The sequence below is a fragment of the Symphalangus syndactylus genome, chromosome 7 (genome assembly GCF_028878055.3).
Source record: "Symphalangus syndactylus isolate Jambi chromosome 7, NHGRI_mSymSyn1-v2.1_pri, whole genome shotgun sequence".
NCBI lineage: Eukaryota > Metazoa > Chordata > Mammalia > Primates > Hylobatidae > Symphalangus > Symphalangus syndactylus.
In genome coordinates, this window is record NC_072429.2 from 100958647 (window position 1) to 101247004 (window position 288358).

At 40.1% G+C, this 288358-nt stretch overlaps 2 protein-coding genes, 1 non-coding gene and 2 pseudogenes across 16 annotated transcripts; 2 read left to right on the forward strand and 3 right to left on the reverse strand.

The window, feature by feature from the left end:
- Window positions 1–254: 254 nt before the first annotated feature.
- RRM2B (ribonucleotide reductase regulatory TP53 inducible subunit M2B) lies at window positions 255–40902 on the reverse strand. 8 transcript variants are annotated; one of them, XM_063642895.1, is made up of 11 exons: window positions 40643–40851; window positions 39848–39956; window positions 31213–31368; window positions 24987–25103; window positions 23974–24107; window positions 20230–20324; window positions 14931–15064; window positions 10166–10270; window positions 8861–8974; window positions 3852–4042; window positions 255–1714 (listed from the first exon to the last, which is right to left on the reverse strand). In XM_063642895.1, the coding sequence occupies exons 2-10, from the start codon at window positions 39893–39895 to the stop codon at window positions 3890–3892; spliced, it is 1056 nt and encodes a 351-aa protein (XP_063498965.1). In that variant the 5' UTR covers window positions 39896–39956; window positions 40643–40851; the 3' UTR covers window positions 255–1714; window positions 3852–3889. The 8 variants fall into 8 exon arrangements, with proteins under 8 accessions (XP_063498965.1, XP_063498964.1, XP_063498963.1 ...); XM_063642894.1 differs by having other exon boundaries at window positions 255–4042; window positions 40643–40902; XM_063642893.1 differs by lacking the exon at window positions 40643–40851 and having other exon boundaries at window positions 39848–40036.
- A 13963-nt stretch (window positions 40903–54865) lies between these two features.
- UBR5 (ubiquitin protein ligase E3 component n-recognin 5) lies at window positions 54866–204564 on the reverse strand. 7 transcript variants are annotated; one of them, XM_055286944.2, is made up of 59 exons: window positions 203905–204564; window positions 152595–152639; window positions 152134–152215; window positions 151606–151682; window positions 151090–151209; window positions 142065–142254; window positions 141399–141558; window positions 140557–140706; window positions 137659–137870; window positions 123899–124015; window positions 123706–123816; window positions 122364–122518; window positions 121159–121276; window positions 117933–118117; window positions 115533–115642; window positions 114592–114704; window positions 113123–113266; window positions 112915–113026; window positions 112516–112670; window positions 112079–112276; window positions 106111–106321; window positions 105072–105198; window positions 101030–101181; window positions 100475–100570; window positions 99873–99996; window positions 99420–99517; window positions 98488–98636; window positions 97922–98013; window positions 96643–96789; window positions 96426–96544; window positions 96216–96342; window positions 95994–96123; window positions 94952–95112; window positions 94601–94840; window positions 90448–90571; window positions 89135–89246; window positions 88410–88541; window positions 87337–87594; window positions 86495–86763; window positions 86112–86323; window positions 82313–82543; window positions 81428–81501; window positions 80071–80243; window positions 79861–79974; window positions 78013–78233; window positions 76750–76870; window positions 76561–76659; window positions 73566–73809; window positions 72171–72282; window positions 71059–71203; window positions 70006–70136; window positions 67945–68005; window positions 66098–66273; window positions 65456–65540; window positions 62881–63036; window positions 62112–62225; window positions 59917–60061; window positions 58571–58656; window positions 54866–55495 (listed from the first exon to the last, which is right to left on the reverse strand). In XM_055286944.2, the coding sequence occupies exons 1-59, from the start codon at window positions 203964–203966 to the stop codon at window positions 55283–55285; spliced, it is 8397 nt and encodes a 2798-aa protein (XP_055142919.1). In that variant the 5' UTR covers window positions 203967–204564; the 3' UTR covers window positions 54866–55282. The 7 variants fall into 7 exon arrangements, with proteins under 7 accessions (XP_055142919.1, XP_055142918.1, XP_055142917.1 ...); XM_055286943.2 differs by having other exon boundaries at window positions 66098–66276; XM_055286942.2 differs by having other exon boundaries at window positions 76555–76659.
- Window positions 180032–180141, reverse strand: LOC129487110 (uncharacterized; annotated as a pseudogene).
- Window positions 204565–207448: 2884 nt separating the features above from the next.
- Window positions 207449–238045, forward strand: LOC129485763 (epididymal secretory protein E3-beta-like; annotated as a pseudogene).
- Window positions 212909–213035, forward strand: LOC129487096 (U6atac minor spliceosomal RNA). Its single transcript, XR_008659220.1, has one exon. It is a non-coding gene; the product is annotated as a U6atac minor spliceosomal RNA (small nuclear RNA).
- Window positions 238046–288358: the final 50313 nt, after the last annotated feature.

The window sequence follows — 288358 nt, forward strand, 5'->3', positions numbered from 1 at the left end:
AACTTGGGGATTTTTCTAAATTTTTCTATGTATGGTAAAAAGCAGACAAGGGACAGAGTTGAGGGTACTGGTATGAGTGCTACTGCTAGTAATATGATGTTTGTGGAATCTCAGCTGGAAACAAAAGACATGAAGAGAGGCTTATGGATTGGGAGAAAGACAGGTGAGAGAACTGGGGGTCTCATTTAATGTAAAAATTATGGTTGGGGCGATAGTTGAACAAACAAGTATGTATTTATCTGCAGACACAAATAGTAAGTATATACATTCCTTTATTAGGGTAGCCCTTGCACTTATAAAGAAACCTTCCTCAAAAAGGAAATGTACAAAATGATGAAGCTACAATAGTTTATTTCAACATACTAAACCAAAAAAATAAGAAAACAACTAATTTATTTGAAAAAAAAAAAAAACAAATTCTGTACATGCAGGGTTGGCTTGATTGACCATAATGTATTTCAGCAAAAAAAATTTAGTTACACCACACATAATAAAGCTTTCTATGTACACAGTAAATAGTAAATAACTTTGCTAAATGACCAGACATTTGAAAAAATGAAAACACAGTTGTAAAACAAAGTACGTAAGAATATTGTGAACTTATTTAACTGTACAAAAAGCAATCATTCTCTAAAGCCTTCCATTTTCACTTACATTTTCTTTAACAAGATTAAGCCCCAAATTGAAGGGATTAAATCCTTTCTTCCTAATGCCTCGGGAATATCAGATTCTCTTTCAAATCTTTAACTTTTTACAAAGGAGTAGAGCACTTAAAGGGAAATGGTGGGAAACAAAGAGATTTCAATTCTGTGCCACTCATCCAGATTCTGCTGCGGAAGATTTCCCAAGTCCGCTATCAATTCACTCAACTTGGCTTAAAAACATAATACCTGATTGTAGGACTAATTTGGCTTTTATTTAGCCCATCTGCAGCTTTATCATTAAAAATCAGCTCCTGACATTAGCCCTTAGCTCAATATCTACATATGAAATTTGGGAATTCTATGACAGTGATGTTAGCATATTTAAATATAAAATGCAAAATGATTAATTTTTAAATATGCAAACTGCTACATTTTCTCAATAATCAATTCATGCACAAATAAAAAATGGCAATAGAAAAAGCAGAAAAATATGGATGTTTCTAAATGAGACAATGATAAAAATTTCATATATTAATATCAAGACACGGCTGGGGCCAGCTTACGTTGTAAGAAAAACTATTATTGTATGTAATTGGACAGCAAAACCCAGTCCTGTCTAAAAGCAATGGATCAAACTGTCTTCTCAAGTCCTTCCTGGCCATATTTCTATGTGCTACAATGAAACATTTTTAATAAATGCAATCTATCATAGAACTACAAGTTTTTATATTCCTAAATAATGAACTTAACTTTATTATAGCAATGATTTAAATACATGGGCTGTAAAAAAGAGAAAACAGTTGTAAACATACACTTAATTTTTTTCTTTACCTGCAAGATAATATTTTTAAAAGATTACACAACTTCTTGATTCTTTAAGAACTAAGAACCAAAGTACTGAACATAATAAATAAATGTGCAACCTGGAGGCCTGGAAAAAGAGATAGAATACCAAATAACAAACCAGTGCATTAAAAATCCAGTAGGTCAGTATTAAGATTTCTTCATCCAAATCCAGTTAGGTTTATTGCTATTATAAATAAGCTTCACATTAAGGCATCTGTCATTACCTATGAAAAAGATTTGGATTCAAAACAAAGGAATATACACTGTACAACCTTTTTTCTTTCATTCTGATGTCATTACAGATACTATCAGTTTTAAATGTTAAGTTTTTGTATGGCAATACATAAATATCTTTAAACATATTATCTGAATATAGTTCAAATGTTTCTCTATATTTTGATACTTTAATATAGATATTGAAAGTATATTCAATTAATGAGGAAATAGACAAAAGCAAATCAACATAGATAGTAAAGGACTAAATCTGAGACATTACAACCTCTAAAAAAAATATATACTGTACAGACAGTGACGATGAGCAGATTTTGGCCAAGTCATTTAACTTCCCTGAGCCTCATTCTTTCCATCTGTAATATTTCAATAACAGTTGCTCTGTCAAGCTGTTTTGAGATCAAATGAGATGATGTAAAAACACTTGGCAAACTGTGAAGCAATGCAAAAATTAATGGTATTATCATAGGCCAAAAGATCTCAAGTTTCTGACAATCTCTCTAACAAATAAAGTTATGGCCTGCTCCTTTTGCATTCACTTGAGAACTCCCAGTTTTGATTAGATTGTTACGGAAAGAATGGAGCCAAAATTTATGCAAAGAGGAAATCTCTAAGTTTTAGCATCCAGAATTGTATAAAGTACAGTTTGTTGGGAATGGGAAACAACTGCTTGAAGGGGTATACAGAATACCAAACAAAAATGTATTAAAAATTCAGTATTTCAGTATTAAGACTTCTTCATCCAAAGACAGGTCTAACTCTAACTAGGCTCAGGCTACCTCTTGATACTTACTAAAAATAAATAGGGGCAGACTTCTCAAGAACCTTGGTTCCCGGCCTTTCATCAGACTCTTCTAGAGAAACCTCCTTTTCCCTCACCGTTGGCTATCATGTAGCATAGTCACATTAAAAGAACTATCTCTTATAGCAGCTCAAGAGTTTTAAAATCATAAAGAAACACAGCCTAAGTCAATTGCTGGTACACTATTCAGGCTGGCATAAATTTGAAATGATTCAATAATCCCTACCATGTTCTCCCTTTCTCAGTCCATAAGCCCTTCCTCTATGTATAAATGGTTCTTGGCCAGCTTTTTCCAATCTTTGTTCTGAGGAACACTAGCTGGGTGAGATGTTAACAGGTAAAAAACATTTGTGTTAAGTATGTTGGGAATACGCAGGACGAGATAAATTTATGTACCACTGAACTGCTCAGTCTTTGATGTACTAACTACTTGCTAAAGAAGAATGAAGTGTTCAGCATTTCCCAAACTCATCTGACCACAGAATCCCATTTTTCCCCCCACAAAATATCTAGAGGAGCTAACAGCTCTTAGAATATTCTTTGGAAAATGCTATTCTAGCCTGATTCTAAACATTCCAGGGCTAAATCTGGCAATAGTTATGTTTTTAATTTCTGAAGAAGAATCATTTTTCTTACAAGGTCAACTACCATGATAACCGCCTGGTTTCCACTCCATAAGTAGGCTTCCCAAAGCAACTAACAACTAAATTTTCTTCACCACATACTAAGGAATTCAAAGAACTTATTCTTGCGTGAATGAGAATTATGTTCTTTTTAAGGAGATACTTATATTCTTCCCCTAAGCATTAAAAATACAAAGATGTAATTCTAGATCCTAGGACCTAGAATCACAATTACTTTAAGGAAATAAGAGTATTTTATTACAACATCATTGCAATTAATATTATCAATGAATGATAATTAGTAGCGGTGCTAACAGTAGTAGTGTTGGTTAAGCATTTATTTTTGCATCCTAATCCTGATATCCACTCTATGAATTTAGGACCTACTATTACTCCCATTTTAAAGATAAGTACACTGAGGTTTACCAAGATTAACTGACTTGCCAAGGGTCACACACTGGAGTAAGGGCAGAACCTTAAACTCATGTCTGACCCCTCACCCCATGCTCTTAACTACATAATGCCATCTTTTATTTCAGTGACAAGACAAAAGCGTTTAGGTCACACTCTTGTTAAACAGGAAAATGATACAAATGCAAATTGTTTGGAATAGGTTTTGGATTTCCTTTTGAGCAAACCCCCAGTCCTTTAAAGGATATATTTAAAAATTTCTTTTTAAGCAGAGGAAAATAGACTACTATTTACCAATGACAAGTTTATAGAGTTTTAAAACGAGAGGTTTTTTAAAAATCTGCATCCAAAGTGAAGACGTTATCTGTTGTTTCTGCCATAACTGCAAAACGCTGATACTCCGAAACTCGTTTCTCAAAGAAATTTGTTTTTCCTTCTAAAGAAATGTTTTCCATAAAATCAAAAGGATTTTCTGCCTGAAAAACCTAAAAACGAAAGAAATATTATTAGACATTAGCTGAAGAGATCAAATTACATCCCACAATAAGAGCAAAGATGACCAAAACAGAGGTCAGGTTTCTCAAAACCTGTCTAGTCAGCTACAAGATCACATCATTCCCCTAAGACCCTGGAGGCACTCAAGGCTGACAAATTTTAAGATGACCCAAGATCAACCACTAATCTCCTCAAGAAACTGTACTAGCATCTCTGGTATTCTAATAAATAGAAAAAAACACACACAACTATTTCAGGAATTGAAATATTTAATACTAACCAATTGAAAATGTTCTCACAGCTTGAGATATCCAATACACCATGAGCATTTTTCATAGGTATTACTATTAGTCACACATACGTGATACTATAAAAAATGTTAAATTAGCAACAATCTACTGTGGTTCTAAATATGTTTCTTAATTTATACGACAACAGATAATCAACAAATTGTCATTAAGGGAATATGATCAGGGAAGACAGAATAAATGTTATCCATAGTGACTAGATGTCTCCAAACAAAAAGGGGGACTATGCTAACAAGAAGCTTTTTTACTGCTTCAGAATTCAAGAAGCAAGGCCGAGCATGGTGGCTCATGCCTGTAATCTCAGCACTTTGGGAGGCCGAGGTAGGTGGGATCACCTGCAGTCAGGAGTTTGAGACCAGCCTGACTGACATGGTGAAACCCCGTCTCTACTAAAAATACAAAAAGTAGCTGGGCGTGGTAGCAGGTGCCTGTAATCCAAGCTACTCAGGAGGCTGAGGCAGGAGAATTGCTTGAACCTGAGAGGCAAGAGGTTGCAGTGAGCCAAGATCACGCCATTGCACTGTAGCCTGGGCAACAGAGTAAGACTCCATCTCAAAAAAAAAAAAAAAAAAAAAAAAGAGAATTCAAGAAGCAGACTTGGAGATACAGCTTGATGGAAACTGTGGGATATTTCAGTGATTCACAAGGAATAACAAAAGAGGATTTCTCAATTTAGAAGTATCCTAGCAAAAAATATGAACACCACAGATAAACATATATTCAAGTAACCCAATTTTAAATATGAGCAGAGTGTCTAAACAGACAAACTGATACTTCTTTAAAGATATACAAAATGAAAAGATGCTCAGCATCATTATCCATTAGAGACACGCAAATCAAGATCACAATGAGATACCACTTCACACCTACTCGGATGGCTATAATTTTTTAAAAAACAGGTAATAAGTGTTGGTGAGGATGTAGAGAAATTGGAACCCTCATACAGGGTGGGAATATAAAATTGTGCAGCTGCTTTAGAAAACAGTCTAGTAAGGCCGGGCGTGGTGGCTCACGCTTGTAATCCCAGCACTTTGGGAGGCCGAGGCGGACGGATCACGAGGTCAGGAGATCGAGACCACGGTGGAACCCCACCTCTACTAAAAATACAAAAAAATTAGCCGGGCGTGGTGGCGGGCGCCTGTAGTCCCAGCTACTCGGAGAGGCTGAGGCAGGAGAACGGCGTGAACCTGGGAGGAGGAGCTTGCACTGAGCCGAGATCGCGCCACTGCACTCCAGCCTGGGCGACAGAGCGAGACTCCGTCTCAAAAAAAAAAAAAAAAAAAAAAAAAAAACAGTCTAGTAGTTCTTCTAATGATTAAACATGAAGTTACCATATGATCCAGCAATTTCACTCCTAGGTATATATGTAAGAGATATGAAAACATGTCCACACAAAAATCTGTACATGAACGTTTATAGTAGCATTATTCACAATAGCTCAAAAGAGGAAACAACTTAAATGCCCATCGAATGGATAAATAAAATTTGGTATATCCATACAGTGGAATATTATTTGGTCATATAAAGGAATAAAGCATTGATACATGCTACAACATGAATGCACCATGAAAACATTATACTAAGGAAAGAAGAGAACCACAAAAGGCCACATATTATATGATTCCATTTGCATGAAATAGAATATGCTGAATAGGCAAATCTACAGACACAAAAATTAGATTAGTGGTTGCCTAAGGCAAGGTGGGTAAGGGGAGGAAAGAGGAGAGACTGACTGCTAATAGGGACGGAGTTTCTTTTTGGGGTGATAAAAATGTTCTAAAATAGGTTGCTATGATGGTTGTACAACTCTGTGACTACACTGAAAACTACTGAACTGTACATTTTAAATGGGTGAATTGCATGCTATGTGATTTATATCTTTAAATAAAGCTTTAAATATTTATGTATCTTTTTTCCAAAAACTCATATGCTGTGTGTGGCTGAGTGAAATTCTATGAAATTCTCCATCAGAAATTGTGTGTAAAAAGTGAGGGAATATTGGAGCTGTAATACACAGCAAGATACAGTGAAAGGGCACTGAACCAATAGCCATAGACTCACTAGATTTTAGAACTGAAGACTTTTCAAAAAATTAGATCTAAGTCATTCATGGCATGGACAAAGTAACCAAGACCAAACTAAATTAAGTGACTTGTTTTTGGTGGTTTTTTTTTTTTTTTTTTTTTTTTTTGAGATAGAGTTTCAGTCTTTTTGCCCAGGCTGGAGTGCAATGGCACAATCTCGGCTCACTGCAACCTCTGCCTTCTGGGTTCAAGCGATTCTCTTGCCTCAGCCTCCCGAGTAGCTAGGATTACAGGCACCCACCACCATGCCCAGCTAATTGTTGTATTTTTAGTAGAGATGGGGTTTCACCATGTTGGCCAGGCTGGTCTTGAACTCCTGACCTCAGGTGATCCACCTGCCTCAGCTTCCCAAAATGTTGAGATTACAGGCATGAGCCACTGCACCCAGCCTTATTATTATTTTTATTTGTAGAGATAGGGTCTTGCTATATTGCTGAAACTAGTGTGGAACTCCTGGGGTCAAGCAATCCTCCTGCCTTGGCCTCCGAAGTGCTGGGATTATAGGAGTCAGCCACAATGCCCAGCTCCTACAAGTTTTGATACATAGTAATCATATTGTCATTTACTTTATATTTTCAATTAATTTTTATTTTCATTTTAAATCTCATTTTAAAGGAGATATATGTATATGCAGAGAGAGAGAGAAAGAGAGAGTGAGAGAGAGAGAGAAAGGGTCTCACTCTGTTGCTCAGGCTGGAGTGCCATGGCACAATCTCAGCTCACTGCAACCTCTGCCTCCCGGGCTCAAGTGATCCTCCCAGCTCAGCCTCCTGAGTAACTGGGACTACAGGCATGCCACCAGGCCTGGCTAATTTTTTGTAGAAATAGGATTTCGCCATGTTGCCTAGGCTGGTCTCAAACTCCTAGACTCAAGTGATTCTTCCACCTCAGCCTCCCAAAGTTCTGGGATTACAGGTGTGAGCCACTGCACCTGGCCTAAAGGATATATTTTTTAATCTCTAAGTAAATTAAGCTTTTTGGCAATTTTTAAATCAATTTCTACTTTTATTGCATTAAAAATCTAAGGCCTCTATAATTTCTGCTTTTTAGAATTTACTCAGATATTTTGAAGCCTGTGGAAAAACAAAGTTTTATATTGTGTTTAGATCTTCTTCTGCAGGAGGTGGCATGTTTTACATACCTACAGTTAGCAATTTCCCAAAAGGAAAATTAGACCCAAGGGTCAGCAGTTTTCTAATAAGCAGCAGAACACGAACGTGTGGATGTGAGGATATGGTAATGGGTTAAAGAATAGCGAATTCGCTGTAAGGCTTAAATAAGCAAATTCATTTTCTAATAACAAAAATATTGGTAAAAGTTATGAACAAACAATTTCTTTTAATATACATAGTTTATAAGTTTAAGAGATTATATTAATATAGTTATAATCTTGATTTCTCATTAATTAGTAAACACAGAGAGGATCTTGCAACTAAAACGTTAAAATGTAGTTTATCTTACCAAAAAAACCTACACTTCACTTGACTCTTCCATTAAGTACCCGGGTGGTTATCAGAATATAATTCTGCTATATCTGCTAATACAACATTAGCAAGATAGGTAATGATTACCACAGCATCATAGATTTCATAAGGATTCTCATTAAAGACAATTTAAACTTAAATTTTCATGACAAGAAATCAAAATCTGTAATTTCTAATTACCATGGTATAGAACATAGCGAATTTCTGTGTTTCACTTAAGTACAAAGTGACCATCTAGTGTGTTTATTATGTGTCTAATATTATTTTAAGTGCTTTAAGTGTATCAACTCATCAACAATCCTTTGTAGTAAATATTATTACCATCTCTATTTTATAGATGAGGAAATTGAGAGAGTTAAGCAACTTGCCAAAGGTCACACAGCTAGAAAGTGGTGGAACAAGGATTCAAACCCAGATAGTGTGGCTACAGGCTCCATGTCTTAAGTAATGGGAAAACCGCACGTGATGAAATTCAGGTACATTATCTCTGATAAATGACAAAAATAACTTGAATAACTCTGTTCAAAGAGTTATATTATGACAGTTAATGTCTTCCTAACAACTATTCCCTATTTAAAAGTACTAACTCCCAAACCACAATATAGACACATGGCGATTTATATGAGGGTGAATATAAATATGCATATTAAACCTAACTCCTTGAAAATAATCCTATTAAATATACAGCTGCAATTATTGCAAAATAATTTATTGAGCTTGTTAGTTCTAATATTTTACCAGCCTCCTACTTCAGTTATTAATTTTAAATTTCAAAGGATTTTGCAAAACCTTGTTCATACGAAACAAGTCTCTGTCATGGACATTTAAAAAATAGAATAGTATGTTACAAACGCTTTCAGTAAAATATATTTTAGGGTCCTTGCTTTCCTATAACATTTTAACTAGTAGTAACACATTTTTAAACACATTACCTTTGAGAATCCAAGTTCCACAAGTAATCTGTCAGCTACAAACTCAATGTACTGTTTCATCAAAATGCAATTCATTCCAATGAGGCCAACTGGCAAGGCTTCTGTTAAAAACTCCTGGGATGAAAACAAAAACAGAATAAAGTACAAACAAAACTATAAATATGTATTTTCCAAATAGAAACAGGACTTTCGTTTTATTTCTAAGACTGATTTTGTCCAAGGAAAGTATATTAGGATAAATTCTTTCAATGTGGCAAATGATGTCCATATGTTTAAAAACAGTTGGGGTATTACTATTCACATTTTTTCATGTTTTCGAGGAGCCAAAATAAATGGAAACGAACTACCAAATTACTGGATTTCTTGAAGTAGCAGATATAAGACTCGGATTCATATGCTTTCTCAATAGAAAAAAAAGATACTTTGTTCTAAAATATCTGGAAAAAGATTCAAAGATGATCATCATGAAGAACATGACTATGGAAGGGAGCTGGGAAAGAAAGAAAAACTCAATTAACAATGAAAATGAGAAAAAAGAAAGAAACAGATTTGGGGGTTGGGAGATAAAATGAGCTCCAACCATACTGAAAGACTATACAGTGGTAAAGTGTTAATAGAGGAAAAATAAAAATATATCAACCACTTGGATTTAGTTCTCAAAATGATTAAAGATACCAAAGTGCCTGTTATGCCTTTTTCCTCTTTCAATATACAAACTATGCCTGTTAAACTACGCAGTGTTACCAAAACAAAAGTAATTTTAGAATGATAAAAACACATCCTAAGTACAGAATCTAGCTCTTTCTAGTAAGAAATCCGTACATACCCTAACTTGTTACTTTTCATTAACTTACTTATTCTAACTTGTTACTTTTCATTAACTTACTTATTCATTCTATAAAAATTTGTGTATGCTTCAAGCTAGGTACCTTGCTACGTTATTAAAAGTACAAAACAAATAAAAAATCATCACTGTTCTCCAGTCACTAAAAATGTAAAAATACAAAGTTACTATAATTAGCTGATCGTGGCATAAAATTTGACAGAGATCAATAAGACAGAAAAATAGCCCTGAAACAGGTTTTAGTATACATAAAACCTTAATATATAATAAAGACTGACTTACTAAAGCAAATTGTAAACTGACATAATAATTGTAATATATCATGTATTGGTATTGTCAGGCTGACCAGAATAAAATTGCTGGTATTTTTATTGACCTACAAAATGTCATGAGTCAATATAATAGTGGTACAAACATCAGAGAAAGAGAGATGTGCTAATTACACAAACTTCCTGGTTTACCTGCTCAATTTTGACAGCATCAACAATGATCTCCCTGACCCTTTCTTCTGAAGGCTTATTTACTAAGTATTGGAACATCAGGCAAGCAAAGTCACAGTGAAGTCCCTAAAAGGGAAGAAAAATGTCATTGTCAAATAACTTTTAATCAGCTATTTGCACACGGTGATGGGTCAAGCATTGTATAAAGTGGTTCTAGGAATATAACACAGAACTTCTGGAAAATGGAAGAGGGGTTAACAGGACTAGGAACTTCCTTCAAATCTCATTAAATGCCAATACAATAACCTATAATAAAAATTTTCAATGCCAGCAAATCTTAGTTCATCAACATTATAGAAAAATTAATTTATGAACAAACAAAATCTGCAAATAAAAGCATTTTGGAAAGGAAAATAAAGAAAGAAAGCCTGAAATGAAAATTCATTAATTTTTAAATTTCAAAAATAATTAAGGAATGATTGAAAAATAATGAGTAGTATTTAAATAACAGATGAAACTCAGATTTCAAAAATACAACATTTATAATTAAAGAAGAAAGGCTCAAGATAAAAATGAATTCAGTTCTAATGAAAATGGAAACTGAGGTGGGGCTCGGTGGCTCATGCCTGTAATCTCAGCATTTTGGGAGGTCAAGGTGGGCAGACTGCTTGAGTCCAGGAGTTCAAGACCAGCCTGGGCAACATGGCAAAACCCAATCTCTACAAAAAAAAAAAAAAAAAAACCAATAAATAAATAAAGTAAATAAAAAATACCAATAAATAAGAAAATGGAAACTGAACAATGATGAATATCACCTGAAGCCATACAAAGCAGATATGATCTTACAGATAACCAAAAATGAAAATAAACTTGTGAAATACCCCTGAGTATGGTTATACAAATGCAATAAATAGTATAGAATCTTAAGTAATTGAAGAATAGGCGAAGGAGAGTCAACCTACAATAATCAGGACTCCAAAACACAGCATAGATAGTATAGAGCTAAATATTTTTTAAAAAATAGAAAATTTCAAAAATTCAACATGAAAAAAGAGAGAGGTCGGATATAGAAAGATGGAATTCCCAGGCCGGCATGGTGGCTCATGTCTGTAATACAGCACTTTGGGAGGCCGAGGTGGGCAGATTCCTTGAGTTCAGGAATTCGAGACCAGCCTGGGCAACCTGGCAAAACCCCATCTCTACAAAAAATACAAAAATTAGTCAGGCATGGTGGTGCATGCCTGTAGTCCCAGCTACTCAGGAGGCTGAAGCAGGAAGATTGCTTGAACCTGGGAGGTCAAGGCTGCAATGAGCTGAGTTCACGCCACTTCACTCCAGCCTGGGTGACAGTGAGACTGTTTCCAAAAAAAAAAGGAAGAAAGAAGAAATTACCATCAAGGCTGAAAGATGTTAAAGTGTTGATGAAAACTGACAGGTAACTTATTACAGAAAGTAATACCAATCAAAATCCCAATGGAATTGGTGTGTGTGTGTGTGTGTGTGTGTGTGTGTGTGTGTGTGTGTGTAATTTATTTTAAAAGGCTTTAGAGCAGAAAAGAAAGGAAAGTACACTTGGAAGAGTCCCAAGCGGGCATAGAGGTCAAGTACCTAAATTGGATTGTTTTTAATTCAAAAGTTAACCTGGAAGGCTGGGCATGGGGGCTCGCTCATGTCTGTAATCCCAGCACTTTGGGAGGCCAAGGTGGGAAATCACTTGAGCCCAGGAGTTCCCGACCAGCCTGGGCAACACAGTGAGACCCTGTGTCTACAAAAATTTTTTAATTAACTGGATGTGGTGGTATATGCATGTAGTTCCAGCTACTTAAGGAGGCTGAGGTGGGAGGACTGCTTGAGCCCAGGAGGTCAAAGCTACAGTGAGCCAGGATCATACCACTTGCACTCAGCCTGGGTGACAGAGAGAGACCCTGTCTCAAAAAAAAAAAAAAAAAAAAAAAAAAGAATAGAATAAACGGACAGAATCTTGTAAGAACACTCTCAAAAGAAAAGTTTTGATATTTATCCTACAAATTATTGAAATATATGAAACTATAATAATTAAAATGGTTTGTTATAGAATAAAATCTGATAGGTCAATAAGGAAGAAAAAATAGCCATGAAACTGATTTTAGTCTAATAAAACCTTAATAGATAATAAAGAAGACAGCACAAGTCAATGAAGAAAGGATGGATTACTTAACAAGGCAAATTGGAAAAACTTCCCAAGAGTGTTTAAAATAAAATTCTAACATATTCTTTACTATATTTATGCTAAATCCTACTTTACAAATTCCAATTGCATTACAGAGTTAAAGGTTAAAAAACCAAGAAAAAAATATGTGTAATTAATTTATCTCTGGAAGTGGATTACATAAAATTTAAGGTTTTGTATGTTAAAAGAACAAAAATTAAAAAGCAAAGGATAAATTGGGAAAATATGTGAAATAAATATAAGCAAATTCATATTTTATATTTGTGCTATAAATATAACAAATGCTATAAACGTGTACTTGTTGAAAGGACCCAGTCACTGTACATTGGGAATAAACCAATGAACAAGCAAGCATGACCAAGGATAATACACTACTGAAGAAATAACCTTAAAATAGTGAGAGCACTCAGAGTTAAATAAGAAAAATGTTGATACTGCACCAGTAATAAAAGCAAAAGATAAAAGTAGGTAAATACAGAAAAAATACAAATGACTAATATCATTATGAAAAAAATGTTCAATCTAAGTAATAATTAAACAATGCAAATAAAACCAATAATGAGATACCAATTACCCCTATCAAATTTGCCAAACATTTAGCAAATTAATCTAAATTCTAGTGAGAGTATGGTAGAAAATGTTCATACATTGCTAGGTGGGGCTGAAAATTGTTATAAAATTACTGGAAAAAAAATCTGCAAGTAAGTATGTACGAATGGCTTTATAACTTAGTAATCCTACTTTTTGTGATCAAGCTTAGGAAAATAATATAAAGGGAGGACAAAGCTTACATATATGTAAAGGTATTCATTTTATGCTATAGTAAAACAAAAAAATCTGGAAATAATTTAAATTTCTAATTATAAAAGTCAAATAAATGATTCATTCATTAGATTATATACCTAACAAAACTACTATTTTCAAAAGGTGCTTAATGCCACAGAAAAATGATTGCAGTATTTTGCCAAGTGGAAAAAGAACATCTCAACTCCTAAATATATGAATGATTAAAATATGTTTATATATCTAAATAGAATTAAATGTAGAAAAAAGTCTATAAAGAAATATTTCAACAAGACAAATAAATGTGGTTCTCTCTGTGTTGAGATTTTTTATTCTCTCAGTTCTCTATAACAATCCTATATGACATTTCTAATAAAAGTTATTAAAAATTTAAAGACATGAAAAAGCAAAAAGTAATTATATGAAGCATTTTATGGCATTTAAAAAAATACTTTCACATACACTATTTCATTGCATTCTAACAAAACGGTTAAGTTTTATAGTTGAAGAAATCAAGGTTCAGAGAAGTTAAGCATTAGTATAGGCAATAAATGTTAACTGAATGGCTATAATAGCCAAAACATTGAGAACAGAAAGATAAATAAAACAAAGTCCCTGCACTAAGGAGCTTAAAGTCTAGCAGAAGAGAGAAAGAAGAAATACAATACATGCTATGGACTCCAAGACATGGACAGGTTCAGGTTTCAAATGGATACACAAAGGAAAGAGTGGCCAATTTCACCTAATTGATCAGCAAAGTTTTGAGATGTCTCTTCTGAGAAGGTAATCCAAAAAGGTTAAAAAAAAAAGTGGGGGGTGGGGGGTGGGGAGTGGTAAGAAAGATGGAAAGGGTATAGCAGGCAGAGGGAGACCGGGTTTAGTTACTGATTGGATGTGGCCGACAAAGAAGCAATCTAAAATGACTCCTAGATTTGAAATTAGATGATTGGAAAAGAAGGATAGAGACACTCGATGCAATAGGAAAAACAGAAGGAACAACAAATTTTCGGAGAAAGATGACGAGTTTGATTTCTGAAATAACAGGTTTGAAATACTTGGGGGAACTTCAAGGAGAAAATATCTAACATGCACTAGCATACGTGGGTTTGGCACTTAGGAAAGAATATCTAGGACAAAGGGTAAGTTTTGGGAGTTATGAGCATTTAGATGGTAGCTGATTCCATTACAGTAAATAAGATCAGCCAGGAGGGCATATACAGTGAAGGAGCAAGGCCAGCGCGAGAACCTAGGAGGACACTGATATTAAGAATGACCAGGAGACTGAGGAGAAACAGTAAGAGACACAGGAGGAAAATGCAGTGTCTTAAAAGCAAGACGATGTGACTTTCTATTTTAATTACCAGGATACTTGTGTCACCACAGCATTTTTCAGGAGAAAGAAAAATAAATGGGCTGGGCACAGTGATTCATGCCTGTAATCCCAGCACTTTGGGAGGCTGAGGCAGGCAGATCGCTTGAGCCCAGGAGTTCAAGACCAGCCTGGGCAACATGGTGAAGCCCTGTCTCTAAAAAAAATAAAAAATACCAAAATTAGGCCAGGTGTAGCGGTATATGCCTGTAGTCCCAGCAACAACGGAGGCTGAGATGGGAGGACTGCTTGAGCCCAGGTAAGTCGAGGCTGCAGTGAGCCATGATCATGCCACTGTACTCCAGCCTGGGTGACAGAGTGAGATCCTGTCTCAAAAAAAAAAAAAAAAAAAAAGATAGAAAAGAAAAATAGATGAACATCAAATATGAATACAAATACAACTAGAAAAACATTCCGTTCCTTACTTCATCTCTGCTGATGAGTTCATTGGAAAAAGTGAGTCCTGGCATAAGACCTCTCTTCTTTAGCCAGAATATAGCAGCAAAAGATCCTGAGAAGAAAATTCCTTCTACAGCAGCAAAGGCCACCACTCTTTCCCCTGGGAGACATAAAATCGTTTCAATTTTTGAAATATACTGCAAACATTTGCATATATATATATATATATATTTAACAATAAATACTACAACTGTTTGCAAATAAACAAAATACACAAGTTAGTGCCATGGCCAAAGATCTCCATAGGAGAAAATGCACCACCTCTACCTACTGGAGCAGAAAGGTATGCCTCCTTCAAATCCTCTGTCAGATGATGGACTTCTATAGGTCTTGGTGTCTGGACAAAGAAGGACCTTCCATACTCAGAACAAGAGGTGATTTACGTGTGTACCACACATGACTGTGAGTGCAGGTACATAAACATGTGTGCAGTATGTATACATGTGTGTGTACTGGACTGGAGAGTAGAAGGTAGACTTTATGACAAGTGTCTTCCTCTGAAAGGAGGAGAGGTTGCTTAAGTTTATATTTTTAGAAACCTATGGTATCTTACAGACCATCTGCAAACATTTCAAAAACCATTGGCGTGTATCTGCAATTAAAAAAAAAATAGATAAACCCAACTGAGGATAATAAATATATCTATTAGATAAAATGTCCCCATAACATAAGCAAAAATACTGTTTTCTGCTAAATACAAAAGGACCAATTTTAAAGGTCACTCATTGTTAGGCAAGAACTTCGTAGAAATCCATCTCCTATTAATTAATTGTCTACAGTGGCATCTTATCTGTAACATTACGCAGGATGATCAGAGCTCTAACCCAAAAGGTCATTCACAAGGTGCTTATGTCACCACACTGCATATGCTTGAGAAAAGTATTTATATATGTCTAAGGAGAAAGGTTTGGTCTATAATACCGTGAGATACAGGCAGCTGAGTGCTTGAGTGCATTACAAACCTTTTTCATAGGTGACATCACGTTTTATACCTCAGTACATGTCACAGGACCACACACAAAGAAGTCACTTAATAAACAAGTCCTGGACTGACTCAATGGAACCTATATAAGCACTAGATGAGAGAAGACATTAAAATCCATTCTAGGCCAAGTGCTACAGTGGCTCACATCTGTAATACCAGCACTTTGGTAGACCGAGGAAGGAGGATCACTTGAATGCAGGAGTTAGAGACCAGTCTGGGCAACATAGCAAAACCCCATCTCTACAAAAAATTTAAAAATTAGCTGGGTGTGGTGGTGCACACCTGTAGTCACAGCTACCCGGGAGGTTGATGTGGGAGGAATGCTTGAGCCCAGGAGGTCAAGGCTGCAGTGTGCTATGATCACACCACTGCACTCCAGCTGGGTGACAGAGTGAGCCCATCTCAAAAATCATCATCATCATATTCTTAAGATAGAGACTTGTCATTAGTTTAACATATAACTTACTATATCTTTTATCTTACTATTAAGATAACTTATTGATACATTTTTAATTGACACTAAGGTAACATCATAAGGATAATTATCTGCCAGGGAAGTATACGATAATTAAATACAAACGTGAATAAAAGAAAAATTGATATTTTAATTTTTATTAGAGACAGTGTGGGGTCTTGCTCTTGTCACCCAGGCTGTAGTGCAACGGTGCATTAATAATTCAAACAGTCTCAAACTCCTGGGCTCAAACAATGCTCCCACCTCAGCCTCTGACGTAGCTGGGACTACCAGCATGTGTCACCATGCCTGGCTAATTTTTTTATTTCTTTAGAGCTAAGGTCTCTCTACGTTGCCCTGGCTGGTTTGAACTTCTGGCTCAAGCCATCCTCTCATCCCAGCCTCACAAGTAGCTGGAATTATAGGCACAAGCCACTGTGCCTAGTGGAAAATTGGTATCGTAACCATGCTATACATTAATGTGAATACTAAAGAATGAAAATCATAACATAGTTATAGAAGGCTGTTCTTTTTTGGAGAAGATTAAAGGATTATAAGTGGTACATTTTACAATTTTTTGAGAACATATGTGAAATAAAAAGAGGGTTCCGGAACACTTATCCTAAAAACTATAGTGAATGTAAAGGCGTCATGATTCATTTTAGAGAGGGGAAAGTCGGATATATTTTTAAGATACAGCTGACCTCTATGATGGCAATGTACTAAGATTGTGTAGCTAATACTTTTTGAGGCTTGAAATGAAATTTCATTACATATATTGTTTTAATGTATATATTTGTTTTAAAGTTCTTTAAAGATATTTTAAAAATTAAACAGGATGTCTCAATTTTTAAAAATCTATGCAGATACATATAATTAGGAAAATTTTTGCTCTATAGGAATTGAATCTCCTTATAACATAAACTTCCAAACTAATAATTTTTAAAGAAATATTCTTAGTTTCTCTTTAGATAAAAATAAAGGCTTATAAGAGTCTGGATATAAGGAAAGAATAGTTGCTACACTGGATCTTAGTGCAAAAGGCACTAAGAAGGTCACCAAAAATGTTAGGCAAAACCGTAAGCCAGATGAAAGAGCTGCCCTTTTCAACTTATAGCTACTAACGGTGCAGGTAGCCCAATCAGTTCATGAAACAGCACTTCCTCAGCTGGTTAAAGGAAAGCAGCAGTGTGCAGCAAAGCAAGGCGATATTTCCATGTTACTGTCTTTTAGCTCCACTCCCAAAAAGGAGAGCCACCAATGCACTCTTCACACTTTCCTCTTTCCCTGTTCCACTCTACGCCCATTCAACTCCCCTCCACAATTTTAGAACATGTTCTTTCCTCTGAGACCCTAAATTAGAACCTGAAATGGAGTTTCCCTTGAGATTAAGCAATACGGACAATCTAGCTGGAGTCCTCATGTAGTTACATGGTGACTGCCAGCCTTCTCTGTTTTCTCTATTTCTACGTTGTCCTTCTTGGGTAGTTCATGAAATACATGCTTTCCGTGGGCCTGCTCATCATTTTTCATCACTACCTATCCATACTAATATTTTCAGTGTATATGGAACACTCTGCCTTTTCCCTTCTTTTTTCTCTAAAGCCAGCATTTCCCAAAGTGTTTCTGAAGCTCCTTGTGAGGGAATCAGCTAAATACAAAATGCAGATTCCTCAGTCCCACCTGGGCCTCCTACATCAGTTTTGGCAGGATTCTTAAGAGTTTTTCCACAAATTCTCCAGATGTCTTTTACATATATTGAGAACCAGTGCTTTTCTCATTCCTATTTAAATTTTTATTTTAGAGTCTGGGTCTTGCTCTGTCACCCAGGCTGGAGCACAGTGGATCATGGCTCACTGTAGCCTCAAACACCTGGGGTTAAGTGGTCCTCCTCTCTCAGCCTCCCAAGTAGCAGGGTATACAGGTGCATGCCACCACACATGGCTAGTTTTTAAATTTGTTGTCGAGATGGGGGTCTTGCTTTGTTGCCCAGACTGGTCTTCAACTGCTGGCCTCAAGTGATCATCCTGTCTCAGTCTCCCAAAGCATTGGGATTATAGGCGTGAGCCACCATGCCCAGCTGCTTTTCTCATTCTTGAAATGAACTGAAGGCAAGGAAGCAAACATATCTGCTTCATCCCTGGTATACTACATGCTGGCCCATATACGCACTACATCACTGGTTCTTCAGTGTGGTCCAAGAGTCCCTGAGAGATCCACAGACCCAGGAGACCTGTGAGGTCAAAACTATTTTCATAATAACATTAAGGCATTATTTATTTTTTTAACTACCAGTCTCTCATACTTTACAATGGTATTTTCTAGAGGCTACATGACATATCCATAATAATCTGAAAAGCTAAATAAAATATTCCTCCCTTTTCTAACTATAATACATATTTAAATGAGGCATATACTACATACATATACACTGCAACAAATCGAATACAAAGGCAGATATGGTACTCCAACTGTTTTCTATTCAGTCAGACATTTAAAAGACTTACAGAAATTTAAAAGCACGCTATTCTTTTTTTTGGAAAATACAGAAACTTATATAAAAGTGTTATCTGTATTAAAATATAATGGGTTGATTATTGCTATCTTAGAATGCACTAATATATAATGGGTTGATTATTGCCATCTTAGAATGCACTAATATATAATGGGTTGATTATTGCTATCTTAGAATGCACTAATAAATGTTTTTAAATTATCTCAATGTTAATTTCTAATGCAAAAATATCAATACCTATAACCTACCCAAATAAAGGCATTTTGGAGTGCTCAATAATTTTTAAGAGTAAAAAGGGGCCTGAGACCAAAAATTTTGAGACTTGCTTCCTCACATAATGAATAAAACCAGAAAGTAAAGAACACCAACTGAAAATAGATAAGAATGAGATGGGTACTTAGAGCTATCCGAATGAAATATATAAATATTTTAATTAAATTTAGTAAATATTTATTGAGCAACTACTATGTATAAGACATAATATGATACACTTCCTTAAAAAAATGCTATGGGATCTCAACTTAGCCAGAAGGGTGTTTGCATTTAGCTTACCTATGAAAAATAAGCCTGTTATTACAAATTGTTTTTGTCCTAGTTGATTACACTAATCTTTAGTTTTTGAGAAACTAGGTATTTGTTTCCTGAAAAATGTTAAGATTTCACTTGCTTTAAATTTCTAAAATAGGCCAGGCGCAGTGGCTCATGCCTGCAATCCCAGCACTTTGGGAGGCCAAGGTGGGCGGATCACCTAAGATCAACAGTTCAAGACTAGCCTGGCCAACATGGCGAAACCCCCATCTCTATTAAAAAATACAAAAACAAGCTGAGCGTGGTGGCAGGTGCCTGTAATCCCAGCTACTCGGGAGGCTGAGGCAGGGAGAATTGCTTGAACTTGGGAGGCAGCAGTTGCAGTGAGCCAGGATCACGCCACCACACTCCAGCCTGGGTGACAGAGTGAGACTCTGTCTCAAAAAAAAAAAAAAATTCCTAAGATAAACTTAAAAGCCAGGTACAAACTGTGAATTGCTGTAATACTCCTGTTATTGCTATGTGACTGACTCCTGTTTAACTGTAATTATTCACTAACAACTTTTCAACTTCCAACTTATTAAGTACAATAGGTAACAGCTTTATTTTACCACCACTTTCTAATTAATTATTAGGAATAATGATTTTGGTAAAGGTGCATTTGAGACATTTGTACTCCTTTTCCATGCTGTAACTTTTATTCATACTGGATAGTCACACCACATAAAATACTGTCATATCACCTGAGGCAAATCTGATCATACATAAATTAGAACCACATACCAAAAGTAGATTTTCTATCTGCTATCCATCGCAAGGCCCAATCTGCTTTTTTCTTAACATAGGGCATGGTTTCAATTGCATTAAATAAAAATTCCCTGTAAAAACAAAAGAATGAACACTAAAGTTATTCACTTGTTTTTCTTCTTTTTTTTTTGAGACAGAGTCTCGCTCTGTCGCCCAGGCTGGAGTGCAGTGGCACAATCTCGGCTCACTGCAAGCTTCACCTCCCAGGTTCACGCCATTCTCCTGCCTCAGCCTCCCGAGTAGCTGGGACTACAATGTGCCCGCCACCACACCTGGCTAGTATTTTTAGTAGAGACGGGGTTTCACCATGTTAGCCAGGATGGTCTCAATCTCCTGACCTCATGATCCGCCTGCCTCGGGCACCCAAGGTGCTGGGATTACAGCCATGAGCCACCACACCTGGCCTCACTTGTTTTTCTTAACTGGACTAAACTTAATCAGAGATAATAACTGTAACTCTATGGTATGCTACCAGATCTGTAGTTTTTATACATTTTTACATGTCCATTTGAGAAATAAAACTCAAATTATTGGTTTGAATCTGGTCTCATACAAAACCAGCTAAATTTGAGTATTCAATTTCTAAACAGAAGATGCTACTGAACAGTTCTTAAAGATAAAATATCTAAGGGTTAACTGGTTCTATAACAAGTTTTTTTTTTTTTTTTCCTAATACTTTTTTTTTTTTTTTTTATTATACTTTAGGGTTTTAGGGTACATGTGCACAATGTGCAGGTTTGTTACATATGTATCCATGTGCCATGTTGATTTCCTGTACCCATTAACTCGTCATTTAGCATTAGGTGTATCTCCTAATGCTGTCCCTCCCCCCTCCCCCCACCCCACAACAGTCCCCAGAGTGTGATGTTCCCCTTCCTGTGTCCATGAGTTCTCATTGTTCAATTCCCACCTATGAGTGAGAACATGTGGTGTTTTGTTTTTTGTCCTTGCGATAGTTTACTGAGAATGATGTTTTCCAGTTTCATCCATGTCCCTACAAAGGACACGAACTCATCATTTTTTATGGCTGCATAGTATTCCATGGTGTATATGTGCCACATTTTCTTAATCCAGTCTATCGTTGTTGGACATTTGGGTTGATTCCAACTCTTTGCTATTGTGAATAGTGCCACAATAAACATACATGTGCATGTGTCTTTATAGCAGCATGATTTATAGTCCTTTGGGTATATACCCAGTAATGGGATGGCTGGGTCAAATGGTATTTCTAGTTCGAGATCCCTGAGGAATCGCCACACTGACTTCCACAATGGTTGAACTAGTTTACAGTCCCACCAACAGTGTAAAAGTGTTCCTATTTCTCCACATCCTCTCCAGCACCTGTTGTTTCCTGATTTTTTAATGATGGCCATTCTAACTGGTGTGAGATGGTATCTCACTGTGGTTTTGATTTGCATTTCTCTGATGGCCAGTGATGAGGAGCATTTCTTCACGTGTTTTTTGGCTGCATAAATGTCTTCTTTTGAGAAGTGTCTGTTCATGTCCTCTGCCCACTTTTTGATGGGGTTGTTTGTTTTTTTCTTGTAAATTTGTTTGAGTTCATTGTAGATTCTGGATATTAGCCCTTTGTCAGATGAGTAGGTTGCAAAAATTTTCTCCCATTCTGTAGGTTGCCTGTTCACTCTGATGATAGTTTCTTTTGCTGTGCAGAAGCTCTTTAGTTTAATGAGATCCCATTTGTCGATTTTGGCTTTTGTTGCCATTGCTTTTGGTGTTTTAGACATGAAGTCCTTGCCCACACCTATGTCCTGAATGGTATTGCCTAGGTTTTCTTGTAGGATTTTAATGGTTTTAGGTCTAACATATAAGTCTTTAATCCATCTTGAATTAATTTTTGTATAAGGTGTAAGGAAGGGATCCAGTTTCAGCTTTCTACATATGGCTAGCCAGTTTTCCCAGCACCATTTATTAAATAGGGAATCCTTTCCCCATTTCTTGTTTTTGTCAGGTTTGTCAAAGATCAGATAGTTGTAGCTATGCAGCATCATTTCTGAGGGCTCTGTTCTGTTCCATTGATCTATGTCTCTGTTGTGGTACCAGTACCATGCTGTTTTGGTTACTGTAGCCTTGTAGTAGAGTTCAAAGTCAGGTAGCGTGATGCCTCCAGCTTTGTTCTTTTGGCTTAGGATTGACTTGGCGATGCAGGCTCTTTTTTGGTTCCATATGAACTTTAAAGTAGTTTTTTCCAATTCTGTGAAGTCATTGGTAGCTTGATGGGGATGGCATTGAATCTATAAATTACCTTGGGCAGTATGGCCATTTTCACGATATTGATTCTTCCAACCCATGAGCATGGAATGTTCTTCCATTTGTTTGTATCCTCTTTTATTTCATTGAGCAGTGGTTTGTAGTTCTCCTTGAAGACGTCCTTCACATCCCTTGTAAGTTGGATTCCTAGGTATTTTATTCTCTTTGAAGCAATTGTGAATGGGAGTTCACTCATGATTTGGCTCTCTGTTTGTCTGTGATTGGTGTACAAGAATACTTGTAATTTTTGTACATTAATTTTGTATCCTGAGACTTTGCTGAAGTTGCTAATCAGCTTAAGGAGATTTTGGGCTGAGACAATGGGGTTTTCTAGATATACAATCATGTCATCTGCAAACAGGGACAATTTGACTTCCTCTTTTCCTAATTGAATACCCTTTATTTCCTTCTCCTGCCTGATTGCTCTGGCCAGAACTTCCAGCACTATGTTGAATAGGAGAGGTGAGAGAGGGCATCCCTGTCTTGTGCCAGTTTTCAGAGGGAATGCTTCCAGTTTTTGCCCATTCAGTATGATATTGGCTGTGGGTTTGTCATAGATAGCTGTTATTATTTTGAGATATGTCCCATCAATACCTAATTTATTGAGAGTTTTTAGCATGAAGGGTTGTTGAATTTTGTCAAAGGCCTTTTCTGCATCTATTGAGATAATCATGTGGTTTTTGTCTTTGGTTCTGTTTATATGCTGGATTACATTTATTGATTTGCGTATGTTGAACCAGCCTTGCATCCCAGGGATGAAGCCCACTTGATCATGGTGGATAAGCTTTTTGATGTGCTGCTGGATTCGGTTTGCCAGTATTTTATTGAGGATTTTTGCATCAATGTTCATCAAGGATATTGGTCTGAAATTCTCTTTTTTGGTTAAGTCTCTGCCAGGTTTTGGTATCAGGACGATGCTGGCTTCGTAAAATGTGTTAGGGAGGATTCCCTCTTTTTCTGTCGATTGGAATAGTTTCAGAAGGAATGGTACCAGTTCCTCCTTGTACCTCTGGTAGAATTCAGCTGTGAATCCATCAGGTCCTGGACTCTTTTTGGTTGGTAAGCTATTGATTATTGCCACAATTTCAGAACCTGTTATTGGTCTATTCAGAGATTCAACTTCTTCCTGGTTTAGTCTTGGGAGGGTGTATTTGTCGAGGAATTTATCCATTTCTTCTAGATTTTCTAGTTTATTTGCATAGAGGTGTTTGTAGTATTCTCTGATGGTAGATTGTATTTCTGTGGGATCGGTGGTGATATCCCCTTTTTCGTTTTTTATTGCATCACAAGTTTTTTTTTTAAACCCAATACATTATTAAGCAATAGAAAATATTATGCTCAGAAACTTCCATACTTGAATAATATTTCCTTAACATTGAGTTTTGGAATAAGTTCTGATCTGAACATAACCAAGCCGTAAGCAATATCTTGTAAATAAAATCCCAACAATACCTTTTCTTGGGATCTCTGATGTAAGTGTCTATCAGCAAACTGTACATCTCTGAGTGAACATTCTCAATAAGAATTTGAAAGCCATAGAAACAGCGAGCCTCTGGAACCTGCACCTCCTGACTAAAGCGCTCCACCTGAGAAGATAAGGGAAACAGATATATCCAGTTCTATAGGCTCTCATTAAACACTGCAAATCAGAATCTGGACATCAGCATTATCACTTAAAAACTGCCTGTCATGTAACAAACAGGTCAGAAAGACCTTCTGGATTATTTTAAGCAGTATCCTAGGCAGTACTGTTTATCCATCAATTCTCCATGGTAAATTATTTGCATAGTATATTCTTTTTTTTTTTGAGATGGAGTCTCGCTCTGCCACTAGGCTGGAGTACAGTGGCGCCATCTTGGCTCACTGCAACCTCTGCCTCCCAGGTTCAAGAAATTCTGCTTCAGCCTCTCAAATAGCTGGGGCTACAGGCATGCGCCAACACGCCCAGCTAATTTTTGTATTTGTAGTAGAAATGGGTTTTCACCATGTTGGCCAGGATGGTCTCAATCTCTTGACCTCGTGATCCGCCCACCTCGGCCTCCCAATGTGCTGGGATTACAGGTATGAGCCACCGTACCCAGCCTATCTTTCTAATTCTTTTTAAAAAGAAATTATGCCTCCTGATCAACCATAATCAAGTTTTTAAATGGGGAGCCAGAACCCAGTGTTCTATTACAGAGCTCCAAAGGTTATTAAGGTGCAAGTTCTCTATTAAGCTTACTATCTGAGGGTAAAAATCAAACTCATGTTAATGCACTGTAAATAGTTTTGACTGGTATCATTTATGCTTGATTTAATAATAGTTTGCTGGTCAAAGGATAAGCAATTCATCAGAAAAACATTTTAAGCTTCATCTAGTTCATTTTTGAGACATCTTGTCTTTGGCTCAATTTAATAATCTTACTGACATTATCATCATTTAACTGCTAAAGGAGAACAAAAGTTAAATCAAGCAAAAATCTTACCAAATTTTCATTTACAATTCCATCACTGGCTGCAAAAAAGGCTAAGATGTGAGAGATGAAGTACTTCTCATCTGCTTTAAGCTTGTTCCAGTGAGGGAGATCCTTTGATAAGTCGACCTGGAATAAAAAGATTTTCAAAAATTTTAATTTGGAGTTAAGTTCTTCTCAATGTGTTTGGGAAACTAACTTCTATTGTTAGGTAGGAATATCCCACTACCAGTAATCTACGGAAAAAGAAAGATGTTAGCATTGCAGAGAAATAAAAAAAAATTATGTTAATAAGTGTATTATATTCAGGATTTTTGTTAAATGGGTAGATTATAGCTACTCTTGGTGGGGGAGGGGGAACAGCTAAACTATGTGAGGCAAAGGAAATGTTAATTTGTTACATAATGGTAACCATTTTATTATATATATGTATCTTATAACATCATGTCGTACACCTTAAACATAAACAATAGAATTTATCTTTAAAAAATTACAACGGAATTGAATTTTCTGGCTAATTAAGAAGCTGGCCAGGATGTACTTTAAAAATATTCAAATTAACATAATCTAGTGGCACTGTAGCAAATGAAAGAAGGGCTAAAAGGGGAGGGGGAAGAGTAAAAACTAGTCAAGAAGGCACTGAAGTGAATAAACTAATGAATCTCAACAGTCACTGCTTTAACATTTTATATAATATTTGCTATAGTGTTGGATAATTAGGCACTTATTAACCAACTGTAGCTGCTACTTTACTGCCAGGTAATCAGTCTACTTTTATATCCAGAAGTAATGCCAGGCAGGTAACAACCTGAGTTTTGTTTTGTTTTGAGACAAAGTCTCGCTCTGTCGCCAGCCTGGAGTGCAGTGGCATGATCTTGGCTCACTGCAATCTTCACCTCCCAGGTTCAAGCGATCCTCCTGCCTCAGCCTCCCGAGTAGCTGGGACTACAGGCAGGCGCCACCATGCCCACCTAATTATTTGTATTTTTTAGTAGAGACAGAGTTTCACCATGTTGGCCAGGATGGTCTCGATCTCTTGACCTCATGATCTGTTCGCCTCGGCCTCCCAAAGTGCTGGGATTACAGGCATGAGCCACCACGCCTGGCCTTGTTTTCTTTTTTTAAAGAGATGGGGTCTCACTCTGTTGCCCAGGCTGGTCTCAATCTCCTGGCCTCAAGCAATCCTCCTACCTCAGCCTCTCAAACTGTTGGGATTACAGGTGTGAGCCACCACAGGTGGCCAACAACCTGGTTTTTAAAGCAGTTTATACGTAGGTATGGCTTCCATTGGGAATGGAAATATTTTTGAAAATGTTTATTAGAATTAGTCTTTGGAATTAAGGGAGATGTACTTTAGAATTTGGTGAAAACTGCAATTTAAAAATTGTCTATTTTTTTAATTTTTGAGACAGGGTTTCACTCTGTCACCCAGTCTGGAGTGCGGTGGCACAATCTCAGCTCACTGCAATCTCTACCTCCTAGGCTCAAGCAATCCTCCCACCTCAGCCTCCAGAGGCACAGGTGGGACCACAGGCACACAAAACCATGTCTGGCTAATTTTTTGTATTTTTGGCAGTGACAGGGTTTTGCCATATTGCCCAGGCTGGTCTTGAACTCCTGAGCTCAAGTGATCTGCCCACCTCAGCCTCCCAAAGTGCTGGGAGTACAGGCCTGAGCCACTGTACCCAGCCAAAAATTATCTTTAAATGTACCTTCCCTTAGTCAGTTCTGGGGGCTATAACAAATTACCATTGACTGGGTTGCTTAAACAGCATACTTTTATTTTCTTTTTTAACATTTCTGGAAGCTGAAAGCCCAAGATCAGGATGCCAGCATGGTTGGGTTATTGGTGAAGGCCCTCTTCCTGATTTACAGATGGCCACCTTCTTGCTGTATCCTGACATAGCAGAGAGAGAGAGAGATCATATCTCTCATGTCTCTTCTTATAAGGGCACTAATCCTATTCATGAGGACTCCATCCACATGACCTAATTACCTCCCAAGGCTCCACCTCCAAATACCATCACACAGCATATGTAGACATCATTTTGATAGGGACAGGAGGCAGGGAAATTCTGGGCAGAAGAAGGTAGTCCCTGGCGAGGACTCCACCCTCAATCCCGGAACTGCAGCCCAAAGTGACAACATGTATTCCTGTTTTCCCACTCGAATGTTGCCTTTTCCAAAACCACCCATGGCCCCACTCCCCCACCCTGTGCCCGTAAAAACCCCAGGCTCTACCAGCAGAGAAGAGGAGAGGAGAGGAGAAGAGGAGAAGCAGCTGGATGTCAGAGACTATGGTTGGACGTCAGAGAGAAGCAGCTTAACTTCAGAGGAACAGTTTGACAGTATTCCTTTGGAGAGGAGTCAGCCGGGGACGGCCAGACAGACTCCAAGAGAAGATTATTTTTCCACTCCATCCCCTTTCCAGCTCCTCTTCCCACTGAGAGCCACTTTCATTGGCAATAAAATCCTCTGTATTCACCACCCTTCGATTTGTTCATGTGACCTGATTTTTCCTGGATGCTGAACAAGAGCATGGTTGCCACAGGTGTGGATGCTAAAGCCTGTCACACTGACCCTCTGCCCTCACTGGTAGAGACCAACTGCCCCATGTGAAAAGGCAGAGCGCCCACTGAACTGTTAAAACTTAAGCCTTCCACGAACAGCAAAAGCTAAAAGAGAGTTAACTATAACACATTCCTTCTGGGGCTTCAAGGGTTGTGGGTACTCCCCACAGATGCTGCCATGAGGCCTGCATGGAGTTTTGCTCCTGCCGGTGCCCAAAAGAACTCACCAAAGCTCCTGCACCTGCTCACCTGCATGCTCCCTCCCTCGAGGGACTGAGGGCAATGGGTTCAAGTGAGTGGAGTTTGCCCCTGCCAGTGCCAAAGCAGCCAGCTAGCTCCAGAGTGCGCATTCCAGTTCCCACCCGCGAAGGGATCAGAGAAACTATCCTGCTTCAATTTTGTCAGAAAAATCTTTTAAATATTTTTCATAATTAAATTCATAAACAGTTGAAATATGTAATTGTCCTTGTCTTTTGCCTTTGTTTTATTTACTCTAACAAACCCTCGGCTGGGCACGGTAACTCACGCCTGTAATCCCAACACTTTGGGAGGGTGAGGTGAGTGGATCACGAGGTCAAGAAATTGAGACCATCCTGGTCAACATAGTGAAATCCTGTCTCTACTAAAAATACAAAATTAGCTAGGCATGGTGGCGCATGCCTGTAGTCCCAGCTACTTGGGAGGCTGAGGCAGGAGAATCGCTTGAACCCAGGAGGCAGAGGTTGCAGTGAGCCAAGATCGTGCCACTGCACTCCAGCCTGGCAACAGAGCACAACTCTGTCTCAAAAACAAAACAACAACAACAACAACAACAACAAAAACCCACAAAGCCTCAAGCCTCAATCTCTTTGACCTTTCCAAAAAGGACTAATGTCCCAACCTTTTAATCACATGCTATTTTCCAAATCCTTTTCCCCACTAATTTATTCTTTAAGTGTTTGCTGAGCACTTACTGCACACCTGACACTGTGCTAAGCACTGGGGATACAACGGAGCAGGGTGGAGGAAATATTTGTCTTCATCTTTTAAAATATGCAACCTAAAAATCAAGTTCTGTTCTATTAAAAGCTCAACTCAGGTTTAACTGAAGGACATCTTCTTCATTCATATATATTATAACCCCTCAGGTTTGTTTTTTTTTTTTTTTTTTTTTTGAGACAGTCTCACTCTGTTGCCCAGGCTGGAATACAGTGGCATGATCTTAGCTCACTGCAGCCTCTGCTACCTGGGCTCAAGCGATTCTCCTGCCTTAACCTCCCGAGTAGCTGGGATTACAGGCACCTGCTGCCACGCCTGGCTAATTTTTGTATTTTTAGTAGAGACAGGGTTTTACCATGTTGTCCACGTTGGTCTCAAACTCCTGACCTCAAGTGATCTGCCCACCTTAGCCTCCCAAAGTGCTTGGATTACAGGTATGAGCCACCATGCCCAACCTCTTATATATTATATATTTGATATTAAATGTTAATATTGTAAGATGCTTCCTTTTAAATATTAAAATTATCTCTTTGAACACTCAGTTTCAAAGGTCTTGTAAATTTTATTTACACTACATTGGAAATATTCCCTTCCTGCCTAGCTTTTTCTTATTTGAGCAAATTCTCAATTTCATCATTTAAATACTGATTCCAAAGTAGACAATTATCATAATTGCCTGAGTGGCTTTAAAGAAAAAAGTCCCAAACCCCAGACTTTTGTCTTTTGATCAGGGTTTCTGTTGATCAGCCATATTTAAGAATTAAGCTCAACCATTTAAGCTGACTAAATGGTAACTTACATAATTTGTAAATGAAAAATATGTGGAACTAAAAATGTGTTTATCTTCAAAATACGTATTTGAATCGTCCTATAATTAGCTACAAAACACATACCAACCTGTAGATTTCAGTTTTTAAAAATTAGTGTTGCTTTGTTACAGGTCATATATTACCTCTGCTAAAAGATGCAAGTTAATTTCCAAATGAATTTCAAGAATCCTAAGAATCCTAAGTACCCCTTTTAACATAATGAACGAAAAAGCCACCTGTGTATTCCACTTGTTCTCTGAACCGTATCTAACAAAAAAACTTTCTAAAAACCACAGACAGTTAGGGACAGTCAGGTGTGTCGAGCATTATGACCACGTATGAAAATATTGGGTGTCTGTTTTTGTGTGGTTTGGTTTTTTGCTCTATATGTCAACTATAATATAACAAAGATGTTGACAATATAACACTACAATATAACAAAGATGGGTAAGTGGGTAAAATTAGTGTAATAGAAGCTTCAAACACTGGTGCCTTCTGATTTCTAGGTTAAATTTTCCCCCTTCTGTGCATAAAACAATAGTTTACATTTATTTGGTGCTTACTAAGTGTCAACTACCATTTTAAACATCTCATAAATCCTCATAACAACCTGAATAGCCAAGTACAATTAGCCTAATTTACTGATGAGGATACACAGAGAGGTTATGTAACTTTCCCAGTTCCATAGCTAGTAAGTAGTGGCACAGGATTTGTACCTAGGCAGTCTGACCCCATAGCCTGCATCCTTAACAGCATGTGTTTAACATTTATAGAATTAACTTCTTGAAAAGAGATTCAAATCTATCTATCCAAATAGATACATCTATCTATAGAGATACATATACAAACATATACAGAACAAGAGTGCTGTACAGGTATCACCATCATATTTAAAGATCAAGACAATAACTATTTGTTCAGTTAGACTACAGGGCAGTCATTTTCATGACCATTGTCCTTACCAACCAGCAAATATTTTCTAGTTTGCTGTGTTCAACTGACCTCCCAGGTGGAATTAACAAAAAGCATTCTACAGCTGATCTATTAGTGGCAACTCTGTCACATTTGATGTAGCTGAGGGCAGAGCCAAATTGGGAACAGCACTGTGAGTTCCACCTGGCTGACTCGGGAGTGACTCCCCAGCCTAGAGGATCAAACTCTTCATGTAGCAGCTCCTTTTGTACAATCAGATAAATCTCTCAATTGAAAGCAGAGTTGCTACAGCTTTCACTCATTTTTTGACTACAGCTGCAATTTTACTTATTCTGCTGATCTTATAAGACTAGTCAGACAAGTCTTACTTGGCCATATCAAACTAAGTCTGTTTAAAAATAGAAAATGTTGGCCGGGCGTGGTGGCCCATGCCTGTAATCCCAGCACTTTGGGAGGCTGAGGCAGGTGGATCACAAGGTCAGGAGTTTGAGACCAGCCTGGTCAACATGGTGAAACCCCATCTCTACTAAAAATACAAAAATTAGCCGGGCGTGGTGGCTGGCGCCTGTAATCCCAGCTACTCGGGAAGCTGAGGCAGGAGAATCACTTGAACCCGGGAGGTGGAGTTTGCAGTGAGCTGAGATCGTGCCACTGCACTCTAGCTTGGGTGACAGAGTGAGACTCTGTTTCAAAAAAAAAAAAAAAAAAAGTCTAATACATTGGAAATAAAAATCTGGCAGAATTAGATGCCATTGTTGCAGCAGAAAACTTGTTTATAGATAGTAATCTAAACTAAAACATTGAGATCATCGTATTTAGTCTCAGTAATTCCAAAACTTATCTTCTACAACTGATCTTCTTCAATGTATAAGTTTTTCAATATCCTGTAAAACAAGAAGGAACACTGCACTATAGGACATGAACGCTCATGGAGGCAATGCCACGTACCTCTTCTGCTGTCCAGAAGGAAGCCTGTGCCTGTTTATACATTTTCCAAATATCAGGGTACTGGATTGGAAAGATGACAAACCGGCGAGAACTCTTTCTTAGGAGTGGCTCTTCATTTGACTTTATTTCATTTTCGTTGGTATCTGAAGATGATCTCTTTGAAAAATAAGTACAAACATGCCTTTTATATAGACATTTCTTCTTTATTCATACCTACACATACATCTAGGGAAGTCAGGGAGACGGCATTGGTTTGAGAGCCCGTCTGCCTGGGTTGAATCCTTACTGTTACCTGGTAGCTGACTAATACTGTTAGGAAGTGCGTGTGTGACCATAGGAAGCTGCTTTACTTCTCTAACCCTCAGTCTCCTCAGCTGTAAAATAATTCCTGCCTCATAGGTTTATTCTGATGATTAAAAGTGCTTTAAACAAAGCCTGGTATATAGCAAGCACTCAAAAATTAATGTAATTATTGCTAGTTTGAGGATAAGTACAAAGCTAGACCCATAAATGTCATCATGATGGGCAAATTTCTAAGTTTGTGAACCAAATGTCCCTTTAGAGCCCCTCTGATATAGATTGCTGGAATGAATAAGCTACTGGTATAAGCTACTTTAATGTTTTTTCTTTCTACTCTTCACTGAAATACTATAATACTTATCTGAAAACTCATTACCTACAACTTAACCTTTGTTCATCTTAACCTTCTGATACTCCAATTTGTTACTGCTATTTACATTTTAACATCACTGCATATGATCTCACTGTGGGCCGTCTCAAAGCTTTGTGAATAAAGTGCGAAACACATACCTGTATTCACACTGCTTCAAAACATGACTGCACTCTAAGAGCAAATGGTGCCATGCATATATTTTTAAAATAGTGAGAACATCAGAAGAGAATCAAAAGAGTCGCACATGTGTGAGAATGAGTATAAACAAAGGACATACAAATAAGCTAAACATATAAACCAGGATTAGAACACCTACAAATTCTAGACTCCTAATCAAAACGGTCTCTCTCTACTGTGACAGGCCCGTTATGTTCCTTACTCCAGCGTCCACCCATTGTCACCTCGCCAAAGCAAGTGTTATAGCAGAGGAGGCTAAGGCTTACCAAGAAGAAAGGCCAAAATACAAGCATAAGGCTATGCAAATACAGGGGGGTTTGCGTGCTTTATACCTACTGCCATCACAGTACAGATGGTCTTGATTTTAACTACTTGTTTAAAGGTGTGGGCCTCCTCAGATACAGCACTTGAGCCCTGGAGAAGAGGAACCAATTTTTATTTATTGTGATGTTCCCAGAGCTTAGTATCGTGTCAAGCATGTTTTCTAAGTAAATGGGCTGCTAATTTCTCTTCCTCCTGTACTCAGATTTCTAGGTACCTTTAGAAAATTTTAATTTAACATAGGACCACAATACATCAGTGAGACAACCCAATAACCACTAAAATCAATCACATTTTCCCCTCTTCACATCACCCCAAAGGCCTGGGTTAGGTTCCAGATATAAGTACATAGCTCACTGCAATTTAATTCCCTGTTAATTGTCTATATTTTCCTGTGCTTCTTGAAAGTAAAAACCAGGCTGGGCGCGGTGGCTCACGCTTGTAATCCCAGCACTTTGGGAGGCCGAGGCGGGTGGATCACGAGGTCAGGAGATCGAGACCACAGTGAAACCCCGTCTCTACTAAAAATACAAAAAATTAGCCGGGCGTGGTGGCGGGCGCCTGTAGTCCCAGCTACTCCGAGAGGCTGAGGCAGGAGAATGGCGTGAACCCGGGAGGTGGAGTTTGCAGTGAGCCGAGACTGCGCCACTGCACTCCAGCCTGGGTGACAGAGCAAGACTCCGACTCAAAAAAAAAAAAAAAAAAAAAAGAAAGTAAAAACCATTTTCACCCTTGTAGAATCCCTTGTGCTTAGCACAGTACCTGGCACTTAGTTGGTACTCATTCCACAAATATTTGAGCAATTTTTTTTAAGACTGGGTCTTGCTCTGTCACCCAGGCTAGAGTGCATAGATCACAGTAGTGTGATCATAGATCACTGCAGTCTCAAACTCCTGTGCTCAAGTGATCCTCCTGTCTCAGCCTCCCAAGTAGCTAGGACTTTGTGCACACATCGCGACACCTGGATAATTTTTAAATTTTTTGTAGAGATGGGGGTCATGCTATGTTGCCCAGGCTGGTCTCAAACTCCTGGCCTTTGCTATTTTTGTTACTGAAATTTGGGATATACTCAAAGTATGAAAGTTGGGAACTTCCATACTTTTGTTACTGAAAGTTGGGAAGGACAACACAAGTAGTCACTCTTCAGCACCAAACGCCCTGACGATGAATGAAGTTTTTAAATGATGATAAATAATTGATCTGCTGAAGACTAGTACCTTTAAGTTAGAATGAAAGTCACATTTGTATATACATTCTCCTGTTGTATCCTGATAACCTGTAGACTGTTAAGAGGAGAAGCTGGATTAGGAGTGTGTATGAAGGATTTTTGCAATGTGAAGAGAAGGAGGTTAACCAACATCAACCTTTGAGCTGGGCTAGAGATGACATATTATTTCATAATGCTTAGATACGTGCACAAACATACATTTAAATACAATTTCAGAAAGTATATGCATCTTGAAACTCTAGGCTCTCCAGAGTACCCTCTGTGAACCTAATCTAAGAACCCATATTTTAGAAGAAAAAAACAATGTGAAAAAAGATATGATGGGCCGGGCATGGTGGCTCACGCCTGTAATCCCAGCACTTTGGGAGGCCGAGGTGGGTGGATCATGAGGTGAAGAGATCGAGACCATCCTGGCCAACATGGTGAAACCTTGTCACTACTAAAAATACAAAAATTAGCTGGGTGTGGTGGCACGTGCCTGTAGTCCCAGCTACTCAGGAGGCTGAGGGAGGAGAATCACTTGAACCCGGAAGGCAGAGGTTGCAGTGAGCTGAGATCACGTCACTGCACTCAAGCCTGGTGACAGAGCAAGACTCCATCTCAAAAAAAAAAAAAAAAAAGATATGATGGTATGCGACATTTTTGAAGAACTAGAAGTAATTTTCTAAGTCTGGACTTGATGGTAGTGGGGGACAATGGGAGGAGATGAAACCTAAAAGGCAGCAGAAAACACTTCCCAGAGAACTCTGTGATCCCCGTAATGTCACAAACACCAGGAGAAAATTTCACTTTTAAATGTTTTTATCCTTTTAAAATAGTAATAAAAATAACCAAAACAAATGTTTTATACTGTACAGCAATGAAATCAGCAAATCATCAATGCATAAACTTGTGTTTCCAGGTTATCTTTCTTTTTTTTGGATGACCTCAGATGAAAGTTTCTCTTGGTATCTCTGCTCAACTGAAGAATACCATGAGAGTGAAAAATAGGCAGTTAAAAAAACAAATAAAAAAGCCTGCAACCATTTGTATGGATTTTTCAGAGGTGAACCAAGCTTTTTATTTTTTTTTCCAAAACCAAACCAAATTGAAAAAACAATATTTATAGTGACAATAATACAGTAGAGGCCTTATTATGCAAAGTGATCCAAACAGGTAGTTGAAAATTGGCTAAAGGTAGGAATCATAAGAAAATGGTGTATTCCTTAAACTATGTGACTTAAACACATAATTTTTTTTTTTGAGACAGTCTCACTCTGTTACCCAGGCTAGAGTGCAATGGCATGATCTCGGCTCACTGCAACCTCCGCCTCCCAGTTCAAGCAATTCCCCGGCCTCCTGAGTAGCTGGGATTACAGGCGCCTGCCACCACTCCCAGCTAACTATGGAATTTTTAGTAGAGATGGGGTTTCACCATGTTGGCCAGGCTGGTCTCGAACTCCTGACCTCAGGTGGTTTGCCCGCCTCAGGCTCCCAAAGTGCTGGGATTACAGGCGTGAGCCACTGCGCCCAGCCTAAACACATACATTTTTATTTATTTTTACTAATCTTCTGCCATAAGGTCAAAGTTTTTTGTTTTTTTAAACTTGGCTCACTGACTGAAGCCCCAAATGTTTTGAATATTCCACACCATAATGTATGACCTACACTTTCTAGCTTTAAAATTTTTTTTTCAGAGACAGGGTTTTGCTCTTTCACCCAGACGGGAGTGTAGTGGTATGATCATAGCTCACTGCAGCCTCAAATTCCTGGGCTCTAGGGATCTTCCTGCCTCAGCCTTCAGAGTAGCTGGGACTACAGACACATGACACCATGCCTAGTTAATTTTTGTAGAGATGGGGTCTCGCTATGTTGCCTAGGCTGGTCTCGAACTCCTGGCCTCAAGTGATCCTCCTGCTGCAGCCTCCCAAAGTGCTGGGAGTATAGGCATGAGCCACCTCGCCCAGCCTCTAGTAGGAACAGAAATATATCGCCGGTTGGATGCAGTGGCTGGCCAGGTGTGGTGGCTCATGCCTATAATCCCAGCATTTCGGAAGGCTGAGGTAGGCGGGCGGATCACTTGAGATCAGGAGTCCAAGACCAGCCTGGCCAACATGGTGAAACCCCATCTTTACTAAAATTTAGCCGAGCATGCTGGCACATGCTTGTAATTCCAGCTACTTGGGAGGCTGAGGTGGGAGGACTGCTTGAACCCAGGAGGCAGAGGTTGCAATGAACCAAGATCACTGCACTCCAGCCTGGGCAATAGAGCAAGACTCCATCTCAAAAAACAAAACAAAAAGAAATATATGGGTTCATGAGAGAGCAGCCTACTAGCCATACATAGAAATTTCAAAGCTCATGGGTATCTACATTTTTACAGGGTTAATAAAAGAGCAAAATTGGTTAGTAGTAATCTGACTTTTAAAAAATTTTTGAGCAGGTCAAAGTGGTCTGCTTTGATATAAAACACTTTGGCATCTAATAACTCTAACATGTATGCTATTGGGAGCCACTGAAGGTTTTTAATCAGGCAAATAACAATCAGATATGTTTTAAGATCGCTTTTGTAGAAACATTCCTAGATTAGAAGAGAAATTAGAGACAGAAAGAACAATGAAAAGATTATTGTACTACCCATCTCTTGCCTGAACTAGAAACACACAAAAAAATTGATTTAAGTGATATTCAGAAGTAGAATGAATTATTCTTCCTAAAAATTTGAATTTGGGACAAGGGGACAAGGAACAGTTAAAGATGCCCTTGATGTTTCCAGCTCCAGTAACTGGGTGATAACAAGATCTAAAAGGCACACAGAAGGTGCTCAGTACCTGGAGAATAAATGAATAAATCAGACAAAAATTGTGCTTCTCACATTAGATGTTTAACAGAACTTTAATTTAACTCCTCCCACCAAGCCAGGCGACAACAACAAAGTTACAAACACAATATCCTTACAAAGTCAACTAGGTCATTAGAAAAGATAATGAATTCAGGCTGGGCGCAGTGACTCACGCCTGTAATCCCAGCACTTTCGGAGGCCGAGGTGGGCAGATCACGAGGTCAAGAGATTGAGACCATCCTGGCCAACATGGTGAAACCCCATCTCTACTAAAAATACAAAAATTAGCCGGGCATGGTGGCGTGCGCCTGTAATCCCAGCTACTCGGGAGGCTGAGGCAGGAGAACCACTTGAACCCAAGAGGCAGAAGTTGCAGTGAGCCGAGATTGTGCCACTGCACTCCAGCCTGGTGACAGAGTGAGACTCCGTCTCAAAAAAAAAAAGAAAAGATAATGAATTCAGTTTCAAGATGTCCAGTAAGCAGTTAAAAATATAACACTGCAGAAAAGGATTGATGGAGATCCCATTAGTGGTTGCCAAGGGAATGATGTGATTATCCAAAGAGAACATATAGAGCAGCAAGACAACTGAGGATACAGGCTTAGAGAATGCTGATATTTAAAGGGCAGATGAAAGAAGGGGAGCCAGCTGAGATTAAAACTGACTGAAATGGATGCAGGACAAGGAAAAGCAAAATTAGGAATGATGTGATTTGGCTAAAGCAAAAGATCTAGACTTTTAAGATAAATCAGACTAAGAGGTTAGGAATCAATTTTGTGGCCAAAGATCTTCAAACATCGGAGGTTTGGAAGGCTCATACTCCAATTCTCCCCATTTGCCCCCAACCCCAGGTGCTGGTGTTCATTGCAGGGTACAGTTTGAAAATCTGTACCCTACAGATCTAGGGGTACAAATAGTCATGGAGAGTTTCTGAACAGGAATTAACATGAATAGAGGTGGCATTAGGAAGACTAATCAGAAACCCACGTATAGGATTAATTGATAAAAAACTAGATTTTGCAAGCAACTAAGGAACTAATTTCAAAGATGGAAATGAGGACTTAAGATGTGGCAGTTAGCATGAAAAAAGCAGCCTCAACAAGACTTCGCCAGCCTGAGGTGTTGGCCAGGCTTTTTGGTAGGAATTGAGACCCTTTGGGGAGTTTTTTGGGGGGCACAGGGTCAGTGACACGGAGGCACTGGTCTAATGAAGGATTAACTTGGCAATGGTAATTAGGACTGAATGGCAGGTAAGATAGGAGACACAGAAACAACAAAATTATTATAGCTGCACAGGTGTAAAGTGACGAGAATTTGAAATAAAGTTTAGCTAGCAGTAGGCATTCCTTAGTGACATTCTACTGTCTTTTCCAGAATGGTACTTCCAGTTTCTGACTGACTCAATTTCTGGTCACCCAGTTGGAAGACTTGCCTGGGCATGTCAGGACAACAATTTAGGTCAAGATTCCCCAGCAAGCACTTACGATGCCCCAATCTAGGCTGGCATCATACCAGACTCTTACATCCTATCCAGCCCCAATTCTACCACTTCTGTTTCTTTGCCTTTATGTCTCTTCTACTTCTGTAGAATAGCTGCATGTTGTCACAGTCGTATACTACTTGTAAGTATCATTTTCATTTCCATTCCCACAAAATCTGACAGAACCAATGGGATATCGGCCCAGGTGCAAGAACTTGGTTTTAAATTTAGCTCCACTACTGAGTCCTGGGCAAGCCATTTAATGTTTTCTGGCCTAAACTTTACCTTGACAACAGACTATGAATTAGATTAGCAATAGTTAACTCTGAGAAACTGACAAAAACTATGGACCCCTTTCTCAGAAGATTCACATCTGCATATACAAAATCTACATATCACTTCAGGAGATTTATAAAGCCCCTTCTAGTCTTATCTATGGATCCTTTAAGACAGTGGGGGGCTTTTTGTTTTTGTTTTAATATGTGTACCAGGATCACCTGAAGTACTTGTTAAAAATGCAGATCTCAAGAGATTCTGATTCACTATGTTTGGGGTGCCGGTCCAGCAATTTACATTTTTTACAAAATACTCCAAGTGACTCTGATGCAGGTCTCCTATTATGCACTCTGGCATCTAGAGAAACAAAGTGCTTCAGGCATCCCAGCATCTCAAGTTAAAAACTTTTGGACCGCTAAAATTCATTCTGAATCTAAAATACTGTCTGTCCTTGCGGGTCTGTATCACTGAGATAGGAGTAATAAATAAAATTTAATATCCAGGTGTTAAGCCTGAATCACTGCTGGTGCCATTAGCACAAACGGCAAAGTCTGAATTTTCCCCTTTGAGTAGGGAAGTTGGTACCAAACGTATTTGTTTCAAAACAGGAAGAAAAAGCTTGAGGGATATTTACAGTTAGTTACTAAATGCTTATAAAAATCAAGTCAAATAAAATCCCAAACCTGGCATCTACAACTTTCTAAAGAAATGTAGGGCCAAGCATGAATCTCTTGGGGTGGAAACGTTTGTTTCCTCCAAATCTTCACAGTATTAAATCAAAGATACCAAAGCAACAGGTTCCAGCAGTACAAAAAGCATTTCTCTTGTTTACAAACGGCTTAGAAGTATTTGCAAAATGACAGTATTTGAAAATTATACAGCAACAGTTTAAACTACCATACAATCCTACAGTCTAACAAATTCTGGTTTATTTATTTTAGGTTCTTTTATCAGCACAGGATCTGTGGAGAGCATGAACAACTTGGGCTTATTAAGCACTTACAACTTTCGTGGCACTTTGCATAAAGCATTTTACTTAATTCTCTGTGAAGTGTCACTTCCATTGTATAAAGGAAGAAAGTGACACCCCAAAGAGTCAGTTAGTTAAGGAGCCGGGCCTGAGCAAAAGTGGCCTCCTACCCTGATTTTTTCACTGGGAGGAGGTCATGAGGATTTCGTGTCCCCTTCTACCTGTCATCTTCACCCCATCCACCTGTGTCAATTTCCACAAGCGTTCTCCAACTCCGTGTCACCATCCCAAATGGTATGCACCTCTCCAGCAGAGCCGCCACAGTCCTCTTTCTTTGCCTCAGTTTCCTTGGCCAGGGCTCCAAAACAGGGAAGGAGGGTGGGAGAGCGTGAGGCAGATAAACGCAGGTGTAAGTCTCACCCCGGCCTGAGGCCTCCAAGCGTCGTCCTTGGCTGGCCCCGGGGCAGAGCAGCGGAGCGGGACGCAAACCCAAAGTCAGCTCCTTCCTCCGCCCTCCCCGGGGACGGCCTCCCCGGCGCTCGCAACGACGAAGCCAGGCTGCGGCGAGGGCGGGCGGACAGGCCTGTCCTGACCGCGGCGAATAACATTTCCAACAGCGGTCCTGCAACTTGCAATCTAACGGGCTGGCGTGACTGCTGGGAGGGGGAAGACGCGACGGCAACATTTACCTCATCCTGATCCAGCCCGGCCGCTTCCGGCCTTTCCGGGTCGCCCATCGCGCAGACTCCGCCGAAGCTAAAGGTGCTGAAGGAACTGAGCTTCTCAGGCCACTTCGAACTACGACAGCACCCAGGTGTTCCTGTGGTCCGCTGGGTCCGCCCCGCCCCCAGCTCTAGGGACTCGGCCGGCCCCGCCCCGCCGCGCCGGACCTGCTTTCTCGCCTGTCCATTGAGTGACTCTCCCTGCGCCGGCCCGACCCCGCCTCCCCCGCCTCGGGGCTCCGCCTAACCTCGGCCAGCCCCGCCTCCCCGCCTGCGGCCTAAGGGTTTCTGCCCGCCTCGGCCGACTCGCCTCCCCAACCTGCGGCCTAAGGGATCCTCCCCGTCTCGGCCGGCCCTGCCTCCCAGCCTGTGGCTTAAGGGATTCTCCATGTCTCGGCAGGCCCCGCCTGCCTTGGGGCTCCGCCTACCTCTGCCAGCCGCGCCTCCCCTGCCTCGGGGTTCCGCCTACTCCGGCCCCACTTCCGCGCCTGCGGCCTAAGGAAATCTCCCTGCCTCCGCTGGCCCCGCCTTACTCTGTTGCACCGCCCAGTCGTCCGGCTTTCCACTGAGGGACGTCCCCTGCTCTGGACGGCCTAGCCTACTCCAGCTGGCCCCACTTCACCGCATCGGCCCCGCCTCCTCCGCTCGCCCCCTCCGGGCGCCCACTCCTGAAGAGCTCGCCCGGAGCCCGCGCGGCCTCGCCTTCTCGGTGGCGCCCTGAGGGAGTCAGCCCGCTGCCCACCCTGCCCCGTCCCACCTCACCTCGCCCTCCCCGGGCTCTAGCCACTTGGTGCCGCAGGTGTCCTGCAGGCCGGCGCGAGATTCCCGAGCTCGCCCTCGTGGTGCTCCAGGAACACGGCACTTTGCGCTAGCCCGGCCTGTCCTGAGAGACTGCGGGAGGCGAAGAGAACGCGCTGTTGCTGTGGGAAGCGCCGGGGACGGGACAGCTACCCCGCCAAACACTTCGCTAGGGAAAGCGCTGGCTGGTTTCGTGCGTAAACAACCGAAAAGGGGAAGTGTCTGGGGGAAAGTGTGTGTGTGTGTGTGAATGCGGGTGAGTGAGGGGGAGAGGGACACGTTACTAAAGTCAGGAAAATATTTTGAAAAAAATATATTTTGAAAAAAAATAGTTTGGTCTAACAAAATTAAAATGGAAGAGAGATGTGTTTAAGTAGTTTGAAGCTGAAAGATTGACGGGATCTTGCCATGACCTGAACAGCATGCACCTGTTTTGTGGCTGGCTGAAGGATGGTAAATAGGATCAAGATCTCACTTTAAGCGTTGAAAATGCTGAAAGCTCTTTCTCAAACCTGCCATAGCGTGGGGTAGACAGTCTTTCTTAAAGCAACTACTAGGGGTCAAATGCTGAATGAAATTTTTTTCATCTGTGAACTTTAAATAATAGCCACATACACTCTGCTAGGCAACTGAGTCTCAATTTACTATAGGCCACGTGGCAAATAATCAGATTCAATTAAAATCATCAAACAATAATTGTGTGTCGGGCATCATGTTTAGGTATTCAAGATACAAACATGAATGAGTTTGGTGAAAAAGAATCATATCATCGTGGGCATGCATTTCTAGTTCCCTCACTTGTTAGCTATGCTACCTTGGGTCAATTAACCTCTCTGAGACTCAGCTTTCTCATCTACGGGATAAGAATAATAATCCCTTCCTTATAAGGTGGTTGTGTGAATATAATAATATATTACTTGTAAAACACTTATTGGGGTGGGAAATTACCTTGATGCGATGGTAGCTTCCACGTACGAGTCAGGCCATCCCAGAGGGTCATGGAACTCAGATGGCTGAGTTCAAAAGGCTCAGATCAAATTGAGATGCGTGAGTCACACAGTTTATAAGTTTATTTAAACAAGACATTTGACTTGAAAGGAAAACTAGGATTTTTTTAAGAGTAATGTATCACTACTGAAAGATTGCCTTAAATGTAATAGCTACGTACAAAGAGTTATAAAATTGTCCTTGGCTAGGCCGGTGCCGTGGCTCACGCCTGTAATCCCAGCACTTTGGGAGGCCAAGGCGGGTGGATCACCTGAGGCCAGGAGTTCGAGACCAGCCTGACCAACATGGAGAAACCCCGTCTCTACTAAAAATACAAAAATTAGCCTGGCGTGGTGGCACACGCCTATAATTCTAGCTACTTGAGAGGCTGAGGCAGGAGAATCGCTTGAATCCTGGAGGCAGAGGTTACAGTGAGCTGAGATCGCGCCATCGCACTCCTGCCTTGATGACAAGAGAGAAACTCCGTCTCAAAAAAAAAAAAAAAAAAGAATTGTCCTTGGCTTTACAATCATAAACGAAATACATTACAATTCTTCAACTGAAGAAGATATGCAAAAACTTAATGGTGTTTTGTTTTGTATGTGGGGTTTTTTTGGTTAAAACAGAGCAAAGTAACTAACTGGAATATAAAGATAAGACCTGAATGAGCATGGTATTAATGGAGAAGGGAGTCTTTTCACAAAACCATATTTCTCCACCATCCTATCTTCATTTGATGTGGACCAAAAGATTACATTGGGGCCGGGCGCAGTGGCTCACGCCTGTAATCCCAGCACTTTGGGAGGTTGAGGTGGGTGGGTCACCTGAGGTCGGGAGTTCGAGACCAGCCTGACCAACATGGAGAAACCCCATCTCTACTAAAAAAATACAAAATTAGCCGGGCATGGTGGCACATGCCTGTAATCCCAGCTACTCGGAAGGCTGAGACAGGAGAATCACTTGAACCCAGGAGGCGGAGGTTGCGGTGAGCCAAGATCGCGCCACTGCACTCCAGCCTGGGCAACAAGAACAAAACTCTGTCTCAAAAAAAAAAAAAGGGCCATTTGGTTAAAAAATGCAATACGCTTTTATGCATTATAACTATGGCATATACAATATGCCATAAAGACTATATGAAGATGTAGAATTCTGTTACTCCTGGAGATCTTGCAGTTACACATTTAATTGTTTACATAGTTACATTGTAACTAATATATACATACAATAAAGTAATGGGGAAGAGGAAAATGAAAGGATAGAGAAAACTATACTATAGTGGTCAGGGTGTGATGGAACCAAACTGCAGTTTTCTAATTGAAAATGCATTCTTGGTTCCTAAGAACAGAGTTCTGTAATAAAGTAGCAGGCTCCATTTTTAGTCCAAACCTCCTGTCCTTGGAACACATTAATTGTATCTTTAGCCTCCATCTCCAACTTTACAGGTGTGTCTATTTCATTGATTGGTTGTACACGAAGTCTAGAATCTGATCAGCCTCATTGCCTAACTCTGTTCACAATAGGCTTTCAATAATTTACTAAGTGGTATACACCTTTTTTTTTTTAAGATGGAGTCTCATTCTGTCACCCAGGCTGGAGTGCAGTGGCGGGATCTCGGCTCACTGCAGCCTCTGCCTCCCAGGTTCAAGTGATTCTCCCGCCTCAGCTTCCCGAGTAGCTGGGATTACAGATGCCTGCCACCACACCTGGCTAATTTTTGTATTTTTTTAGTAGAGACGGGGTTTCACCATGTTGGCCAGGCTGGTCTCGAGCTCCTGACCTCAGGCGATCCGCCTGCCTTGGCCTCCCAAAGTGCTGGGATCACAAGTGTGAGCCACTGAGCCTGGCTGGAATATGCCTTTTAATCTTAAACTGCACCACAGACCCATTCTGCCCTGCCACATTCAAATTAATGGGATTGTTGTTCTCAATCTTGCCTCCTTCTTTGGGCTTTCTGTCAGCCAGTCTTCTTAGCTGCCACTTCACAAAACAGGTGCCAGTTCTGTGCCAAACAAGCACACAAGCTGTACCCTATTAAATCATTTTAAAACATAACAGCAAGGGGAAAGAGATTGAGTGGACTGACATATTTTGGTTAGGATGTGGGGAGGGGAGTGGAATGATTATACCATCTGAATCTTAATGTTACTGTTCGTGTACTGTTTGATGCATCAGCCTTCCTTGCTAGTGGTGTAGTTAGGACCATAGTGAGGATGAGCAAGAGTGCTCAGCAGGTAGAAGGTGGAGCCAGCACACACTTTTCTTTTGGAGAACTGCTGGAACCTGACTCCAGCTATAACTGGATTTATAACCAGTTATAATTAACCTACTGAGCAGCTATGGATGGTATCTGTGTTTCTTGGACAGAGCATGTGTGGAGCCAGAGTGGATCTCACCAGTGAGTGGCTGATTGGGGGATTAACATAGTTGTCAGTCTGGCAGTAACATGATGATTACCTTATGAATATTTAAGATTTATTTGGGACTGGGCACGGTGTCCCATGCCTGTAATTCCAGCACTTTGGGAGGCCGAGGTGGGCAGATTACCTGAGGTTGGGAGTGCAAGACCAGCCTGACCAACGTGGAGAAACCCTGTCTCTACTAAAAATACAAAATTAGCCGGGCATTGTGGTGCAAGCCTGTAATTCCAGCTACTTGGGAGGCTGAGGCAGAACAATCGCTTGAATCTGGGAGGCGGAAGTTGTGGTGAGCCAAGATTGCGCCACTGCACTCCAGCCTGGGCAACAAGAGCGAAACTCCGTCTCAAAAAAAAAAAAAAAAAAAAAGATTTACTTGGTCCTTCCAGCCCTTTTAATCTAAAAGTGGAACTCTCATGTATTCCATTATTTTTGTGTATGTTCAATACATATATGTTCCGTTCATCCGATTTTTAACATGCCTCACACTGTAATTATTTATTATACTTAATACATCTTACAAATTTCATTATGTCTAACAAGTCATTTGCTCCCATTGTTAGTTTCTCACAATTTCTGTGGCAGAATTGAATATTCTTAAATGACATAGCAAAAACATCACAGTACTCAGAATAGTGTAGGCAGTATGAGTTTCCCCCAGGATATTCAAAGTTATTGGGAGAGCAAATGGAAAAAAATAACGTGTAACTGAAAGATCTCAAGGAGTAAGAGGATTCCGCATCTTCATATGGACTTTATGGCATATTGTATTTTCCAAAAATGGCCACAACAATATTTCTGGTATCATATGCTGTTCCAGAACTTGGATACACCTCCCATTAAAAGGTGGTGTCTAATGCGCTTCCCTTTGCATATAGGCCATCAATACTAACTTTTGTTTGTTTGAGATGGAGTCTCACTCGGGCACCAGGCTGGAGTGCAGTGGCATGGTCTCGGCTTACTACAACCTCCGCCTTCCGGATTCAAGCGATTCTGCTGCCTCAGCCTCCCGAGTAGCTGGGATTACAGGCGCGTACCACCACGTCCGGCTAATTTTTTGTATTTTTAGTAGAGATGGGGTTTCACCGTGTTAGCAAGGATAGTCTTGATCTCTTGACCTCGTGATCCACCCGCCTCAGCCTCCCAAAGTGCTGACATTACAGGTGTGAACCACGGCACCTGGCTATTAATACTAACTTCTAACAAATAGGATACAGTCAAGTGCCATGTAACATTTTGGTCAATGATAGACCCCATATATGGTGGTGGTCCCATAAGATTATAATGGAGCTGAAAAGTTCCTATCATAGTGACGTTATAGTCATAGCACAACACATTACTCGCGTTTGTGTTGATGCTACTGTAAACAAATCTGCCAGTGTATAAAGTATAGCTCATATAATTATGTACACTACATAATACTTGATAGTGATAATCTATATTACTCATTTATGTATTTACTATAGTTATCATTATTTTAGTGTATACTCCTTCTAATTATATGTATAAAAAAATCAGTAACTGTAAAATAGCTTCAGGCAGGTCCTTTTGGAGGTATTCCAGAAGAAGGCATGGCTATCATAGGAAATGACAGCTTCATGTATTTATTGCCCCTGGAGACCTTCCAGTGGGACAAGATGTGGAGGTGGAAAACAGTAATACTGATGATCCTGACCCTGTGTAGGCACAGACTAATGCATGTGTGTGTCTTAGTTTTTAACAAAAAAAGTTTAAAAAGTAAATTATTTTAAAAAATAGAAAAGTTTATAGAATAAGAATATAAAGAAAGAAAATTTTGTGCAGCTATGCACTGTTTTAAGCTAAGTGTTATTACAGAAGAGTCAAAAAGCTTTAAAAAATTAAAACGTTTTTGAAATAAAGTTACAGTAAGGTAAGGTTAATTTACTGAAGAAAAATATTTTTCATTAGTTTCTTGTAGCCTAAGTATGCAATATTTATGGCATCTACAGTAGTGTGTAGTAATACTCTAAACCTTCACATTCACTCACTGACTGACTCACTTAAAGCAACTTCCAGTCCTGCAATCTCCATTCATGGTAACTGCCCTGCACAAGTGTGCCTTTTTAAAAAAGCCTTTTCTATCATATTTTTACTGTACCTTTTCTATGTTTAGATACACAAATACAGTTGTGTTACAGTTGCATACAATATTCAGTACAGTAACATGCTGTAGAAATTTGTAGCTTGGGAGCAATACCATATACAGCCTAGGTGTATAGTAGGCATTACCATCTAGGTTTATGCAAATACACTCTATGATGTTTGCACAACAATGAAATCGTCTAATGACATTTCTCAGAACATATCCCTGTTGTTAAGTGATGCATGACTTTTAAGCCTCGTTCATTAAGGACACTACAGATAGCTTTGGTCTTGTTGTCTCTCTTTTGGGCACTTTCCCTGGGAGCTTGGGTACCACGGTAAAGGAAGCCAAAAACTAGCTGATACAGAGAGACTACCTGGGGAGTCCACATGGAAAGCAACTGAAGCACCAGCCAACAGCTAGCATCAACCTCCAGATGTGTGAATGAATGAGCCTTCAGAGGAATCTAGCTCCTAGCTGTCATGCCTTCCAGTTGAAAACCCCAGACATTATGGAGCAGGAAAAACACCATCTTGGGTTCTGTCCAAATTCCTAACCCACAAGCATAACAAATGGTTGTTTTAAGCCACCAATTTTGGGATAATTTGTTATACAGCCATAGTAACTAGTCCAGCATCCATTCCACTTAGAGATTTGTGTGGTGATCATCTAAAAGACAAGCTAGCCTTTTGTATAGAAAATATGTAATTTCAAGCTATTGCTGTCTTGTTGTATGTCATTCACTGGGTAAATCCTCATTTCTCAAACTTGATGTCTCAACACTCCAGCCCTTTTTTTTTTTTTTTTCTGAGACAGAATCTTGACTCTGTTGCCCAGGCTGGAGTGCAGTGACGTGATCTTGGCTCACTGCCATCTCCGCGTCCTAGGTTCAAGGGGTTCTCCTGCCTCAGCCTCCTGAGTAGCTGAGACTACAGGCACGCACCACCATGTCCAGCTAATTCTTGTATGTTTGTAGAGATGGGGTTTCACCATGTTGGCCATGCTGGTCTCAAATTCCTGAGCTCAAGTGATGCACCTGCCCTGGCCTCCCAAAGTGCTGGGATTACAGGTGTGAGCCACCGTGCCTGACCTCAACCCCTTTTAAATAAAAAAATTTTCACAGCCACTTTGATATTGACTTAAACTACATGTGTATTGTTACTTATGTACAAACCTAAGACCAGTAATAAACTCCTTATTCTTGGAGCTTTACACAACTAAAAGTAGATCTATAAATTAAATACAAACAAGACTATAGAAATGGTAAAATTCCAGTTTACAACCAAAAGCAATGGATGATGATGTTGCTTTGCTGAAACTATATTGCATCAGTGTGAATTTTATAGTGACCATTAATGAAGCATGTTTTTTTGCATCGTGGCCATGGGATAACTTTTTCTACAACTCCTTTTATCAGTTGCCTTTCATAAGGAATAAATGTGTCATTTACATATTTAATTCCATTCTTTAAGTTTTTGTCTATTGTTTGACATCAGTGCCATCATAAATGGTCAACCAGGTAATTCAAGATACTGCATATAAAGAATCAAAATAAGATGCTTGTGGAAAATTGGCAGATCCTGAACCCTAGTTTGAAAACCACTAAACAGGTCTATACTTAATGAGCCATTCATTTATAATTCAGGAAGGCCTCCAGTGTGAAGGAAGGTGAAAATTTTGGAGTTAGATTGGTTTAGAGCTAATTGGAATAGGCCAAGTGCAGGATAAAGCAAGCTTGAAATAAGACAGTGGTGGTGGGGAATGCAAGAAGAATCCGTGCATGTGAGTTAAGTAAATGTACTCAAGATGACTTGATCAGTGGTTGGATATGGAGTGTAGGGTAGAGGGAGGATTCTAGGATGACTACAAGTTTCTTTTTTTTTTTTTTTTTTTTTGAGATGGAGTTTCGTTCTTATTGCCCAGGCTGGAATATAATGGCACGATCTCGGCTAACTGCAACCTCCGCCTCCTGAGTTCAAGTGATTGTCCTGCCTCAGCCTCTCAAGTAGCTGGGATTACAGGCATGCGCCACCATGCCTGGCTAATTTCTGTATTTTTAGTAGAGACTAGGTTTCTCCATGTTGGTCATGCTGGTCTCGAACTGTCAACCTCAGGTGATCTGCCTGCCTCGGCCTCCCAAAGTGCTGAGATTACAGGCATGAGCCACTGCGCCCAGCAATGACTACAAGTTTCTAATCCAGAGACTAGGCAGTTAGCAGTGCCTTTTGCCCATGACGTCTTAGTAGGAAAACAGTGAGTTGTTTTGTACATGTCAAGATCATGATTCTTATGAGATCCAACTGGGGGTTTCTAGTAATGTGGTTCGGAACTGATTGGCTCAGCCATTGATCTGATCCAGCTGTGACAATCTGAAAGCCATACTTAGCAACCCTTCACATTAATAGTAACTAAGTAAAGCAGTTTTTGCAAAAGAATCAGCAAGCAATATAGATTTTTTCTAAAAAATTTCGAGTTCAGCACAGAGAACATTTTCCCTCTTAACTATTTCAGAATAAGTTGCTATGTCTAGGCTAAATGCAGAAGAAAAGAAGTGAGAAAACTTTCTTTTACTCGTAAGTGTGAGAGCATTGGAAGGACAGGAGTTTTGGGTCATAGAGTTGGATAATAAGACAGCATTTCAAAGGTGCAGAGTTCCAGGTGAGATAAAATCAATAGGTTACAACAGTATGTTCCTAAATTGGATTGAAGTTGGTCATTTGAATCCATTCAATAAATTTAATATTATACCAGGCACTGGAGAGAAAAAGGTAATCGAGACAGAGTTCCTACACTAAAGGAACTTACAGAGTAGAAGGGGAAATCAAGCAGATACATTGTTCAGACGGAGTACAAAGAAAGTAAAACCGCTTTGTCAAGGTGGAGGGTGGAGGGCAGGTCAAGGAGAGCACCTCAAAGAGGTGGGTAAACCGGATTCTGAATTATGAATAGGAACTAACCATTCCAAGATGAGGGGCCATAGAGAGTGGGCAGTAAGGTCAGAGGCAGCAGTATTTATACAGGCTCCAAGGTGACAGAGGTCATAACCAACCAGGGGACTGCAAGTCTTTCAGTATAACAAGATAGCAAGTAAATATAAGGCTGTAAAGCAAGATCCAATCATGAAGGGCCTTGTTGAGTTTGAACTTCATCTTACATAGCCCTCTGTGGAAAGTCAGTGTATCTTAAACAGGTGAGTAAAATGGTTAATATGCATTTTAGAACTTGTTCTGCCTCTACATATTAAAGGGAGCAAAACAAACAGAAACCGGTTAGTAAGCTCTTGACATAATCTAGGTAGAAGGTGGTGACAAAGTTAGGTAATGATAGTGGATGTGGAGAAAAGCAGATTAACTCAAGAGTTCAATATTTAGTAACTGTAGGGCTTGATGGTTAATATGAATGTTAGGGTAAAGAGGGAATTGAATGATTCCGTTTCTGACATGGGAACTATATAATTTACTGATTCATAAATGATTTTTGACGAGGCATTGTGGTACACACTGGGCTTAAGTGAAAAAGGACAGAGTTTCTGATAGCCTCTGCTATTATTGTGTAGGGTCACTAGGAGAAGTCAGACAATGAGCACATAAACTAGTTTCAGATAGTACATGGATGGACCAAGAGTGGTGAGAGTTGGCATATCTGTGAAGCTTTTAGGGTAAAGTCATAGCTATGGGAGGGCAGGGGCCCTCTTGTTACTGTACTCAACTTGCATTGGTTTAGGGCGTTAGCAGTAGGGGAAAGTACAGAATGACAAAAAATTGCACAGAAACCTTAATTCTTTTTCACTTTCTCAGATCGCTTAAACACTTCAGCTGCTGTACCTTAAGCCTGGCAAGTTTTTGCCTCCCTTAAACAGGTGTCCCAAGATGAGGTAAAGTTTTATTTTAAAAATAAGAGAATCAGTGTTTTACAATCCTTCTAAGAATTTCATATGATCAAGAAAATGTACATTACTTCTCATCCAGGTCAAGGACCATAGCTTTTCTATATAGTGCTCTACTGCTGCACTTATTATAGGTAATATAGTGGTTCCAGATAATTTGGTACCTTTTAGAAATAAATTCTTTCATTCAAAAAATATGAGTGAGAGCCAGGTGCAGTGGCTCATACTCCCCTAGCACTTTGGGAGGCCGAGATGGGTGGATCCCCTGATGTCAGGAGTTCAAGACCAGCCTGACCAACATGATGAAACCCCGTCTTTACAAAAATACAAAAATTGGCCGGGCACGATTGTGAGTGCCTGTAATCCCAGCTATTCAGGAGACTCAAGCGTGAGAATCGCTTGAGCCTGGGAGGCAGAGGATGCAGTGAGCCGAGATCGCACCTCTGCGCTCCAGCCTGGGCAAAAGAGTGAGACTCTATCTCAAAATTAAATAAATAAATAAATAAATAAAGTGCTTGCTTTGATCAAGGCCCTGTATTTCGGGTTACAGAATTTCTTTTAAAACTTCTTAGTCAACATTGGACGTATCTTTTTAAATGCATGCTTCTCCACTTCCAGAGTATATATAAAAGTTTTTAGTGGATAACTATCCTGACCTAAAGTAAATGTTAACCTTGAGTGCTGTTTTTTAATTGGGTAAAGCTGCTGGCATGTCATCCTTATGTAGCAGGCACAGTATTTGCAGTATTCAGACTTCTAGACCTGGTGCTAACCAAATGATTCTACATTAAGTGGCTTCAGTCTGTTGTGCTTTTTGAATGTTTTCTAGCTTCCTTCATCTTTCTAGCTTCCTTGATCTTAATTTTGCTGTTTCTGGTCTGTGTTAAAGCAGGAACCTGATGATCAGAAACTCTAGGAATCAAACCCTCTCCTTTTAATCACTGTACTTGGACTTCAGTGCCTGTATTTTGAGGCCACTATGACTTTTTTTTTTTTTTTTTCAGATGGAGTCTGGCTGTATCTCCAGGCTGGAGTGCAGTGGTGCGATCTCGGCTCACTGCAACCTCCGAACGCCTGGTTCAAGCGATACTCCTGCCTCAGCCTCCCGAGTAGCTGGGATTACAGGCATGCACCACCACACCCAGCTAATTTTTGTATTTTTAGTAGAGACGGGGTTTCACCATGTTGGCCAGGATGTTCTCGATCTCCTGACCTCAAGTGATCCGCCTGCCTCGGCCTCCCAAAGTGCTAGGATTACAGGCGTGAGCCACGGCACCCGGTTGACTGTTTTGTTTTCATTGACACCTCCATACCCCAACGTGTTCCTTGGTAGTTGAGGATCACTATGACTGTTTTTATGTAGGCAGAGTTTTTAAGAAAACAACATAAATTTAGATATTCCATAAAGTTACTAAAAAGTTAATATATTAAAGGTGATTGTCACATATGCCTTCTATTTCTACAGGTAGTAACAGTGCCTGTGATTTCATTAGACAAAACTGAACATATAAAAATGTAGTTGGCTACCTGGGAGCCTGAAGCACTTTGTTTACAGATACTTTCTCAGGGCTAACTCAAAACACATCTAACCAGAACCATGCCATAAGCTTGCCAGAGAATGACGATGCATTTAAACACCGTAAATAGTCACATTTCATCTTCCCCATTGAAGACAGCATTTCAGATACAAGTACATGGCCTGGTAATGTTTTTCCTGAAGAGATCCTACTTGTATCAAAGTCAGCCTGTAGCAGTGCAAACTACTGACTTAAAGTTTAGCAGCTAGAAATAGAGTCTGAAAAAGATTCAGAAAATTGAGTTATTTTACCCATGAAACAAACATCTGCCCTTTTAGAGCAAGCAGCTCTTTATACCTTATGAGAAAACTTAAGAACAAAAAGTTAGCTTTTCATTTTAAGGTACCATGGTTGATTTTAGACAGTTCTCATATCTTCAGAGTGCAAATTATTATCCTTGGGGAAAATTATGCAGGACAAAAGTGTTTTTTAGAAATATTTAGCAAAAATGTATGAACTACTGCCTTTTCATAATGCAGCCAGGACTTTCATTGGAATATTTGATTATCCTATGACCAACTCACTTATACCTTCCACAGAATAGTATAGCACAACGTGTAGTATATACAAGCTCCAGAATGCTTGGAGATGTACCTCACTTTAGCACTAATTAGCTGTGTAACTTTGAGCAAGTTGTTTAACCTGTGTCTCCATTCCTCTCGAGGATCATAATAGTCTTTCTCATGGGGTAAAATAATACATGTGGAACACTCAACAAGATGCATGGCACACAGTAAGTACTGTAATAAAAGTAATTTACAGAAACAGAAGATAATTTGCTTAACCCAAGATACCTTCAGGTAAATTTAAAAGTCACATTTTAAATACATTCCTATTGTTTTTCATACAACTATCACTTCTGTGGTAATCAAATGGTGTTTAAATAATCTATGTTTGTGCCTACTTACGTAGGTTAATATAAACAGTAAAAATATTTTCATTCACTACCCAAGCACAGTCTATTGAAGGCACTTCCAACCAGCCCCTTATCGGAGGAAGAATCCAACCTAGGACTAGTTTATCAATAGATGTACTTTTCCATAGGTTGTAAGTAGTTGTAAGTAGAAAAGGTTTGGCTCTCAGGAGCTTTCAGTGGGACATTTATATTTGTAAATAAAAAGGAAATATTCTTTGGGCAGTGTTTCAGAATCACCTGGGATGATCTGCATGAAGATTGCTGGCCTCCACCAAAGACTTACTGAATCAGAAAGGCGGCAAGAGGATGAGGAATGCTTAAGAATCTGCATTAACAGACTTTACAACTGAATCTTACAACATACAGAAGCATGGAAACTACTGCCTCAAGGGATTATCTCAACTTGAGTTTAAACATAGGAATTGCTGACTATCTTTAAAATGTAAAAATAGTCTTTATGGGAGGGATGTTGTTTGGGGGCAGCTACTAAATAGTGAAATCATTCCTTTAAAATACCCTCTCAAGTCTGCCCCAGTTATCCATTTTACTGGATAGTCTTGGTATCCAGATGATTTAGGGAAAAGAATAGTAGTAGCAAACCCTGAAAACACTCAGTAAAGTTCATTCTTGGTCTTCTCTTCCTAAATTTGTTTTCAATTGTTACATTTAAACACTAAACAAGACCAAAAGAGAACTTTATTTTACATGTCTTTATTTTACATTTAGAACCGTTTTATGATTTACTTAAAAAAAAAATCTTTTAATATTACTAAAGTATTTTTTAACCAAAATCTTGATTTCGGAAGACTTAAGACATTGTGCATTATTTTAAATATTTTCATTTCAAGAACTATTAAAAATAAATTCACAATTAGGGTTTCAAATGTCCTAATCATATCTAGTTTGTTCTCATTTAATATTTTATCAATCCCATCATGTGCATACAGAAGGTTAAGGTGATATATAAGTTTTATATCTTTCAAACACATTGATGCTAATCAGCTCTTGATCTAATTACTATTTCATTTATTCAGAAATAGCATTTAGACATAAAAACCAATGTCTCACTTTGTAAAATAACCTTTGGCTAATTTACATACATCTAATACAGCGTGTTATATAAGTTTTAAGTAATACAATGAGTCACTACTATCATTCAGTTTTAAATATTTTTAGTGTTAACAGGGCTGAGAATATCATGTGGTTCAGTCTTCTGAAGGAAGTTATAGAATAAAAGCATAGTGCCTTTGAACATGAAGACTATCCTCAAGGCAGGAAGTCCTACAAAGGAACTGAAAGGAGAGATTCCAGAGAATTGCTCTCCTCATTTTTACTATGTAAAGTGACTGTTTTAAGTCACTTCATTGAAGACTTAGTGAAGAAAACAGTGTTATTATGCCACTGAATAAAGCTACTTAAACCAGAGTAATTTTGGGATATTAATCCTAGGCTACATAATTAATAGGTCATAAAAAAAAAACCTGTCAGTTATTAGGTGTAAGTTAACTTCCTATGCCAAGTAAGGGGTCACACTTCACTTCCCCCATTTGTAAAAAGAAAAGGTGGCCAGGCCAGTGCCATTTAGGATTCTCTGCTAACTGTAAAATGTGGACTGATTTTCTTCTGTTTCTTATAGTCCAGGTGTATATAAACTTCCAGTTCTTTAAATCAAAATTTTTATGCACATAACCATGTCAGTGTATTGCCCTTAGTTTAAAAATGTACAACTACATAAATAAAAACTATTGTTTCTTCAATATTACTTGACATTTCTTCTGTAATTTATTTAAAAAAGTAAATGTAACAAGATACTTAAAAAAGGCTAGATACAAAAGTAGTTAAGCTGCTCACGAACATTTAAAATTTTCCAAAATGTATCTTCAATAATCATGATCTTATAAAACATTTTACAGTTATCAGAAAGTGCCCAGGCTGAGTTTACATAACTGAAATACCTTAGTACAAATGTCTAGTTAGAACTGAAGTGCAGTAACCTCTTGAGACTGACTGCTCATTGAAATAGGGATACAAAGAAAAAGTTGATTGTGATAAAAGTATTGTGCATTGGCCCCATCATATGTACAAAAAAAGTGCCCTCACTCAAATGAGCAAATTACATGCAAAATATTAGTGATATCATTTAATATCCTAGAGCTCAATGCAGTCAAACCGCAATAAAAGTGGTTTTTATAGGTAAAAGTGATTTCATCTCTTAAGATCTGAACGTCGAGAACTTTTTTTACAAGTTCCATATACATGATACACAGTTGCAGCCAACCACAAATTAAACACCATAAAAAAAGTTAAAATGAAAACACAGAACATACTTAATTTTTTATTTTGAAATTCCCTATTCCCTCTATACAAGAACCTTTGCTGAAACAGTTTCCACAAAGGCAGCAGTGAATTTTCAGAACATTTACATTTTTTCCCCCTCAGCAAAAAGATAAATCACAGTGTAAATTATGTTGTTCTGCTGTCATCTTTGGCTGGGGTTAGACCCAGAAGTTGGTGACTAGCAAACCAATATAGCCAAATGTTGCTAGTGCTCCTTAGGCCTTTAAGCTATAAACTCAGCAAGGAATGTCTGCATTTTATCTCTTTAAGGTACCACTAGGGGGGTATGACAGCATTAACTTCCATAAACTTTTATAGACAAATGGAAAAAAATCTACAAAATTCGCTAGTAATATTACACAGCAATACACACTTTTTATACTCTACACAAAACCAAAATTCTTGGTCTTAATGGCGAGTAACAATTTCTGTTTGAGAATCTGTTTAGAGGAATAGAGTGGGACGTAAAGTCGAGAAATGCAAGTATTTGCAGTAGGAAGATGTTGGTCATCTGGTGGTCTTATTGTGATTGAGGGCATAGGCTGGAATCCTTCTTCACTGGCTGGCAGTGATGGGCTTGATGTCCAAAAGTAAACCTAAAAAGGAATTCAACAGGTTAATATTTAACTCTTAACTCTGGCAATATATACACAAAGCCCTATTGTTATGTTAATAAGCTAAAAGGAGATATTATTTTGAACTGGGTTTTAAATATATTTTCTTGTACTAAAAAGGAAAGGGATCATTCATACCTCAAGACAGGTTTTTGTTGTTTTTTTTTTTCCCCAAAGGAGTAAGTCTAGAGTTAGTAGAGGAAAAAAAGGTGACTTTCTGTCACTGAGCCTCAGTATTTTCATCTGCAACATGAGGCCGTTGGACTAAATGGTTTCTAACAGCCTTTCTTGCAGCTAAATTCCATAAAGTGTCTATTAGTGGAAAAAAGGCTGCCAAACAAAAGATACAGTCTTAGGTTCAAAACTCACACAGGTTATCTTAAAAAGTTATTTTGCATTAAGGAGCAAAATAATGCAAATAATAAATAAAATAACAAAGCAAAAAAGTATTTACTACTACATTGTGATACAGAATCATTTTATAATAGTAATTATTGGGGAACATCTATGCATCAAAATTCATGCAATAAGCCATATTAACACTAAGTTTTATCATACCTCTATAATAAAACTTTGTGCAACACAGTGTAAATGATGCTCAGTAAATGTTAACTTACACTTTTTAACTTAACCCAGGATATGCCTCCCTGAAATATTTTGCTGAACATGTAACTTTCCTCATCAAGCCATCCCTTCATACATACCATACATACATATGCATCATTCTTCAGTGTCTGTCTCTCTTAAGGAAAAGCTTTTTTTAATCTAATCATTTTATAATGCACAACTTAACAATGAAGTATATCCAATTTCCTAGAATGACTAGGAAACCTAAACAAATATATGATTTCCTGAAGCACAGTTGTATGGGAAAGCTCATCTAGAATTCTATATAAAGGAATAGAAAAAGAAAAAAAAAAAAAAAAAAAAAAAACATAAGTATCAGGATCTATAAAATCTGAAAAGAAATAGAAAACAGGTACTCTAGAGATGAAGCTGATCCAAACCACTCATTTCATAGATAAGAAACAAGCTTAATGTAAAGTGTTTCTCCAAGGATGAATGTGGTTAACCAGGGTAGATGACCTCACTGCTGGATCTCTAAGAAGTTGGAAAAGAAATACTTTTACTAGTGAATTATAACACTCCAAGAGGGAAATAAACTGTAGTGTTACCCAATAACTCTGGAAACCCTATAATTTGCAGGACTAATTAATTCATGGGAGAACTGTTTCAGAAACCCCATTCTTATGTCCTCTAGATGCATCAGGATGAAACCAACAATATGTGAAGGATGACTTCCCAAAAAGAGGAGAAGGGTAAGGGGAAGGAAGATACCATGATATACTGCTTACACCCTAAACACAGGTTTTCAATAAGAGTTTAAGGTTCACAAATTAAAGCTGTTGACAGGAAATTTTGAGGTCTTTATAGAAGGAGATTTTCTTTTTTATAAGATTGAGTCACTAGCAAATTTTTCTTTCAGTAGAAGGCAGAAACTGTCATGAGATTTAAGTTGGCTTCCTGGACTGAGGAAATACTGGTTTAAAAATGGCAGAACTGGGAGGCCGAGACGGGCGGATCACAAGGTCAGGAGATCGAGACCATCCAGGCTAGCATGGTGAAACCCTGTCTCTACTAAAAATACAAAAAATTAGCCGGGCGTGGTGGCAGGTGCCTGTAGTCCCAGCTACTGGGGAGGCTGAGGCAGGAGAATGGCGTGAACCCGGGAGGCGGAGCTTGCAGTGAGCCGAGATTGTGCCGCTGCACTCCAGCCTGGGCAACAGAGTGAGACTGTCTCAAAAAAAAAAAAAAAAAAAAAAAAGGCAGAAAATTGAAACTAGGGAATAGATTAAAATAGATGACTTAGAACTTATACCAGATAGCCAATCATTTCTATTTCTGTTTTTGGTGGTTCTTACAGACTTGATATGGGGCTTGTCTTAAGGAAACAAGGTGCCCTGAATCTAAAGACTGACTAAAGGTGGTAGAACTTAAGCTATTTAGGTGATCCTGAAACCAACAGGGACAGTTATGGTATTGGCACTAGTGGGAACTTTTAAGAGCCACAAGACTGGAGAAGTCAAATGCTGACCAATTATATCAAACCTACCTGGGGAATAAACTAAGTCGAAATTACCAGGGTGGCTAAAAGCTGAGAAATGAACTAGGTGGCAGTTAGGACTGCTGAACAAACCTATCTCGCCACAGCAGAGAAATATTAGAATACACTTAGAGCCATGTAAAGATTCAGGAGTGCTAAAAGCATGAATTCCCCTCCTTCCCTCCACCACCCCCAAAATAAGCTTCTGCCTGAATGAAGGTAACTGGGAAATCTGCAAGTTTTTTCTTTCCTGCACAAGTAACCACTTCCCCTTATTCAAATAAAGGATATATCTAGAAATCCGATAATTTTTAACTATTTCCAGAAGTGGTCTAGTTTAGAACTAAGGCTGGTTAGACAGGGGAAATGTTCCAAGAACCATGAAGAGTATGAGTATAGAAAGGATCTTCCAGGGTCTTCTAGATAAGGAATGTCCTTCAAATTTCTACAGGAAAGTCTGCCGCATACTGCCTTTCAAGATTAATGGACAGGATGATTTGGTTATGGTTTTACTTGATGGGTGGACATAAGTTCCCACTGAGAGGTAGACTTCCCACTAAGATCAAAGCTTCTGTTATCTAATTTATAATTCTAAGTTAGCTGGGGCTCTGTACTAATAAGATTTTGAAAGATTTAGTACCCACATATCACAATTAAGCTACTCTCTTCCTAGTATGCAGATATCAAGATAATACTCAGAAATTCTCTCAAGGCTTGGCACTAGTCAAAAGGATTAAGGATGTATACAGGGAGAAGCATATGTAGGCAGTACAATAAAGAAAGATAAAAAGCCATGTTGCAACAGTAAACTGGTATCTTCTGGGACTAAGGACAGCATATTAACAGCTAAATGTACTTCACTCTGCTTAGAACTTTAGTAATACAGGCCATCATACATGGTATTTTTAAATTTTATATTTCCTCCTACAAATCTTGTGAAATTTTTAACTTACAAGATCTTGTCGTTCTGTCATGCTCATCTTCTCTACTATTGACCAGAACCAACGCTTGAACTGCAGAAGCTTCTCAGCATTTTCTCCTAAGAATGAAGAATGTAAATAAAATATACTATACCAGTTGTTGTTATTATCTGTAGAATATTACTAATCTTCTTAGAATAAAAGGATACAAGATTAAAACATTATTTAAGACTTGGGGGGAGCATCTAATTCCTAATACAGGAAATTAATAGCATTTGCATAATGTAAAACCTCTACAGTTCATTAGTCAATCCTGACTCAATATGACCAAAACAAATGAACCACCAGCCTTAAAATTGATATTCACATGAGTTTAATCTCATCTGTATGTCATTATTCTTATGATCTCAAGAAATGCAGATTCTCATTCATTCACGGGGCGGGGAATGCACAGAGGGGAGACCAGAGATTCTGCCTGTCTAAAATGCTTTCAGCTGATGCCAATGCTACTGATCTGAGAATCATACTTGGAGTGGCAAGATCTTAGGCAGTTTCTTTGGATACTCTGTTTTCCTTCCTAAATTTTTGGTTTGTAAATGAGACAAATTCTTATTAGTATTAAAAACTGTATTACAAGGTAGCACAAAAACTATTACAATATATAATTTAGCTGAAGCTGCTTGCAAAATAGGAAAAATGGGGAAAAAGTCAGTACCTTTGTGCATATAATAATCTTGGAATATAGGTATAATCCTTTCACAGAGAACTTCTTGGAGCTTCTAATGTACAGTCACAGCTAAAAAGCCTATTCCTAGACCATAGGACTTTCAAAAGAAAGAACTGCAGCAAATCAAACACTGGAGATAAAAGTTTTTCTTTCAAGAGGACTTTCACTACCACTCCTTATTCTTCTAGATTCTAGGAATCTAGGAAATGTTTGTGTGCTACTGTGTTTTTAGAAGTGTGATTTGGGTCCAGCTCTATAGAGCAATCATCATACAAATTCTTTCATTAGGGAGTTTAAGCAACATGAATCAGAAAAGCCCAGAGAGTTGTCACATGGATTACTTTTTCTTAACCAGTATATACAAATCCTTTTTTACACAGTTGCTCATCATGAAAAATTTTTGTTTGTATTCATATTTTTTGAAACCTAGAAAAATTTAGCAGTAAAAGAGTTAAGAATAACCTAATGCTAAGCCATCGAAATACTATTTACTTCAAACGTACCTTTAAAAACAATGTAAAAAATTGTTTTAATGCTTGAGTAATACAGTAATTTCCCAAACCCTATAAATAGGTCTCAAGAACTAGAAACTCAGAAAGTGCTGACTGACCTATCTATATAGTTCTTTAAACATTTTTTTAAAATGTCCTACCTGATTCATCATTGAAAGAGGTGAAACTGATCAGCATTTGCACATTGACTTCACCGCAGCCATTTACCAAAAGCCTAAAATCTTCTGCCGTTAAATCTTCTAATGAATTTTTTGGAAGCACATCTAGTAGACCTTTCCTCATTGCCTAGAGAATTTCAGAAACAATAATACTTCATTTTCCATGTAACATTTATTTATATTATTAAAGCACAAGATATAATTTTAGCAGCCTTCTCTAATAATGTTAGTTCCCATTTTACGCCAGATAGCAAAAAAAAATTCAGTCCTGTATTTTTTTTATTTCTTAAGATTCAAAAAAGAGAAAGGCAGGAAGTGGGGAGGGAAGGCATAGTGAATAAGCTATGGGTTCAAAAGTGAAGTAGTATTATATACCAGTGGCTTAACAATTTTAAAAGTTATGTTAATAACAAACAGGCTAGTCATTAAGAATAGCTTCAATCTTTCAAAAGTGCTATCCTGTCAGCATCTCAGGAAAGATACATTGACAACAGCAAACCTCCCAGATACAAACTCAAAAGCTAGATGCTTACTGAGAAATTACCATGTGCCAGGAATTGTCTTAGTATCTTACCTAATTCAATTTAATCTTATCCTCATTTTGCAGAGGAGGGAACCAAGGCACAAAAAACTTAATTTGGTAACATCATACAGCTAGAGGGTGGTAGAGCCATGACTTGAACTCTAAAAGTATGACTCCAAAGCCTGCACAATTACTGTAGCACAGGGATCAGAAACACTCAACACCATCAGTCATAAAGCTATATAAACATTTTATAGGCTGGGTGTGGTAGCTCACGCCTGTAATCCCAGCACTTTGGGAGGCCGAGGTGAGCAGATCACAAGATCAAGAGATCAAGAGCATCTTGGCCAACATGGTGAAACCCCGTCTCTACTAAAAATACAAAAATTAGCTGGGCGTGCTGGCACGCACCTATAGTCCCAGCTACTCAGGAGGCCGAGACAGGAGAATCACTTGAACCCAGGAGGCGGAGGTTGCACTGAGCCAAGGTTGTGCCACTGCACTCCAGCCTGGTGACAGAGTGAGACACTGTCTTTTAAAAAAAAAAAAAAAAAATTTTTTTTTACCCTGGATGGGGAAAGAATTAACATAGTAGGATTGATGTTACTTTTTACAAGGGCCTGACTAGTAGGGCTGGCATTGGCTGGTGTCTGAGAACTTGGTTTTTGCAATATTCCAACATTACTAACTGGTAAGGCTGTTTTGAATGTCTGGAGCAATGAACCATGCTGTATCAGACTGCCTGGACTATTTGTGCAAACAATGCAGTTCAAGATGAACATGTGCTTTCTTCAGGGATTCTGGAATTTCAGTAATCATGGCTGGTTGTGCAGATAGAAAATGCCCATGGAACTAGCCTCCAATAAAAACACTGAGCTCTGACTCTAAAGTGGGCTTCCCTAAGCACAAACAACGTATACATGTTGATACATTTCACTGGTGGAAGAAGTGTGTTCTTGGCAATAACTCATCCCCCTGCTTGAGACAGAACTTTGAAAGCCTGCACCTGGATTCCTCAAGACTCCGCCTAATGTTTCTTTTTTCCCCTGCTGATCTTGCTGTGGGTCCTTTTGCTACAATAAACAGTAACTGTTAAGTACAACTGCTTCTGAGTCCTGTTGAGTTAATTTTAGCAGGTTACCCAAAGTAGCTTTGACAAATAAAACTAAAGCTGTTTGCAGTACCAAAATGATTGTTTTAGGGTCCTACCGCTAGGACAAAGGACTAAGATATATTATTTTACGCATACATTTTAAAATATAAAGACAATTCTTTATCTGACCAGAATCGAAGCGATGGAAACATTTTGGTATAAAAAGCCTTTGTACCTCTCAGTCTGTCTCAAAAACTCTACCGCTAAAACAGTAGGACCCTAAAACAGTCATTTTGGTACCATAAGCACCTTTTCCACACTTTTGTTTGCCGAAGCTACTTTCTCACGATGACGTGGTTTTTCCCAGTAGTTTTATCAAAAAGAAAATAGGTACTTGGTCTGGATTCTTAAATTTAGGTGTAATTTACATTGTAAATAAATTCCTTTTGGTTTAAAAAATCTGTCCTTTTATAAACAAGCTGAATATACTTAGCTAGTTTACCACACATTAAGACACAAATAGCCTCATTGGATCACGCAACACTTTCTAGAAACACTTACATGTAAGGGCTGTTCTGCAACTACCAACATTCTGTGTTCTGCATATTTCCGCACATACTCATATACATTCTGTGGAGTGACTGGTATATTTACACCATTAGGAATGAGTTCGACCTGTGAAAAATTTACCAGTGCTATTTAAAGGCAATTCTGTCAAAGCAGTAAAACATTAACTGTTTATAAAACTAGTTCCTAAAATTTTTTAATATAAACACACTTATTTATTTGACCAAAATCTAAGAGATGGAAACATTTTAGGCCAAAAAAAGTACAAGCCGCCAGGCGCAGTGGCTCACGCCTGTAATCCCAACACTTTGGGAGGCCGAGGCGGGTGGATCACGAGGTCAGGAGATCGAGACCATCCTGGCCAACATGGTGAGACCCCATCTCTACTAAAAATACAAAAATTAGGTGGGCGTGGTGGTGCGTACCTGTAATCTCAGCTACTGGGGAGGCGGAGGCAGGAGAATTGCTTGAACCAGGGAGTCAGAGGTTGCAGTGAGCTGAGATCATGCCACTACACTCCAGCCTGGCAACAGAGCAAGACTCCATTTCACCAAAAAAAAAAAAAAAAAAAAAAAGTACAAGCACTTCTACCTCAGTCTGTCTCACTAACTCCTGATCCATCTTTAACACCTACGATATCCATCTCTCCTATGTGTACACACATGTTCATTTCTTTCAGTCCCTAACTAAACTGTCTATACATAAGACAAGCAGTTTAACCAAATTCTGTTGCCAGAATCAGAGAAGTGTATATTTGCTTTACCTGTCCTCCACCTTCTTCTTTACATAGGTCAATCGCAAATGCCAAATCCATTGCTGAGAAAACAGCATCAGCATCTGAACTCTGAGACGCGAGGATTAGTTGCCGCAAACTCTCATACATTACAGGATCAAAAAAAGCAAAATCATGCCAATTGACCTAAAAAAGTAATCATATGAAACTCAGTTATGAAAGAAACAGCATCTTCATTCACTTAATTTGTAAATTAAAATCTGATAATTTTATCTAATTTCAAGATATACTGATACAGAATAATTTCCCACTGTGTATATACAACTGTTTAAAGAGGTTAAGTTTAATAAATCTTTGGCTCTGACAATATTTGCTTTTCAAAGTATAAGAAGGGTTATATTTTGAAAAAATATAAAGCCAAAAACATAATAGTTTTGAAGTTCCAAAACTGCAAAACTTTGCACTACTTATTAAACACCAATTATGGGGAGCAGCTGGCTCTGAACTTAATATACATCGTATTTATTCTTGATAGTAACATAAAATATAGATTATTAAATCCAGATGATAAATCTGGCACTCAAGGAAATTTAGTAACTTGCCCCAAGGTCACTTTATTGGGTTAAACTTGGGTCTATTCGATTAGCTGTTTCCTAAACCCTGCTGAAGGCTCAATATATCAGCAATTTCATGTTGCCAAGCTTTGAGTCTAGTTCTTTAAATAAGAACATTTTAGCTGGAACACTTTAAGAATTTAATAGGGTCAGAGTTAAAAAGAAAAAATCATAATATGATATTCTTGTACTAACAGAAAATTATTCATCAGTAGGTCTGATTAAAGAGAATTATTAGGAGACTACAGCTTTAACATGCTTATTTATCAGATGTGTGACATGTACCTCTGGAAAAAACTCTAACATAAATCCTCAAAGCCATTGGCTGGACGTGGTGACTCACATCTGTAATCCCAGCACTTTGGGAGGCCGAGGTGGGGGAATCACTTGAGGTCAGGAGTTTGAGAAAAGCCTGGCCAACATGGTGAAACTCCATCTCTACTAAAAATACAGAAATTAGCTGGGCATGGTTGTATGCGCCTGCAGTTGGGAGCTACTTGGGAGGCTCACACAGGAGAATCGCTTGAACCTGGGAGATGGAGGTTTACAGTGAGCCGAGATCACACCACTGCATTCCAGCATGGGCAACGGAGCAGGACTCCATCTCAAAAAAAAAAAAATTAATTAATTAAAGCCGTTGATAGGTTCTTAGCTGTAACTCTGAAATGACAAACAGCAGGTTCTCAAATAACATCATTTCATTATAATGTTGATAAGAAAAAACTGGTTTCATTTCAATTAGAGTTGCAGTTTCCAAGATCCTATTGACGACAATAAGAACTTACTCAATCCCAGCTACTCGGGAGGCTAACTCATGAGAATCACTTAAACCTGGGAGGTGGAGGTTGCAGTAAGCCGAGATCATGCCACTGCACTCCAGCCTGGGTGACAGAGTGAGACTGTCTCCAAAAAAAAAAAAAAAAAAAAAGTCACTTAGTCTATTCCATTTATTTTGTGTCAAGTAATTTCTCTAAAATATTTTTAGGAACGTGGATAGTTTTGTTTTAAATCAAAAGCTGCATAATTAGCATTGTATATTAATTTTAAAGCAAACGGTTTTTCTTTTCCCCCTGCCATCATAAAGGGAGGTGCAGGCTATCAAACTATCAAAACACATAAAGAAGATAAGCTAATTCCATCATCCAGAGATCAACATTGAGCATGCTGTGTTGTACTTCTTACATTCTTTGGCCACCCCCATGTACCTCTTATATGTATTTTTCAAGTTGGAATGCTCTATTTTTTGTTTTGTTTTGTTTTTTGAGATAGGGTCTCACTCTGTCACCCAGGCTGGAGTGCAGTGGTGCAATCATGCCTCACTGAAGCCTCAAATTCCTGGGCTCAAGCAGATCCTCCTATCTCAGTCTCCCAAATACAGCTGGGACCACAGGTGCATGCCACCACACACAGTTAACTTTTTAAATTTTCGGTAGAGTCAGAGTCTCTTATGTTGTCCAGGCTGGTCTCAAACTCCTGGGATCAAGAGATGCTTCTGCCTTGGCCTCCCAAAGTGTTGGGATTACAGGTGTCAGGCATGAGCCACTGTGCCTGGCCTGGAAGGCTCTTTTCAATACCACTACCTTCTCTACCACCTGGTACAACTAATAATAGTGGATACAATTTACTGATCACTTACTATTTGCCAGGTACTTACGATGCTGTGTTTCTTACCAATTTATAAATGGGGAAACATGGCAGAAATATCAGCATATTTGTTTGCAACAGGACGTAGGTCTGTCAGACCCCCAGCCCCACTTGTGTTATCTACTCTGCTATGCCATCTCCCCATAGTCTTTTTCTGTCATTAATTTATTAATTTTATTTTTGTTGACCATAATTGTATAATTAAATGTTTTAAAGTTATTTATAATGGCTGTAATGCTTTAAGATTTAATAAATGAATGCTATAAACAGTACGCTAGCATTTGGTTATTTTATAAAAGAAAATTTTTGCAATTGTGAATACAATTAGGTTCATCAAAATCACTTACTTTTCTACCAAGCAATACTTTAATTACATGTCTATTCAATGTGATAGGACATAGTTCGTTCTGTAACAGACATAGTCCAAGAATCCTAAAAACAAAGACAGAGAAATAAGATTTAAATAATTCTAGAATACATATATCCCCCCACACATAATACATATTAATATTTTGAGAAATTCTCTACAGCCTCCTCTCTATTCAGCATGAAGTACAGCACATACACTTTTTCAGAAAACAAAAAAGAAAAAACAAAACAAAACAAAACAAAACAAAAAAACAGCAACACCAGCCTGAGAATGTTTTGTTTTGAGACAGGGTCTCACTCTGTCACCCAGGCTGAAGTGCAGTGGTACAGTCAGGTCATCCTCCTACCCCAGCCTCCCAAGTAGCTGGGACTACAGGCATGCAGCACCATGCCTGCTAATATTTTATTTTTAGTGAAGACAGGGTTTCGCCATGTTGCCCAGGCAGGTCTCCAACTCCTGGGCTCAAGTGATCCTCCCAGCTCAGTCTCCCAAAGTGCTGAGATTACAGGTGTGAGCCACTGCACCCAGCCTACATACATTTTAAAACAAATATATTTTAGAGAATCTCATAAATTGAAATGCTTTAAAAAATTCAAACCCAAGATTAAAGTTCTTTTACCTGCCAATGTTTCTGAAACAATTCAACCTTGCTTCTGTGTTCTTGCCAGGCCTTGGAGTATAAAATCCTCTTTTCCCAGGTTGGTAAAACAAAGGGGCATTGTCATCACCATCATCTGTATCATCTAAATCCATATCTACTACACTTCGACTAGAGCCATGGCGCTTTCGGTTTTCCTGCTAACAGAGAATATCAGAGAGTAAGCCCCAAGATTCACTGAAAAAACAAAACATATGAAATGGTTCTCTCAAATCATTCAAATGAAGTCAGGTAGGAAGAGCAACATAAATATTTAAATATATGTGTATAACAATATTAAAGGTAAATGAACTTTTAATTTGCCCTTTCAGAATATGACACACAAAGCTTGTGTATTATTAGGTTTTTAACGTCTCTGTTGTTAAAATAAAGTCATTTAATGAAACTCAGGTAAGCTTCTTTCACTTTATTGCCTGAAAATTCTTTTCACTGGATACAGAATTCTGTCATCACTTTGATGAGTTTCTTGACTTTTGGCTTCCATACTTTATAGTGAGAAATCCACTCTTTCAAATCACTGTTTCCCTATAGGTAAAGAACCATTCTTTGGCTGCTTTCAATAACATTTCTTTATTTTACAGAAGTTTGATTATAACGTATCTGGACATAGTTTTCCTTCAGTTTATTCTGTTGAGTTCACTGACTCTTGAATCTGGAAATCTATGTCTTTTACCAAATTTAGGAAGTGCCCAGCCATGATTTATTTCTTCAAATATTTTTTCTATAGCAATTTCTTCTCTTCCCCTGAGTAGTTCAGTGACATATATGTTAGATCTTTTGAAGTTAGGTCTCACAGGTCTCCCTGAAACTGTCCTTTTGTTTTAAAATATTTTCTCTATCCGTTCTTCAGAAAGGGTAATTCCCATCTATCTTCAAGCTGACTGACACTTTCCTCCAACACCTTCATTCAGCTATTGACCCATCCTGTGAATTTTATTCTTTCGGATATTGCACTTTTAATTCTAAAAATTTCCCTTTGTTCTCTTTTGAAGATACTGTGTGTCTGCTGAGAACCTTTATCTTTCCATTCACCAGTGTTCACCATTATCTTGCAGAACATGGGACAGTCTTTGATAATTCCAACAAGTGGGTCATCTCGTTGCTGCCATCTATTGGTTCTTTTCCTGAGAGAGGTGGATCCAGACTTTCCTGGTTCTTTGTAGGCTGAGTAATTTTACAGTGTATCCTGGACATTGTGAATTAGTTGTGAAAACTCTGAGTCTTAGTACATTAATATGAATTTAGTAGGCAATCAACCTACTTAGGTTCAAATTGGAAGTCTCACCTTCTATGTGCAATTGTTTCAATGCCAACTAAAAAGACTCCCTTATGCTATAGCATGATACGTCACTTGTTTTTGCAATGTTGGCACCAGCTACTTCTTTGAAAAATGAGTCCTAGGAGTCCTAGAACTCCTGACCTCGTGATCCGCCCGCCTAGGCCTCCCAAACGGCTGGGATTACAGGCGTGAGCCACCGCGCCTGGCGAATTAGTCCTAGGATTCTATACATCTTTCCCTCTCTGCTCTTCAATTTGTTACTTATTCAAAGTAAAGCTTAATTCAAGCTGTACTCAAATGGACACCAACCAATAGGTGGGATTACACTGAGCCCTAATTAAGCCAACCTTATTATTTGATTCTATGCATAATACTGATATATTTATCTTTGCTTCTGTCTCTCTACTGTAAACATTCATTTTATTTATAAAGACAGTTTCTTCAGAAATCCTGCTTTTATCCCCTTCATTTAAATTTCCCTGTAATTTAAATTCTGTGATTATCAGCACATGAATAAAATGTTCCTTACCTGTACCTTTTCTGAGGAGTCTACCATTCCAAGATCCAGGATACTATCAGCTCCATTTTCCCTAAAAACAAAAAGCCTTTCACATTCCAGATAACGGAGACTTCTAGAATTTAGCGTGTAATTTAAATTTAAAAGCACTTACTTAAAAATACATTCAAGTTTTGGAGTCAATAAATATCCAATGCACCCGCTAGTACTAATGCAGTATGAGCAGAGAAGTTGGTAATATGAATCTTTAAAAAAGTATATCACTAGATCCTTCCTGTATGATTCAAGATAACAGACTAAAGGCTCCCTGACAAAATGAATGTGGTCTTCATAGGGGTGCTGGAACACTTCTACAATGCTCAGAGGGAGCACTGCAGAAGAACAGAAAAATGTTCAGAAAGCAATCCAAAATCACTAGCAAATTCTCTAGTGAATTTAATGATTCTAGAACACTAATAAATTCACTGTTTACTCCAGAAAGCCAGGTGAAAGCCGTCAATATTGTATACTGGTTGCATTCAACAGAAAACGTGACTAAATACGCAACTCTTAATGTATATTCACAAAAATCTTTTCACCAAAAATGTACATTGTTCTTGATTTTTCTATAATGGACTAAGCTATACCAGTGTGCTGTAGCTCCAGAGACAGGGCAGAGGAATCAACGAACAGTACATAAAATCCAGAGAAGAAAAGTAAGAGCACCAGCCAAGAAAATACAGTTCTCTCAATAGTCTTTGGCTTGGACCATTAAAAGGCTCTGGAAGTGGCTGTTTAGCTCTAGTGCCCAGCCTACCAGCTTATACATCTCTAGGAGTGTATCTAATCTAAATTCCTAACTCAAAATCATGATTAGGAAGAAAAAAAATACAAATTTTCATCTAAAATAATAAACACTTCAAAGCTTCAAACTGGGTATCTATCAGATTAGCCCCAGGATAGAAACTACAGCATAAATGTGACCTATCTTCCCTTTTTTTTTCTTTTTTTTGAGACAGTCTCATTCTATCACATAGGCTGGAGTGCAGTGGCGCAATCTCAGCTCACTGCAACCTCTGTCTCCCAGGTTTAAGCAATTCTCCCTGCCTCAGCCTCCCAAGTAGCTGGGATTACAAGTGCTCACCACCACACCCAGCTTATTTATTTATTTATTTATTTACTTATTTATTTTTTGAGATGGAGTCTCGCTCTGTCGCCCAGGCTGGAGTGCAATGGCATGGTCTTGGCTCACTGCAAGCTCCACCCTCCTGGGTTCAAGCTATTCTCTTGCCTCAGCCTCCCGAGTAGCTGGGATTACAGGTGCCCACCATCACGCCTGGCTAATTTTTCTATTTTTCGTAGAGACGGGGTTTCATCATGTTGGTCAGGCTGGTCTTGAATTCCTGACCTCGTGATCCACCCGCTTTGGCCTCCCAAAGTGATGGGATCACAGGCATGAGCCATCGTGCCCAGCCATTTTTAAGTTTTTTTTTAGTAGAGATAGGGTTTCACCATGTTGGCCAGGCTGGTCTTGAACTCCTGACCTCAGGTAATCTGCCCGTCTCAGCCTCCCAAAGTGCTGGGATTACAGGCGAGAGCCACCACACCCGGCCTTATCTTCCTAAGTCACTTTTACTTGTCACCTTGGAAAACGGGGTATGTAATCTGTTAGATATTTTTTAGATTTTATATTAAATTCATACTTTACAGAATAGAAAGAAAAACTTGCATGAATTTTTAAGACAAATCAGGAAGCCTAAAAGAAATTTCATGGTTATGGCAAGAACACATTGTATAATATGGCCTTTGCCAGGAGGGTATTCTGATAAGTGAATTTGAGATGTACTTTCTTTCAACTAATTTCTAAATAACCTAGGTAACTATTAAAACCCTACCTTTCTAATACATGAGAAGAAACCAAGCTGTCTCATTCATGGAATTTAAGCTATCATTTAAAAATACATTTAAAAAATAAATAAAAATGCATTTAAAGTCATACTTTATGACATAAATTTTAAGATATGATGGCACCCACATACTGAAAATAAGTAGCTGATGTTTAAACTGAAATGCCTTCCCAATTGTACACATTACCGTCCATGTGCAATAATGAGTTCCATGGCCTCATCCACTCTTGCTCTCAGAGAATCTTCACTTGCTAGAAGGAGAAGCAGCTGAGCTGGGGATAATTCCAACAACATGCCAGTGATTTTACTTGCAAATGCCTGTAAATGATGAACAAATGTTACTTGACTACTCTCTAAAACCTCCTTTCTAATTACATCTACAATCTTTTATTTAAACAATAATAAGAAGAAACTTGGGTAACAAATACAAAATTTCAGAACCAGTAAGGTCTTATATGAAACTGGAAGATCAATTATAGAGAAACTTGGCAGGGAATAAACAGTCCATGCACTACCACATCTTGTTAAGGCTACTTATAATATTTGTATGACAAGTTTTCTTTTTAGGTTTTTTTATATCTCTGAGTTAAACATACATACTCAATTTCCATATTTTTTTCTTCATCAGAGAGCTAGAAATATCTTTTATTTAGGGTAGAAAAAAAGAAGGGGGTAGGGTAGAGAAAAAGATACCTATGTTTAAGGCTGAGGACTTGCTGGAAGAAATAAGTTTTCTGTTATTCTTTCACTATAAAATGTGTACATACAGTTATGCATAAAGACAAAAAACATAACGAATTTGTGTGTTTCATATCGTATAAAGAAAAACTCTTGAAAGAACATTCAAAATAAAATTCTTCCTGCAATACTAATCAGCATTAATGTGTTCCAACTACAGCTTGCTAACAAAGTCTGCTCCAAAAGTAGTAATAATTTGTTCAAATGAAGATACAATAAATAAAATGCACAGCAAATTCTTTAGCATGCAAGGAAGGTAGAATGGAGACAGTGTCCCAACATAACATGGGTGGAGGAAAAAATAAATTCAAGCTATACAGTTACCCTTCAGTAAACACTGCCTTATTCCCTCCTGAGCTTCCTTCTTACTGCAGAGCTAAAAAGAGTCCTCAATCATGTGGTTTTGCCAGTAGCTGACAATTTTTTTTAAAACACCATCTTTAATTCAAAAGCAAAAAAATAACACAGCCAGTTAAGAGGTAACTAAGTACACAGTACACACTGGTTGCATTGCTTGTACACGAGGATAAAGCCTCTCTCCAAGTGCCTGCCGATGTGCTGGCAAAGGATCAGGATCATCGCTGGGATTCCCTTCAGAGGCTGGTCTAAAGGGCCTAGTGTCGATGGAAAGCTGTCTTCTAAAGTCTCTGTAAGAGAAGGAAAACTATTATGACTTCATTTCCTTTGACTAACAAGTAAAAATATTAGCACAACTAGTAAAAAAGTTAGAAAACCAGAGCATATAGGTTGTTCAGTTATGGTACCAAGGTGGTAGAGTGCCAAAACAGATGATGGTTAGGAAATAAAGATTATCTAGATTTTGTTACTTAATTTAAAAATTTTATTGTAAGGGAGTAGGACCTTAACATACCAGATATCAAGAGTCCACACACAATTCTGGAAATTTTAGTCAAAAGTAAAATGCAATCCATCCTAACAAGAGAAAACTTCAAAGATTCTAAATATCACAATCTGCCAAAAATTTTTTTTTTTTTTTTTTTTTTTTTTTTTTGCCAGACAGAGTTTTGCTCTTGTTTCCCAGGCTGGAATGCAATGCAATGGCACGATCTCGGCTCACTGCAACCTCTGCCTTACAGGCTCAAAGGATTCTTCTGCCTCAGCCTCCCAAGTAGCTGGGATTACAGGCATGCGCCACCACACCTGGCTAATTTTGTGTTTTTAGGAGAAACAGAGTTTCACCATGTTGGTCAGGCTGGTCTTGAACTCCTGACCTCAGATGATCCACCCACCTCAGCCTCCCAAAGTGCTGGGATTACAGACGTGAGCCACGCACGTGGCCTGAAAAATTAAGACTTTTTAAGATAAACTTAGGAGAGAATGATATGGGTAAAAAAATTCAAACAGGAACTTGAGTCAGATAAAAAATATAATTTCAACTGCCTCTGGGTTTTTAAAGCAGAACTTTTTATTAGTTAATAGACTATTCTTAGTTATTGTATTTTTTTGACAGACTATTCTTAGTTACTATACATAATGTTCAAAATTAAAACTTTACTTTTCTAAAAAATAATCCATAATTAAGATTCTTTCATTTACAGGCCTATCTCTAATTCATCCAAAAAGGTGGTATCGAATCAAAGATACAAAATTTACCTATCCCGGTCCCTCCGAGAACCTGCTCGCAAACCACTACTCCTTCTCATTTCCCTTTCTCTCTCCCTTTCCCGATCTCTCTCTCCTCGGTTCCTTAATCTCTGCATTAAACCTAGAAGAAAATAAGAAATATACTGTATTTAGATGAATGCAAATTCAACTACCTTAAATTTCAAAGTCAATGCAAAGAAATGAGACAAACGTAAGAAAACATGACAGCTAAAGATTATCCTTCCCTAGCACCTGTGTTGTTAACGCCTTTCTCTCCCTGTGGGTTTTCAGGGTTGGAGGTGATTGTGTAGAATATACCTGGCACGAAATAGATGTTCACTCAATATTTGTTAATCAATTTTCTCCCTTGTCATGTCAAAGCTGTGAAATAATATACAGCAAGTAAGGTTATGATAGTGTCACTATAAATAATGCTGAAATTTCTTACAGGACTAGACCCATTTAAATATCCTCTGTTCTTAGTTTTTGGCATGAAAGCATTAAAGGCCACCAGAATATTACCTATTACTATTTTTAAATTCCTAAGCCCAAGCCAGAGTATGGTTTCCTATAAGTGTACAAAAAAGATAAGTTCTGAAATGTTAAGATTTCCCTCGAGTTTCCTCATTCACATCTCCTAATTTCTTTTCAACATTATAGAAAGTGAAATGGTGAAACTGATGAAAAGCTGAGGAACTCTCACCCATTTTTTCACCCTCAGTCCTTTCTACAGCTCAGTCAGTCTCCATCCACCTACAAGTCTGATAATCTTCTGCTCCTACTTGATGTGAATCTCCTAAGGCTTTTGTAATTTTCACAAATTTTAAAATTTGATCCTTGTAATCTTAAAACTTAGCTAAGAGTCCTAACCCCAAAGTGCTGATCCTCAGTGAGGTAATAAGCTTGCACCAGGATTTTTTCTTTTTAAGTCTTGCTAAACAGTGAGCTTAGTGACATAGTTGATTTGCATTTGATTGTGAAGTCCTTATCTCACTGGCGACCAGCAGCAAGTTTGGAAATCGTAATGTGAACAGCACTGCTCTTAAAATAGCATTTTCTTCTCAAATATCCCTGTGGGTTAAATATTGAAGTAGAGGAAATGCTGCAATTTGCTCGGTGAATTTTTATATCACTATGTATTTTACAACCTCTTACCCACCCGCAACATGGAACAATCGAGATGAAAAACTAGTACAATCACAAACATTTATCAAAATAAATGTGTCCGTAAAATAGCAAACTGTTGTCAATTAGAATAGTTTAAACAAGATTAAATCAATCTAGAATAACATTATGTAAAAATGCAAATTTATGCACTCACACATATATAAACCATGTTACCAGTGTTGGTTTGAGGAACAAGGAAAGAATTTTTATGATGCTTGTTATTTGTAGAGTACTTACTTGTGTGGGTGCCTTTGTTGGCATTTTGGATACACTCTAGATTTGGCAATTTTTCATTTGACAAAAATGCTTGTGCAATGGCTGTATAAAAACTTCGTGCTACACCACTGCCCTCTCCTGGCTCATCCTTAAATGTGACTTTTACTCTGTGTACAGCCATTGGTGTGGTAGCACATCTTCGACCAAAGTGATTGTTAAGCTGCCTCATAGTCTGCTGAATGAGAAGATCTCGATCCCGATCAACCTATTAAAACACATCAAGAAGTCAAAAAGTAATAAATTAAATGTTGGAAAGTATCTTGAATTTTTCTATGTACAATCTGAAAATCTAGTTTTAGCCTTTCCTTGAGAGTTTAAAAAACTACAAAGTAATTGGAGTTCTCAGAAGCTTATCCATTACGAAATACAATACTTTAAAGCACACAAGAATGTCTTGCAAATTAAATCAGGACAACAGAATTTAATTCAATTCTAACACTTTCTTTCAAAGGTCTATTGGAAAACAATAATCTTGTTCAATTTTGGGATACACCAGAATACCAAATGATCAGAGACGTTAAAAAAAAAAAAAAAAAACTAGAAAAAAAAATAGATGAATTCCTTGATGACAAGCTAAGTGAGCGGGAGGCTGGAGGGGAATTAACCGAACTGGAAAAATTGTTTGCACCTTTTCTCACAAAGATACATATTCATTAATGAGTGTGTCTATCACCTACAGCTCCATAAAAAGCCTCTGAAATCTGAGAGAAAGCCAACTTAGAAAAAAATGGGCATATCAACTGAGTTAAATATAACCTAAATATATGAAATAATGTTTAACTTTTCTCAAAATAAGATAAATTCAAATTAAAACTATAATGAGGTGCTATTTCTTACCTATTAGGTTAGCAAAAATCTAGAAATTTAACAACTGCTGGCAAGACAGGAATCAGGCATTCTCACATTGATGGTGAAAATGCAACTGCTATGCAGAAGTATTTGTCAATGTCTAGCAAAATTATATGCACATGGTCTTTGGCCCAGCAATTCCATGTCTAAGAATCTATCTCAGGGACACACTAGCAAAAAAAAAAAACATGAGGTCATTCATCACACTATCTGTAATAGCAAAAGACTGGAAACAAGCCCAAATACCTAGTCTGTAAGGGATTAGCTGCAAAAACTGATAACAACCATTAAAGTGCAGTACATTAAGCAGCTATAAAAGGGAGGTAGAACATCTCATATTTTCTCTGGGATATACTATTAAGTGAGAAAAGCAAGATGGAATAAAATGTATAGTATGTTTGGGGAGGTGGGAGGAGGTATGTAATTAATACATACATACATATGCTTATATGTTTTAAAAGAGAGGGAAGGAAATAAACTTGAAAAAAATGGTAAAAGAGACAAGAATGGACTTATATGCATTCTTTTGTAGAGTTCACTCTGCCACACTGTAGATATTTTACATTGATTACAAAATAAAACCAAAAGAAGAAAAAGGAATCTCTAAAATCTGAAAGCAAAATGAAACAAAAGGCCCTAATTATATAGAGCTGGTAGCAAAACCTACAAAGAAGAATTACTTCAAGTGACTTTAAAACAAACCTAATTTAACTGTGTATCTCTAACTGCATATGACCTAAGGACAAACATCCGCAAATAAATCTTCAATTATTTTGAATAATCATTTTGTTGGTGGTAGTGTTGATGTTATAATTCTTTGTAAGAGACAGACTCTCTCACACTATGTTGCCCAGGCTGTCCTCGAATTCCTGGACTCAAGCCATCCTTCCACCTCAGATTCCAGTGATGTAATTCTAAGACTGCTACTGTGTATGTTGTGGCATTAAAACAAATGAGTAATTTGATTAATGTTGTTGGGAAGTTGGCTATTCAGTTGGAAAGAAAGGAGATAAAGACTTAAGATCTAAGAAGCAAGGCCAGGTGTGGTGGCTCACACCTGTAATCCCAGCACTTTGGGAGGCCAAGGCAGGTGAATCACTTGAGGTCAGGAGTTTGAGACCAGCCTGGCCAACACGGTGAAACCCTGTCTCTATTAAAAATACAAAAATTAGCCAGGCATGGTGGCAGACACCTGTAATCCCAGCTACTCGGGAGGCTGAAGCAGGAGAGTCGCCTGAACCTGGGAGGCGGAGGTTGCAGTGAGCCAAGATCATGCCACTATGCTCTGGCCAGGGTGACAAAGCAAGACTCCGTCACAAAAAAAAAAAAAAAAAAGAGAAATCTAAGAAGCAAACATAACAAAAACAACCTTGTGGTCCTAAATCTTGAATCTGAATTGGGAATATCAATATTAATTCATTATTTGATTTTTTTAAAAAGAAGAACAAAATAAAATGCATTGCCAAACTGTTATCAATTAAAAAGGCCTAGAAACCATGAGCAACCCAGTAGCAATATGCAACCTTAGAGCACAGACTGTAATCTCATAACACAATTTCCTACTAAAAGGAATCAAGGCTACTTTAAGAAATGGCTGATTTAAGGTCTGTGACAGGAAATGCCCAAGAAGAAACATACCAGAAAGTAAGAAAGTTTATCAAAAATTACTGGGGCCATGTCAAAAGGATTCAGGAATCAAAATTGACTCAAGACTCCCACTAGCCAAAGAAGACACAATCTGAGCATCAATATGAATAATAATCTCAATGGAATTAAATACATCAAAAAATGTTTAAATCAATGCATGCATAATGATACTTAAAAACTAAAACAAAAAAATTCATAGAGGATGCTAGGGAACCAAACTGCCAGAGAAAACCACTATTCTAAATTTGGTGGTTACAATAAGAAAAAAATAAAAAGAAACCACACACACACACACACATACAAAAAGAAAAAGAAAAAATAAATTTGGTAGTTAACATTTTATTTTCTTTAAATTTTTAAGTACATACCCCTAAGCAAAGCTATTGTTATTTTGCATGTTTTAAAATTTATATAAATAGCATACTACAAGTATAGTATAAGAAAATCTAAATACCTTTACCTCTAGTGATAAATCTCTTGACTGCTGGTTTCTCAGTTTTTCCATTTCTCTACGGAATTTTGATTCTTTTACCTCAAAACCACCCAATTCAGTTAGGATCTTAAAAAAAAAAAAAAATGCATGACAGATTATTCCCTGAAATACGGGCTTATCAGGCAGAATGGAATTTAAAGTGCACAAAATACATACTGATCCAGGTTCTGCTCCAACATCTTCCATGAATACCCTGCCGAACAGTTCTAAAGAAAGGCGCCAACGTCCTAGCAGCATATCATGGGAAATAACCATTCCCATAAAGCTACACTGTGGCCTGTAAGAAGTTTAAGGGAAGGGGCGGGGGGAGAAAATAATTTAGCCAATTTCAAAGACTGACTGGTTTTTGTTCAATGGTAGTAACTTACTTTTTTTAAAAAATATTCTGAGGTCTTAACTTCTTCAAACTGTGTCCTAACAGAGTACTTTACCATAGCTACTTGTTCCCGACAGAACTTATTATTTTTCCTCCCTTATTCCTTCTGTATTCTACATATGGATAAATCCCTGGGCTATGTCTTATCTTCATCTTTCATTTTACCTCCTCTCCTTAAAGTCCAATGTCCATCTCCATTTAGGTGACTCCCAGATCCACCTCTAGTTCAAACTTTCAACATGAATCAGAATTTCCATTTGTTAAATAAATATGTCCACGTCAACGATGCTCAATTCAAACTCAGCATGGTTAAAACTTAATATGGCTTCTTCACCACAATGACAGCTCTCCTGATTTTTTTCCAGTAGTACCATCTCTTTCCCTAATGCCCTGACTTACAGCAGATTTTAATTTTTCTTCCTCCTCTTCCTTCAAAGTGATCAAGTCCATCTTAAGTTTCTTTTCCTTTCCATGATGTCCTTTCTAAAGCCAACATTCTGCCTCACCATCTTTCCCCCAACTAACTGAAACTATTAATAACGAACAGCTTTTTAACTGGCCTCCCTACCTCTAATTCTCTCCAGTCTGTTTCTGCACATTCTAACCATCTCAATTCAATCCATATTGCTTCTAGGAAGCTTGGGCCACCCAAGTCCACAATTCTCCCCTGTCTTACATGGTTATTAGACAATGTATATACAGTGTATCTTATTTTCAAACTAGCTTTTTAACTCCAATCTAAGCAAAAAAATTATTATGCCATGTAACCAAAAAACAGGGTCAACAAATCATACCGAGCCACAGTATATACTAACAAATTTTTATTAGATAAACAAAGAACCTACCTCTTGCAAGAGAATTACAAACTTGGAAAAGGAGCACAGATAAGTGTGAATCACAAATCTAGAAAGTTCTACTCTTTCTAGTTATTCAGTTTCCCCTTAGCTGAGCTGCTAATAGCAAGTCTATAAATGGTAACTAGACATGGATATATATTTTTAACACTGTACTGAACAATAAAAACAAAGGGTCTTAGCAAATACCTGAAAGATGTGAGAGGTGGCCCTTCACTTTCAGTAAGTCCTATTTCTGCTAGTAAGCTACTTTTTAATTGTGCAGCAAGATCATGAGCAGATGGCCCTGGTTTTGAACTCTCAGCTTCTTCTGGCAGCACGGGCTGTTCTTCCCCTTCTTTTTTTTGCCGGTTTTGCATGTTCATTACATTTTTCAGATTGGCAGCATAAGACATTTTTGTTGGAAGAACCTATGAATATTTACATTTAAAAGTTACAAATGAAAGGAAAAAAACTAATTAGATTTTGTCCTCAACTTAGTAATACAGGAATCATATGCAAGTTTTTTTCCCTTTCTGGAGCTTCAGTGGTCCTTTTGTCTGATAGCCCTGGCTGACCACCAATTCCAATGCATTTACCAAACCAACCTCAGGTAACTATTTTTTTTTTTTTAGACTGAGTCTTGCTCTGTTGCCCAGGCTGGAGTGTAGTGGTGTGGTCTTGGCTCACTGCAACCTCCATCTCCTGGGTTCAAGTGATTCTCCTGCCTCAGCCTCCTGAGTAGCTGGGATTACAGGCGCCCGCCACCACACCCAGCTATTTTTTGTAATTTTGGTAGAGATGGGGTTTGGCTATGTTGGCCAGTATGGTCTTAAACTCCTGACCTTAAGTGATCCACCCACCTCAGCCTCCCAAAGCACTGGGATTACAGGCATAAGCCACCACAACCAGCCTTCCCCCACCTCCCCCTTAAATTCACTTCTTGGCCTGAGCGCGGTGGCTCATGCCTGTAATCCTAGCACTCTGGGAGGCTGAAGTGGCTGGATCACTTGAGGTCAGGACTTGGAAGCCAGCCTGGCCAACATAGTGAAACCCTGTCTCTACTAAAAATACAAAATAATTACCCATGCGTGGTGGCAGGCACTTGTAATCCCAGCTACTTGGGAGACTGAGGCAGGAGAATCACTTGAACCCAGGAGGAAGAGGTTGCAGTGAGCTGAGATTGTGCCACTGCACCCCAGCCTGGGTGACAGAGCGAGACTCTGTCTCAAAAAATAAAATTAAATAAATAAATAAATTCACTTCTTGCCTTGGAACTTCAGAGAACTTTTAAAGAAATCTTTATAATATTGGTGGTACTTAAGTCTTATATATTTTTAATATTTTCAGTACTGCATTCTTTTTATCACTGAGATAATAAAAAATATTCTATTCAACTACATGTCTTCTAAACCTCCTTTTTAATGTTTTACTACTTTTTCAGTGGACAAACAGAAGACTATAATTTTTAGGCTCCCAAATCGGATCTACATCTGAAAACTAGATCTACCACTTAACTAGTTGTGTGACACAGACATTCCCACATGAAATTTACTTACTCTCTTCAAGACTCAATGTCTTACCCAAAAAATCAGGGTGATAATGCATTCTACCAAACACAGTTATAAAGACGGAGACCAATGCCCAGGAAACAGAATTAGTCAACAAATATTAGGTATCATTATTAATGCTATCTTATTTATCTACACTCTTGATTAAAATTAGTTCAGCAAGTAAAAGTTGCAACCAAAATTACAGATGCTCATCTATATATTTTTATTATACATGAAAAATTCAAATTTTCAGCCACATATAGCAGTCAGCTCTGTGAAACAGACAAAGCACATAAGGAGGCTGGTATTTTATGGATGAAGTGATCTGACAGCAAGTTAATGACAGTGTTGGAATTCTTCCTACATTATACTACAAGGCAGGAATTTCTGACACTTCATTTCAGAAAATATAATATTCTGAATTAATGCATTTCTTAAAAATCTATATGCTGGGACAAGTTGTCCTTAATAAATGTTATATTGCAAAAAACTTTTACTGTCTTACCTCTAGGCAGTTTCTATCCACTGTAACCTCCATTAAACATTTCCCACTACTGGCAGATGAAGAATAAAGACCCTGACTTGGACGGCCAAAAAGATCCTCCTTTCTAGCATTAGGCTGGAATTTTAACAGAAATAATCTAGTTACATTGAATACTTTACAGAAAATAAACTCAATTAGAAAGAAACCTTAAGACTAACTTGTTTAATTCACCTGCAACAGATGTGGCTGATCAGCCAAGGGGATGGCTTCAGCCAGAGGCACTTCAAATGGATTCGGGGGTATACACCCAAGGAATGTCATGGAGTCTGAACGTCGGAAAAATGGATGGTTTTGGCCAGTTTCTGCAGGAAGAGAGTCATCATCCTTATCATTCAAAGTAGCACCTAAACATAAAAAGATAAAATGTTTTGTTTTTTAGGAAAATTATTTAATTACTGGATTAGGGTAACAGAGCTTTAATCTGCTCAATCCAAAATTCCTACTACCTCTTTTATAAAATTTTAATGCCACACAAAAACAAGTTAATAGTCCAAAATTTCGGTATTTTTTAAAGTAAATATAACAGTTTAATATTGCTACAATGTAAGTTTTATGTTATGTGCAAATTTTACGTTATGTGTATGTTACAATAAAAAATGCAAAATAAAAATCAGCATTTAACAATATTGTGCCATTTTGTATTGGACAGAGGTTTCCCATATCCTCCTCTTTATCTTTTGAGATACCCACCACCCAAATACAGTTAGATTCATGAGTATACTCAGGACCCAACTCACTGACAAATCCAAACAGAAGGGATGATCAGGAACTGAAATCTGAGCATTTGCTAAGCAGAGTAATGTCTGAGCAATTTACATATCTCAATAGTAAGTCAGCACACTAGCACCAAATCTCCTTAATGGAATAAAACTTTGGCAGTGCCTTGTTTGCATATAAATGGCAGTGAGCTATGGCTGGGTTCTCAAAAAATAGCAATTAGGCCAATTGTCTTTCCATGGGCTAAATAAAAGTACTGGTTGATAATAAGAAACTGGAGAATGCATTATTTAGCCCCATTTGAAATAACTGAAACCCACAAATAAACTCCACTAGACCCCAAAGTGTGATATTAAAACTTTTGGAGAAAAGTCTGGAGTTGGGATATTTTCTCTTTCAATTGTATTAATTGCTAGTGTTCTGATATGTGGGAGCTGTAACTGGTAATTCTCATTTTCTTGACTAAATCTATGTTGCATCAATATTAACAAAGGTTTTGCTAAGATTTTATTAAATGTAGTTAAGTATATTAAGAGTAAAGGTAAACATAATACTAAGACAAATACAAGAAAAGATAGAAGAAAAAATATTGTTGGAAAGTTTATAACATTTCTTTAATACATCCTTAGTTTTGAAATGTATAACGCAAGAATGTGTAAGCAAAAATGGACAGAAAATGTAAGAAATGAGACATAGAGAAGAAAAGAGAAATTCCCACCCAGACAGAAAATAATGAAGTTAAAAAGCTTGAAGGGGAACTACTGAGGCAGCCATTTCTTGAAGTAGATTAGCAGATTTTCTGTGCACTAACTTTGATTGGTGTCATCATCATTTTCATGTTCTGAATCTTCATTATCAATACCCAGTTCCAAGAGTTCTCGCGTCCTTTAAAAAGACAAGTGAGTCATTTTACGTGAAGTATTTGTATAATATGAACAGGAGCAAAAGTCAGGGGAAATACAAGCAAAAACACACTAAAAAGGTCGCTAATGTATCTAACCAATTTCAAACATTTTCAGAATCTGGGAAATGGTAGAGTGAACAGGTTTATGTACTATTATTACAAAATGGACTCAATAGAAGAAAAAGCAAATCACCTAAGAAATAACGAGTACCTACACAAACTCTAACAGAAAACATGGGCTGGGCATGGTAACTCATGCCTGTAATCCCAACACTTTGGGAGGCTAAGGCAGGGGGATCACTTAGGCCAGGAGTTGAAGACCAGCCTGGGGAACATCATGAGACACTGTCTCTCCAAAACATTAAGAAATTAGCCAGGCATGGTAGCACATGCCTGTAAGTCCTATCTACTTAGAAGGCTAAGGCAGGAGGATCACTTGAGCCCATGAATTCAAGGTTGCAGTGAGCTTTGATCGCACCATCACATTCCAGCCTGGGCAAGACAGTCAGACCCTGTCTCTTTAAAAAAAAAGGAAAAAATGAAGATGATAATCAGGCCAGGCCAAACTATCTCAAACATGAAGTTTAACCAGATTCTTAGGTTTCCTATTTTAAGTGAAGAGTGGCAATGGGGAAAGGTTGGATAATTCAAGCCCACTTTCCTATATGAAATGGTCCTGTGCTAGTTCTCTTTTGCAATGCTATTCTCCTTACTCCAAATGTTGACAATGTACTAAAGGAGACCATACCAAGCAAGTATTTCTTAAATCAACCTCATGGCAAGAATGGATACCTTTTGCGTTCTAGTTGCGGTGTATCCAATGTTGTCTGCTGATTCATTGCCTTAATCCAGTATATAAGTGCTTGAAAAACATATGCCACATGCTTCAATGAGCAAACATCCAAAACTGGAAGAACATCAGAATGCTCATCATTATGAGACCGCATTAGAGACAGAGCATAATTTAGGAAGTCTCCTCGTGCAGACATCATTCCTTGACGGGCGCTAAGCAAGGTGGCACGTCTATAAGAACAAAAAGAAATGAAAGTGTTTATTAGAAGAACACAAATGTGAAATTTACTATAATAGGCAAAATTAGGAGCTGAGAATATTCATAAATACAAAGTAGTTAAGCCTGCTGCTCAGCTTTAGAAATATAACCACTGTGCATGATTTACAGTCTTATATTTTGTATAGAAAAGGAATTCCAGTATCCTTTGGAATGGCAAAATGAACTCTTTCCCTGAAGAGAGTAGTTCTCAAATTTCAGGGTCCATCAAAGTCACCTGGAGGGCTTATTAAAACAGACCTCTGGTCTAATCCCCAGAGTTTTAGTAGGTCTGGGGTAAAGCCCCAGAATTTGCATTTCTAAATAGCTCTTAGGTGAGGTTGATGGTGCTGTTCTAGGGACTATACTTTGAGAATCGCTTCATTAAAATGACACCAAAAGCACAAGCAACTAAACAAAACACAGATTATCTTGGGCAACATGGTGAAACCCTGTCTCTACTAAAAACACAAACATTAGCTGGGCATGGTGGCAGGCGCCTATAATCTCAGCTAGCTGGGAGGCTGAGGCAGGAGAACTGCTTGAAACTGGGAGGTGGAGGCTGCAGTGAGCCGAGATCACGCCACTGCACTCCGGCCTGGGCAACAGAGCGAGACCCTGTCTCAAAAAACAAACACCCACATATACATTGGAATTTATGAAAATTAAAATTGTACTTTCAAGGATACCACCAAGAAAGTGAAAAGATATCCCAGAGAATGGGACAAAATCTTCCCAAATTATATACTTAATAATGGGCTTATATGCAGAATAAAGAACTCATACACCTCAATTTTAAAAGACAAGCCAATTTAAAAAATGGGCAAGGTCGGGCGCAGTGGCTCACACCTGTAATCCCAGCACTTTGGGAGGCCAAGGTGGGTGGATCACCTGAGGCAGGGTTCAAGACCAGCCTGGCCAACATGGCGAAACCCCGTCTCTACTAAAAATACAAAAAAATTAGCATTGTGGCGGGTACCTGTAATCCCAGCTACTCAGGAGGCTGAGGCAGGAGAATCACTTGAGCCCAGGAGGCAGAGGTTGCAGTGACCCGAGATCACACCACTGCACTCCATCCTGGACAACAAGAGTGAAACTCCGTTTAAAAAAAAAATTGGGGAGCGGGGGGAGGTGGCAGTGGGAGGATCCAAATAAGACATTTCTCCAAAGAAGATATACAAGTGGCCAGTTAGCCCATGAAAAGATAATCAACATCACTGACCATTAGGGAAATGCAAATCAAAGATACTAGGTCACACTCACTGGGATGGTTATAACAAAAGAGAGATAATAAGTGCTGGTGAAGATGTTGAAAAACTAAAACTCTCATACATACACTGCTACTGAGACTGTCTTCCTTTCTGGAAAACAGTATTGCCAGTTCTTCAAAGAGTTACAAACAGAGTTACCATATGACCCAGCAATTCCATAACTAGGTATATATTCAAGAGAACTGAAAACACACATCTACACAAAAATCTATATACAACAGTTCATATGAGCATTATGCATAATAGTGGAAAGGTGAAAACAACCCAAATGTCCAACTGATAAATGGATAAACAAAATACAGTATGCTCATACAATGAAATATTACTAGGAAATGAAAAAGAATGAAGTACTGATGTATGCTAAATATAGATGAACCTGAAAATCATTATGCTAAATTAAAGAACCCAGTCACAAAAGACCACATACTGTATGATTCCATTTACAGGAAATATCCAGAATCTATTGAGAGGGAAAACAGATTAACGGTTGCTTAGGAAGGGGAAGGGGGGGAAGTAGGGGAAAATGAAGAATGACTGCTAATAGGTTTTCTGTAGAAAGGATTAAAATATTCCAAAATTCATTATGATGAAGGGCTGAAAAACTATGGAATTGGACACTTTAAATGGGTGAATTATATGTGATATGTGAATCATTATATTAAAGCTGACAGCGAGTAGGGAGAGAGAACACTGCCACCAATCAAGATCCGCTATCAGAATTCTGTGTTCTCTGGGGTAACGACTACAGCCTAACAAAGATAAAGCTTTCGTCTTTGTGAAGCAGCCTTCCTAGGACAGGAAAGCTGCTACCTCTCAAATCTCTATCTTTAGTATAGCTATCTTTGCCAAGCATTCAATTCTGCACACTTGACATTTCTACCATTTTTTTTCCCCTAGTTCTCACATGTTCAAAAGCAAGTTTGTCCACTATACCACTCTAGAATTTTCTCTTTAATTTTCCTATTAGTATTCAGGATCAAGGTTTAAATATAAATGATGCCCCTGCTACTTAATCCCTCAACAAGGCCCTAAATGCTGTTTTTTATTTCAATGCTTCTCTCCTCTCCTTTTGGTCTTCACTGCCCTACTTTAGTAACTATTACCTCTACTGTAGATGCCTATCACTGTCTTTCTAAGTAATCTCTTAGACCTTTGTCTTTCCTCACTTTATGATCTGCCCAGAGTAATAAAGTTGTTTATCCTGAGGTAGAGATAGAACCAAATCCTTGGATTTTGACTTTAGGTATGAGGTACTTTTACTATATTACTGCTATTGCTCTGATGTTCAATATTTGAGCTGATAACTACTCCTGAAAAAGGTCACTTTATAACTGAATAGAAAGAACATAATAAATACATAGATATATATTTTAATTATAATTCAACAGGCTAGGGGAGGCATAAAAAAAGAAATGTGATTTGAGAAAAAAAGAGCAGCATTGGTAATCACACATACTTTCCCCCTCCTGAGTACAAAGCACATTCATAACCAATCACAGTCAAAATAACTTTCTAAGAGGAGAAGGGGAGGTCTTGGGGATAATGAGACAAAGATACAGACCAATAACTTCAAAAATAAAAAGGCTTTAGTATCAGATTCCTATGATATGAATGGACTTTTAAAAACAGCTTGGATGATAACTAGTCTATTCTGCCTCAACAATTTAAGTAATGCAGGCAAGTCATTTCTTTCTCCCTTCACAGTAAGACAAGGTTTTACATAATAGCAACTAAAAAGCTTTAACCTTCTAGGATACAAAGATTCTATCTAAACATGCAAGTATAGATACTCCTCGACTGAAGATGTGGTTATGTCCTGATAAACTCATCATAAATGCATAAAGTCTAAATGCATTTAATACCCCCAATAAACCCATCATAAAATCAAAAAAAATTGTAAGTTGGGGGTCGGGCGCGGTGGCTCACGCCTGTAATCCCAGCACTTTGGGAGGCTGAGGCGGGCGGATCACAAGGTCAGGAGATCGAGACCACCCTGGCTAACACAGTTAAACCCCATCTCTACTAAGAAAACAAAAAATCAGCCGGGTGTGGGTGGCAGGTGCCTGTGGTCCCAGCTACTCGGAAGGCTGAGGCAGGAGAATGGCGTGAACCCAGGAGGCGGAGCTTGCAGTGAGCCGAGATGGCGCCACTGCACTCCAGCCTGGGCGAGAATGTGAGACTCCGTTTCAAAAAAACAAAAACAAAAAAAAAATTGTAAGTTGAGGATCCATTTTAAATTGGGGACGTTCTGTATACATGAAGAATTTCATACCGTCTGCCTTCAAGTGTTCGTAAGCTAGCTTCTTCTCGCGCAGTCATCCTCTCTCTTCTCGCTGAATTCTGAGAAGCGTGAAGAGGATGATTTGGATGTCCAGGATCACCAGCAGATGCTAATGCAGAACCATAACGTAATTGAGCTTCAGTAGAATCCATAATACTGACCATCCAGTTCCAAGTGGGAATAAGCTTTTCTTCTACATAGTTCTATGAAGACCAAACTAAAATAGTTAAAACTATCCAAACAGAGCTAAATTCGATACAGCAGCATGTCAACATTTAAACATTTGTAACATTTAATTCCCCTAATACTGGAATTCTCATAATTGACAGCCAAAAAAATACACTGGAATGGGAAACTTTTCAGTGGTTTCATACCTGTAAGTTTACTGCATCTTGGTAAGTCAATTTCACAGCTGCTGGAATCTGAGAGTATACTAGGTGATTATACTTAGGAATAAGGCCCATCAAGTCCGAGATTTGTCTAATGACAATGCTGTAAGCCCTGGCTAAACTGCTTGCAGATGTTAGGTAACTGCTGGCGTTGCTAGCTTCCAAAGCAGCTGCTGCAGCTGCAGCACTTGTACTGATGGTACCACTCCGGCGTAAGTTTGAAGGATCAATATAAATCAAACCCGCTGAACTTGCTATAAGGAAAAAGGACAACCACAATGAGCTAATGTCAGTTGCTAATTGTGTTTCTCTGGGATTATAGATACTTACGTAAATCTAAATGGTCAATTGTGGTAGCCAAGCAAAAAACTTTGCCTAAACCACACTATTTTGGGGACAGGAATATGGAGGGGACAAGAATTAATATAAAGTTCTCAACCAGGGGAAATCTGATCCCCACACCACCTCCCCCCCACCAAAGGGGCTACACATTTGGCAGTATCTGCAGACATTCTTGGTTATCACAACTGTGGGAGCCAAGGGGAGGGAAAGAAGGGTGAGAGGGGTTTCATTGGCATCTAGTAGGCTAGGGATGCTGCGTAACATCCCACAATGCACAAGACAGCCTCCCACAATTATCCAGCCTAAAGAAGCAATAATGCAAAGACTGGGAAACTCTGCTATAATCATATGTGCATATTTTTTATATTTGAAACTCAACAAAACAATGAGGAACTATCATAAAACTAATTTTATCCCCAGATGAACATGCATACTTGTAAAAATCTATCTAAGTATTCTTAGCAATACCAAGTTTTCAGACTTGCCTGCTGGTGTAGATGTACTGGAAGGGGCTGTATTGGCTGCTCGCTGATGCTGGGTGTTGCGGACAGCCCACTGCATTGAACGGGGAGCTTGGGCAGCACCATTGGCATGGGAGCTATTTGTGGTTCTTTCTAATGGCTCATCGAGCATAAAGGTCTCCTGTTCTATGTCGTCACTCTGACTACTACTGCTATCAGAATCACTTGAGTCATTCGATTGAGAATCATCTTCAGAAAAGAAGGCAGGAACACTGCTTGCTCCTAAAATTTTTATTTTTAAAACCAAAAACATTGTGAGTTTAATAATTAAAATTACAATGTACCCCCTCATTCAGGAAAACATACATATTAAACAGAATGCCAGATTGTATTCAATAATCCACAAAACCCACCATAAAATAGTTTTTATTAGAAAATAACTTTTAAGCCCAGCTCTGTGGCTTAGGCAAGAGTGCAGTGGCACCATCTCGGCTCACTGCAGCCTCTGCCTCCTGGATTCAAGCTATTCGTATGCCTCAGCCTCCTGAATAAATAACTTTTAGCTGGGTGTGATGGCACATGCCTATAATCCCAACAACTGAGGAGGCTGAGGTGGAATGACTGCTTGAGCTCAGGAGCTCAAGACCAGCCTGGGCAACACAGCAAGATCCCATCTCTTTAAAAAAAAAAAAAAATTAGCCCGATGTGGTGGCTTGCACCTAGTAGACCCAGCTACTCAGGGGGCTGAGGTAGGAGCTCAGGAGGTCAAGGCTGCAAAGAGCTCTGACTGCACCACTGGAATATCCAGCCTGGTGACAGAATGAGACCCAATTAAAAAAAAAAAAAAAAAAAAAAAGACAAGAAAATTAAAAATCTTCTAAATAAACTTTTAAAATTCATTCATTATTTAATGACCAGAAAAGCTGGAGAGTTATTAAAATAATACTTTCTTTTCTAATATCCAGAGAACAAGGATGAAGTTATAAAAATGCTTAGCTACCCTTGCGTATATCACACAAAGTATGACCCAATCCACACTGAATACACACACACAGCCTTAGCATAAGCAAGAAGGTAGTTGGGATAAGGCAACATACCTGCTTCTGAACCAGCAGTTGCTGCAGTGACAACGCTTCTGCGCCCACTAGCATTATCCTGGTTGCTGTGGTTACTTTCACTATCACTTTCTGTTTCAGCTGCTGCTAACAAATCCAGCTCCATATCACTCCCTAAAAAATACATTTAATTAAGAAAAAAGCACAAACTCACTATGGTTTAAAACAGGGTCTGATAAGCCAGAATAACATAAGGGTGGGAACTAAGAAGGCATGGGGGGTAGGAGTTGGGGAGAAGGGGAATGGTGTGAAAGAGAAGGGATAACTACTAAAATAAGACTAAGTAACTACTCAACCTTAGAAGAATGGCTAGGGAAATTATGGTAGTCAACAGACTAGTACATCAGGGCAGTGCAGGAGAGGACTGAAAGTAAATATATAAGTTACTAGCATCTGGGTGTAATTATAGGTGATTTATTTTCCTTTTCTCTAATTTACAAATGTTTCATAATGCGACTATGATTATTTTAGTTTTTAACAGTCTTTTAAGAAACTGACTTAAACAAAGACAAAAAAGGGAAACTATTTTATATATGTATTATATATAGTGCCTAAATTTTCTAAATAGATGCTACAGAAACCCTTGGCAGAAAATAAGTTGACCATTTCACTATACATTCAAATGAGGTTTCTCTCTGCATTTAATATCTCCCTTTAAAAGTACCTGATTTACTCATACTCAGTAATTTCTCAAATAACCTGCATACCGTCTTCATCATGCTCATCATGTTGTCCCTCTGCCTCAGCATTTTCTTCCCCATGTTCTTCCTGTTCATCATGATGATCCTCTTCTCCAGCCACACCCTCCACCACCTCAACCTAAATCCAGAATCTTATTTGTAGACAATCAAAGCTAGTTAACTAAAATGCAAAGATCCCTAACTATAGAGAATTTGAAATCATATATCAAGCAGTTTTGAAAATCTGCATTTGTTAGTGACAATTTGCTATCAAAAATTATATCCTGGCTGGGCACGGTGGCTCACGCCTGTAATTCCAACACTCTGGGAGGCCAAGACGGAGATGGGCGGATCACAAGGTCAAGAGATCAAGACCATCCTGGTCAACATGGTGAGACCCCAACTCTACTAAAAATACAAAAATTAGCTGGGCGTGGTGCGTGCCTGTAGTCTCAGCTACTCAGGAGGCTGAGGCAGGAGAATCGCTTGAACCCGGGAGGTGGAGGCTGCAGTGAGGCAAGATTGCACCACTGCATTCCAGCCTGGCGACAGAGCAAGACTCCATCTCAAAAAAATAAAAAAACTATATCCACAGATCCCAAAGTTTATTACTGAGCATATACAGAACCCTCAAATTAGATGTATAAAAATCATATTGGGGGTAGGGAGGAGAGAATTTACCTCATAAATATGTAGTATCCTCTTTCAAATACATTGTACAAAACTACTAAATTTTTCTAACATTAAGAATATCTTGGCCGGGCGCGGTGGCTCACACCTGTAATCCCAGCACTTTGGGAGGTTGAGGCAGGCGGATCACGAGGTCAGTTCGGGACCAGCCTGACCAACATGGTGAAACCCCGTCTCTACTAAAAATACAAAAAGTAGATGGGTGTGGTGGTGCGCACCTGTAATCTCAGCTACTCAGGAGGCTGTGGCAGGAGAATCACTTGAACCCGGGAGGCGGAGGTTGCAGTGAGCCGAGATCACGCCACTGCACTCCAGCCTGGGTGACAGAGCGAGACTCCATCTCGGAAAAAACAAAAACAAAAAAAAAAAAATACAAAAAAAAAAAAAACCAGAATATCTTTGCTGTTAACACTGAGAATATCTCCACTCTTAAAGACTAGTTTGTGTCCAATTTCCTAATATCCAGTAAGTCACAAATTATTAAAATAATTTTACTATGTATAACCACAAATGAGAATATATAACAAACATCTACAAACTGGATGCAAATGCATATAGTAGTCTCAAGCTACTATTAATGTAATTTCTAGTGACTAGTCTTCTTTTCTCACAAAATAAAAGCTTTTTAAATCTACCACAATTAAAATCACCTCTTCCACATCTGCTGAAACAATGTCATCCTGTTCTTCATCTCTGCCCCGAACAGGCTGTGACTGGCTGATGCGCCTCTGCTGTGGATTCCTGATGATGTAAGATGACTGAGACTGACTGGAGCTGTAAAGAATCAGAAGCTTATGAGTATGCTCCTGCCACAGCTCAGATATGCAACACATATTTTTATTTAACTCATTTATTACATGTGAGACACTTGCTAGGATGTGACTTTAAATCTGAGCTGAGAATTCTTGGAAACCAACAATACTTAATCTATAATACATCAGAAAATATAAATCTCAGAATACGTTTTTTCTTTTTAAGTCATTTCAAATCTGTGTTGATGCACATATTTGTATGAGTCTACCCCATCGAAAAATTCTACAGGAAGATTTTTCCTCCTCCACCAGCAGTTCTATTTCCAAAGGCTCTGGTAGCACCATTTGTCCATTAACAGAAAGTGTTTAATAGAAGTGATCTAACTTTTAAGAGATCTGACATGATTTCTACTTTGAATGAGCTTATTAACTTAATGACTTGCTGATGTGTGTGGGGAAAACATCGGTTCAAAAGCATGATTTTAAAATAGTCATAACCAAAGGCAAAGTGGCAAAAGTTTCACTTCCGTAAACACCTGACTTGGAGACAACCAAGAAAAGACAGTTGACTGGATTATAAAAGGAAAAGGGGGAACCAGAAAATACAGCTTAAAATACAGGCCAGAAATCTGAAACTGGTGGCTAAATAACCCTGTCACCTATGATTTATAGATTAAGAAACAGGGGTTAAAAGATGTTGAAGTCAAAAGACCTTTAAGTGATTGCATTGACAGGTTCTTTCCTATCTCAGTTGCTATGAGAAATGAGAATCAAACCCATTAGACCTGAGAGTTGATTGAAACACCATGCCTTCAAACAAACAGATAAGTAGTCTCAATATGATGTTTAACACTAGAACTATAAGTAACTGGTAAAACAGAGATTGTGGATTACAAAAGTGGGAAAGGCTAAGAGAAAATCTGTAGAGATGAAAAAGGGTATTTCCAACCACTAAAGAGATTTCAATATTAAAACATAAAAGTCAGCACTGTGTGAAGCCACAACTAATGAGTATTTCTTTTTTAAAACAAACATCCTAGAACAAACATCCACAAGAAATATAGTCCCCTCAAAGTGGTTACTTTAGGAAGTTATGCACTTAGTATCTATAATACTACCAAAACAGGCTGTATATAGTGGCTAATGCCTGTAATCCCAATGTTTTGGGAGGCTGAGGTGGGAGGATTGCTTGAGGACAGGAATTTACGACCAACCTGGGCAACACAGCGAGACCCAATCTCTACAAAAAATTTAAAAAGAGTAATTTAAAAATACCAATACATAAAACATATTACAGTTGAACATCCCTTACCTGAAATGCTTGGGACCAGAAGTGTTTTGATCTTGGGCTTTTTTTTTTTTTTTTTTTAAATTCTGGAGTATCTGCATTATATATATTTACCAGATGAGCATCCTCAATCCCAAAATCCAAAATGCTCCAATGAGCATTTCCTCTAAGCATCATGTTGGTGCTCAGAAAGTTTCAGGTTTTGCAGCATTTCAGATTTCGCATTTTCAGATTAGGAATACTCAACCTGTGTAACTCCCCAGTTAGTGTGACTTCAACTTTTTTCCCAACAGACTTGCTGGCACAATGAAGCACAACAGTCCTGAAACCCAGTCTAAAAAGCCCTGTTAATACACTTCTAAGTTTTGGGGACTTCTAGTTCCAGCAATTTGGCAGACTGTGCAGTGAAACTACTCTTGTTAAGGAACACATATATATGCTAGATATTAAAAAAAAAAAAGGACAGCTATGCAGGTGATAAAGAGAAACGATTGTACTGTATAAAGCTTCGAGACAAGTGCCACCATTTATCCCAAAGGGACCTATTGATGTCTCTTGGGCTAGAAGTGCTTCAAGGAACCACAGATTTCACATGAGAGTCTGGAGGCTAAGCAAAGGATAGAAAGTCATCACAGGAATCTCCTCTTCTGTCCCCCTCACATATATAAAGCTAAACATAAATCTTAAAAGGGCAACACCATGAAGGAGTGAAACAAAAAAATCATACCTCAAGAGACTTACCTACCTCAGCCATGAATAGATGCAGAATGGAAAAAGGTCTCTTTTGAGAACTTCTAACTACGAGTCTGCATTTTGGAGTTTTGGACTGCACTCTACACTATAAAGTCTGGTTCAGTGTTGGTTAACTGTGTGGTGGCTCAACATTATCAGCAAGCACCAAGTAGTCTTCCTCTCTACTCTGCCATCTACTATTCAGGAGAATACAAAAAAAAAAAAAAAGGAAGTATCTGTCAAGACAAGTCCAGCGTCTAATCTTTAATTAGCTGTGTTACACTGGAGAAGTTGCCTAACTTTTCTGAGCTGTAGTTTCCCCATTTGACAAACTAGAATGATAGTGGTTATCTATGACACATTGGGAAAATTAAAACAGGTAATGTGTCTACAATACTTAGGAAAGTTCCTAGTACATACTAAAATTTCAGTAACTGTCAGCTACTGTTATATGACAGACATGGAAATAAAGTAGAAACAGATTATTTATTAAGAACGTAACAAGAACATTTTCAAGAGGTGGAAAGAAGCAACAGAAAAGCTACTCTTAAGACTTCACACTCAATGGGGTGATATACACCTTCTACAATCCAACACAAGTGAAATCCCAGAGAATGGTCAAGTCTGTATTTTTCAACTTAAGACATCCTTGGAACACTGGTCAAAATACACCCTTTATGGGTAAGAATGTACTGTACTATAATAAAAAACTTTTAACAGTTGAAAACATTAGCACTATTTCTTGATTATCACGTGAGATCTCCTTCTGGTAAGATGTAGGAAGTTGCCTCAAGAAACAAGCAAAGGGAATGGAGTAAAGAGAGTTTAAGAGTATGTAATACTTTAATAATGAGACTAAGAACAAGATGACACAAAATCTTGAAACTTAGCAGGAACAGTTTCATGGGCAGTGTTTAGAGATGAGATGATCCCAAAATCTGTTCAACAGCCATCAATTTTTTATTTTCCAGAACAAGATCAAGGGAAGGATACTAAGAATTCACAAAGTAATGCCACTTAAGTAACTAATGAGTTCCTCACAGGGTATCAAGATCAGGAAAATCATACAGAGTCCAAGCAGATCTCACTGGCAGAATCATTTAATAATGGGATCGATTTGACAAGTCTGAAGATACACAGCTTGATTTCTAACAGTTTTCAACAAGTCTTGGAGGTATATCAGTATCAAGGATACTACAGGAGAGCTCTGTCAGACAAGACTGGATTTAGATTAAAGGGACACCTGACATTAAAGGAAAAACTGGGACACATATACTGGCATATAGGAGAATAGTGAGAGCAGATACTCAACACCAACCCAGATCAAATCCAAGCATAACAACTTGGAAACTATCCCAAACACTAAAGCAGGCCATCCTTATTAACAGAGATGTTTTCCAGAAAAGGAGGAAAAGGGTCTTTAGATCCTAAAGGTCCTTATTAAAACATCATCACGCATGCACATGGTTATAAAATCAGACTTGAAAAAACAAAATACACTAAATATTTGCCAAACATCTACAGCATTACTACTGAAAAGTCTGGCCCCTAAACCAGCAGAATTGGCATCACCTGAGAACCTGAAAGACATATGAAGTTGGAGGCCCCACCTCAAGACCTCTAGAGTGGACATCTATATTTTAATAAGAGCCCCAAGTCATTTTCATACATATTAAAGTTTGAGAAGCAGTGTGCTAAAGGACATCGGAAAGTTTTAAGTTGCTCAACATCCTGATTCAACAAGTTTACAGTGTAATTAGGGAAACTATCAAACAAATAGAAAAGATAAATGAAACTTAAGAACAAATAATCTTATAATTAGAAACATTTATAATGGAGTTACTTTAGCCCTGTCCTTGATAATACAGTTGTTGTAGAAAAATATTTAAAATTCCGGCTTTCTGGTTGTTATTTATATTACACAAATGATCATGTACACCACCTGAGTGCTTATGCAAAGGCTTTAGGAAGTCAAACACGACATTTCCAGAGAAAGGATTAATCGGAATCTGTTACCTGGTAGCAATTTACCTGCTAGACTGATCAGATGATGGTCGTGGTGGTAGTGGTTCCACTGAAAATAATTCTTCACTGCCCTGCATGGCATCTATGCTAGTACTAGCCAGGGTAAATGGTGCAGTTGGACGAGCAATCCCCATTCTGACAGGAACAATCAGTGACTCTGCTACGTTGCACAATTCTTCCACAGCATAAGGTAGCAATGCTTGGAATACACGCTTGCATTTTCCAATTGGCTGTGGAATAAAGTTGCTAGAACAAAAAGAGAAATATAAGCAATCTATCTTTTCATATACATAAATCACTTATCACAAAAACAGTGTGAAAATGGTATCCAAACCCAAATCAAAAAGGATGCCTTACTTTTTCTTTTTGGACGAAGCCATTTCCACACTCAGGATAACAAAAACTCTTGCCACTGAACGTAGAAACCTCATTGTCACAGCAATAGCTTCTTCTCTACGTCCAGGTGTATATTTGTTTTGGAGTTCTTTCACTAGTGTACCTAGTAGAGTATCTAAAAGCTTTAAAAAATTATATTCACTCTATTAATGTTAAGATACTTCATAAGATGTTTAGACATTCATAAAGTTATAAGTTCATAAAGTTGTAAGTTCTAACATTTTTTAAGTATTAACATTTCATAATAAAATCTCAAAACAAATTTAACCAAAACATTTACAAGGTCAGTTTATGAAATATACTGCCAATGTGCTTGACGTACAGTGAGTCCTAAATGTATGATTTCTCATTTTTTGTCCCACAGTCCTCGGTACATCAACTAATATTTAGAAGAACAATACCAAATATATGAAATCAGAAGAAGAATATGTTTAACTCAGTCTGGGGCACTTTCCACAACAGCAAAGCAGACTCAAATATTTATATGAATAAATTCATAACCCATCTCCCTCATGGAACCATTATTATTACTTTCTAGTCTCTTTTCTGTGCACAGCTTCTTGTATAAATATTAGCTACGGAGAACACCCAATTTTCACAGTTTGGTTTTTTTTTTTTTTTTTTACGTTATTTACAATACGATTTATTTTTAAATTGCTGCATCATATTACAGTAAGTGATCAGGTTATAATTTGATTCAGGATTTATTACTGGGCTGATATTTTTCTGTTTTTAAATTTTGCATTATTCTGTGACATGCCTTTATTTTTCTCACATCATAAATTATTTATTTATGACAGGTTCTGAGGGCACTGATAGTTTTATGGTTTTCCAGAGAGAGGAACAGATACAATGCCACCCCATCCCTATCTGAGTGTGTTATTACCATAACCTCATTAGCACTAGATCTTAAGGTTTAAATTCTTTTTTAGTTTCACAGCAAAGAAGAGTACTTGAAAAACATACTTTTCATGTACTTGTAATACATACTCAAAGAACTTACCAAAATATCTGCTGTACACTTAACTATAAGGCAATGAGTGAAACAGTCCAGCCGAATTGTGCCACTTTGCTGATTGAGGTATACTTGCTCTTCTGGCAAAAGATGGCCTATTCTACTGCTGGCACTAAGACTTGAGGAGAAAGGAAAGACAGAATGAACTGTAAAAGGTCTACACTAACGTAGGAAATACATAAATCCAAAAAGGTTTTAATGAATACGTACGGGTCTTTATTCTCCTGCGACCCAAACATAATCATAGATTTCAAGGCATTCCAGTCCTGTAGAACACGCTCCAATGCAAGCTGGGCAAATCTTGGAGGCTCTAAATCATGATCAGGCATATCTGAATCTAAAATGAAAAAGAAATAGTGACCAAAACAAAAATAAAACATATGGCTTCCCACAAGTGTCATAAATGTCTAATTAACTCACCTTCAGGACTGGCTGTTTTTCGGTTACGATCTTCCCTGATTCGAGGTGGCCTGTACTGACAATGCTCCACCGTCTGCCTTGCGACTGTCTGTACTAAGAATAGTAAGAGGTGCTCTCCCCTGCAAAACAGAATGTTGTCGTGAGGAGGGAGGCCGAAAAGCTACTCAGGTGTGCTGCGCTCTTTTAACTTATTGTATGTCCTAAAAATCCCACTTGCCTGCTGTTTGGCAGAGTAACCAGATTAGTAGCAGTGAGCAGGCGATAAAGTAGATCAAGACGAGCAGATTTCTGTCCAGCAATAAGAGTTTTACATTTACATTTCTCCCAACAATCACAGTAGGCTGTTGGTGATGTCCGTTTGAGTCTATAGAGAATTTATACACAAGTACAAAAACTGAAATTTTTTAAACATACAAAGGTTTATGTTGACATTATGAAGGTATAACTCACTGAAACCAGAGCCCTTATTAATTTCTAGATGCAAAGTGTAACTGTCAAAGCTTATATAACAAGAAGGATTACTTAGTAGTAATGACATCTGTAAAGCAACACAGCATTCCTATGAGAAGAGGTACTCTAAGGTATAGTCACTTTTGGAATCTCTTCCCTAATTCCCAGTCCAGTTCAAGTGCTCCTCCTTATTACCTAATGAACCCTGTAACACTATGGGCAGACATTTCTTGCTTGTGGCCTCTGATAGGGTTATGAACACTGTCAGGACTATTCACCACCACCCTGGCATCTAGTACACTTGGCAAACAATCAATAACAACAGATTATCACACTTTTAGGGGCTTAAAATAAGGAAAACAAAAATACCAACCAGAATTCTTCTAACAAAAATTATAAATAAGCAATGCAATATCTATTAAAATTTTTCACTTGTCCTATACAATTACTTAATGGTATGGTAGATGGTTTTTACAGTCCAATTCTCTATTATAACATTTGTAGCCATTTATACTGAAGTCCCTAACCATAATCCTAAAACACCACAGATGTTAGTGCTAGGTATTTCACTGCTTCTCAGGTCTGTGAAAACCAACAGAAATAGCTGTGGTAACTGTTGCTGAATGAAAGACTGTTGCATTTAGTTTAAGACACAGTCCAAACATTCACCATGATTCCCTCTAGGCCTATGGCAATTTTCTCCTAGTATACCCCACTACAGGGGGCCTGAGACCTCTGCTGCCTAATACACTCAGGAACATTCTGTAGATATATTTCTCAAAAGACTAATCTGATCCTTGTTACAATGTATAATCACCTACTTTTATTTAAGGAGGGCAATGTTAGAACTAGCAAAGAAACCAAACATTTCACAGTATACTTTAAATCAAGAATCACATTGTTATACATAAACTGACTTAAACAAGGGAAACGTAACCTCATGCTTTCTGAATTAAAACATGACTTAGTACAGATTATTTCCATACAGCAATATAAATCTAAACAGTTTATACTATTAAACTAAAGAAAACTAGAATTGTACTCACTTGCAATCATGACCTTTATGACAAACCCTTGCACATTCCGTACAACAGCAAAGTGACTCCAGCAAGCCGCAAGTCCGACACTCAAAAATATCCTAAAATTAAGAGTGTACTTTTAAAGGAATAATTATAAGTATGCATATATCTCATCATAATAATTATTCCTGGTATTTTCTAAAAATTCAATCTCAACAAACAAAATTAATGTGCTTTGGAAAACCAGGACCTATAAAGGGCTACAGCAAATATACAGTTTATAATATACAAATAGAAATATTACCAGTAGAAAAAAATAATTTGTATCACCCCCAAAAAAGCACTGTAGTTATAAAATCTGTATCAAGATTTGTGGATCAGATTATACTACCCAGTGAAAATTTCCAATTTTCATGGTATGCCATATTTAACTGAGCAATCAGCTCTTTTGCCTCATTTACTTAGGAATTAAATCAACTTCCTTTGTATCAGACTTAACAATTCCAAAGCTGAAAACTGTAAGTCTAGTGACAGTCATAGGGAAAAAAGACACAAAGATATGATTAATACAGGAAAATGTAAAAATAACTTACCTGGTTAATGTGCTCTGCTCCAGTCCATGTAAAACTGCAAGTGTCATTACAACATAAGACATATAAAGGAGAGTCATCAGGGTTGGTACCTGATGGGCAAACCATTCCCATGAATACATCTTCTTCTTTTTCACTTGAGGATACTTCAGCTAAAAAAGTAAGAACATAGCAGTTCATCTTTCAGGAAAGGACTTAATTAGCCATCGATTTTCTTCAACTGGAAAGCCTTAGCATATACACAATATAAACCAGAAATTATATATCAATTTTTAAAAGTGATATACAAAGACAACATGCAAAGAAATCTAACCAACTCTGGAACAATATAAAGTAAAGCATAATTACATCATACCCACATATGATGCCAATACAAACACACTATACATCAGCCATCTGAATCCTTGGCTCTGTTTCAGGCAGTTAAGACTCAAGTCCTGACTCTATTTAGCAAATTATAGACCATCTCATAAACTATTTATCAGTGTTTTAAAAAGATAACTAATCTTTCAAAGGCTGGAAGGTAAGGATAGATATTCCTTAATGCTTTCTATTTAGCAGGAATTCTAAGTCAGAAATAACCAGACATCTGTCCATTATTCTGTAAAGTTATATCACTTAACACCAATTAACTACCAAGAGGTTCTATCAGTAATCCATCTTATTTTCCAAAAGATTTTACATTGTTCATTACGGAGTATTTATTTTTAAATCAATAAATTTATATCAGCTGTTTTTTGATGGAAAGTTGGAAGATACAGTACACTTGAAGGAAGAATAAACACATGAATTTCATACACACACAAATCTTGATCGTTTCCAACCAATTGTATCATTTACATATATAGAAATTCAGTCTGAATAATTATATGTACAGAAGAGAATCTATCCAAACTGAAAAATATGTAACTCATTTAGGATCTGAAATAAATTACCTTTTGCAATTTTCTGAGCAGTTTCTAAGATGGTAATTGCAGCAGGATAAGCTCGGCCACTTACAGCCGACATAAATGGGGTCATCCCTCTTGCATCCCTAAAATAAGAAAAATTATATGTAAAAATATTAATTACTATTTTCCTTCCTGATTATAAAATAAATGTTCATGATAAAACAAAAAACTAAATTTTGTTTTAGTCTTTCACATATAAATATACACCTCAAACTAACATAAAAGCCAGTTTGTATTCATTTAGTGTACACTGCATGACATTCAGATGGCTTCTTTCGCTCAACAGAACTTAGTAGTAGAGGGAATATCATGCTGGATTCTGATATATTGTTTTAAATTTACATAACTATTGTCCATATAGTGTAAGAAGATAAACTTTAACAGTAAAAGCTAAGCTAAGCTAAATCTTCATATGAAAAATATATCAAATCCTCTTACTTGGCAGAAAGAAGTTCTCGTAGATAGGGCTGGAGAACCACACTGTCACATAACAATTTTAATATAAAATGAGCATTCGCCTTTCGATCCTTGGATTCTACTACAGATGGCTCTGTGGAAGGACCTGTAATTAAGCAGATTCATTTGGTACAAAACAAGAATGAAGAAGACACAGTAAAAGAATATTCTGGGCTACCCTGCCTGTGGGGCACATAAGCAGACAATAGGGCACACTGCCTATGGGGTAGCTAGCCCTGCTCTGCAAGGAGCAGTTACAATTTTTTTTTTTAAAAGAATATTCTGGAATAATATATCAGGCATAAGCTACCAGAACAATATTCTAGTATCAGTAATAAATTAATTTCATCACAAATAATTTAAACCTATGAACACCATTTTATAAATCTCATCTGATTTCTAAATGTATGTACACAGACACCACATATTTGCACTGACAGATGGAAGGTAATTCAGAGAATTAGATGTTTTTCAAGCAAAGAAAAGTCTCCTTGAGATAAAGTGTAGATCTGTAGAACCCTATATCCAAAGTGTGTCCTTTTTTCTTCCAGATGACTAGGCAGACAAAGAGTACAGATTCTTACCTGGAATAGTGGAGGTGCTTGGTCCTTGACCAGTACCGGTTGCTGCTGTGGTAAGAGATCCCACAGCGGGGGCCAGGATAAAATCAATGTCACCATCTTTCAGTAAACAGAACAGTAGGATGTATATCATTATAGGCAACATATTCCTAACATGTTCTCTTAACTGGCCTTAAGGCTTTTCTCTGCAAGCCAAAGGTCAAATTGGATAGAGTTTAAGTGGAAACTTCCTTTCCAAACTACAAGAGAAGGAATCCACTAGGCAAATATATTGACTTATATTGATATATTACTAATAAAGGGATTATTGAGCTTCTTACCAGTATACAAATAAATATTTCAGTAAAAGTGGAATACCTGACAAGAGTTCTGGAATTTTAATTTTTAAAATATAAATATCTTAAATCTAATTTTTATAGCTAAACTAGTTATAATATTCATCATACTACTTTCAAATATTTCAAATTTCTAAATATCCCTTTAAAATGTTCGAATTATTTCCTTTCATGACCTGCTCTTTTTGTTAAACACTAAATGAAATTAAATAACAGCTCTTACCAGGATCCATCGCAGGAGGGTCAGGAACCCAACTAGGGGGAGCTATGGGGGGTGAAACTGGATCCTGGTGGTCACTGGATGAAGCTCCAGCTTCATGTCTACCCAAACCAGCTGCTCTCAACGAACGTCTCATCATTTCCCGTAATCTCAAACTAAAAGAACATGAACAAAATCAGAGCTCACTACCATATCTACACATAATGAAACGGCGTACAGAACTTCTCATCTGAGAAGACGAAAGTATGTCCTATAAGCAAGCACTCCAGGCAAGGGAAGTGAAGTACAAATGCCAATTCTGGAATCACAGAATAAGTCAGTGAGGGATAGAAATAAAACTGGGGGCTCCTAGTACACCGTTCAGCACTAAAATCACTATATTAAGCTCCCACATAAACTTAAGCACAGGGAACGAAAGCTGCGGTGAAGTAAGATTAGAAATAATCTTTCATACAGTTCAGATAAAAGAACAGCTAAACATTAAAACAAAAAGTTTCTATCCCCCGTTTATAATCAGTAATAATTAAGTTTAATAGTAGACATCAGCAATCATACTGATTAGCACAAAACCAGTATTGTTCCAACACTAAATCCCTTTTATAATCTCAAAAGCAACTGAACTAATATCCACACAATGAGTAGTTTTAAAACAAAGACCAATTTAGATTTTTACACACAAAAAAAGAATTTTTAACAGTACAACTTGCATCCCAAAGAAATTAATGAATGAAACTAGAGTTTATAAAATGTGTTGTTAATGTATGGGCATGGTTTTTTTTCCTCCTGCTATAAAAAAAAAAATACTATACAGGTGTACACATCACTAAAAAGAAAAAGAAATAATCACAAACACAGAACTCGTTAGGGGAAATGGGAACTACCTGTATGAAAATCTATACTTTACCTTTGAATAAAACCTTACAACGGCTACAAAATACATTTAGAACTAACAATGATTTAAGAGAGCACAAAAGGCAAATCCCTTCACTCAGCCACAATTTTAGAGCTTGTAAATGGATAAAGAGTAAAAATTTCATTTTAAGGGCCAGACAACGCATAAGGGACTTCATTCTCCCATGCAGAATTAATCTCAGACATGACATTCTCATGTGAAAGACCTAACTCCTTACTAGATACGCATAATACATCTAGAAATAATTTCAAGTTTTATTAATGTTTAAATCTCTAATTGCAATTATTATTTGAGGATAAATGTTTTTTTCCATGTCAATACATTTTTAATTTTATAAGGAACTTTCTTTAAAAAGTCATTCACAAAAATTACTTTTAGAGGCTATGTTCAAGAACATATCTATTTTATAAGACTTATTTATGATGTATTTTTTGGAATAAAAACACTATAGAAGATTCTGCAATGTAAATGTTACTGTCTCAAATAATATATCTGCCACTATAGTATTCACTATTAAAAAATAGCTATAGTTAATTCTTTTATAGTATCAATGTCTTCTTTTTCCAATTTAGACATTTGAGTTTAAGAGTTTTTATAATGTGGATGGGAGCATGGCACAGTGCCTGTTTCAGTCCAGGTCACTTCCCTGTCCAAAGATATCACCCAGAGGAAAAGGAAGACTCCTTACCAGTAACAGCACACACCATGGTGACTGTTCACACTGTGATGCTCCTATACAATTTTAATTAAGCTCAACAGACACCTGGTATCCAACTAATGTGTCTTACTCAAAGCACAAAGGAAAAAAAAATCAGCAATAATTGGGAGACACTGCAAATGACCTGAAAATAAATGCATGTTTTGGCCTTTTCAAGAATGCTTACACCAGAGTCACAAACTCAATGGCTAATGGGTCAGAAAGGGAAAATAAGGGAAGTCAGGTGTAAGAAATGGGGGTAGTGACAAGCTAGAGGCACACATGCTTATCTAAAGGCATTCAAATTAAAGGAAAAAAAATTTTAACATTGCACAGGCCAAACAAAAAACATTATGTGGGCTATTCTCCAACTTCTAGCTTAAAGCAGATTAAGAATAAATGAAGATAAATTGAGACCATAGTCTCATCTTGAACTTGCAAACTCCCAACTTTGTTGCTGTGATGTAGTCAATTCAATATTAAATGAGGGGGCCATTCCTTGTCATTTTTAAAATAGTCCTTAACCTCTTTTCTTCATTAGGTCTTGGGAACATTTTTAAGTACAATGCCCAGCTCCTCATACAGATTCTTAAAAAACAAAAAACAAAAAACAAAAAAAGAAAATTATTCTTCAAGATGTTGTACACAATTCATGAAGATTCACCTGTATCCTCAGTGGCTGAGGACAATACTGAGGAGATACCACCTTGGCTGCTAAGATTCAGAGTTTTGACATTTCTTCGTATAGGCTTGCCTGGAGTCATCGTATTTTCTGACAATATGGAAGAATTCAAGGATGATGTAATTTCCTCTTTGTAAGCACGTTATATCCATGCTACAGAAGCCTTAGAATCCAGTCATGTTCAAACATAACACTGTGACAAAAAAGCGAAGGTCATGTGTCTTCCAGATTAACAATCTCTAGAGTACATACACCTGCAATCAGATGCATCAATCAAGCTTTCCACTAAATCTGCCCTTTGTACTCAGGAACTATTGAGTCACATAATAAAACTTCTGAGTCAAATCATCATCTGAAGGCATTTAACAGTATTCCATTCAATATTGAAATTGCATCAGTTTTGAGCTTACAGCTCATGAATCCCAGCCTGCATACTCATCAAGGGGCATCGCCTAGAAAATCCATTGGAGGCTAGAGGAGGGTTTCACTTCAATGAAGCAGTCTGTGGACTTCCTACTGCCCGGCGTGGATAATAAGACTCCTGTGCTTTCATCTGTTCAACCGGCAGCCCTGAGTTTGAACTGGTTAAGAGCACTGCAGTGAAATCTTCGGCAAATTCCTCAAAGGAGCTTACTCTGCAAATTATTTCTGTGAGCAACACATCACCCACTCTTGAAGCTCCTTTTAGTCTTTGCCTTCAAAATAATCCTGACATGAAAAAAAGATGGCAGCACTGGCATTGGACCAACCATATCAGAGTCCAACTTGATTTGCACCTGTAATTTCCCTGAGGAAATGAAATACCTGAAATAATTCAGACACTAATTTCTTCATGAAGAATTTAAGTTGCTTCCCACTTTAGACCAAACACTTTGTCTGCCTAGTATAGTCCTGAATAAATAAACTGGTGATAATTTCCATTTTGTTTAGTCTACATAACGTTTTTGCACTGTTTTAAATTATAATTTGGTCACCCACGAATACTTTTTGATAAATCTCACTTCAGGATGTTTTTGAACCTGGTAAAGTATCAACTTGGATCAACTTGGTAGCCTTCCTGTTGCCAATTTAAGAATACACATTTTTAAAGGAATAGTTAACTATGGAACAGAAAATAGGCAAGGAGAATCTTCATTTTAAGCAGACTTTGCAACCTACCACATTAGCACATAGTGAGCAGTGCTTCCATTAATGATCTTGTCAAGCAGACAAAAAATTTTTTTCCTACAGAAAGAAAACTATATCCTGAATTCTTTATATTCATTATCTAGTCAAATACCTAGCAATTTTTAATGTGTTATAAAAGTTTGTCCATCCCAAAACTCAGCCTGAAAATTTAAACATCAGACATCCATAATACACATCAGCCTTTCATTTTTTTCCCAGATCAAGATAGCTGAGAAACTGACCTAAATAAGCAATCTGAAAATATTAAGGTTCCTTCAATTATTATACTACTGGTTCTCCAAATAAGACAGTAACTTCCTAGGAAGCAAGAATGATGAATTTAGAACAAATTGAAAGAAACAAATTTAAACTACTTGTCTAAATTATCTTAAATTTATTAAGTGTCCCAGCTCTACCTTAAACTCTAATTTGTTATCAGATTATTTTTCCCAGGGTGTTACTGGGAGGAACAAAAATGAAACAAAAAAGGACCCACCAATTCATGTACACGACAGGTAAGAGATATACTGCTTTCTGTACTTGGTTTTTTCCTCCAATTAAAGTTTCCTGGTAAAAATCACATTACCTTCGGCTACTTGATGATCCAGCCCGATTACCTGGGCCATTACTTGAAACAACTGATATTGCATTTGCAATGGCCTCAACAGCAGAAAGCCTTTCTGCAAATGTATTTCTTTCAGAACGCTCCGCTTCTGAAAAATGAGAAAAAATTAAGATCAATTTAAGTTTTAAAACTAATACACTGAGTATGTACAGTCCACTAAACACTAATCTCTATATATTTAGTACTCTAATTCACATACTAGATAACCAATTGTTCAATTTTTCCTCCTTAGAGCAACTAACACTTCAGACAGACTGAACTATATGATCTTTCATATGTGATTTATTTCCTTATTCCGCCTTACTTCTCAATCCACAAAGGGCAAAAATAAGGTCATTAATAAGAAGACTGAAATTTAGCTTTCACTTATTAAAACAGAAAAAGACCTACTTACCAGTATTTCAGTCTCAGTTTATGTACTATGTATAATCCTTACTGATTCAATGATAATGACAAAAAGGTCAGAAACCTGCAAACCACTATTCAAAAGTGTAGCTACCAGAGTATCACCAGCAAATTCAAAATAAAAAAAAACACATTATGAATTACATATTTACACTTTGTTCTCAATTTCTCCCTTCATTTAGCCAATTAAAAACTTTATGGCAAAAAAAGCTTATTTACCTTCCAAAAACATATAACACCTCACTAAATGATTTTTCTCCTCTACATTCTAAAAATTTAGATAAAAGTTGCCTCAATGTAACTTGGCTTAACCTGCTAAATAATTCTCATGTAATAAAAGTCATCTGCAATTATAAAATCAGTAAAGTTCATTTAGTATTACATATCCAGTTTGTATATATCATATAGTATCAAATACAATAAAAACACGCTGGTGGAAAATTTTATGTTACATACCCATCTTTACCTTCTGAGAAAGTAAAAAAAAAAAGACACACAAATTCTTTATAGTGATTATTTTTCTTTAACAACTGTTACATTTTCAAAATTGCCTAAAAACTCCCTTTAAAGACCTTGCTATAGTTCTTAATCTCACCCTCTTCTTCTTTAGTTTCTTTATTGCTGGTTGGAAAGCAAACTGATACACAAGCATGCAAAATATTTCGATTTCCATCACATCTGTGGCTGATGAATGTCTGTAGCATCTGTAGATTCTGCTCTAAAACAACCGCTTGCTCAAGATTCATTAGATATTGTCGACAGGCCTCATAGTCACAGCGCAGAATGTGTTGCATTAAGGTTTGTTTCTGTGCTCAGACAAATCAGGGGAAAAAAACCTCAATGAATTTGAGTAGCACATTACATATATTAAAAATTTCTCACGGCCAACACAGTAATATATAATCAGATTTGCAAATAAGTAGAGACAATTTCAGGTGGCCTACCAAAAGAAACAGAACCTAAGGGTACATTTTAAGCAGAACATACAATCGACAGGAATAGAGAAGGGAGGGTAAACTTTCTGTTAAGGACAAGTAAATATTTTTAGCTTTCTCAACTAAGCTCTGCAACTGAAACGGGAAAGCAGCCACATACAATGCATAAATGAATAGGAGTGGCTGGATTTGGCCTTTGGGCCATAGTCTGCCAATCCTTGGTTTTTACTTCATGTTATCTATCTAATTAGAACCCTATTAATAACGATAGCCAATTAAGCAAAGGATATAAATTTTATTCCAGGCTTTTGTGTGTGTGTCAGACAGCGTCTCATTCTGTCATCTAGGCTGCAGTGCAGTGATGTGAACACAGCTCACTACAGCATCAACCTCCTGGGCTCAAGTAATCCTCCCGCCTCAGCCTCCCATGTAGCTGGCATGCACCACCACAGCAGGCTGATTTTTTGTAGAGGCAGAGTCTTGCCATGTTGCCCAGGCTGGTCTCAAACTCCTGGGCTCAAGTGATGCCCCCACCTCAGCCTCCCAAAGTGCTGGGCATGAGCAACCCACACCCAGCCCTCTTATGCTATTAAAGGTTATATGAAAACCAATACCTTCAATTCTGCAGGAATCATGACAGGTGTAATTTAATTAACAAAGACATGGTGGTACTGATAAGTATTTATAGAACGTATCATTAGCTTTCTGAGAAATAGCATGAACATACCAAGAAGTTCATTCTTTCAGAATGGAAAACTGTAGTTGTAGAATATTTAATGAACCGAATATAAAACTTTAGTTTTATAAAACAAAGTTGTTCATTTTAACTATAACTAGAAAAAAGCAGGTGGGAAAAGAGCATGTGGGAGTATAAAGGAAAAAAGAAAACTGCATTTGAACAACTTGCCACCTTCTGGAAAACTGTCAAAATAAGCTCTCCCCTATCCCCAACTTGAGAGCGGGTGGAGAATAGATGTCCACACAAGAAAACACACCTACACAACTATTTTCACTATCAATTACACGTGAGACAGGCCACTTTGATTGTGGAACTAACTACGGCTCTGAAGTCACCTCATCAACAGCAAGCTCCAGTTCATGAGGAGCTTAATACTAAACTTTCCAAAACATAGGGAAATTTATACAAAATATGTTGAGAGAAAATGTCAAAGTCTCCCTGAAGAACAAAGAACAGCGTACTTTCAAAGGGCAACAAAAATCAAGATATTTTGTTGTACACTGCTGTCATATACACTAGTTTCAAGTAATAGCCAATTATTTAGTGAGAAGCAGCTACTACTCTACAGGAAACTCTTACCTCCAACCTGCCAGACTATAGTAGATGGGCTGTCACACTGAGAGTATCAATACTACTTAGTTGTGTTACAAGCAGAAAAGTTTACTCTGCATCATTGTATGTTACATCTGTCAATTACTCTTATAACAAAAGGCAGAGTGAGTTCGATAAAAAATTTCTTGTGGGTCTACTGTGTGGTAGGCCCTAGTCACTAAGATATAAAGACTAATCACAACACACTTTATCCCTACCTGCGGGATGATGACTCTACCTGTCAGATGCTGACAAAGTGAAGAGGTCACAGAGTCAAATGCCTACACTTGAAGTAATATAAATGAATGAAGGAGGCTGTGTGTAAGAGATAACAGAAGCTGTATACTAAATGGCATCACTATCACTTGGAGCAACAAACTCTAAGTAGTGAGAACTGCAATGAATTGTAAAGACCAGTCTAATGTTTTTGGGATGTAGATTACGAGGCCCAATTTCACCAGATCTTCTAAAATTAAAATCTGGATTTTAAATATAACTCCTGTGGTTTTTCAATATTGGTAACCCATCAAGAATTCTAAAATGATAAGAAGGCTATTTCTAGACATCAAGTTCAGACCACAGCTACCTCTGTATCATAACCTCCTTTAGTTTGAAACCACTAGTACAGTAGGTTACAAGCAAAGCTAAGCTAAGAATGAGTCTGGGTGTCTAAATAAAAGCTTACAGATAGTGCTCATAAGCACGTGGATTCAGTCTATTTTAGATGCAGTTCTAAAAAGTACTTCTCACCTCCAACCTAATGGAGGGTGAATATGCTCCCATATTAAACTCCATTTCCATCCTTTATAGAAAAACTGCTCAAAAAAGTTGTATTTATCTTCAGTTCCTCACCTCTCATTTTCTCCTAAGTTCACTCTAAAGCTTTCATCCCCACTATCAATAACGACCTAGATGGAGCTAAATCCAACAGTCAACATTCAGTATTCACTTCACTGACCTACTGCATCACTTGACACAGTTGGTCCCAGCATCCTGCTTGACACGTGTTCTTCATTTGACTTCCAGGACACAACTCATTCTAGCTTTCCTCCAACGCTGTGGATGTTCCTTCTCGATCTCCTATGCTGGTTCCTCTTTATCACCCTGACATTTAAATGTTGAGACTATTCTCAGGACTCAGTCCTTGGACCTTTTCTCCTCACAACCTCCATGATCTTGTTCAATATAATTCCTCTAAATAAACAACTCCCAAGTAAATTTCTCCAGCTTGAGCCTTTCTCTCTTAGTCAGACTTACACATCTAACTTTCTACTTACCATCTCCTCTTGGTTCAGGAATCTGTCAGATAATCTTCTAATAGACAAGTTAAATTTCACCTGTCTAAAACCAAATTCCTGAACCTTCACCTTCACTTCTTCTATCGGAAGAGACATCTATTAAAATGTCTTCACATTCACTTCCTCTATTGGAAGAGACATCTTAAACTTCACATGTCTAAAACCAAACTCTTGAATCTTCTTCACTTCTACAGTCTTCAACTCAGTAAATGACAACCTCATTCTTCCAAAACCATTAACCCTCTTGCTTCGTCTATTTGATACCCTACATTTAGCCACTAGCAAATCCATTAGTTCTACCTTAAAAAGATACCCAGTACAGTCATGTGCTTCATAAAAACATTACGGTCAATGATGGACCACATATATGACTGTGGTACTACAAGATTATAATGGAGCTGAAAAGTTCCGATTGCCTAGTGACATCACAGCTGTTGTTAAATCATACCGTTTGTGGCAATGCTGGCATAAACAAACCTACTGTACTGCCAATCATATAAAAGTACAGTACATACTTATGTACAGTATATTTGATAATGATAAACTAGGTCACTGATTTCTAAAGTATTTACTATACTTTCTTTGGTTACTTTAGAATGTACTTCTTCTATCTATTTTTTTTTAAAGTTAACTAAAACAGCCTAAGGCAGGTCCTTCAGGAGGTATTACAGAAGGCACTGTAAATTGTACATTTTTTAGAAAGGCAATATAAAATTTTAAAAATAGAAAAAGTGCTTAATACCTCGGTGATGAAACAATCTGTACAAAAAACCCTGTACATGAGTTTACCTTGCAGTAAAACCTCACATGTACTCCCAAGCCTAAAATAAAAGTTTAAAAAAAAAAAAAAAAAGAAAGAAAAAGAAGGTTCAAGCGATTCTCGTGCCTGAGCCTCTTAAGTAGCTGGGATTACAGGCACAACCACACCTGGCTAATTTTTGTATTTTTTATAGAGACGGGGTTTCACTATGTTGCCCAGGTTGGCCTCAAACTCCTGGCCTCAAGTGATCCACCCACTTTGGCCTCCCAAAATGCTGGGACTACAGGTATGATCCACCGTGCCCGACTGTGTACAATGTGTTTTAAGCGTATTATTATTACAAACAAATCAAAAGGTTAAAAAAAATTTAGTGTAGCCTAAGTGTACAGTGTTTATAAAGTCTACAGCAGTGTACAGTAATAACGTAAGCCCTCACATTCACTTACCACTCACTCACTGACTTACCCAGAGCAACTTTCAATCTTCTAAGCTTCATTTGTGCTAAATGCCCTATCAGATGCACCTTTTTTTATCCTTTAGACCGTATTTTTACTGTACCTTTCCTATGTTTATGTAAACAAATACTTATCACTGTGTTATAAATGCCCACAGTATCCAGTACAGAAATACACTATATAGGTTTATACCCTAGAAGCAATAGGCTATACCATCTAAGTTCATGTAAGTGCACTATGTGATGTTTGTACAACAATGAATCTCCTAACAATGTATTTCTCAGAATGTATCCCTGTCATTAAGCAACACATGACTACGTATCTAGAATCTAGTCACGTTTCACTCCTAACTCCACCCCCTGGGCTAAGTCACTATCATCTCCCACCTGGATTATTATTATATCCTAATTGGCACTCCTACTTACTCACTTTCACCCTAGTACTCTTAGCACGTCATAAGGGATCCTTTTAAAATGTTCAGCGATATCAGGTCAACCTCGGCTGAAATTGCTCCAATAGCTTCTAACGCACTGTCTCCACATCTAACAAATACTCAATTACGACAAACCACAACACGTTTAAAACTAAATTCATCCTTTTCCCTTATCCCATTTGTTCCCCCCTCCTATATTTCCTCTCTACCATCAACCATGCCCAAATCAGAAGCTTTATTAATTCTTTCATTCACTGCTAACATCCAGTTACCAAGCTTTATAGGTTCTAGTTTCTTAAGATCTCTTAAATCCAGCCCCTCCTTCCTCATTTCCAAAGTTGACATTTACTTTGTTTCTAACCTGGATTATTGCCTAACTTTTTTTTTCTTTTTTTTAATGTTTTTGTTTGTTTGTTTGTTTTGAGATGGAGTCATGCTCTGTTGCCCGGGCTGGAGTTCAGTGGCGCGATCTTGGCTCACTGCAACCTCCGCCTCTGGGGTTCAAGTGATTCTTGTGCCTCAGCCTCCTGAGTAGCTGGGATTACAGGTGTGCGCCACCATGCTGGGCTAATTTTTGTATTTTCAGTAGAGACAGGGTTTCACCATGTTGGCCAGGCTGGCTTCAAACTCCTGACCTCAAGTGATCCACCCCTCTCTGCCTCCCAAAGTACTGGGATTACAGGCGTGAGCCACCACGCCCAGCCTACATTAACCTTTTTATCTGATCGCTAAACTTCTGATATCAACTGCTCTCTAAACACCCACTAGCCACTGCTGATCTTTTTTAAAAAATCAAAAGCATGTCATTCACTGGCTTATAATCCTCCTCCTCCTCCTCGCTTTCAGGCTAAAGTTTAGGTAACGTTAGGTGAGCACACTAACACCCTAGTGCCTCTCTCCAGCCTTTTCAGTTGCTACTCACTGACCCACAGGATCCCTACCAGAATTCTGGTCATATCAAAAAAAAGTACTTTCTCCCAACTTATTAATAAGATTCACAAAGGTTGCTCTTGGTGCCTGGAATAATACCTCCCAACTCCATCCCTGTGTCTAAGGGATGCCTATCTGATCTGTCCAGGTATCGCTTCTTAAAGAAGTCTTTGGTACAGTCACAGTATGATTTATATCTCTCCCCTTTGTGCTCCTACAACATTGTGCACGCCTTGCTCAAACACTTAAATTACACGATAATCACTGATGTACTTGTCTATGTTGTTTTAATAGACTATTAGCTCTTTTAGGGAAGAAAGGGGCAATGAATGATCTATTTAAGATTGTTGCAAGACCTATTCAAGACTATTTAGTGGTGTTTTGTGAATTAAAATGCCCAGTAGTTTCAATACTCAAATTACCTCTACAGCCATGATGATAACAGCAGCTTTCTTTTTGATTGTTGAATTGGCAGGAAGATTTATTAAAGAATGCACACCCATTCCAAGACTACTAATAGGTGGAAGATCCAGCCAATCAGGATCCCTTATTCCTCCCATGCAATCTTTGGCCATTGGGTAGATAGTACCATTTCCATCTCGAAGAATAATGGGAGATTCCTATAATAATGGGAAAACGGTAAAGTTTGACTCCTAATCAAAAAATGTATCTGATTTTTATGACAGGCATATTTGTTTCCAAATTAGATTTTAGTAATAAGAAACCTAGTATTCAAATGTGCTAAATATTCTAAGTTTTTGAATAATTTATTAACAAGCTAACCAGAGCCAGACCCCCTAAATTCACAAAAATGCCATTGTTGTCCTATCACTTTTCAAAAGCAAAAATGAGCCTCTACCTGTCCAGCAGTGAAAATGGCTACATTCCTCTCATTCTGACCAAGGAAAGCAATGCTGCTTGTAGGAAAATTATTTTCCTGTTCTGCTTTTCCTGTAGCAAGATCAAAGATACAGTATCGTACCCAATTTCCAGTCTTCAGAACAGCATGAACACCTTCAGAAGTACATAAATGAGAAGAAAAATTGTTTTACATCTTATCTCTAATAAACATCTACAATATTTTAACTTCTCTGGCCACACTTGTAAGTCAATTCAAACAGATATATGCCATTCCATAATGTTACAGATAGGGAACAAAAAAATGCCAATGTCCTGAATTATTTTATCATATTCCCATTTCCTGAACAAGTATTAATGGAATATAGGATATGCCAGCTGAAGAAGTTTCAAAATTTACCTTTGGAATCTACATTCACTGCTAATATTTCTGTTTTTTCAGGTATACAAAGCTTTTTAGGAGTCCTTTGGAAACAGTCGGGAACCTTCGGTGTTCCACCAGTTTTGACAACCTGCATGACACAAAAGGAATTTTGCTTTGAAACTCCATAATAAACTCAAGGAGTCAGTTCCAATATTCACTTGCTGAATGACTTCTTTACACTTACCTGCAATTCATCAATTCTAAGTAACCTACAATCCTGCAGGAGAGAAGAAGGGTCAGCATCTGGACCAGAGCTGTTCTGACAGTTTGTATTACTGGAGGTTCCTGGAAATTTTACAGCAACATAGGCACCATCCACTTTTAGCACCTGGAAGTATGGGCAAATTCAATAAACATTAACAATAGCTTATATAAAATCAACATACAAATTCTATTCACTGAACTAATTTAATATTAAAGGAATCCAATTCTTTGTATGTTTCTTCAATGATCACCAAGTTATAAAATTAACCTAGATAGACTCTGAGGTTTGCTATTGACATCTATATTCAAGGCTCATTTGCTAAAGAAAACTGACCCACACAGCCAGTGATTACAGTCAGTGAATGTTTTCAGCAATCAACTGAAAAACTTAAGTATACAGCCCATGAAATCCTCCCAACTCCTCTCTTAATTACATTAAAGCAGCTTTCGGTCTCAGAACTTTCTTGAAAATGGCAACGTTCTATATTGGCAGTGTCCAATATGGCAGCCATTAGCCGTAAGTGGCTACTGACCACTTGAAATGAAGCTAATGTGACTAAGGCACTGACTTTTTAAAGTTATTTGATTTCAACAAATTTAAATAGCCACATATACAGCTAGTGGTACAATACAGTCAACACAGGGATAGGGTCAGCAATGCACAGAAAGACAAGCACAGAATTTGAAACCAGGACAAATTTGGGTCCCACTTCTGCTACTTGATGCTTTTTATTTTAAGCCAGTATCTTATTCTTAGAAGAAAACACCTACGCATGAAACTACAGGTCTATTTTGGAATCAAATGAAACGGTATATGAGAAAGACCTTTGTGAGCTGCAGAAACTGGTATATCTGCTCTTTCCTTTAAGTATAAATGAAAGACTATCATGTTTCAGAAACTACTGAGTAATCATGAAAACCTTTACTTTACAGACATTCTACAACTGCAAGTGCATTTTAAATATGCATCAGTAGAAGAGTGAAATTAATGGCATTCAAACTGACAGTTTCTTAGAAGGCAAAACAGAAGAGAGGAGAAAAAGTGGAAGGTGACTTGTAGTAAGATTTTTCAGTACTCTGAAAGAATTTTAAATGTCATGGAAGATGATCTCAATTAGAACTGTCTACGAGATCCAACAAATGGGCTGTACCAAAAAGTAATATATCTCTATACAACTTTTCTACAAAACTAAAACTATTCCCAAATAATAGTTTTTTTTAAAAAGCAACATATCATCACAAATGCTCAAGGAGAGGCATAATCTCTTCATCTGCCAGGGACTGAGAAGACAGATCTGCATCAGACACAGGGGTGCAACTAAAGATACCACTGAAGATGATAAATAAAACAGCCCTGAAGAAAGGAGTCAGATATCAACCACAAATCCCTGGATAACCAATATCATTATAATTCTGTTAGTAATTAAGTTTTAGATATTTTGAACAAACCTTGCCAACAGGAACATTCTTGACATCTTCCACAAAAACCACTTCCCGAAGAGACCACTGCTCTTCATTCACCTTTTCCTCTTCTTTTGGTGCAGGGGTTGACCGTCGTCGTTCTTAGACAACAACAAAATGGTAAGTACCAAAAAGAAAATGTAAAAGAGACTTTATAGATTTCATCTAAATTTATAAGAAAGACTATCTTTAAAGGGATACATAAGTGAAGTTTCTCAACAATTTCCTAAGCTACTGCTGCTTTATGAATTGGGAGTTTTCTGATCAATCTGTACTTTAAATAAATTCACAGTGAAGAACAACTGTAACCATTAATGTTTAATTGTATTAACACCAGCATAAACAAGTACAAAGAAATAGACTAAAATGTATTTTGTACTCCCAAAACTAGGGTTATCTAACCAAAGTTTAAAAAGGAAGATCTGCCGGATAGTTTTAAGAAAACTATCACATAACTATTAAAGTCTAACTTTTAATTTCCTAAAATTGCAAAGCAATTAACACCATAAAATTTATTTTAAGTAATTTTTGAAAAAATTCTATCCATGGTGTGGTAGTAAGTCTAGGTTTATAAATTTACAAATTTGGAGCAAAAGTTGTGACCAAGACATAACCAATTTACAATAATAAGAGTCTCGACAAAAGTGAGTAGATAGACTAGCTAGTGGCAATTATTTCCTTCTATTACTATAATGAATTTCACATATCTTTTTAAAACTCTAATTCTGAAAAACAACAGAAATAGTCAACACTGTAAATATCATCTTTCTATTCAAAGAAAGCTATGCAAAAAAAAAAAAGTAATAGAGATATAAATTATATAAAAAGATGTAAAAAATGATATGAGTTGCCTTAAATCAGAAACAAACTAAACACAGCTGTCTGCATGAGACCTATTTTGACAAATGCATACAACAAATAAAACTTACTGTATGGCATTGATGCACTGCTGGCAATTGAGGAAGCATCACTACACGTGGATGCTGGAGATGGTGGAGGACCCATTTCTGTTTTCACTGGCTCCTGCTTACTTTCAGGCCTAAGATAAGAAATAAGATTCTCCTTATAATTAGATAAATGAAATAATGGAAACTAGTATTTTTTTAAAGACAAGTATTTTCTTATAAGAGAATGAATATTAAAAACATTTTTATTAAACTGTGTATATTAATTTTTTTATTGTATATTTTTAAGACTCAAGAATAAAAGGTATACAATGCGTGCTTTCAAATAGTGGTTTAATATGGGAAGGAAAAATATAAAAGCTATCAACAACTTGAGACAATGATTCAGATAAACTTTATCTAGAAATAACAACGAAATTTACACTTAATTTATCAACACAGCTTTATCAAAGCCTCTTGAGCAAACAAGTTTCACACTGCAACAGTGCTAAGATTTGGATATGGCAATTTAACTGAAAAAAAAAAAGGTAAAGGCAAGTAAGTAATAAGCCCATTAGACCATTAATTTCTTAGAGTTCCAAGAAGAAACTCTACTCACAATGGTTTATAAAAATTTATTCTTAAACCATCTGGTGACAGGATTTAAAAACTAGCCCTCTTTAATGAGTTACTTAATACTCTGTTTAAGAAAATAACTACAGCAACTAAACAGCATTCTACAGATGGTGCAAACATAAATATTTTTATACATTAAAGGGCAGAAATCAGTCTTTAATCAGAAAAGTCACTGATTATTCACAAATTTGTTATTTATATACCTATTATAAACTGGACCATCATCTTAATCCTCTTGTCTCCTATTACTCTCATCAGAAATTTCACCTGAGTTTAGAAATAATCTAAAAGAAAACCGGTATTATTTTCACCGGGATCTTAACATGAGTGACCTCAATAAGCACACAGCGAATACTCCTGGCTGCTCCACAAATGCTGTGATGGTGGGGGGAAGCCAATACTGACTAATCACTAGCATACCTTTAAAGTGAATGCATTTCGATGACTGGCAAACGAGGGTACTACTGACATGAAAAAGACTATGTTCTTAACATTTAATTTCACTTAGCTCTTTTGCTAATATTTGAAATGGCTGATTTCAAGGAAGATCTTGAAAAAATTCATTAAGTTACAGGCTTTAAATAGCATATTCTATTCTAATCTTGTTTGTATTTGTACACATCAAAATTATTTCAAATGTTCTTTACAAAGTTCATAAGACAATGAAAATGTTTTATTACTTTTATTTTTAGTGCAAAATCCAATGTAATTGGAAGAAAAGTCTATAAATCTTTTTTAAAAAACCAAGACAGAGAAAGAACACGAAAACTAAAAGCAAAACCTTAATTAGGTATAAAGTGCAATAGCTTTGGTTTGTTAAAAATTACATTTAACTTAACAGTAATCACTGTTTCTACATTTAAGTTTGCACTTTTAACATTGAGAGGAATGACAGCAGTAAAGTTAGTAAATTTATAATCATAACATCTGAGTATAAATGGGAAGTAAACTAAAAAATTTTGGAACCTTAAAAATCTGTATGTACAGTAAAATCCCTATTATTTTTCAATGCCTGAAAACATTTAGAAAAAAAGAAAATACATTGATGTGTTAAATGTTATTTCTAGAATGTGATATTACTACTCTCCCACATATCTATACTGGTCACCTATTTTTATAAGATTAAGAAAAAATGTTATTTAACAATTTTACTAAAGTTTTAAAGTTCATGTACCAAACAACCAAATTACAGTAGAAATGATTATTTTTAAAGATAAGTAGATGTTTCTAAAAGCATAGGTGTTAAGATCTCTGTACCACGCTCCAAACAGTAAGTCAGCCCCAGAAGGTGGGGCTATACAAAATTCAGTGGTGTTTCTATTCACAAATACCTTCAACCCAAAAAACGTTCACAAATTCTTTACAGATATTTCCCTCTTGAGTACATTAACCTGTAAAAACCTTTCAATAATCAAGATGTAGGGCAGGAAGTTAGGTAGAAATTAAGATGATTACACAAGGAGAGAGCATGTCGGCTTAATAGTAAGGCTTAAACATATTATTACTGCCACAAAAGACCTGCAAAGGACACAATCTAATAACAAAACAAGGGCATCAAAAGAGAACACTACACTGTCATCTGGCCATCAAAATCAACTGTTAATATATAAATATTAGCCAAGTTACAAACAGTAAAATTTAGCAATTCCTTTCAAATTTCCTGGGAACCTTAACAAGACCCTATCATGTTAGGAGTTTACAACTTCACTACACACCTGTAAGTCTTCCTTGATTATTCCCATTCATATGCAGAGCAGAGCAAACAAGGAACTGGTATAAAAGCATGATTCGTTAAGGTATAGTACTTACTTAGCTTCAGTAGTTTTGCTAGCTTTTTCCATGTTTTTCAAGCTTTCAGGAGATCTAAGTTGAAATCTACAGCTGTCATTCATATTCCAAACTGACTCCATTAAGACACCAACTTTAGGAATCCCAGCACTAATTGAAAATGCAACTGCTCCAGCATGATAAAGAGGATTATTTCTCAAGCATACCTAGCAAACAAAAGAAAACCACCATCAAGATGACATAACTTTACAAATATATGTAATATTTATTTCAAATGGATGAAATACAATATATGAAAGTGCTGGGCTTCCTAGGTTTCCCAGTATAATCTTACCCAATCAATAAGGCTGAAAAAGCATCACCTTAAAGGTCTTCATTAAGAAAATTTGTTTCTAGGCTGGGCGTGGTGGCTCACGCCTGTAATCCCAGCACTTTGGGAGGCCGAGGCAGGTGGATCATGAGTCAGGAGTTCAAGACCAGCCTGGCCAACATGGTGAAACCCCCGTCTCTATTAAAAATACAAAAATTAGCTGGGCGTGGTGGCATGCACCTGTTATCCCAGCTACTTGGGAGGCTGAGGCAGAGAATTGCTTAAATCCGGGAGGCAGAGGTTGCAGTGAGCCGAGATCATGCCACTGCACTCCAGCCTGGGCAAAAGGGTGAGACTCCATCTCAAAAAAAAGAAAAAGAAAACAAAGGAAAAGAAAATTTGTTTCTAGTATTAAGGAAAAGGAATAATTTCAACATGTTTGCTAAAAATTTAGCATTAACTTTAAATTTTCATGCAGCAAATATCCCAACCATTCTGCTACAAACAAAACGAAAGGAGCAGAAACAGCAGAGAAGAAACTAAAAGGCATTATAATTTAAAAAGTAAAATGTGAAAAAAACAATTACACTTCTTGTCTGTTTCCTACAATCTGAAATAACTTTTTCCCTTAACTCATGATAGGCTCTGTAACTTTATCTCTATAGATGTTTCTTTCTCCTAGAAGACTACTGTTTCCTGCTAGCCAGAAAGTTCCATGAATAATTTTTCTTTTAAATTAAAAAAGAATATGTAGACATTAGTGTCAGAAGTTTGAGTGCAGGAGTAAATAACTTACAGAGAGAAAAAAAAACAAACTCTGTCAGGGACTAAGCTCAGGTCATGCTCCGAAAACCAATGGCTTTCAAGACAGCACTGTTAAACAAACCAACAATATCTCCATCTTAGATAGGAACATTTTTTCTGGAGATACCTTTTATTTCTCCAATATCCCAATCTTACTATGTGATAGATGATCAGAGGTACATACGAAGATCATAATTTTTTGTGGCTTATAATTAAATGTAATAAACAAAGGAAGATGGTGGTACATTTGAAAAGTGTAGGAACTGGAAACATTGGCTTAGAGGTACAGTTCTACCAAAGGACAGTTGTGTATCATTAACTATAACTCCATGGCATAAAATGAATAGTTCTTAAGATGACCTATAAATACAGATGCAGCTGAATAAGTGACCAACAGTTCTTTTTGATGTTAAGACATGAATATTTTCCTTGTTCTGCAGCTGTAATTGCCCTCAGCCTCCAGTATTCGACAGGTTTAAAACACAACCTTGGTTATATACCAAGGTATTTTCATATGCTATCTTTCAGCAATTTAGTGTCAAGCTTTTTTATTTAAAGCTTTTCTCCAGTATTTTTTCTGCTCTCCCTGTCTACAGTAATGCCATCCCACCTGCTGATATGGCAGCTGCTGCAACATCCTGCTAGTACATGACTGCAATTGAAAAAGAATGTCCAGGACATCAGAAATCAGTATTTAAATAGGCAAAGAAGAGATCCTACAAAGGAGGGAAGGAGGGGCAAAGAGAGGAGCAGGGGGAAAAAGAGCATACCCAGTCCAAAGAAACTAATATAAATAATGAAGGCCGATCAATAATGTTCAAAATAGTGGGTAAACGCTGAAAATTTTCTGGTTCGAAGGCCAATAGGCAGAAGAACATGAGTAAGACCAAGAAAAAAGATGTCATGAAGAAAAAGAATAGGTACATTTTACTACCTTGTAATGAGAAAAAAAAATCTGCATTTAAAGTGCTAGATGAAGAAATTAACACCACATTCTATAATAAAAAACTACCATTTTGTCTAAGTTTTAAGGATTAAGTTTTTAAACATTCATAACAGCATTTGCTGTAATGAATATAAGCATTAAGTTTTACCCAGAAGATAAACCTCAACCAGAATATAATAAATTAGAAGTTCTCAGACTCATTTGATCTCAAGACCTTTTTCCTTTTTTCACTATTAAGTATTACTGCATATCCCAAAAACCTTATGTTTGTATGGGTCATATCTAGTTTTAATAATTAGTAAATTAAAACTGAGTAAATCCAGTGTATCAGTAATTGAAATTGAGAAAGTTTTAAATATTTAACAGTAATAAAACCCCACATTCACATAAACAATTTTTATGGAAAACAGATTTTCAAAAAAAATAGCAGTGAGAAAAGTAACATTGTTTACATTTTGGCAAATCTCTTAATGTCAGACTTAATAAAAGACAGCTGTATTCTCACGTCTGCTTCTGCATTCAATCTGTTGATACCTTCTTCTGACAAAGCTAATTCAGCTAACAGGAAGCTAATAGGAAGCTAATTCAGCCTGACACAAATATGTAATAGAAAAATGAAGGAAATTTTTGACTCCCTGAAAGGGTTGAGGAGAAGGCAGCGGTCTCTGGACCACACTTAGAGAACCACTGAGATATTAAGAATATCAGCTTTCAGAAAATAGTACCTGTAGAAGCCTAAAACCATCTCAGAGTCAAAAACTAGAAAGTAGTAGAAATGGGGATTTGACAAAACCCCCTGCCTCATGCTGACAACATCCTCATAGAGCAGTATCTTTCAAACGGTTTAGTCATAAGAATCACCCGGGATGTTTGTTAAAACACAATGATGCCTGGCCCTACCACCAAACAAACTTCAACATTTCAGGTAAGGGGTTTCAGACTCTGCATTTTAAAAGTAGCAAGTGATTCTTAAAACCAGGGAACCTTGCCCCATAGGGAAACCTACTGATACTGAACCACAATCTATACAGTATTACTCTACTAAATGAAGGAAGAATGACATGACACATACACGTTACTGGAAACCGATTCTTCAAATGATGCTCATCTGTAAAACTGCTTAAAGGGAAGAAAGTGATTCTGAAGAGAAACAAGGTCCCTTAAGACAGGCTAAATTCATCACTTACCTGCGTACCAACAGTGATGTTTGGCATTGAAGAAATACCAGCACTGGATTTAGGCTTTTTATTTTTTGCTCTAGCTTTCTCTAACATTTTCTTCCTTTGACTAAAAGGAACTACACCCCTGAAAACAAAAAACATACATTGGTCAAATAAGCAATAAAACAGCCCACTACATAAATCTGAAATTACACATATTATCAGTCAAGCATTTCTGGCATTTCTCTAGTATTTTCGCCTCAGAAAACTATTAATGTGTACAATTTCATCTTAATTATAATTTGTGCATTAGATTAATAACTGGATCTACTTTTATTAAACCTTTATAATTAAATTTTATGGGAAATTCATCAATTTTTTTTTTTTTTTTTTTTTTTTTTGAGACAGGGCCTTTCTCTGCTGCCCAGGCTAGAGTGCAGGTGGCTGATCTCAGCTCACTGCACTCTCTACCTCCTGGGCTCAAGAGATCCTCCTATTTCAGCCTCCCAAGTAGCTGAGACTACAAGGCATCCACCACCACACCCAGTTATTTTGTATTTTTTGTAGAGACTAGGTCTCACTGTATTGCCCAGGCTGGTCTCGAACTCCCAGGCTCAAGCAATCCTCTGGCCTTGGCCTCCGAAAGTGCTGGGATTACACGTGTAAGCCACTGTGCCTGGGCCTAATTGACATATTTTCTTCTAAATAATTATACTTCATTAGGAAACTCCCCTATATATTGTTTCCAAAATGCAAATTTGCTGTTAACTCCTTAAAACACAACAAAGAAAAAATGTAAGGTCACCTTCTAACAGTAAAGCTATAATTAAATAAGGTAGAGAATATTCATACAATGAAATGAAAAAAATACTCTATAATCTATACTTTCAATTATGTAAAAGCAAAGTACATGTTTATGTAGAGGAAAAAAAGATTTAAAATACCCCCAAATGTTAACTGTAGTTATCTCTGGGTTGCAGGATTCTAAATGACTTTTGTTTCTACTTTATACTTTTATAAAACTTATTAATTATATTCACTAAGTATGTACTACTTTTATAAATTTAACTGTTAAAGTTTTTTAAAATGTTACTTTGTTCCAAAGTGAAATTTCCCTTCCATAAGGCATTATCTTTTAATTGACCTTCTCATGTTGGTATTCCACTACTCAAAGCATCTCTCTATACATACACAAGCATTCACTGATAAATTCCTCCTCCCTATAGACTCACCACCAATATAAATTGTTCTCCAGCTGAGCGCAGGTGTAAAGGGCACAGCAATGTAAAGAAACTATCCGCTCTCCTTGAAGTTCAGAGTAAGTCTGAGCAGTGTGCTCTAATTTAGAAGCCACAGAACTTAAAGTTTCATCCACCCATGTAGCAACCTAAAGAATAAAATATTAGAACTTTAAATAAAATCAAGCCATCTTTTCAAAAGGATTGTGGTAAAAACTAGGGCAAGGCATTATACTTCAAAGACTGGACTTCTAAAATGTTTTGAGCTAAATGCTATAAAAATAAGTAATTCAGAGAGGTTCTTAGTAAGACTAGAAACAAATACTTTTTTCACACAAAATCAAAATGGCAGTTATTGAAATGAATGTCTAAGGCCATCTTTAAGGTCAGAAGTAAACATCTGCTCTACCAATTTTTAAAAGAATTTAGTGACTTTAGGCCAGGTGTCATGCCTGTAATCCCAGCACTTTGGGAGGCCAAGGAGGGAGAATCACTTGGGGCCAGGAGTTTGAGACTAGTGTGAGCAACACAGTGAGACTCTGCCTCTACAAAAAAGTTTTAAAAATCAGCCAGGCACAGTGGTGTGTGCCTACAGTACTAGCTACTCGGAAGGCTTGAGTTCAAGGCTGCAGTGAGCTACAACCACTGCACTTGAGCTTGGGCAATAAAGCAAGATCCTGTCTCAAAAAAACAATTTAGTGACCTTAAAGCCAAACCGATAATTTGAGACATAATATCCATACTTTCTCAATCTGTATTTTCTAGCTTCTCAACATCTTTTCTTAGTAATTTTCTTGAATATTTTTGCCTTTCCTTAAACCAGAAAGCTTTTTTTTTTTTTTTTTTTTTTTGAGACAGAGTCTCACACTGTCGCCTGGGCTGGAGTGCAGTGGTATGATCTCAGCTCACTGTAACCTCCACCTCCCAGGTTCAAGCAATTCTCCTGCCTCAGCCTCCTGAGGAGCTGGGATTACAGGCGCCTGCCACCACACCCAGCTAATTTTTTGTATTTTTAGTAGAGATGGGGTTTTGTATTTTTAGTAGAGATGGGTTGGCTAGGCTGGTCTCAACACCTGACCTCATGATCCACCCACCTCAGCCTCCCAAAGTGCTGGGATTATGGGCATGAGCCACCAGTCCCAGCCCCAGAAAGCTATTTTTTAAAGTTACAGTATAAACTAGCCAACAAAAATATACATTAGATTTCTAAGGCTTGAGACACTTTGTATTTATGTTAACATAGATCGAAAATGAAAAGATGGAAAAGGAGCAAAAAAAGAAAAAAGAAAACAAGAATTAAAGCATGAAATGTTAATCAATGCAAAGTGTTTCATACCTTGTTATTTTCTGTAGCTACAGTTGCTCTTATGCTATTTGCAGACAGGAGGACTATCTTTTCATTGGTTAACCCCAAAAATGTTGCTCGTGGATGATGTAATGAAGGATTCTTTGAAAGCATAAAAAAAAATTACTATTTTATATGTTGATATGTAGAGCTATTCAATGCAAGATTTCATAAAATAAAATACCTGGGCATTTCTGTAAGGCTCAGATTCACTCCATTTCCACTGATAAAGTTCTCCTTTACTGCTGACAGCCAAAAGTTCAGAATATAGAGCCCCAATACAGATGAATTTTGTTCCATCCTATAAAGTAAAATACAATACTATAAATATAAAAATTGCCAAATCTACTGATTTGAACACTGTCACTTTAATCACTTCATCAGATCTAGATTAATTATGTAAACACATAAACCACAACTATACGAAGTCTTTAGCATAGCCTACAAGGTATCCAATTAAGGTGGCTCTGGCTCCCTCCATTAACTCACTCACCTCCATTCATACTGGCCTTCTTCCTGTCACAGTGGCCTTCTTCCTATCCTTGGACCACTGTCCTTGCTGTTCCCTCTGTCTGTGTTACTCTTTCTCAGGTGACACTCCCTCAAGAGACTGTCTCTGATGACACTACGTACAGAACCACCACTCTCACATTAGTTCCTTACACTGCTTTCTTTTTAATCCACAGCACTTCACAACTTGACACATTTATTTGTTTATACACTATCTCACTCAAGTATAACCTGTCTTATTCACCACTGTAACTTAAGAACTTAGCGTACAAGTAGGTGCTCAATCAATGTGCTGAACGAGTGAAGGGAAAAAAAGAAAAACAGAATAAGGAGCTGAAACAGAGAAAAACGATGTCAAATCAAGATTCTTTCCCTGTAAGCTCTTTCAAGCTATGGAAACAAGTGCCCATATTTAAGGTAATAATTTATTCACTTTTATGCTGACATACATGCAATGATTTGGAATGCAATTAAATTATAAAAAGCTTGGCTAACAAATGTAAATAAATAATTTTCTTTAACATAAAACCAATGATCAGAGCCACAAAGCTACCTAGAAATCTCACTGCAAAAATTGCCAATAACAGATTTTAGGTTGCAAAAATGCTATTGGTCTATACACAGTACTTCTCCATTTTCTTTGGGATTCTGGCTCCAGGGTATGATAAACAAATGTTGTCTTTCTGGTTTTCTGCCAAAATTCAGTTTTATTTGGTCAGATGGTAACGTTATAGTGCTCAGCTAAAACTTGTAAAGTCTACAAGATTTATTAATATAACACAATAACAACAGGTTATGCCTCAGTGTTGTACAGAAATAATACTAATTTTAATCTTCTATTTTACCTGTACCAGTCAACCCTATTTTCAAGTCACTTTTATTGGGGGATGGAAAAGAGACCAAATTTGGAATTCTCCAAGTTAGCAATTCTTCCCTTACCTTTACCATGGATGTCTACAAACCATTACTGACTTTCTCCATAGAAGGTGCATCAAATTTTACCTTTCTACTTCATATGCTCTTCTCAATCCTATGGTTAAGAATTAACTATAATGGAATCAGACTAAGTGAGTCCCAAACCTAGATCCAACACTTACTAAGTATGTGACTTCAGGTAAACTATACAATTTCTCTGAAACCATTTCTTCATTTCTAAAATGGGTATTAAGGTAATGCAAATCATGGTAAGGGAGAGGGGAGGGCAGGGTAAAAACCAAACGGAGTAACATATATAGTTGACCCTTGAACAATATGGGTTTGAACTGTTAGGGTCTGCTTATAGTTCTCTTCAGCCTCTGCCATCCTTGAGACAGCAAAAGCAACTCCTCCTCTTCTAATTCTTCCTTCCCCTCCTCAGCCTATTCAACATGAAGATAATGAGAATAAAGACCTTAATGGTAATCCACTTCCACTTAATGAATACTAAATATATGTTCCTTTCCTTATGGTTTTCTTAATAACATTTTCTTCTCTAATTTACTTTATTGTATAAATACAGTATATACTACATATAACAAACACAATATGTGTTAATCAACTTTATTTTGTTGCTAAGGTTCCCAGTCAACAGGAGGCTATAATAAGTTTTGGGGGAGTCAAAGTTATGTGGATTTTCAACTGCATGAGGAGTGGGTGCTCCTAACCCCTTCATAGTTCAAGGGTCAGCTGGATAAAGTACACAGCACAGAGCCCAGTGCAAAAAGCACGCAATCAAATTCAACTATGACTAATCTCCTCCCCTGACTTCATCTCTGACTCACTCAGAAAATGATAGCTCTCAGGCAGGGGCTTCCTCAATATTCCTAGCTCTAGATTTGCTTAATGAAAGCACCATTCTCACCTCCTCCCTTCTCCCCATCTCAGAGAAAGAGGGGTTTTCCTCCCCCCCATTTAAAGATAACCCACAGACACATTGGATGCAACTCCTTCCCATATCCCCCAACAACCATCCAAACAAATCTCTCCTTCAGTCCCAACATGGTAAAGTGAATTACTGCCTGGCATATGTTTCACCTTACCAGTTTTGAGTGACGGATACGACATTTTTTCCAACTGCCAAATCAATCCATCTTCTCTTTAAACTCTTCAAATGATTTGCCTCTGTTCATTATCTGTTCTGGAACCCCATCCTTCTCTCCCTAATTCACAGGTCACCATTCTCTACTGGTCTTCCACCTACCCTCCATCTCCCTGGCACTACCATGCATGGTCTTCCCTCTATCTCCCTGGTACTACCATGCACTCCCTGCCACTGATTCTTTCTCCCTGTATTCAAATTGTGCTTCACCTTCAGCCTCAGTAACTGCATCTACCAGAGCATCATGCTTTTAAATGTGTAAATCTCGTATCTCCAGACTTACCTACAGCTGTCTTAAAAAGCACAATGACATCCCTAAAATGAATCCGCCATCTCCTGCAAAGCTGTGCCTTCCCTGTAGTTCCTATCTCTATGAATGACATCACCACCCACCCGGTAATGGGAGACATGACAATAGAATTGACTGACAAGAGAAAAGGAAGAGATGAGGAGTGCTGCCAGGTTCCCATGTCTACACTGATCTCAAATTCCTCTCAGATTCGTCTTTTTCTCTCTCCCCATACCCCTGCTTTGGTTGAGATCCTCACAATTTCCTTGAACAACTGTAGCATTCTCATAAGCGACTTTCGATTTTTCCTGTTTCTTTCTCCCATCACGCCAGTAATGTTCACCTCCTTAAAACTAATCAAATACAACAAAACAAAACCCCACCAATCACATCAAGTCACTTCTCTAAGGACTCTGTTGACTTCTTAATTGCTGCAAAACAATATCCTAACTTCTTGCGTGGCAAACTGTCTAGTCATCTCCATCCCACCTCTTCTCCTACTCCCCACCACAAAGCAGCAATTCTGAATTTTTCATTGTTCCTCAAACACATCATGACATTTCGTGACTCTGGGCCCATGCCCAGATACGTTTGGAATACCTTTGTGTCTTGGTCAATGCCCACCTCACCTTAAAAATGCTGCTTAAATGCCATCTCCTCTGCGATGCCTTTGCCAGATCTCTCAGGCAGTACTGGTCATTTCCCATTCTGAACCCCTATAGCACTTTATTCATACTTTTAGCCTAGCGCTGATCACATCATGATCACATTATATTCTATGTAAATGTTTGTGTTCCCCACTGAATTCCTTGTGGAAAGGCCAGTATCATACTCACGACTATATTACCATATGCCAGCTTGGTATATGGCACAAAGGAACACACTGACCAACTGTTGAATGAACAAATTAATCTTAACCCCAGCTTCTTTGGGTAAATGCCTTACTAGAGCAGTGCAATCCTGAACAAACCATCCCAATAGCAACAGCATGGTGCATGAGGCCCTCTGGGAACAGACATGCCTTTATCTTTCAGAGATAGGGCAATGTTCCCCAGGGTGATAAGGTCTGGATGAGCCAATTAAACCCCTACAGGCCCTGAAAACCCACTATGGACAAATGAAGATGAACAGCACAACTATGAACCCACAGGAAGAGGACAAAAAAAATCACCTACTACTTCTTGCCTGCTTCAGATTTATCTGTATTAAAGAAACTTACTGGATGTGGAGAAATATAAAACAATCAAATACATACACAAGGACAGTATTTTAGCTCATTCATTTCATAAGTCATAGAAAACAATGTTTTTATTGTTTTTATGAAATACAAATTGCTGCTTCTGAGCAAGCTGACATCTGCTCAATCCAACTACAGAAAGCGGCTATGCATATTTCCTTAAAGAGCAATAGTTTGTAGCTCTATTTTTCAACAAAAAGAAGTTGAATCAGTAAATCTGCAACTGTCCAACATAAATGGGTCATAAATTTAACTAGAAATCCTTCCTCAAACGGGGAAGGAAAACTGTTAAAAATATGAGACATGAAATAGTGGCCAAAGTTTTAAAAAACACTTGGCCCAGCAACACCAACTCTATTAACTGGCCACACCTATGTTTACTAATTTATATTGTGAAAAAGTTAGCATCTCTATTCCTAAATTTTGCCCCACAAAACTTGGTTTTCACATTTTTTCTACTATGAGCAAACACTTATTTTATCATTAGGTAGCAGCTCCAACTCCTGTCACTAAATACAATGTACTGCATATCATGATTGGAATGGATGGCAACTACAAGATACACTGCAATTTGGCCAACTGTGTCCATTCACACTTCATTTCTCTCTGCCTATCCACTTTTCCATATGCTTTTTCTGCCGAGCTTCTTTTCCTTTTTATGATCATTTTTCATTTTGTTCTTACTTCATATTAAATTACATTCGTGACACATCTAGTTAATCCTGGAAGTTTCCAGATGTCAATAAAAACAAAACAAAGACCTTCCCCAGCCAACTTCCACTTTTAGAATCCTCTGCCTTCATTCTCCTCAGTGTGGGAAGCACAATGAAGGTGAAGCAATATAACCCGCAAGTCTGATCAGCTGGTTCCAACAGGGAGGTTGCTCCAAAGAGCTTAAACAAGGGGTCAAATGAAATGGATCCATTTCCTCTCAACATCATTCAAAGACAAGAGAGTAACATACAACTCTACAATATAAAGGGCTGGTGGGAATAATTCTACTTATTGTTTCCTCTAGGCTAGACAAAAACAGATCCAGAACAGTAAGGAATATTAATGTTTATAAGCAGGGAAACAGAACCTCGCTCTGTCACCCAGGCTGGAGTGCAGTAGCACAATCTTGGCTCACTGCAACCTCTGCCTCCTGGGTTCCAGCGATTCTCTCACCTCAGCCTTCCACGTAGCTGGGACTACAGGTGCACACTACCACACCTGGCTAATTTTTGTAGTAGAGACGAGGTTTCACCATGTTGGCCAGGCTGGTCTTGAACTCCTGACCTCAAGTGATCCGTCTGCCTTGGCCTCCCAAAGTGCTGGGATTGCAGGCATGAGCCACCAAGCCCCGCCAGTTAATGTTAATTAACAGTACTGAGTCGGGCGCCGTGGCTCACATAATCCCAGCACTTTGGGAGGCCAAAGCGGGTGGATCATGAGGTCAGGAGATCGACACCATCCTGGCTAACATGGTGAAACCCCGTCTCTACCAAAAATACAAAAGAATTAGCCAGGCATGGTGGTAGGTGTCTGCAGTCCCAGCCACTCGGGAGGCTGAGGCAGAAGAATGGCATGAACTTGGGAGGCAGAGCTTGCAGTGAACCGAGATCGCGCCACTGCACTCCAGCCTGGGCAACAGAGCGAAACTCTCTCTCAAAAAAAAAAATAAAAAAGGCCAGGCGCGGTGGCTCACGCTGGTAATCCCAGCACTTTGGGAGGCCGAGGCGGGCAGATCACGAGGTCAGGAGATCGAGACCACGGTGAAACTCCGTCTCTATTAAAAATACAAAAAAATTAGCCGGGCGTGGTGGCGGGCGCCTGTAGTCCCAGCTACTCAGAGAGGCTGAGGCAGGAGAATGGCGTGAACCCGGGAGGCAGAGCTTGCAGTGAGCCGAGATTGCGCCACTGCACTCCAGCCTGGGCACAGAGCAAGACTCCGTCTCAAAAAAAAAAAAAAAGTATCTGCACTCTCATATTCATTGTAGTATTGTTTATAATAGGTAATATATGGAAAAAGCTTAAGTGTCCTTCATGGACAAATGGATAAAGAAAACACACACGAAGACACAACAGAAACAAAGGAAAATTATTCAGCTTAAAAAAGGAGATCTTGCCATTTGCCAGAACATGGATAGACCCAGAGGACATTATGCTAAGTGAAATAAGCTAGACACAGGGAAAAAACATATTGTGTGATCTCACTTATATGTCAAATCTTTTTTTTTTTTTAAAGGTCATATATACAAAGGTAGAGAATAAAGCAGTGGTTACTATGGGCTGACAAGGAGTGTGGGGGTGTGAGGGAGGGAAAATGGGGTTATAGGAAACACAGCAGACATGTAGGATGCAAATCTAGAGCTGTAATGTATGTCACGAGGATTACAGTTAATAAAATGGTATCATATTATGGATTTTTGTTAAGTAGATTTTAGCTGCTCTTGTCACAAAATAGTAACTGTGAGATGATAGATGTGTTAATCTATTATAGTAACAATGTAAATATCTACATGTATCCTATAACATGTTGTAAACTTCAAATATACACAATAAAATGTATTTATTTGTTTATTTATTTAATTAGTTTTTTTGAGACAAGAGTCTTGCTCTGTCGCCCAGGCTGTAGTGCAGTGGTGTGATCTTGGCGCACTGCAACTACCGCCCCCCGAGTTCAAGTGATTCTTGTGCCTCAGCCTCCCAAGTAGCTGGGATTACAGGCATGTGCCACCATGCCTAGCTAGTTTTTGTATTTTTAGTAGAGACTGGGTTTCACCACTTTGGCCATATTGGTCTCGAACTCCTGACCTCAGGTGATCCACCCGCCTCTGCCTCCCAAAGTGCTGGGATTACAGGCGTGAGCTACCGCGCCCGGCCCAAGTGCAGATATGCATGATTTCATCTCCTCTGGGTACGTACATAATAGGGATTGCTGGGTCCTATGGTGGCTCTATCTTTAACTTCTTTAGGAACTTCCATACTGCTTTCCATAATAGCTATACCAATCTAGTTGCCAACAGCATACAAGGGTTCTCTCTTCTCTGCATCACTGCGAACATGTGCTATCTCTTGTCTTTTTGATAACAACCATCCTAATGGGTGTGAGATGGTATCTCACAGTGGTTTTAATTTGCATTTCCCTGACAATTACTGACGTTAAGCACCTTTTCAAATATCTGTTAGCCATTTTTATGTCTTCTTTGAAGAAACGTCTTATAAGGTCCTTACCTGGTTTTTAATCAGGTTATTTTTCTGCTACTGACTTCAAGTGTTCTTTATAAATTTTGAATATTAACTCCTTATGAGATGCATGGTTTGCAAATTTTTTTCACAGTCTATAGGGTGCCTTTTTATTTTGTTGATTGTTTTCTTTACTATACACAAAGGCTTTTTGTTTCACGTAGCTCCATTTACTTATTCTTGATTTTGAAGTTTGAGTTTTTGGTGTGAAATCCAAAAAAAATCACTGCCATGAGCAATGTCAAGGAGCTTTCCTTATATTTTCTTACAGTTTTTAAGGCTTCATATTTCACATTTAGGTCTTTTGTCTATTTTGAGTCGATCTTTATGTATTGTCTAAGATAGGAATCCAGTTTTACATGTGAAAATCCAGTCTTCCCAGTAACACTTATTGAAGAAACTATCTTTTCCCCACTGGTGCCCTTGTCAAAAATTAGTTAATAATATATGTTTGAATTTATTTCTGGGCTCTCTATTCTGTTCCATTGGTCTATGTTTCTGTTGTTTTTTTTTTTTTTTGAGACGGAGTCTCGCTCTGTCGCCCAGGCTGGAGTGCAGTGGCGCAATCTCGGCTCACTGCAAGCTCCGCCTCCCGGGTTCACGCCATTCTCCTGCCTCAGCCTCCCGAGTAGCTGGGACTACAGGCGCCCGCTACCATGCCCGGCTAATTTTTTGTATTTTTAGTAGAGACGGGGTTTCACCGTGTTAGCCAGGATGGTCTCGATCTCCCAACCTCGTGATCCGCCCGCCTCGGCCTCCCAAAGTGCTGGGATTACAGGCGTGAGCCACCACGCCCAGCCTATGTTTCTGTTTTTATGCCAGCACCATATGGTTTTGATCGCTTATAGCTTTGTAATACTATTTTAAACCAAGAAGTATGGTGCTTCCAATTTTCCCATTATTGCTTTCACTATTTGGGGTATTTTATGGTTCGTTACAAATTTTAGGATTGCTTTTTTATTTCTGTGAAGAATGCCACTGGAATTCTGATAGAGATTACGTATAAATCTGTACATTACTTTGAGCAGTATAAGTTTAAAAATACTAATTCTTCCCATCCACGAAGCTCCCTAGACTCAAGATATCCTCTCGCCTCAGCCTCCCAAAATGCTGAGATTATAAGCATGAGCCACAGCACCTAGCCAAGATTATTTTCTTAATTTCTTTTCCAGCTAGGCTGTTATTTGTGTATAGGAATACTACCGATTTTTGTATGTTGACCTCGTAGCCTGCAACTTTAATGAATTTATTAGTTCTAACAGGTTTTTTTGTGAAATTTTGGAAGCGGTTCTACATATAAGATCATGTCATCTGCAAATACAGATAATTGTACTTCTTCCTTTCCAATCTGGACGTCTTCTATTTCTTTTTCTTGTTTGATGTTCATTAGTGCTTCCAGTACTATGCTGAATGGAATTGGCAAGAGTAGGCATCCCTGCCTTGCATTAAATATTAGTGGAAAAGCTCTGAGTTGCTCCCTGTTGATTGTTAGCTATGGGTTTGTTCATATATGGCTTCTATTATATGGAGGAGCTTTCCTTCCACAGCTAAACTGTTAAAGAGTTTTTATCAAGAAAGAATGCTCAACTTTTTCAAATGCTTTTTCTGAGTCAATCAAGGTGTTCATGTGATTTCAGGTTTCATACTGCTAACATGATCTATCACATTGATTAATGTGTATATATAAAGTCAGCCTCATATGCCAGGAATAAATTCCACCTGGTCATGATGTGTATCTTTTTGATATGTGTTGAATTCAGTTTCCTGAATTTTTTTGGAGGATTTCTGCATCAATGTTCAAAGATATTATTAGCCTATGGTTTTCTTTTCCTCTGGCGTCTTTGTCTGGCTTAGGCCTTGTAAATGTGCTTGGTTTAGATTCTTGTTGGAAGTAGGTTGGTATAAACACATATATAATTACAATTTACATGCAGACATTCAGCAACATATTATGAAATTTCTAATCTAGAAAAAATAAATTGCAAAAATGACTGAGAAGTGAAAATGGAGCCATGTTATAGAACCACCTAATTGAAAGATTACCTCTTCTCACCAAAGTAAATGAATTATCAAAGCTATTCCAGAAATACAAAATGTAACAAGCAGTCATATAAGCCAGAAAAACAGTAAAAAATAGTAGGTGCACAGATGGTTACATGGTTCACACATGGTTACATGGAAAGGTGGATGGACAGAAGGATGGAAAGAATGGCTAGAGAAGGGTGAGTAAAGGGAGCGGGGAGAAAGGAGTCGGGGGGAGTATGGGAGGAGAGAGGAAGGAAGAGAGGGAGGGGGAGAGAAGCAAGAAAGGATGGATTTTTAGGGTGTAGGGATAGCATAGTAAGAAAGTTGATGTTTTGGGGTAAAAACCTTGAGAAATCAGTATAAACTTGGCTAGTTTGACTGTGAACATCATAACTTTGAACTTAGAGCACAGACTTAGGCGCTCCCTCCCCTTCTCATTTTGGTACATATAGGCTACCCTTAATTTCCTATTACACTAAATTATTACTATAATAAAATGTTTTCATAACTTGAATTCATTCTAGTCCAGTCAGATAAAGGGGGCATGCATGATCTGTATCTTTTTGGTCTGTGTCCAATTCACTACTAACAGAGAACCTGGCACATAAAACACAAGTGCCACATAAACATACTTGGAAATACCCAACTGGGCTCTCTCACCCTCCCATGACCTACAGGAACTACCTGTTCTCCCTTCCTGGGACAGGACCATGCTTCTCCTTGCTGTTTGCACTTTACATAAACTAACTCATTTAATTCTCATAACAAACCCATAATGTAAAAATTATTACTGTATCTATCTATATGAGAAAATCAAGGCAGAGAAAAGTTAAAGAACTTGATCAAGCTCACACAACTAGACAGTAGTAGGATTAAGATAGGAAATCCAGCAGTTTGACTTCAGAGTCCACACTCTTTGTAATCATTCTGTGCAGCCTCCTGTGATTTCCCAATGCCTCCTGTGCTATTGTGTAGGTATTACGTATGTATGTATGGAAATCTATTATGGTACTTATTCAAACAGATTAACATTATTTTTCTTCTTCCTATAAAATCTCTCACCCTAACATCTAACAAAAGGCCTAACACATGGCATATATTTAATCAAGGTTTCTAAATTAATAATGACTGAATGACCCTTACTTTTGTCTTTATGGAACTTTCAAGATGCCTATAATTTTTAATTATGCTTTTGTATTAGTTTTGACATTTAATTCAAAGAATAATTTTGGGAAATATGTGCATTTTACAGTCACCTCAAATATTTTCAGTTCAATACTATACCACAAAACCTTAAAGAAAAGAGAACATCCTATCATTAAAATAATTTCATTGGCTTACAGAAGGGTAAAACTGCCAGGCACGGTGGTTCACGCCTGTAATCTCAGCACTTTGGGAGGCCAAGGAGGGTGGATCACCTGAGGTCAGGAGTTCAAGACCAGCCTGGCCAACATGGTGAAACCCGTCTCCACTAAAAATATAAAAAATTAGCTGGACGTGGTGGCAGATGCCTGTAATCCCAGCTACTCAGGAGGCTGAGGCAGGAGAATCACTTGAACACAGGAGGCAGAGGTTGCAATGAGCCGAGATCACACCACTACACTCCAACCTGGGCAACAAGAGCGAAACTCCATCACAAAAAAAAAAAAAAAAGTAAAATTTTGAAGAACTGGTTGTTCCTCTAAATGGATGCTGGGAAAGTAGGTACTAATCCAGTTCCTTTACCAACAGAATTAACCTTGTACCCTAACAAAAGACAAAATGAAAATTACTATGGACACTAACAACCACAATTAATATTTAAGAGTATTGTATTAGGTCATTTCTGAAATTAAACTAGGATGCATATTTTGATTGCCCCCACTCCTAAAAAAGCTACTCCTTCCCATATTTAAAAAGAAACTTCATTGCTGCATCTGCCATTTATAAGCCATTTGAAATAAGCAAAGACATGAAGTTTCCTTCTCCATAAAAATGAATGGATCAGAGGCAAGCCAATTCCAAGTTTACTATTGTGTACAAAATTGAGACTATCCTTTAGCAGCCTCGTATGTCAAGAAGGTAGAAATAACACTTTCAGTCAAAATAATGCAAGTTACCAAGATTTTTTTTAAAAAGCAAACTCCAAGATTATAAAGAAAGCCACGTTTTAAGAATATTACTTTGGATGACAAATCATCGCCTGTCTCCTGCACTAAATCTCACAAGTTTCGTAAGACAGGCTCAATATCCGATCTTGTGATTAATATAGCCCCCATAAGTAGCAAGGTACTAGGCAATTAGCAGCAATGTCTGTGGCATGAAGGAGATAAAATGATAGATCCACGTTCTGCAACTGCTCTGGTTTTCCAGTGTTACCCTTAGCATGACATTCAAACTGTCTTGAGCTGGGAATTCCTAATGGACCCCTCATTAGACAAGCCCCTACTCTTGGCAGACCACTCTCATCTGGTGCTGGTACCTCCTCTCACCAATGGTAAATACCAAGTGCATCCTGACACCCTATCTCCCTGCATTCTCCACCTACCTCTCTATTCCCTATCAAGCCTTCCTCCAAAACCTTCTGCTCCTCAGGAATCACTACCCCTAACTAATTTTGAGAAACCAATATAAGTCTCACATATTACCAGTTTCTTCACATGGTATTTATCCTGTGCCCCTGTATAATACTTTGTTTTCCTAAAGTTACATAAAAACAAGGTCTTCTTTCCCTTTAATAGCTCTCTACATTCTCTTGTAGCATTCAGCAATGCAAACAAGCACCTAATAGTATTTACTGATCACTATGATAATGCTTAACAGTTTAATTAAAGGCTTAAGTTGTTTTCTTTCCCAGAATTCAAGTATGAATTTCTAGATTTCAATCATGTGCTAATAAAAAGTGTGTTTTTGATGTTGCTATTTTAAATTTGGTATTTAATGGAAAAAAGAATGTAGGTAGGATACACTTTGTTTCACATATCCCTCTTCTTCCATTCACTCAGTAGCTAAACAAACCAAGGAATAATGCACTAAAAGTCTATACAGTGCCAAGATTTCATGATGCACTTACAACTATCTCTAAAAACAAGGTATACTTAAAAACATATCTATCATATTTTTAGCCAGGCCAACAAGGGCTAGCTAAAACTAACAGAGGGTATAATGGCTAGGCTTGCTAAACTGATACTATTCAGAAATACTTTCATTAATCAAAAATAATACATGACAAACCTAGATTAATAATACGTGATGGCCCTATTAAAACATAATTCAAGAGTCCTCTTTTACTTCCTGCCAATATGAAATAGACACAACTCTAACATGATCCACACAAGAGAAATAGGAAATAGTAACTGATGTACCAAAAGAAAAGAAAAGTAAAAGCCCAATGGTTTAAATCACTCCCTACCACATGAAGTAAAAGTAGAACTTGGGACATTTCTAGTTTTAGGGAAATAAGTAAAAGAATGCAATTCAGGGAAAGTTTGGCAGTTGCCAAAGAAAACAGAATAACCTTTTGCTTCCAAAGAGACTGATTAAAATTCATGTTCCTTCTTGCATTCAAGCTTGCCACACGAGCTGAATGCAGAGGAAAATAAATGAACTACAACAAGACTCACAGTAACTACGGAAACGTAAATTTGGAAAGTTAAATAATATTCCCCTTCAATATCCCGGATTCAAGTTCTAAATCAAAGAAAGAAAAGTAACCCATATCAGGCTCTCTTTATCTGCTAGTAGGGCCCCAAAGTTCCCATCTTCTTTTAGTTTATTTCTGCTTTAGAAAATTTCCTACCCAAATGGTTCTGGAAATAAGAAGAAAGAGACGCAGTAAAAAACAAGCGAAAAACATGGGTTCCAATAGGAGCCTCTGAAGATGAACTATCAATTACATACACACCACCAACAGGATGCATCAACTCTGTTTCACTTATGGCAGTGATGGATTTTTAAAGATTCAAATCAATTACCAAATCCTAGATGTTTTCTAGAATCCAGTCATTGCACTATTCCTCAGGATGCAGAGCATAACTCCCCTAGCCCATTCCTGTTCAGTCAGCTTTGTCTCCTATAGCATTCACTGCAAAAGATCTGTCAGAACTCACTGCCATTAAATGGCATAGTTAACTAATCAAAGGAACACAGATCCCTAATCTTGTCATGATATACATGCTGTATCAATGACCAAAAACATGCCCTGCAGAAACTGGTGTCCACCTGACTTTAGAAATTTGACAAAACAAATTTCTACCAAGGAATGTAACATCACTTATTGGAGTAATTATTACCAGAAAAGAAGTACTGGAATAGCATGCTGATGTGTTATCTAGAACTACCATCCTAATTTCTCTGATTTACTTCATCAAGTAGTAAGATACATTGCACCACTGAATACATCTCACTGAGATGACTCATGGAGTGCCAAATAAAGATATATTCTATTTATATTTTAAAACAAAACAAAAATATTGTCTTATATTTGTGTTTTTCCTTGAGTGATAGTACAAAAACCAGAATAAATAAAATGGAAACCTTAGAGGGAGGGGTTGTCAGGGATCCATTTAAATGGAAACGGTGTGAATTTTTTCCAAATACCTTATCAGGCCACCACTGCAAATCTTCTCCTAGAGATACTGGACTTTGAACAGGTGTATTCTTCTTATCCAAGTTTGGCTCTCCTTCCTTGCTGGTAGAGCCCCTTTCATTATCAAATGAGGCTCCATCAAGCCACCTTCGTTCACGTAAACGTAAAACGGATTCACGTTCACGCAACAGCTCAGAGTCTCTCTCTAAGGGAAGAAGGAGAACTGGTATGCAATTGGGTCACACCAGTGGGATAAAAGTAAGCCACTCTCTAGTAAAGACCCTTCAGGATGCAACTAACAGCAGTTTATCTACTCATAAAAATTTATGTAAATGTATATCTAATAAGGCTGACATGCAACATTCAAAACATCAACCCTTTCAAGTGAATGTATAAAAATTATAACTAGTATTTTAAAAAATTAGAGGCAGGCTTTTGTATATTTCAACTACACAGTTTTAGAGTGAAATTGCTTTATTTTGAACTATATTTGTTTTTTTTTTTAAGAATTTTAAATTGTTGGCTTTCATTAGAAATGCTTACTATAAATTCAAGTTACATATTAGAAAATATACACTCCTCGTTTGTCTACTGGTGGGTTTAAAAAGCACATAAATTTAGAACTTCAACATGTTACGCATATAAGCAAACTCAAAAAATGCACGCATAGAAAAAACCCTAAAAAGGGTAAACTATGAATCCATTAATAGAAGCTAATTATAAAGTTTTTAAAAATCCAAGCCCTTGTTTAGAGTAATTTTTATAGGATGAATTTTTATGAATAAGTCTTAAATTTTACTGAGGAACCAGACAGTCTTTTTTTTAAAAAGAATCTTTATAAAATGATTTCCTTACCAAAATGCTTCCCATGGCTATTGGCCTACAAACTATCTAAAGCCAGTTTTTCTGAAGTTGCTCATACATTACTTTTTAAATAACGTAATCAAAATAAACTTTCTAAGACAAGGATAAATAAGGATTAGAAACAATAATTAAACTGAACTATACAAAACTGCCATATATATAGGTCAAAAGTGGTCAAGTATTAGCTATTCCATACGGTTCAAACTAAAAGTAATGCCTACATAGGATGAACATAGGAAAAGAGACATTTGGCCAGGTACGGTGGCTCACACCTGTAAGCCCAGCACTTTGGGAGGCCGAGATGGGTGGGTCACTTGAGGTCAGGAGCCCGAGACCAGCCTGACCAAGATGGTGAAACCCTGTCTCCACTAAAAACACAAAATTAGCCTGGCGTGGTGGTGAATGCCTGTAATCTCAGCTACTTGGAAGGCTGAGGCAGGAGAATCGCTTGAACCGGGAAGGCAGAGATCGTAGTGACCCAAGATCACGCCATTGCACTCCAGCCTGAGCAACAAGAGCAAAACTCCATCTCAAAAAAAAGGGGGGGATGGGGGGAGCGCATGGGAAGAGACATTTAAAGGAGTTATTTATGTTAGATATGGAATATTTGAAAATATATTACTTGACACATTTAAGGCAGTAAAGTATGCATTTATTTTTAAATTCATAATGCTATTACATAGTACATTCAATATATTAAAAGATCACCACAGATCTGTTATTTTAAAACTTTATTCCTAAGTACTAAAAGTATATGCAGCAAGCTCTTAATATAACATGGCATATTGTCCAGTTTAAAGATCAGTAAATACAGCTAATTTCTGTTATCTGAATCAAGTTAGTTTTACATTCTGGAAAGTAAAAATATTGACAATTACAATGTAAACAAGCTATACACAAACATATACAGAGAAAGGCAGGATTACTTATTTCAAAATCTTTCTAACCTCTACCATGTACTGTATCTTTTAAGGATTTCAAACTTTTTTTTTTTTTTTTTTTTTTTTTTTGAGATGGAGTCTCACTCTGTCTCCCACGCTGGAGTGCAGTGGCGCCATCTCAGCTCACTGAAAGCTCTGCTTCCCGGGTTCATGCCATTCTCCTGCCTCCCAAGTAGCTGGGACTACTGGTGCCCGCCACCATGCCTGGTTAATTTTTTTCGTATTTTTTTAGTAGAGGTGGGGTTTCACTGTGTCCTGACCTCGTGATCCACCCGCCTTGGCCTCCCAAAGTGCTGGGATTACAGGCGTGAGCCACCACACCTGGCCTCAAACTTCTGAAAATACCATTTTAGGCTGGGCGCAGTGACTCATGCCTGTAATCACAAAACTTTGGGAGGCTGAGACAGGCGGATCACCTGAGGTCAGGAGTTCAAGACCAGCCTGGCTAACATGGTGAAACCCCGTCTCTACTAAAAATACAAAAATTAACTGGGCATGGTGGCAGGCACCTGTAATTTCAGCTACTCAGGAGGCTAAGGCAGGAGAATCTCTTGAACCCAGGAGGTGGAGGCTGCAGTGAGCCGAGATCGTACTACTGCACTCCAGCCTGGGCAACAGAGTGAGACTTCGTCTCAAAAAAAAAAAAAAAGCATTCTAATAAACTAAACATTTCTATTCATTTAATATTGGTCCTAAACCCATTCTAGTACGTTTTTTCACATTTCATTATTTTATCTAACCAGGATTTAAAATAAACACATCACTTATTTTAACCAAATAAACTAAGACTTGTTTTCTGAATGCTGCATGTCACTGTAAAGTAGAATTCTGCTTTTAGTTCAGAATCCATATTCCTAATTAAAAATACATTTAAGTGAAGTCATAGTCCTTGACATCAATTCCACAATGTAAATAAGATCAACTCTAAAATACTATTGTGGCTCTTCAAAATAAAAAATAATTAATTTTAATGCTAATGCATTCATAAAAAACTAATAATAACTGTAATATTAGAAGTTCAAATACGGTCAGTAGATTCTACCACTATCTTTCCATACAGCTAGCCTGTGACCAAAATAAATATATAAATAAATGCAAAATTACCTCGAGATGAGCCTAGCCTGGAAAGTGATGAACGACGAAAAGAAGGGTAACCAAAATAGCTAATGTCTTCAGAAAACATGGCATCCGCATCAATAATGACACTTGGGTGGGCAGAATGAATGTCAGCATCAAGGAGAGACATAAGATCCTCTATAAACAGAAACAAACATCACTGAAGCATATACACAAAGAGCATCTGTAGACTGCTGAAAGATCTCTAAAAATTCAAATACATTTAAAAACTAGGGAATGACATCGCCTGAAGAAAAACACAACAACCTACATTATTAACAAAGATTTTAAAGAACATCAAATGCATAAATGTCGCCTGAGCTACTTACTACATAATCACAAGAAAGATCACTCGTTAAGATATAACACTTGTGGCCGGGCACAGTGGCTCACACCTGTAATCCCAGCACTTTGGGAGGCCGAGGCAGGCGGATCACAAGGTCAGGATATCGAGACCATCCTGGCTAACATGGTGAAACCCCGTCTCTATTAAAATACAAAAAATTAGCCAGGCGTGGTGGCAGGCGCCTGTAGTCCCAGCTACTCGGGAGGCTGAGGCAGGAGAATGGCGTGAACACAGGAGGAAGAGCTTACAGTGAGCCGAGATCGTGCCACTGCACTCCAGCCTGGGTGACAAAGCAAGACTCCGTCTCAAAAACGAAAAGAAAAAAAAAAAAAAGAAACTTCACAATAAAATCAAGCAGCTCTACGGTGAAAAATATCTACCACCTTGAAAAGAATATTCAGAAAAGTCTATTGTGCTTTAAATTCCATTCCCCAGTGGAAAGAGCATTCCAGAAATGAGAAAAACATGACGGTGATCTACCAACCTCCAGGCAAATAAGATTCGCTGGCTGTATCATCCCCATCATCTCCATCTTCATCATCCCGGCTAAGTAAATTATTTACAGCAAGGTTCACATCAAGATTTGTTCTCTGAAGTTCTCGAATAATGACACTTCTGGATTTGCCTTGTAAAACAACTTGGGCCTGAAATAAAAAATAGAAAGAAGTGCTACGGTAATTTTCTTTTGATTAAATTCTTTATCAAAATCAGCTTTCTAGGACAGGGTGTGGTGGCTCAAGCCTGTAATCCCAGCACTTCGGGAGGCCAAGTCGGACGGATCACCTGAGGTCAGGAGTTCAAGACCAGCCTGGCCAACATGGCGAAACCCCATCTCCACTAAAAAATACAAAAATTAGCTGGGCGTGGTGGCGCACACCCATTAATTCCAGCTACTTGGGAGGCTGAGGCACGAGAATTGCTTGAACTCAGGAGATGGGCGTTGCAGTGAGCTGAGATCATGCCACTGCACTCCAGCCTGGGCAGCAGAGTTAGACTCCCTCTCAAAAAAAAAAAAAAAAAAGCTTCCTAGGATCAAAATAGGAAAACAGTTATTTCAGAATTCCTATGAGCCATGACTATAACCCACCATATTCAGTAAAACCTCACCTTGTCCTGCTGTCTGACATTAAGTGTTCTACGAGATCCATACCTGTGAAATCAGCTCCTCTGGAATGACAGATGCTGGAATAACTGGCTGGGGCTGACTGCCCAAAAGCCCAGACCCTCGATCCCGTCCTGTCCGAATAACTCGAGTCTGCCGGCGGGAATCTCGAGCTCCAGCTGACGACCTACCAGAGGATCCTCCACCACTTCCACCCACTCCAGAACTCCAGCGGCTTCTAAATATTGGAAAATTTATAAAATTAGCATTTTAAACAATCATTCTGATTGCTCGGTTTTCATTATTATTATTATTTTCAGCTAAGATAAAGTTATCTGTCTAATCGACATAACATGTTACGTAGTGTTGTGACAAAAGAATAAGGTAATAGAACTGAGCTCTAAAATAATAATACTGTTTTTTAAAGAAATGGGGTCTTGCTATGTCGCCCAGGCTGGAGAGCAGTGGTTATTCACAAGTACAAAGAAAGTACACTACAGCCTAGAACTCCTGGGCTGAAGTGATCCTCCTGCCTCAGCCTCCCTAGTAGCTGGGGATTATAGGCACACACTACCATACCTGACAAGTGTCCCAATTTTTTGTGTTTTTGAGATGAGGTCTTGCTATGTTGCCCAGGCTAGTCTCAAAACTCCTGGGCTCAAGCAATCTTCCCGTCTCAGCCTCCTGAGCAGCTAGGATTACAGGTGTGTACTACCATGCCCAATTCCAATTTTTTAATGCTTACATATAACTTCACTTTTTATAAAGACAAACATCACACTTTTGCATCCTTAAAAAAACATTTTTTTTTTGAGGCCGGGTCTCCCTCTGTCGCCCAAGCTGGGGTTGCAGTGGCATGATCTCGGCTCACCGCAACCTCTGCCTCTGCCTCCTGAGTAGCTGGGATTACAGGTGAGGGCCACCATAGCCCGGCTAATTTTCGCATTTTTAGTAGAGACGGGTTTTCACCATATTGGTCAGGCTAGTCTTGAACTCCCAACCTCAGGTGATCCGCCCATCTTGGCTTCCCAAAGCACTGGGAAAATAATTTTTTAAAGCCACCTATGTATTTCTAATCACAACTATAAAATGAACACATCGGTCAGGCACGGTGGCTCACGCCTGTAATCCCAGCACTTTGAGAGGCCAAGGCAGGTGGATCACGAGGTCAGGAGTTCAAGACTAGCCTGGCCAACATGGAGAAACCCTGTCTCTATTAAAAATACAAAAATTAGCTGGGCATGGTGGCACATGCCTGTAATCCCAACTACTCAGGAGGTTGAGGAAGAATCGCTTGAACCAGGATCTGGCAGGCAGAGGTAGCAGTGAGCCGAGATCGCGCCACTGCACTCCAGTCTGGGCAACAGAGTGAGACTCTGTCTCAAAAATAAATAAATAAAATAAAATGAACACATCTTGCCTTTGCATGAAAGACCTATCAGACTTAACTACCAACGTTTTTACACAAAAAGTAAAATTCAGAGTTTAGAATTCAAAGTGCTTCACATGAAATAAACATTCATTTGCTAAGATAGTACTGCATTAATATTCAGCACTATCAACCACCTTGTCCAAGAGGAAGCTGCTATTTAAATATGTTAATTTTTTCTTATGAGAAAACAACTTAGAAAGGGTGTGACATCTACATCTTCTCTTACTGCCTAAACATGAACATTAAGAAGATTCAAATCAAGTCATCTAGATAACCATGATTGCCTTCTGCACTTAATCACATCTTAAAGAAAATGGTCACACAAGTCACTTCAGCTTTTTAAATTAGGGCAGTGTCTTTTCTCTTCAAAATGAATCTAATACTTGGAGATCATTTGACCTAGAGAGGTATTTTACTCTCAGTTCCTACCGTACTCGCCTAAGGCTGAAATCTTCAAACTCCCAATGCAAACAGACTTCATTTCAATTTGATTTTCCAAACCATTTCTCACCTTAAAAAGTTTGGAATACCTTAACCAATAACAATTCTCAAATCAATATACATCAAATTTCCATGGTTTCTCCTCTCACTTGACTGGAAAGCCCAATCTCTGGCTAAATAAAAAACTGTTTAAATAGCTTCCTCAGTAAAATGAAAAAATAAACCTAGAAAAGCTGTTGTCATCCTTTTGACGGGCTTCTGTACTTGCTGATGCACACTACCAATTCATGTTTATGCAGTATCTGTATCTATAGCCTAAGAACCGCCCAAGATAACTTTGGAGAAAAGCAATATAGTGCATCTTCAAGGCTGCAGTATGAAACAGCATTTATTTCAGCTAGCAAATGTCATGTTTAAATAACTATTAATAGGCCAGATGAAAAACAAAGGGGCTTCATTAAAAGCACATTACATCAACAAAAAAAGGAAATTAAAAAAACAATCCAGGCTGGGCGTGGTAGCGCACACCTGTAATCCCAACACTTTGGAAGGCCCAAAAAAGTGATCCTAGGCGGATCACTTGAGGTCAGGAGTTCGGGACCAGCCTGGCCCATATGGTGAACCCCAGCTCTACGAAAAATACAAAAATTAGCCAGGCTTGGTGGTGGGCGCCTGTAGTCTGAGCTACTTGTGGGGACTGAGGCAGGATAATCACTTGAACCCAGGAGGCAGAGGCTGCAGTGAGCCGAGATCGCACCACTGCACTCCAGCCTGGGTGACAGAGTGAGACTCTGTCTCCAACAACAACAACAACAATCAACTATTAAATCAGCACTTTTACTTCATAGTTTCCTATGAGTTTTAAAAACTAAGTCTTTCAGGAAAAACTATCTTCGGTCATTTTTAAAAACATTCAAGAGCTAAATATATAAATTATTTCAATGTGAAAACAGGAAAAACCACACTAAAGAGCCTTAAAATGATATAATTGTAACTATATATACCAGTTTGCCTATGATAGTGCCAGTTTAAGCCTATTGGCTAAGCCTAACTATTAATTTCACTCAAAAAGTCCCTGTTCAGACAAATTATATGGCCATCATAGATAAAAGGGAAGACTTGATATTTTCACTAAGAAATCCATTACCATTTTTTTCTACAAGCAAGTACTATTACAAGCCTGATCAGAAATAGTATCCAAGTACGCATCTGCTCCTGGGCAGACCTTACAAGCATCTCAAACTCATATCTCCATGAGAGGTAGATAAGCTACATAAACAAGGGAAGCCAAGATAACAGGGAAGACAGGAGACTATCTGCCTATCTAAAAACACTCAAATTCTTTTCTATAAGCACTGCTGATTTAATCCATTACACCACCAGCAGCTGCCAGTTTACAATCTCTGCTACACAAGCCCTCCACTGAGTTTAAAGACAACCATCAAAATATCTCTCCGGTTTCTCCATTCACCTGACTGTTACCATAGAGAATACAGGTATCCCCACTCTGGCCTTTTGTGTGCAGTGTTTTCTCCTATCAGAATCCAAACCACCTACCAGTCCCCGTACCTCAATCGCCCTTGAACATTCCTCTAACCAGCTCACTATCTATATAAAGATTAATGTGTTAAACTAAGCATATTCTAATAGAGGTCTATTGGTAGTCACAAAAGACAGTACTGGAATCAATTGATTCCTTTTACCTATAATTACAGTGAGCAACATAATTTTTAATATTAAACTAACAAGTACTGGGAAAACCTGTTTCTACTTTCTGTGGTTTGCTTATCAAATTAATCCTACAATTTTGATCCCGTTATACAGTTCTCAAGGTACACAGAATGACTCAAAATGAACTAAGGAAATCATACCTAGTACGGAATTAGTCCACAGCTTGCAAACTTAAAGCCCATGGGCCAAGTCTTGTCCATATAGGTGGCTGGTTTAAAATGTGTATTTATCATCAAAAACAAGGAAAAGCCTGAGAAACCGTCATAGTCAAGAGGAATCTAATGAGAAAGAGTGACTAAATATAATGTGTAATCCTGGATGGGATCTTACAGCAGAAAAAGGACATTATGAAAAACTAAGGAAATGTGAATAACGTATGGATGACTTTAGTATCACCATTCATTAATTGTAACAGATGTACCAAACATTAGATTTTAATAATATTGGAAACTAGACATGGGGTACATGGGAACTCTCAGTACGATGTTTGAAATTTTGTCAATCTAAAACCATAGGCTGGGTTCACGCCTGTAATCCCGGAACTTTCAGAGACCAAGGTGGGCAGATCTTGAGCTCAGGAGATCAAGACTAGCCTGGGCAACTTGTCAAAACCCAGTCTCCACAAAAAAATAATTAGCTGGGCATGGTGGTGCATGCCTGTAGTCCCAGCTACTTGGGAGGCTGAGGTAGGAGGATGGCTTGAGCCCAGGAGGTGGAGGCTGTAATAAGCCAAAATCATGCCACTGCATTCCAACCCAGGTGACAGAGCCAGATCCTGTCTCAAAAAAAAAAACAAAACACTATCCTAAAATAGTTTATTTTTAAAATGTACGTTTATACATGTGTGCACACACAAGTTTGAATGATGTGACTGTGTGTATGTGTATATTTATTTCCATGAAAATATCAATTAGTCCCAACATTTAAGATAAGAGATTATCACACAATCCAGATTCGCAGGTTTTCTTGGGACAAAACAAGGCAGGGAGGGGACACAAGAATTTGAATTTGCCAACCATGGCCCTGTATTCTCCTACAGACAAAACCAGTTTACCAGCAGCCTCCTTTAAAAATGGGGAATCCAGTTTGTCAGAATCCTGCTACAAACTGTCTTACCCACCTGAAGGGGGCTTCAACTATTTGCAAGTAAAATTATACATTCCAATTCACGTACTATTAGCTCAGATTAAACCCTAAAGGAATATGGTAGCTCAAATCAACGAAAAGCAGCTTATACCTATCATTTATTGTTCAACGGTCACAGGTAACAGAATAGGAACTTTCAATACAGGTCCATTTTCACCTTACTATTTATTAAACACAAATAAACTCCCTTCTCTTCCCCAAATAAATCTAGTGCTCTTACCCTTAAGCTGGTTTAAAATGAGTTTAACAAAAATACCTAGCAGATTTTTGAAATACCTTGCAGGATACACTTGAAGTAATTATTAAAGAAAGAAAACAGTAGCAGCTAGAAATCTTTAGCACACAAATCTGACAATTAGCAAAATCTTCTAAGGAAAAAACATTAAATGGACCAGTATGTATTCCTAAAAATAATCAGTCAAAATAAATTACCAATTCTCAATTATCCATGCTGGCCGGGCATAGTGGGTCACGCCTGTTATCTCGGCACTTTGGGAATTTGGGGCAGGCAGATTGCTTAAGGTCAGGAGTTCAAGACCAGCCTGGGCAACATGGCAAAACCCTGCTCTACCAAAAATACAAAAATTAGCAGGGTGTAGTGGGGCATGCCTGTAGTCCTAGCTATTTGGGAGGCTGAAGTGAAAGGAACACTTGAGGCTGGGAAGTCAAGGCTGCAGTGGGTCAAGATCACATTACTGCAATCCAGCCTGGGCAACAGAGAGAGATCCTGTCTCTAAAAAAAAAAAAAAAAAAAAATCCATGCTAAAAAACTGTACCAATAATCCCAAACTCTTTAAAATGTGGCTCTCAAAGAGACTATTTACTTCCTGATCCAGGACAACTCCCAGCAGCAAAAGCGAGCAGGCCTAGACTCTGCAGGACAAGAGTGAGGACCAAGGTCTTTGGGGACAGTCTCTTTCATATTGCATTGTATTTGGTAAATTTGTGGCTTTGAGGACTCAAGATTTGCCTGTCCTAGATTCCCTAATATATGTTATAAATTGCAAGCTTCCCTAAAGTTAATTGTAATTAACACAGAAATTAAAAAACAAAAAAAAAGAAAAGTACAAATCAAGGAAACACATTTACTATAAAGGAAAATATGTGACTGTAAAAATAAATTTGATTTACAAAATAATCACAATTTCACCTTCAACAAACTGCAAAGATTTTTCATACAGCCCAAGAGAAACAATCAGAATTTAAATGCTTACACTTTGTAAACATCTGCAAACTCAAATATAAGTAAACAAATCACTGGCATCAAGTTGGTCAGGAGGCACTATAACATTTTACAGTATTGCAATCATGGACCTAATGCTTAAAGAATGCTTACACAGTCTGTTCTGGCAGAGAGAACACAGGCACAAAGAGGAGTTTACAGGGAGTGTAAGAAATGGATAAGGGGACTCAGAAAACTAAGGATTCTGTCTGCATTTTAAAGTCTTAAAATTTAGCTCTAATCTTCTTCAGAGTAGGTTTACAGAGGTTTTATTCAAACTCAGGTATATTCCTTTATTATTATATTTGTTGTATATTTTTATTAACAAAGTCACAAAATTCTACCATTCTACTTTAGTCATTCTGTCATACATTCCACTATAATTGGTTATTTCCAAGTTTTAAGAGGATTTAAGCCTAAGACAATTTGAGCAACATAATAAGAGAAATGGCCTATAAACCGGAGAATAAAACAAATATCCATGAGGCTATAATGATGTAAATAACATAACAAAAAAAGAAATAAATAGAATAAAAAATAAGGCCAGGCGTGGTGGCTGACACCTGTAATCCTAGCACTTTGGGAGGCTGAGGCGGGCAGATCACTTGAGGTCATGAGTTCAAGACCAGCCTGGCCAACATGGTGAAACCCTGTCTCTATTAAAAATACAAAACTTAGCCAAGCATGGTGGTGGGCGCCTGTAATTACAGCTACTCAGGAGTCTGAGACACGAGAATCACTTGAACCCAGAAGCAGAGGTTGCAGTGAGCTGAGATCATGCCACTGCACTCCAGCCTGGGTGACAGAGTGAGACTCTGTCTCAAATTAGATAGATAGATAAATAAATAATGGGCTGGGTGCGGTGGCTCAGGCCTGTAATCCCAGCACTTTGGGAGGCCGAGGCGGGTCGATCATGAGAGGTCAGGAGATTGAGACCATCCTGGCCAACATGGCAAAACCCTGTCTCTACTAAAAATACAAAAAAATTACCTTGGCATGTTGACGGGCACCTGTAGTCCCAGCTACTCGGGAGGCTGAGGCAGGAGAATGGCATGAACCCAGGAGGCAGAGCTTGCAGTGAGCCGAGATCACGCCACTGCACTCCAGCCTGGGCGACAGAGCGAGACTCCGTCTCAAAAAAAATAATAATAAAAAAGTAAATAAATAAAGAAACGGGGTAGAGGAGGGAAAGTGCTTCCTTACAGTTGAATTCCAATTAATAAATGTAAAAGAAATGATAATTTTTTTTAAAAATCACCATTTGGCCAACACCACAGTAACAACTGATTCAGACAAAAAAAAAATCATCAATAAATGCTAAACTCAGTGAGCAAAAGTATGATGAGGAAGAGGATATTTGCAGAGTCACAAAGTATCTCCCCACAAAATACATATTAATGAAAAATGGGAAAATAGTAACTTTATAGTGGAGTAACAGGTAAACACCATCTTAACTAATCAGAGGACACCTCCTTTCCAGTAATAAAACAACAGTAACATCACATGCCACCTGATATGATGCACTGAAAAGGGCACATCATCACTTCTGTGGTATTCTTGCAAAAAATGTATCACTTGAGTTTAATCATGAGAAATGATAGATAAATCCAAACATTCTACAAAATAAACACTGGTTTTTCAAACTCATCAGGGCCAGAAAGATAAAGACTGAGGATCTGGCCCAGATTAGAGGAAACTAAAGCAAGGCTGCTTAGGGAACATAGTGAGAGACCCTGTCTCCACAAAAAATTTAAAAATTACCTACAAAACTTTAAAAAGTTAGCCAGGTGTGGTGGTGGCCCACGCCTATAGTCCTAGCTACTTGGGTGGCTGAGGCGGGAGGATTGCGTTAATTCCAGGAGTCCAAGGTTATAGTGAGTTATCATTGTGCCACTGCCCTCCAGCCTGGGCAACAGAACAAGATCCTATCTCTATTAAAAAAAAAAAAAAAAAAAAGCAGCAGCAGCACGACAACTCAATGCAACTGAGATCCTGGACTGAATCCTGGACAAAAGGGTATTAGTAGACAACTGGAGAAAATTAAGTAAACTCTGTATATTAATCAATGATCAATGTTAATTTCTTGGTTTTGATATTATGATTATGTAAATGTAAAACATTAACATTATGTAAATGTAAAACATTAATACGTTACATAACATTATGTAAATGTAAAACATTAACACATAATAACACTATGCAACGTATACAGAAATTATTCATGCTATTTTTGCAAACTTTTTTTAAGGTCAAATTATTTCCAAATGAAAAATAAAATTTAAAAATAAATAAGAGTAGGCCAGGTGCGGTGGCTCAGGCCTGTAATCCCAGCACTTTGGGAGGCTGAGACGGGTGGATCACCTGAGGTCCGGAGTTCGAGACCAGCCTGGCCAAAATGGTGAAACCCCATCTCTACTAAAAATACAAAAATTAGGTGGGCATGGTGGCACGCGCCTATAGTCCCAGCTACTTGGGAGGCTGAGGCTGGAGAATCGCTTGAACCCGGGAAGCAGAGGTTGCAGTGAGTCGAGATCGTGTCACTGCACTCCAGAGTGGGTGACAGAGCAAGACTGTCTGAAAAAAAATTAAAAATTAAAAAATAAAAACTAAATAGAGCACAGGATTAGGAACAAATGCCAGTATATAAACTGATAAGCAAAACCTGGGATGAGCAGACTTTTACTGTAAAGGGCCAAATCGTAAACAGTTTATGCTTTGGAGGATAGTCTGTCCCAACTACTCATCTCTGCTGTTATAGTACAAAGAATAAGTTGTACCAAGAATAAGTTGTAAGAGAGGACCAAAGATAAAATCATTTAAAATTTTAAATGAAATAAATGGCATGACATTATTAACACATGTAAACATTATATATATATTTTAAAGGTCAAGAGCCTAGATTAATTGTAATTAGCCTGTGTGAGTTATTTTTATCATGGTGGCTCACCCTGAGCAATATGAACTCCTGCCCAGAGTTCAGGAAAATTTTCTCACTCCATCACTAGAGAGAATATTGAAGATGATCATTCAGACTGAGAGCACTCACAGGAAGATGATACAGATCATCTGTAAGATGGTGCCTTCAACTGGCCACAACTTACCCTAAGGTGTTGCCTGCCAGCCTGCCCAGAGTCTCAGAACCTGAGAGAAACCATGGAGAGTCGCTTGTCCTACCAGGCCTTGACGTCCTCCCTGCCCCCGAGTTGCTGTTCAACTTTGACCTGGGGGAAAACAAGAGGTAAATTTTTGAAGACCAACATTTTTTACAACCCTGTTATTTCAAATTGCATTGCTTAATTTGGAAATGATCTATAAAATCATTTCAGTTAAAGAGTAGATTTGACTTGGTACCTACTAAACACATAGTATCATTCTTCTGATAACCTGTTTCTGTTAAGTGATAACTGGCTCCTCTGCTACTTTTAATGTTAGTACTTTGGGCTGTGAATCATTGCTTGCATAAAAATTAAAATTAAACTAGAAAGCAATGGTTTCACTGTTTTACAAGCATCTAATTTTCTGTAATGCTTTAAGTTGAGGGTTACCAAAATCAAAACACAGGTTTAATATACCTAAGAGCTAAATACATATTAAATAGAAAGGACGTAATATCTTACCCATCATTATTATCAGGTTTACCCAATTCCAATCTGTCTGGCTGTACTGAAAAACCAATCCTGCAAACTCTACCATCCTAAAAGCAAAGAAAACAGAAAAAATTATTCAAGTAAAAATGTGTATTAAAATTTGCATTTATTCAACAGATTCTGTGCCCATCACTGTCAATTCAGAAGACGATAAATAAACTTCCTTCCAAAAGGTGCTTACACCTGAGATGGGGAAATATGACATACATAATCAAGAAACCAGTTGAAAATAATTTACAACATCTCAATCTGACAAAATTCAAAGTAAGAAAATGACTGGATTTAGGAGCCTCCCCTATTCTATTACTAATTAGTTTTCACACACTGGCAAATCATGTAAGCTTTCTCTGGGCCAGAGGAGGAAAGAGAACTGGGAGCTCTTCAAGATAACTTTCGAGTAACTGCTGTTTTCCTGTTACAATGGAAGAAATACAATGATGCACAATTCTATTTTAACTGTTTATTTTTCATTTCTCTATCTTAGAGTGAATAATTTACCTCAAGAAGAAAGGCAGCATGATTTGGTCCCACCACACACTGTTTAATAGTAGCCTGTTCCAATACATTCAAAGGGGGGTGGCTGAGAGATAAAAAAAAAAAAAAAAAGTAAAATTATTTTTTAATGGTAAATACATCATAGGGTTTACTCTTAAATACAATTAGGAAAAAAATAGTTGGCAAAACCTATTTTTAAACTAATATTTACTTTAAAGCAATAATTGAAAAATAATATCTCCATAATCATTTATATGTCCCTGTATGCCAGATTTAAAAAAAAAACAGCATGAATGCAATCTATAATTCAAATAAGCCCAACTCATAAAAAGTTGATAGATTAAAAGTTTCTTAAAGTCTAATAATCACATTAATCTTAATCATATCAGGCTGCCACCTAAATGAGTTTTTTCTTAATAAAGAAAAATTGCTGTCAGAAGATTTAAATATTTTAAAACTCTTACCTGTTTAAATTATATTTGTTCAGCTTCTCAGAAACTTCTCGTAACCTTTAAAACAAAACAAAACATTACCAAACCACATGTACAGATCTTTTGTAAACAAATACTTCTGACAGGTACTTGCACCATTATTTTGGTAATTTCCAATAGTAGTACACAAAACAATTGCTATGGTAAGAATGTTTTTCATATTTTCATTTTTGTCCCAAAAAGATCACAAGCAGACTCTGCAATTCCGTTCCCTCACCACCCCATTTGCAACCTCAGTAACAATGATAATCGTATTAATCCCATTTTCCCATTAATCCCAGGTGAGAAAACTGAAGCTTCTAGAGTTTATAGAAAAGGTAGCATAAAGTTGGTACCTGAACCAATGCCCAACCAAAGGCTCAATTGTTTAAAAAAAAAAAACAAAACAAAAACTGTGTTATCCATGCCAAGAGATTCTTGAGTGCACATGGATATCATGAAATGAAAATAGAAAGCCTAATTGACTTAAGGCATCATCTCAAGTTCTTGAACAGTCTTATAACACAAAATTGAACAAACCAGAGCATCAATGTCCTTATCTACATAAAAGTAAGTATAACACCTCCCATTTCTAACAGCATTTAAAACAGTATTGAACAGATTTAGAAAAACCTCAAAGGGCTACATAACAAAGAGATATTAAGTTGTATTTTCTGTTATGATTTTGTTGTTTCTCTTAAGAAAACAGTCTTGAATGTAAAACACTATAATAGCTAAATTAAACTAGGTATTTTGTCAACCTAAGAAAGTCATTTTACAATGTAAAGATATAATCAAATGTAGAGATTTTAAGCAATTCTATTAAGTTATCAAAAAAAACACTGCCTGATCTGATCTTTTAAAACCTTTTTCAGAAATAATTCTTGTAAAAGTAAACTGAGAATTTTAGAAAGCAATGGGAAAAATCAGAACATTAAATCAGCAGGAAAGTCCATGAATTCTGCTCTCTAAAGAGTGACAAAAATGAATAAAATCAAATTTCAATCATTTGTACTAACAGGTAAAAATGTTATACATACTCCAAAAATAAATGACGTTAAAGCCAGTTTACGGCTTAAAAACTGCCACAAAGCATATATAATCTATGGGAAAATAACCTAATTATTTCAGTAAGAGATTCAATTAGGAGTCAGCTGTTCTATAACTTTATCCTGTAAGTTCTATCCTCCTAGTGAAGAGCATCTTTCAAAGGTGTACAGTAACTGTCTAATATTGAATTGCATTCAGTAACTAAAGTTACTTTTTGTTTTTTTTGAGTCTCGCTCTGTTGCCCAGGCTGGAGTGCAATGGTGCGATCTCAGCTCACTGCAGCCTCCATCTCCTGGGTTCAAGTGATTATCGTGCCTCAACCTCCCGAGTAGCTGGAATTACAGGTACCCACCACCACACCCAGCTAATTTTTGTAATTTAGTACAGATGGGGTTTCGCCATTTTGGCCTGACTGGTCTTAAACTCCTGACCTCAAGAGATCCACTCGCCTTGGCCTCCCAAAGCGCTGGGATTACAGGCATGAGCCACCATGCCCAGCCTAAAGTAACTTTCAAATGCAGCCATATTTTATTTCTCTCTGAAGAAGCAGATACTTACTGGTGACCTTATTCTCACTCCTAAAGAACAGCATCTGATCATTTGTGATTTGGCCCCAGTAAAATACATTTTCATTTTTGTAGCCCAGTTTTGCATTTACTTACTTCCATTAACAAAACACGTTTTCATTAGTTCAAGAAAGTTACGCTTTTTCAAAGAATTCCAGTTTGCCCATTTACAAAGCACACTTCTGTGTTCCAAGATAAAACACCTTAAGGGTATGTATTGTGGAACCCATGAGCTCTGAGAGAAGGCTGACTAGAAAATAGGGAGAAGATAAACAAGGGTGGGTCTGCTCTGCAGAGTAACAGCAGCCTTTAGAAGACCCTAAGAAGCAGCAGGAGCTCTCACTTCCCTGGGTCCACATTTACTAGGAGTAACCACAGTAGTGAGACTTTCAGAAGATAACTTGTTCACTGGCATGCAACTAAACTCATTCTTTTCCATTCCTTTGTTAGTAGCTCAAAACTGTCTCCAGAGCTCTCACAAAATATATAGTATTGGGAGAGAAAAAATAATTGTCAAGGCCTTTTCCAAACCGGACAATGCCTGAGATTAAGAATTAAATGTTTGTTTCCAGGGCTCCAAATATTCCAGACAATTATTTGTAAAACTAAAACAAGCTTTGAGGATATCAGAATGCTAAAAAATATTTAAACTCAAGAACTCAACAGCTAATTTCGGGCTATCTGGGGAGACAGCACAAATGGTTACTGCTATCAATTAAATTTTCTAATCTTAAAAGTCCTGGTGAGACCCCAACCACATCTGAAATACATGTCTGAAATGCACATCAATTTGTACTGGAAACAATGCCACCGAATAGCAAGAAATCTGAGGTTTACTCCCAGCTCATCTACTACTACCTGGACTCACTAAAAGTCCACTAGGTCTCAAGTTCTCATCTATGTGAGGAAGAACTCATTTAGTCATCTCTGGTTCTGAAAATTCTTATTCCTGAAATTCTTGTTTTTTGTTTTTTGTCTCTTTTGAGACTGGGTCTCACTCTGTCACCCAGGCTGGAGTGCAGTGGTGCAATCACGGCTCACTACAACCTCAACCTCCCCAGGCTCAATCTATCTTCCTGCCTCAGCCTCCTGAGTAAATGGAACTACAGGTGCGCGCCATCTCACCCAGCTATTTTTTTTATCTTTTGTAGAGACAGCATTTTAGCATGTTGCCCAGGCTGGTCTTAAACTCCTGTGCTCAACGGATCTACTCGTCTTGGCCTCCCAAAGTGCTGGGATTACAGGCATGGGCCATAGTGCCCAGCCTCAGTCCTGAAATGCTTATGAATATATGAAAAGCAAGTGTACCAATGGAAGATATACATGTAATGTTTACAAAGAAATAGCACTATCATATTCAATTTTTATCATACCCATTTGAAACTTTCAAATGGATTTTATACAGACATTTAGATTGCTTCCCCAAATATCAAATTTTAAAAAACTCTTAAATTCAGTCCATAGATTTAGACAAAACGTATCATCCTTTCAAATCTCAAGACAGTTATGACTAAACTGGGCCCTACAAATTAGTTTATATGAATCCAGATAACAGTAACAAATAAATCTTCACCCCCAAAAAATAACCTATATTTAAGAAGTATTTGATTATCTTTTGCATTATAGAGTCCTCAGTAGACAGGCAAATCACAGAATCACTGCAGGCCTGTGACAACATTCGTTTAAATATGCTAAATTAACCATGCTGTTCCCTTCCTTTAGCCAAAAAAAACACTGACGTTTTTTTAGTTTGCTAATTATTCTATATAATAGAGATTCACCTATTTTAAAGGATCTTCACACAATGTTTACAATAGGCAATACTACACAGGCAATATTAACAAAAGTTTACCCTCTCTTTAAAATAAAAAGAAACTCACACTTAAGCTCACCAAATTCCATTTCAGAATAAATTTTTACACGTGGTTATGATGAAAAACAATTTTAAGAATACAGAATGACATTAGAAAATAACCTCACTGGCCAGGCGCAGTGGCTCATGAGGGTGAGGTGGGCGGATCACCTGAGGTCAGAAGTTCAAGACATGCCTGACCAACACGGCAAAGCCTCGTTTCTATTAAAAATACAAAAATTAGCCGGGTGCGGTGGTGCACATCTGTAGTCCCAGCTACCCAGGAGGCTGAGGCAGGAGAATCGCTTGAACCCGGGAGGCAGAGAGCCAGGATCAGTGAGCCGAGATCGCGCCACTGCACTCCAGCCTAGGTGAAAGAGCAAGACTCCGTCTAAAAAAAAAAAAAAAAAAAACACACACAAAGAAAATAACCTCATAATAGCATTTAATCTCATTCAAGGATAGATAAGTAGACAGGTGAACTTTGGTGAGGTGGTTGTAACACACAATGAATAGGTTAGCAAAAAGCTTCTGACAATCCTTGGGTACTCTACACTCCTATTTGCTACATTTATTCTATATTCTGATTAAATAAACTATTTCATTCCTTTAAATGGATAGATCACTTTACAGATGTAGAGGCTGAAATTTTTGTTTAAAGCAACAAAGTAAGGTAACAGCAAACTAATGTTAATTAACAGACAGGAAAACAGTGTAACGGTACTTGCTAGAAGCCAACATATTTCATTGCTATACTTGAAATCCCCTCTAATTTCAGTCTCATTCTCCCCAAATTTAACATTACAATTTCAAAGGTAACTTATCTTCTCACTGATCCTCAACTGGCAACAGTACTAAGTACAGGTTCTTTGGTTTCATAATTCTCTGCCGAACTCTAACATGGAACATATCTGCATGTTCAAATACCCCTAAACTGGATTAAACCTGACAGATCCTTTCTTGCTGAATTTCTAAAGCAAAATATATATATATATATATCGTTAAATCCTTCAAAGGCTTCAATTCTCAAAGACAGAAAGGTATTTCTGACATCACATTCTCTACAAGGTGATGGTTTCTATATACCTGGAACTGTTAAACAAGGTACATCCACTCATGTTTCGTGACTCTCAGCAATCACGTTAATGGCAAAAGTGGTATCATTTGCCACCAGCGCAATTCCTTCAGTCTCATTCCACTTATTTCCCACCCAGTTCAAATGCCACCTCCTCCATGAACCTTTCCTGGTAGTTGTAATTTCCTTCCTACAGAAGTCTACAAATTCTCTCATATCTAGTCATTTGTGTTTCTATCTCAACTGTCTTCACAGACTCTAAGCAAAGACAGAATACAACTTGCCAAGTCTTTCCTTACCCCTCTGCTTTTCTGGATACAGTTCCAACAATGACAAAAGTACATTACTGGTACGTAACTTATTTCAGAGGTTATGTTCCTGATCTTAATCTCAACAAAACTAACTCTCCAGGTGTTCCGTCTCAAATTAAACATGTCAACAGTGTGAATATACAGATTTAAGATAGTTTCCCATATAACTCTTAAAAGATCACTTACCATGGAAGGAAAAAAAACATCAAGTAACTCAATAATCATTAGGAAACTGCCTTTAAAGTGACCCCACCTCACCCCAACTCTGGATATCCACTCATGGAATAAAACTTTTACATACCCGTACAATTTTATTTTGAAGTAAAGGGCTTAATAATTCATGCAAAGAACCAACAGATACAGTCAGTGAAGGTTACCTACAACACTAAATCACAGACTCCTGTAGAAAAAGTCTTAAAATTCGCCTCTTGTCATCCACGTCGGAGAAAGCAGGTATTGCCAAAACAAAAATGCAGTACATTTAAAAAATCTGTGACCAGATAAATTCTGCTAGAAAAAGAAATACTGTAAGAATATTTCTGGCATTTCTCCAAAGGCAAACCGTCTAAATCTTAAAGCCTAAGTCTTGGAGTGGTGGTCTTGCCTATACCATTTCTCTTTTTTTTTGGAGCAACTATTGTGTACTACATACATGGCAGAGACGAGCACCTTTCTAACAAGACAACCTATCTCTAACCACAGAACATGGTCCGCAGTTAAATTATCATGCACTTTCTTAAGTAAACAGGCAGTCAGTCCTCAATTTTTACACAGTTCTTTTAAACAACTCTTGCACCATACCACAAACACTGACACTTCTTAAATGCTGCTTCTCATGCCAACTGTTTCACGTTATCACTGATACCAATAAATTCAAACTATCACGTGGGGTGGTCCCACTTGCCAGCCACGATAGCTGGGGAAAAAGGCTATATAAACTTTGAGCCCTTTCTGATGATCATTTACTGGTGCCAACATCTAGAAGGCACATCCCCACACCAGCCCCACTCCCAGCGAACTGAGATCCTGGACTAGTTTATTCAATGCAAGGGGTATCCCAACCCCAAATTCCTTTTCACACAGTCCTGGAGGAAGCCAATGGCGAACCACCTAAGGCAAGTTCATAGGGGAGCCCTTTTAAGAAGATTTTTGTTAGAAGACCTCCTATACCAACTGAGTCTTCGGCTTGTGCTGCATCATGGATTTGTTTCTGGGTGAAGGGAACAATGCCTTTCCCCCTATGCACTCTATATTACGACAGACATTAGGAGCTACCTTGGCCTATGAGGCTGGGAATGACAAAGAGCCAGGAAGGATTATTCCTATAGCCTTAGAAGTATACTTTCCCCCCAGCTGAATCATAATCTCACACAAATATATACACTCCACTGGGGTTGGGGCTAACATAAAGAGTCACACCAGCCTTCTGTTTGCCTCAGCCCAAGCAAGAAGCACCAACTCGTTAGGAATGAGTCTCTTCATCTGTGTATGAAAAACTTGCTCATTATATGCCTGAAAGTTGAATTAGACACTCAATTTTCAGACACATTTTTAAAAATCCATTTTTTAATGCTTGTATCTGAATTTAACCCTGATCTTCGGTACTCCAACTTTGGGATTCCATGGAACAGTAAATGTGAAGTGAAGGTAGGAAAATGAGAGATGTAATGTAATTATTTTGACAACACACACAGAAAAAAAAGTCACTATATTTTCACATCAAAAAATGCAGGAAGGCCAAAATCTCACAATAAATAAATACAAAATTAGCTATATTTAAAACTCTCCATTTGGTCCTTAATTTTTCTCATCTCACAGTTGACCACAGGAAACAAGAGTTTAACAATGAGGAACCAATGAGTAAGACTGTTGTGATGGCCAAACAGGAACTAAAAATGTTACCAGGAACAAAAGAATTTAGGCTTCAAGAAAGCAAAGACCATATGTGTTCATTTCTTTCTAGCTCTTTATAGGAGGGTTTTCTGTTTTCTTGTTTTCAAGGGACACAGTCCTGCTCTGTCACCCATACAGAGTGGTGGTGCAGTGGTGTAAGCATAGCTCACTGCAGCCTCAAACTCCTGGGTTCAAGAGATCCTCCTGCCTCAGCCTCCTGAGTAGCTGGGATTACAAGCACATGTCACCACACCAGGCTAATTTTTATTTTTTGTAGAGATAAGAGTGGGGTGGGTGAGGGTAGAGGGGAGGTGTCTTGCTATGTTGCACAGGCTCGTCTCAAACTCCTGGCTTCAAACGATCCTCTCTGCCTTGGGCTGCCAAAGCCCTGGTATTACTGGTTCAGCCATCATGCCCAGCCTAGGAGGGTTTTCTCTGAAAGTAAATCAGAACCTTTGGTTGTGGTGGAAAATGCATATAATATTATTTAACAGAGTTTCCTCAGCAGCTTCCTTTCTTCACCTCTTATGAGGCTTGATTCTCAAACTTGTTAAATCTCAAGACCATCTTATACTCTTAAAAAATATTGAGGACCCCAAAAATCTTTTATGTGGGTTACATCTGTTGATAACACTAAAGTTAACCAATAAAATTTCTGAATATTTTAAAAATAAACTAATTACATATTGACATAAATTACCTTCCTATAAAAACTTTTCCCAAAAATATTTGACAAGGGGGGCTGTTTTACATTTTTGCAAACCTCTTTATTATCAGGCTTCATATAAATTAGATTCTCTGATCTGCTTCTGCCTTTATCTATCACAGTGTATTGTTTTGGTATATGAAGAAAAGCTGGCCCTAGATAGAAAAGTTAGAGAAAAGTGAGGTACATTTTAATATCCTTTCCAGATAACCACAGGTATTATTCTTTGATATTATACCAAAACTCAGCAAGGGATTTCTTAAAGGTTGAGAGCAATGTGGAAATCTGAAACCTAATAATGAACTTTGAATAACTCAGGTATGATTTTGTCATCTTGACCAGCATACACTGGTCATTTGGAAAACACTGATTTATTGCCTGACACAGATACTCAAAAATCACATTTGCTAATGTTACTATCAATCTATAGTGTCAAACTCACAGCAATGGGTACAAGTTTCCCAAAATTCTAAAATTTGCTTGAAAGCTCAAATTTATCACTATAAACAAATACCTTCGTTGTTTTCTGTAAAGTAACAGGCTTACTTGTTCATTTTCAAGAAACTGTCTGTTAAATATCCAAGTCTGAATAACCATTATTTGTCAGTCTCAAATAAAAATGGTTTCCATGAAGAAAGGGGCTTGTTTTAAAACGATCTTATGCTCAAAGGTACAGATTTAACAAAGTTAATAACTTCTACTGTTTCATCAAGGACACTTTGAAGTGAAACTGGCTTTTTCCCCTACAAGTACAAGAAAAGCAAAGAATACAATGACAATTAGTTGTACAGTTTGGTGTCATTGCTTTGATTTCTGCCAAAAAGCCAGTATTTTACCCACCACTGCTTTTAAACCACAGCACAGATGTCGAAATGGTGAACAAGCCTCGACTTTATTATAAAGACAGTTTTGACCTCAGAGCCCCTGTAAGAGTCTTGGAGGTCCACAGACCACACTCCGAGAACTGCCATACTCTAAATACACAGTGCCATTAAAGTGACCAATACTAAATCGACATTGGGGGGAAAATGAGTAATAATTCATTCTTCTTACTAAAACAGCCACAAATGCCAACCAAAATAACCTTCTACTTATATACCTTTTAAATGCTTCTCAAATTATGGATATCCTTTTTAGTCTCCCTCTGTGGCCCAAGCTGGAATGCAATGGTGTGATCTCAGCTCACTGCAGCCTCCGCCTCCCGGGTTCTAGCGATTCTCCTGCCTCGGCCTCCTAAGTAGCTGGGATTACAAGTACACACCACACACCTGGCTAATTTTTGTATTTTTAGTAGAGACGGGTTTTCGCCATGTTGCCCAGGCTGGTCTCGAACTCCCGACCTCAGGTGATCCGCCCACCTCAGCCTCCCAGGGAATATTCTTCTAACTGATAGATATATTTATGGGGTGCATGCATACAACATGTACATGTACACAATGTGTATACATGTATGCAATGTGTAATAATCAAATCAGGGTAATTGGGATTTCACCTCAAACATTTATCATTTGTGATAAGAACATTCCAAATCTTCTCTTCAAGCTATTCTGAAATATACAACAAATTATTGATAACTATAGTCACCATACTGTGCTACTGAACACTAGAACTTATTCCTTCTTAACTGTATTTTTGTACCCGTTAACCAACCTGTCTTCATCCTACCTTCCCCGCTACCTTTCCCAGCCTTTAGTAACCACCATTCTTTCTACTCTATACCTCTATGAAATCAACTTTTTTTAGCTCCCACATATGAATGAGAACATGCAGTTTTTGTCTTCCTGTGCCTGGCTTATTTAACTTAATGTAATGTTCTCCTGGCTCATCCATGTTGTTGTAAATCACAAGATTTCATTATTTTTTATGGCTGAATAGTATTCCACTGTATATATACACTACATGTTTAAAATCCAGTCATCTGCTGAGGGGACACTTAAGTTGTTTCCCTATCTTGGCTATTATGACTACTGCTGCGATAAACATCTCTTAAATATACTGATTTCAATTCTTTTGGACATATACCCAACAGTGGGATTGTTGGATCATATGGTGGTTCTATTTTTTAGTTTTTTGAGCATCCTCCATACTGTTTTCCATAATGGCTGTACTAATTTACATTCCCACCAATAGTATATGAGAGTTCTCCTTTCTCCACATTAAATTATGGATATCCTTTTAAAAAAAAAAAAAAAACAAAAAACAGACAAGGTCTTACTATGTTGCCCAGGCCTCAAACTCCTGGACTCAAGTGATCCTCCCACCTCAGCCTCCCCAGTAGCTGAAACTATGGACGCATTCCACCATGGCCAGCATTGGATATTCTCTGATACTACATCAAAACTCAACAAGTCATAATTCCTCAAAAATTAGTTATAATGTTAAATCTGAAACCCTATCAATGAATTTTTCATACTGTTATAAAAATCTATTGGTCTAATCCTGTACTTTGAATACACTGTTTGTCCATGCCTGATTCTGGGTTTTTTTTTTTTTTTTTTTGAGACGGAGTCACGGAGTCTCACTCTGTCACCCAGGCTGGAGTGCAATGGCACGATCTCGGCTCACCGCAACCTCTGCGTCCCTGGTTCAAGTAATTCTCCTGCCTCAGCCTCCTGAGTAGCTGGGATTACAGGTGCCTGCGACCATGCCTGACTAATTTTTGTATTTTTAGTAGAGACAGGGTTTCGCCTTGTCGGCCAGGCTAGTCTCCAACTCCTGACCTCATGATCTGTCTGCCTCGGCCTCCCAAAGTGCTGGGATTACAGGTGTGAGCCACTGCACCCAGCCCCTGAATCTGTTCAGATTATAAAATGGTGTAGCAACTGGGTATGATGGCTCATGCCTGTAACCCCAGCAACTCAGGAGGCTGAGGCAGAAGGATCTCTTGAGTCCAGGAGTTTGAGGTAAAAGTGAGCTATGATCACCCCACTGCACTCCAGCCTGGACACAGAGCTTAGCAATTATAGGCCTCCGGGTTTGACACATAAAAATTAATGAATTACTACAAGGTTATTTCTTTGGTGAAAAGCAATCTGATCACAGCCTTATAATTCAGATTTCAGCTTGCACATTGATCCCTGTTAACCTCTGCTCAGTCACAAGCCTTAACCACATTTTATTTAAATTTGGCTCATCAATTTCTAAAACAGTGGTCTCACTTTTCTCGCTTACTGCATACCCAAATAAATCTGTGCCAAGCAGCAAACATCTGACTGACTTTACTCTTGGGTTAAATGACCCCAAATTACACAAAAGACAAAACAAAACACAGAAAGAAAAACAAAAGATGGTTTTTGTGAGGTAAGTTCCATCTGCTGGCTTCCTGAATCATAGTTTGCAAGGAGGACTTACACGTTTATTAATGCTTATGAAGATGATAAATGCCAGTTTATATATAATGCATTCACGTTATCCTAAATAAGAATATTCACCTTCAAGATGCATTCAAAGAAGAAAATGAAGTTTCTAAATAAATATTATAACTTCATAAAGGGATATAAACTTTTTTAATGTGAACTACTTCTAACTATTCCCCTTAGTTATCAGTTTTAGTTGAAACTGTCAAAAAGATTTCTATTAAACTGAGAAAATTCATGTTTCTCTAGTTTGCAGAGGAAAATGCTCTGCAAACTAGAGAAAAATTACATTATTCATGGTCATTTCATTAGCTAAACTTTTTTAAAATGTATACCTACAACCAATTTCTTCCTCTAACCTGAAAAATATTCTGATTAGAAATTCTTATATTGTATCACAAATAACACTTTTCCTAATTAAATGAAAAGGAAACCAAAATCCCAAACTACTGGCGCCATTTGAAAGATAAACACATCTCTCAAAAACGAAATGCTGCACAAACACACACACACACACACACACACACACGATCAGTCATGTTCCTTTTTTGTTTTTCCTTTTTGTGGAGAACGGGGTCTCGCTATATTGCCCAGGCAGGTCTCGAACTCCTGGGCTCAAGCTATACTCCCATCTCTTGCCTCCCTGAGAGCTGGGATTACAGGTGTGAGCCACTGCGCCTGGCCCAGTCATGTTCCTTTAAAGCAAAATCAATCACGTTATTTTCAGCTCCGTATGAAACAGGAAAAGAGAAAGAATACACATGCCAAACAAGAAATTTGGTAAGAAAAGATTCAAGATAGGCCTTTATACACTAATTATTCTTAATAATTTCATAAGTCCTTCTGTCTTACCTAATTTCATTTGTTTAATAGTAAGACTATATATACATACATACAAGAATCAAACTATGCTAGCAGATAGGACCGAAAGACTTCTTCAGAGCTCCTGACCAAAAAAGCGTAGCATCCGACCAAAATTTCAAGAGAATATACCAGGCTTTCTTCACCGTAGACCATCCACATTCTGAATATCTGTGACTTCATTCCTTAAAGCATCTCCCAAATGCGGATAATGTATTCAAATTACTACAAATCCAATTTTAACTCCACATACAAATAAAATGTCTCATGAGATAGCTGATGTACTTCATAGTATAAACACTGCTATTTGGTAAGTTATTCAGTTCTTGAGAAAGAACTGTAAACTGAAATAAAATACCTGAAATGAAATCTGATTTCTCTATAGAAACAAGACAATCAGGGGGTTATATTCCTGATCGAGGATCCTGATGCCATTAGATTCTGGAGAGTTTCTTTGTACAAGATTTACTGAGATGGCTTCTTGTTGCCGTTTTATTAACGTCCAAGATGAAATCGCTGTTTTGCTGCCTTTGAAATGGTCATTTTACGTCCTAAGCTGCCATTTCATCAGCCCCAGGCACCACATCTACTCTCTTGTGAGGGGCAGCTTGGTGAGATGGGAAGAGTACGCTGTAGTGTCACAGAAACCTGGGTTTGATTCCATCTCTACTGTGAACTGGCTCTGGAACTTTGGTAGAGCTTATTTTAACATCTCAGAGGCATGGAAGGTTTCTTCATCTATTAAATGCAGATAGAACTACCACTTATCTAGTAGTGATGCTGTAAGGATTCAAGATAATTTTGTAATATACCTTGGAAAGAACAGGCACTTAAGTGTTCAATAAATGGCAGCCATTTATCAATATTACTGAAATGTATTTTTCATCCTTGGATAGCTCACTATATTGCTACTTCAACTCTGCCAAGCTCTGGCTTGAAGTGGTTCTCAAACTAAATAGGGCCCTATTTGATTCCTAAGATCTGCTAGGAACTTGAGGATCCAGGGAATGACAGCTAAGTCTGGGAATTCTCGGAAAAAGAAATCTGTGAACACACTGTAACTCCCTGTTTTATACATGAGTTTTTATTTCAGCATTTTTTTTCTCTTCTTGTCACTACCGTCCCTCTAATCACATCTCTCTCTTCCAGAAGGAGCCTGTACTCCAAACACAATTCCCTAACTAAATCATACTCACAAACTACTCTTTTATTTTTGTTTAAGTAACTATTCCCTCGGCCTTAGAATAACCATATCCCTTCTGAATGGCACTGTCAGAAAAAAGAAAACAGGTACATAGGTAGGTAGGTGACATACAGATATTAGACTGATAGAATAACTATATCCCTACTGCCTTCTGCACACATAGCTACTAGTCTCAGGCCTACACTGAAACAAACTGTGGGAAACCTTAATTTACCCTTCACTCCAGACTAAACTAGGCATTTCTCTGAATTCCAATATACCTAGTGCATACTTCCCAACAGCATTTCTTATACTCAAACTACTTGTACAATGAAATATCTGTCTCCCTCACTGCCAAACAAACTCTTAAGGCAAGAACCATGTTTTATTAATTTCAAAATTCCCAATACCTGACACATAGTAAATGCTTATTTATATGGATGGGGGAGCTTAACAAATGGACATTCATGTCTTAGCTCTAAGCCCTATATTGCCTCAAAATGGTGGATTTGCGACTTTTTAAAAAGTCTTTCTTTTAAAATGTTTAAACGTTTAAAAAGTAATTTTTGGCCAGGCACAGTGGCTCACGCCTGCAATCCCAGCACTTTGGGAGGCCAAGGCAGACAGATCACTTGAGGCCAGGAATTCGAGAACAGCCTGGGTAACATGGCAAAACCCCATCTCCACTAAAAATACAAAAATTAGCCAGGGGTGGTGGTGCACACCGGTGATCCCAGCTACTCAGGAGGCTGAAGTACAAGGATCACTTGAACCTGGGAGGCAGAGGTTGCAGTGAGCCAAGATTGTGCCCCTGGCACCCTAGCTTGGGCAACAGAGTGAGACTCTGTCTCAAAAAATAAAAATAAAATGAATAAAAAATAAGAAGTGGTTTTAAAACATTCTGCTGTGTCCAATATTAGCAGACTAGGTTTTATAAAACACAACAAAGGAATGTTGTCCCGCAAAATAATCTCCCGTAGGCTACATAATTCAAATGGTGCTATAAGAGTATGAGGAATTTCTGAAACTCTGAGAATTAGCCCCAGAAAGAGTTTACCAGACAAACAGGAAAGTCACTCAGTACTCTACAGTTGTGGGATACTCTCCCAGTCCACTTGCCTAAGAAGACAATCTTCTTTCTCCTCTCCCTCGCCCTCCCCTGTGGTTTATATCTGGGCTGGTGTTAGGGAAATGTGCTGCAGGGACCAAAAGGAAGCTGGAAGCAATAGCAAGAGGGAAGGAGAGCTCATCAGGAAGCAAAATTACAGATAAAAGCCTATTATAGTGCAGAGCCTGGCTGTCTAAGCGCCTTACATTGGTAACAGGAATCTAACTGGTGAAGTGCCTTAACATGAAAAGTACAGAAAGTCTGATCACTGGAGGTCCTCCAATGGCAAGTAATACCATAAAATATTCTAACACCTAATGCTTACCAGAATAGGAATAATTGGATATAAACATACACATTAAATTGTTTCTTTGGTTTGGGTAATCATCAACATTGTAGCTTTCATGAAAAGGCAAAATTAGTGCCAGACTGGTCCTACCAAGTCAGTCAAAAGCCCTGGGTTTTGACTCCCAGCTCTGACACCGTGTAACCTTGGATACCTCATTTAACATCTCTTGCTCTCATGTTCCCACTTCTGTCAAAAATTTATGTTTCACAAAGTTGTTTTAAGAAATAGGTAACATCACATGCAAAAGTAATGTGTACCCTCTAAAATAAGAGTGCCTAAATATGGCTCATCATGGAAATCCCTGGGGAACAATTAAAAAGACATATTCTTAGGCCCTATTTAAACGTACTAAATCAGAAATCTCTAAATACAAGGCTCAATAATTTATATTCTGGCTAAATAAATATTGGTATATGCATGAAATATCTCTGGAAGGAATAATACTAATCACCTGTGAGGAAGGGAAGAAGAAAGCGAGGAAACAGAAGACGGAGGGAGGCTTTTCACTGTATGCCAATTTACAATTATTTATTTATTTATTTATTTTTATTTTTTGAGCCTGTTGCCCAGGCTGGAGTGCAGTGGCGCGATCTCGGCTCACTGCAACCTCCACCTCCCAGGTTCAAGCAATTCTCCTGCCTCAGCCTCCTGAGTAGCTGGGATTACAAGCGCCTGCCACCACACCTGGCTAGTTTTTTTGTATTTTTAGTAGAGACAGGGTTTCACTATGTCGGCCAGGCTGGTCTTGAACTCCTGACCTCGTGATCCGCCCACCTAGGCCTCCCAAAGTGCTGGGATTACAGGCACAATTTTTTATTTTTAGACCACATGAACATATTACCAACTTAAAAATTTTTTTTAAAAATGTCTATGCATCCACAGTAATTCTGATGGCTCAACTAGGTTTGGAACTCACTACTCACTCTAAAACACCACAAATACACACAAGGATTAAAATATTCACAAAAGTAGGGGTCTGTTTAGGGAGGCAGTAAGTAAGTATACTATTTCAAGTTTGGAGACTGTTGCTTAGGACAGCCCCCTCTTAGAAATTCACAATTCATACACCTCCATTCAGCCTCCAATAAGCCCTACAATGAAAAGGCCTGTTTATGCTTAATCTTATGCTTCCCAAGTTGAAGATGAACATGGAACACTCGCTAGTAAGATCTTGGGGAATCAGAGGACACTGGTTTGAGAGCTAAGGTTCCTGAAGTAGAGCAAGTCTTAGTCATCTCTACCCCAGGACCCAAGAGAGTGTATCTAGAACACAGAAACCTCCTCCAAAAGGTAGAGCTCAACAGTGACAAACTGCTTTTCCTGTCTTTTCTCCTCGTCTAAAAATGGTTTTCCAATTTCCTTATTGTTTAATCAACTGAAAGGATTTTTTAAAGAGCATAATAATCCACTGTGCCTAAAATCATATCGTTAAAAAATGTAAAATACTGGCCAGGCGTGGTGGCTCATGCCTGTAATCCCAGCACTTTGGGAGGCCGAGGCAGGCGGATCATGAGGTCAGGAGATTGAGACCATCCTGGCCAACATGGTGAAACCCTGTCTCTATTAAAAATACAAAAATTAGCTGGGCGTTGTGGGACACGCCTATAGTCCCAGCTACTCAGAAGGCTAAGGCAGGAGAATCACTTGAATTCGGGAGGCAGAGGTTGCAGTGAGCAGAGATCACGTCACTGCACTTCAGCCTGGGCAACAAAGTGAGATTCCATCTCACAAAAAAAAAACGTAAAATACCTACAGCCCAAATAAATGTTTTCAACCCAAATAATATGGCAGTAGGCATTTTTATTCCTTTAAGTGGGAAAATAAAAGATCTTTATGATTCAAAAGCGCCTTGTTTTAGGAGATAGCAATAGATTTCAGTATTGTTTTTCCTTCTCCAATATAAGCAGACCCTGCTGGGCATCTTTATCCCCATTAAGCCAGACTAATCAAGTGAGCTGTACAATCAAACCACTTGAAAACCTCATTTTTTACTGAAAACCTACAGATCTGCATAATCAGAATGGGTCTAAAAGCTATATCAAATGGCTCTTTGAAGTCTGCACCTAATTCAATGCACTCTAATGGGTCTCTAATCTAGAAACCCTTCCTTCAGCTATCTAAACCAAAGCAGTCAAACAAATGTCATCAAAATTTAAAAAACTGCCATAGCCAAATCTAAGGACTCTATCATTGTGTTTTGTCACTATGGAACACAAATTAACATAAATGATTCCTGTGTGTTATCACAACTACCATAATAAAGGCTTGGTTTTAGTCTTCAAGGATCCACCAGAAAATGCTTCCGGTTCTTTGTCTTATAATAAATACTAGGTTGGTACAAAAGTAATTGCAGTTTTGCCATTAAAATTGCAAGAACCAGGTCGGGCACGGTGGCTCACACCTGTAATCCCACCACTTTCAGAGGCCGAGGCGGGTGGATCACTTAAGGTCAGAAGTTCCAGACCAGCCTGGCCAACATGGTGAAATCCGTCTCTACTGAAAATATAAAAATTAACCGGGCGTGGTGGCGCACATCTGTAATCCCAGCTACCTGGGAGGCCGAGGCAGGAAAATCACTTGAACCCAGGAGGCAGAGGTTGCAGTCAGCCAAGTTCGCGCCACTGCACTCCAGCCTGGGTGACAAGAGTGAAACTTGGTCTCAAAAAAAGGAAAAAAAAAAAAAAAAAAAAAATTTGCAAGAACCGCAATTACTTTTGCACCAACCTAATAACTCAATGTACACTGACTCAAAAGACTCAACAAGTGGTTCCAGACTAATATTTTAGTTTACTGACTTAGTTTGCAGACTAATATTTTAGTTTACAGACTAATATTACTGACCAAGTAACATCTCACCCCATCTCAATGTCCACTCTCATCTTCTCCCAGTAGATACAGGGGGATTGGGGGTAGGGGTGGGGGACAACTTGGTCTTTTAGATAGTGCATGGATATGACAGCAAGAGAGCTAATCTTGGGAAAGACTATGAAGAAGAGCTGCCTACCTTCCAGTGTCTAATTATCTTCCCCAATACTGCTGCCTTTTCGGCCATGCTTTTTTTAATAAAATGCCTGGAAATCACTTGCTAGTCACAGAGATACATCTCAAGGCATAACAAGTTTATTGGTATAATCAGCTACCTCCTCTCCCGGTTTCTGAAAGGGGAAGATGGTGGAGGAGTGAGTAGGGGTATATGCGAACACTAAACTCATCTCAAGCCAGATGCTCTTTGTAACTGCCACCATCTCAAATAGTAATTAATCACTATGTTAGGAGAACACAAATGTTTGTAAAACACGGTCGCCATCATCATAGCTACAACACAGCAGTGTAGCCCTCCTGTTTTCCACAAAAATAACTGGCATCTGTTTAATACTTCAGTGTGTATAAAAACAGAAAACAAACCTAACAAAATGGAGGCAGTCTTATTAGAATATTATCAATAAATAATATTGCCATAATATTGTCATAGTGTCAATTCACACTTGGACCATACAGTTCTTTTGTCCCAGACTAAATTCTCTATACCTCCTTCTTACCCTGACCACTCTACCAACTCTGATTGTGGACAGTCAGTGTAAAAACCATTCTACAGATGTGGTTGGTCCTGTTATCTCCACTTTCTCTCCTTTCCATCAAAAGCTGAAAAAAGTGAGTAAAACTAAAACAAAAAGGAAAAAAATATACGAAACACTTCTTAACAAGTATTTATGAATATTATGTGCAGATATGCAAACCAGTAGAAAGAATGGCTGAAGTAGAGATGATGCATTGAGTTCACCCTGAGGAAAACTTCTCCTACTCGAAATATGTAGCTATGAAAGGCAACTGTAAAAAAGAGAAAACCAAAAGACAAAGCTGAGATGAGATACAAGATGAGTATCTCCACACAAGAAAAACAGTAAAACAGACTGGGTGCCAGAGCTGGGTTCATCCTAGAAGCCAGTTAGGCCCACATTTTTAGTACAAAACTTTGTAACTGAAAATTTTAATAGTAACCATTAAAATAATGGAAATTTAGTCTATGACTTTCGAATCAAGAGGGAGGGAAAAAAAGGAATGCAGAAAACTAACCATCTAACAGAAGAGGAAAAAAACAGCAAAGAGGCCGGGCGCGGTGGCTCAGGCCTGTAATCCCAGCACTTCGGGAGCCAAGGCAGGCAGATCACTTGAGGTCAGGAGTTCGAGATCAGCCTGACCAACATGTTGAAACCCCGTCCATACTAAAAATACAAATATTAGCCACACATGGTGATACATGCCTGTAGTCCCAGCTACTCGGGAGACTGACGCAGGACAATCACTCGAACCTGGGAGGCAGAGACTGCAGGGAGCCAAGATCGTGCAACTCCAGCCTGGGCAACAAAGCTAGACTCAAAAAAACAAAAAACAAAAAACAAAACGCAGCAAAGTAAATGGATCAGAAAATATAAAATTCAGAGAGCAGAAATAAGTCTACTTATTCAAATAGATTAATCTCACATATTACAAGTCAAAGATTAAGGGGAAAAAAGTCAGGTATCAGTAGCGAAAAAGACAGCATTAATAGGAATAGAGACTATATTACAATAAAAAGAACAAACTACAAAGAACATTGAATAATGTTCATGAATCTGAAAGTTTCTAACACCACAGCCTCAACAATGTATATAACAAAAACTGACCATTTGAGAAGCTGTCAACTCTGATGAAAAATTTAACATGCGTTTTTTTTTGGACATGGGATCTCCCTATGTTACCCAGGCTGGTCTTAAATGATCCTGCCACCTCAGCCTCCCAAGTAGCTGGGACTACAGGCAAGCGCCATCATGCTCAGCAGAGAAAGTTAACATATACTTCTGTATTAGTCTGTTTTCACACTGCTATAAAGACATACTCGATGCTGGGTAATTTATAAAGAAAAGAGGTTTAATTGATTCATAGTTCCACATGGCTGGGAAAGCCTCAGGAAACTTACAATTATGGCAGAAGGGGAAGAGACATGTCTTCCATTGCAGCTACAGAGAGAGAGCAAACGAGAACAGGGAAAACTGCCTTATAAACCAATCAGCTCTCGACCGGGCATGGTGGCTCATGCCTGTAATCCGAGCACTTTGGGAGGCCAAGGCAGGTGTATCACTTGAGGCCAGGAGTTCAAGACCAGCCTGGTCAACATGGTGAAACCCCGTTTCTATGAAAAATACAAAAATCAGCCAGTCATGGTGGTGTGTGCCTGTAATCCCAGCTACTGGGAAGGCTGAGGCATGAGAATCACTTGAGCCCAGGAGGCAGAGTTTGCAGTCAGCTGAGACCCCACCACTACACCACTCTGCCTGGGTGACAGAGCAGGACCTTGTCTCAAACAAACAAACAAAACCATCAGATCTTATGAGAACTCACTATCATGAGAACAGCAGCATGGGGGAAACCATCCCCATAATCCAATCACCTCCCATCGTGTCCCTCCCTTGACATGTGGGGATTATGGGGATCACAATTCAAGATGAGAAGCCATATCCACTTCTATCAGATACTGACAGTTCAAGCAGACAAAATATCAGTAAAGGCAGAAACACTGACAAACAACATTAATAACCTTTCTCTAACAAATATACAGAAACCTACCTCCAAAGTGAGGAGTCACAGACTTTTTTTAAGGTATAAAGCATGTATCTCTGACTTCTGAATTTAACAGATAAGTAAAACTTCCTTCAAATTATAAGAACAAATATAATTTTACCAACTTTTCATTTTTCCAAATGAGATTCAGAAAAGAACAACTATTATTACTAACATTTAAGAAAAGATGGTTTTTAAATTTAAGAAAGTCAAAAAAGAAAAAAAGGCAATCTAAAATAAAACCTCTTTCTCACTAATCATGGACTGTGAAGATTTTCTTAGAAAATGGCACCACAGCAGAGAATTGTACAATTCAATATTTCTTAACTTTTTTGATCTCAGGAAAAAGAAACATACAGATATTTCCATTTAACAGTGAGTCTTTGCTATAACAGTTTCCTTGTTTTACATTTGAGAAAACAAGTGACTACAGAGGTTAAGTGATTTACCTGTAATCACTCAGTTAAGAGGAAAGTGGGAAAGAAGGCATGAGACAAAACCTTCCCTCTATCCTTGCCATCATGCCACACCTGCCACGGGCCCAATTAAATTAACAAATACTTCCTGAAAGCCCACAGTATAAGGTTTTACAAGAAATAAAATGAACTGTAAAATACAGCATGGGAGGAGGTCAGGGAGAGGAGACCAACAGAATCACCTGTGGAGGGGGCGTCTCTACATACTCGGGAATACCACCTTAATAGGGGGCCACAGTTACAGAATCCAGCGTAACCTACCCTTCAGGAAGCCTAAACTTCAGGAAAAAAGGAAAGCTGAGAACCACTGATTCAAATCCATACATCTCAAGTAGTTTATAATCTACTTGTAAAAGCAAAGTAAGCAGAAAAACATTTCAAAAAAGGAAATATAACACAAGGGTAGAGGGAGACACACACAAAAAGAAAACACAAACCCTGATTACAGTGACTTTAGAACAATTTTTTAAAGCCTGAAGATCAACAGAAGCCTCGCAAAATTAAATCTTGAGTAACGCTTGAGTGCACTTTGATAAGTTAGTTATTAAATGTGCATATCCTGGGATACTCATTTTCAGGAGGAAAATGTAGTTATTGCAAAGACAAAAGCAGGCTTTAAGCCTCTCCTTGAGAGCAAACAACAGGACCACAGCCAAGAACCACAGATACATGAGCAGAGATTATAAGAAAAGTGCGTGTGCTAAAGAGAGAATCACATTAACACATACACACAGACACACACACTGGGTATGAAGAAGTTGTGTATTTAGAGAAAACAGGAATAATTTTCAGGCATGTAACTTCTAGTTAAGTGTATGTATATCTCAAATACCTCCTGCAATTACACTGAGATGACAAATTTTGAAAAACAAATGAATTTTAAAGTTACAGGGACAAAGAGAAAGAGGAGGCTAGCGCATTCAACAAATTTTGGAAGCTGGAAAGCTGACAGACAAGTGGCCAGTGAGTTCACGACAAGAGAAAACTTTTCAGCCTAAACCCTACGTGGTAGGAGGAAGCCGAAAATGAACAGGTCAATTTTTAGGAACTGGAGGCATCACATTCCTCTGAAGCCTGAGGGTAACTCAAAACAGGAACTGTTGGAAATTAGCATAAGGAGTAGTTAAACCGCTAGCTCCCCACCCTCCAGACTGGAGACTGCTCCCCTTTCAGAGGCTAAACATTTCCTACTTAGCAAAATTCAGCCAGAGTAATAATAGCCTGAGAATACACCCAGAATCCGTGTGGGAGGGAGAAGGGGTGTCAGAGACCAGAAGAAAAAGTGAAAGCTGTCTGTTGAAATCATTACTTAGCCCCCATCCCAGAATGCTTACAGCCACGTTCTTACCTGCCAGGATTCCTCTTTGGGGAAACCAGCCCAACAAGAAAAATAAATATATTTAACAGAATATTTTTAAAGAAGTTGGTCTGATGGAAAACAGTGCAGAAAAGGTAAGAAAATCACAGTATCTATGAAGTTGTCATACATCCAACCACTAGGAATTCCAAAAAGAGAAGAATGATAAAATGGATGGGGAGGGAAAAGTATTAAAGAAATAACAAGAAAAACTTGTGAATGACATGAGCTTCCAGAATAAAGGGACCCATGAAGTATGTGGACCCAAAATACAATGAATGAGTAAAGGACCTACATCAAGGTACATCAGCGTGAAATTTCTCAATATAAGGGACGAAAGGAAGACCCTAAAATATCTCAGGGCATGAGGTCATAAGGCATAGGGTTAGGGAGATGTCAAGCAGAAAGAATCAAAACAGCACTGAACTCCCCAAAAGGGATACTGGAAGCTATGAAACAATGATGTAATGCCTTCAAAATTTTGAGGAAAAGGCCGGGCGCAGTGGCTTAAGCCTGTAATCCCAGCACTTTGGGAGGCCAAGGCGGGCGGATCACAAGGTCAGGAGATCAAGACCATCCTGGCTAATACGGTGAAACCCCATCTCTACTAAAAATACAAAAAAATTAGCCAGGCGTGGTGGCGGGTGCCTGTAGTCCCAGCTACTTGGGAGGCTGAGGCAGGAGGATGACATGAACCCGGGAGGCGGAGCTTGCAGTAAGCGGAGATGGCGCCAGTGCACTCCAGCCTGGGCGACAGAGCGAGAGTCCGTCTCAAAAAAATAAAAATAAAAATAAAAATTTTTTGAGGAAAAATTATTCCCAACCAGAAATCATATATATAGCCAATACAATGTACAGCCAGAAAATAAATTTGCTTTCATCTTAATAAACCAAAAAAATGGCATATCAACAACAGAGTAGGGACAAGCCTTTTTGAAAACGACATAGAACTTTTTAAACAATCAAAATAGTTCTAAAATTCCTTAAAATGTCACTGAAACAGTTAAGTGAAAAAAACAAACAGAAAAAAATCAATCCTGCCTTTTTGGATGAAGAAAGTACTGTACAGCGACTCACTAGTCCAACTAACTTTACAGCAATGATTCTCATCTTTTCTTCAAAGGTGATAGAACATTAAAGGTACTATTTGTGTTTAAAATGTATATGGGCAATTTTAATCATCTTTCAATATTTTAAAGGTTAGTATACATTAACAGAAATCCTCAGGAGTGCCCTAAAAATCTGAACTGTGGCTAGGCATGATGGCTTACGCCTGTAACCAGCACTTAGGGAGGCCAAGGTGAGAGGAACACAGAGTCCATGAGTTTGAGACTAATGTGGGCAACATAATGAGACCCCCACCTCTACAAAAAATTTAAAAATTAGCTGGGCATGGTGGTACATGCCTATAATCATAGCTACTTGGGGGGCTGACGTCAGAGTATGGCTTTTGAGCCTTGAAGGTGGAGGCTGCAGTGAGCCATGATTGCGCCACTGCACTCCACCCTGAGTGACAGAGCAAGACCTTGTCTCAACAAAGAAAAATCTGAGTTGCGTACATCAATAAATAGAGGTAGACAACCCATTGTTACAGGGTCCCTAGGCTCCATGAAGCCACTGAGAAGCCCCAAGATGCTCTAAAAGGAAGGCTAGCACCATGTAAGACAGAAGGCATGTGAATATAATACCCACCATGCTTCAGTCAAGGGTGGAAGAGATGGGTAAACAGCTATAGAGCAGATGGAAGACAGGAGCTTGAGGTGAAGAAGAGCAAGGAACAGGGCAAAGACCAAAATAAAACACACACACACACACAAATTTAGGGACAAGTCTCTTGAGAAACCAAAAGAACTCTGCTGAGCTGCAAAGGAGTTCCAAGTTCTACCTGAAACCAGCAAGTCTAAAAGGGCCTTACCTCTCTAAACTCTCTTACTAGCTTCTTGAGTTATTGGCTTGACCAGACAAGCAAGAAAAACTCTAACCATAACAATCAAGATGTAAAGGCCTGAACTTTAAACTAAATCAAGAGCTTTGATCTGAAATACCAACAAAGGGTTACTGAGTCCCTCAACACATACCAAAAAATAATTTGAAACAGAAATTCATTTGAATCATGGTAAGGTTTACTTTGACATTTGCATCAACAGGGTATTACAGCACATAATATACTTAGTACAGAGCCTAGTACAGAATGTTAGCTGCTCCTGCTGTTTCTTCCATTACCATTTCTGACTGAAAGAAAAACTGTTAAATGAGACGGGTAAAAAGGAATTTGGGGGTGCAGAAATGCTGTTATTACAACTGCCACTACTTATAATCAGTACCACTCTGGATGAAGAGATCAAAGGTGAATCCAAGTATCTATCATTACACCTCATTAAAAAATAAGCACTGAAATACATCCAAAATAGATCTCATAACTAACTCAATACCTGGACATAACTGAAGCTCATGTATAAATTGTTCTGTATTTCATATTTACTGTAAAAATAATGTGAAGCATGGAATCGATCAAATTCATGGATGGTTATCTCAACTTCTCCAAATTACATTTAGAATTACCTCTATCCCACTCAAGTGACCTATCAAAAATACCTACCAAAAGTATAATTAAGGTACCACAGTCCAGTAAGCACTTCCTCTTTTGACCTCTTCCAGAATTTCTCGACTCTATTTTTTTTTTTTTGTTGAGACAGGTCTCACTATGTTGCCCAGTCTGGAGTGTAGTGGCTATTCACAGACACTATCATGATGCACTACAGCCTCAAACTCTCAAACTCTCAAACTCCTGGGTTCCAGTGATCCTTCCACCTCAGCCTTCCCCAGTAGCTGGGACTATAGGAACAAGCTACTGCAACCCAGCTAATCCCATTCAATTTTGCAATTAATCACTTACTGCTTTGAAGTGTCATCTCTATACTGCTATTCTACCTTTTACATTTCTATTTTCCCAACTATATAGTAAGCTTACCCTTAAGGATAAGGCCTGTAACTTTTTGCACATCCAGGCATTTAGTACAAAGTAGGTACTGTGTGGATTGACTAAAGATACTAGAATATTATACAAAACCAGAGACTAACTGTTCACAAACTTTCTCACCCAAACACATAAAAGATAGAAACAATTCAGTGTCACTATGGTAATGATATAATCATTCTAATATGATGTGCATAGTCCACCATCTCACACCTTAGCATGTAAGGATGGAGAAGCAAGAGCTTCATAAATAGGTACTGGCATACTGGCTTCAAAAATGAACAGTGATCCCTGTTTCAACATTCAAATGGAGACCAGGTGCGGTGACTCACACCTGTAATCCCTACACTCTGGGAGGCCAAGGCAGGTGGATCACCTGAGGTCAGGAGTTTGCGACCAGCCTGGCCAATATGGTGAAACCCCATCTCTACTAAAAATACAAAAATTAGCTGGGTATGGTGATGTATACCTGTAATCCTAACTACCCGGGAGGCTGAGGCGGGAGAATCGCTTGACCCCAGGAGGCAGAGGTTGCAGTCAGTTGATCACAGCACTGCACTCCAGCCAGGGCAACAGAGCAAGACTCCATCTCAAAAAAAGAAAAAAAGAAAAATGAGCATAGAGACTGTCATTTTATACATGGTCTCCTCTCCTCCATCAAACCCCACGCAAAAGGGAAGAAAAGATACATGATAGTGATCCTGTCCTCTGCCAACAGATTAAAATTTTAATACAGTTTTTAAAAAAAATTCACGTAGACAAAAGATAACAGTTAATGTACTGTTTTTAAAGGCTGGAGCACAGTCCTTTAGTATGACATTTTGTTTTTATCTACAAATACTTAAAACTTTAGTTCATATAGGCCGGGCGTGGTGGCTCATGCCTGTAATCCCAGCACTTTGGGAGGCCGAGGCAGGCGAATCACAAGGTCAGGAGTTTGAGATCAGCCTGGCCAACATGGTGAAACCCTGTCTCTACTAAAAATACAAAAATTAGCCTGGTGTGGTGGCGGGCACCTGTAGTCCCAGCTACTCGGGAGACTGAGGCAGGAGAATTGCTTGAACCCAGGAGGCGAAGGTTGCAGTGAGCCGATATCCGCCACTGCACTCCAGCCTGAGTGACAGAGCAAGACTCCGTCTCAAAAAAAAAAAAAAAAAAAAAAAAGACCTGTACTCAGAGACCCACCACTACACAGCTGTACAGCAAGGGAACCACACTATCTCCTTCAACTCAAATTGCTTCCCCGACAACATTGTCAGGATGTTAAATAAAACAATGTTTGGAAAACACAGTGCTTCATGCGTAGTAACAATGCTAAATATAACACTTAAAATGTGCAAACCTCATGATTTACCTAATCAGCCTCTAAATATTATATAATTCTAGCCCAGAAACTTACATTCCTCAATCTCCAAAGGGAGACCTCCACAAAACAATAATTTACTATAATGTCAGTATCTATCAGCTCACATAACCACATAAATAAAACTTCTGTATCGATTATAAAATTCACAGTCCATTAGGTTTTTAAAATATCTCTAATGTAAAAGATTCTCCAACATTTATATCAAACTATGATTAACGAAAAGTTCCTGGTCAGGGGTGGTGGCTCATGCCTGTAATCCCAGCACTTTGGGAGGCCGAAGCAGACAGATCACTAGAGCCCATGAGTTCGAGATCAGTCTGGGCAACATGGTAAGACCCGAAACCTCACCTCTACTAAAAATACAAAAATTAGCCAAGCGTGGTAGCACGCACCTGTAATCCCAGCTACTCGGGAGGCTGAGGCATGAGAATCCCTTGAACCTGGGAAGCAGAGGTCACAGTGAGCTGAGATCACACCACGGCACTCCAGCCCAGGCAACACAGTGAGACACTGTCAAAAAAAAAAAAGGAAGGAAGGAAGGAAAAAAGGAAAAGCTCCTCTGTGATACACTGAGCTTTGTAATTCTTTAGCCACTGTTTTTGTCTTGGCTTCAAGAAAGTCTAAAAACTGTTTCTACTTAATTTGACACTTCACTAACATTTCTACCAACTTTCCCATCCAGAACTTCTTACTCCTTCCCCTCTGTTAGACCCAGGCAGACCCTTAAAAACTGTCTAGTCTCACATCCTTGTCTTATGAGTAACAAGAAGGCTTTCAGATATAAGGCCTCTTTTGATTAGAAACAAAATATGTGATGTATAAAACATATGTGTAAAATAAACACATGATCTTTTTCACATTCACACAAAAGATCCTGCAACTTCATCACATATTCAATGAAAACTGCAAAATACCCAAGAAAAATGGCACATATACTAATAGCCCCTTGAAAACTGACCACAAATAATATCAAAATACTCTCTTAGGCACAGATATGAAATAATAAGCCCTATTTCCAATAAACTTTGCATGCAAACAGATGTGTCTTCTTCGTATTAATCATACTGGCAAACTACACATTTATTGCAACAATAATGCCCCACACCCAAAAGATTTTTGGAGTTTACCTTTTGGAAGTGACATTAAGATTTCTTTAGAATGCCACTACATACCCAGTCCCCAGTACAATGCCTGACACACAGTAGGCATGCAAACTATTAAATGAATATACGCGATAGTAGTATTTCAGTGCAGACATGTCTCTGAAAATAGAAAACATTCAGTCCTAAAGCTTACTAATTTAATTAAATGGATGATGAAGCCGAGTAGTTCTTTTTTCTTTTTTCGTATCAGAAGAGTAACGTGCTGATGACGTCATAACAAGGTTTGAGGGTGGCACATCTCACATATGCATATGAACACCTAATCGTCACGCTTATAATAGACTACAAAACGATCCTGAGTAGTTTTTACAAAATACTATTTCATAGAAAATACACCCTGAGTCTGAGCAGAGTCATAGTAAAGAACTAATCGCTAGCTCACATTTCAATCTTTAAGTCTCAGAATACATCAAATGCTTCACATTTCCTAAACAATGCACCTAATCAATCACCTCACTATGTAAGTAATACTAGTGATGTCAAAGAAACACATTTATATTGACTTACCTTGTGATTCTGACCTAGATGCTTTTAAGGGGGCCTCTGTGATGTTAAACCAACTGTCGAGTTCAATAATTCTCTCAGGAAATTGTTTGTTAGTAGTTACACTTCCATAATATGTATTATTCTGTCCAATGCCATAAATGTTAAGTCCTTATAGTTTGTTTTCAAATACATAGTATCAGTCTTTTCTAAAACATTCATAGTACCCAAATCTCTTTCTAAATAATTATGCTTTACTATTATCATTTTTCTTAATGATCACAGTGGTTTAAAAGAAATCTATAAATTATTTGATACTTCTCCCATCAAGAGGTAGAGTCTAATTACTCTTCCTCATACATAAGCTAGCCTGATGACTTGCTTCTCGCAAAGGTAATGAGGCAGAAGTGACGCTGCAAAACTTCTAAGGCTAGGTCATAAAAAGGAATTCCAGCCCGGTTTTATTTCTTGGGATGCATGCCTTTGAAACTCTGAGCTACCATGTTAAGGACTCTGGCTAATAGAAGTCTCCATGTTAAAGAGACTACACAGATAGAGATGCCTAAAGAATCCCAGCTGTTGCAGACAGACCCCAGTTGTTTGAGTCTTTAAATGAAGAAGCCTTCTAGATGACTCCAGCATTTGACTGCAACTATATGAGAAACATAGAGTAAGAACCACCTAGCAAGTACTGTCAATTCCCAGAAGAGATAATAATAATATATGATTGTTGTTTTACCCATTAAGTTTGGGTTGGTTTACTGCCCAGCAATAAAAAATCAGGATGATGAACAAAGAAAGAACCTCAACATTTTCTTGGGCCCTGGCTCCACTGGTATATGACTAAAGCCTCATTTATGCTTCATCTTTACTATCTTCCTTTTACTGCACTACATTTAAAAAACAAATTTTCTTCCTATTAATATTAAGGATTTTTTTTTTTTTTTGAGACAGAGTCTCGCTCTGTCACCCAGGCTGGACTGCAGTGGCACAACCTTGGCTCACTGCAAGCTCTGCCTCTCGGGTTCACGCCATTCTCCTGCCTCGGCCTCCCAAGTAGCTAGGACTACAGGCGCCCGCCACCACGCCTGGCTAATTTTTTGTATTTTAAGTAGGGACGGGGTTTCACTGTGTTAGCCAGGATGGTCTCGATCTCCTGACCTCATGATCCGCCCACCTCGGCCTCCCAAAGTGTTGGGATTACAGGCGTGAGCCACTGCGCCCAGCCAAGGATTATTTCTGAAAAAATAAAAAAACTTTCTATTAATTTAAATCTATGAACTTCCTTCAACATTTATTTCAAATACTTATTTACAAATCTATTTAACCATAGACTCACCTGAATAGCACGTTTGCTCAAAATAAAAGCCAATCCTTATGTAGCATCAAGAAGCAACACTTTGGGGCAGGCATGGTGGCTCACACCTGTAATCCCAGTACTTTCGGAGGCTGAGGTGGGCAGATCGCTTGAAGTCAGGAGTTCAAGACCAACTGGCCAAAATGGTGAAACCCCATCTCTACTAAAAATACAAAAATTAGCCTAGCGTGGTGGCAGGCACCTGTAATCCCAGCTACTCGGAAGACTGAGCCGAGATCGTGCCACTGCACTCCAGCCTCGGCAACAGCGAGACTCTGTCTCAAAAAAAAAAAAAAAAAAAAAAAAAAAAAAGCCACACTTTCATATATACAACTGACAGGCCAATTCTCAACAATCACACCCGGTAATGTATACTGATAGAATGTTATTTCCTCATCCCTACAGTCAGGAGAGTGCATAAGGAAACAAAAGTTGACAAAGCCAAAACCCTCACCAACCATTAATCTCTTAGAAAAATGGTCTCCAAACATCCCTGTAAATTTAACAAGTGCACAAACTGGCCTATCGCTTCCACATGTTTTGAAGCTAAGCCACTGCTAGTCACAGGATGTTAATCTGACAATACCATGTAGTCCAACGCAAAATATTGCGAAATGAAGCTGCGAATCTCGCAAAAGGTACAAGACTTCATGAGGTCTAGAGAAAGCAATGTTGAGAAATTCAACAAAACGTACACACACATCAGTGACAAACCAACAAACATATACACAGACCAATTAAAAGACAATGAATATCGAGGCTGGGTGTGGTGGCTCACCCCTGTAATCCCAACACTTTGGGAGGCCGAGGTGGGAGAATCCCTAGAGCCCAAGAGTTTAAGATCAGCCTGGGCACCATAGTGAGATCCCATCTCTACTTCAGAGGCCAAGGTGGGAGAAATCACTTCAGCCTGGGAGGTTGATGCTGCAGTGTACAGTGATGGTGCCACTGCACTGCATCCTGGGCAGCAGAGCAAGACCCTGTCTCAAAGAAAAGAAAGCTGAAAGTGACAATTGTGCTTTAACATAGAATGACAACATCAAATGATTACATGTAGCCCTTGCAAAAACCACAAATATGTTTGTACAAATTACTCCACGATAAAATTCAAATGAAACCAAATGCAGCATGTGAACTTTGACTGAACTCTGGTTTAAAAATTCCCACTATTATACACAGGCATTTTGAGGACAGGTGGAGAAAAATGAGTATACACTGAGTATTGGATGATATTAGGGAATTTTTGTTAATTTCCTATAAAGTGTGATAATGGTAAAGTGGCTACATAGAAAAAGGAGAAAAAGGTTCATATTTAGAAGATACAAGCACATGCATTTAAAAATGAAGTAAACTTTCAAATAGTTCAAAGCTATTTATATACACACATATTTTGCAAATATAGCAAAATCTTAGTAAGTTAAGCAGGAATATCATCACCCTTATTCAGCCAAGAAGTTACAGAAGATAACATCCTCCTCCATCTACAAACCTTAGGATTAAAGGTTTTCTTACAAAAGGGAGGGGAGAAATATGTCAGAAGCGTTCAAACCACAGCAAATCCATCCTGAATTGCAGATGCTGGTTAAAGTAAGGCTGAGACCTACTAGGCCGCGTTCCCAGACGGTTAGGCATTCTGAGTCACAGGATGAGATAGAAGGTCAGCACAAGATATAGGTCATAAAGACCTTGCTGATAAAACAGGTAGCAGTAAAGAAGCCAGCTAAAACCCATCAAAACCGGGAGGGCAATGTAAGTGACCTCTGGTAGTCCTCACTGCTATACTCCCAACAGTGCCATGACAGTTTACGAATACCAAGGCAATGTCAGGAAGTTACCCTATATGGTCTAAAAAGGGGAGGAATCCTCAGTTCCTAGTAATAGCCTACCCCCTTTCCAGAAAAACTCATGAATAATCCCTATTATTAAGATCAGAAAATAACATTCTCTCAGTATATGTTACCAGTGTGATTGTTGAGAGTTGGCCTGTCAGGTGTATTATTTACTAGGGTATATGCTATTGTTTAGCGTATGATCAAGAAATAACCATAAAAATTAGCAATCAGCAGCCTTTGGGGACTGCTCTGCCTACGGAGTAGCCATTCTCTATTCCTTTACCTTTTTAATAAACTTGCTTTCACTTAAAAAAAAAATTTACCAAATCTAGAAGGTATTATCTACCATCTAGGTTATCCAGATAATTCATTGTTCATTCTTTCAATTCTTCTGCATGTTTGAAAATGTTTACAATAGAATACTGGAAAAAACAAAAATAAAAATCTCACTAAAGCTACACACACACACACACACACCTCCCAGTCAAGAACCTCCATTTAAGGAAGGCCTCCTAAAGAAAATACAGAAAAAAAAAAAAGGTAAAGTTATAATGTGCTCTCTTTCAATGTTATCAGGACTATTAGATACCAAAAAAAAAACTTCCAAAGACTTGATTCATTCTTTATCCTAAAGATCAGAATATAGTGACAAGAACTAGTTTTTATAAAAATACAGGATTCTGCTTAGTTTTGAAGTTCAAATTAATAGAGATATATGCTAATGTACCTCAGGCACTAGGGATGCAAAGGCAACAATGAGCCTGTTATCAAAGAGGTCTCCCTACAGCTCTCCCAGATGACACTCACAAGCACAGACTGAAGGAAGAGCAAGTTTAAAGAGTAGCACTGCACCAAAGATAAGAATGTGTCATAAATCACTTAGATACTACAAAGAATAGTAGTTCAATGGGCTTTCCCATCATTTTCAACTGATTACAATTTTTAATAAGACATTTCAAATAGATAAAATGTATGAAAATTAAACACTACATATTTCAAAAGTGTTTCATGCAAAATCTTGTCACTAGAATGTGAACTCCACAGGGGCAGACATTTTTGCCTGTTTTCCTGACTGATGTAGTCCAAGTGTCTGACCCAAAACAAGCCCTCAGTAAATTATTTGTTGACTAACAATGAATGAATGAAACTTTAAGTCAATTTTTTTAAATGCCTTATGGGAATCTTCATTTATATTTAAGTTATGATGAAAATTCTGGTCAATTTACTAGGGGAAAAAAAGGGCTTAAATTTTACTACAATTTTTTTTACAAGTTGTCTTCTCCCAGAGTTAATTCTGAATGTAAAAACGGAAACAATAGGCGGTGGTTTACGCTAGTAATCCCAGCAGTTTGGGAGGTCAAGACAGGCAGATCACAAGGTCAAGAGTTCGAGACCAGCGTGGCCAACATGGTGAAACCCCGTCTCTACTAAAAATACAAAAAATTAGCCAGGCATGGTAGCACACACCTGTAGTCCCAGCTACTCAGGAAGCTGAGGCAGGAGAATCGCTTGAACTTGGGAGGCGGAGGCTGCAATGAGCCGAGATCACGCCACTGCACCCCAGTCAGAGAGACAGAGCAAAGTTTCTTTTAAGAAGTTTCTAGAGCCAGGCATGGTGGCTCATGCCTGTAATCCCAGCACTTTGAGAGGCTGAGGAAGGCGGATCACTTGAGGCCAGGAGTTCGAGACCAGCCTGGCCAGCATGGCAAAACTCCATCTCTACTAAAAATACAAAAATTAGCCGAGCATGGTGGCACACGCCTGGAGTCCCAGCTGCTCTGGAGGCTGAGGCACAAGAATTGCTTGAACCAGGGAGGCGGTGGTTGCAGTGAGCCAAGATCCTGCCACTGCACTCCAGCCTGGGCGACAGAGCGAGACTCTGTCTTAAAAACTAACAACAAAAAGTTTCTAGAGGAAAAAATATTTTAGATGAAACTAAATTACTATTCTTTATTCAATGATTTTCACATTCTTATTTTAAGTGAATAGTTAAATAAGGTAAAACACTTTCCCAGGAATTTATTCTCTTTCTTGAGACGGACTCTCGTTCTCTCCCAGGATGCAGTGCAGTGGCACAGTCTCGGCTCACTGCAACCTCTGCCTCCCGGGTTCAAGCCATTCTCCTGCCTCAGCTTCCTGAGTAGCTGGGATTACATTCGCACACCACCGCGCCCAGCTAATTTTTGTATTTTTAGTAGAGACAGGGTTTCACCATCTTGGTCAGGCTGGTCTCTTAACTCCTGACCTCATCATCTGTCCGCCTTGGCCTCCCAAAGTGCTGGGGTTACAGGTGTGAGCCACCGTGTCCGGCCAGAATTTATTCTATTATTAAAATAATATATTCTCATATATAGAAGTATATAAAATACAAAATCATATCAAGAAATATCAAAAGTAATCAACCATAACCCAGAGGCAAGTATACCGTCATTTTGTTTTAGCACTTATGAAACTTTAGTCTTTACCACAGTTAATATTATAGACTTTTTCACCTCTTAGATAGAAAAACACATTGTCTTTTATTCAGCTCCGTGATTCTATTGGTCTCTCCGAAAGATCTGCAGTTTTTTTCCCAATAACAGTGAGGCATTTGAACTGAATCATCCATTCAAGCTTGATCATCCTCATTAACAATAGTAAACACCAACAACTTGGCTGGAGAGAGGTGAAGTACATTCTTTGTAGCCACGAAATCAAGCAACTTGCCTACATGGAAAATGGAATTCACACCCCTTAGTGCACTGGTTCCATTACTCTATGCCTAACCCTTAGTGTACTGGTTCCATTACTCTATGCCTAACCAACTACATTAACCAGTTATGGCCAGGCCTAGCACATCATATTTACTTGATCATGATATGACCAAAGTCATTACTCAAGATAATTAACAAGGTATCCTTTTCTACAAGAAAATTATTCAACTGATTTGAAACTCTATGTACTCATCAGTCTAAGCATTCTGGGCCTCTTTTAGTTCCTCACATACACAGCAGTCTCTCACCTTAGGGTCTCCACATATGCTGTTTCTTCTGCCTAGAGAGCTCTTCCAGTTCTTAACACCTTGTCCTACGTCCTATATCCTACAGCTCTCCCACCAGCCTCTCTCAGCCTACATCCTTTTCATTCACTATCCCTATTCTCATTTTCAACACTTCTTCAGGTAAGCCTTTCCCCTGCCCAAGACTGAACTGGTGCTTCCAGTGAAGAATCCTGAACTTTCTCTTTTCACTGTACTTGTCACACTGTCCTGTAATTGTCTCTTTTTCATGAACCAAACACCACCACCAGACACCCAAGACTAGAACTGACAGGTAGCAGATGCCCCCAAATCTTGCTGAATAAACACTCTTTTAATGATTTCACATATATATATATATTTATATATATATATACACACACACACCTGTTTAGATACATATACACACTGTATTCATATTTATAATTACATATATACACAAACATACATATACACAAACAGTGTGTGTTCACATTAATATATAATTACATACACACACACGTAGAAAAACAAGTAACTTCCTCTACCCTTTTCAAAGGAAAAGCAATAAGGCTAAGTTAATGTAGGGTGGAGTCTTTGCCACTTAATTAATCATCTAAGCACTCCGGCCCTCAGTTTCCTCAGCTATAAACTAAAATAATAAAATCGTCCTTGGTGTAAAGTTTTGATGAACATCTCAAAACATTCTATTCAGCAGTGTCAAGTCACAAGGTAATATCTATTACAGTCTAATACACAGAACAACGGGTTTCCTGGAAAATAGAAGCTAAAAAGCTTCTCATTGAGCACGTGGCAGTACTAGGACCTACTAAACAGCATTCCCAAAAAACAAGAGCAACACACTTATCCATTAGAAATCAAAGGTAAACATTTTCAAACTCAGAAGGTGATATGCCATCATCAATGCGCTTTTGCTTTATCATATACTTGATAAAGCTGTACTCCAGCCTGAGTGACAGAGTGAGACTCCGTGTCAAAAATAAAATCAAATAAAGGGGGAAGGGGTGGGGGAGCAATACCGAAGACCTGGGGGGGATGTTTTTTAAGAGCTCCTCTTCAGTTAAATTAACCAGATAGCAAGAGCTTAGAAAGCTCTATTTTCTGTCCACTACTCCTAAATACCTATTAGAATAAGTACAAAAAAAGTAGAAGAGCAGGTCTGAGGCAGGAAATAAAAATCAAACCTTAAAATGGCAGAACTGGCCAACGTATATCAAATGTAACTCATAGAACAGTATCTATAGCTCTACAGTCACACAGATCCAAGGCTGAAACAAACTTTCAGACATTAAATACACCTCCTCATCTTACAAATGAGTGAAATGAAACTCACTGCATGAAAATGACTATGTGACTGTTTAGTGGAATGACCAAGCCTCCTAACTCCAACTCTATAGTCTTTCCAGTTCTCAGAGCTCTCTTCCATAGGGCCTGTCTGTGGTAGGTACACAGTATCTTTCAGATACACAGTATCATTCTTTAAATTCTGCAGGAATTGCTTGATAATTAGTGTCAATATCATAAAACAAACTTTCCAAAGATAGATAAAATTTTATTACAAAACTTAACAGATATATCTAAATTCAAATATATATATATATATATATATATATTTTTTTTTTTTTTTCCTTGAAACAGAGTCTCGCTCTGTCACCAGACTGGACTGCAGTGGCGTGATCTCGGCTCAGTGCAACCTCGGACTCCCCGGTTCAAGCAATTCTCCTGCCTCAGCCTCCCAAGTAGCTGGGATTACAGGCACACGCCACCATGCCCAGCTATTTTTCTTTTGCATTTTTAGTAGAGACAGGAGTTTCACCTTGTTGGCCAGGATGGTCTCAATCTCCTGACCTCGTGATCTGCCCGTCTCAGCCTCCCTAAGTGCTGGGATTACAGGCGTGAGCCACCACGCCCAGCCTGGTCTCATTTTTAAGTATCTCTGTGCGAGCAGCATTTGAAGAGGCCACATAGTCAATCCCAGCCTGTGCACAATGAGCAAACAGACTCTCTGCAAGGCTCAGATATCCTATCTTCCCTCCATCAATGCCTATAAACCAAACAAAATTCACCAAGCTCAAGAAAACTGAAGGAAGAGGATAAACCAGTCCCCACATCCTGCAACCTAGTCTTCAAAGTCCTTCCTACACAACCATTAGATCCTTCTTCCCTATCACTTATATTATCAATTAGCACTTAATTCCTTCTTTACATGTCTGTCTCCTCATCAAACTGAAAGCTCCATGAGGGCAGAGGCCAGCCATCTTTGTATTCCAGTGTATACACAGGTTAGCTGGCAAAGTATTTGTTGTATTGAGTTAAAGAATAAAAATCTAGCCGGGCGCAGTGGCTCACGCCTGTAATCCCAGTACTTTGGGAGGCCAAGGCAGACGGATCACCTGAGGTCAGGAGTTCGAGATCAGCCTCGCCAATATGCCGAAATCCTGTCTCTATTAAAAATACAAAAAATTAGCCAGGTGTGGTGGCAGGCACCTGTAATCCCAGCTACTCGGGAGGCTGAGGCAGGAGAATGGCTTGAACCCAGGAGGTGGAGGTTGCAGTGAGCTGAGATTGCCATTGCACTCCACCCTGGGCTACAAGAGCAAAACTACCACAAACAAACAAAAAAAATTTTTTCCCACTTTCCTTGTTCACTTATTTTCCGTTCATCAACATAATTAAGTAAAAGAAATCATGGACAATCATAGATTCACAGTTCTTTCTCCCTCTGAGTAATTCTATAATACAGAAACCCTTTTCCAAATATTCCACGTTCATAGATTAGAAGAATCAGTATTGTTAAATGTCTATACTACCCAAAGCAATCTATACATTCAAGGCAATCTCTATCAAAATACCAATGACATTCTTCACAGAAATAGAAAATACAATCCTAAAATTTATATGGAACCACAGAAGACCCAAAATAGCCAAAGCTACCCTGAGCAAAATAACAAAATTGGAGGAATCACATTACCTGACTTCAAAGTATACTACAGAGCTATAGTAACCAAAAAAGCATGCTACTGGCATAAGAACAGACACACAGACCAATGGAACAGAAACAAGAACGCAGAAACAAATCCATACATTTACAGTGAACTCATTTTCAACAAAGGTGCCAAGAACATATACTGGGGAAAAAACAGTCTCTTCAATAAATGGTGCTCAGAAAATTGGATGTCCATATGCAGAAGAATAAAACTAGTCCCCTGTCTCTCACCATACTCAGAAATCAAATTGAAATGGATTAAACTTAAATCTAAGAGCTCAAAGTTTGAAATTTCCCCCCCAAAAATTAGGGAAACTCTCCAGGACATTGGACTGGGCAAAGACTTCTTGAGTAATACTCTACAAGCACAGGCAACTAAAGCAAAAATGGACAAATGAGATCACATCAAGTTAAAAAGCTTCTGCCGGCTGGGCGTGGTGGCTCATGCCTGTAATCCCAGCACTTTGGGAGGCCAAGGAGGCTGGATCACGAGGTCAGAAGTTCGAGACAAGCCTGGCCAACACGGTCAAACCCTGTCTCTACTAAAAATACAAAAATTAGCCAGGCATGGTGGTGGGCGCCTGTAATCCCAGGTACTCGGGAGGCTAAGGCAGGAGAATCGCATGAACCCAGGAGGCAGAGGTTGCAGTGAGCCGAGATCGCACCACTGCACTCCAGCCTAGGCAACAGAGCAAGACTCCATCTCAAAATAAATAAATAAATAAATAAATAAAATAAAAAGCTTCTGCAAAGCAAACAATCCACCAAGTGAAGAGACAATACACAAAATGGGAGAAAATATTTACAAACTATCCATCTGATGAGATTAATAAGGAGAATATATAAGGAGCTCAAACAACTCTATAAGAAAAAATCTAATAATCTAATTAAAAATGAGCAAAAGGTCTGAATAGACATTTCTCAAAAGACATATAAATGGCAAACAGGTATATGATGAAAAAAAGCTATTCCCTACCACAATCACAAGAGCATGGAAATAGGAGTTTAAAAAAAGACCAAATGATCTAGCCCAACTCTCTCATTTTACAAATGTTGTATCATTTACTCAAGGTCATATCATCATATGGCCAGTTAGTGTCTGATACAAACAACAAATTCATGATCTTGCTTACTCCAACTTACATTCTATCTACCACCACATCAGACTGTCTAAAAATTTAAATCACTACATAATATACATTGTCTCATCAATTTTTTTTTTTTTTTTGAGACGGAGTCTCACTCTGTCACCCAGGCTGAAGTGCAATGGCGCGATCTCAGCTTACTGCACCCTCCACCTCCTGGGTTCAAGTGATTCTCCTGCCTCAGCCTCCTGAGTAGCTGGGATTACAGGTGCTCGCCACCACGCCCGGCTAATTTTTGTACTTTTAGTAAAGACAGGGTTTCGTCACATTGGCCGTGCTGGTCTCGAACTCCTGACCTCAGGTGATTGGCCAGCTTCGGCCTCCCAAAGTGCTGAGATTACAGGTGTGAGCCATCGTGCCCAGCCTATATCTCATCAATTTACAATCACATCTAAAAATGCAAAGTTTTCTTTAAACTATGTCTTCAAATCTACGTTATGTTAGAATAAACAATTTTTGGCTGGGTGCAGTGGCTCACACCTGTAATCTGAACACTTTGGGAGGCCAAAGCGGGTGGATCACGAGGTCAGGAGTTCGAGACCAGCCTGGCCAACATGGTGAAACTCAGTATCTACTAAAAATACAAAAAATTAGCTGGGCGTGGTGGCAGTCGCCTGTAGTCCCAGCTACTCAGGAGGCTGAGGCAGGAGAACTGCTTGAATCCAGGAGGTGGAGGCTGCAGTGAGCCGAGATGGCACCGCTGCACTCCAGCCTGGGCGACAGAGCAAGACTGTCTCAAAAAAAAAAAAAAAATTCAAAAATGCACATGGGGAATATGTTTCTATCTCTAGTATTTTGACATGGATGCCAAAAATATCTGGCATAATACGTTATCATTGAAGGAAGTTGGGTGATGGATCCATGGTACCCCTCTGTACCAATTTTGCATCTTCTTTTGAGTCTGTAATTATTTCAAAATAAAAGCTTAGAAAAACAAGCTAGGTGCAGTGGCACTCACCTGTAATCCTAACTACTTGTCTGTAATCCCAGCTACTCAGGAAGCTGAGGCAAGAGGGTTGCTTGAGCCCAGGAGTTCAAGATCAGCCTAGGCAACATAGCAAGACCCTGTCTCAAAAAAAAAAAGAAAGGTAGAAAAACAATACATGGCATACCCACCTGATGCCACTCCCTGAGCTCACTAATCTATAACCTCACTCTTCTCCAAGCTTTCCCCCTGAGCCAGAGAAAGTTCCAAACACTTCTCAACCCAAAGTTTCAGGACGGTTTGGTGTGGCAATTGAAACACACCAGCCATCCCTGGCCTAGCACACTTTTTGCACATGAGAAGCACACAAGCATTTACTCAACAAGAAAAACAAATCTGACACTGTTCTCAAACTCTGTGCAGGCAATAGCATGGCAAATATTTACACAGCCCAAACTCTACCTCTTGTAGCAGTCTTTCATAGTGTTACTATCTATGCATGAGCCTCATTTCTCCCAATTAGACTGTGACCTTACAAGCACCGAAATGCATTTTAAAAAGCTATCCTTTTAGTATCTCACAGTTCTGTAGAGGACCTAGAATTTATGTAACAATCTAAATTTTTCCAATTTCGTGGTTAAAAAAAAGAAGCGAACAAAAACAAACTACTCTAGCTTAGGGAGAGAAAGACACAAAATCAAGGAACAGGAAAATATCCTATTCTCAAACAGACAGGTATAAAACCCGTAAGTCTAAGGGGAAAAGAAAGGTTGGAGGCAGTGAAGAACTGGCAAGTCTGGCCCTATTTGCCATCATCAATTAATGTTAAGACAAAGAAAAGAGGGTAAGAGCCTTTTTACACAGTGGTCTTCAAGCTTTGCTGCTCCTGATGACAGTCCATCCCATGAGAACTACTGTTTTAAATCAAGAGACCTCCTAACTGGGAAAAGCCACCACAATCCATGATTTTACTACAATTTGACTAGGTTATGTTACTCATACAATAATTTCAATTCAACTGTCAGAAAAACCTTCTACTTTAAAAAAAAAAAAAAGCTTAAACATATCATGTCCCTAATCCCCAAAAAATGCTATTACCTCTCAAGAACGTCTTAAAATTGACCAAAGGAAGACAAAGACTGAATCTTCATGACAATTGAAGAAGCTTTTTACATTCCCAGAGCCCTCTGAAGAGCAGAGAGACCCCAGGGAAAAGCAAAATACCAACTGTCCTCGAGTCCCTGCCACTCTAGAGTTTCATGAAACCAGAAACATTCAGGGATGGTATGGGGTGGCTGCTAATTCCTGTACTGTACTACAGTACTGACTCCTGTCTCTGCAGGCAAGTGTCGTTATGTACTCTTCAGTAGCTCTCAGCTCTCAAAAGTAGCAGAAAGATGAACAGATGCCAACAAAATCAGCCCACATGTCATCTCTGACCTGCAAACTATGGCCTGCCAACCTACACTACAGAAATCACTAATTTCTGTTTCTGCATCCCCTAGGCAGTGACAAAATCCTACCAGGAATCATCTCATGTAGCAGGAATTTGGGGTCATCCTCCTATTGGCAACTATAGGAGGCAAAAAAAAAAAAAAGTACTTCCCCAAAAAACAACTACAGAAACAAAAGGTCCCACTGCCCATACTCCCCCTACTCAATTATTCTCTAATCTACATATAATAATCAGAATACCTGATAAGCAGAAAAAACACAATCACTTAAGGAAAACACCTAAGGATTTCCTGGAGATGAAGACAAGTTTAAACATCACTAGAAATATAAGCCTATTAAGAGAATGAATGTTTAGCCAGACATGGTGGCTCATGCTTATAATCCGAGCACTTTGGGGGCTGAGGCAGGAGAATCACTTGAGTCTCAGAGTTTGAGACCAGCCTGGGCAACATGGTGAAACCCCATCTCTATGAAAAATACAAAAATTAGCCAGGTGTGGTGGCACGCACCTGTAGTCCCAGCTACTAGGGAAGCTGAGGTGGGAGGACTACCTGAGCCTGGGAGATTGAGATTGCAGTGAGCCAATATTGCATCCCTGCACTCCAGCCTGAGTGATAGAGCGAGACCTTGTCTCAAAAAAAAAAAAAAAAAAGAAAGTGAATGTATGTTTATAAACTACACTCGCCCACAATTTCATAAAAATCGTTTGATTGCTGATGCTTCCTTAAAAGACTTAAAGTAGGGTTTGTAGAGGCAGATGATGCTACAGAGCAATAATTGGACAAGTTCGAATTACTTCTGGACAAGAAACAAAGCCACTACTACAACGTAAGAGAACAGATAATCAGCTGAAAAACCTAATACCCCTCTCCCCAAAGCCTTCTATATAAAACTCTGTTTTCATCATTTAGAAATTAAAATAACCCTACCATATTGTCTGTGCTTTCCTAGCTTTCTCCATCAAATTAACTTCCTAATCTCAAATTTAGCTTTTCTTAAGGCTTAAAAAACCATCTTCCTCCACCTCTCACTTCATAACAAGGAGGCTGTCACGGAAAACACCCAAATGAATTTCCACCATGTCCCTAAGTGTCTTGGAGACACAGGTAAGGCCATCTCTGGAGTTCTAGGTTGTCTGTGAGGTAGACCTGGTATCTGAATTCAAGTAAAGACCTGGAATACCTCATCACCTGAATTCTGAACAGCAGATTCATGCTGGAGCAGAGCCAATTTCTTGAAACGGCAGGTTCTCGACACTTCTATATCACAGAAATGGAGCCTGAACTCATGGAGAAGAAAATAAAAACTTATCTACTGATCCATTCATCACAGTGCTTTGTAGACTAGCCACTATCACAAGCTTTATAACTAGCAATCTAGAATACAACCATTACATTTAATGGAATTCTAAAATATAATCTTTTTACATATACTAGTATGTTTTTTAATTAACACAAAAATGTGCTGTCAAGAAAAATTTAGGTTTTTATTATCAGTGGACTTTTCCTACGAAAAATATTGTAATAAATTGAAGCCAAGAAAAACTTCAGGCCAGCCATGGTGTCTCCTGCCTGTAATCCCAGCATTTTGGGAGGCCAAGGTAGGAAGACAGCTTGAGGCCAGGAGTCTGAGACCAGCCTGGGCAACACAGCAAGACCGTGTCTCTAATTTTAAAGAAATAAATAAGGCCAGGCACAGTCATTCATGCCTGTAATCCCAGCACCTTGGAGAGGCTGAGATGGGATAATTGCTTGAGCCCAGGAGTTCGAGACCAGCCTGGGCAACATAGACTCCATCTCTATAAAAAATTAAAAATTAGCCAGGTGTGGTAATGCAAGCCTGTAGTCCCAGATACTCAGGAGGCTGAGGCAGGAGGATCGCTTAAGCCCAGAAGGTCAAGGCTGCAGTGAGCCATGTTCACATCACTACACTCCAGCCTGGGCAACAGAGCAAGAGCCTGTCCCAAAAAAAATTAAAATAATAAACAAACAAGAAAAAAATAAAGACTAGAGAATAGTTAGAAAGAGTAAACTACCCAAATTTATATCAGCTAGAAAGCAGATTTAAAAATTGTGGTACAGTCATGAAATAAGTACTACTTTTGTTTGTTTGTTTTGAGACTGAGTCTCACTCTGTTGGTCCAGGCTGGAATGCAATGGCACAATCTTGACTCACTGCAACCTCCATCTTCCCGGTTCAAGCAATGAAAATACTACTTTTAATATAAAAGAAGAAACTACTACATGCTGCAACACAGATCTGTCGCAAAAGCATTGTTCTAAGCAAAAGAAAACAGACACATGATTCCATTTCTATGAAATTCAAAAAGGAAAAATATTACAGTGAGAGAAAGCAGAACAATGGTTGCTAGGTAGCCAGGACCTAGCCTAGGGGGAAGTGACTGAAAATACAAAGGGAAACAAGGTAACTTTTTGGGGTGATGAAAATGTTCTGTACCTGGATTGTGGTGGTGGTTACACAACTGTACATATTTGCCGAAATTCATCAAACTGTACACCTAAAATGGGTTAATTTTACTGAATGTAAAGTATAACTCAATAAAGATGAAAGAGTCAAAGACATTTTATTAGGTGATACTGTCAGAAATTGAACAAATAACAGTACTTTAGCAGTGCAATTAACATAAATTGTGTATTTACAAGTAAAACAACATTAAATATTAATACCTTCTTTAATATCCTGACAAAATGACAATGTTACAAAGCATGGTTATCTAAGAATTTATCGTATTTCTAATTTTGAAGGGGTTTTGTTACCACTACACTGATTGTCTCAAGAAAGTAATAAGAAATATGATCTCAGAGAATAATTTCTTACAGCCAAGTTCAGTTGACTAATACCTCACCTATTAATTTATGAAAATGCTGCAAACTTTTCACATGACAATCTTATTTCTCAAAGTGACCCCATGAAAAAATCACTTGATTTCAAGAATCCTGTCTTATCATCATTATCTAACAATTACAAGTGACTGCTGACAAAAAATGCTGTCATACCGGAGGTTAAGAAGTTATAGCACTGGCTGGGCGCGGTGGCTCACGCTTGTAATCCCAGCACTTTGGGAGGCCGAGGCAGGCGGATCATGAGGTCAGGAGATCGAGACCATGGTGAAACCCCGTCTCTACTAAAAATACAAAAAATTAGCCGGGCGTGGTGGCAGGCACCTGTAGTCCCAGCTACACAGAGAGGCTGAGGCAGGAGAATGGCGTGAACCCGGGAGGCAGAGCTTGCAGTGAGCCGAGATTGCGCCACTGCACTCCAGCCTGGGTGACAGAGCGAGACTCCGTCTCAAAAAAAAAAAAAAAAAAAAAAGAAGTTATAGCACTGAGGCCTGGCACAGTGAGTGGCTCACGCCTGTAATCCCAACACCCTGGGAGGCTGAGGCAGGTGAACACCTGAGGTCGGGAGTTCAAGACCAGCCTGACCAACATGGTCAAACCCCATCTCCACTAAAAATACAAAATTAGCCAGGTGTGGTGGCTCACGCCTGTAATCTCAGCTACTTGGGAAGCTGAGGCAGGAGAATCACTTGAACCCGGGAGGCGGAAGTTGCAGTGAGCAGAGATCACGCCACTGCACTCGAGCCTGGGCAACTCCATCTCAAAAAAAAAAAAAAAAAGTTATAGCACTGAGCTCTAAGGAACTAATTAATTCCCTAGTGGCCTCTTCTTCTAAGGTTACAATCCAAACAAGTTTCTCTTATTCTACGAATGTCAAATTTTTTAACATGTTAGAACCCAATCAGCTTTATTAAGTAAAATTATCAAAACTGTCCATCAGAAATAAGCGTTTATGAGACAACAGGAAAATCTGGGCAATTTTGTTATTAAGATTTTTTTCAGGTTTTTTTTAAAGGCTTCATATTTTGAAATATATAGTGAAGATACAGCAATTAAAATACCTGATAGAGGAGAATAAATGGGGAGAGAGTTGAAATCAGATTGGCCATGAGTTGACAACTGTTGAGACTGGGTGATGGAAACATGGTTGTTCATCATACTATTCTCTCTACTCTTGTATATGCTTAAAATTTTCCAAAATAAAAGGCTTAAAAATAATACTCAGGGGAAAACTTAAAAACCAGTTCTAAAAATAAACCAACAATTCATAACCACAGTGAGCCAAGAGAAGAGGCTATTCTCATTTGACCAGAATGCCAAGGAGCCAAAATGACAGAAACATGGATGCTAACTGGAGTCTGTTTTCTTAATTAGAAATATGTATAATATGGGCGAGCGCAGTGGCTCCCGCCTGTAATCCCAACACTTTGGGAGGCCGAGGCGGGCAGATCATGAGGTCAGGAGTTCGAGACCAGCCTGACCAATGCGGTGAAACCCCATCTCTACTAAAAATACAAAAATTAGCCAGGTATGGTGGCGTGCGCCTGTAATCCCAGCTACTCAGGAGGCTGAGGCAGGAGAATCGCTTGAACCCGGGAGGCAGAGGTTGCAGTGAGCCAAGACTGCGCCAAGATGGCACCACTGCATTCCAGCGTGGGCAAGAGTGAGACTCAAAAAACAAAATAAATATGTATGATAAAATGAGGGAGGGGAGACATTAAGTATATCCTCCTGTAACATAAAATTGCTCCCTTTAATATACCTTATAAGACCTACGTTCGTGTAACTCAGTCTTCAGCAATTAAATTTTCCTCTGGAAACTATTTCCTAAATAACCTAATTGTCTAATGGTTACGGAAAAAAACCCTGACCTTTTTAAATTTCATCTATTATTCCTAGTCGTATTCCTGTGTATCCTGTAATTTTCTTCACAAGTGTCTGTTTATTCCTAGGCCTATGATTCAGTCACAGATTTCCTGATTTATAAAATTGCTCTGCCTTTGTTTTGATTTTCTATTTTGTTTGGCTATTCTATACCCTGTTGTTAATCTTACTTAAGCAAATTCATTTAAACATTTTAGTTAGGCCAGACTGTACTTTTCCAATACAATAAATCTAGTATTGGCTTTTTATTGTTTGTTTTTGAGATGGAGTCTCGCTCTGTCACTCAAGCTGGAGTGCAGCAGCGCAATCTTGGCTCACTGCAACCCTCTGCCTCCCAGGTTCAAGCAATTCTCCTGCCTCAGCCTCTTGAGTAGCTGCAACTACAGGCATGCACCACCACGCCCAGCTAATTTTTGTATTTTTAGTACAGATGGGGTTTCACCATGTTGGCCAGGCTGGTCTCAAACTTCTGACCTCAGATGATCCGCCCACCTCAGCCTCCCAAAGTGCTGGGATTACAGGCATGAGCCACCGCACCTGGCATAATGCATTTAGTACTGCTTTTAGGTAACAATCTCAATAATCAAATGGTGAGATTTTTCACTGATTCGGTGATATGATGCTCTCTCCCACACAACCTAATGCCTGGGGGGGGGTTTGCATGATTTTTTTGTGTTTTTTTTTTTTGTTTTTTGGTGCAGCACAATAAAATTTCAAGCAGCTTTCAACTATCATAACCTTTACTCACCACAACCTTTGTTATGCTTCATATAATCCCTGGCGTTATTTTCTGGCTCCTACTGAGAGGGTGAAGATATCCCTGAGTCTTTAAAACCTCAAAGTTCTTAATAAACATAATGAGCACTCACTGAATGCCAAGACTTGTGCAAAAACACACTTTCTATGCCAACACTATCCAAGAGAACTTTCAGTGATGATGGCACTGCTCTGTATCTGCACTGTCCAATGTGGTAGTGAGTAGCTACGTGGGGCTACAGTGCACTTAAAATGTGACTAGATACGGATGAAGTGACTTAAATTTTTATTTAATTTTAATTAACCTTAATTAATTAATTTTTTTTTTTTTTGAGACACAGTCTTGCTCTGTCGCCCAGGCTGGAGTGCAGTGGCGCGATCTCAGCTCACTGCAACCTCTGCCTCACGGGCTCAAGCAATTCTCCTGCCTCAACCTCTTGAGTAGCTGGGATTAAAGGCGTCCACCACCACACCCGGCTAATTTTTGTATTTTTAGTAGAGACCGGGTTTCACCATGTTGGCCAAGCTAAGGGGTCTTGAACTCCTGACCTCAAGTGATTCGCTCACCTCAGCCACCCAAAGTGCTGGGATTACAGGCGTGAGCCACTGTACGGGCCTTAATCTTAATTTAAATAGTCATGTTTTAAAAATTAAGAATATATATTGTGGCCAGGCACATTGGCTCATGCCTGTAATCCCAGCATTTTGGGAGGCTGAGGCAGATGGATCACCTGAGGTTAGGTTCAAGAGCAGCCTACCCAACATGACGAAACCCCATCTCTACTAAAAATACAAAAATTAGCCAGACATAGTGGTGTGCGTCTGTAATCCCAGCTACTTGGGAGCCTGAGGAGGGAGAATCGCTTGAACCCAGGAGGTGGATGTTGCATTGAGCCGAGATCGGGCCACTGCTTCCAGCCTAGGAGACAAAGCAAAACTGTGTCTCAAAAAAGAAAAAAAAAAGAATGTATATTGCTTGAAATATTCTTCATAAAAGTCATTTTCACTTATTTTTACAACTAAATGCATTGAAGATCATCTAGGATGGGCTTCCTTAACCTTAGCACAACTGACATTTTGGACCCCGTAATTCTTTGTTGTGGGGGCTATCCTATGCATTATAGGATGTTTAGCAGCCTCTCTGGCCTCCATCCACTAGAGGCCAGTAGCAATGCCCCGGCTGTGACAATAAAAAAATGTCTCCAGACACTGCCCAATAAGTGGAGGGGGTTGGGTGCGGAGGGTGCAAAATCACACCAAGCTGAGAAGTACTAATCTAGAACTAAGAGTCGATTCTGCTCTCAATGCTAAGGATATTCTAGGGCAACTTTTTTGAGTTCCTGCTTTGCTATCTGGAAACCGGGCGACACATAAAAAGTTAAAAGTAACCATCTCTTCGTAATGTTTTCCACAGAATCCACATTATAATATTGATCTTTTCCCATCCACTGTCTCAACTGTTCCTCCCTGACCTTGAGGAGAGTGCTACACCTAATTCAGAGATTGATGTGGGGCGTTCTAAGAGGTTAAATGACTAGGCTACCAGCACAGAGTTTGAAACTCCTGTCTATAGTATCTTACCTTGTGTTATGACACCTGAAAGGGAAACTCCTTAGAGAAAAATCCTTTTGATATGACAATCTCAATAAAGACTGCTTATGATTGCACAATACATTGTAATGCCAAAAGGCAAATCTCACAGGAAAATGCCACATACAGACAAGCAATGAGAACTGGTTTGTTTTGTAACTAACCTGCATCTTGAGGAATAATTCAGGACAAGGACAATAAATGCCATAACCACATCACCTTAAGAAGACCTATCCTAACCTAGTACCAAGAAAAGGTTAAGAGGGTCAGCCTCTGACGAAAAGGCATAAACCAATTAGGAGCCCTGGAGAGGGCAGTTGACAGGAAAATGGAATCAAAACTCTAAGACAGGTGGCCACACTGCCTGAAGACTGGGATGTCTGAGACAGCACAACCATTCTGGAACACGAGCCACGTGAAGTGGAATGGAGCCCTGGACTTAAAAAAAAAAAAAAAAAAAGTCAGGAGACCCATCAGGTGGACCTCAGCTGTCTCTCAGTAGTTGTACCCCTGCATAAACACTGTAAATCTCTGTGCCTATTTTTTCAGCTCATTAGTGAGGCACTTTCCAGGCTATTAGTGAGGCAGGCCTTTCCAGCTCTCCCCTCAAGCTCGAAGAACCACATTCTTTATATTGTTTTACTGTTTCTCTGAGACAATGTCTTAAGCAGGAACATAGTACTAACTCAAGAAATCCATTGGAAAGGAGATCAAAACGTCCAAAGTATCTGAGCACTGAATGGTTTCAATTCAGCTCAATGAATATTTGCTTGAGGGCCCAGCATTCTGTGCCAGCATTCTGGGAAGTCACAGCCAACATCCTCTTCTTTCCACCCCAGCCATCCCCACCTGTATTTGTCAATTTCATCCTGGCATCATTATTAATCATTATTGGCAAGTCTGAAAACACAAATTATGAAAAAAAAAGATACTTCTTTATGCTTTGTACATTTTAGACACTTGAGACATCAGACTATGATGCTGAACAAAATATTTGACTTTTTAACAGGATGTGGGTAAAGAAAGAAAACGTATTTGGAGAAGAAAACACTACTGTTTTGAGGACCAAGTTTTCTTCAACTGAGCAATTTATTTGCAGTACCATTCTGCCTGTCTAATCTTACTACTTTTAGTCCAAAGTATAAAGTCTATTTACACCCTTTTCATACATAACTATGATTATCATTTGTGACTCTCATACATTTCTCATAATAAAAAAAGTCAAGCTACAGTAGCAGTCTCTTTTTTATTGCCCAAACTTACTAAAACTTGGTAAAGTTTTTATCTTTAGATGAAAATACGCTTATTCTAGTTAATTAAAAGGTTCCAGAAAACCAGTCTCTTTTGGAAACAGATTTTTCTCAAGTGACAGGTTGATCCTATTACTTTACAAGTAGGTATGCAAAAGGAGCCTTCCTTTTGAAAGGGAAACACAGAACAGCTCCTGCCACAAATCAGCTACTTCAAAACTTAGGATATGTGCCTATTTTAAGTGCTGCCTTCACAAATAAAAGACAAGACATGTTTACCGCTACTACATACGACCATATAGCTCTTTATAATTTCACCTACAGCACCTTTCTATTTTTCAAATATCTGCCACCGTGATGCACATGTTATGACTCGTCTACTTTTTTCCTAATTTCATGAAATTAAAAGTCACAATGATCTAAATATTTTTAATGTTGCATAATGATAGAAGAATCAAACAAAGCTGACTGTTTATCCTAGGAATGGAAAAAGAAGAGTTAGCATTTAAAAAGATACATTACTTGTAAATTTCTCAAATAGCTGAAGCAAAAGGAATGCTCAAAAATGAATCAAAGTGCCCAACACAACCGCAAAATAGGTTTTGGCATGCACAGTCAACTGAGTAAACTAGTCAGGATTCTTGGTACATAAAGTTAGGACTAATATAGAAAACATGCCCTACCTCTCTTCTCTCTGGTGCAATTTTCTAAGTAACAAGACAAGCACTACCAACATGGTTCTACTAATGACCGTAGAGCTATCCTCACTACCAGACTGTTTCTAAATTGTACCAAAAAATCTTATGTTAATCTCTCCAAAAGATCTTTAATGAAGTAAAATCAGGCTAAGAACCACATAACAAAATGTTAAATAACTTAAAAGTTATTTCAGAATTTAAAGGAACTATGTGACAACTCTGAGTAGTTAGTATTTTCAGTAAGTATTTCAAAAGATTCCCAAACATGTTAAATACAATATGGCTACAGCAAAGATTAGGCAAATCCGAACCAAGTGCAGAAACTAAACCGCCAGCTCTGGATTTAAAAGCTGTCTGCCCCACTTGAGGCGGTTAGATACACTGACACAAGAGGCCAGTATCTCAGCAGCAAGTTAGGCCTCTTGCTCCCTCTGGGAAGCGCATGACAAATAGGGCATCATGCAACTTAAGTCACCCGGTCACTTAGGAAAAATTCTATCTAACTTCTAAACTTGGGACCAGATGGCCTTCTATACGCAAAAGAAACGTAGAGAGCAGTGAAGTACTGGGAGAGAGGAAGATTTAAAATGCTCCACTTTGTGATCCTGTAAACATTTAGCCCATCATTAGATGTGAGTCTTAGATTCTAAGACATGCTTTAATGGAGGCCTCCCTCAACCTCCTGAGTCTGTTTTCCAACACTGAAGGAACTTTTCCGGCTTTATCTCAGTTCCCTGAGAGCATGCGGCACTGCAACTCAATATTCTAAACTGGCAAGGAATGGTGGCGGAAGAAAGGAAGAAATCCAAATCAAAACAGCCTTCTTATAAAAGACAAAAAAATAAAATAAACTCATAATTCATCCTCCGCCCATAGCAAACCCAACCCAGAAATTTACAGCGTGTTAAGAAAAGCAGCATTGCGAACTGCAAACGTAAGAGTTTTCCTTTGACACTCTACGCATGGTTTTCAGCTGTCAAATTACAACTCAGGAAAACACTATCATTAGAATAGAAAAGGAAACAAAAAAGCTCGCACCACAGGGGCTAGTAGCAGGAGCTGCCAGCACCATTTCAGGAGGAGAGCAAAGAGAATCCAATGCACTTCCCCTCCCCCGCTTGAATCCATCCCCTCCCGGGGCAGGCAAACCTCACTGCAGGGGCTCAAATTTAATAATAATAACAATAATCATGGCGCTTCCTCCCTCACTCCCTCCCCCAACTATCACCTCCCCCTCCCCCGCTCCCAGCAATCTGCCGGGAATCGGCTTCTCTCCCCCACCCCACCCCGGGATCCCCAGGTCCAGACCACCCCACCGGACACAGCTGCCGGGGGCCCGGGACAAGACCAGCCCAGCCTACCCCGGGGCCCCTGGCCCCGCTTCTCCTCTTCCCTCTCTTTTTATCTCCACCATCCCCCATCCGCATTGTCTGTCTCAATTCAACTTTGACTAATATGGATTCCTCGGGCCTTGGCCGGGCAGTAATTACCGCCTGCCCCCCGGGAGCCAGAAACCTCCCCCCATCTCCGCCGAGTTCAACGCCGCTCCTTGCGGGAGGGGGGAGGGGGCTTACAGCGCGCTCTCCAGTCTACACCGCGGGTCCCGTCTACACCGCGCTCCCCCCGCGGCCCCCTGCCCCCGGGATCAGAAGTTTGCCCCGGAAGGAGCCTAGCAGGAGGCAATAAGGACCCCCGCACCCCACCCCAGCTGGCCGGGCGGCGCGTAAACACCCGCACCCGCCAGGCACGGCCCGTGGGGGAGGGAAGGGAGGAAAGGGCGCCCCTCCCCCCGCGCCCGCCGACCCGCCAGCCCTATTACCTGTCATTGAGCTGGTCCTCGGTGCCCGGCAGCGGGTGAACCACGAAATGGATGGACGTCATGGTGCTTTCCTTCTCGTCCTCCTCCCGAGGGCGGCCCCCTCCCGCTCTCGCCCGCCCCCCAGCCCTCTACCCCTCCCCAAAACCCACAGCCGCCGCCGCCTCCCAGTCCCCAAATGGAGGGAAGCAAATACGCAGGGGCCGCCGCCGCCTCCCTGCCAGGCGTGTGTCCGCGGCCCGGAGGGGCGGGCAGAAGGGCGAATCCACACGCCACCCGCTCCCCCGGCGACAGCGCGGAGTGCGAGGCTGGCGGCCGGGACCAGGGGCGCGCCGCCGGCCAGCGGCAGACGGGCGTTGGGAGAGGGGCGGCCGGGGGAGGAGAGGGGCGGCTGCTGGCTGCGGGCTACGGGGACGGTCTGGTCCCAGCGGCGGACGGGATCCGGACTAGGGGAGGTGGGGAAGGAGGGGAAAGAGATGAGCCCGCACCGCGCGTCACTAGCGAGAAGCCGCCGCCGCCGCCAACACCGCCGCCGCCATCTTCACTTCTGTCCCAGTTTCTCCGTCTCGCAGGCTCCGCTCCGGAGCGGCGGGGGAGGGGCAAACGGGAGGAGGAGGAGGGAGGAGATCGGCGGGCGGGGGCGCGGCGGCGAGAGGCGGGGCTCCGGGAAACGGGCGGTAAGGCCCTCTCGATTGGGCGGCTCAACGTTGTCGGGCCACGACGCTGTAAGGCACGTGCCGATTGGTCCGTTCGGCTCCCGAGCCCAGCCCCGCCGGGGGTGGGATGTCTCTAGAGTGAGTGTTCCGGAGAGCACGTGTTAGGGAAGGAGGAGGCTGCGGGCTAGCCTGCCGGGAGGGAGGGTAAGTGTGTGTCCCAAAGGAGGTGAGGAGGAAGAGGGGCTCTTGTGTTCTTTCGCCCGGATTCTCCTGGGGCAGCCCTAATTATTTGGCGGATCCTTAGGGGTTTCTTGTTGCTTCTCATCCTTCATCCGCAGTTGTATTTAAGGTGGAAGTTGGTAAAATCAGTTAAGGCGCAAGACATATACAGCCTTTTATTGGAAAAGTAAGGAAGTTATGTAAGGGCTTTTCCAGAAAGAGATAGTAGGATCATGGAGTTGACTTTGCAGCAACTTCTATTACCTCGGTCTCCCCAGTTTCCTCACCACCATCGCATGCCCAAAGACAAAATGTGGAAATTTCCACTAATTTCCTGATATAAATGATTCGTGATTTTTTATTACTTTTAAATGAAAGATGATAAACCTGTTCTACGAAGGAGTTCAATTTATGATCAGTGGAATCAGAACGGAAAATTCTTTTTTTTTTTTTTTTTTTCTGAGACGGAGTTTCGCTCTTGTTGCCCAGACTGGAGTGCAATGGCGCGGTCTTGGCTCACCAAGCGATTTTCCTGCCTCAGCCTATGGAGTAGCTGGGATTACAGGCATGCGCCACCATGTCTGGCTAATTTTGTATTTCTTTTTTAGTAGAGATGTGGTTTCACCATGTTGGCCAGGCTGGTCTCGAACTCCTGACCTCAGGTGATCCACCTGCCTCGGCCTCCCAAAGTGCTGGGATTACAGGCCTGAGCCACCGCGCCTGGCCGAGATAGGATCTTTTATACCGAGTTTCTACTATAAGACACTTTCAGAGCCACGGCGCACAGTGGCTCATGCCTGTAATCCCAGCACTTTGGAAGGCCGAGGATGGCGGATCACCTGAGGTTGGGAGTTCACGACGAGCCTGGCCAACTTGGTAAAACCCCATCTCTACTAAAAATGCAAAAATTAGACGGGCATGGCGGTGCACGCCTGTAATCCCTACTACTCAGGAGGCTGAGGCAGAGGACTCGCTTGAACCCAGCAAGTTGCAGTGAGCTGAGATCACGCCACTGCACTCCAGCCTGGGCGACAGAACGAGACTCCATCTCAAGAAAAAAATTTTTTTTTAATCGAATAAATCTGGCTTTTTTCCCCCTAAGGAACCAATTCATGACTTTCTTCTCAAAGGTTTCTATGACCTCCTTTAAAAAATAAAGTACCTCTTCAAAGGCAAAAACTGAGAACATGACGTTCCTTCTACAGAGGTGGTCTGTTAATGAATTACACACACACACACAGTTTTGCCTAGGAAGTTCTTTTGAGCAAAATTCATGAAAAATTACTTATAAATCAGGATAGACCTGGTACCCTCGAGGCAGATAATGGAAGACTTTTGTAGGTTACCAGCTCAACCATTGGCCCAGATTAGTTTAGACTAAAAAGTGATTTCAAGGTCACTATTAGATGTCCCTGTGAGCCCTGAGGAAGGAAGGTAGACCAGTAGACACTGCTAGATTTCGAGCCAAACAGATCTAAAATTTTTTTTTTTTTCTGAGATGGAGTTTTTGCTCTGTCGCCCAGGCTGGAGTGCAATGGCACGATCTTGGCTCACTGCCACCTCCGCCTCCTGGGTTCAAGTGATTCTCCTGCCTCAGCCTCCCGAGTAGCTGGGATTACAGGCACCGCCACCATGCCTGGGTAATTTTTGTATTTTTAGTAGAGACAGGGTTTCACCATGTTGGCCAGGTTGGTCTTGAACTCCCGACCTCAGGTAATCCACCCACTTCGGCCTCCCAAAGTGTTGGGATTACAGGTGTGAGCCACTGCGCCCAGCCCAGATCTAAATTTCAGTTGTTTCTGCTACTTAACTACGTGGCCTTACTTGGATTTAGATTAGTTAGATTTGGCCAGGTGCACTGGCTCATGCCCAAAATCCCAGCATCTTGGGAGGCCGAGATGGGTGTATCACCTGAGGTCAGGAGTTTGAGATCAGCCTGGCCAACATGGTGAAACCCCGTCTCTACTAAAAATACAAAAATTAGCCGGGAGTGTTGGTGTGGCTGTAGTCACTGCTACTCCAGAGGCTGAGGCAGGAGAATTGCTTGCTTGAACCCGGGAGGTGGAGGTTGCAGTGAGCCAAGATTGTGCCACTGCACTCTAGCCTGGGCGACAGAATGAGAATCTGTCTTAAAAAAAAAATTAGTTAGATTTAACCTATCATTGCATCTTTTTTTCCTCATTTGTTAAATATTCCATACTAATAGATCTATCTACACAGGGTTGCAGTGAGATCTAAATAAGATAATGTATGTCAGACACCTAGGACAGTTCATATACATAGTAGGCTCAGCAAATGGAAACATTTACTTGTCCGGTGCTATGTTCCACTTTTTTTTTTTTTTTTTTTTGAGGCAGGATTTCACTCCCATCACCCAGGCTGGAGTGCAGTGACATGACCTCGGCTCACTGCAACCTCCACCTAGCAGGCTCAAGCAATTCTCCTGCACTGGCCTCCCAAGTAGCTGGGTCTACAGGCACAGGCTACCACGCCTGGCTAATTTTTGTATTTGTAGAGGCGGGGTTTTGCCATGTTGCTCAGGCTGGTCTCGATCTCCTGGGCTCAAGCGATCGGCCCACCTCGGCCTCCCATCTATGTTCAACTTTTACACCTTATACTTTTGAATACTTGAATCACACTATAGGGTAAATTATAATATCCCCGTTATCTAGATGAGGACACTGGGGCTCAAACATCTGACGTAAGTACTGAAGCTGATACTGAAACTCCAGTCTTCTGACTTGGATTCCATTGTTCTTTCCACTGTACCACTGCTGCCATCTAGAAGTTAATGATTTAGAAGGAACAGACTATTTAAAGCCAATAGAGGAAAACATTATATGATAAATGGAAGAAGAGTAATGTGGAGGTTGAAGGAGGAAGTGATTCCAGCCAAGAGAATTAAGAAAAGTCACTCAAGCTGAGCTTTCTTTTCTTTTCTTTCTTTTTTTTTTTTTTTTTGAGATGGAGTTTCACTCTTGTTGCCCAGGCTGGAGTGCAGTGGCACAATCTTGGCTCACTGCAACCTCTGCCTCCCAGGTTCAAGCAATTCTCTTGCCTCAGCGCCCCGAGTAGCTGGGATTACAGGCGCCCGCCACAACACCCAGCTAATTTTTTGTATTTTTAGTAGAGACGGGGTTTCACTACGTTGGCCGGGCTGGTCTCGAACTCCTGACCTCAGGTGATCCACCCGCCTCGGCCTCCCAAAGTGCTGGGATTACAGGCTTGAGCCACCATGGCCGGCCAAGCTGAGCTTTCAAGAATGTTCTGAGCAAATAGAATACCTGGCTTAAATCTAATCTTTTTAGAATTGCCCCCAAACAGATCACACCATGCCCATAGTTTGCCTTGCTTCTCTTTCTTCCAAATCTCTCCTTTGTCTCATTATGCTTTTATCCTGCTTTCAACTTGACTTACCCATTCCTAGTTTCCTAGGACTGAGACTTTTTCTCCTGGTTGAAAGTTGGTCTGCTCCCTCTAGACAGCCTGTTGGGAAACTGCCTCCCTGGTCTTTGGTAATCATCTTGGCTTTGCTACCTTTTTGTTGTCCCAGATGGCATATTAGGAAGAATTTTCCTCCCCCAGGGCTGTAACACCTTGGTGGGTCACACTTTGAACAGAGAAAAACAAGTAAAAGCATGGAGTTGTGAAAGACCATCACATGTATGGGGGCTGAAGAAATACAGATAATGGAGATAAGCAGGGGTCAACAGAAGCTCTTTGAAGAGTCAAAGTGCAGTACAACCTTAGAAAACAGACTCGTTTTTAAAGGGAGCTCCTTTCTAATAATTTGAACTAATTCTCCCTTTGAGGACAACTAGAAAAGTTAGGCAAAATATTTCTTCAAATTTGCTTAATGGCACAAGAAAGCTAACAAAATAATGATGGATTACCAAACCAGTGTCCAAGGGATGAATAAGCCCCAAGTGAGTCCTCTGTTTGGAGCCATTTTTCCCCTGGGATGCATGTCAATTCCAGAAATACAAACTGAGAAGCTGAAGTAGAGCAGGTCTGACAGGTATTTGGGGCTAAGATAACAGGGATTGATGTCTAGTTTCACCCAATGCAGTGGGGAGTGCTAATGAACCCCTCTTACTCAGTGTTCAGACCTGAGGGACTGCCTCCCTGAAATAGGCCATATCTTAGATTTGGTTTCCCCAAAAGCAGACCTTGAAAGAAGGATTTGGCTGTAAATCGTTTATTTAGGAGGTGATTGCAGGAAGCACTGTGTGGGAATGGAGAAATGTATGAGGATGGGAGAAATGCCAATAAAAGGTGGGCTGATAAGTGTTTTACTACCGCAGGCAACTGGGACCCAATCCCACTGGGAATCCTCTGAGAGACCAGGACATACCTGAGAGTTAACCTACTGAGGAGGGAGGAAGCTAGGGGTATTTATTCATGAACTCCATCTCACAGTAGTTAAGGGTTGCTCCTAGGTTGTTTAACTAGCTAAGCTGTTAATAGCTAGGTTAATGTCCAACAAAAATTCATTGTCTTATATACAGAAAAAGAATTAGGACTTGAACATTTTTAAACACCATTTAAAATAATATTAAAAACGATTAAATATCTAATATATAAGAACAACCAATAAAAGATGCCAAAGCCCGTATACAGGTTTAAAATGTTTTTGAGGAGCTTCCAGACTGCTGACAACGTGGAAGTGCTGGGAGAGTGGCATGAACACAGAAGGCATGGAAGCTCCTCACGCTTCTCTCCCATACCTAGTCCTATGCATCTCTTCCATCCAGCTGTTCCTGGGTTGTATCCATTAGGGTAAACTGGTAAACACCTCTTGGGTTCCAAGAGAAGGAAGAGGACACATACTGCTCTTCAGATCCATATACTGATCCCCAATACAACCAGTGAACCGGAATGTTGAATCCGGATAGGGGGCCCTGGTGACTGAGATGGCATGCTCTAAAGATCTAGGGCACTCTCTTGGCCCTGCTTTGCATCCTGTGCAGGCTGTGTGTACACAGCAAGGATATTTCCTGGAGGGATTCATGAAACAGCACTACCTAAGTCCAAGCCAAGAATTCAGAAAATACAAATGCAACGTCCTCATGAGGGAAAAAGAAGCTCTGAAAGACGAGAGCTCTTGGATGTTCATCTAACCTCATGGTACAAATGGAGCATATATGCGTCAATGGCAGCTGAAATGAGCGCTACAGAAGTGTATGTATATAGGCCCAGAATGCCCTGAAAGAACTCAGGTTTCACCAGGAGAATTCAAAAAAAAAAAGCAACACATTGGGTGCAGCGACCATAACTATATTCCCAACACTTGAGGCCAGGAGTCAAGACCAGCCTGGGCAACATAGCCAGACCCCATCTATACAAAAAATAAAATAAAATTACCCGACGTAACGATGCACATGTGTAGTCCTAACTACTGGAGAGGCTGAGGCAGGGGAATTGCTTGAATCCTGGAGATTGAGGTTGCTGTGAGCCACGATCGCATCACTGCACTCCAGCCCAGGAAGCAGAGCAAGACCCTGTCTCTTTTTTTTTTTTTTTTTTTGAGACGGAATTTCGCTCTTGTCGCCCAGGCTGGAGTGCAATGGCAGAATCTGGGCTCACTGCAACCTCCACCTCCTGGGTTCAAGCGATTCTCCTGCCTCAGCCTCCCGAGTAGCTGGGATTACAGACACCCACCACCACGCCCGGGTAATTTTTGTATTTTTAGTAGAGACGGGGTTTCACCATGTTGGCCAAGCTGATCTTGAGCTCCTGATCTCAGGTGACACCTTGGCTTCCCAAAGTGCTGGGATTATAGGTGTGAGCCACTGCTGCACCCAGCCAACCCTGTCTCTTAAAAAAAAAAAAAAAAAAAAAAAAGCTACACAGAGAGCAGAAGTTTCAACTACATTGAATTCCACTGTAATGTGGATCAGTAGGTTGATAGCACAGAGGACCTGAAGATGATGAGCCTGTCAGCTACTAGAAGGTCTACCCACATCCCCACATTTTGCTACAGTATTCTGTGTTTGCCAAGTAGTGGCCCCTGTCTACATCATTCGCCTCTGCCACTCTCTCCTTTGCATTTATGTATCGATGTTTTCCAACTACTTAGAGTTATGTATCACATGGTTTCTTGATACCATACCTTTGCCTATGTTGTTTCTCTGCCTGGAATACACTTCTGTCCTATTTACCTAATTTACTCCTACTTTTTGTTTCCAAGATTCAGCTCATATGCCATCTCTTCTTGACTAACCCAAGACTTTTTCTGATATCAATTCTCCTTATATCTACCCAAGCTGAATGATCTTCCCTTCCTTTAAATAAATTATATTATATCAAAAAGAATTTTTCTTTAGAGAAATCAAAGATGATCTAAATACATGGAGGGATCAGGCATGGTGGCTCACACCTATAATCCCAGCACTTTGGAAGGAGGAGGCAGGAGGATCACTTGAGCCCACAAGTTCAAGACCAGCCTAGGCAACATAATGACACCCATCTTTATTTTTAACAAAACAATTTAAATAAAAAATAGGCAGGGTGCAGTGGCTCACGCCTGTAACCCCCGCACTTGGGGATGCCAAGACAGGCAAATCACCTGAGGTCAGGAGTTGAAGACCAGCGTGGCCAACATGGTGAAACCCCGTCTCTACTAAAAATACAAAACTTAGCTTGGTGTGGTGGTGCACACCTGTAATCCCAGCTACATGAGAAGCTGAGGCAGGAGAAATGCTTGAACGGAAAAGACACAGAAAAAGATGTTCATGGCAGCATTCTTTGTAAAAGCCCCAAACTGTAAATAATCCAAATAACCATCAAAAATAGAATATTATGGCATGTTCATGCAGTGTAATACCATGCAGTAATACATATGAATGAACCAAAGCTCTTTGCAAAACCTGAATGAATCTCACAAAAATAATGTTGAATAAAAGAAATCAGAAATGTTACAATTTCATTAATATAAGCTTCAAAAACCAGCAAAGTGACACTCTGTTGTTAAGGATGCATGTTTAGGGAGCAAAACTAAGAAAAGCAAACGAGGTTACCTTAAGGGGTAGCAGTTACTTTATGGGGGAGGAAGGAGTATCCATTAGAAAGTAGCACAAGGGGAATCTCTGGAGTGCTGACAGTGATCTATTTTTTGACCTGGGTGTTGGTTACAGGGTGTTCATTTATTATCATTTACTTGGCTGTACATTTTTTTTTTTTTTTAGACGGAGTCTCGCTCTGTCACACAGGCTGGAGTACAGTGGTGTGATCTCGGCTCACTGCAACCTCCACCTCCTGGGTTCAAGCGATTCTCCCGCCTCAGCCTCCTAAGTTGCTGGGATTACAGATGCCTGCCACCATGCCCGGCTAATTTTTTGTATTTTAGTAGGGATGGGGTTTCACCATGTTGGCCAGGCTGGTCTCGAACTCCTAACCTCGAGTGATCCACCCACCTTGGCCTCCAAAAGTGTTGGGATTACAGGTGTGAGCCACTGCTCCCAGCCTTAGCTGTACATTTTTGTTTTGCATAATTTTCTATATGTGTGCTAAATTTCACTATGAGAAAGGATTTTTGGCTGGGCACAGTGGCTCACACCTGTAATCCCAGCACTTTAGAAGGCGAAGTGGGCAGATCACCTGAGGTCAGGAGTTCGAGACCAGCCTGACCAACATGGTGAAACCCCGTCTCTAATAAAAATACAAAAATTAGCCGGGCGTGGTGGCAGGCACCTGTAATCCTAGTTACTGGGGAGGCTGAGGCAGGAGAATCGCTTGAACCCAGGAGGCAGAGGTTGTAGTGAGCTGAGATCGCGCCACTGCACTCCAACCTGGGCAACAGAGCGAGACTCTGGCAAAAAAAAAAAGAAAAAAAAGATCTTTTTACGGTGGCTCATTCTTGTAAATTTAGCACTTTGGGAGTCTGAGGCTGGTGGATTGCTTGATTTCAGGAGTTGGAGACCAGCCTGGGCAACATGGTGAAACCCCGTCTCTACCAAAAACACAGAAAATTCACCAGGCATGGTGGTGGACGCCTATAGACCCAGCTACTGGGGATGCTGAGGTGGGAGGATCACTTGAGCCTGGGAGGTGAACTAAGGTTGTGTCACTGTACTCCAGCCTGGGTAACAGAGCAAGACTGCCTCAAAAAAAAAAAAAAAGATAAAAATAATGTTTTGTATGAAAGGAGGGAACGTCAGCACTCCTCTTGACAAGGATGGAAGAGGCTCTCAGACCTGACAACATGCATGAAGTTAAGGCATTGCCACCTACTTCATGGCATCTAAACATCATGTTGTTGTGGTTGTTGTTTTTTAAAGACAGAGCCTACTTGATACCTATATACATATAGAAATATTAACTCAAGGTGAATTGTAAACCTAAATGCAAGAACTAAAGCTCTAAAATTCAGAAGAAAACATGAGTGCCAGGCGCAGTGGCTCACGCCTGTAATCCCAGCACTTTGGGAGGCTGAGGCAGGCAGATCACCAGGGCAAGAGATCGAGACCATCCTGGCTAACACAGTGAAACCCCGTCTCTACTAAAAATACAAAAAATTAGCCGGGTGTGGTGGCGGGTGCCTGTAGTCCCAGCTACTCGGGAGGCTGAGGCAGGAGAATGGCGTGAACCCAGGAGGCGGAGCTTGCAGTGAGCCGAGATCGTGCCACTGCACTCCAGCCTGGGAAACAGAGCAAGACTCCATCTCAAAAAAAAAAAAAAAAAATGAGTGAATCTTTGTGACCTTGGATTAAGCAATGGTTTCTTAGATATAAAAGCACAAACAGCAAAGAAAAAAAAAGATAAATTGAATTTAACTCATTTTATTTTAATTTGATAGATAAATTGGACTTAAACCAATTTAACACTTTTGTGTTTCAAAGGACGCCATCAAGAAAGGCAACCCATGGAATGGGAGAAGATATTTGCAAATTATATATTTGATAAAGGACTAGTGTCTGAAATATATATAAAACTCTTACAACTCAACAATAAAAGGACAACCCCATTTTTAAAAGGGCAAAGGGGAAACAAGGGGCTGAAAACGAGCTCAAATTTATTTTTTTTTTTCAGACAGGGTATTTCTCTGTCATCCAAGGCTGGAGTACAGTAGCACGATCATGGCTCACCACAGCCTCAACCTCCCAGGCTGAAGTGATCCTCCCACCTCAGCCTCCCAAGTAGCTGGAACTACAGGCGTGCACCACTATATCTGGAACTCCTGGGCTCAAGCAATCCTCCTGCTTCAGCCTCCCAAAGTGCTGAAGGATTACAGGCATGAGCCACTGTGCCTAGTTTTAAACGTATGAAAGATGAGTAAATAACAGTAAAGCCCTGGGTTGTGAAGATGTAATAATACAAAAAAGCAGAGAGAAGGCAGGACGTTTGACTCCTGACTGTTCCATCAAGTACTGTAGTCAGGAAAATAAATATTTTGAAGGTGAAAAATTGAAGCTCGTGTTAGGATAAAAGACTATCAGAGAAAACTGAGTTGTCTTAAATTAAGTCGAGCCTCCTAACCCCAATAAAACACATCATAGTGCCAAATAAAGTTAAAAATCCGGCCAGGCGTGGTGGCTCATGCCTGTAATCCTAGTACTTTGGGAAGCCCAGGCGGGTGGATCTCTTTGAGCTCAGGAGTTCAAGACCAGCCTGGGCAACATGGTGAAATTCCATCTCTACAAAAAATGGCAAAATGAGCTGGGTGTGGTGGCTCATGCCTGTGGTTCCAGCTGCTCAGGAGGCTGAGGCTGGAGGGTTGCTTGAAATGGGTGGCAGAGGTTGCAGCGAGCTGAGATCATGTCACTGCACCCCAGCCTGGGCAACAGATGGAGACCTTGTCTGAAAAACAAATAAATAAATACATAAGTATATAAATAAAATAAAGTTAAAAATCTGAAAAAATAAAACGGGTAAATTATTTCAATCAATATTTCTCTAAGGAATATATACAAGTGGCCAATATGCACATGAAAATATTCTCAACATCATCAGTCATCAAAGAAATGCAAATCCAACCAGTGATGTGATACTACTTCTCAGCCACCAAGATGGCTAACATTAAAAAGACAGATAGGCCGGGCGCGGTGGCTCATGCCTGTAATCTTAGCACTTTGGGAGGCTGAGGCGGGCGGATCACCTGAGGTCGGGAGTTGGAGACCAGCCTGGCCAACGTGGAGAAACCCCATCTCTACTAAAAATACAAAATTAGCCGGGCATGGTGGCACATGCCTGTAATCCCAGCTACTAGGGAGGCTAAGGCAGGAGAATCACCTGAACCTGGGAGTCAGAGGTTGTGGTGAGCCGAGATCGCGTCATTGCACTCCGGCCTGGGCAACAAGAGTGAAACTCCGTCTCAAAAAAAAAAAAAAAGATATAACAAAAAAGACAGATAAATGTTGGCAAGGATGTGGAAAATTAAAACCTTCATATATTGTTGATGGGAATGTAAAATAGAGCAGCTACTTTGGAAAACAGTTTGACAGTTTTGGCATTTCCTCAAAAAGTGAAACAGAGTTACCATAGGCCATTCCTAGGTACCAACCCAAGAGAATTGAAAATGTATGTTCACACAAAAACTTATACACAAATGTTCATTATAGCATTATTATTTTCATTATTTTGAAATGGAGTTTTGCTCTTGTCACCCAGGCTGGAGTGTAATGGCACGATTTCAGCTCACTGCAACCTCCGCCTCCCAGGTTCAAGTGATTCTTCTGCCTCAGCCTCCTGACTAGCTGGGATTACAGGCACCCGCCACCATGCCTGGCTAATTTTTGTATTTTTAGTAGAGACGGGATTTCACCGTGTTGGCCAGGCTGGTCTCGAACTCCTGACCTCAGGTGATCCACCAACCTGAGCCTCCCAAAGTGCTGGGATTACAGGTGTGAGCCACCTCACCCAGCTTTTAAAATTAAACACTTTAAATGGGTTAATTTTATAGTATGTGGGTTATATCTCAATACATGTGTTATTTTAAAAAGAGGGACCAACCACAGGGGCTCAAACTGTAATCCCAACACTTTGGGAGGCAAGGTGGAGGATCGCTTGATCCCAGGAGTTTGAGACCAGCCTGGGCAACATAGCAAGACCTCATCTCTACAAAAAAAAAAAAATTAAAAGGAGAAAAGATAATGTATCACTTTGAGTTTTCAACTAGCAGTATACTGAGTTCAGGCTGATATATACAATTTTTAATTAAGCTAGCTTCTACCTTCTCACTGCATTAAAGAAATCTCTATCATTCATCCAATAAAATGATTTATTGGCTGGGCGAGGTGGCTCATGCCTGTAATCCCAGCACTTTGGGAGGCTGATGCAAGTGGATCATTTGAGGTGAGGAGTTGGAGACCAGCCTGGCCAACATTGCAAAGCCCATCTCTACTAAAAATACAAGAAAATTAGCCGGGTGAGGTGGCACACACCTGTAATCCCAGCTACTGGGGAGGCTGAGGTATCAGAATTGCTTGAACTTAGGAGGCGGAGGTTGCAGTGAGCCAAGATCGTGCCACTGCACTCCAGTCTGGGTGACAGAGCAAGACACTGTCTCAAAAAACAAAACAAAGAAAAAAAAATATGTATATATATACACACACACACACATATATATACACATATATATATGACTGTATGCCAAGCACTGTTACAGATACATGCAATGAGATAAGTAAGGTTTCTGCCAGCCTCATGGGGCTTACAGTCAGTGATAAGAAGTGGGAGAGGTAAGATTTCAGATACTTCAACAAGAGGTTAAGTAACTTGCCCAAAGTCACACAGTGAGTAGTAGAGTCATTATGGAAAGCAAGATCAATCCCATGGGACCCTAGTGGTCATTTAACCTAATGTCCTCTTTTCACATAAGAATCTGAGGCTCAGGGAGGCTAAATTGCTCAGTATCACCTGGCTTGTTACACACTGCCACAAATATAAAAGCGTCTGAAGTGTGGGAGTGCAAGGGGACCCTAGGTTCTCAAGGTCAATCCATCTGAGATCTCTTTCAACTAGCCTAATGGGCCTTGGCACCTTAAGATACTCTCAGAAATATAAAAAGACCTCCAAGATGCATTAACAATTGTTTGTCGCTGTTTGCCACCTGCTAGGCATTGTGCCATGCACTGAGAACCTGGCAATGACCAAGATAGTTGCAGTTCATGCCCTGTGGGTGTATGGAAGCTGGTGGTGCCCAAGTGCAGGTTTGATAGCTATTCCAGTGGCTACCTAAGGCTCATCTTTGGAGACAAAGATACCTACAGATTTCTGGGCCCCTCCACACTACTGTGATTCCATTGATCTGAGTCAACCTGGAATCTGTGTTTTTGACGCTTTGCAGGTGTTTCTAGTGTACCAGTGATTTGAGGAAACACTGACCTGCTATACCCCACCACTTGGCTTTATTTTTTTTCTTTTTATTATTTATTTAATTACTTATTTATTTTTACAACTTGACTTTTAGAGCTGAGAAAAGCAAGATTAAGAGAGACTTATGCAATCCCACAACCAGATCAAATATGTTTAATGCCCAAACCCCAGGGCAAAGCATTCATTCATTCACTGAACAAACATTGAGCTCCTACCATGTACCATGCAGTATGTTGGGCGCTAGGATCACAGCAAAGAATAAGAGCACAGGTCCTGCTCTCATGGGGCTTCCATTTGGTGGGGGTGGGAGTAGGAGGCAGGGAGAAAGCCAGAAAAGAAAGAAAACGTTATTCTAGTCATGGAAAGTACTACAAAATGAGACTTAGCGCTGAGTCAGCAGAAGGTATACTAGGTTGAACCTCATAAAATAGCCAGTATTTGGCCATTTTTGATCCACAGGAACAACAGTTTCATGTGGTTCAGCTTTATAAATAGGAGTTCAAAGGAGATTGAGTCCTTTCTCCCCAGGATAAAAAGGGAAGGTGGCTGGCTGGGCACAGTGGCTCACGCCTGTAATCCCAACACTTTGGGAGGCCAAGGCCGTGGATCGCTTTGAGGTCGGACATTCGAGACCAGCCTGGCCAACATGGCGAAAACCCATCTCTACTAAAAATACAAAAATTGGCCAGGCGTGGTGGCACGTGCCTATAATCCTGGCTACTTGGGAGGCTGAGGCAGGAGAATCCTTTGAACCCGGGAGGTGGAGGTTGCAGTGAGCCGGAATCATGCTACTGCACTCCAGCCTGGGTGACAGAGCGAGACCATCTCAAAAAAAAAAAAAAAAAAAAAAAAAAATGGAAGGTGGCCTCACAAGATGGATATGATTTGAACATGTGAAGGACAAATAAAAGCCTAGAGGAAGGATGTGGTTAGAGCAGTGTCTCTGAGGAGAAATTGTGGACAAGAAGTAGGAAAACAGGACAGAATGAGACATTGATTCCATGGATATAGAGGAAATACTGTGCTAGGGAATACCTAGCTCATGAAAGAAGTATAATGCACACTCGCTGTTCTTAACAAGCCTACAAGGCCGGGCGCAGTAGCTCATGCCTGTAATCCCAGCACTTTGGAAGACCGAGTCGGGCAGATCACCTGAGCTCAGGAGTTTCAGACCAGCCTGACCAACATGGAGAATCCCCGTCTCTACTAAAAATACAAAATTAGCCAGGTGTGATGGCAGATGTCTGTAATCCCAGCTACTTGGGAGGCTGAGGCAGGAGAACCGCTTGAACCCAGGAGGCTGAGGTTGCAGTGAGCCGAGATCTCACCATTGCATTCCAATCTGGGCAACAAGAGTGAAACTCCGTCTCAAAAAAAAAAAAAAAAAAAAGCCTACACTTTGGTTAAAGACATGGTAAAACCCATGAATAATAAAAAATCAAATACCCACTTCCACACAAAGATTCATGCTATAGCCACCGCCCTAAACACCCTTCCTGCCATTGGTTGCCCTGCCAAAAGCTCCCTGTCCTCACTCCCTGACCCCAGTGCTACTTCCTCTATGATGTTATTCTCTTCTCCGCAGTTAGGACAGATGGCTCCCACCCCTGATTCCATGGCTTACTCTTTATAGTTCTTCTCTTTTTTTCTATCATTATTTTTTTTTCCTTTTGAGATGGGGTCTCAAAAGGAGTGCAGTAGCACAATCACAGCTCACTGCAGCCTTAACTGTCTGAGCTCAAGCAATCCTCCTGTCTCAGCCTCCGAGTAGCTGGGACTACAGTTTGGCACCACCACGTTGGCTAATTTCTTTTTTTTTTTTTTTTGAGACAGAGTCTTGCTCTGTCACCCAGGCTGGAGTGCAATGGCATGATCTCGGCTCAGTGCAACCTCCACCTCCCAGGTTCAAGGGATTCTCCTGCATGGGCCTCCCAAGTAGCTGGGACTACATGGTGGTGCCCACCACCATGACTGGCTAATGTTTTTTATGTTTTTACTAGAGATTGGGTTTCGCCATGTTGCTCAGTCTGGTCTTGAACTCCTGACCTCCGGTAATCCACCTGCCTCTGCCTCCCAAAGTGCGAGATTACAGGCATGAGCCACCACGCCCAGCCTAATTAATTTTTTTTATTTTTTGTAGAGACAGGGTCTTGTTATGTTGCCCCGACTGGTCTCGAACCCCTAGTCTCAAGCCATCCCCCTGCCTTGGCCTTCCATTCCTCTACTTTATACCACAGTTATTCACCAAGCTTGTCTTTGTTCAGTGTACTTCCTCATGGAAAAACTGAGGTGATATTCACCCTGGTTTTTCTACCAGTGTGTAACTGTCACTAGTACCAGCTCAAAAAATAAGAAATGAATAAATGAGTGATGACTATCACTATGTTGCTCAGGCTGGACTTGAACCCCTGGGCTCCAGTGATCCTCCCACCTCAGCCTCCCAAGTAGCTGGGATTACAGATGTGCCCCACCATGCCCAGCTCGCAATTTTGCTGTGTATTTAGGGTTATGTAAGGCTGTAGTAAATTGTCACAAGGAACAAATTTAGGGATTAAAGTACAGTTTAGTTCTAGGGTGAGCTACCTGCCAAAGTAAGGTTCCTGTCCTAGGGGCATCTTTTAGCTCTATCTCACAAAGACAAAACTTTCACTGTGAGGGGCCAGCCTGTTTATTCAACATGACCAAACTCCGTGCTGCTGTCTCCCCTGCTCCACTCCGCCTGCCAGGGGCTATCAGCTGAATACATGACCAGCTCACAGCAGCTCTAGAGCCGGCTTTGGCCTGCCCCATTGCTGTATGGTACAGAAAACTTCCACTCTGCCCATCCAAACAAATCCTCAGTGGACACCTGTCAGCCCCTTCTCTGTGGAAATGGTGCGCAGCTGCTGGCCACATTTCCCAAGGCTGCCCGTGTGTACTTGGAAAGCGCGGGTTTGTTCTCATCTATCTTTTCTGTAGAAGAAACAGTCCCTTCAGCTTTTCCTGATAGGCCTCATTTTCCAGCCACTGAAGTTGCTACCAGAGCTCTACACTGGACCCAGGTTGGCTAAGTCTATATGATTCAGGAGTTGATTATTCTAGTTTGTGAATTATCCAGGCCTTTTGCTCCCCAACCTCTGCCACGCCCCTCCCCCCACCCCCCCATTCTCTCTACTTCTGCTGTTTACGTGTCAGGAAATTTTAGTGCTCAGTAACATCTCCCTCAGTGTCTGGGAAGAATACCAATACTTACATTTGTTTGGTGCTTTGCAGTCTACAAAATGACATTTCATGCACAAACTTACTTTAGCCTCCTAAAAGTCCTGCAGAGTAGATTGCATTATTCTCTTTTCCAGCTAAGCAGTGATAAATGACTTGTCTGTGATCACACAATCAGAAAGTGCAATTGGGCCTTGAACTCAGCTCACAATTCTCTGTCCAGTGTTGTCACTATGAAACCCACGGGGAATGCAAATTTTCCAATTTTGCTATCCATTAGAAGTCATGGAAAGAGCTGGTTGGGAGACGGGTTTCCTGATACTTACAATGAGGTTGATTTAATTCTGTCTGCCTCAGTGGCTGGAACATTTCACTTTGGCAGCCAGGCTGGAGTGCAGTGGACCCCTTGAGGGGTCCACAGATTCGACAACCATATGCATTGACCCAAAATGGATACACTTTCTGAGAAGTGTATTTTTTTAAATTGTCACTCTTGGGGTAATAGTGTGTATCCTGTTGGCATTCTGTCCACTGGATCATGTACTAATCACCCAAACAAACAAAAATCAACATCTACATCATGTTTTACAACTTCTGAAGCATTTTGCAATAACTCTCTGATCTATACATGGAAGGAAAATAACTGTATGAATATCCCCACTTTACAGATGAGAAAAATAAGTCTGAGAGAGCAACTCTGAGTAACTTTCCCAAGGTCACACAATTAGGGACCATTGGGGAAGAGCAGATATTTGACTCCTAATCTTTGGACTAGTTATCCATAATATCTATATCCCATATACTGATGCTAATTAACATGTGTATAGGCCTTTAAAGTTTTATTTTTTTATTTTTTTTGAGACAGAGGAGTCTGTCGCCAGGCTGGAGTGCAGTGACACAATCTCGGCTCACTTACAACCTCTGCCTTCCGAGTTCAAGCAATTCTCCTGCCTCAGCCTCCTGAGTAGCTGGGACTACAGGCACAAGCCACCACACCCAGCTAATTTTTGTATTTTTAGTAGAGACAGGCTTTCACCATGTTGGCCAGGATGGTCTTGATCTCTTTACCTCATGATCTGTCCACCTCAGCCTCCCAAAGTGCTGGGATTACAGGCGTGAGCCACCGCACCTGGCCTTTTTTTTTTTTTTTTTTTTCTTCTTAGACAGAGTCTCACTCTGTTGCCCAGGCTGGAGTACAGTGGCACGATCTCGGCCCACGGCAACCTCCACCTCCTGGGTTCAAGCGATTCTCGTGCCTCAGCCTCCCAAGTAGCTGGGATTACAGTTGCCCACCACCACACCCAGCTAATTTTTGCATTTTTCGTAGAGATAGGGTTTTGCCATGTTGGCCAGGCTATTCTCAAACTCCTGACCTCAGGTGATCTGCCCACCTTGGCTTCCCAAAGTGCTGGGATTACAGGCATGAGCCACTGTACCCAGCCAGGGTTTTAAAGTTTTACTGGACATTTTCACAATATTAGTTCATTCCATCTTCAGCAACATCTGTGAGTAGATACTGTTATTATCCTAATAGTGCATTTATTTATTTATTTATTTATTTATTTAGAGACGGAGTTTCGCTCTTGTTGCCCAGGCTGGAGTGCAGTGGTGTGATCTCAGCTCACCGCAACCTCCTCCTCCGGGTTCAAGCAATTCTCCTGCCACAGCCTCTCGAGTAGCTGGGATTACAGGCATGTGCCACCACGCCCAGCTAATTTTGTATTTTTAGTAGAGACGGGGTTTCGCCATGTTGGTCAGGCTGGTCTCGAACTCCCGACCTCAGGTGATCCGCCTGCCTCGGCCTCCCAACGTGCTGGGATCACAGGTGTGAGCCCACATCCGGCCCCAATATTGCTTTTAAATTCTCTCAGATTATCACTACACCCTTTCACCTTGGAGTAGTAAAGACAATTCTCAAAAACATATATTTATTCTTTCTACAGATGTTTTGAGTACCTAATGTGTAAAACCCTGCACTCATTACTGTGGTCAGAGCCTATAACTTCTGTATTCCTGATTTTCCTTGGTATTTAGCAGAATCAGAACATCATACTTGTGATTAGCTAGAAACAAGGGCAGACAGACTAACCTAGTATTCTGTAATCAGAAATAGATGATGAGTTTTGCAGAAGGGAAATGACTAGGCAAAATAGGCGGGTGCACAAATGGCACCAGATGCTTTAATGAGCGGCTGTTTCCACAGACTAGAAATCGGTTTTATGGCCAGGCGCGGTGGCTCATGCCTGTAATCCCAGCACTTTGGGAGGCCAAGGTGGATGGATCACGAGGTCAGGAGATCAAGACCATCCTGGCCAACATCTCTACTAAAAATACAAAAATTAGCTGGGCGTGGTGGCATGTGCCTGTCATCCCAGCTACTAGGGAGACTGAGGCAGGAGAATCGCTTGAACCAGGGAGTCAGAGATTGCAGTGAGCCGAGAATGCACCACTGTACTCCAGCCTGGGGACAGAGCGAGACTCCATCTCAAAAAAAAAAAAAAAAAAAATTCAGTTTTATATGTGCAGTCTATAAAGGACCATTAGCCTAGCCTTGGTCTTTCAGCCATGTTCACACAGAAATACCAATCATTATGAGTAATGTCATTGTCAAATGCTGAGAATAATATTACAGGACATGGTTATTGAATCAACCAATAATTAAAGGTTGGCTCTGGCACCTCCCTTGAATTGGCTCAAGTTCTGGAGTTCCCATGCATAGGGAAATCAGTGGTGTATTATTTCAGTGATTAAGAGAAGAGGAAAAGGTCACACACCTTTTCTTTTTTTATCTTTTCTTCACTTCTTCTCTTTTTACTCTCTTTTCTCTATAGCTACCCAAAGAGGGAAGGTTAATGATTAAATGGAGACACAGGATTGGAAGGGATTGTCAAAAGACAAAGTTACAACAAATTTAGTTTTAGATCTTTTTTTTTTTTTTTTTTTGAGACGGAGTTTTGCCCTTGTATGTCACCCAGGCTGGAGTGCAATGGTGCGATCTCAGCTCACTGCAACCTCCACCTCCTGGGTTCAAGCGATTCTCATGCCTCAGCCTACTGAGTAGCTGGGACTACAGGCACCGGCCACCACACCTGGCTAATTTTTGTATTTTTAGTAGAGACAGGGTTTCACCATATTGGCCAGGCTGGTCTCCAACTGTGACCTTGTGATCCGCCCACCTCAGCCTCCCAAAGTGCTGGGATTACAGGTGTGAGCTACCGTGCCTGGCCTCAGTTACCTATTTTTTTTTTTTTTTTTAGACAGAGTTTCGTTCTTGTTGCCCAGGCTGGAGTGCAATGGCATGATCTTGGCTCACCGCAACCTCTGCCTCCTGGGTTCAAGCGATTCTCCTGCCTCAGCCTCCTGGGATTACAGGCATGTGCCACCACACCCAGCCAATTTTATATTTTTAGTAGAGACAGGGTTTCTCCACGTTGGTCAACCTGGTCTCAAACTCCCAACCTCAAGCGATCCACCCACCTCGACCTCCCAAAGTGCTGGGATTACAGGCATGAGCCACCACGCCCAGCCCAGATGGTACTCTTAAAAGAGGTAACTGAGCCGGGCGCCGTGGCTCACGCCCATAATCCCAGCACTTTGGGAGGCCAAGGTGGGTGGATTGCCTGAGCTCGGGAGTTCGCGACCAGCCTGGGCAACACGGTGAAACCCCGTCTCTACTAAAATACAAAAAATTAGCCAGGCATGGCAGCGGGTGCCTGTATTCCTGGCTACTTGGAGGCTGAGGCAGGAGAATTGCTTTAACCTGGGAGGCGGAGGTTGCAGTGAGCCGAGATCGTGCCACTGCACTCCAGCCTGGGTGACAGAGCAAGACTCCATCTCAAAAAAGAGTGCCATCTGATTCCAGCAGGTCCCTAACTTTTTTTTTTTTTGAGACAGAATCTCACTCTGTGGCACAGGCTGGACTGCAGTGGTATGATCTCGGCTCACTGCAACCTGTGCCTCCCAGGTTCAAGCAATTCCGTCTCAGCCTCCCAAGTGGCTGGGACTACAGGCATGCAGCATCATGACTGGCTAATTTTTGTATTTTTAGTACAGACGGGGTTTCCCTATGTTGGCCAGGCTGGTCTCAAACTCCTGACTTCGGGTGATCCTCCCACCTCAGCCTCCCAAAATGCTGGGGTTACAGGCATGAGCCACTGTGCCCGACCAGGTCCCTAACTCTTATACATCCCAAAGCTTCAACCTGTCTGTGTCTACCTTCCACCCCTTTTCTGAGATCCTCTCTCATTTTCCTCTTGCTTTCCTCTTTTTCTGATGTTACAAAAATCAAAGCTCATCTTTTTCCTTGTCAGTTCCTTTAGTACTAAGCTGGGTCATTTCAATTGATCTATACTAAATGAAGGCAATGTTTCTTGACCTTAACGACAAGAAAATCCCCTTTAACAGAATTGTCAGGCCCACTTTTGAAGTGAATTTCATCCAAAATAAATGTAAAGCAAATCAAATCAATGCGTTAAAGGCAGCCTTGTAAACTAGGCCCCCCTCTCATTTTAATAAGCCCAATAAAAGGGGTTGTCTCCCCCAGTGCCTGGGAATCTCTAAAATATGGGTGAGATTTCATGTCAATAAGGGTCATTTGCATTAGGTCTTGCTCTGTTGCTCAGAGTGGAGTGCAGTGGTGCGATCCCCAGTTACTGCAGCCTCAACCTCCTGGATTTAAGTGATTCTCCCACCTCAGCCTCCTGAATAGCTGGGACCACAGGTGGGCACCACCACACACAGCTAATCTTGTTTTTTTTTTTGTTTAATCTTGTTTATTAGAAACAAGGTCTCACTATAATGCCCAGGCTGGTCTCAAACTCCTGGGCTCAAGAGATCCTCCTGCCTCAGCCTTCCAGGGTGTTGGAATTACAGGCATGAGTCACTGCCTGGCTGAAGTTGTTTTTTAAATTCTAAATGAACTTGCAAAAATGAGAATAAAAGGAGACTTTGAAGCTGTCCTTACAGGATTAACAAAAATTCTGTGACTCACACCTGTAATCCTAGCACTTTGGGAGGCTGAGGCAGGCGAATCGCTTGAGTCCAGAAGTTCAAGACCAACCTGGGCAACATGGTGAAAATCCATCTCTACAAAAATATACAAAAATTAGCTGGGCATGGTGGTGCACGCCTGTAGTTCCAGCTACTCAGGAGGCTAAGACGGGAGGATTACTTGTGCCTGAGAGGAAGAGGCTGCAGTGAGCCGAGACTATGCCACTGCACTGCAGCCTGCGCAACAGAAACAGTCCCTGTCTCAAAAAAATGAAATAAAATAAACACACACACACACACACACACACACACACACACACAAAATAAACCAAAAATAACCAAACAAAAAAAACTCTGGACAAAATGTATTTATAATTAAGCGTGAATCAGGCTGCACTAATACTGAGCATTTGCATCCTGATTGTTCCTATGGATAGGATCTCTGACATTAGAATCATAAGGCTTTTAAGAATTGCTTAAGATGTTTTTCAGATCCTGAATTCCAGCCAAACAGCTGACATCAACCAGTTTGAAGACCCCCATAGAAGAATGAAATCATCATGAGAACAGTTTCTTCATCCCTGTCCCATGACTTCACCCTGCCATCTTCCGCCCACTCCCAAACTCTTAAAATCTCTAGCCCCAAACGGTCGGGCCTGGTGGCTCACGCCTGTAATCCCAGCACTTTGGGAGGCTGAGGTGGGCGGATCACGAGGTCAGGAGATCGAGACCATCCTGGCTAACACAGTGAAACCCTGTCCTTACTAAAAATAAAAAAAATTAGCCAGGTGTGGTAGCATGTGCCAGTACTCCTGGGCGCAGTGGCTCACGCCTGTAATCCCAGCACTTTGGGAGGCAGAGGCGGGCAGATCACGAGGTCAGGAGATCAAGACCATCCTGGCTAACACGGTGAAACCCTATCTCTACTAAAAATACAAAAAATTAGCCGGGCGTGGTGGCGGGCGCCTGTAGTCCCACCTACTCGAGAGGCTGAGCCAGGAGAATGGCGTGAACCCGGGAGGCGGAGCTTGCAGTGAGCCGAGATTGCACCACAGCACTCCAGCCTGGGCGACAGAGCAAGACTCCGACTTAAAAAAAAAAAAAACAAAAAAACAAACAAAAAAAACCCCTCTAGCCCCAAACTTCTTGGGGAGATGGATTTGAGGTTTCCACTTGTTGCCTTGTTCAGTGGCCCTATGATGAACCCTCTTTCTCTGCTATAACATGGTGTCTCCACGTATTGACTTGTTGAGTGCATCGGGCAACAGACCTATTATGATTGCAATTTGGGGTGTTTTCCCTGGAATCTATTCCCTGGCGTGACTTCTGGTACTTTATAATTAACAGTAAGTGGAATAAAATACTTAATCCAGGAGATCTGTGATGAGGTTTATTGTGTAGGAAGGATGCCAACCAAATTTGGAACTCTTGTCCATATTCCAGATAGAGGAGTCTTTGTTCTGAAAAATCCAAAGACTCCCACATCTTGAATATGGAGAAAGAGAAAAAAAAAAAAAAAAAAAAGAAGGAAGACTAGAACTGCATGAATTTCCATTTCTAGAACTATTAGGGTGATAACATAAAAATCTTGCAGCCAGACATGGTGGCTCATGCCTATAATCCCAGCACTTTGGGAGGCCAAGGCGGGGAGATCACTTGAGGTCAGGAGTTGGAGACCAGCTTGGCCAATGTGGGCATGGTGGGCGTGGTGGGTGCCTGTAATCCCAGCTACTCAGGAGGCTGAGGCAGGAGAATCGCTTGGACCTGGGAGGTGGAGGTTGCAGTGAGCCGAGATCACGCCACTGCACCCCAGCCTGGGCAACAGAGTGAGACTCCATCTCAAAAAAAAAAAAAATCTTCCTGCTACAAACTTCTTTAAATGCTGGATAAAACACAACAAACATCCCTTTAACTGTGTAGCTGAGCCCCTGAGAAAGCAAGGGAAATCTCCAAAGGCCAAAATCAAAGCTGAAACTGGAAACTAGAGAGAGAGAAAGGATAAGGCTGCTGCTGCAGCAGCTCGGCTGTGGGTATTGGCCTCCATCTAGGTCATCAGGGCACTTGGGTTTTCATGACCACAAGGGGACAGTAGAGTAGGCATAGAGTTGGAACTGAGACCCCCTGCTTGTAGCTAAAAACTTTGAATGGCTATGCCCTTAGGGAAGGGAAGAACTAAAAAACATCCACTCACTAACACAGGGAAATGACAAAGAAGCTTGTCTGTTTCAGCTTAGACTTTAGATAGGGATAAAAAAAAAAGTCACATCTGATAATTTCACACTATGGCTTGCCCTCACATGAGTTTGGGGCTCAGTTTATTCTACTTCTGTGATTCGCACATCTTCAAGCTATGACATTAATATAGAATGTGGAGCTGAGCATGGTGGTGTGCACTTGTAATCCCAGCTATACAAGAGGCTCAGGCAGGAGGATCATTTGAGCCTAGGAGTTCGAGACGAGCCACCAGCAGCCTGGGCAACATAGGAAATTTCTGTCTCAAAACAAAACAAAACAAAACAAAAAAACAGGACTCTGGCAGAAGCAAACACACACACACACACACACACATACACACACGTTTCTGAAAAACATACCTTCAACTCAGGTTGCACAGAGGCTGTCCTGGTAAAAGCCTGCTGAAGCTGAAGATGAAATTACAATAGAAGCTTAGTATTCACACTAAGTTCCAAGCAGAATACTTTTTTTTTTTTTTTTTGAGATGGAGTCTCACTCTGTCGCCCAGGCTGGAGTGCAGTGGTGCGATCTCGACTCACTGCAACCTCCGCCTCCCGAGCTCAAGCGATTCTCCTGCCTCGAAATCCCAAGTAGCTGGGATTACAGGTGCCCGCCACCATGCCTGTCTAATTTTTTATATTTAGTAGAGACGGGGTTTCACCATGTTGGCCAGGCCGGTCTCGAACTCCTGACCTCAAGTAATCCGCCTGCTTCGGCCTACCAAAGTGTTGGGATTACAGGCGTGAGCCACTGCACCTGGCCCATAATAAATACAATTAACTCTACACCTTGACATGTTGTAGAAAATTTCAAAACACCAAAAAGTATGAGCTAGGGAACAATTTACCTACAAAGGCTGACAAGAAAAGCAACAATAAAACCCAAAAGCTAATGGAATAATATCTTCAAAGTGCTGAGAAAAAATAACTGCCATCCTAGTTTACCTATCATGGTGGAGAAACAGTGAAGTATAGACATTTCAAGCATATGAGAGAGCTCACCATCAAGAGAGCCTCACTGTAGGGACTACTCACAGAGGTATATTCAGAAGGACACTGAACTCAGGAGAGAGCAACACTCAAGAAACAATGATGAACAAAGAAATCAGGAAACACCTGGGCAAATTCAACAAGTGTTAATTATAGAAAAGAACAATAAAAACAACATAACAATAAAAAGCGAGAGTAAACTATGGAACAATATGGAAGTGAGGGGGAATAATCCAAGTGAAGTCTCTCTACAGTCTAGTATGGTTTCAGAGAAGAGGAAAGCTATGGCAATGATGATTAACTTAGAAATCATCAAGTTACATGTGCTTACTTAAAAATTTAAGGGTAACCACAAAAGTAATAGAAATTCAGTGAATGGCTTCTAAACCAGAAGAGAGGAAAATGGATGGTGGTTACAGAGAGGAGAAAAAGAATTTTACCAGGATAGTTTGGAAGGAATTTTCCACACCCAGACTGGCCCATGCACGTGGAGGAGTCCAGGCTGTGAAGAGGGGAAACTTATTCTTAAATGACAATGAATCCAGAATGGGTCTTCCAAGAGACCAGTCAATGGAATTCCAGGAAAGTCAAGAAGCCTGAGTAGGGACACAAATGCCTGAGCACAGGAGTTAAGCATGGGATGGATGAACACTTAGTGGCTAAGGTTGTCCTGGAAAGCTGTTTCTCCAAGCTGTTTGCAGTCCATTCAATTAGCGTTTGAAATGTATGTGCTATCTACTACTTTCTATTACACTTCAAAAGTAGCATTTAATTCTGATTTTAAAATAATATATATCAAACGTAGAACATTCTAGAAATTCAGAAAATCTAAAGAATAATTCACCTTCTTAATGTAATTATATGGTTAGAGCATCTCTACTATATTTTAAGTGTTACACCAACTCAGCAATATGTCCTGAAAACTACCTCCTGTGGAACTTTGCATTCAAATGCAGTGAGAGAGGAAATTCCTGCAGTAACTCCACCTTATCCCAGGAGGTGCCTCCCAACCTCCATTGTGAGTAGAAAAGCAGAAAAACAAAGGGTCATAATTCAGAGGAAGAATTTAGCCATCTCAGTAAAATCTGAGGGTTTTGAACTGGAAATCAAGTTCACAAAGGCAGAGAGCCTTTCCACGTCCTAATCGCACAAGGAAAATAAAAATAATGTAAAAAAAATGTAAATAAAAACATTACATTGTTCATGCAGTCTTCTCATAGTGTGTGTTCTCTTAAATACAGTATTCCAGTTTCATACTGATTTTTCCGCCTATTATAAACAACAGTTCTATGCTAGGTCGTTTGTGGTCCATTTATCACTTGATTTGTTTAGTTTTCTTATGAGACATTTTGCTACCTACAGAAGTGATTATCAATGCTATCCTAACTTAAATAGAGATGATTGTACCTAGTGCACTGAGTTACTTGAAAAACAAACTTATTTTATGTATATAACCTGGCATTTAATTAATATAAATGTCATCCTTCTTCTGGTAATCTAGAGATGGTTGGCAAGCTGAATCCAGGCAGTATAGATTTTGCTGGATTCACAGGGTTTTTGTTTGTGTGTTTATTTGTTTGTTTAATTTAATATTTATTTATTTTGAGACAGAGTTGTGCTCTGTTGCCCAGGCTGGAATGCAGTGGCACAATCTCAGCTCACTGCAACCTCCACCTCCCGGGTTCAAGAGATTCTTCTGCCTCAGTATCCTGAGTAGCTGGGATTATAGGAGCCTGCCACCACACCCAGCTAATTTTTGTCTTTTTTAGTAGAGACAGGGTTTCATCATATTGGCCAGGCTGGTCTCGAACTCCTGACTTCATGATCCTCCTGCCTCGGCCTTCCAAAGTGCTGGGATTACAGGCGTGAGCCACCGTGCCCAGCTGACTAATTTTATTTAACTCCACAAGTGCTAACTGCCAGGTTTTGTTTCGTTTTTATTTTGTTTTTTTGAGACAGAGTCTCACTCTGTCGCCCAGGCTACAGTGCAATGGTGCTATGTCGGCTAACTGCAACCTCTGCCTTCTGGGTTCAAGCGATTCTCCTGCCTCAGCCTCGCAAGTAGCTGGGATTACAGGCGCGCACCACCATGCCTGGTCAATTTTTTATATTTTTAGTAGAGATTGGGTTTCACCATGTTGACCAGGCTGGTCTCGAATTCCTGACCTCAAGTGATCCATTCTCCTCAGCCTCCAAAAGTGTTGGGATTACAGGCGTGAGCCACCGTGCCTGGTAGGTTTTTGTTTTAAATTGAATTTTGCTGAATTAAAAATCAGGAGATGCCACACAAAAATCCCTATATCCAAAATCACTTAAAATTTTTGGAGATCATGTCACCCACATTCCCATCTGTCAAAGCTGTCCCTTTCTAATGGAATTTACACTCCCAGTTGGTTCCTGTCTCTGTGCTCTTATACCAGGCCACCCTCATTTACTGTGTCCTGTACCTGGCCCTTGTAGGCAGATGACTTTGACACTAATCTTGTATTTCCTATCCTGAATTATTGCCTAAAATAATCACTCAAAAACTCAATATTTATGGCAAAACAGTCTTATTTAAGTACACATAAGTTATAAAATGTCAAAAACTAAAGTCCCCTACTATGTGTTACATTTCATTTTATCTAGTTACTTAAGGTTACAATATCAAATATTTTAACCTTTAATATTAATAATTAACCCATGAATTATACAAGTTGTAACTGATTTTTTGCAGTTATTCTAAATTTTATTTCTAGATGCTGCTGCCTGTTTCCTATTAGTGACAACCCACCTCCTAATCACGTCCTGCTTCAAACAAGGTAACATCACAAGACAGGCTCCGAAATTATAACTGTTTGAATATTCTTAATCTTCAGCAACTTCAGTAACTCCCCAAAGTATACATAATCAGAGAATTAACTTTTATACCTTTTGGTTATTGTTTGCTTGAACCATAAAGCAGAGCTCTTTCTGGGTGTTTGGTTCTGATGCATTTTGGTTAGTTTTTAGTTTTTTATTACTACAACTCTAATTTTCTTACACAATTATCTACTTCTAATAGGTTTCATTTAAAAAGGCATGTAACTGATTAAACTAATTTTATACTGCTGGCCTATTTGCTTTGTTTTAGTCAGAGTTTGGCAGACTTTGTAGGCAAAATGAAACCTTGCTCTAAAACTTTTAACACTTAAATAAGCATAATACACTCGATTTTTGCTCTGCCGAAAATCTTCACACTAATGCTCTAATGCAATTGAGTGGTGGAAAACAATATACACAGTTTTTTTCTCAAAGGGATTCGGAAGTCACTCAAAATTAATTCCCCACTGATGAGCAGAGAAGAATCTCTCAAGAAGAATTTCTCAAAAGCACGTGGAAAATTTTCATGACATCTGCAGAGTATAAGACAGTATTTAAAAAGTCATCGGGGGCCGGGCATGGTGGTTCACACCTGTAATCCTGGCAGTTTGGGAGGCCAAGGCACGAGGATCACTTGAAGTCACGAGTTCGAGATCTGCCTGGCCAACATGGTGAAACCCCATCTCTACTAAAAAAATTATCTGGGCACGGTGGTGGGCACCTGTAATCTCAGCTACTCAGGAGGTTGAGGCAGGAGAATCGCTTGAACCTGGGAGGCAAAGGTTGCGGTGAACCAAGATTACGGCACTGTGCTCCGGCCTGGGTAACACAGCAAGACTCCATCTGAAAAAAAAAAAAAAAAAGTAATTGAATATCATTGAACTTACTTTGAAACAGACTGTGTACCCATAATCTAGAAAACTACATTTTCTGAGTCAGTCACTAAAAATTTCAAAGGCCATTTTTGTACTGCATCTCAAAATTTTTATTTTGCTCTTCTTTATTTTTCAGTCTGTCTTCTTCAACTTCCTTTTTTCTTTTCCCTTTTTTGAGACAGAGTCTCTCTCTGTTGCCGAGGCTGGAGTGCAGTGGTGCAATCTTGGCTCACTGCAACCTCCACCTCCCAGGCTTAAGCAGGTCTCCTGCCTCAGCCTCCCCAGTACCTGGGATTACAGGTGCCCACCACCACACCTGGCTGAATTTTGCATTTTTAGTAAAACAGGGTTTGACCGTGCTGGCCAGGCTGGTCTCGAACTCCTGACCTCAGGTGATCTGCCCGCCTCGGCCTTCCGAAGTCCTGGGATTACAGGCGTAAGCCACTGCGCCCAGGTCCTTTCTCTCGCTTTTCTCATGCAGGTTACCTGCTTTGCCCCTATTTTTTTGTTTTGTTTTGAGACAGAGTCTCGCCGTGTCGCCCAGCCTGGAGTGCAGTGGCGCGATCTCGGCTCACTGCAAGCTCTGCCTCCCGGGTTCCCGCCATTCTCTTGCCTCAGCCTCCCGAGTAGCTGGGACTACAGGTGCCCGCCACCATGCCCAGCTAACTTTTTTTGTATTTTTTAGTAGAGACGGGGTTTCATCGTGTTAGCCAGGATGGTCTCGATCTCCTGACCTCGTGATTCGCCCGCCTTGGCCTCCCAAAGTGCTGGGATTACAGGCATGAGCCACTGCGCCTGGCCTTACCCCTAAAGCATTTCAGTTTCCAGCCCCTGAAACAGTAACAACCTGAGATACTGTAGACAGGAATGTATCAGCTCAGTGATTCAGAGACTTATATGCAGTGGGGAGACTGTTTCAGATCCTACCCCACCTGGAAACGAAAAATTTCTGTGAAAATTCATGGCAACCACCGGGTCATGGTGGCTCACACCTGTAATCCCAGCACTTTGGGAGGCCGAGGCGGGTAGATGACCTGAGGTCAGGAGTTCAAGACCAGCCTGGCTAACATGGTGAAACCCTGTCTCCACTAAAAATACAAAAATTAGTCGGGTGTGGTGGTGCATGCCTCTAATCCCAACTACTCGGGAGGCTGAGGCAGGAGAATTACTTGAACCTGGGAGGCGGAGTTTGCAGTGAGCCGAAATCATACCAGTGTACTCCAGCCTGGGTGACAGAGCAAGACTCTGCCTCAAAAAAAAAAAAAAAAAAAAAAATTTGTGGCAACCTCCTCACAGGTATAACATAGAGAGCTGTAGCTGGAGAGCTACAGGTCAGCACGGTAAGGAAAGCTCCCCCACCACAATAGGCACCTTTCCACCGAGTGCACAAAGTGAAAGACCCCACTGGGCAAGCCTGGGACAACAGGGGTTTAGAGCTTTTGAAAAGCATTTGATGATTCACTATTTTACGGGAAAAGCCCTCTTTCCAGAGGCAATCAAGATGGATAGTTTGCCTGTTAATCAAAAGACTTGCTTACAGCATGGAGTTTTTGGGAAAATAAAAAATAAAAGACACATAGATATACCAGATACATTTTATTTTAACTCAAAACATAAAAGCATGTATAACATATAAACACCAGTCTTTAAATGTAGAGCGAAATCTTTTCTTTTAGCATGGATCAATAGGTTGCAATTATGAGCTGTCTTTCCTGCATAAGCCAGACCCATGATGCCCTTGATAAGGCAATCAGATGGCAGGGATTCCTCTTACTCAGACTTTTTGTTCTATTTAGGCCATCAACTGATTGCATGAGACTCACCCATACTGGGGAGGGTAATCGGCTTTACCCAGTCTACCAATTCAAATGTAAATCTCAACCAGAAACATCCTGACAGATACACCCAGAATGATGTTTGATCAAATATCTAAACACCCTGTGTCCAAGTCGACTGGCACATAAAATTAATCATCACAGTTACTAATTAAAAACAGAGATGCCTACGTTGAATTCAAAGAAAGATGTTTATATAAAAGACGCACTTAAAACAGAAAGAGAAGTTAGAAATAGAAAGACAAAAACAGATACATACCAGGCAATCATGAGAAGTTAAGTGGCTGGGTGCGGTGGCTCACGCCTGTAATCCCAGCACTTTGGGAGGCTGAGGCAGGTGGATCACGAGGTCGGGAGATCGAGACTATCCTGGCTACAATGGTGAAACCCCGTCTCTACTAAAAAATACAAAAAATTAGCCAGGCGTGGTGGCGGGCACCTGTAGTCCCAGCTACTCGGGAGGCGGAGGCAGGAGAATCGCTTGAACCCAGGAGGCGGAGCTTGCAGTGAGCCGAGATCATGCCACTGCACTCCAGCCTGGGCGACTGAGTGAGACTCCATCTCAAAAAAATAAAATAAAATAAAATAGCATTAAAAATAAATTAAAAGAAAGCCAAGGGAGCCATTTTTTTTTCTTTCAGACAGAGTCTCTGTTGCCCAGGCTGGTGCGATCTTGGCACACTGCAACCTCCGCCTCCTAGGTTCAAGTGATTCTCCTGCCTCAGCCTCACAAGTAGCTGGGATTACAAGCGTCCGCCCCCACACCTGGCTAATAATAGATTAATCACATTTCATCTATTGGCCAAATAATGATTCAACTTCCATGAGAATGATTCAGCTTCCACTTGGGAAGCTATAGAAAGCTTGAAGTTCGACTGGGCGCGGTGGCTGACGCCTGTAATCCCAGCACTTTGGGAGGCCGAGGTGGGCAGATCACGAGGTCAGGAGATCGAGACCATCCTGGCTAACACGATGAAATCCTGTCTCTACTAAAAATACAAAAAATTAGCCGGGCGTGGTGGTGGGCGCCTGTAGTCCCAGCCACTGAGGCAGGAGAATGGCGTGAACCTGGGAGGCGGAGCTTGCAGTGAGCCAAGATGGCGCCACTGCACTCCAGCCTGGGCGACAGAGCGAGACTCCGACTCAAAAAAAAAAAAAAAAGCTTGAAGTTCATAAAATTATATGATAGGCAGTATCAATGCAAACTTGCTGCAAATTACAAAGCATCTTAGGTAAATTGCAAAGCTTTAAGGATACAATTTTGGTGGGATATGGACTTCAAAGAATGCAATATTCTGTTACTTATTGTTCTCTCCCACTTAAAAAAAAATCAGTCATGAAGAACTTCTGATGGGAAATTGCTTTGACAATTTTTAGGAAGCACTGAAAATTTTCAGAAAGCGTGAAACAATTGAAGTTTATTTTAAAACATTGCAACTTGAGAGTACACATTTATTTATTTATTTATTGAGATGGAGTCTTGCTCTGTTGCCAGGCTGGAGTAGAGTGGCACGATCTCGGCTCACTGCAACCTCTGCCTCCTGGGTTCAAGTGATTCTCCTGCCTCAGCCTCCTGAGTAGCTGGGACTACAGGCGAGCGCCAGTATGCCTGGCTAATTTTTGTATTTTTAGTAGAGACAGGGTTTCACCATGTTGGCCAGGTTGGTCTCAATCTCTTGACCTCGTGATCCACCCGCCTCGGCCTTTCAAAGTGCTGGGATTACAGGCATGAGTCACCATGCCCGGCCTGATATTTGTGGTAAAACTACTGCTAATAGATTACCTTCACTCATTCTAGACAAGTTGAAAAGAGTAAGACATTCTTAGGTGAAAATATTTCATTTTTCTTGGAAAACACCACTTTTTTTTTTTTTTTTTTTTTTTTTTTTGTTAAACAGGGTCTCTCTTTCTCTTTTGCCCAGGCTAGAGTGCAGTGGCACAATCTTAGCTCACTACACCCTCAACCTCCTGGGCTCAAGAGATCCTCCCTCTTTAGCCTCTTGAGTAGCTGGGACTACAGGTGCACACCACCCCACGTGGCTAATTTTTAAATATTTTTTGTAGAGACAGGTTTTCACTATGTTGCCCAGGCTGGTCTGGAACTCCTGGGCTCAAGTGATCCACCCACCTTAGCCTCCCAAAGTGCTGGGATTACAAGTGTGAGCCACTGTGGCCAGCCAGCACTTGCTTTTAAGAGTTTATTTCATCTGATAATAAGAATCATTTTTTGGTGTCCATGAATTGATTTCTATAAATATAGAAACTCACAATCATTGAAATGATAAAAACAGGATAGTTGCAGGACATCATAAATAAGATTATTTTCCTCAACTTATTCAATACTGTATTATAAGACTGATAGCACAAAGAAAAAACTATTGGTTTATGCAAGATGACCACAGAAAATATCAAAGACTACTTTTTTTTAAGAGGTTACAAGATGTTTTCTTATTATGTAATCTAATCGATACTGACATCAATGCTACAAGATAGGTTGGGCAAGCATTTAGCATCCTTCATTATTTCCTTTTCCTTTTAGTTGATACATAATAACTGTACAAATTTATGGGTTCAGAGTGATATTACAATACATGTATATAATGTGTAACAATCAAATCAGGGTAATTAGCATGTAGATCACCTCAAATATTTATCATTTCTTTGTGCTGGGAATATTCAAAATCTTCTCTTCTAACTCTTTGAACATATACACGAAATTATTGTTAACCAGCCGGACGTGGTGGTGCGTGCCATATTTCCAGCTACTCGGGACACTGAGGCAGAAGACTAGCTTCAGCCCAAGAGTTGCTGGGCAACACAGACCGTCTCCCTTTAAAGAAAAAAAAATTGGCGGGTGTAGTAGTTCATGCCTGTAATCCCAGTATTTTGGGAGGCTGAGGCCGGTGTATGGCTTGAGCTCAGGAGTTTGAGACCAGCCTGGACAACATGGCAAAACCCCGTCTTTATAAAAAATACAAAAAAAAAAAAAAAATTAGCTGGGCATATCTGTGAGTGCCTGTAGTCCCAGCACTCAGGAGGCTGAGCCAAGAAGATCACTTGAGCCCAGGAGGTTTGTGCTGCAATGAGCCATGATCGCGCCACTGCACTCCCGCCTAGGTGACAGAACGAGACCCTGTCTCAAATAAAATAAAATAAAATAAAATAAATTTTTTTTAATTTAAATTATTGGAGGTCTCTACTTGCAGGGCAATGTGAGAGCAGAGTACTATCGGTGGCAGTGGGAGCACTTAGAAAGTTCCTTCCACTCTTTGACAAAGTATTGGTTGAAAGAAGTGTCACTGAAGCTGTAACCAAAGGGAGCATTATGCTTCCAGAAAAATCTCAAGGAAAGCTGTTGGATCAGGCTCTAAAGGAAAGGGTGAAGAAATTCAACCAGTTAGTGTGAAAGTTGAAGATAAAGTTTTCCCACAACATGAAGGCACCAAAGTAGTTCTAGATGACAAGGATTTTTTTTTTTCCTTCCCTCCCTCCCTTCCTTCCTTTCTTCCTTCCTCCCTTCCTTCCTTCCTCTTTCCCTCTTTCTTTTCTTTTCCTTTTTCTTTTTTTTCTCTTCTCTTCTCTTCCTTCCTTCCTTCCTTCCTTCCTTCCTTCCTTCCTTCCTTCCTTCCTTCCTCCCTTCCTTCCTTCCATTTGACAGGGTCTCACTGTATCACCCAGGCAGGAAGGAGTGCAGTGGCACAGTCACAGCTCACTGCAGCCCTCAACCTCCCAGGCTCAAGCAATCCTCCCACCTCAGCCTCTCGAATACCTGGAACTACAGGTGCACACCACCACAACCAGCAAATTTGTGTATTTTTTGTAGACATGGGGTTTCACCATGTTGCCCAGGCTGGTCTTGAACTCCCGGGCTCAAGCCACCCCCTTGGCTTCCCAAAGTGCTGGGATTACAGGTATCAGCCATCATGCTGGGCCCTGCCAAGAAGTATTTCTTATTTAGAGATGGTGACATTCTTGGAAAATATGTAGACTGAAATAAATCACTCTTGAAATGCATCAGCATGAAGCTGCCCATTCCAATGAAGTTCTGAAACCTTTCATCATGTAAGTAGTTTCCATGTCTGTCTTTTATAATAAACTAATGACAGCTAAAGTGAATAAATAAAATAAATTATTGTTAACCATACTCATCCTACAGTGCTATAGATCACTAGAACTTTATTCCTTTTCTCTATCTGGAATTTTGTACTTGTTAACCAATCTCTCCCTACCTTACCTTCTCCTTTACCCTTCCCATCCTCTAATAACAACAGTTCTGCTCTCTGTTTTTATGGGCTCATTTATTTATTTATTTTTTACCTCCCACATATGAGTGAGAACACATGGTATTTATCTTTCTGTGCCTGACTTATTTCACTTAACATAGTGTCCTCCAGCCTCATCCATGTTGTTGCAAATGACAGAATTTCATTTTTTTTTTTTTTTTTTTGAGATGGAGTCACGTTCTGTCACCCAGGCTGGAGTGCAGTGGCACGATCTCTGCTCACCACAACCTCTGCCTCCTGGGTTCGAGCAATTCTCCTGCCTCAGCCTCCTGAGTAGCTGAGATTACAGGCATGCACCACCACGCCTGGCTAATTTTTGTATTTTTAGTAGAGACGGGGTTTCATCATGTTGGTCAGGCTGGTCTCAAACTCCTGACCATGTGATCCGCCCACCTTGGCCTCCCAAAGTGCTGGGATTACAGGCGTGAATTTCATTCTTTTTTATGGCTGAATAGTATTCCATTGTGTATATATACCACATTTTCTTTATCCATTTATCTGTTAATGGATATTTCTAGGTAGATTCCATATCTTGGCTATTCTGATAATGCTGCAATAAACATGGGGGTGGGCGGTGCAGATATCTCTTTGATAAACTGATTTCCTTTCCTCAAAGACTACTTTTTTTTTTTTTTTTTTTGAGACAGGGTATTGCTCTGTTGCCTAGGCTGGAGTGCAGTGGTGTGTTCTCAGCTCACTGCAGCCTTGACCTCCTGGGCTTAAGGGGTTGTCCTGCCTTAGCCTCCTGAGTAGTTGGGACCACAGGTATATATGAATACACGTGGTTAATTTTTGTATTTTCAGTAGAGACCAGGTTTTATCATGTTGCCCAGGCTGGTCTTGAATTCCTGGGCTCAAGCTATCCACCCACCTCAGTCTCCCAAAGTCTTGGGATTACAAGCATGAGCCACCACAGCTGGCCAAGACACTCTTTGAAAGTAGTCTTTTGCCAGGCATAGTGGCTCACGCCTGAAATCCCAGCATTTCAGGAGGCCGACGTGGGCAGATTACTTGAAGTCAGAAGTTCAAGACCAGCCTGACCAACATGGTGAAACCCTGTCTCTACTAAAAATACAAAAATTAGATGGGCACTGTGGCGTGTGCCTGTAATCCCAGCTACTTGGGAGGCTGAAGCAGGAGAATCGCTTGAACGTGGGAGGCAGAGGTTGCAGTGAGCCAAGATCATGCCACTGCGCTCCAGCCTGGGGGACAGAGTGAGACTCTGTCTCAAAAAAAAAAAGAGAGGGTGTCTTATTGATGATGAACACATGGCCAAGACTAGCTCTCCAGGGTTATATAATGATTTGCAGGAAATCAGAGTCAATATGAATAAGACACAAGATTATGCCTAAGATACTGCTGCTAACATGAGTGAAAAGTTAACAGTGTTGTAGTCAAGTGTATGTAAGAAAAGTCAAGACTGTTACTCTGTGTGGTCTTGTCACACTTATCCTCTAAATTAGTCATATGAGGTCTAGAAGGAAATGAAAGAACATCACAATTTTCTAGTTTCAATTTTTTATATTCTACTTCTCCTGTACCTGTGAAGATACTGACAGTATAAAACAGTTTATAAGCCTGGGCAATCTGGTGAAACCCTATCTCTACAAAACCTTAAAAAAAATTAGCTGGAGCCGGGCGCGGTGGCTCACGCCTGTAATCCCAGCACTTTGGGAGGCCAAGGCGGGTGGATCACAAGGTCAGGAGATCGAGACCATCCTAGCTAACACGATGAAACCCATCTCTACTAAAAATACATAAAATTAGCCGGGCATGGTGGCAGGTGCCTGTAGTCCCAGCTACTCGGGAGGCTGAGGCAGGAGAATGGGGTGAACCTGGGAGGCGGAGCTTGCAGTGAGCCGAGATTGCGCCACTGCACTCCAGCCTGGGCGACAGAGTGAGACTCTGTCTCAAAAAAAAAAAAAAAAATTAGCTGGGATGGTGGTGCGCACCTGTAGTCTCAGATACTCAGGAGGCTGAGGCAAGATAGCTTGAGCCTGGAAGGTGGAGGTTGCAGTGAGCTGAGATCGCACCACTGCACTCCAGCCTGGGCAGCAGAGCAAGACTCTGTCTCAAAAAGTAAAATAGAATAGAATAAAATAGTTTATAAATGTACTTGAAAGTGTAACATGCTAGAAGATGTGTAATTCTTTCTAAACCTATAGAATTTGTCATCATAGCTCATTATATAGTTCACTACTGTGGGGAACTTCTAGAGATTATTCAAAGACTCCCAAGCTTTTGCAATCAGCTCTTTAATTACACAGGTAACTAGTGAATTGAGCAGTTTGCTGGAATAGATTTTCAAATTTTACTTTCTGCTTGCTTAAATGGTCTTTATCACATGAAAAGTAAGTATGTGGTTTGATAATACACAATTGTTACTGTTGATACTTTAAGATTTCTAAAATAGTTTACCATTGATGAAAATGAAATAAAATATACTCTATTATTTTGAATAAAAATGTCTGCCTTTGCTTTTGTTGGGTCTAGCTTAATTTTAAAAATATTGAAAAAAAAAGAAAGTACACTATGACTAAATTTTCATGCCCCGTGATCTTTCATTGCTAATGCAATTGGATACCAACTCTCGGTGCTTCTAATGAGGGAAGATTGTGCCAGTGAGAACCTGACTCCAACAAAGCTGAAAAAACAGCTGACATCTCCATATCCTGAAATATATCTCAGACAGTGTGGATTCATGAGAAGGATCCCGTCTGGGGAAGACTAGAATCTTGTCAAATGGATTCATCCCCAAATCAAGAACCTTATTTGGATGCATCTTATAAGATTTTTTTTTTTTTTTTTTGAGAAGAGTTTTGCTCTTGTCACACAGGCTGGAGTGCAATGGTGTGATCTCAGCTCAGTGCAACCCCCACCTCGGGGTTCAATCAATTCTCCTGCCTCAGCCTCCTGAGCAGCTGGGATTACAGGCGCACGCCACCATGCCCCGCTAATTTTGTATTTTTAGTAGAGACCAGGTTTTGCCATGTTGGCCAGACTAGTCTCAAACTCCTGACCACAGGTGATCCACCCGCCTCGGCCTCCCAAAGTGCTGGGATTACAGGCATGAGCCACCATGCCCGGCCGCATCTTATAAGATGTCTTATCCCATTACCAAGCCAAACAATCTCTGTGTGATTGGAGAGATGTTGGTGAAAGCACATGTCTTGAAATTGGTCTCTTTGAGGACTTGAAGCTGAGGCAGAATATTTCCATTGGTGTCACCCACTCCAAAATGTGTAATATTCCTTTCTTATATTTTATATGTATAATATTTCTTATGTTTTAAAGCAGATCTTTGAATAATTGAAAGTGATACTCTTTCTCTGCAGCATGGAAAAGAACAAAACTACAAACATTTGTTTGTGACTTTCTGGGTCTTGTGCATTATTTGCATACTGACCAATGCCCTCTAAATAAAAACAAAAATGAAAACAAAAACGATATTTTGTGAGGCCATTTTGGAAAATATAGATACTACTAACTTCTTCAAAACTGCGAAAAGCCTTTGCCAAGTACACACTGATGGAAAGAAAACTCTGGCTCAGGTCCTAGGAGGGACCCCTTTAAGGTGTGGCAGCCCATCCAGTCATACTGCCTTTTATTTTTTTATTTTTATTTTATTTATTTATTTTTTGAGACAAAGCCTAGCTCTGTCACCCAGGCTGGAGTATAGTGGCGTGATCTCGGCTCACTGCAACCTCCACCCCCCAGGTTCAAGTGATTCTCCTGCCTCAGCCTCCCGAGTAGCTGGGATTACAGGCGTGTGCCACCATGCCTGGCTAATTTTTTTTTTGTATTTTTATTAGAGACAGAGTTTTACCATGTTGGCCAGGCTGGTCTCGAACTCCTGGCCTCAAGTGATCCACCCGCCTCAGCCTTTCAAAGTGCTGGGATTACAGGCGCGAGCCACTGCACCCGGCCCCACACTGCCTTTTAGAGGAAAGCAGCTCTGCATGTTGGCCGGCGTGCATTGGTGTCAAAGACCCTGTCAACAGCCTCAACCACATTGTCTACTGCTGTGGATATCTTCGACTTCCTCCAAGCCAGATACTCGAATCACCATCTTTTCAAGAGGTTTTGTCAAGTAATAGTAGCACAATATCATCAACCAGGGTAAGGCAGGGTGATGAAGTCCTTATTGAACTTGAAGAGAAGCTCGTGTGTATACTTAAGAAAAAAAAAAAAGAAATGCCAATTTTCCAAACAATTCTATTGGAGGAGTTCACTTACTGCTTGGTTTGTTAGGAAGAAAGTTTGGTTGTACCGAAAGAAGAAAATCTTCCAGTTCAGGTCCTGGAATCACAAACATATTTCTGGTGCAAACAAAAACAAAAACAGAACTACAAACTCTTTTGGCTAAGCCTATATACTTGGAAGAATAACTTGGAAGGACAAAGCTTCAGACTTTTCATCACTGAAGCAGATTCTTCTGCAGGCTGGAACTGAGTGTGACAAAGACACTTTCTCGATTTCTCTGCAGTCAGGAAACTGTGGTAACCGGAAAACCCTCGGAATACTTTGGAGTGTTACTTCTGTTTCAACAATCTTCAAGTGGAAAGTGAATCCGTAATCCCTTCCCTGTTGACAAAGACAGCAGTAATGAGGCCAGTACTGCCAAAAATGACTTCATTGACTTGAGAACAAAGGAAATGAAATAACAGGAATTGAACTCAGAGAGTTGTAGAGGATCCTGGTGTTCTAATTTTTTTTTTTGAGATGGAGTCTCGCTCTGTCACTCAGGCTGGAGTGTAGTGGCGCCATCTCGGCTTGCTGCAACCTCCACCTCCTGGGTTCAAGCAGTTCTCCCACTTCAGCCTCCTGAGTATCCGGGATTACAAGTGCCCATCACCACGCCCTGCTAAGTTTTGTATTTTTTAGTAGAGATGGGTTTTCGCCATGTTGGCCAGGCTGGTCTTGAACTTCTGACCTCAGGTGATCTGCCTGCCTTGGCCTCTCAAAGTGCTGGGATTACAGGCGTGAGCCACCATGCCCGGCCAATCCTGGTGTTCTTGATCCAAGCCCATCCTCAACTGGTCACCGGGCCACAGATTCCATTTACAAACACAGACCTTCATGAGGCAGGGTTTCAACACTCATTTCCATCAAAGCAAGACTAAAGTCAATTCCATGGTAATGAACATATTTGTCTTATTTTTTTTAAAAGATCACACAACTTATTAAACCAAAGGGGCAACATTGTTTTTGTTGAAATTACTTTTGAGCAGAATTAAAATTTACTTTTTGTTCTATTTTTCTCTATTTGTACAACTTGTATTTATTTTAATTTTAATTAAACATTAAAATTAATGTATTTTATTTACATTCATTTAATTTTTAAATTTATTTTAATTTCCAAGAACTGGTCATTAGTTTTTGCTTGAAAAACCAAATTAGAAAAGCAAAATTTTTAAAATAATTTTCTTAGAGAAGGAAAAACATTTCCAAGGCAATACAATTAATCATATGCAAAGTTTATGTATGTATTTATATGCGTTTTTCTGGGAGCAAAGTCTATAGCTTTCATTAGACTCTCAGAGTGGTTCAATAACTCAAGAAATGTTTTGAACCAAAGACATAATTGGAAATTACATCTTAGTTTTCATAATGTAAGTAAGAATCAAGATTGATTTTTGGAAATCTTTGGGTGGGAACACACGCACCCATTGATATCTACTTTCACCAGTACTAAACATCTTTCATTTCCTCTCCTACCATCTAGATTTTAGTACATTTGATTTTGTTTTTTATTAGTGATTAGGGAATTTAAGCCCATTTTGTTTAGATGATCTTAGGTTGCTTTCATCTTTTTTAATTTAAATGAGTGAGTAGCAGTAAGGATAACTTTTAGGCCAGCTCATGCCTGCAATCCCAGCACTTTGGGAGGCCAAGGTGGGAGGGTCGCTTGAACCCAGGAGTTCAGGACTAGTCTAGGCAATACAGTGAGATCTCTACAAAAAAAAAAAAAAAAAAAAAAAGAACTAGCCAAGCATGGTGGTGTGTGCCTGTAGTAGAGGCTGAGGTGGGAGGATCTCTCTTTTTTTTTTTCAAGATCAGCTCTGTCACCAGGCTGGAGTGCAGTGGCGCGATCTTGGCTCACTGCAACCTCAGCCTCCCGGGTTCAAGTGATTCTCCTGCCTCAGCCTCCCGAGTAGCTGGGATTACAGTCATGCACCACCACGCCCAGCTAATTTTTGTAATTTTTGTATTTTTAGTAGAGACAGGGTTTTGCCACGTTGGCCAGGATGGTCTCGATCTCCTGATCTCGTGATCTGCCCACCTGTGCCTCCGAAAGTGCTGGGATTATAGGTGTGAGCCACTGCGCCTGGCTTGAGGTGGGAGGATCTCTTGAGCCCAGGAGTTCAAGGCTGCTGTAAGTTGTGTTTGTACCACGGCACACCAGCCTGGGTGACAGAGCTATATCCTGTCTCTAAATAAACTAATAAAAACTAAATATAAATTTTTTGAAGACCCTGTCTTATTAAAAAGATAACTTAAGTGGAAGCAAAACACAGACATGATGTCCAGCTCTATTCATTTTGTGATTTTTTTTTTTTTTTTTTTTTTGAGATGGAGTCTCGCTCTGTCACCCAGGCTGGAGTGCAGTGGCGCAATCTTGGCTCACTGCAAGCTCTGCCTCCCGGGTTCATGCCATTCTCCTGCCTCAGCCTCCCGAGTAGCTAGGATTACAGGTGTCTGACACCACGCCCAGCTAATTTTTACATTTTTAGTAGAGACAGGGTTTCACCATGTTGGCCAGGCTGGTCTCAAACTCCTGACCTCAGGTTATCTGCCCACCTCGGCCTCCCGAAGTGCTGGGATTACAGGCATGAGCCACCATGCCCAGCCAGGATTTAATGTTTCTAATTCTCCAATTTCCTTAGTTGTCTGTCCCCAGCAGCCTATCTCTGACACCACTTTTTATAACATTGCATTTCACTGACATATCACTTCCAACAAGGTAGACTTCAAGACTCCTTCTATCTTGTGGTTCTGCTGCCTTTTAGAGCCTAGGAGAGCTCCACTGCACTGCTTGCATCTGGTGGCAGGAGATGATTGCACCAGAGGTTTTAGGGACCAGGCCTGATATAGTTTGGATATTTATTCTCTCCAAATCTTATGTTGAAATTTGATCCTCAAGGTTGGAGTTGGGGCTTGGCAGGAAGTGTTTGGGTCATGGGGCAGATCTCTCATGAATAACTTGGTGCTCTCCACGAGATAATGAGTGAGTCCTTGCTTTATTCGTTCACAGGAGATCTGGTTGTTAAAAAGAGTCTGGGGCCAGGCATGGTGGCTCATGACTGTAATCCCAGCACTTTGGGAGGCCAAGGTGCAGGAGGATCAGAGCCCAGGAATTCCAGACTAGCCTAGGCAACATAGTGCGACACATCTCATATATATTATATGTGTTATATATATATAGACCAGGTGTGGTTGCTGATGCCTATAATCCCAGCACTTTGGGAGGCCGAGGCGGGCAGATCACCTGAGGTCAGGAGTTCAAGACCAGCCTGGCCAACAGAGTGAAACCCCGTCTCTACTAAAAATACAAAAACTTAGCTGAGAGCGGTGACACGCACCTGTAATCCCAGCTACAGGGATTGGGAGGCTGAGGCAGGAGAATTGCTTGAACCCGGGAGGCAGAGGTTTCAGTGAGCCAAGATCGCACCACTGCACTCCAGCCATAGTGACAGAGTGAGACTCTGTCTCAAAAAAAAAAAAAAAAAAATATATATATATATATATATATACATATGTAGCCAGGTGTGGTGACATGCACCTGTAGACCCAACTACTTGGGAGGCTGGGATGGGAGGATTGCTTGACCCCAGAAGGTGGAGGCTGCAGTGAGCCATGATTGTGCCACTGCACTCCAGCCAGGATGAAAAAGCGAGGCTCTGTCTCTAACAAACAAAACAAAACAAAAAAGAGTCTGGGACCTCCTTCCCATTGCTCTTTCTCCCTCTCTTGCCATGTGACACACCTACTCCCCCTTTGCCTTCCACTATGATTGAAAGCTTCTTGAGGCCCTCACCAGAAGTTGATGCTGGTGCCATGCTGCTTGTATAGACTACAGAACCATGAGCCAAATAATCCTTCTTTCTTTATAAATTGCCAAGTCTCAGATATTCCTTTATAGCAATGCAAAATGGACTAACACAAGGCCTAAAGTTGCACACTATTCTGTTGGACAGCATACATTCTACTGGACAGGACACAGTCACATGGCCCCACTCAGATGCAAAGGAACAAGGAAACATGGCCTACTGGTGTGCCAAGGAAGCGAAAGAATAGGTGTTAGGGAACAGCCAATATTTGCTTCTGCTAACCAAATATTTGTTTCATTTTTCCTTTTACACATAGAACACTGCCCCTTCCACCTGCGAAGATGAAGAGTTCAAAGTCCCAGCCAGTTACTACATTCAGCTCGAAAAGCGAGACCTACAAGGTAGGTGTTGATGTGTGTCACCTACCGTCAGGTGTGGATGTGGCTCCTTCTGTGCCATATCAGCACTTACACCAACCTGAAAATGAATACCCCCTTACATTTTGTGCCCTAGCCATCTCACTTGCCTCATTCTAGTCCTGGCCCTGCCTCTTGCCATGCTAATATAAAATGATGGAACACAGAATTGCTGCCTTTATCACTCATGTTTGGAAGAGAAAATAGAAGACACACAGCAGTCATTGGTCAAGAGAAAATTTGAAATCCTCTAGGTGTTCATGCCTTCAATTAGGCTCTAATTTTTCTCTCTGGGAGGAACTTTCTATTGCTTTCTGTGGCTCCTGCAGCCACCCTCTAGCAAGGTTTTCATTCATTGCACATCATCTTCCCTGGCCACAGTTGAAGTGTATATTTGGGGAATGCCCTTCTTGAGCAAGACTAGGGACTCAAAGCTTTGAACAATCAAAAAGCAAAAAGCTTGGGATCCTGGATTCAAAAACTTTGTAGGCTTCCTGTCTCTTTACCTCCAGTCAGTTCCATGTGCCAGTAACTCAAAGTTTCTCCCTAGCCTGCCTTATTTTCTTTAGTTCCCTTCTGCCTCCCTTTTCCCCCACGCCTCTTTCAACTTAATGGTTGCCACCTCACACTACCATACCTGGCTTAGAAGGCCACTCCCTTAATTTGATATTTGGCACAAGCCTCATCCACTTTGTTCAACTCAGAAATTTTCTTGGAACTTTGTTACTCAAAGCCTTGTTTGTTCTCATATCTTCCATTTCAGAGTCTAAAAAAAGGTGGGGTTTCCGACTCAGCAGGACACTGAATTTCTGGACTCTTCCTTTTTTACTTCTGCTTGTAAATTGGCCAATTTTTTTTTTTTTTTTTTTTTGAGATAGAGTCTGGCTCTGTTGCCCAGGCTGGAGTGCAGTGGCTCGATCCCAGCTCACTGCAAGCTCTGCCTGCCAGGTTCACGCCATTCTCCTGCCTCAGCCTCCTGAGTAGCTGGGACTACAGGTGCCTGCCAACAGGCCCAGCTAATTTTTTTGTATTTTTAGTAGAGACGGGGTTTCACCGTGTTAGCCAGGATGGTCTCGATCTCCTAACCTCGTGATTTGCCCGCCTTGGCCTCCCAAAGTACTGGGATTACAGGCATGAGCCACCGCGCCCGGCCAATAAATTGGCCAATTTTTCTGGTGACCATCACTTTCTTGTAATAGTCTGTCCAGTGCAGTCAATAACAACCAGCACACAGTACTAATGTGCTGCTTTCTAATTTCTTCCTATAGAGCTACAGGTTCAATAGGCACAGGTGACAATTTTATCAATTTTTTTGCCAGTCTTTTTTTTTTTAATATTTATTTTTATTTTTGACACAGAGTCTCACTTTGTCAACTAGGCTGGAGTGCTGTGGCACAATCTCAGCTCACTGCAGCCTCCGCCTCCTGGGCTCAAACAATTCTCCTGCCTCAGCCTCACGGGTAGCTGGGATTACAGGCGCCCACCACCATGCCCAGCTAATTTTTTGTATTTTTCTTTTTTTTTGAGATGGAGTCCCGCTCTGTCACCCAGGCTGGAGGGCAGTGGTGCGATCTCGGCTCACTGCAACCTCCATCTCCTGGGTTCAGGCAATTCTCCTGCCTCAACCTCCCGAGTAGCTGGGATTACAAGTGTGCACCACCATGCCTGGCTAATTTTTTGTATTTTTAGTAGAGATGGGGTTTCACCATGCTGGCCAGGCTGGTCTTGAACTCCTGACCTTGTGATCCACCCGCCTCGGCCTCCCAAAGTGCTGGGATTACAGGCGTGAGCCACCGCACCTGGCTTTATTTATTTTTTATTTTGAGAAAGAGAGTCTCATTCCTTCACCTAGGCTGGAGTGTAGTAGCATGATCTCTGCTCACTGCAACCTCCACCTCCTGGTGCAAGCAATTCTCATGTCTCCCAAGTGTCTGGGATTACAAGCATGCGCCACCACACCCAGCTAATTTTTGTATTTTAGTAGAGACGGGGGGGGTCTCACCATGTTGGCCAGGCTGGTCTCGAACTCCTGACTTCAGACGATCCACCCACCTTGGCCTCCCAAAGTGCTGGGATTACAGGAGTGAGCCACCGCCCCCAGCTTGCCACTCTATAAAATGGATCTCCAGCCATCCGCTCTGCCAAATCTGTTTCCTCGCTGCCTACTACCTGATGCACAAGTTTGTGTGTGTGTGTGTGTGTGTGTGTGTGTGTGTGTGTGTGTGTGTGTTAACAGCACTTTTGGTACTAATTTCTGTATCAGTTGGGATGAGGAATTCTGGCTACTGTTTCAAACAACCCTGAAACCTCACCACTTTAACCCAACAAAGTATTTCTTGCTGGCTTCACAGTCCAGGGTGGGGCTGTAGAAGTGCTCTGCACCCCGCAGTCACTCGGGGACCAGCCTGCTATCTGGGCCTCCAGTATGTTCCAGGGCCTCAGACTCCATCTCAGAATCCTCTGGATTTGGGGACATGTGAGAGAGACAGAATGAAGTATTTTACAAGAAATTTTAAAGACCATACCTCAATGCAGCACATAGCCCTTTTGTCTACATTCTGTTGGCCAGAATCCTAATATGCTTGGAAATTGGAAGCCGGGTAACATGCTTATTAGAATTGTGTGCAGTACAAGATTACATGGGCTGTGAGTCAGGATCCACTGGACATGCTTGGCTTCTTTAGGGAAAAAATGCACAGATGCTTATAAAATCACAGGCATCCCTCAGAGATACTGCAGGTTCAGTTCCAGACTACCACAATAAAGCGAATATTGTAGTAAAGTGAGTCATACAAAATTTTTGTTTCCGAGTACACATGAAAGTTTGTTTACACTATACTGTAACCTATTAAATGTGCAATAGCATTATGTTTAAAAAAACAGGCCAAGCCGCCCCGTCTGGGAAGTGAGGAGCGCCTCTGCCTGGCTGCCCCATCTGGGAAGTGAGGAGCCCCTCTGCCCAGCCGCCACCCCGTCTAGGAAGTGAGGAGCGTCTCTGCCCAGCCGCCCCGTCTGGGATGTGGAGAGCGCCTCTGCCCAGCCGCCCCGTCTGGGAGGTCCACCACGGAGGCCAGAAGCAATGTGGGGGCTGGACGTGGTGGCTCACGCCTGTAGTCCCAGCACTCTGGGAGGCCAAGGCGGGTTGATCACTTGAGGCTAGGAGTTTGAGACCAGCCTGGCCAACATGTCGAAACATATGAAAAATACAACAGACAAACCAACCAACCAACCCAGAGACAACAAAACAGGTCTAACCTGGAGTCATACTCTAATTTTTTCTATTTTCCTCCCTTTCTGATCCTTTATCCCACTTTCTTTTTCTTCCTCTTCCTTGTCCTTCTTTGTCAATTAGAGGATTGAGTTATTATCATTGATCCATACAAAGTCCCTCTCTCATTTATTTTCTTTAATTCCCACCCCCCATTTCTATTCCCCATCTTCCCATGTGCAACCTTCCTAATATGTTTGATATGCATCTTTTTGTTTGTATTTTTAGAAAATGTTTATTGTTTTGTGTGCAAAAAAAAATTAATAATAAATATATATTTCCCATAAAAAAAAAAAAAAAAAAACAGGCCAAGCGCGGTGGCTCACGCCTATAATTCCAGCACTTTGGGAGGCCGAAGCAGGTGGATTGCTTGAGCCCAGGAGTTTGAGATCAGCCTGGGCAACACGATGATACCAAAAATACAAAAATTAGCTGAGCATGGTGGCATGCGCCTGTGGTCCCAGCTACTCAAGAAGCTGAAATGGGAGGATCACTGCTGCCAGGGAAGTTAAGGTTGCAGTGAGCTGTGATCACGCCACTGCACTCCAGCCTGGGTGACAGAATGAGACCCTGTCTCAAAAAAATAAAAATAAAAATAAACAAAAAATAAAAAATGCTGTATTTAAAAAACCCCAATGTACACACTTTAAAATATTTTATTTGTTTTTTTGAGACAGTCTTGCTCTTGTCCCCCAGGCTGGAGTGCAATGGTGCGATCTCGGCTCACTGCAACCTCCACCTCCTGGGTTCAAGCAATTCTCCTGCCTCAGCTTCCCAGTAGCTGGGATTACAGGCACCTGCCATCACACCCGGCTAATTTTTGTATTTTTAGTAGAGACGGGGTTTCACCATGTTGGCCAGGCTGGTCTCGAACTCCTGACCTCAGGTGATCCACCCGCCTTGGCCTCCCACAGTGCTGGGATTACAAGCGTGAGCCACCGCACCCAGCCTAAAATATTTTATGGTTAAAAATGCTAATAATCATCTGAGCCTTCAGTGAGTTGTAATCTTTTTGTTGGGAAGGATCTTGCCTTGATGTTGATGGCTGCTGACTGATTAGGGTGGTGGTTGCTGAAGGTTGGGGTGGCTGGGGCAATTTCTTAAAATAAGACAACAATGAAGTCTGCCACATTGATTGGCTCTTCTTTTCACAAAGGATTTCTCTGTATCATGCGATGCAGTTAGATAGCATTTTACCCACAGTAGAACCTCTTTCAAAATTGGAGTCAGCTGACTCTGGGCACACTGCCTAGGTGTTAGCCCTGCTCTGTAAGGAGCAGCCAAAAAAGAAAAAGAAAAAAAATGGAAGCAATCCTCTCAAACCCTGCCGGTCCTTTATCAGCTCAGAATGTGGAATATTCTAAATCCTTTGTTGCTGTTTCAACAATGTTCACCAGGAGTAGCTTCCATCTCAAGAAACCACTTTTTTTTTTTTTTGAGATGGAGTCTCGCTCTGTCACCCAGGCTGGAGTGCAGTGACGCGATCTCGGCTCACTGCAACTTCCACCTCCCGGGTTCACGCCATTCTCCTGTCTCAGCCTCCCAAGTAGCTTGGACTACAGGTGCCCGCCACCACCCCTGGCTAATTTTTTTGTATTTTTAGTAGAGACGGGGTTTCACTGTGTTAGCCAGGATGGTCTCAATCTCCTGACCTCGTGATCCGCTCGCCTCGGCCTCCCAAAGTGCTGGGATTACAGGTGTGAGCCACCATGCCTGGCCCCTTTCCAAAAGGTTTTCAATTTACCTTCCCAGAGCCATCAGAGGAATCACTCTATGGCAACTATAGCCTTATGGAATGTATTCCTTAAATAATAAGACTTGAAAGTCAAAATTACTCTTTGACCCATGGACTCTCAGAATGGATGTTATGTTAGCGGGCATGGAGACAACATTAATTTCCTTGTATATCTTCACTAGAGCTCTTGAGCAGTAACATTTTGAAAGGAATCTTTTTTCTTTTTTTTTCTGAACAGTATATCTCAACAGTGGGCTTAAAATATTTAATAAACCATGCTATAAACAGATATGCCATCATGCAGGTTTTGTTGTTCCATTTATGGAGCATAGGCAGAGTAGATTTAGCATAATTCTTAGGGGCCCTGGGATTTTTAGAACAGTCAATGAGCACTGGCTTCAAATTAAAGTCACCAGTGGCATTAGCCCTTAATAAGGGAGTAAGCCTGTCCTTTGAAGCTTTGAAGCCAGGCACTGCCTGGCTATGAAAGTCCTAGATTGCATCTTCTTCTAATAGAAGGCTGTTTTGTCTACACTGAAAATCTGTTGTTTAGTGTAGCCATTTTCATTAATGATCTTAGCTAGATCTTCTGGATAATTTGCTGCAGCTTCTCCAACAGCACTTGCTGCTTCACCTTGTACTTTTAGGTTATGGAGATGGCTCCTTCCTTTAAACCTCATGGACCAACCTCTGCTAGCTTCAAACATTTCTCCTGCAGATTCCTCACCTCTCAGCCTTCATAGAACTGAAGTGAGTTAAGGCCTTGATCTGGATTAGGTTTTGGCTTAAGGGAGTGTTGTGGAGAATTTGGTCTTTTTTTTTTGAGACAGTTTCACTCTGTCACCCAGGCTGGAGTGCAGTGGTGCTATCTTGGCTCACTGAAGCTTCTACCTCCCGGGTTCAAGCGATTCTCCTGCCTCAGCCTCCTGAATAGCTGGGATTACAGGCATGAACCACTGTGCCTGGCTAATTTTTGTATTTTTAGTAGAAACAGGGTTTCACCACGTTGGCCAGGCTGGTCTCGAACTCCTGATCTCAAGTGATCCACCCGCCTCGGCCTCCCAAAGTACTGGGATTATAGGCATGAGCCACTGCACCCGGCCTAGATTTGTTCTTCTATTCAAACCACTCTAACTTTCTCCATATCAGCAATAAGTCTGTTTAGTTTTCTTACCACTCATGTATTCACTGGAGTAGCACTTTTAATTTCCTTCAAGAACTTTCCCTTTGCATCCACAACTTGGTCAACTGTTTGTATAAGAGACTCGTCCTTCATCTTACCACAGCTTTAAACGTGCCTTCTTCACTAAGCCTAATCATTTCCATCTTTTAATTTAAAATGAGAGACATGCAACTCTTCTTTTTACTTCAACACTTACAGGCCATTGTAGGATTATTAATTGACCTAATTTCAATATTGCTTTGTCTCAGTGAATAGGGAGGCCTAAGAAAAAGGACAGAGGCGTGGAATGGCAGGGCAGTGGAGCAGTGAGAACACACATGTTATTAAGTTTTTCATCTTATGTGGGCACAGTTTGTAGTGCCCCAAAACAATTATTTAGGTTAGTGCAAAAATAATTGCAGTTCTTGCTATTACTTTTAATGTCAAAAACTGCAATTACTTTTGCACCATCCTAATACAATAGTAACATTAAAGATCACTAATCACAATTCACCATAACAGATATAATAATGAGAAAATCTGAAATATGAGAATCACCAAAATGTGACACAGACATGAAGTGAGCACTTGCTGTTGGAAAAATGGCGCTGATAGACTTGCTTAAAGCAGGTTGGGAGGCCGAGGTGGGCGGATCACCTGAGATCAGGAGTTCGAGACCAGTCTGGCCAACATGGTGAAATCCCATCTCTACAAAACATGAACAAAAATTAGCTGGGTGACATGGTGTGCACCTGTAATCCCACCTACTCGGGAGAAGTGCAGTAAAGTGGCATGCAATAGAATGAAGTATTCTTGTATTTTATTTTTTCATAGACGTGTGTGGTTCAGTTTTTTTTCTTAGCTGTGTCTCTGAGCAGCTGCAGATTGCTGAGCCTAGAGAAGTGAGAGGTTGTGAACTGGTAAACTTTACTTTATTTTATTTTGAGACGTTCTTGCTCTTTTGCCCAGGCTGAGGTTCAGTGGTGCAATCACAGCTCACTGCAACCTCAAACTCCTGGGCTCAAGAGACCCTCCGGCCTCAGCCTCTGGAGTAGCTGGCTTTACAGGTATTTGCCACCACACCTGGATAATATTTTTAAAATCTTTTTAGAGATGGGGTCTTGCTATATTGCCCAGGCTGGAGTAAACTTTTATTTTAAAGCAGAGAAGTCTCAGCACACAATTTTTTATTTTGGTAAGCTTCAGAGACAGCTACTTAGTTCTTAGTCCCTGGTGCCATGGCAAGTGGGTACTCGAAAATTCGAACCTTTTAACGTTGTTTTTCCAGGTGGGTTATCACATTGTATGCTTACAACTGACCCAGACTTTTTTTTTTTTTTTTTTTTTTTTTTTTTTTTTTTTTTTTTGAGACAGAGTCTTGCTCTGTCGCCCAGGCTGGAGTGTAATGGTGCAATCTTGGCTTACTGCAACCTCCGCCTCTCGGGTTCAAGTGATTCTTGTGCCTCTGCCTCCTGAGTAGCTGGGATCACAGGTGTGTACCACCATCCCTGGATAATTTTTTTTGTATTTTTAGTAGAGACAGGGCTTCACTATGTTGGCTAGGCTCGAACTCCTGACCTCAAGCAATCAGCCTGCCTCGACCTCCCAAAGTGCTGGGATAACAGGCGTCAGCCACTGTGCCTGGCCCTGACCCAGACTTTAAAATAGATCATCCTGTATTCACGGATTTATTTTTCCAGTTTTGGAGAGAAATTATGAGAAGCGTGGATTAGTCACTCAAATCTCTGCTAAATTCAAGGAGACTGGAGCTTCCTACAGTTTAGATCTGGTTCCCTGGCAAATTGCCTGTGATTTGCTTTAACATTTATATTTCTCCTGCCAAGGGCATGCTATTTTCCTGGAATTGTGGTCTCTTCGCCACGATATTTATTCTGTATTTATCCCATAGACTCCATGGCCGAGTTAATCGCTGATGGAGCCTGAACTGAACCCTAAGCCTGTCGGTGATTCTGATCACACACTTGGAGCTGCTAGAGAAGAAGACCTAGAGATATAGTAATCAAATGGAAAAATCCTCAACATCCCTGTGAATGGCAGCATGTGCAGCTAAATCAGGGGTTGGGGTGGTCACCCATAGACAGCATTATGAATTCTTATTATTGTTAATATCTGTGACAGAAATTATTTGCCTCCAGGCCAAGCACAGTGGCTCATGCCTGTAATCCCAGCATTTTGGGAGGCCAAGGTGGGAGGATTGCTTCAGGCCAGGAGTTCAAAACCAGCCTGGGCAATATAGTGAGAGTCTATTTCTATAAAATAATTTTTAAAATAAAAAAAAAAGAAGCCAGGTGCGGTGGCTCACCCCTGCAATCCCAGCACTTTGGGAGGCCAAGGTGGCTGGATCACCTGAGTTCAGGAGTTTGAAACCAGCCTGGGCACATGGTGAAACCCCATCTCTACTAAAAATTTAAAAAATACTTAGCTGAGCATGGTGACACATGTGTGTGGTCCCAGCTACTTGGGAGGCTGAGAGCAAGAAATTTGGAAGGGGTCTGGGTCCCTGATGAATCCAGACCTCCCATTCTAGTTCTGGACTGCCCTTCCAGATTTTTGTGTAAGAGAGAAATGAATTGCTATCCTGTTTAAGCCACTGTCACTGTGATCTTTCTGTCACTTGCAGCTGAGTGGAATCCTAAATGATAAAGTCTTCCATCATTAGAATGAATTTTCTGGATCAAGTAATCTTTTCTCTTTCTCTTCTTTTCTTTGTCTTGCTGAGTCTGAATGCACAGGTGATTGGAATGAGGAGGTCAGGTCTTTCCATTGCTGACCTCTTGCTGGCTGAGATCTCCTTAAAACTCTAACTTCTTCTCTCACGACTTAGCCATTGTTGAGAATCAAAAATCAGTTCTACCCACAGAATGTCCTGGCAAACCTGGTAGACATTCTCCAAATACCCGTGTGGACAAAGTTTGAGGATGTGACTAAAATATTATCAAAATTTAAGTTAATTATAAATTTCCCATCACCTAAGAAAAGTAGGAATTATAAATCCCAGTGGGGAGATGTGAATTTGGCTGTTAGCAATAGTGATGAGTGTAGATTCTGGGGATAGTTAGTGAAGACATAAAACTTGGCAACTAAAGTCGTGGAGACAAAGCTCCTGCTTTAGACATGGGTGACCCGCACTATACAAAACAACAGCAACCACTCAGATCTTCCTCCAGCTGGAAACTGGTAATTATCCCTTATTTTAAATAGTTGATTTAAAAAATATCAAGCAGCCAGGCGTGGTGGCTCACGTCTGTAATCCCAACACTTTGGAAGGCCAAGGCAGGTGGATCACTTGAGGTCAGGAGTTTGAGACCAGTCTGGCCAAAGTGGTGAAACCCTGTCTCTACTAAAATACAAAAATTAGCCAGGCTTGTTACTGCATGCCTGTAATCTCAGCTACTCAGGAGGCCGAGGCAGGAGAATTGCTTGAAACTGGGAGGCGGAGGTTGCAGTGAGCCAAGATTGTGCCACTGCACTCCAGCTTGGGTGACAGAACGAGACTTCATCTCAAATAAATAAATTAACTAATTAATTAAATAAAATAAAAAACATCAAGCCAAACAAATGGCTGCAGGAGATTCCTGGCCCCCAGAGTTACCAAGAGTAACACCCAGAAGAGTCAGCTCAAATGCTCAGCAACCTTGGATGGTTCTCTCTGGTTTGCCCCAGAGTATGGGTTTTGTCTATTTTTTAAGATGGCCAATTAGGGACATCTGGTCCTGGGAGATGAAATAGACATATTTCTCCCTAGTTTTTCCCAGTGAGTATAACTAAAAACCCTGAAAAATTATATAAAAACAAACATAAGAAACCCAGAGAGATGGAGAGAAAAAGACAGACCAACTAAGGACATTGAGTCCCAGGGAACAGCATGGTGGTGAATACCTGGGTTTTCCTTTTGACTCTGGCCCTTACCCCTGCAAATGCTACCAAATGTTGAGTGGGAGACTAGATGCCCCATCTCATGAGGCTGTAATGTAAACTGTGAATATAAAATGCATATGTAGAGCCTACTGCCAGGGTGGTATGAGAGAGGGCAGAATAGAGGGCCAAGAATTTCATCCCTAATAGGAGATAATGACCCCCACCCCCGCAACCCCACGTTATGGAATCAATGGAGACCACATGAGGGTCCTGGACTTCTAACCCTAACTCACAGTAATGAGCCCCCACAACGGCCTTTCCACTGGAGTGGTGGCAGAGGATCCCTAGCAGAGAGTCAGGACTTTCACCACTGCCTAGCAGTAACAAGGTCACTCTGCACCTTATGGCCTCAGTGGCCATATATAGCGTAGTAACCAGCCAGGGAAGTATCAGTGCAGGCCTGTTGGAAGGCTGGAACTCTTACTCCCACCTAGCAATAATAATAAGCACCCTTTCCTCTATCAGATATAAACAGAGCCAACTGAGAGATCTGGATTTCTACCTCCATTTAGCAGTAATGAGGCAGCACTCCTTCTTCCCTTGCCAGAATAATGTCATAGAAAGCCACCAGAAACAGAAGGTATTGATAAGATCCAAAGTCTCATAACACCCCCAAATTCCAAGTTAAAATAAAAAATCGTTCATTGTGAATGATCCAAAAACCATGAAGATCTCAAATTGAATGGAAAAAAAAAATCAGTGGATGCCAACACCAAGATGACAGAGATGTTAGAATGATCTTCAAAAGATTTTAAAGTAGCCATTATAAAAATGCCTCAATAAGCAATTAAGAACAAGCTTGAAGAGAACAAATAAGCAAACAAAAACACTCAGCAAAGAAATAGAAAGCCTCAGCAAAGAAGTGGAAGATATAAAGTAGAACAAAATTAAAACTTTAGATGTGAAAAATACAATAACAGAAATTATAAACTCAATGAATGGGCTCATCAGCAAAATAGAACGCACAGAGGAACAAATCAGTAAACTTGAAGATGGAATGATAGACATTACCCAATCTGAACAGAGAGAAAATAGACGTTAAAAAAATGAACAGAATTGCAAGGACTTGTGGGAGTATAACAAAAGGGCTAATATTTGTGTCACTGAATTCCTGGAAGAAGAAGAAGAAAAAAGAGGGCAATGCTGAAAAGTATTGGAAGAAATAATGGTGAAAACGTTCCAAGTTTGGCAGAAACATAAGCTGCAGATTCCAGAAGATGAGTAAAACCCAAACAGAATAAAACAACAAAAAAATCCAGGCCAAGACACTTCATAATCAAATTTCTAAAAACTGAAGATGAAGAAAAAATCTTGAAAGCAGCAAGAAAAGAACAACATCTTACAGAGGGAAAGAAATCAATCTTAATGACAGTGGATTTTTCATCAGAAACCATGGATGCTGGAAGGAAGTGGCACAACATTTTTCTGAAAGAAAAGAACTGCCAACCAAGAATCCTGTACACAGTGAATATATCCTTCAGGAAACAAAGGGAAGTCAAGGCATCCTCAAATAAAGGAAAACTAAAACTGTGTCATCAACAGACATGTTTTAAATAGGGAAAAGGAGTTCTTGGAAAAAAAAGAAAATGATAAAAGAAGTAATCTCGGAATATCTGGAAAGAAGAAAACACATGGTAATAAAAACATGGGTAAATATAATAGATTTTCCTTTCCTAAATTGTGTTTGATGGTTGAAGCAAAATTATAACTGTTTGATGAGGTTCCAAATGTATGTATAGAAAAAACTTAAGACAATTATATTAGAAATAGGGAAAAGTAAAGGGGCATAAAAGGAGGTAAAGTTTCTACCATTCACTCAAACTGGAAAATGAAAACTATAAGAAGTTATGTATATATAATGAAGAGCAACCACTGAAAAAAGATTTGCAAGGAGATATACTAGAAAACACTGAAAATCGGCTGGATGTGGTGGCTTATGTCTGTAATCCCTTTGAGAGGCCAGGGTGGGAGGATCACTTGAGGCCAGGAGCTTGAGACAAGCCTGGGCAACATAGTGAGACCCCATATCTGAAAAAAAAAATTAGTTCGGTGTGGTGGTATGCACTTGTAGTCCCAGCTATTCAGCTATTCTGGAGGCTGAGGCAGGAGGATCACCAGAGCCAAATGGAAGAAGTTTAAGGTTACGGTGAGCCATGATCACGCCACTGCACTCTAGTCTAGGTGACAGAGTGAGGCCTCTTTTCTAAAACAAACAAACAAGATAAATCAAAATGGAATTCTAATAAATGTTTAAGTAACCTACAAGAAAGTAGTAAAAAGAAAAGAGAAATAAATTTTAAAAAACCAGAAAGAAAAACAGAAAACAAAAAATAAAATGGCAAACTTAGGCTGGGTGAGATGGCTCATGCCTGTAATCCCAGCACTTTGGGAGGCAGAGGTGGGCAGATCACCTGACGTCAGGAGTTCAAGACCAGCCTTGCCAACATGATCTCTACTAAAAATACAAAAATTAGCCAGGCATGGTGGTGCATGCCTGTAGTCCCAGCTACTCAGGAGGCTGAGGCAGGAGAATCGGTTGAACCCAGGAGGCAGAGGTTGCAGTGAACTGAGATTGCGTCACTGTACTCCAGCCTGGGTGACAGAGTGAGACTCCATCTCAAAAATAAATAAATAAGTAAATAAATAAAAATAAAAGAACAAAAACATGACCCAACTATATGCTGTATACAAGAACCTCTCTTCAAATATAATGACAGAGGCAGGTGGAAAGTAAAAGGATGAAATAAGAAGTATCAAAAAGATTAATCAAAGAAAAGCAGAAATGGCTATATTAATATTAGATAAAGTAGACTTTAGAGAAAAGAAAATTACTAGGGACATAGAAGGACATTATATAATAAAAGATTTAATCCTCCAATAACACACAGCAATCCTAAGTGTGTATGCAACAAACAACTGAGCTGCAAAAATATATGAGGCAAAAACTAATAGAACTGTGCTATGGTTTGAATGTTTGTTCCTTACAAATCTCATGTTCATATTTAATCCCCATTGTTGGAGGTGGGATCTGGTGGGAGGTGTTTGATCATAGGGAAAGATTCCTCATGAATAGCTTAGCAGCCTCCCCTTGGTGATGAGTGAGTTCTTGCTCTGAGTTCATGCAAGATCTGGTGTTTAAAAGTGTGTGGCACCTTCCTCCCCATCTCTCTCTCCTGCTCCCTCTCTCACCATGTGATATGCCTGCTTCCTCTTGGCCTTCTACCATGACTGTAAGCCTCCTGAAGCCCTCACCAGAGGCAGATGCTGGCACCATGCTTCCTGTACAGCCTACAGAACTATGAGCCAACTAAACCTCTTTTCTTTATAAATTACCCAGTCTCAGATATTCCTTATAGCAATGCAAAAACAGTCTAACACGACTGAAAAGAGAAACAGAAATCTGCAATTATAGCTGGAGGTTTCTACACCTCTCTCTCTCAATAATTGCTTAGAACAAGTGGACAGAAAATCAAAAGATTGTAAGAAGGATTAACAACATCATCAACCAACAGGATCTAATTAAACTTTATAGAGCACTCCACCTAACAACAGCAGAATACATATTCTTTTCAAGTACCCATGGGACACATACCAAGACAGATTATATCCTGGGCCATGAAACAAACTTCAGAAAATTTTAAATAATTGAAAACATAGAGTGTGTTCTCTGACCAGTGGAATCAAATTAGAAATCAATAAAAGAAAGACGGTGAGTATAACTACAAACACTTGAAAAATAAGCAACACACTTCAAAGTAATCTACGAGTCAGAGGAAGTCTCAAGGGGAATTAAAAATGCGTTAAACTGAATGAAAATAAAATGGCAGCCTATCAAAATTTGTGGGACACAGCTAAAGCAGTGCCAAGAAGGAAATCTAGAATTTTGGGGCTCAAGTGATCCTCCTGCTTCAGCCACCAGAGTAACTGGGACTATGCATGCCACCAAGCCAGCAGTTTGGCAGTTAAAAAAAAAAAAACCACGCAGCTACCACATGATGCAGCAATTGCACTTGTGGGCATTTAACTCAGAGAAATGGAAATTTATGTTCACAGAAAACTAACTATACATAAATATTTATAGAAGCCTTGTTCATTGCTGCTAAAAATTGGAAACAACCTAGATGTCCTTCTATAGATGAATGATTAAACTTTGGTACATCCATACCATGGAATACTACTCAGTAATAAAAGGGAGCCAACTACTGATACACATATTGATAACATGTGTGAATCTCTAGAGGATTATGCTGAGTGAAAAAAGCCAGTGCACAAAGGTTACATACTATATAATTCCATTTAGATAACATGCCCCCCACATTTTTTTTTTTTTGAGATGGAGTTTTGCTCTTGTTGCCCAGGCTGGAGTGCAATGGCATGATCTCGGCTCACTGCAACCTCTGCCTCCTGGGTTCAAGCGATTCTCCTGCCTCAGCCTGCCTTGGTCAGGCTGGTCTTGAACTCCCAACTCCCAACCTTAGGTGATCCTCCCACTTTGGCCTCCCAAAGTGCTGGGATTATAGGTGTGAGCCACCACGCCCGGCTTTTTTTTTTTTTTTTTTTTTTTTCTGAAATGGTGTCTTGCTGTTGCCCAGGCTGGAGTATAGTGGCCTGTCAGCTCACTGCAACCTCTACCACCAGGGTTCAAGCAATTCTTGTGCTTCAGCCACCAAGTAGCTGGGACTACAGGCACACCACCACACCCGGCTAATTTTTGTATTTTTAGTAGAGATAAGGTTTTGCCATGTTGGCCAGGCTGGTCTTGAGCTCCTGGCCTCAAGTGATCCGCCCACCTCGGCCTCTCAAAGTGCTGGGATTATAGGCGTGAGCCACCATTTCCAGCCTATATAATATTCTTGAAATGACAAAGTTATAGAAATGGAGAATAGATTAGTGGTTGCCAGGGATTACAGAATGATAGGAAGAAAGGCCCATGGCTATGAAAAGGCTTCATGATAATCCTTGTGATGGAAATATTCTGTATCTTGACTGTATCATTGTCAATATCCTAATTGTGATCTAGTTTTGCAACATGTTACCATTGAGGGAAACTGGATAAAAAAATACACAGGATTTCTCTATTCCTTCCTTCCTTCCTTCCTTCCTTCCTTCCTTCCTTCCTTCCTTCCTTCCTCTTTCCTTCCCTCCCTCCCTCCTTCCTTCCTTCCTTCCTTTTTTTTCACGCCCAGGAAAGACCTGAGAACCTATTTCTTTTCTTTTCTTTTTTTTTTTTTTTTTGAGTCAGGGTCTCGCTCTGTTGCCCAGCCTGGAGTGCGGTGGTGCGATCTTGGCTCACTGCAACCTCCCCACTCCATGGGCTCAAATGATTCCCCCACCTCAGCCTCAGGAGTAGTTGGGATTACAGGCATGCGCCACCACATCCGGCTTACTTTTTTGTTTTTAATTTTCTTTCGGCTTAGTTTTGTATTTTTTGTAGAGATGGGGTTTCGCCATGTAGCCCAGGCTGGTCTCAAACTTCTGAGCTCAAGCCATCTGCCTGCCTTACCTCCCAAAGTGTTGGGCTTACAGGTGTGAGCCACTGCACCTGGCCTGAGAATCTATTTCTTATAATTGCATATGAGTCTACAGTTATCCCAAACAAAATTTTTTATTTTTTTTATTTTTTACTTTTTTTAAGACGGAGTCTTGTTCTGTCGCCCAGGCTGGAGTGCAGTGGTGTGATCTCGGCTCACTGCAACCTCTGCCTCCTGGGTTCAAGTGATTCTCCTGCGTCAACCCCCCGAGTAGCTGGGATTATAGCTGCATGCCATCATGCCTGGCTAATTTTTGTATTTTTAGTAGAGACAGGGTTTCACCATGTTGGCCAGGCTGGTCTTGAACTTCTGACCTCAGTTGATCCACCCGCCTCAGCCTCCCAAAGTGCTAGGATTACAGGCATGAGCCACTGCGTCCAGCTCAAAAGATATATATATTTTTTTAGATGGAGTCTCTCTGTCACCCAGGTTGGAGTGCAGTGGCGCGATCTCGGCTCACCACAACCTCCACCTGCCAGGTTCAAGCGATTCCCCTGTCTTAGCCTGTAGCTGGGACTACAGGCACCATGCTTAATTAAGTTTATGTTTTGGGCCAGGAGCGGTGGCTCACGCCTGTAATCCCAGCGCTTTCAGAGGCTAAGAAGGGCGGATCACCTGAGGTCGGGAGATCAAGACCAGCCTGGCCAACATGGAGAAACCTCATCTCTACTAAAAATACAAAAATCAGCTGGCTGTGGCAGTGTGTGCCTGTAGTCCCAGCTACTGGGGAGGCTGAGGCAGAAGAATCACTTGAAACCAGGAGGCAGAGGTTGTGGTGAGCTGAGATCACGCTATTGCACTCCAGCCTGGGCAATAAGAGTGAAATTCCATCTCAAAAAAAACGAAAAACAAACAAACAAAAAAACACCTGAAAACTTGAGGCTGGGCGCGGTGGATCACGCCTGTAATCCCAGCACTGTAGGAGGCCAAGGTGGCTGGATCACCTGAGGTCAGGAGTTCAAGACCAGCCTGGCCAACATGGCAAAACCCCATCTCTACTAAAAATACAAAAATTAGCCAGCCATGGTGGTGCATGCCTGTCATTCCAACTACTTGGGAGACTGAGTCAGGGGAATTGCTTGAATCTGGGAGGTAGAGGTTGCAGTGAGCCAAGATCGCACCATTGAACTCCAGCTTGGGTGACAGAATGAGACTCCATCTCAAAAAAAGAATAATAATAATTATTATAATAATAAACTGAAAACTTGGACAAGCCCAATGGCTCACATCTATAATCCCAGCATTTTAGGAAGCATAGGCGGGAAGATCCCTTGAGCCCAAGAGTTTGAGACGAGCCTGGGCAACATACAGAGACCTTGTCTCTACAAAAAATGAACAAAATTAGCCAGGCTTGGTGGTATGTGCCTGTAGTCCCAGCCACTCGGGAGGCTGAGGTGGGAGGATGACTTAAGCCCGGGAGACAGAGGTTGCAGTGAGCCGAGATGGCGCCACTGCCCTCCAGCTTGGGTGACAGAGGGAGACCATGTCTCAAAAATGACAACAACAAACAAAACAACAACAACAAAACAACAAAAAAACCCAAAAAACTCCTTTATCTGTCTGATTACAGATGTATTAATTTATTAGATGTTCCATGCAAAAGGCAGCGAGTTTTTACTCAGATTTATAAAAAATCGAAGTCTGGGGTTTTCAGGTCAGTACTTAACATGAGGAACCAGAGGTCTTAGGTGTAACTATTTCACTATAAGCCACTGTCCATACACACATGAAGTGGTGGTCTTAAAGGCCTTTTCTTGGGCCGTGACTCAATTAGGTCCAAGATTAAGTTGCATGAGCCCTGATGAGTCATTCTCATAAGCGCCGACACCATAACCCACCTTGAGAGGCACGGGGGTTCTTTTGAGAATTTATTAATAATATCCAGTCAGAAAAAAACGGTTTTGTTTTGGCCTCCCCTCCTTTAGCTTAGACTGAGAGCATAATGTTATCTTTCCTATTCTGGCTTAGCTAGATGCATAACTTTCTAGTGTGAAAGAATGAAAAGCATTATTTTCTATGCAGACTACACATGAAGATGTGTTATCATGATACAGGAGTGGCTTTAACAGGCATTTTTATTGCCCAAAAGAACAGCTTCAGGTCAACTATTCAAAAGCCAAATTCACTGTTTTTTTTGTTTGTTTGATTTGTTTTTGTTTTGAGACTGAGTCTCACTCTGTTGCCCAGGCTGGAGTGCATTGGCACGATCTTGGCTCACTGCAACCTTCACCTCCTAGGTTCAAGCGATTCTCTTGCCTCGCCGCCTGAGTAGCTGGGATTACAGGCACCCGCCGCCACACCTAGCTAATTTTTTATATTTTTGGTAGAGATGAGGTTTCACCATGCTGGCCAGGCTGGTCTTGAACTCCTGACCTCAAGTGATCCGCCCGCCTCGGCCTCCCAAAGTGCTGGGATTACAGGCGTGAGTCACTGCATCCAGCCGTTAAGTTCACTGTTTTGAGCAGATATCCCATAATGTTTTCCCAGTTTTCCCCAAATAAGCCCCTAAAACCAGTAAGCTCACTCATGGTCTGTAGCTTGGGTAGAAAATGAAGAGGGGCATGCACTGTCCACCCAGAGACAAGGGGTGTGCCTCTCCAGGGAAGGCAGGCAGACTGGTTCTCAGGAGGCCTCAGGTGGCACTTGTCACCTCCAGCAATTTTCCATGGTCTGCTGGGTGGTCTTTGGTCTTACAGGCTAAGACACCTAGTTTTGCCAGTTACACTCACCAGGCCTATGAGATTAGATAGAAAAACAAAACTCGATGCATTAATTTACTGACAGGCACGTTCCATATTTGCTTTCATCAATGCTTTCAGACTACAAAGAAGTCTCTAAGAACCAGGAAATGGGGGTGCTCACTGAGACTTAAGCTACAAAATCAAAACATAATGGATGCCATAGACTGAGATACCTGCATGGCCACAGGCAGCCCATTCTCTCCCTGTAGTCAAGTTGTGTGGGAAGCAAAATCATAAGCTGAATAACAATTAAATTCATTTCCAATGTCAAAGATAATTGTTACGAAGATGGGAATACATGGCGTCCATATTCTCCATACAGAATTTCTCTGCAGGGACACTGACATGAGGAGCCAGAGTAATCAGGAGATTGCTTATCAACATGGAAGGAAAACAAGAAGAGTCAGATTAATTGAATTTTTTTTTTGGCAGTGAGTTGTTACACACTTGTTAGCAGACTGCCACCGTCCTGCTAGATTAATTGAATCTATCATGGTATCAGGCACACATGGCGTGATACACACCGCTCACATTAGGGAAAGTCTTGTCTACGGGATCTAAACATTTATATTCCCTTGGTGACAATCTCCTATTTCTAGCCCCACATTGGGAATGGCCTTTCTAGGCAAAAAACAGTCAAGATTCAAAAGCTGTTGGCTGAAATTTCTGCTCCCCTAGGCAGCGCTTGGCTGTGCTTTGCTGTTTCCCTCCAGGCTTTTTCTAGGTAGCCAAGTCCTGCCTGGGTGTCATTCTCTTTCTTTAAAGGCGATTTTGCGCATTTGTACTTTAACCCACTATGGGTTTTTGTTTGTTTTTTGAGACGGGGTCTCACTCTGTCACATCGGCTGGATTGCAGTGGCGCGATCTCGGCTCATCGCAATCTCCACCTCCCCAGCTCAAGCAATCTTCCCACTCCGCCTCCAGAGTAGACGCGACTACAGGCATGTGCCATCATGCCTGGCTAATTTTCGTATTTTTTGTAGAGATGGGGTTTTGCCATGTTGGCCAGGCTGGTCTTGAACTTCTGGGCTTAAAGTGATTCGCCTATCTTGGCCTCCCAAATTGCTGGGATTATAGGCCACTGAGTCTGGCCAACCCATTATGTTTTGATTTTATAGTTTAGTTCTCAGAGAATCATCTCATTCCAAGCTCTTGGGATGCTGCTTGGTAGCCTACAAATAATGACAAGCAAATATCTTGCAACTTATTTATCTTGGAAGCCGTCCCAAGAAGCTCTGCAGCTGAAATCAATAAATATTTTTCTTTTATTGCCCCACGTGGTCATTGGTATATCTGCTCTAAAACCTTCAAGGTCAAAATGACTTCTGTATTGTTACAGGGGTGGAGGCTTTGGGCTTTTTTCCATAGTCCGTGTCAAATGAGGCTCCTACTCTCAGTACGGTGTAAATAAAATAACACAACATTGAGCCTGCACATGTCGGTAGCTCACTAAACTGAATGTTACTTCAAACAGATTGATATGTAATATTTATTTATTTAGAGACAGGATCTTGCTGTGTCACTCAGGCTGGAATGCAGTGGCACAAACATGGCTTACTGCAGCCTCAACATCCTGGGCTCAAGCAATCCTCCAGCTGTAGCCTCCCAAGGTGCTGAGACTACAGGCATGTACCACCACACCTGGCTAGTTTTTATAAGAACTGATATATGTAAATGAAATAGTTTTTATTTACCCCTTTCAAGAATCTGTATTTGTCTCTTTTCTACAGTTGATTTTGAATGTTATACTTTTGCCATAGGGTGACATGGGGTGACAAAGCATTCATCCACCAGAAAGAAGTATGAACTCCTTTCTTGTGGCTTGGTTCATAAGCATAATCTGTTTATGCTGCTGACAATAATTCCCCTTTTTAGCTTTGACATTGCTAGAGAAAAGCGAATACATTTACTATGGAATTTTAAGCACTAAAGCACTAAATCTCTCTAAGTGGAATGATGACGGATCTTTGCTTGTTTTACATCTTTAGTGGGCAGACAGCCTTATTCAGGGGCTTATCATTGGTGATGATAAGGACGTACACTGCTTTCTTCACCTGGGTTCCCTAGTTCAAGTCAGGTTGAATGATGACTTACCTTTGCTGCCACACCCTTTATTAGTTGTCATCAGATGAAGGAATCTGAACCAGGAATTCGAGTCTAGGCACCTTCATTGCCAGCAGGCAGGAGAGCCTGGAACTGAATTAGGGAGAGCCTCAGAGCAAGTGTTTCCCGAACAGGACTGGGCTCCTGGGGCACAACCATTTTGAGAGCATGGAGCCCTGAACTGTATACATTTACAACATACACATGCCAAGCAGAGACCCCTGCTGCAAATAAAATCCAAGGGTTTGATATATACAACACCATTCCCACCGACCCACTTCCATCCCTCCCAGATTCTCTCTTTTTTTTTCTTTTTTAGACAGGGTCTCCCTCTGTTGCCCAGGCTGGAGTGCAGCCTTGAACTCCTGGGCTCAGGATCCTCCTGCTTTAGCCTCTTGAGTAGCTGGGACTACAAGTGTCAGCCACCACACCTGGCTAATTTTTTTATTTTGAATTTTTTTAGAGACAGAGTTTTGCTCTGTTGTCCAAGCTGGCCTTGAACTCCTAGGCTAAAACGATCCTCCCATCTCAGCCTCCAAGAGTGCTGGGATTCCAGGCATGAGCCACTGTGCCCAGCCTCCCAGATTATCATTTATGGGTCTCTGCTGAGAAAACAGACTGTTACTGTTACAATATATTGTAAAGGCAATTCATATAGAATTTCTTATCTCATTATGACCTTTATATATTTCTTTGAAATTAATCAATCTAAAAATCACTGCATTTCCTGGAAAGTTATCGCTTGGAAAGTTACCTCACTATAGTAGCCAATGAATTGTCAGTTGAACTAATATATTAGACCACTTGGCTCTCAGTAGAAATGTATCAATGCAGTTATGATGCCTTTCTTTTCAACTATCACTAATCTATCTCATGGCCTTGCAAAAATAATTTGGCTTTTTTGTTCTGAGTAATTTCCCTCTTGCCTACATCACTGCATGATGTGGAGTTATGATAATAAAAGTAATACCAACCACCATCATCATCACCACAATAATAGTTGACGTTTAATTTTACGTGTCAACTTGACTGGGCTGAGGAGTACCCAGACTGCTAGTAAAACATGATTTCTGCCAGTCGCTGTGGCTCATGCCTGTAATCCCAGCACTTTGGGAGGCTGAGGTGGGTGGATCACCTGAGGTCAGGAGTTTGAGACCAGCCAGACCAACATGGAGAAACCTCGTCTCTACTAAAAATACAAAATTAGTCAGGTGGGTGTCGTGGTGCATGCCTGTAATCCCAGCTACTTGGGAGGCTGCGGCAGGAGAATCGCTTGAACCCAGGAGGTGGAGGTTGTTGTGAGCCGAGATCACGCCATTGCGCTCCAGCCTGGGCAACAAGAGCAAAACTCTGTCTCAAAAACAAACAAACAAACAAACAAAAAACAAACAATCAAAAAACATGATTTCTGAGTATGTCTATGAGGGTGTTTCCGGAAGAGATTAGCATTTGAACTGGTGGACTGAGTAAAGATCTGCCCTCACCAATTGGGTGAGCATCATCCAATTCATTGAGGACCTGAATAGAATAAAAAGGCAGAGGAAGGGAGAATATGCCCTCTGATTGATCTGGGATTTCAATCCTCCTGGTTTTAGGGCCTTTGGACTCAGACCAATACTTAAACCATCCCTGGGCTCAAGCCCTCTGATTGGTTTTCCTGGTTCTCCAACTTGCAGATGGCAGATTGTGGGACTTCATCTCTGTAATTCTGTGAGCCAATTCCTGTAATTAATCTCTCTCTCTCTCCATATATATATATATGTATATATATATATATATATATATATATATATATATCTCCTGGAAAATTACATCACTGAGTCATTTTTACTCCTGGACTTTTAGCTGTAGTAGTAATTGTCAGTTACATATATGGTCAGATACCTATTTATTACCTATCAATATTCTTTTGATTCTATTTCCCTGTAAAAGCCTAATACAAATAGCACTGAACATTTCAATGTTTTAAGCACTGTTCTACATACTTTACTATATTAATACATTTAATCCTCACAGTCTCGTGAAGTAGAAACTATTGTTATCTCCATTTTATAATGAGGAAACTGAGGGACAGAAAGGTTAGCTAACTTGCCTAAGGTTATATGTGTATCAAAAGATAGGTATATAACTGCTTTTAAAAAATAATTTGTTTTTAGGCTATAACAATGATATATATAGTTTTTATAGAGTTCTTATTACACAAATAATTATAATTCTTCCAAACATCTCTTTATGTATCTAGGGATATGCTCATTATTATCATAACATAAATGAAATTAAGCACACAATACTTTTCTGTAATCTGCCTTTCTCTCTTTTCTTTCTTTCTCTCTCCCCTCCCCCCTCCCTCCCTCCCTCTCTTCCTTCCTTCCTTCTTTCCTTCCTTCCTTCCTTCCTTTTGACTTTGTTTTCTAAGATGATCTCTTTTCTTTTCTTTTTTTTTTTCTTTTTTTTTTGTTTTAAGAAGGAGTCTCGCTCTGTTGCCCAGGCTGGAGTACAGTGGTGCAATCTCGGCTCATTGCAACCTCCACTTCCTGGGTTCAAGCAATTCTCCTGCCTTGGCCTCCCTAGTAGCTGGGATTACAGGCGCACAGCACCATACTCAGCTAATTTTTGTATTTTTAGTAGAGATGGGGTTTCACCATGTTGACCAGGCTGGTCTTGAAGTCCTAACCTCAAGTGATCCACCCACTTTGGCCTCCCAAAATGCTGGGATTACAGGCATGAGCCACTGTGCCCAGCCCAGGCTAATCTTGAACTCCTGGCATTAAGCGATCTTCCCACCTCAGTTTCCCAAAATGCTGGGATTACAGGCATAAGCCACAACGCCCAGCCTGCAATCTACTTTTTCTCCTCCATTAGATGATCCAGCATAGGTAGACATCAACAGCCCTTTTAACACTCTTTGGTCATTAGAATGATTGGGCTGAGGGGAACCTCCCAGCCGCATCAGAAGGGTGGACTTGAGATCAGTGTTTCCAGTCCATGACAGATTCTTTATAGCAAGTTTTATTTTAGTCTGATTTTTAATGTAGCTCTCCTTGAGAATGCCACAAAAATCTTTTCTGGAATGCAAGCCAGGAAGGACTGCTGGTCACTGACTCTGACCTGAGAGCCTGATCTTCTTCTCCAGCTCTCTGGAGAACTGGCACCAAACTCTGGGCTGACCACTGGTTTGGTGACATCTGAGGTCATATGCTAGCTGGCACCAGGGAAACCCAGCATGGAGACACATACCCGCAGAGGTGAAGCTGAGCTGAGAGGTATCCCTGGGCTGTGTTATTTCAGCAGTACCATGGCATGTGATGAGCTAGTGAGGAAAGAAATTGAAATGGCTCCAGGAAACCAGATAAGTTTTGTGATGAGGGCTTCCAGGCACCACACTAGGCAACAGTACTCACGCCACAGTCTATATGGATGACACTTCTGAGTTGTGCAGTACACAGCATGAGTAGTCCTAAGTGATGGGCCCACTGTGGATCAGCTGAGGCTGGGCCTGCAGGGCAGAGTTACATCCTGTGGCCAGTTGATAGAAGATAAATAATGCTAATAATAATGACTATGACTAGCAACAGAACCTCCAATGTGCCACACACTCTATTTTCAGAGATGGGGTCTTACTCCGTTGCCCAGGTTGGTCTTAGACTCAAGCCTTGAATTCAAGCAATCCTCCCACCTCAGCCTCCTGGGTAGTTGGGATTACAGGCATGTGCTACCATGCCCAGCTGAAACATTCTATACCTCTAGGTGTTTGATATATATCATCTCAGTGGAGTCTTCCAACAGCGTATGTGGGAAGTGTTAGTGTTATCATCTCATCATCCCATTTTACCGATGAGAAAAGGCCAACAGAGAAAATTTCATTAACTTGTTCAAAGTTTCACAGATAGTAACTGGCAGAGCAAGGGTCCACACCCCAGCACTCTGAGTTGAAGATCTGTGTGTCTAACCACCTTCCATGCTGCCTCCAGGGAAATGAGGCAGATATTTAAGGTTCCCAATATATATGTTTTCTTTTCTGGTGAAATCTTCCTGGCTCATTCAAGCTAAGGAAAATGGTAGAGTGTAGTGGTTAAGACCCAGATATGTCCCTTGAAAATGGTGTGGCTGCAGCAAGTAACTTACCTTCCCTGAGCCCTGGTTCCCTCCTCTGTCTCGTAAAGCTAGTGCTTCTTCCCTCATGGCATGTGGGAAGGAGTTACAGTGGGGCTGGCACACACATAGGAAACACTCAATATGTGGTAGTTATGGAGAGGCATAAGGGTAGGGCAGTAAACCCTAAGGGGCCAATCGGTTTTCAACAACAGTCTCTTATTGGGGCAAAAACAACTACAGGCTGAACCACACTTTTTCTTTTCTTTTTTTTTGTTTTTTTTTGTTTTTTTTTTGAGACCAAGTTTCACTCTTGCCACCCAGGCTGGGGTGCAATGGTGCGATCTCGGCTCACTGCAACCTCCGCCTCCTGGGTTCAAGAGATTCTTCTGCCTCAGCCTCCCGCATAGCTGGGATTACAGGCGCGCACCACTGTGCCCAGCTAATTTTTTGTATTTTTAGTAGAGAAGGTGTTTCTCCATGTTGGCCAACCTGGTCTCAAGCTCCTGACCTCAGGTGATCCGCCCACCTCGGCCTCCCAAAGTGCTGGGATTACAGGCTTGAGCCACCGCGCCCGGCCTGTTGTTTTGCTTTGTTTTGAGACAGGGTCTCGCTCCGTCTCACTCCTGGGTAGCTGGGATTACATTCAGGCATATGCCTGTAAAGATGGGTCTTCATCTTTAAAATGAGGACACTTTTTTTTTTTTTTTTTTTTTTTTTGAGATGGAATTTTGCTCTTGTTGCCTGGGCTGGAGTGCAATGGCACAATCTTGGCTCACCGCAACCTCCACTTCCTGGGTTCAAGCGATTCTCCTGCCTCAGCCTCCCGAGTAGCTGGGATTATAGGCATGCACCACCACGCCTGACTAATTTTGTATTTTTAGTAGAGATGGGGTTTTTCCATGTTGGTCAGGCTGGTCTCAAACTCCCGACCTCAGGTGATCCACCAGCCTCGGCCTCCCAAAGTGCTGGGATTACAGGTGTGAGCCATCGCGCCTGGCCGAGGACCCTGATTTTAAGAGGGTCAGCAGCAGATCTGCTCCACCAGGAAGAGAAGGAATGGGGACTAGCACCTATTGAGCCGCTGATATGTCTACACTCTTTTTTAAAAAATGTAATGTAATGTAATTTTTTTTAGAGATTAATTTTGTTTTTAGTTGCCCAGGCTATAGTGCAGTGGCACAATCACAGCTTACTGCAGCCTTGACCTCCTGGGCTCAAGCAATCCTCCCACCTCAGCCTACTGAGCAGCTGGGACTACTGGCATGCACCACCATACCAGGCTAATTTTTTGATTTTTTGTAGAGACGGTGTCTCACTATGATGCCCAGGCTTGTCTCAAACTCCTGGGCTTAAGTAATCCTCCCACCTCGGCCTCCCAAAGTGCTAGGATTATAGGCATGACCCACCACAACAGGCTCTTAAGGTTTCTAACCAAAGTGTACCTGTAACTGGTACATTTCAGAGATTAAGAGTGTGGTTTTGACCAACAAATCCCGTTGTCTGTGACATGCCTCCTGTGGGCCCCATCAGCCTGGGCATCTGGTTCGGGCTGCCTGTGCTCCTTACCTGCGTGGGTACTCTGGCTGCAGCCTGCTGGCTACTTCCAGGGCCTCGCCCAAGCCTGGGGCACTGGCCTCAACCCTGGTGTGTGGCTCCAGCTTGGCATTCTTGAAGCTGAGCAGGATTTGACTTCAGTAACCCAGTGGCCGAGCTTAGCAAACAGGCTCTAGGTCTCTGCTCTCCTCGAACCTCCAGCTTCTGCGTATTCCTGGATCTGGATGGGCCCTTCCACTTGCTTTCTCATTTAATTGTTAGTCTTTGCCTTGGTTGAAGCCTGGTCTTGCTCCTTAGTCCTGAAGGGGCTCTTTTCTAGGGCACTTGTGGTAGCCTGAGTTCTCTAGAAAAAAGCAGAGGTAAAACTTATGCGTGAATTCTTTATTGAGGGACACAATCCTAGGGCAGCAGGAATGAGCAGAGGGACTAGAGGCCAGGAAGGAAGGAAAGCAAGCACAGAGTAGGGTATTTCTTTTTCTTTTAAACTTTTTTTTTTTTTTGACAGAGTTTTTGCTCTATTGCCCAGGCTGGAGTGCAACGGCTCACTGCAACCTCCACCTCCTGGGTTCAAGTGATTCTCCTGCCTCAGCCTCCCAAGTAGCTGGAATTACAGGCGTCTGCCACCATGCCTGGCTAATTTTTGTATTTTGAGTAGAGACAAAGTTTCACCATGTTGACCAGGCTGGTCTCGAACTCCTGACCTCAGGTGATCCACCTGCCTCAGCCTCCCAAAATGCTAGGATTACAGGTGTGAGCCACCATGCCTGGGCTATTTAAAATTTTTTTTTAGAGATGGGTTTCCCCTGTCGCCTAGGTTGGAGGGCAGTGGTGCAATCAGAGCTCACTGCAGCCTGGAACTCCTGGGCTCAAGTGATCCTCCTGCTTCGACCTCCGGAGTAGCTAAGACTACAGCCTTGGACTCAAGCAATCCTCCCAGGTGCAGGCCACCACAACTGGCTTTTAAAAATTTTTTTTATAGCGAGGCATGGTGGCTCACGCCTGTAATCCCAGCATTTTGGGAGGCCGAGGCGGGTGGATCACGAGGTCAGGAGTTCAAGACCAGCCTGGCCAAGATGGTAAAACCCTGCCTCTACTAAAAATACAAAAATTAGCTGGGCGTGGTGGGGGGTGCCTATAATCCTAGCTACTTGGGAGGCTGAGGCAGAGAATTGCTTGAACCCAGGAGGCGGAGGTTGCAGTGAGCAGAGATTGGGCCACTGCACTCCAGCCTGGGTGACAGACTGAGATTCCATCTCAAAAAAAAAAATTTTTTTTTTTTTTGTAGAGTTGGGGTCTCACTATGTCGCCCAGGCTGGTCTCAAACTCCCGGCCTCAAGTGATCCTCCCACCTCAGCCTCCCAAAGCACTGGGATTACAGGCACGAGCCACTGCGCCCTGCCAGCCCTACCTTCCTGAGAAACCCAGCGAGCCATTTGGTCAGACAGGACATCCTGGGCCAAACTGTTGAAGGGAGAAAGAAGAAGGAATGTTTCTGCCAGCTCTGTCTTGTCTCCTGAATCTCACTGGTTAAAATTCCCTCTCACCCTGGGTCAGGTCTCATGCCTCATAGGACTTCCTCTGAGTCCAGGTTTTAGGAGTTCAGGCCTGATAGAGGCAGCTCTGGAGCAAGCCCTCCCCTCAGGGAAGGCACAGACAGTTCGTGCAGTCAGAGATGAAGTGATGGTGGCAGCAGGCAAGACTGTCCATGCAGCAAGCAGCCCTGGGCCCGGGAGGAGGTGGAGCCGGGAAGAACGAGAGAGGCCCATCAGTCAGGTCTCTGACAGCCCCTACTTCCAACAACTCTGGCCTGAGCAGTATGTCTTAGAAGCCTAAGCCTCAGATCTGGCCCTCCCAACTGTGCTAGGCTGAACAGTGTCCCCCAAAATTCACGTCCACCCAGAACCTCAGGATGTGACCTTATTTGGAAATAGGGTTTTTGTAGACATAGTTCGTTGAAAGGGGATTATACTGGATTAGGGTGGGCCCTATGTCCAATATGACTGGTGTCCTCATAAGAAGAGAGGACACAGGTCAGGCACGGTGGCTCATGCCTGTAATCCCAGCACTTTGGGAGGCCGAGGCGAGCGGATCACGAGGTCAGGAGATAGAGACCATCCTGGCTAATGCGGTGAAACCCAGTCTCTACTACAAATACAAAAACAAAATTAGCCGGGCGTGGTGGCAGGTGCCTGTAGTCCCAGCTACTCGGGAGGCTGAGGTGGGAGAATGGTGTGAACCCAGGAGGCGGAGCTTGCAGTGAGCTGAGATTGCGCCACTGCACTCCAGCCTGGGTGACGGAATGAGACTCTGTCTCAAAAAATAAAACAGACAAGACACAGAGACACAAACACACAGACACACACACACACACGGATACATACACAATCACATGCACAGATACACAAACACACACAGGGAAGATGGCCATATGATGATGGAGGGGGAATTTGGAGTGATGCATCTACAAGCCAAGGAATGCCAGTGATTTCCAGGAGCCACCAGAAGTTGGAAGAGGCAAGGCAGGATTCTTCCCTAGAACCTTCAGGGGGAGCATGGACCTGCAGACACTTTGATCTTAGACTTCTGGCCTCCAGAATTATGAACGAATAGACTTCTGTTACTTTAAGCCACCCAGTTTCTGGTAGTTTGTTACAGCAGTCCAAGGAAACGAATGCTTTTCCAAGTATAAAAGCTGATCCCTTGCAGAAAACTTGCAGCTCTTAGTATCATAGCTGATAATAACAATAAGAGCACTGGTTGAGTGCTTACATGCCAGCCTCTGTTCTTAGTATTTACAGGTAGTGACTGATCCCGTCCTTACAGTAACACCCCAGGGTCCTCATTTTAAAGATAAAGACTCAGAGGGATGGTGTGTACAACCACGCCGACTGACTCCACCAGGAAGGGAAAGGATGGGGACTAAAATTTATTGAGCTACTATGTCCTAGGCTCTTTTCTTTTTAAAATCTAATTTAATATAAATTAAATTTTTTTTTTAGGCTCGAGGTCTCATTCTGTCACCCAGGCTGAAGTGCAGTGGTGAAATTATGGCTCATCGTAACCCTGAACTCTGGGGCTCAAGTGATCCTCTCACTTCAGCCTCCCAAGTAGCTAGGGCTACAGGTGTGCACCACCATGCCCAGCTAATTTATTTTTATTTTTTGTAGAGATAGGGGCTACTGCTGTGTTGCCCAGGCTGGTCTTGAACTAATGGCCTCAAGTGATCCTCCTTTCTCAGCCTCCTGAGCAGCTGGGACTACAGGCACACACCACCATGCATGGCTAATTTTAAAACTGTTTCTTTGTAGAGATGGGGTCTTGTTATGTTGCCCAGTCTAGTCTCAAACTCCTGGGGTCAAACAATCCTCTTGCCTTGGCCTCCCAAAGCACTGGGATTACAGGTATAAGCCACGTGCCTGGCCGCAGGCTCCTAATATTTCACTTACATTGATGGTAGGGCGAAAAAAGTTGTTTTTCTGAAAGCTGGAGACAGAATTCCTCCTGGGGAGATGTTATGTTGGGTTTAGGCCCCTTTGGGAAGAAAGGTGCAACTCCTCTTCTCCCTTCACTCCTCTTGCTTGAAAAGCAGGAGGAGTGGATTTGGGCTGTGAGGGGCAGATGTCTTGACAGAGAAGGGATGGCAACTGAGAGGCAGAGGGAACTTAGCGGCTTGAGGGAAGGCTAGTGTCCGCTTGAAGAGAAGGGTAGAATGTGCTGGGAATGGCTGAGGAATTGTGAAGAACAAGGATATAACATATTGATTCTGATTTTTTTCTTTGTGCTTCCCTGAATTATAATTTTCCTCCATAGTCTTGAACCCTCAGAAGACATCTGAGCCACCACACCTGGCCTTTCTGGGGAGGGCAGGCATGGGGCCATGGCCTCAGCAGGGCAGAGAGTTCTTGAAAATGGGCAGCACAGAGAAGATCTGAGATGAAAGCAGTGATCCGTGGAAGAATAGATGTTGTCAGAGGAGACAAGGAGAAATGGCGGCCCTGTGAGAACCCTTAAGATAAGAGGAGGCTGCTGGATTTCTCCCTGCAAGAGGAATGGGAGTTTGCATCACTTTTATTTAATAGTAAAGGACTGGGTGACCCTAGCAGCTTGGAGGACTTGGGGTTAAACAGACATCTGAATCAGGTTAAGACATCTGATTCTTCAGTTACGCATTTGCTCCTTTGATCTTTACAACAATCACATGAAAGAGTCCTTGCCCCCCACTCAGCACTCCGTGGGGACACGGTCTTTGTCTCTCTCATCACTGTTGTGTTCTCAGCACCTAGAACACTCCATGACTCAGAGAAGGTGCTTGGTAAATATTTGTTACATTAATGAAAGAGTTATCCCTATTTTACAAATGAGGAAACTGAAGCATGAGAATGTAAATAACTTTCCCATAGTCACACAGAGCAAGTTGGTTTTGACCTCAAAATGTACACTTTCTTCTACAAAGGACTCCTTGTACCTTTGGGGTTCTCAGTGGAGGTTTCAAAAATTTTATTGATTCTTCTGCAAAATCTTGTTGAAGCATCAAGTTAGGGAAAGTAGTAAAGAGTAGAAGTGCCCACATGAGAAAATGGATTTCTAGGCTGATTTTTTTTTTTTTTGAGACGGAGTTTCACTTTCGTTGCCCAGTCTGGAGTACGATGGGGCGATCTCAGTTCACTGCAACTTCCGCCTCCCACATTCAAGTGATTCTCCTGCCTCAGCCTCCCAAGTAGCTGAGATTACAGGCATGTGCCACCACACCCGGTTAATTTTTGTAGTTTTAGTAGAGACAGGGTTTTGCTGTGTTGGTCAGGCTGGTCTCGAACTCCTGACCTCAGGTGATCCACCCACCTCAGCCTCCCAAAGTGTTGGGATTACAGGCGTGAGTCACTGTGCCCGGCCCTAGGCTGATTTTTGAAGGAGAAAAATCACTGAGGCACACACACTTATGTGACTAAATCTCTTCTGGGCCTGTCAGTGTTTGTTAGTGTGGGTAAAACTCCAGCTCACCAGAAGCACTTCTAGCACATTTTAAGAAATGTTTTAAATGTTATCTTCTGACTTAAATTGACAAAAAGTATAACCACCCCCCGCAATTATCCATAATTCTTCCACCTTCACCCAAAATAATCATGGTTAATATTTAGGTATATTTTCTTATAGTTTTTTCTATTTAGTATTTTTTTAAGAGAATTGGCTATCTATATAGACAAGTTCACAATATTTATCATAAACATATTTCCTAGTATCATTAAAAAATTGTCAACAAATGTAAAGTTTAATGGCTTTATAATAGTTCACTATATAGTTCTTTCCAAGGTTATGTAGTCACTGCTATGGTCTCAATGTCTGTGTGTCCCCAAAATTTATATATTTAAACCTAATCTGCAATGCAATAGTATTAGAAGGTGGGGCCTTTGGGGGATAATTAGGTCGTGAGGGTGGACCTCTCATGCATGGAATTTGTGCTCTCAAAAAGACTCCTTTCCCCTTCCACCACATGAGGACACAATGGAGAAGGCGTCATCTATGAACCAGAGAGTTAGCCCTCACCAGATGCTCTGTCTGCCATGCCCTTGATCTTGGACTTCCCAGCCTCCAGAACTGTGAGCAGTAGATTTCTATGGTTTATAAGCTACCCAGTTTGTGATATTTTTGCTATAGCAGCCTGAAAAGACTAAGCTATCACAATAGTCTTTTAAAGCAATTAAAGAGATTGTCTGGGACAGCCTGGGCAACATAGTGAAACCCCACCTTTACAAAAAATATTTTAAAAATAGCTGGGTATGGTAGGGTGGACCTGGAGTCCCAGCTACTCAACAGATTGAGGTGGGAGGATCACCTGAGCTCGGGAGGTCAAGGCTGCAGTGAGCCATGATTGTGCCACTGCACTCCAGCCTGGGTGACAGAGTGAGACCCCGTCTTTAAAAAAAAAAGTTTGTCTGGGAACCAATGCTTAGATCATTCCCCCCAAAATAGATTTCTTCCAAAAGTCTGAGTAGCCCCTGTAGTCTAGGGTGATGGCATTAATAAAAGGACATTCCTATTTTTTTTTTTTCTTGAGATGTGGGCCTCGTTCTGTCACCTAGGCTGGAGTGCAGTGGCACAAACATAGCTCACAGCAGCTTCGACCTCCCAGCATCAAGCGATCCTCCCACCTCAGCCCCTCAGTAGCTGGGACTACAGGTATGCACCACCACTCCTGGCTAATTCTTAATTTTTTTTTTTTGGTAGAGACAGGATCGCCCTATGTTGCCCAGGCTAGTCTTGAACTCCTGGGCTCAAGTGATCCTCCTGCCTCTGCCTCCCAAAGTGCTGGGATTACGGGCATGAACCACTGTACCCGGCTCAGAACATTGCTCTTGTTTTCATTTTAAATTTAACTATTTTAAATTAATTCCTGCCTTTGGAAACAAATAAACAAAACAATTAGCAAACTTCAAAGTATTACATGTATATTTATAAAAGAAAAACTCATTCCTCTCTCCCCAAATTTCCCTCCCTAGAGATGACACTACTGCCAGTTTCTTGGGCATTCTTCCAAAGATGTTCTGTACATATGCAAACATGTATGTCATAGTCATCCCCAGTTTCTTTTCACACAATGATATCATACTCGGTACACTGTTCTCATCTTGCTTTGAGCACTTAATGGAGATAGATAGAGAGCGTGGGCTAGTGGTTAAGAGCACAAGGCTGGGGAGCCAGACTTCCTGGGTTTAAACTCAAGCACCACCATTAACTAGCCATGCATTTTTGGGCAAATGACCTCATTTCTTTGTGCTGCAATTTCCTTTTCTTGCATGGTGTTATGGGTTGAATTGTGTTTCCCAAAAAAGATATGTTAAAGTCCTTATCTTCTGTATCTTAGAAGGTAACTTTATTTGGAAATAGCATCTTTGCAGAAGTAGTCAAATTAAAATGAGGTCATTAGGGTGAGCCCTAATCCAATATGACTGGTGTCCTTAGAAAAAGGGGAAATTTGGACCAGACACACAGACATGCACACTGGGAGAATACCATGTGAATACTGGATTTATACTGCCACAAGACAAGGAACGTCTGCGGCTACTAGAAGCTAGATGAAGCAAGAAAGGATCCTTTGCCTTCAGGTCGGAGTGGGCGGGAGCCTGTAGAACTGTGAGACAATACCTTTCTGTTGTTCTAAGCCACCCAGTTACCCAGTTTATTGTACTTTGTGACAGCGATCCTAGGAAACCAATATGCATACATTAAATGAATTAGTATAGGCCCAGAATCTAAGATTATGCCTGATATTCATGAAATACTATATAAGTGTTATCTATTATTATTACATAGATATACATCATTCTTTTTTTTTTTTTTTGAGACAGGGTCTTGCTCTGTCACCCAGGCTGCAGGGCAGTGAAGTGATCTCAGTTCACTGCAGCTTCCGCCTTGTGGGCTTAAGCAATCCTCCCATCTCAGCCTCCCGATTAGTTGGGGCTACAGGTGTGAGCCATCATGCCTGGCTAATTTTTCTATTTTTTGTAGAGAGGGGTTTTGCCACATTGCCCAGACTGGTCTCAAACTCCTGGGCTCAGGTGATCTGCTTGCCTCAGCCTCCCAAAGTGCTGGGATTACAGGCATGAGCCACTGTGCCTGACCTGCCTCATTCTTTGTAAGGACTGCATAATATTTTCTTTGTGGCTTTGGCAAAATTTATCACTTAAATAGTTTTGTTGTTATCAAAATAATACATTGTTAAAAAATGTAACACGACTAAAAGGCTTGCAATGAAAAAGAGCAGCATCTTTCCCAACTCTTGTTCAATCCCCCAGTCTCACTTCCCAAAGGCAAGCGTTTTCAGTTACTCAGGTCCTCCTTCTGCTATTTGTCTCTATCTTTCTAAATGCTGTGCTTACGCTGCCACGTCCTGATTTATCAGTTTCACAAACTCTCTTCTGTCTCCGTGTTACGATAGATGAGGAATTTGGTTTATGACACCCCACACCCTCCACACACACACACAGACACACACACCCTTTTGTCATCTTCACAGTGTGATTATATAACTATTTTTAGTTATGTAATAGGTTGTTAAAATAGAATTTTAAATCTTTGAGATCCAACTGAGACTCTAAAGCTGAGAACAATAGGTGCAAAGGGCCCCTACATTCTACACAGAAATTCTAGACAGTCCAGGCAGGGCTTGCAAATGAGGTGTCCCCAAAGTGACTCTTCCAGCCTTGGCCACTGACTACCTCTAGTCTATAAAAAAGAAGGCCAAGAATTAAGCAGGAGGCTGAAGGGCCAGTACTGGGGACTGCTCTGGAGAGAGTTATCAGAGTACTGCGTTTCTACCCCATCCTCAACATGCAGTGGGAGAAAGACTCCTCACATTCATCCTAAACTAGTGAGGGGGGTTTCAAGAGCATCCTCAGAGTCAGACAGGCGTTTCCTGAAGTTTGGGTAGACAGTCACATACTCAGTATACTCAGTGACTGACTCACACCTGAAAAAAAAACGGTGTGTGAAGGCCAGGAGCTGGCTGGAGCAGACTGCCTCACAGCAGAACAAAGAGTCAAGGTTGACCAGCATTTCCAGGGGCTGCTGGAGTTTTCTATGGGTCTGATTGGATTCTGCAGAAAAGAGCTGCCAATGGGTTGCTTTTGAAATTCTCCACCAGGCCAGCCGGGCTCGGTGGCTCATGCCTGTAATTCCAGCAGTTTGGGAGGTCAAGGCGGGTGGATCACTTGAGGTCAGGAGTTCGAGACCAGCCTGGCAAACATGATGAAACCCCATCTCTACTAAAAATACAAAAATTAGGCCGGGTACAGTGGCTCACACCTGTAATCCCAGCACTTTGGGAGGCTGAGGTGGGTGGATCACAAGGTCAAGAAATCAAGACCATCCTGGCCAACACGGTGAAGCCCCGTCTCTACTAAAAACACAAAAAGTAGCCAGGCACGGTGGCATGCGCCTGTAGTCCCAGCTGCTCCAGAGGCTGAGGCAAGAGAATCGCTTGAACCTGGGAGGCGGAGGTTGCAGTGAGCTAAGATGGTGCCACTGCACTCCAGCCTAGCGACAGAGCAAGACTCCATCTCAAAAAACAAACAAACAAACAAAAAACAAAAATTAGCTGGGTGTGGTGGCACATGCCTGTAATCCCACCAAAACAAAACAAAACAAAACAAAAATTAGCTGGGCATGGTGGCACATGCCTGTAATTCCAGCTACTCAGGAGGCTGAGGCAGGAGAATTGCTTGAACCTGGGATGCAGAGGTTGAGGTAAGCCAAGATTGCACCACTGTACCCCAGCCTGGGTGACAGAGAGAGACGCTGTCTCAAACAACAACAACAACAACAACAGCAACAAAAAACCCACTGAACAGTACCATCTGGAAGGATGGAAAGTGACCCCAACCAAGAGTAAGCCACCAGAAGCCAGGTGCCAGGGGGACAGTTGTCAGTGGCCAGCCCAATGAGGCATCTCCCAGGTCAAGGGAAGTACATCAAAAACATCCCCAGTGATGAGGCTGGTCCCATGACTCACCCTTGGACAGCTGGTACACCAAGAGGGCACACATGCAGATGACAACCATGCAGGCCAAGAGCGCTCCTTCTCCTCACGTCTATCTTTTCCATGCCTGCCTCTAACCCTAGAGGAGCCAGAGGCAACACAGTGAGCAAGATGGGACATGGTGACACTGGCCCTGAACCGAGGGTTGCCAGATTTAGCAAATAAAAATAACTCGATGCCCAGTTTAATTTGAATTTTAGATAAACAATAAATGCTTTTTTAGTATATCCCATGCCATATTTGGGACATAATTATATTAAAAGTACTTGTTGCTTTCTTGAATTCACATTTAGCTGAGCATCCTATATTTTATTTGGCTGCCCTACTCATACTTCTTGCCCACTGCAAACTTCAAGCCTGTGTCAGGCCCAACCTGCAGGAGAAAGCTATAAATTGGATAAGAGCTTGGTATTCTGATATTAGACTAAATTGGACTTTGGGTTACCTTGGGAGAAAAAGAGACTATTCATTAATAACCCAAGAGTACTCAGAAAAGCTACAAAGATTGGTATTTGATCCATGGAGCTGAAAAGGTGAGATGGAAGGGTTTGTGCTGGAATATCTCAAATCCATTTTGTTCAGTAAGCAAGTTATAGGTATATTAAGTTCATCATTTAGGGTATTAATATCACATAAATATTATTTGTTGCTGAGCCAAGTTGGGAATCAGATTGCATTTCCCATAAAACTTTTTATTTTTTCGGAGTTAACAATTGCCTGGTTTAAGCATTTTCCATTTTTAAAAGCCATTTGTGTTTCTTTTTCTGTGAACTGCTTATTCATGTCCTCTGTGGGGTTGTGGAGCTTTCTCTTACTAATTTATAAAAGTTTATTTATATACTAAAAATTAATGTAAAAGAAAGCTCTTTTATTAGGGAACTGGAAATTGCAAGTGAGATAGGATAAGTGGATCTTTTCTGACGTTTGTGTTGGGAAACTTAGATTTCACTGTGCCCAGCTGTTAATATCTAGAACTGCTCTTCCAAAACAAACTTTCTCAAATCAATAGTTTCTTTAAATATTTCTTTAATGCTTATATGCTCATTTCTTGGTTAAAAATTTCCCAAGAAGAATGTGTACAATTAAGACACAGCTCATCAGCATTTTTCTCATTTAAACATGATCATTCATCATTGGGACTTATTTCCATGAAATTAACCCATACCAGGAAAATAGCTGCAATGATCACCTCACTGATATTGTGAGAAATTTCTCTTGAGAAACTATTGCTATGTAGTATTGTTATAACAAGAGTCACAAAGATTAAAATCATGAATCTTTTTTCTTACTCTGTTCATGGTTTTGTAATTCTGATCTGATAACAAATGTTATTGTAATGTTCAGTTTCCAATTAGAATCTCAGGACCTTACTCCTTTCACTTGCTGGTGAGATTTAGTCTCTGAGGTTTCTCTGAAGTAACGGGAATCATATGATAAGGTAAATGTAACATTTTGGATTACTGCCACTGTATGTAAATTTTCATTGTAAATGATGGCAAACCACTCAGCTAATTTTTGCATATGATTCTTTTTAAATAATCCCTTCATTCTTGAGGGAAATAAAACATTCTAAAAACAAATACATTAAAATATGAATTCAGAAATGATTTGAGAGAACAATAGACAGGAAAATTGCATTTCAGATGAGCTGTCAGTCAAATCTCATACTTGTCGATAATTTCTCAGAAGGGTCCAGGGTGTGCTTCATTTCTAATTTTTATTTATAAATTCAGTTTTAAGATTGCAACGAGGCATGGTGATTCTCCTGTTTCATTATCTAATTTATTTATTTTTCTAGAATGAACAATATGCAGGAAGGGCTGGATTCCAGAATCCCATGGCCCTTGATTAAAAAATCTTTGCATGTCTTGCAGATGCCAGCTCTGTTTAGTCTTGGCAAAATCATCCTCAGCATATGTGATATCTTGCACTCCTGTTCTCCTTTTATCTCTATTCAGTGGGAAGCTAGCTTTTTGGGCACCTGTATCTTGAAAATTGACAAATGTTTCCTCCCTTTATTCCTCTGCAGGACACAAGTTTATCTATCAGGCCTGGCGTTTCTTTAACAGAGTGGTGATAAGATAAAAATCTGATCAGTGTACCAATCATTCAATCAATAAAATGTACTCCAGGATATCTAAGGCATTGTGGAGGAGGAATGTGGCTGTTTACTGAGGGATAGTCATATTCCTGGCACAATGTTAGGTGTTTTCACTGTGCAGTTTATTTTATTGTTTTAGTGATGGGGTCTCACTCTGTCACCCAGGCTGGAGTGCAGTGGCACAAGCATAATAGCTCACTGAAGCTAGAACCCCTGGGCTCAAGTGATCCACCTTCTCCAGCCTTCTGAGTCGCTGGGACGATGGGTGTGTACCACCACACCTGGCTAATTAAACACAAATTTTTAAAAGATATAGGGTATCTCTATGTTGCCCAGGCTGGTCTCTAACACGTGGCCTCAAGTGATCCTCCCACTTCAGCCTCCCAAGTCACTGGGATTACAGATACAAGCCACTGCACCGGCCATGTGTGCAGTTTACTTGAACTCTTGCAACAATTTCCTCAAGGTAGATGAGGAATCTGAAGGTCAGAAAGTTGGAGTTACTTTGTGAAGGCCTCTAGCTGGTAAATGTCAGCATTTGTCCACTGCTCCCTGCCTCACACCCTCAGACTCAGCTGCAGGCAGTTCTTCAGCTGGTCTCATCCAAGTGTCTCTGGTTAGTTTGAGACACAAAAGTAATCATACTTTGAATAACCTTCGTGCAAGTTTCATGCAGCTGATGAAAGTCATGTTGTAGAATTGCTAGAATCATAAGCAAACATGGAGTTAATCAGATAACAATTAAAGAGGAAGAAATTGACAAGAATGAGAACATAATAGGATCTTCAAAAGAGACGCATTTAACAATCGTAGGTTAAGGGAGGCCATTGAGAAAAAACTAAGTACTTCAACGTATTTGTCAAATGTGCTACTGGACAAGTTTTTAGAAAAAGTAGACCTCAAACCCTAAATCAACACTAACTTTGGTTTTTGTTCTAAATATTAGAGCAGACTTACAATTACTACCTAAATTTTATTGTATATATAACAACACTGAATATTATTATTGTTATTGTTATTATTATTATTGAGATGGAGTCTTGCTCTGTTGCCTAGGCTGGAGTACAGTGGCAACATCTCGGCTCACTGCAACCTCTGCCTACCAGGTTCAAGTGATTCTGGTGCCTCAGCCTCCTGAGTAGCTGGGACTACAGGTGCCTGCCACCACGCCCAGCCGATTTTTGTATTTTTAGTAGAGACAAGGTTTCACCATATTGGCCAGTCTTGTCTCGAACTTCTGACCTCAAGTGATCGGCCTGCCTCGGCCTCCCAAAATGGCGGGATTACAAGCATAAGCCACCACGCCCAGCCTACACAGAATATTATTCTGATAAATTTTTCCCATATGTTATATGAAATTTTTGTGCAGGAATCTCTTTGTCTCTCCCTGAGGCCAAAGAGTGACTGAGAGACCTCCTATTCTTTGTCATGCTGTTTTGTGCTTCTGAACCTGTTTCCATGGTGTTCCGATTGCCTGCAGGAACTCTCTTATTCTGCAGGAAAACACCTCTTGGCTGCTCTCAACCTTCAATATCACCTCTTATGTGAGAGTTTCCTTTAACCTTTCCTGCCCATTAGCTGTCCTCCTACTTTGTTCCTGTAACACTTGGCGCACATCTCCATAGCCGTTCCCCTCTGCGTGTAATGATTAGTTGACCTGTATCTTTCCCTCTGGGCTGTAACCACCTCTTCAAAAGCAAGCTTATCTCTCATCCACTCTGTCACCCACGCTGAGTTCAGTGGTGCAATCACGGCTCACTGCAGCCATGACCCCCAGGCTCAAGCCATTCTCCCACCTCAGCCTCCTGAGTAGCTGGGACTACCGGTATGCCACCATATCTGCCTTATTTTTTGTATTTTTTGTAAAGATAGTGTTTTGCCATGTTGCCCAGGCTGGTCTTAAACATTTGGACTCAAGCCATCCACCCACCTCAGCTTCCTTGCTGAAATTACAGGAGTGAGACACTATACCCAGCCCGTTTTTATTTTTTAAATTAAAAAAAATTTTTTTTAGAGACAGGGTCTCACTCTGTCACTCAGATTAGACTGCAGTGGCACAATCATGGCTTATCACAAAACCTTGAACTCCTGGGCTCAATTAATAACAATAATTATATTATCGTTTAATAATCTTTTAAGTTCCAACTGAAGTGGTACATATTCCACCCAGCCTTCCCATTTTCCTGCAGCTGCAACAAATCACTCAGAATGCTCAACCTTCGCAATCCAGGACTTTTTTTTTTTTTTGAGACAGGGTCTTGCTCTGTTGCCAAGTACATTTTATTGATTGAATGATTGGTACACTGATCAGATTTTTATCTTATCATCACTCTATGTTGGAGTGCAGTGGCACAATCTCGGCTCACTGCAGCCTCCACCTTCCAGGATCAAGAAATCCTCCCACTTCAGCCTCCTGAGTAGCTGGGACCACAGGCGTGCACCACCGCACCTGGCTAATTTTTTGTATTTATTTGTAGAGATGGGGGTCTGATGGGGGGGGGGTCTCATTTTGTTGCCTGGGCTGGTCTCGAACCCCTGGGCTCAAGGGATCCTCCCACCTCAGCCTCCCAAAGTGCTGAGATTACAGGTGTGAGCCTCCGCAACCAGCCGGCTTCACATGTCTTTCAACTGTGGTTTTTACCTCCTGTCTAGATGACTGCTTCTTGAGTTCAGAGACATATTTAGTTCATCTTTGTGTCTTTCAGTGCCTTGCGTGTAGAAAGTGCTCAATAGACTTAATGCATTGTCGGTCAGCTTTGGTTGTCTTAATGACCAATCCATCACCTTACAATTTACTGCCAAAATTATATGTTTTATTCTGACATCTCTGATTCGGTTTCCACAGTGCCACCTCTGCTTTCTTCACTGCAATGTCTGTGCATGCTGATGACAGATTAAGAAAATTGGATGTCCCAGCCATTGAAATTCCCTTTTGCCTCCCTCCCAACCCCCCCATCAGAGTCTTATTCCCATTCAGTCTCATAACAGAATTTCACAGGTAACTCTGCTATCTGCAGCTCGAAGAAGCCACTCTTGGTGACAATGAGCTGACCATTAAAATGGGCTGTAAATCAAAAGGATAGCACAGCTATCCCAATTGTTGGGGATTTTAGAATTCTGCTTAGGTTATTGATAGGTTTATGTCCAAATGCACTCTAATTGCGGAATCTCTGATGAATTCATTCAACATTCTTTTAGCAAATATTTAGCACCTAGTGTCTGCCACACGCCATGCCACAGCTAGAGATGGACCAGGAGACGTGACAGACACAGTTCCTGTCATCATAAAGCTTAGTTTAGTGGGGATAAGAAGATGCAGAATGTAGGTGCTGGGAATTATAACCGAAAAGGGCAGGGTGCTCTAGGAGGATGTTGGAGGGGTCCTTACCAGTGACAGAGGCGAGACAAGGAAATGATCGTGAAGCTAAGACTAGAGTAGGAATTAACTAGGTGTGTGTGTTTGGGGCATGGGGGTGGGGATTGGTTTGACAAGAGAGTCCCAGGAAGAGTGACCATGAGTGGGGATAACATGAAGGGGCACACAAGATGCTCTGGAAGAAGTACACCATGCCTTGAGATGGCTCTAATTCTGCAAAGAAATTCATGATTATTTGCATTGTGCCTGTATGGAAAAACAAAAGAATATAATCTAAATGTGAATTAAGCACTGGAGGAAATAGCCTCTTCTGGTTATACTAGGTCAGGATAATGAGAAGAGATGATGTGTCCACAGGTTTCCTATTAATTTCTTATTTCCAGTATTTATTCATTTCACGCTTATCACATGTCAAGTG

Bases quoted from the DNA above. Each gene is read 5' to 3' on its own strand.
- UBR5 (XM_055286941.2), bottom strand. From the start codon at position 203,966: ATGACGTCCATCCATTTCGTGGTTCACCCGCTGCCGGGCACCGAGGAC. The intron at 96,790-97,921 runs GTGAGTACAATT...AATTCTCTATAG, and splicing joins CATAAAGGTCATGATTGCAA to ACTCAAACGGACATCACCAA. The intron at 86,764-87,336 runs GCAAGTCTGAAA...TTTTCCTTATAG, and splicing joins CAGTACATCTACACCAGCAG to CAAGTTCAGCGGGTTTGATT.
- RRM2B (XM_063642894.1), bottom strand. From the start codon at position 39,895: ATGGGCGACCCGGAAAGGCCGGAAGCGGCCGGGCTGGATCAGGATGAG. The intron at 24,108-24,986 runs GTAAGATTTTTG...TTATCTTCTCAG, and splicing joins GAATTGTAAATGAAAATTTG to GTGGAGCGCTTTAGTCAGGA. The intron at 8,975-10,165 runs GTAAACCAGGAA...TTTTCATCCCAG, and splicing joins ATGCTGTCAAAATTGAGCAG to GAGTTTTTAACAGAAGCCTT.